We start from the raw sequence: 288,358 nt of genomic DNA, 5'->3' as shown, positions 1-288,358 counted from the left end.
GGCTGGCTGCAGGGTCAGGAAGAAGCATGTTCAGAGGTAACGATGATAGTGTCTGAGGCCTAGCACGAGCCCACGGCCACAGAGAGCACTCACCCTTTCCTGGCAGCACAAAACTGCCCAGGTCCCTGCCTGAGTGACAGTGTGCTCGGAAAGAACGTTGTGAGTTTGGGCGGCCCAGCCACCTCACTGACACACGGGGGTCCTCTGCAAGCAGGGTCAGAGGCCATAGTCACCGAGGCCTCCCAGTCCCCCCATAGTCACCCAAGTCACCTAAGGCCCCCATAGTCACCCAAGGCCATAGTCACCTGGCCCCTCGCCTGCAGCTGGAGCAGTCAGGGGCGGCGTCAGGAACACAGGCTAAAGCGTGGGTGGAGGGCATTTATGGGAGAGCAGTGAGGGGCTGTGTTGGTTCACACACGGCGGTTAATGAAGAGTCTTGGACGGCTCTCCGAAGGCTGCAAACACATCTTGTCTATTAGAATTCTTCGTCTATGGCCATACCACCCTGAAGTCTACGGCCATACCACCCTGAATGCACCCGATCTCGTCTAGAATTCTTCTACAAAGTCACATCTGATGTGTTTCCCGGCCCAATGGCTTTCACAGGGAGACGAGGCAAAGAAAAACCAGCTGCCGGTCCCTTGTCCAGGCTGCCCTCACCTGGCCATGGTGGTGACATCCAGCCCAAGGACCAGGCAGACGAAAAGCAGCAGCACAGGTCAAAGCAGTGTTGGGGCCAAGCTTCAGAACATTCTTTCTTTGTATCACAGACCATCTGTGCAGGAGCAGCGAGACAGTCAGTCTGTCTGCTTCGCTCAGCTGGGGAGTGGAGAGACGCAAGTATGTGTACAGCCCTCTCTTCTAGGAACCAGCCTTCCAGTCTGGGTGACAGAGGGCAGGGCTCACCCCTTCTGCAATTCCTTGGTCTACCCTCTGGGATGTGGGAGTGAGAGCAATGATTTCTCAGCTCTCCCAGCCTCTGTGGGAAGGACTCCATGCCACGCCAATTCCTGGGCACCAAGGTGTTGCTCTTCCTGGGCCGCCTTTGAGACCAAGGCACATGCTGGCTCTGTCTCTGCTTCCTCCTTCACCTCTGCCTCCTACCCAGTCTCACCTCTTCCCAGAGGCCACCTCCTTTGGGAAGCCCACCGCCAGCATTTGGTGGTACCACCATGGCCTGCACGCCCCCAATCATTGCTTGCTGACTAACTATATGCACATATCCCTTTCATCCATCTGTCATCCTCCCCACGGGGTGAGAATGCCTCCCCTCACCTACTTGCCTAGGGATGGGACCTGGGGGCGCTGAGTGAAGAGTGTTGCATGAATGTCTGGGTGACCAGAGGGAGGCAGGATGAACCCCATCATGTGCCTTCTTGGGCCAATGGAGAAACCTCTTGGGGCTGCCAGGACTGGAAACCTTCAGAGTTTCAGCCTGGCCCCTTGCCATCGTCTTCTCGCCCTTTTACCCATTTCTCTTTTGGTTTCTCCACCAAAGAGAGATAAGGGTGCAGAGAGCTTGCTGTGGGCGATCAAGAACACGCATGTGGACCCACTCCTGGGCTCCCCACCTCCACGGATCCCAGGTGGGCAACTCCGGTCCTTGTCATTCCCTGGTTGAGACTCCCAGCTATGGAGCTTCCAGGGAGTCAAGTGAAACAATGCGGGAAATAGAGGATAATCCAAGGGTTTCTACGGCCCTGTAAATGTTTGCTGCCCCTCCTGTCTGCACTGTGCTTGGGGCCACTGTTCTTTTCCCAGACACCCCCAAACAAGTGCCATTTGTGGAAAGCAGGAGCCCTGAAATTAGATCCTGTTTTGCTGTGAAAATACGCGGGTGGTCCGGGTCGGTTGGTTCTTGAGAAAAAGATGGGACGTTCACCAAAGAATGTCCAAGGAGAGAGAGGTGGGTGCAAGGGCGCCTTTATTTCAACAACAGTTGGCACGGAGGCTGAAGATGACCTCTCAGATCCACATATTTTCAGCATCCTCAGGGGCCTGAGGCTTGGGGCGGAATGCTTTCCCGCTGGCCCACCCCCACCACAAAGACAAGGGCACCACCGGGCCAAGCGGATTCCACTCTCATCTATCAGACACTTGCCAGGTGTTGGCTGGAATTTTCCTCCAAAAACACCTTTTTTTATATAATGAAAAGGTCTCATCTTTCCCTGGCAAGCTCCACTGTTTGCTCTCACATAGTCCTTTTGTCCTGGGGCTGTTAGATGCCAGGAGGCTGGGGGACGTGCTGGGGACAAGCTCACAAACACAGAACTGCCCAGGCAGCCTGGGCCAGCACCCTGTGAGGTTCCTCTGGAAGCTCACGCTCACCTGCGGCTCCCAGACCAAGGAGCTGCCACGCTGGCGGTGCTGGGAGGGGGGCTGGGAGAGGAGACTCTGAACCATGGATACACAGGGGCATGCAACTGGGGACTTGGCCACAGGGTCCTCATCGTGGCCTGTGGGCCCCTGTCTAGATGGTGAGCAGGTGCACAGCTGCTGACAGCCTGTCCTTGGAAAACATCCACAGCCACCTCAGAGAGAACCAGCGAGGCCTTCGGCTTACTGGATGAAGTCTCCCGGCGAGTGAAACTGAAATCGGAGTGTGAATCCCCAGAGGTTTTTTTTTTGGGGGGGGGGGCACGGGGGGAGGCAGAGCTGCGCCATCAGGCCACGGCCCACCGCAGATCCCGGTGTTCCCCAAAATGCACTAAGGGGAGTCCCAGAGAACCTCGGCCAACACAGTTCTCCAGGAGAACACCAGGAGGCAGAAATGTTCCTTGCTAAGCAGAATGGGCACCAATAACAATGGGGGCTCTCACCCCGGCCACTCGCTGGGCCCACCCAAGCCAACACTTACAGAATCTGAGCCACACAGGCTTGTCACGACTCCCGAGGAGACTGCACAGTGACTACCCCTATTTTTAGTAGACTGAGACTTGGCAAGGTTTTGGGATTTGACGAGTCCACAGAACTACTAAGGAACAAAGCGCGAATTCAAACACAGATTTCACAATCCCAAGGCCTGGGCCATTAATGACCCATATTGCTCATTACCAATCCATTAAGAAATCCATCAGCCCTACTCTCAAAATATACACAGGCTCTGGCCACTTCTCACCTCCTTCACTGCTGCCACTTGGGCCCAGGCCACTGCCATTTGGACCAGCACCGTCCACTGTGGTCACCGCTTGCCATGGGTGGCTCTTTAAATTCAAAGTGATCAGAATTAAATAAAATTTAAAACTTAGTCCCTCAGTTGCACGAGATGCATTTCACGTGATCAATAGCCGTATTTCCACCATGGCAGAAAGTTCTCTGGGAAGGTGCTGCCTGGACTATTGCAGTAGCATGTAACTGGTCCCACTGCTTCTGCACTTGTGCCCCATTGCAGCCTCTTCTCCACCAGCAGCCAGAGAGCCTTTAAACATGTCAGTAGAGATCTACACGTCTCAGTCACTTCCTTCAGGTTTCTGTTTCGATGTCACCTACCACAGAGACTTCCCTGCCCTCTCTATCCAAAATACAATCCCTGTCCTCACTCTTCATCCTTTAAGTAGCTTTTTCTTCAGCGCCCAGGGTGCGGAATACATCCGTGTTTTGTCCATCTCACTCACTATGACATGACTTCCACGATGGCCACTTACGTCTGCTCTATTCCCAGAAATGAGAACACAGCAGGTACTCATTCATTAATTTTTTTTTTGAATGAGTGAATGAGCTAACTTTATCTAGACCTGATGGATGTGGTGGTTTTAAAATGTGCCCCCAATCCTTGGACACTCCTCCCTTCAAAAGGTGGAGGCCAATTCCCCGCTCCTCCAGTGTGGGTTGGACTTAGAGACTCACTGCCGACTTCTCCCATCTCTTGAATGTGTTTCCTGCTGTTCTTGCTCCACCGTGGAGGCCAAAATGGCAGCTCCCCCCTACAAGCACAGTTTATCTAACGGCCTCAAGAGAGGGAACAGCCAGCTTCCTAGACTTGACGGCCTCAGCAATGCAGTCCAGGACCAGTAAATCACGATGAAATGGGCGGCAGCCACGTTTTGAAGACGGTCAATGGCAGAAATCGGCTGACAAATTATGACCAGCTGAACAGGATGTTCCCACTCTGAGAAACCCAAGTTGAACGTGACCCAGACAAAAGAAACTGACTTTTTAAGAGCAAGTTGTCCATTCCGAGACGTCTCGCTAGAGGCACAGGCAGTACTGATTGTCCCCAGAGAGTGGGGAGAAGCTCGACACGGTAGCCACGTGGACTCTGGGAAAGAGCCCTGGCAGGGGATGAAACCACGGGCGAGTCACCCTCTTGCTCTTGCTGGCTGTGTGGCCTCAGGCCACACATTGCTGTTTCTGAGCCTCACTTTCCATTTTATGAGGAGCAGGTGTATAGTGCGAAGGGCCATTATAAGGATCCAGGAAGAGAGCAAGTGTGAGACACTTCTGTGGTCCACAGCAGGCAACTGCTACATGCTGTTCTCCATTGCTTCACGGCATCTCTAACAGGTGATTTTCAGGGGACTCTATTCTACCAAACCCTCCTTCTCTGACTCTTCAAGTTCTCACAGGTGGAGCCCACTCTTGGCAGATCAGAAGTTTCCCTAGGCATGGCTCTGGTGGACGCAGGGAAAGCTGAACCAGGCCGAGCTCCTTCCCTCCTAAGATCACAAATGGGAAAAATGCTATTCAGAGCCGCCTCTTCCCTGATCCAGGATGCCTCCTTCCATGCCCTCTTCCCACTCTGCCAGCTGGTCAGAGCAGCAAATCCAACCCTGGCCCAGCCCCTCTAGGCTGGTGGCCACACAAATCAAGGCTGGCATTCAGGGCACTCAGCTTCTGCGCATAACTTCACATGGTCAGTGTCACTTTGAGTAAGGCACGTACCTTTCCGGGCCTCAGTTTACCCACAAACAGTAAGGGTAGGGCCGGCCTCAGAGGAGCTAATGTGCCAAATGCAGCTGGGTAGACAGGGATGAGTCAGAGCACAGATCTCAAGTAAAGACAGAATATTGCTGATTTGGCCGGAGACATCGGGAGATGTCTGTGGATGGTGTCATAGCCTTCTCTGGGCAGAATAATTCCAGTTTCCCAAGTCAATCATCACGGGACCAAGGTTATCTGGCCATCAAATCACCCTCAGGGCTCTCTTTGGAGCTCCGTCTTGTCTTTCCAAACCCACAGAGGATGTCCTCAACCAGTTTACACAGAATATAAATTACTCTGGAAGAGATTTCTGTTTAGATAGCTCAGGGTATGAAAACCAATAAAGTCATAGGGGCCCTTTCTTGATCTTCCCAGCTCTGTTCTCATTTGTGCCTCTGTGACACCCTCAAGTCTCAGAGCAATTGCCCATTTCTACCCTTTCTTGAGACAGAATTCCACAGGCCGTCATGTGTTGGACTCATCCGTTCAGTGAGGCCCATCACCACCTGTGTGCCAGGTCCTGACAATATGCCAGAGATGCCCCTAAGCCAGGCCTGACTTTCAGAACCAACACTGCAACCTCATTCCCGGACTGGGGGCCAGTGCAGATAGCCCAAATGCACTCCCATCCAGCCTCTCACTTCCTCAGAAAATCGTCTCTCATCAACAGCCTCCTGTCAAAACACCAATGTGAACCAAGTCATGGATTTTCAGAAAACTACTCACCGAGGCCCCCAAACCAGCCATAGTTAGTAGCACAGCCCTGGTCCACATGATTGCACAAGACCAGAAAAGCAGGCCTTGCCACCCGCGCCTGTTTTTCTCTAGCGTTTTGCAGGCTGGGAGATTTTGTTTGTCCACGGTGCAAAAATTCACACGTATCTGAACGCATGTCCCTGTGCCCGTTATTTATTGCCGAAGTCTGTGTGTGAGAGCAACGCAGCCCAGCTGTGTTAGGAGAATAGGCAGTTTGCACCGAGATCTCCATGTGTTGAAGCGTGAGCCTCCTCGCCCAAATTGGCTCTCCGTCGGGAATGAAGTTAGACGGAATTATTCCCTTGGAGAGCAGCAGGGTCTTCCCGACCAGAACCCTGGAGACTTTTCAGAGTGTCTTCGATCTGCCACCTGCCCCCATGACCCATTCCACACAATGTGCTTGGCTTCCTGTAAACCACGAAAGCCAACCCTGCTCTTGTTCTTTTTCTGCCTTTTAAAGGACAGAGCAACAGCTGCCATTTCCCTTTTTGGCCGGCATTGTCCTGGCATGAGAAAGGTAGATTTATGCAAGTCCACTGAAATGTTGACAAACCACTAGATTGGAAAATAACGAATGGCATAAATCTGCCCCAGAGTGAATGACAACAGCATGGAGAAAAAGAAGAGGCAGCATGAAATCCTAGGCTGTCCCCCGCCCCACGCCAAGATGGGAAGAGCCAATGTGGTGATGTCGCTCTCTCCAGCAGGAGCTAATTGCTTCCAGACACTAGTGGAGCACCTGGTGCCCCAAGCCACCAGGCCTGGGAGTTAACGCAGGCGATTTCTTCCCTTGTCCCCACCACCCAGTATGTGCAGAGAAACTGACCTCTGCCAAGTCTTGGGATGAACCTGAGTGGTATCGAGATCAACTCTGAAAACCGCAACTCCTTTCTTCCTTGGTGATAGAATGACCATACAGGGTGCTGAGGTGGTGAAGACTGAGCTCTGAACTGACCACCGCATTGCCCTCTGCTGGCTGTGTGAGCTGGGTAGGTGATTTCATCTCCAGGCCTCTAGTTTCTCATCTGGAAGAGGAGGATACTCAGTAACTCCCAAACTTGTGGATTTGTGTGTGTATATGTGGAGGGGGATGGGGGGAATAACCAGTAATCAAGGTCAAGAGCTTGAAACAGTGGCTGGAACAAAGCCCATGCTCACCAGGTAGTAGCTCTCATCAATAATACCACCATCACCACAATTACCATCATCATTAACATCACCTTCATCCCCAAAGTAATGGTGTTTGTAGGTGGGGTCTGAGGTGATCTGGGGCGGGTTCCCCAGGGTAGAGTCCTCATGATGGGATCAGCACCCTTATAAGAAGAGAGATGAGAGATAGTTCCTCTCTCTCGGCCGTGTAAAAAGACACAGCGAGAAGGTGGATGTTTGCACACCAAGAAGTGGGCCCTCTCCAGACACTGGATCAACCCTGACCACAGACTTCCTGGTTTCCAGAACTGTGAGGATAAGTTTCTATTGTTTAAAGCCCCAGTCTGTGGTATTTTGTTACGGCTGCCCAATCTGGCTACTATACGACTGTGGCTGGCGAAGTCTTTTGGGTGAGCATGCCCCTGCGGGGAGATGGGTCAGGGAAGAATGTCAGTGCCAGGGATCTGGAGAGCTTCAGTTTCTTTGGCTCGAGCTAGGTAAGGTGAGAAGTCTGGACCAGGCAGTTCTGCACATGCCTCCTTGGTAGCTCTTTCAGAAAATGGAAACAGATTTCGGAACTGGCCCACCTTGTAGAGAAAGATGATAAGCTATGAGAGGAAAAGATAATGGGGAGACCCATGGGTTGGATTCCACCCCATGAGATTTGAGGTCACAAGTGTCTCTAGGCCATTTTACTGGGTCTCAACTCCCTGCCCGTCGAGAATCAGAAGGCTAGGAGTATGGGTCAGCTGAGTAGAGTCCGAGTTCTGGTACAGGCTCTCTTCCTGGCTGGTAGGTGGCTCTCTTCTCGCCATATCTCACATGGTGGTACGGGGTGGGGTTGTGGAGGGAGGGAGGGAAGGAGAGAGAGAGAGAGAGAGAGAGAGAGAGAGAGAGAGAGAGAGAGAGAGAGCTCTTCCTCTTCTTATAAGGGCACTAGTCCCATTATGAGGGATTCACATTCATGACCACGTCTACCTTTCAAGGCCCCACCTCCAAATACCATCACCTTGGGGATTAGGGCTTCACTATATGAATATCAGGGGATTCAGTCAATAACAGGCAGCTTTGAGAGAAGTACCTGAGCTCCCCACCCCAGTGAGAAGAACCCCAAAGAAGTGGCCAGTAACTCTCCAAAGCTATGACTGTAGCCCTTGAACATAATAATTTTTCCCTCGCTGCCTATATTCTGACAGCAGGAATTTTTATGCCTTTTAAAATTCTCAACAGAGCCTGTTACCAAATCTTGGTGTTTGAGGAATGAACGAACAAACGAAGAAATGAGTGAAGTCTACCCAATTGTTCCCAGTGGAGACTCTGGTGGGATTCTGCCTTTTGTCCCAACACAGACCTTTTCTTTCTCCCTGTCTCTCAATGCTGCATTTCTCCTACTCATGTTTATTCGTATCCCTCCGCCCTTTCTGTTTCTTTTCTGTGACCAAATGAAGAAAAATAAATCTAATAACAGTTTGTTCAAAGTACCTTCAGATGCAGCTTGTTAATTAATCTTTCCAGAGCCCTTGAGGCGGTAATGTCATTACCGCCCCATTTGCCAGGGGTCATTTGAGACCACACTGGGCAGGCACCGTGTGGACTCAAATCCAGAATTTTCAGACCTCAAATCCAGTGCCCACCCTACTTCAGGGTGCTGTCTTGTCTGTTTGCAGCCCCGGGGCCCTGACCCCTGGAGCCCAGCGTGCCTTTGTGCTATCCTGCAAGAAGCCATCCTACTGTGTTTCCCAGAAAATAAGACCTACCCTGAAAATAAGCCCCAGTTAAGATCGTCAGCCAGACGGACGCCTTTAGTACGTTATGACGATGTTCCAGAAGATGACATGACTGTGTTTGAATAAATGTAGGTTGTTGTACAAGAAAAAATAAGACATCCCCTGAAAATACGCCCTAATGTGTCTTTTGGAGCAAAAATTAATATAAGAGCTGGTCTTTTTTGGGGGGAAACACGGTCATGCCCGGAGATGCAGGATGACGCTACAGGAATAACTAAAGATGGAAACCAGTGTGTGGAGGATGGCAGGGCAGACGTTGGGACCAGCTGCGTCCTTGGTGCCACAGGGGAGCTGCTAGCTGATCCGAGGACTGCCCACCTCCATGCTTCCAACATGAGATAACAGGTGTCCTGAGGTGCGAGCCATGTTCAGTTGGGCCTTGGGTTTGGGGCAGGTTGGAACCCTTCATGGAGCATACAAGAGCCTTTGTTAGGGTTCACCCAGCCCCGAGTTCCTCTTCTTTGGCTTCTGCCCCCTATACCCAGCGTCCAGCAATGGCCAAGTGTTCGAGCCATGAAGAAGCACCCTTATGGCTTTGGCACCTGCAGTTCTTGGGGCTGGACTGAGGCTGTGGACACCCCAGTCATATTAGTAACTTGCTACCTTTGAACAGAGATTCTTCCAAAATAGCGAGTACTCAGAGATGGCAGTTCAGACACTGAATCTCTATCCGTACAACTGCTACACCTCTTTCTGCCTGTTTGTAACCTTCAAGCTCTTCCTCAAGCACCCTCCCAAATACTACTCTACTCGTCCGTGGGCATTGGGAGCCTCAGAGAACTACAGTCAGGTGGAGAGAAGGACCCAGAGCAAAAGCATATGACCCCTCCGGCAGCGGGGCCCGGGGTTTGCCGACTGCCCCCGGTTCACCAGCGCTGAACTTCCCAACAGCAGGCAGTTCTCTCTCTGAACACGTGTGCACCCTGAGGCCCCGGCCACTGACCCAGCCACGGACGCTCCCCTTAGTAACAGCAGACAGCCCCACTCTGTCTCCCTGCCCTCGCCACCCTCCTGGACCTAAGCTGCTTGGCTGGCCATCCCCGGTGGCTCTCACACTTGGCAGGACAGCACGAGCAACGTGTTGTGCTGTGCTTGGCGTGGGCCTGACACAATGAAGGATGAGTTGGACAACAACAGCAATGCTGATGCCAAACTAATTGATTTCACAAGCAAGAGGGGGACCTGCCAGAGTGCCCCCCACCCAAGGCAAGGAGGATGCCAGCCATTCTCCTCACAGAGAGGAGGGAGGGGAGGGCAGGGCAGGGGAGAAGAGGGGAGGGGAGGAGAAGGAAGGTCAGAGGAGGGCAGGAGAAGGGAGGGGAGATGATGGGAGGGGAGGGGAGAGACGAGAGGAGGGAAGGGCAGAAGAGGGAAGAGTGAGGAGGGGGAGACAGGAAAGGGGAGGGAAGGTGCATGATGATCACATTGATCTTCTCTTCAGCGATAACACACGTACCTCCTCAAACAAGGACCTGGGGTTGACTCGTGTGCCACCTGCCAGGTCTGCTACAACACCTAGAAGGGGCATGGAGGAAGCCAGGTTTCAGACGGCACACACGTTATTATGGCCTCTGAAACCTTGTGCGGTTGCCTGGCCGGGCCTGGCTCTCCAGCAGAAGTAGCCCCACATCCCGGCCCGGGCTGCATTGACCTCGAGTCTGACTTTGCTTGATCTCAGAGATCTCGCCTGCAAAGCAGGGATAATGAGGTCAACCTCCCAGGGTTGTGAGGACCACAAGGGGCTGTGTGAGTGGAAAGCTAGTCTCCAGCCTTGTTTCCATGGCCCTCTGGAGCTTGCAGGACCATGGGAGTTCCAGCCCTGATGTCCCAGGCAGTTATCACAGCAGAGAAAATGAAGTCTCTGGATGAGAAAACAAAGCAGAGCACAGACACACATCGCAGACGGCAACACGCTTATTTGGCGCATGACCAACCCTAGGATACTGGAAAGGGCGATGGGTTTGGAGTTTGAAGACCTGGATTGGAATCCTAGCCCTGGCCTTCCAGCTGTGGGATCTGAATCTGGGGTCATCGTGTGTGAAATGGAGATACTGGCACATGCCTTGCTGGGTTGTGGGGTCCCTGCTGATCCCATCCCCATATCTATGAAATGGGATCACAGCACTTAGCCCAAGGTGGGCAGGCACCGAGCATGGGCGAGCGGGAGGATACGGACCCTCCCGCCTTCTGCGTGGCATGACCGTGGGCACAACTTAGCCGAAGGGGCAAGATTATCTTTCACAGATTACATCTGCAAAGACTTGGGGAGATATTTCTAGGTATTCAGCTCCTGCCCACTGAGAAGAACTCCTTAAAAACACATTTGTGCTCCTCCCAAACAGCTTCCACCAGCATCTATAGGAACCCTGAGACTCTCAAATCCTGTACTTGATTCCCTTTTCCAGAAAGGAATGGTATTTGAGACTGTCTAGAGAGTCACGACATTCTAATCCAGCAACATGTGAGGACACCGAAAAGAAAATGTGTCAATTCAAAAGAGATACCCGAGGGTGGCCAGTTAGCTCAGTTGGTTAGAGCCTGTTGCTAACAACATCAAGGTTGCCGGTTTGATCACTGCATGGGCCACTGTGAGCTGCGCCCTCCTTAAAAAAACAAACAAACAAACAAGCAAACAAAAACCAAGAGAAATGCACAGCTCATGTTCCCTGGGCTCAAATCCTGCTCTGCCACCTGCTGCTGGGCATCCTTGGACAAGACACTGAACCTCTCTGAGCCTGTTTCCTCATCAGTGCCTGGGATAACCACACTCCCTTGCCAAGTTTGTTAAGGATTAAATGAGATGTCTATCAGATGCCCAGCATAGCACCTGGCTTATAGCACATGCTCAGTAAACAATCATTCCCTTCTGTCTTCCCTTGGCATGATTTGAAGTCTCACAACTTTGCCCCCAGCACGGGACTGTCATAAGAATGCAAACAGCTGAGCCTTTTTCCTATAAAGTTCAGAACGTCACTGGTGTTAGAGAGAAAGCTGAGCTGACTGCAGACATGTGAAATTGTGTTCACATGCAACTTCTTTCATTTTTTTCCCACTGCACGTTTGATGTGGTCACTGGAATCTTAAATGTTTGTAGCTGTTTGCAAATTCACTCTGCCCCATGCTCAGGAGGGAACGCCCCGGTGGAAGCTGAGCCTGCATCCCCAAGCTTCGCATGCACACTGCAGTTGGCCTCCTGCTGACTCTGCCGGGCTGGGGACAGTCATCTCCCCTCGTGTGATTGGAAGGCAGATTCTAGAACAGGCTCTGCCACCTGGAGTCTCAGGACCAAAACATCCCAGGGCAGAGATACTGTGAAGGCCACAGAGCTTGACCTTCCCACCTGACATGTGCACGCTGGCCAGGACAGCCACAGCTCTACCCGGCATCCCTGCCTGGACTTCTGGTAGGGGCACCTCAGCTGTCCTCCCCCAGTCCCGACCCTCCTCAGGTCACGTGGTCTGGGCAGGGCTGACCAGCTCCATGAATGGCCACGTGATCCAACACATCAGATCACTTACTGCCTGGTCTCAGGGACTGGTCCAAGGGAGCAGTGACTGAGTCAGACCTAAGAGGGGAGGTCCTGGGATGCGACCAAGGCCCAGGTGAAGGAGCTCATGCCCCAGGGGTCTGGACCAGAACCTTCCAGAGGCCACCCTGCCGCCATGAGGGCCAGGACGTCCTGAGGAGAAAGCAGAGCCTTGAGCTGGAACATGCCCATTGGACACACCCTTGGAGCTCTGAAGCCAGCCGCCCTCTGTCAGCATTTCCATCTGTGCTTGAGGCAACCTAGGCTGGGTTTCTCTCACTTACAGTCAAAGGGTCCTTTCGGTAAAATTCTCGCCTAGTTTCTCCATCACGATGGGTTGCCCAGCCTCTCTGCAGTTGCTCCCCTGGGCAGCTCAGCCACCCCACTGTCCTGTCTTCATGTCCTTTCTTCTTCTCCCTCCAATCCCTTCATCGGAGCACATGGCTTCCTCTGTCAGTGCCTGTCTGGCTGGGCATCCTGGGGCAAGTTGCTTACCCTCTCTGAACTTGTCCCCCTCTGTCCAAGCAGGAGGCAGCGGCCTGCCCCCATCCGTGGGTTCCTGGGAGGATCAGAGATCATGGACACTGAAGCATTTCCCGATGGCAGGGTCCAGGTGGGGCCAGAGACCGTGGAAGCCACTTCACTTGACGGAGAGCCACCAAAGCGGGAGAACCCTTGGCCACGCATCGGGGCTGAACAATGCCCCAAAGACATCAGCGCCTAGTCCCTGCAACCTGCAAATGCCACCCTACATGGCTAAGACATTACAGATCCAGGTATTAAGGATCAACCCATGAGATGAGGCGATTATCCTGGGCTATCAGAATGGGCCCTAAATGCCATCACAAATATCCTTGAAAGGGAGACAGAGGGGGATGAAGCACACACAGAAGCAGAAGGCCGTGTGCCCCTGGAGGCAGAGATGCGGGGGATGTGGCCACAAGCCAAGGAGCACCTGGAACCCCAGGAGCTGGGAGAGGCAGGAAGGACCGCCCTCTAGAGCCTCTAGAGGGAGCACGGCCCCGCCCACTCCTGATTGCAGACTTCTAACCCCCAGAATTGGGAGAGGATACATTTCTGTTGCTTAAAGCCACCAAGTTTGTGGTACTTTGTTACAGAGGGGACAGGAAACTAATATTCTATGTAAATCAATGGGTAAGTAGGCCTTCAACAATTTGCACCAACCCTATTTATGCATGTTTGTACACATATTGCCCTAGTTCAAGCCAGCGCCACCCCTCTCCTGGGTTCTGCACCCGCTGCACCTCAGTCTCCACTTCAGCTCCACCAAACCCAACATAGATGCCTCTAACACGGTTTTGCTTATGTTGCTCCCACAATAGAGTTTTCAATGGCTCCCTATTGCCCTTAGAACAATGACTAATCTCCGACATGCGCTATATGGCTGTGTGTGATCTCATCCCAGTTTACTTCTCTCGCTTAGTCTCTGCTACCCTCTCCTTCCCGCCCTGCCTCCTCCAGCTAATATGAACTGAACCTCTCTTAATTTCACAAACATGTCATCTCTGCTGTTGGGCGAATTAAGAGGGTGATGCGTGCAAAATGCCTGGTGCAGTGCCTGGTGATTGGGGGCCGTGAAGGGAAAGGGCAAGGCATGGGTCCTGGTTCAGCTGCAGGAGCCTACGGTTCCCCTTTCACCCTTTAAAAAATGTCAGTGCTGGACCTGAAATTAGCCTTCCAAGGTCTCCCCTGCTCCTGTGAGTCCACAAGAATCAAAATGTTTCAGATCAAGAAAAAAAAAATACATGGCTCAGAAAAATGAGAAGCTTTTGACCTGGTGTATCCAAATTGGCTATTTCTGTGGATTCAGACCCACCCACCAAAGCCCAAAGCCCTGCATGTGTGCCCATGTCACAGCGCAAAGGTCAAGATGAGGAAATGAGACAGGGAAAAGTCAAGGCAGCAGTGGGGTTGGGGGTGGGAATTAGAAATGGTGCGTGACGTTCTCGAAAGTTCTCTGGAGCCTGCTTCCCTCCTGCCGGTTAATATTTCAGCAGCTTTTTCTACAGTGACAACAGGCACAGGCAACAATCGCTCTCCTACGAGACTGTTTCCCTGGGACCTAGTCCAGTGCCCCACATACAGTAAGAGCATAAGAAATACACATTGAGTGGATGAGCAGAGCCAGTGCTTTCCAGAGAGGAGTTCCCAGCCCTGTGCAGGCACACACGTCCCCTTGGCCCAACATCTCTCCCCTACTGTCATCAGAGGGCACTATGAGAAACCAACCGAGATAAATAGTCCTGACCCCCACGAAACCTCTGTCTCCTGCTTGGAGAGGGACACAGCATCCAGGCACTGCCATGTTTATCCTCCAGCTCTACTCTCTGCTGCTATTCTGAAACGTGCATTCAGATTTTGTTGCTATCAGAAGTGACAGTTGGCAATTCTGCACTCTGGAAGGTCCGATAAAAGTATAATGGAACCGGTGTGGCCTGATTTTATTTTATATGGCTTTGCTGAAGCTACAATTCCTCGAACCTTCAGAAACTATAAAAAGGGCTGCTGTGTGCGCAAGGCCCTTCAGATGTTTTTAATAGAGCATCTTCCCCTCATCAGGGGACGCTTAGTAGATAAGGTTTGGGAAAGAAGGGTCTTCCTTTTCAAACGGGAAAATGAGGCAACTCTTTCTTCCCAAGCATTCATTCTCCAAGCACATGTGAGGGGCCTCCCGCATGCAGAGACTGCTAGTGACACAAGGACACAAGAGGGGCAATAACAGCTCCCTGCAGCAGTGAGCTTAGGGTCTAACCCAGTGCTTCTCAAACTTCCATGCACAGAGGAGCCACCTGGGTTCTGTTAAAATGTAGATTCTCATGCAGTAGGTCTGGGCAAGGTGAGGGTCTGCATTTCTAACAGGGTCCCAGGGGATGCCAGCCTGGGACATGTGTCAATATTCCCCAGCCTGGGGACCAGTGGCACTGACAACCCCTGAGATCTTGTTAGAAATGAAAATTCTGGGGCACCACCCCTCGTTCTCCTGTATCAGAATCTCTGGGAGGGGGCCCAGGAATCTGTGCTTACTTAACAAGCCCCCCAGTGGAGTCTGACGCTCTAGTGGGTGTGAGCACCACAGGGCGTACGTAACCGTGGTCAGCAGATTCGGTCCAGGAGTTGACACTTCCTCCTTTCTTGCACACCATGACATCACTAAACAAGAGATCACACTCGGTCCCGTGATCCTTCTCCACACAGCAGTCTAGGCAACCCATGGGAGGTGGCACTCATGATGACAGCTATGACATCCCAGGTCTGCACGAAATAAAGGACAGATGGTCCCCCACAATGTGACAGATGCTACGATAACAGGATACAGTGCCCCGGGAGCTCAGGGGAGGGAGCAACTCGTGGTGTTTGGGGTGCGTGAGGGGTCACAGAAGAGGTGAAAGAGGAACTGGATGTTGGGAGGACAAGTAGGAGTTCTCCAGGCCAATAAGGGAAGGCACTCGGGTAGGGTAACAGGACGGGCAAGTGTGGGGGGTACAGACACTCATACTTTGCTTGGAAACAGTGAGTGTGAATCAGCTTAGAGCCAGACCAGAGCTCCAAAGTAGAAATCGGGCCACAAAATGAGGAATGGTGAGACAGGAGCCAGAAGGCTTGTGTGACAGAGGCAGAGCCCTGTGGGGTGGACGACACAGTCCCTGCAAGAAGGTCCATGTTATCACAGTGGGTTGCCCCTGCCCACCCTGCCTATCTGCCCAGGCCCCTTCCCTGAGACCTGCCTGTGGGGGAAAAAGGACAGGCGGCAACACAGAAGGAGGAGGAGAAAGAGGATGGATAGATGAGATTTGAGACCCTCCAAGATAAACATACAGAGAAACTGAAAAAGTTGGGACCTATTACATTAGCCATGGGAAAAAAAATTAGCATTAGACACTGCATTTTAATAAAGCATTCTGTCTGGTTTTGATTTCACAGATGTAAAAATATGCAGGCAATCTGGAAATAAGTTGGACTACTTCAAACTGTTTCTATAAACCACATTTGGGATTCTCTCAGCATTGCTGAGATTCAATTTACAGAGACTTCTTCAAATCAAAAAAAAGGAAAAAAAGAAAACAAAAAAACCCAAACCTAAATAAACTCGGGGGTGGGGGGCTGTTGTCGGGTCTGTGGTGTGTGTAATCTATTACCACAAAAAGAATCATCCAACAGTGAGGCAGACTTTCCTTTCTGATTTTAATTGGCATGATCTGGCGTTGTCCTAATTACAGAGATGCAGTGAAATGCTGCATTTAGGAGACATGGAAGAGATTTTCCTTCCAGTATTAAATACAATCTGTATTTTTATCAGAGAATTTGGTTATTCATAGAACGTATGTGTTCTCCGGTTGAACATGAGACTGCAGTGATGCATGGGGCAAACCCACGGTCCCCAGGGCCATGGGCACAAAGGGCGGTGGGCTTCTGGAGACCTTGGCAGGAACTGAGAAGCTCTTAGCTTTGAAGGGTTTTCATAGACAACGCTGGCCAGGGCCGAACCCTCCTGGGCATCCTACAGCCCACTCCGTTTACCCAGGGCTCATCAGCCTAGAGAGCTGGACCCCCAGGGATCTTTGGCAGGGACCTCAGCTGGACCTGACCCGCAGGCCAGACTCCCACTGGCTCCTCCTTACAATGGAGGGCACCTCCCACACCGGCCTCCCCCCAGGACCTCCCACTCGGCCCCTCTGCTGGGTCCCTAGAACTTTCTTCCATGACAAATCCTGCTAGCTAATAGGTTGGTGCAAAGGTAATTGCGGTTTTTGCAATTATTTTTAACCTTTTATGGGCCCAGCACGCTTCCACTGTGCTACTCTGCGATCTTATTTTTAACCTTTTAAACCGCAATTACTTTTGCACCAACCTAATAGTCCTCTGTCGCTCTCCCCGCAGCCTATCCCCACCGTGGGAAGTCCCATGAATGTTCACAGCCCAGTGTCCCTGAGGGTCTGTCTCACCAGCAGTACCTCTGGAACTTACTCCCACTCAGTCATGGCTTCTTCCAATCCCTTGGCCAACCACATTCCCAGCCAGACCAGAACCTGACAAGGAGCCCTCCCAGGGAGGCAGTGTTTATTTTAGTTTGCATACATTTTTCCAACACAAAGGAGCTCAAGCACATGCAGCTCCTGCATCCTGGTGGTACCTTCTAGCAGCGGCCTGTGCCTCTTGGATTGAGCTATCTTCTATTAGGAGAAGTGGGGCCCCCACCACGTTTTGGGGGGACCATGGCTGGCACCCATTTTTAGAGCTACTTTCTGACTCTTCACCCTCGCTGGTCCTCTCTGGGAGAAAAGACGGCCAGCAACCCTGCAGCTAAATGCTTCTGGGGAGCTGGTGCCAAAAACAGCTCTCCAGCACACAAGACGAGCCTGGCTCACTGTCCCCCTGAACTCATCACTGAGGGGGAGCCTGCAGTGGGCCCAGCCAGATCCACACACATCACTCCCCAGGCCTGCTGGGGGAAGAGCAGCTCTTGTTTCCAGAGGTTTCTGGCGAAGTGTATGGGCTCCCATTACTGGCTGATTTATAGGGAAAGGGGGAAAAAAGGCCAAGTGCAGATATCCATCACTGTGCCCTGATTGAGATCCTCTGACAAACCCAGTGTCCCAGTGGGAAAAAGGATCCCTCGAACGTTGAGACCTGGAATTGGGAGCTCGTCCTCCCAGAAGGAAGTTCCCTGGGCCAGTCCACACAGCCCACGCCCTTCTGATGCCCCTGGGATCGAATATACTTTAATTAATCATCATCATCATCTATTGTTGGTGGAACAATTTATAATTTAAGAGTTTAGGATTCTTACATTGCTTCCCTTATCCCCATGACAACACCTGTGGGTGGGTGTGTACATGTGTGTACATTTGTAGGAGTGTATGTGTGTGCTTCATGTGTGTGCGTGTGCTTGTGCACGCGAGGGCCAGCGAGAGGGAGTGTTCCCTGAGTAAATCCGTCAGTAGCACTTTACTTAATGACAAGATTATGGAAACATCACTGAGGTCTCAAGTGTCTCTAGCACTTTCCAGCTCCCTCTGAAGTAACAGCTCATGAGCATGGCCCATGTGGTTGTGGCGTTTTCTCTTTCATCACTGGTTGTTTTGCTTGTGTGAGCAGTGGCACTTTCTTGCAAACTTTAGAGGTGACCCCAAACAGACGGGAAGATGATGAGGGCATGGGTAGACAACCCCCCGTCCCCCGCCCGCCTGCTGCAACAGGCACCACTGCTGCTCCACAGTGAGGAGAGAAAACAGACCCAGTGCCAAAGCAGAGGAAACTGAGACCATGCGGCCAAGAAAAATCGCCTTTTTCTTTCCAGTCTCTCGCTAAAATAGCTTTCTCGTTGGCTGCATCACTGGGGGAATGGCAGAAATAATATGTTAAATTGCTGAGGCCACCTCCTTTCCAAAGGGTTTTTCCAGTGGCAGGCGGACGGCAGCCCTGCTGCTTTTCAATCGATGGCTCCTTCCTCTGTGGCTGGGAGTTCTGGTGCCCTTTACCCCACACTGCCAGGCTGGGGACACGACAGGCTGCAGAGTCACCCCAGAATGACCTGGGGTAACCAGGATGAGGAGCAGTCTTTCTTAAAATGGAGGCTTATTAATCAGTCAAAGCGATGTGTGGCTCCCCCTCTCACAGGCGGGGGGGGGGGGGGGGGGGGGGGGGGGAGAAAGACCATCACGTGGCATGCAGATCTTGCTGGCTGTCTACACAGGGGCCGGGGGCAGCTGTGTGCTGACTTGGAGCTTCTCTTTGTTCTGCCCCGCCTCAAAATAGTTAGAGCCCTATTCAAACATTGGCTGCCTGAGTCAACCCTCCCAATAGATCCATCATTTTGTCAGCCGATTACCATGCATCACGCCTGCCTCGGTTCCTTTAACCATTTCTTTTCCCCCACCCGCCCCCACCCCTGGCCCCAGTTTTCACTAAGCCTCTCCCTTTCTGCTGCACCTGACATGGGCGGTGCAACGAGATTGAGTTCTGTTTCCCATTACATCACTCTGACTTGCCCTAGTGCCCAGCCAGAGGAAGAAAGGAGGAGGGCTGGCATCTTTGGGAAAACAAGTTTGCTTAATCATGGGTGAGCTTTCAGGGGCAAAGTCAGTTGGATAAATCCTCACGTGTCTGGCTTCCTTCCCAAAATGTGGCAAAACTCCCATGTTAGAAAGCCTGGAAGAAAAGTCTCACAGGCCGGGCCCCCTTCGCATTTATCACATAGGTAGGAGCAGAAAGTTGGGGAAGGGAGGGGGTGAGAAGGAAGCGTGTCCTTAGGCAGACAGGAGGACAAAGGATGGGGTGCTCTGGGCAGAAGCTTGAGCAATTAAGAGAAGTTGGGGGTGGCCATCCATATCCTAATGGTACCTGGTTAAATAAATACCAAAGCCAGCTTTGAAATACAATTGACCCTTGACCATCGTAAGGGTGGGAGTGCCGACCACTTGCACAGTCAAAAATCTGTGTATAACTTTTAACTCCCCTAAAACTGAACTACAAATAGCCTGCTTTGACTGGAAGCCTTACTGATAACAGAAACAGTTGATTAACACATATTTTGTATGTTATATGTATTATATACTGCGTTCTAACAATAAAGTAGGCTAGAGAAAAGAAAATATTAAGAAAATCATGAGGAAGAGAAAACATATCTACAATGCTGTTTGCACTTACTGAAAAAAATCACCCACATATAAGTGGACCCTCACTTTTCCAACCAACATTGTTTGAGGGTTAACTGTATATGCCTCTACTACTTAGCTGCTCCTGGCAAAGCCACTCCCTCCCTCCCACTGCTTGCTGACCCAACGATCCCAGCAGTGGCTTGAGTTCCCAGAGGCACAGGGGACTTCTTTCTCCCCTCGCTCAATAGTTACTCTCACTTTCCAGGCAATTCTAACAGGCAAGGTGACCTGCTATTCCCCCCTATGGTCTATGACAAATTCGAACAGGGTCAGATGACAGTTTTGGCTCACAGAGATCTGGCCTATTGGTAGGGCTGTTGAGATTTTGTGCGTCATCTCTCCAAGGAGAAATTTTGTGGCTGTGTCTGAGTGCACAACAGTGCTATTTGATGAACATGAAAGTGAACTAGGACATAGTTAAAACCTTGGCTGGAGCACAAGAGGCATGAAATTTAGCTCTGCCCTGAGTCCAAGAACTTCCAACAGTCCCTGCCATCTACCATAGCAATCAGAGCATGGAAATTAAGCATATGAGCCCTCCCTCCCTCCCTGTACCCCACATGTGTTCCGCAAACAATCCACCCACCAGTCGCTCCCAAGTGCTCCCACCTTCTTGCATTTGGTGGGGCTTTACCTGTGCCTGCAGCAGCACCGCCTCTCACCTATGCCTATGGGGTCCCTGTGGAACACCTTTCCTGTTCTTCCCAAACAAAGTGGACAGCAATAACGGGATCTCTTTACTGAGCACCTAATTCTCCTTTGTTGAGTTTGGTAGAGTGTGTCATTCAAGAAATTTGTTCATTACATCTATATTATTAAATTGTCATAAAGATTGTTAGTATTTCCTTATTATTTTCCTTACTATTCTATTTTATGTCTGTAGGATCTGTAGTGATGTCCCTCTTTCATTTTGGATAATTTGTGACTTCTCTCTTTTTTCCTGGATCAGTCTGGCTACAGGCTTTGTTGTTCAGTTCAATTTGTTGTTCTGTTCAAAGAACCACCTTTTGGTTTTATTGATTTTCTCTGTTGTTTTCTTGTCTTCAAGAGCATTGATTTCTGCTCTTATTTTCATAGTTCCTGTTCTTCCACTTACTTTGAATTTATTGTGTTCTTCCTTTTCAAGGCTCTTAAGGGTGAAAGCTAAGATTACTGATTTGAGAACTTTCTTCTTTTTCAATATATACATTTAATGGTATAAATTTCCCTTTAAGTATAGCCTTACCAGCCTCCTACAAATTGTCATATGTTTTCTTTCATCAATTAAATTTTTGTCCTATTTTCTCTTTAGATTTTTTGACCCATGGGTTATTTAAAAGTATATATTTTAACTCCAATATTTGGAGATTTTAGATATAGATTTCTACTTTAATTCTGTTGTGGCTGATAACAGATTTCACTTCTTTTAAATCTGCTGAGATTTGTTTTATGGCCCAGAATATGGTCTATCTTGGTGAATGTTCCATGTGTGCTTGTAAAATTGTGTATTCTGCCAATGTTTGGGAGGACTCTCCAGTAAATGTCAATTAAATCAACTTGGGTGATATTATGATTAGGATTTCTACATCCTTACTGACTTTCTTCTATCCACGTGTTCTATAATTTACAGAGAGAAGTATTAAAGTTTTCAACTACGTATCTTTGGGAATTTTTCTATTTTTACTTTATGTTTCATGTGTGGATGAAAGCACATTTACAATTGTTATGTCTTCCAGAATGACATTTTTATTATTATAAAATGTCCCTCCTCCTCTCTTGCAATATCCCTGTTCTGATGTCTACCTTATGTGATGCTATCATCTCTACCCAGCTTTCTTTTGATTAGTATTTTCAGTATAACTTTTTCTATCTTTTGACTTTCAATCTACCCGTGTTTTTATGTTAAAATCGTTGGTTTTTGTTTTGTTTTGGAGACAGCATATAGTTGAGTCTTATTTTGTTACCCAATCTTATAATCTCTGTCTTTTCATTAGGCAGTTGAACTTAAATCTATCCTTTTTCTACTTATTTTCAACTTATCTTATCTGTTCTTTTCAAAACTTTTTACTATTTTTTTCTTGTACTGGATTAACTGAGTATTGTTTATGATCCCATTTTATCTCTACTATTGCCTTTAACACCTAAAAGAGGTGTTAAATTAAAAGAATTTTTAGTGGTTTCAATAGGGCTTAACAATACAACTTTCACTTATTAAGGTCTACCTTCAAATAATGTTATACCACTTCACATATAGTGTAATAGATTTATAACAGTATACATTAATTTCCTCCTTCCCCTCCTTTGTGCTATTATCATCTACTTACTTCTACCTGGTATAAACCCCATAATACATTGTTATCCTTTTTGCTTCAGATAGTCTATCTTCTAATTTATGTTTTTGAGACCTTTATTGAGATGTAATTAACTTGCATAAAATTCACCCATTGAAGGTACACAGTTTCATGAACCAGAGGTTCTTAAACTGTGTCAGAATTACCTGGAGGGCTTATTAAAAGGCAGATGGCCACGGCCCATCCCCAGCTCTTCAGATTCGACAGATCTGGGGTGAGGCCTGAGAATCTGCATTTCTGTAGGAACTCTCAGGTGGTGTTGACACTGCTGCTCTGGTCTAGGGACCAACCCCACACACCTTGAGAATCACTGCTATAAACAGAATTACAAACACAGATTACCAACCTCGCCCAAATAATGATCTATCCACATTAGGAGGCTAAAGAGAGGTGGAGGTCTAAAGGAAAAATTCTGATGGCCAATTAAGTCACCCAATGGGTCTGTGGAAACACCAGAGACCTGACTCTGGAAGAGAAGGGGCATCCTTCAGGGGACAGTGGTCAGCAACCTCTGGCCAAAGCAAGGCTGCTAGTCTAACCCAATAATGACTTTTAACGAATGAATGATTCTTATTGTCCTCTTCCTCTGGGACTGTGTGTCTTCTCATCAAGCAAACCTAACATGCAGGAAAACCTAAGTCTACACGAAATATGTTAGGCAATGAATATTTGTTTTATAAAATATTACTTTTTTTTTTGCTGTTCGGACATAGCACATTTTAAATTCCTTTAAAAACAAACTCCTGGGGATACTGAAAACAGGCAAAATGCCAACAAAAGTTTGTCTGATGTTCTCTCCTTTGTTGGGAAACTATAGTGTCCTTCTGAGGGCAAGAAGCAGGGGATGATGACCCTTCTCCACACTTGTGCCCTCAGGAAGGGCCTGGCCCTTCCCCAATGGACACAGTCCCTTTCATCCTCGTGCTTCAGAGCACTTTGAAGGTACCTAGTTCGTAACCTGCAACGTCCCTTCCTTTCCCTCCCCCCAATTCTCACAGCGCACCCCCTAGAGCCCCTCTTGCCAGAGCTCCTCCCAAATCTTCCCCATTATTCTTCCAGCTGTCACCTCCCCAACTCCCCTCTCTTCTCAGTTCCATTTTTCCTCCTGCCTACATCTAGGGGCCAGTTCTGCCCTCCAATTCTGCGTCACATGGCTGGCAGTGGGAGTGGTCTGTAGGGTGGTCTCAGTGGTTTGGCCAATGGACTAAGGACTGAAAAGTCACAAAACTCCTACGAGAGCAAATAAACTGTCAAATTTGCCTGTTGCCTAAGTTACAGCCCAAGGAGCTTTCAGAAGCTGTGGACCACAAGAGTCAACGGCACCTCCACAAGAACTGTGCCAGATGGCAGTTTAAATGCGGAAAGAATTTGGTGAGCAAGTTTCACTTTGCTCTGATAAAAAAAAAAAAAGACTGGTTAAGCCTTGACTATGACCATGGCAGGAGGAGGTGAAAGCAGGGTGGCAATGGCACATCCCCGGGGCTATATGTGGGATGCCAGTATGGAGCACTGATACCTTTTTCTCTTTCAGAGAAACTTTAGGATATGTTGCTTCCAATATAACTAGTATTCTGATTTTGATGGACTCACATGGCAAGAAAAACAAGTTCATTTGCCAGTGGGGAGTGAGAATTGGGGAGAAAGGAGGGGAGAGGAAAATAGGAGGGATAGAGGAAATTCCACAAGTTACAAAAAGTTGGACCCCTCCATCCCTCAATAAATAGTGTTTTAATTTGTTGTGATTAATTCAACATTTCATTTTACTTATGGAAGTTGGGCACGTGGTATGTGTAGTTTGGCAAATGAGTTCAGCTTAGCCCCCCTAATCTGCTTCTATTTTCTCATTCTCTCCCCGCTACCCCCCTCCTTTTATACAGATGAGTGAAGGAATAAATTAGTCCGGAAATGTTTCTGCTCCAATAAAACATTATCACCTGTCAATCACCAAACAAGTACATGGAAACCCTCTCCTGTGCGATTTCTATGACCTCGGAAAAGCTCACATGGTTCTGAAATGAGAGTGTCTTAGCCATATGCCACATGTGACTGAGCCATGCCCCTGCTCTGTCAAAGCTTGTAGGGCAGTGCATGAGAACCCGTCATTTCACCATCTATAGTTTTCATACATATTTCATGGAACATCTGTTTGGATTTCATTGTCTCTTTTTTTCCAAAGCTGCTTTTTACCCAAACTTACTACAAAAGCAGATGAGTAAGCAAGATGATGAACGGGTCGCCTGTGAATTTTGATAGATGATCAGGTTGCACTTGGTCTGACAGGTCACAGGACTACCTACCACAGGCAGCTCAGAAGCCTGCCAAGGGACAAAGACACAGCGATAACAATAAAAAACTTTCCTCACCTTAATACTTCCCTCAGCTATTGTTTTCAGTTCCAAGCTCATGACATTTTGGAGCAGCACCTGCTCTATTATTTCACAGGAGAGAGGGTGGTGGTGTGGGCAGCTCTCTGAGCTGGCTCAGGGCACCACCGCCCTTGTTGGAGAGGATTCTGGACGGCCCTGGCCATGCTCCTTGGCGTTGCAGAACAAATCTCCTCCTCCGAGGCCTCTGAACTTTTATTCAAAGGACAAAAGCTTCCCAGCCAGCTCTCCCAATGGCCCCCGTCCAATTCATTATGTTCTCTCCACCGCATCTCTGGGTCCTCTGGAGAGAAATGTCAGCTCATGCTGGCAGTCTCCGAAGACAAAAGCACCCCAGGGGTGGAATGCGTGAGGCCCTTTGTGATGATGGACGTGAGGCTGAAAGTCATAAGTGTTTGTGCAGTCTGGTGCTAATAACACAGGATCACCAGCAACTTGAAGCATTTTATGAGATGCAATTGGTGCCGGGCGCCGGACGTCTCCAGCCCACCAGGCGCAGACCCACTCACTCTCCAGGAGTCGGGTTGGCAGCCTGGGGTAGCAGGAAGTGGGTGCAGCTTTAAAAAGCAAGAAAGGCTTGTGTTCAAATCCTAGTTCCACTACTTCCTAGCCACCTGGTTTTAGATAAGGCACCTGACCGCCTTGAAATTAAGCCCCTCATGGTCAGAAAACATACTTTGTATGGCTTTCATCTTTTTCATTTATTGGGATCTATTTTATGGTCCAGACTACAGTCCATCTGGAGGAAGGTTTGATGTGCAATGTTACTGTTTGGGGTAGAATACCAATTAGGTAAAGTTAATTGATAATCGCCTGAAAATCTTCCATATCGTCACTGATTTTCTGACAACTTGTTCTATCCGTTGTTGGGAGAGGGTTGTGATGGCTTCTGACGTGTCTGCTTTGCTAGGCTACAGCCTCCAGTTCTCCAGTCACATACTAACCCAGGTGCAACTGTGAAGGGATTTTACAGATGTGATTAAAGTCCCTAATCAGTTGACAGTAATGAGGGAGATGATACTGGGTGGGCCCAACATGTTCAGACAGAGCACCTTCAAAGCTGAGCCGAGATTTCCCCAGGGAAAGAAGAAATCGCTCCTATGAACAGCAAACAGTGGGTACTATGACTGCACCCATGTCGGCCGGCTGTCAGATTCGCTTGGCCCGTCCCACAATTGCATGAGGCAGTAATTTCTTGTATTTCTTGATACATACAAACTTACTGGTTCTGCTCCTCTAGTCGAACACTGCCTGATACAGGGGTTTTGAAACCTCCAGATAGAATCGTGATTTCTTTATATATCCTTTCAGTTATATCACTTTTTGCTTCATGTATCTTGAAGCTGTTATTACACATTTAACATTTGTATCTTCTTATTGAATCGGCCCCTTTATCGTCATGAATTAACTTCCTTACCCCTGGAAATCTTCCTTGGTATGAAATCTACTTTGTCTGGTATTAAGACAGCCACTGCAGCTTTCTACTGATCAGTGTTAACATGGTATATATTTTCCTAGCCTCTTACTTTGAACTTATTTGTGCCTTTCTGTTTAAATTGTGCTTCTTTAGGCAGCATTTACTTGCGTCTTGCTTCTTTAACCTATCTTGCAATCTCTGTCTGAATTTTGAGTTAGACAACTTACATTCAGTGTAATTATTTAAAATTATAATGCATACAGTTGGATTTAAGTCCATCTCCTCGTTATTGGGTTTCTATCTGTCCCATCTGTTCTTTGTTTCCTTTTCCCTGTTGTCATGCCTTCTTTCAGATTAACTGAGAATTTTATTTTAATGATACTCTTTTCTCCCACTATGGGCTTATTAGCTACACCTTAACTTTTTATCTTTACAGAATGTCCACAGTTGATCTGTGTGTGAGAATCCCTTGGTTTGCTTGTCACAAACACAGATTCCTGGAGTTGCTCTCCAGGAAAGTGTGTTTTATATTTTTTAAAAGATTTTTATTAAAATATAGCTAGCATACAATATTATATTAGTTTCAGGTGTACACCATAATTATTCAACATTTATAGACCTAAAGAAGTGATCGCCAAGATAAGCTCAGCGATCATCTGACACTGTATTATGCCATCACAATATTATTGACTATATTCCCTAGGCTGTAGATTATTTATTTGAATTATTTGTTTTATACCTAGAGATTTAAACCTCTTATTCCCCTTCATCTTCTTCCCGCCTTTTTAATTTTTTAATTACAGTTGGCATTCAATTTATTTTATATTAATCTCAGGTGTACAATATAGTGCTTAGACATTTATATAATTTAAGAAGTGATCCCTCTGACTAGTTTAGTACCCGCTTGGCACTATACAAAGTTATTACCATATTATTGACTATATTCCTTATGCTTTAGTTTTCATACCCATGACTATTTTGTAACTACCAATTTGTACTTCTTAATCATTTCACCTTTTCATCCTGCCTCCAACCCCCTCCTGTCTATTACCCCAATAAATCTAGTACCCATCGGATACCATACATAGTTATTACAATATTATTGACTATATTTCTTATGTTATACCCTACATCCCCATGACTACTGTGTAACAACCAATTTATACTTGTTAATCTCTTTTCCTTTTTCATTCACCTCCAACCCCCTCCCATCTGAAAGCCATCAAAATGTTCTTTGTGCCTGAGTTTGTTTCTGTGTGTTTGTTTATTGTGTTCTTTAAATTCCACATATTAGTGAAACCACATTGCATCTGTCTTTCTCTGTCTGACACATTTTACTCAGCACAATACCCTCCAGGTCCATCCATGCCACTGCAGATGGCAACAACCTTCCATATCCGAGCAATATTCCATTGCATATATGAAACACGTACTCTTTATCCACTCATCCATCTACAAATACCTGGGTTGCCTCCACATCTTGGCCATTGTAAACAATGCTGCAATCAACATATGGATGCCCATTTCCCGTCAAAGTAGCATTTTGAGTTTCTTCAGATAAACATATAGAAGTGGGATTACTAGGTCCTTTTTTGTCTCTTATTACAGCTTCTGTTTTAAAATCTATTTTGTCTGGTATAAGTATTGCTACCTCAGCTTTTTTTTTTCTATTTTAATGAAATATCTTTTTCATGTCCTTTCACTTTCAGTCTGGGTGTGTCTTTCAATCTGAAGTGAGTCTCTTGTAGGCAGCATATGTAAGAGTCTTGTTTAATTATCCATTCAACCCCCCTATCTTTTGATTGGAGCATTTGATCCATTTACATTTAAATTAATTGTTGACAGATATGTAGTCATTGCCATTTTATTATTCATATTTTATATATACCGGGGGTGCCAATAAAATGTATACAAGTGGACACTTTGGTCAACATTGCTCAAGCAGTAGTTTGCCGTAATCAGAAGTATCTGGACGCTGATAGTAACCACTTTGAGCACCTCTTGTAATTGCAGACGTCAAACGTGACTGGTATTCATCTTTTATTATTGGTATTATTGAGTATTACAATTTTAATAGTTTTTTTTTTCCTTTCTTAAAATGTATATACTTTTTTTTGGCACCCTCTGTATATTCGTCTTAAAGAAGTCCCTCTAAGATTCCCTTTGTGGTAATGAACTTTAGCTTTTTCTTGTCTGGAAAGCTCTTTATCTGTCTTTCAATTCTAAATAATAGCTTCACTGAGTAGAGTAATCTTGGTTGTAGATCCTTGCTTTTCATCTTTGAATATTTCCTGCCAATCCCTTCTGCCCTGCAAAGTTTCTGTTGAGCAATCAGCTGACTATCTTATGGGAGCTTCCTTGTAGGTAAGTAACTGCTTTTCTCTTGATGCTTTTAAGATTCTTTGTTTGTCTTTAACCTTTGGCATTTTGATTATGATGTGTCTTGGTGTGGGCCTCTTTGGGTTTATCTTGATTGGGACTCTGTGCTTCCTGGGCTCAAATATATATTTCCTTCACCAGGTTAGGAAAGTTTTCTGTCATTATTTCTTGATTCCTTGCTCTCTCTCTTCACCTTCTGGTATCTCTGTGATGTGAATATTGTTATGCCTGATGTTGAACAGAAGCCCCTTACACTATCCTCATTTGTTTTGGATTCTTTTTTCTTTTTGCTGTTCTGATTGGGTGTTTTCTGCTACCTTATCTTCTAAATCACCAATTCCATCCTCTGCTTCATCTAATCTCCTGTTGATTCCCTCTAATGTATTCTTCACTTCAGTTATTGTATTGTTTATTTCTGACTTTGTAAAAATGTTTTCTATCTCCAGTTTTATGTTTCCTATCTCTTTGTTGAAGTTCTCTCTGAGATCATTGAGCGTCCTCTAACCACCATTTTGAACTCTGCATCTGGTAGATTGCTTGTCCATTTTGTTTAGTTCTTTTCCTGGAGCTTTGCTCTATTCTTTTATTTTTGACATGTTGACCCTTTTTGGCCATCTCCCTGTGTTTGTTTTTATGTATTAGGTAGGGCTGCTATGGCTCCTGGTTTTAGTAGAGTGCTCTTATGTAGTAGGTGTCCTGTGGGGCCCAGTGGCACAGTCTCCCAGGTCACCTGAGCCAGGTGCTCCAGGTGTGTCCCTTGTGTGGGTTGTGTGTGCCCTCCTGTTGTAGTTGAGCGTTGGTTGCTGTTTGCATGTCAATAGGAGGGATTGACCCTTGGGCTGACTGGTGTGAGGACTGGCCATGACTACAGTATTATTTGCTTAAAAAAAATCAGGGAACCCATGAAAATAAACTATGATGAACACAAAACACTATTATTACATTCTAGCTAGACGCTCCTGTGTTCCTGTGACTTTCTGTTTCTTCATTAGAAAGTGAGAACAGGAGCTTTTTGAGAGATATGGACATCATAATACCTGAGACTTTCTCTTAGATACAACTGGAAATTTTGAAAAAGACCAGCTTCCAGTTAAGTTTGGCTGACTGAACACATGCATTTTTTTTTCTGCCTCTTAACAAAACCAAAATATGAACAGAGGAGTAGGAGGCACAAACCCATCAGAAGTAAAATCGCTACAAGGTAGACATCATCAGAGAAAAGAAGAAACACGAGTGGAGAGAAAGTGAGGGGTATGAGTAACTGAGAACAGAGTTGAGGAACCTGGAACTTCCATGCCTACAGAGAACGATGCCCACTGGAATAAGTTGACTCAAATAGAAAACTTGCCAGTACCTTAGGAGAAGAAGTCCCTAGGAATACCTGAAGGTGGGAACATGGGCTAAGATAAAAAACAGAGCACTGATTAGACCCCTTTCCTCCCCACCCCCCTATCAGCCTACACCATCATTCCCCTACCCTAGCCTAAGCAGGAAATTTGCTCTGAATTGGGGGTTGTAAGGCAAAACGCAAGGTGAGTGCTAGCTGCTTCAATCAATCAATCATCAGTTGAAGGCTACCTGCCATGTCCCCAAATCTGAACCCCTTTCTCCCACTTACTGCTGGGGTCTGGAGCCAGGCTTACACCATTTCTTATCCCCAGATGGAAATTGGTGGGCCTCACTCCAGAAAAACTGTAATCCCAAGAACAATGACCAAAGATACTGACATTTGGAAATAGTCCACTGAAACAGCTGGTCCCCGAGTCCCTGCCTTCCTGAGAGTCCATTGACAAGCCCCACTATATGTACAGAGTCAACATTCACGTCTTCTCATACCCACTCTAAGAATGGTGGTCAGCTAGGGACCACTGGATCCTGAGTGAAGACATCACAAAAAAGACAGAGATCAAACCCCCCAAAAATGGAAGAAAAAAAAAGAGAAAGAAAGATGAAAACAACTAACAGGAAACAGAAACTGCAGGGATTAGGGAGAGCTCCAGAAAAAGCACATTTAATAACCTCCAGGAGAAAAAAAGATAATGTACCAATGAAATAAGAACAGAATACTATAAGAAAGAAAAAAATACTAAATAATTTTTAAAATCTTGGAAATTTAAAGTATATTAGTAAAATAAAATCGATGGAAAAGTAGGAGGGTAGTTAAGGAAATGTCCCACAATGTTGAACAACTAGAGAGAAGAAAAGAGAGAGACTGAGAGATTAAAAATAGGGGAGAAAAGACGGGAAAATGAAAGAATCAATCTCAAAGGCCCAGAACCTGAGTAATAGAAGTTAGCGAACACAAACTAATGAAAGAAAACAAAAAATAAACAAAAACTTCCCAGAACTGAGAGGCATGAATCTTCGAGTGAAAGACATTGCTGAGTTCACAGACAATTCATCAAAAGAGACCCATGCTACAGCCCATAATGATGAGATTTCAGAAAACCCAGAGTCAAGAAGGGTCCTAGAAGTTTCCAGGGAGAAAACAAATCACAGCGGATCAGGAATCAGATGGCATTTGTTTCTCAATAGCAACCCCAGGTGCTAGAATACGGTGAAGAAGTGCCTTTAAAATTCAGAGGGAAATTTTTTCTAACCCTGAATTCTGTAGTCAGACAAGAGACCAAGTGTGAGGACAGAATAAGGACATTTATCAGACATGCACATTCTTTAAAAACTTACCTATTGTACACTGTTTCCCAAGAAGCTATGAAGGGAAGGAGGACATCAAGAGAAGGGAAGATATGAGATCCAGGAAACAGTGCTTCCCACCAAAAGAGAGAGGCAGAAATTCTAAAGAGGGAGAGCAGCAGAAAGAAGCATCAAGAGAGTTCTGGGGTACGCTGGGAGAGCACTCACTGAGGATGGAAAAAACTACGTGAAGGAAAATGGAACTGATAAACTGTCTTCCATTTGGAGAGAAGTCTTAGAGTTGAGTTAAATGACATGGAAAAAATAGAGAAGGCCAGTTCATAGAAAACTAAGCAAGTAGGAGGGAAGCATTTATTAATCCCAGAGAAAACAAGAAGTTGTACAAGAAAAGAGATGTAATCATAACACACAACGTAGCTTGCTGTGAACATTATTTACATAGCTCACAATAATTCACACTCTAAATACGGATGTAACCAAGGGTCACCATTTACTTAGCTATATTAGGAGGATGGGAAAGAAGTTGCAGGGATGTGAATATTCAGGGTGGGAAGCTGTGTAAGAGAGATGGAGTCTGTAAAAAATGTAAACAAAATAAGAAGCAATAAAAGCAAACTATTTATATTTAGTGAAAAATAATCAGGAAAAACAAAAGAGATAAGAGTAATTACATCTGGGAAGTAGGATTTGAGGTGGGGAGATAGGCAGGGAAGGGCTGTTCTTCAGTAGAAAATATATTTTATTGGACTTTCAATATTGCACAAATGGATTCCTTTGTGGGGGATTACAGTGAAAAATAAAGAGGCAGAAAAAGAATTGAAAAAAGGTTTAGTGTCTCATAACAGCTAGCCAACGCCTTCCCAAATCAGGTGGGCCATAATTTGCCTGCACGGTCCATCTAACGGTTCTGGATTTTCCTTTCCTTGAATAAAACTTGACGATGAAACACTATAACCAGTGAGCTGGCAATAGGGCAGGAATCATTAGACTTTCCCTGATCTTGAGCCCACCAAGCAGGAAGCCCCTTACACTGAGGGTTCCAAGGACCAGAGAGCCACCCCCACCGTGAAGCTGTCCTTCTTCTACAGAAGGGTTCTCCATGTGACATTTGGAGCCAGCTTGTTCTGTGTTGTGAGCGACTGACCCATGCATCATATCCTGAACTGCATCCCTCTGCCCACTTCCCACTAGGAGCAAGCCCCCCACCCCAGTCGTAGCACCAAAATCATCTCCAGATATTGCCAGATGTCCTTTGGGGCTGGGCTGCCAGATTTAGCAAATAAAAATATAGGATACCCAGTTAAATTTGAATTTCAGATAAACACAAAATCATTTTTAATATAAGTATGTCCCAAGCAATATTTGGGATCTACTTATAGCTCTTTTCTTAAACCTAGTTGTTTATTCCAAATTCTAAAATTCCTATTTATCCAAGCTTTCTGTATTGTGTCTGACAACCCTAAAAACCACCGCTGGTTAAGAAGCACGGCTCTAGAACTAGTCTCTCCACTTTTCTCATTGTGCATCTCCATCTGTAAATAATTTTGTCTCCTTGTTTATAAATTATACACATATGTTATTCCATTACTACACTGCAGATACTATTAAACACATACACGTTGAAATGTTAAAAGAATAATATTCAAAAGTCCACAGAAGTTTTCATCTTTTCTCCTCACACCCTCGTGAGTCATCCTGTCCACCCCGTTTGGACTCCTCTGCTCAGGAACAACCTGTGTGACTCCGACCTGGATCTAAATGATGTGACTTCCGGGGGCCACCTTCTGACTCCGCAGTGGTTTTAGAAAAACAACTGACCTCTTGACACTGATTTCTCACTAGGACACTGTATCTCTCAGCCATTACCAATTCCTGGTTGATTCATCAAGTCTTTTATGTGTCTGTTCCTTCAGCAAGTATTCATGGGCCCCACATGTGCCACAGGTTGGGTACCAGGATCAAGCAGTGAACAGGACCAGAAAACCCTGCAGCCTGGAGCTGATATCCTTAGAGGTAGGACAGACCCTAAATAGTAAATAAATATATAACATGTTGGCTGGGGCCATGCACTGAGAGGAAAACAGAAGCAGGTAACAGAAGGTGTCTGGGGAGGTGGCCGTTGAGCAGAGCCCGAATAGAGAGCAGGAGCAAGTGGGCAGCGACGGGTCTGGCAGAAGGTTCTCAGGCAGAGCACTAGGATGCCCGCCCTGGGCAGAAGGGCAGGCGGTCAGGAGGGGAGGGACCTCTATGGCTCCAATTTGGAAAATCGACTATGGGGACAGGGTCGGGGGCACTGAGAGACCCATCAGCAAGCCATGACAATAGTCCAGGTGAGAGGTGGGGCTTGGACTGGGGTGCAAATGATGGAAACACTGGCAAGATTTTGGATCTATTTTTAAAATGGAGGTAGACTGTCATCAAAATGGCAGCGTGAGGTGGGCCTCTGTAAAGCTCCCCTGGAATTTACAACTAATCGAACAACTATAACTCCACAAAGGACTCCCTGCAGAGCAGAAAGGCAAGATGAAGAGGCCCACTACTGAATTCACCTAAAGGTGGGAGAATCGCGCGAGCAGGGGAGGAGGGAAGGGAGAAGTGCGGAGACAGAGCCGTGCGGGTGCAGGACGCAGACCTAGCTCAGTGCTCCGAGCTCGCTGCATCCGGGAACTACCGCAGCTGCGGGAGAGGGAAGAACTCGGACTGCTAGGGCTCCGCTTATGACCCACAGGGCTGAGGGGGCAGCATATAACACGGCTGAACCCAACGCTCACGGCAGAGACCTTGGAGAAAAGACTGAGGGAAGAAGGCTGAAAACGGTGGTTTAAGCCCTCACTGCCGAGCAGAGAAAGGAAGCCTTAGGCACTGAGAGTAGCACCCCCTGCCCTCCCAGAGCTCGCCCCAGCCCCACCTGCCCGGTGCTAGAGCGGAACAGTAGCGGTGTCAGATCAAAAGAACAGAATATTTGCTGTTCTGAGAACTGTGGACCGCAGACACAGATTCGCAGCCCAACTAGTTCCAGCAAAGGGGAGAGAGCTGTGGAAGCAGGACTGGCTGTGGTGGTGGTCGCCGCCATTGCTCTGGGCCACCTCTCACAACTCACCCTGCCCCTGTCCCCACCTATCTGGGCAGATTTCTGCAGGAATAAACAGAACTGCTGAAACACACAGGCTCTGAATCTGGTGCAGGAAGAGCTTTGGAATTTCAAAAGCTCTCCACATATCCACACGGACACTGGGCTCTGTGTCCCAGGCGAACTATTAACAGAGGAGAAGCCCATCTCCCAGGGAATCCCCCCCCTTGTGTGAGATGCTGGAATAGTGCAGAGAAAACATAGCACTACCGTGTGAGAGAGAAAAAAAGGCTGCAGTCAGAGAAAAAATAAAATATTCCACCAACAAGTACTGGAAAACAAAAGAAAGACCTCTTCCTATCAACCTGTTGCAGAAGCCACTCCTATAGATGTCTAGGAAGAGAAATAATAAATCAGTAATTGCCATGAATAACCAAGGCAACAAGACAGCTCAGAAAAAAAGTGAAAAGTCTCCAGAAAAGGAACTGAAAGATATGGAAATGTGTGACTTCAATGACAGAGAATTCAAGATTGCAGTCCTGAAAAAACTCAACGAGATGCAAGAAAACACAGAATGGCAGTTTAATGAACTCAGAAACACAATCAAAGAACAACATGAGCATTTTACGAAAGAGACTGAAATTTTTAAAAAGAACCAGATAGAATTTCTGGAGATTAAGAACTCAATAGAAGAAATTAACAATGAAATAGCCAGCTTAGGTAGTAGTGTTGACCAGATGGAGGACAGAATCAGTGACATTGAAAATAGAAACCTGGAAATGGCACAGATGGAAGAAGAAAGAGATTTGAGATTTAAAAGAAATGAAAGAACTCTACAAGAACTTTCTGACTCCATCAGAAAGAGCAATATAAGAATAATGGGCATACCAGAAGGAGAAGAAAGAGAGAAGGGAACAGAGAATATATTCAAACAAATTGTCGATGAGAACTTCCCAAACTTGTGGACAGAACTGGATCCTCGAATCCAAGAAGCAAATAGAACACCTAATTACCTCAATCCCAACAGGCCTTCTCCAAGGCACATTGTATTGAAGCTGTCTAAAATCAACGACAAAGAAAGAATCGTCAAGGCAGCCAGGGAAAAGAAGACGGTAACCTACAAAGGAAAGCCCATTAGATTATCATCAGATTTTTCAGCAGAAACTCTACAAGCCAGGAGGGAGTGGAACCAAATATTCAAACTATTGAAACAGAGAAATTATGAGCCAATAATAATATATCCAGCAAAGACATCCTTTAGATATGAAGGAGGAATAAGGACTTTTCCAGACATACAGAAGCTGAGGGAATTTTCTAATACACAACCTGCACTACAAGAAATACTAAAGGAGGCTATTAGACCACCATCAACAGGGACAATTTGTGGCAACATAAAAAGGGGGAGAGTAAAGGCCTGAACCGGAATATGGGAATGGAGAAAGTAAGCGTGCTGAAGAAAATGGAATACTCTAAATGTCAAACTTTCTTTTACATAAACTTAAGGGTAACCACTCAAAAAAACCCAGAACTGAAATATATACTGTAATAAAAGAAGAAACAGAGGAAAACATCATAGAATACCACCACACAGAAATAATAGACAACAACAAAAAGGCAAAGAAACAATGGAGACACAGCCTTACCAGAAAACTAAAGATAGAATGACAGGAAATCCTCACATATCAATAATCACCCTAAACGTAAATGGACTAAACTCACCAATAAAAAGGCACAGAGTAGCAGATTGGATCAAAAAACTAAACCCAACCGTATGCTGTCTCCAAGAGACACATCTCAGCTACAAGGACAAGCATAGACTCAAAGTGAAAGGGTGGAAATTGACACTCCAAGCAAATGGTACCCAGAGAAAATCAGGCGTAGCCATAATGATATCAGATGAAACAGACTTCAGGGTGAAAAAGATAACAAAAGACAAAGATTGACATTTCATAATGGTAAAGGGGTCTGACTATACAACAAGAAGACATAACAGTCATCAATATTTACGCCCCCAATCAGGGAGCACCAAAATACACCAAGCAACTACTAACAGAACTAAAGGGAGAAATTGACCAAAACACAATTATACTAGGGGACTTAAATACATCTTTGACAGCTATGGATACATCATCCAAATAGAAAATAAATAACGAAATAGCAGCCCTAAATGACACATTAGATGAAATGGACATAATTGACATATATAAAGCACTTCATTCTAAAACATTAGACTATACATTCTTTTTGAGTGTACATGGAACATTCTCAAGGATAGACCATATATTGGGACATAAAATCAGCCTCAGCAAACATAAGACTGAAATCATACCAAGCATATATTCTGATCACAGGCTTTGAAATTGGATATCAACTGCAAAAAGAAAGCAGGAAAAAAACACAAATACATGGAGATTAAACAACATACTTTTAAAGAACGACTGGCTCAAAGAAGAAATTAGAGGAGAGATCAAAAGATACATAGAAACAAATGACAATTAAAATACATCCTACCAAAATTTTGGGGATGCAGCGAAAAGCAGTTTTAAGAGAGAAATTTATATCATTACAGGCCTATCTCAAGAAACAAGAAAAATCCCAAATAAATAACCTCATGTTGCTCCTTAAAGAACTAGAAAAAGAAGAACAAGTGAAACCCAAGGTCAGCAGAAGAAAGGAAATAACAAAAATCAGAGCAGAACTAAATGAGATAGAGAACAAAAAGACAATAGAAAAAATTAATGTGACAAAGAGCTGGTTCTTTGAAAAGATTAACAAAATTGACAAACCCTTGGCTAGACTCACTAAGATAAAAAGAGAGAAGGCACTAATTAACAAAATCAGAAATGAAAAAGGAGAAGTTATCACAGACACCACAGAAATACAAAGGATCATGCAAGAATACTATGAAGGACTATATGCCACCAAATTCAATAACCTAGAAGAAATGGACAAATTCTTAGAAACATATAGCCTTCCAAGGCTGAACCATGAAGAACTGGAAAATCTAAACAGACAGATCACCAGTAACAAAATTGAATCAGTCATCCAAAACCTTCTCAAAAGGAAAAGTCCTGGACCAGATGACTTCACTAGTGAATTCTACCAAACCTTCAAAGAGGATCTAATACCAATCCTGCTCAAACTCTTCCAAAGAACTGAAGAAGAGTCAGTACTCCCTAACTCATGTTATGAGGCCAACATTACCCTGATTCCAAAACCTGGTAAGGACAACACAAAAAAAGAAAACTACAGAACAATATCTCTGATGAATACTGATACAGAAATCCTAAACAAAATTCTAGTAAATCGAATACAACAATGCATTAAAAAGATTACTCATCAAAACCAAGTGGGGTTCATCCCCAGGGCACAAGGATGGTTCAACATCCGCAAATCCATTAATGTGATACATCACATAAACAAAATAACGGACAAAAATCATATGATTATATCAATTGATGCAGAAAAAGCATTTGACAAGATACAACATCCATTTATGATTAAAACACTTAATAAGTATAGAAGGAAAATACCTTAACATAATAAAGGCCATATATGACAAACCCTCAGCTAATCTCATAATTAATGGTGAAAAACTGAAGCCCTTTGCTCTATATTCAGGAACACGACAGGGCTGTCTCCTATCGCCTCTGCTTTTCAACATAGTGTTGGAAGTCCTTGCCAGAGCAATCAGGCAAGAGAAAGAAATAAAAGGCATCCAAATTGGGAATGAAGAAGTTAAATTGTCACTCTTTGCAGATGACATGATGCTTTATATAGAAAACCCTAAAGACTCCACCAGAAAGCTATTGGAAACAATCAACGAATACAGTAAAGTTGCCGGCTACAAAATCAACGTACAAAAGTCCATTGCATTCCTATGTACTAACAGTGAAATCTCAGAAAAAGAAACACAAAAAACAATTCCTTTTGCAATTGCAGAAAAAAGAATAAAATACCTAGGAATAAACCTAACCAAGGGTGTGAAAGACCTATATGCTGAAAACTATAAGACATTTTTAAAAGAAATTGAAGAAGACACAAAGAAATGAAAAGACATTCCATGCTCATGGATTGGAAGAATCAACATAGTTAAAATGGCCATATTACCCAAAGAAATATACAGATTTAATGTAATCCCCATCAAAATCCCAATGGCATTTTTTAAAGAAATAGAACAAAAAATCATCAGATTTGTTTGGAACCACAAAAGACCCCGAATAGCCAAAGCAATCTTAAGAAAAAAGAATAATACTATCACACTCCCTGACTTTAGCTTGTACTACAGGGCTACAATAATCAAAACAGCATGGTATTGGCAGAAAAACAGACACATAGACCAATGGAATAGAATTGAGAACCCAGAAATAAAACCACATAAATGTGGAGAGATAATTTTTGACAAAGAAGCTAAAAACATACGATGGAAGAAAGACAGCCTCTTCAATAAATGGTGCTGGGAGAATTGGATAGCTACGTGCAAAAGAATGAAACCGGACTGTTATCTGTCACCATGTACCAAAATTAATTCAAAATGGATCAAAGACTTAAGCATAAGACCTGATACAATAAACTGCATAGAAGAAAACATAGGTACTAAACTTATGGACCTTGGGTTCAAAGAGCATTTTATGAATTTGACTCCAAAAGCAAGGGAAGTAAAAGCTGAAATAAACGAATGGGACTATATGAAACTTAAAAGCTTCTGCACAGCAAAAAAAAACCATCGACAAAATAAAGAGGCAACCAACTGAATGGGAGAAGATTTTTGCAAACAGTGCCTCTGATAAGGGGCTAATATCCAAAATATACAAGGAACTCATGAAACTCAACAACAAAAAAACAAACAATCCAATTGAAAAATGGACAGAGGACCTGAAGAGACATTTCTCCAAAGAGGATATACAAATGGCAAATAGACATATGAAAAAATGCTCAACATCGCTAATCATCAGAGAAATGCAAATGAAAACCACAATGAGATATCACCTCACCCCAGTTAGAATGGCTATCATCAACAAGACAAATAGTAACAAGTGTTGGAGAGGCTGTGGAGAAAAAGGAACCCTCATATACTGTTGGTGGGAATGCAGACTGGTGAAGCCGTTATGGAAGGCAGTGTGGAGGTTCCTCAAAAAATTACGAATAGAATTACCATATGACCCAGCAATCCCTCTCCTGGGTATCTACCCAAAAAATCTGAAAACATTTGTACATAAAGACACGTGTGCTCCAATGTTCATTGCAGCTTTGTTTACAGTGGCCAAGACATGGAAACCACCAAAATGTCCTTCGATAGATGAATGGATAAAGAAGTTGTGGCATATATACACATGGAATACTATTCGGCGGTAAGAAAAGATGATATAGGAACATTTGTGACAACATGGATGGATCTTGAGAGTATAATGCTAAGTGAAATAAGTCAGACAGAAAAAGCAGAGAACCCTATGATTTCACTGATATGTGGTATATAAACCAAAACAACAAAAGAACAAGACAAACAAATGAGAAACAAAAACTCATAGACACAGAAAATAGTTTAGTGGTTACCAGAGGGTAAGGGGGTGGGGGGAGCGAGATGAGGGTAAGGGGGATCAAATATATGGTGATGGAAAGAGAACTGACTCTGGGTGGTGAACACACAATGGGATTTATAGATGATGTAATACAGAATTGTGCACCTGAAATCTATGTAACTTTACTAACAATTGTCACCCCAATAAAAAAAAATGGCACCACAGGACCTGCTGAAGGATTGAATGTGGGTGTACGAGAGAGCGGGATGGAATTCAGGATGATTCCAAGGTTCTTGGCCCAAGAAAGTGGGCACATGGGAGTTTGTGGGAGGAGCGGGATGGGGGTGGCTGGTGGCAGGGTGGAATTGAGGTTTGGTGATGGTAAACAGTTCTCCAGAAAGAATGGTTCACTGTGTATCATCAGAATTCTTTCCCTTACCTCAGAAAATAAAACGAGACAGTTATGTGAAAGCGACCTGGTAACTGAAGTCCCACAGCCACGTTTAGTTACTGACTTCATCATGATGACGGTGCAGAGGTGAGGAAGGAAGGAGAACATTTGCTAAGTCCAGCAGCAGAAACAGACCAGGAGATGGCGTGATGGCGTGACTAGGAATTGTAACAATGTCCATGTGATGAGCCTGTAACTGTAAAGCGCTTTCTCACCTGTTACCTTGGCCTCGATCCTCACAACAGCGCTCTGAAACATTATTATCCCCAATAACAGTTGTAGGAAACGAGGCAAAGAGCGCAGAAGGGAATTGCCCAACATCACATAGCAAGTGAACAGCGGGCACCAGGACTCAGACCCCCAGTTCCCAGGCTGGGGCTCCCTCAACCAGACCCAAAATAAGTTTCCTTAAAAAACAATAACAACGAAAGCCCATGATGGAAAGATGTTCAATGTCTCAGTCATGAGGGAAATGAAAATCAGAGTCCTAGGCAGGGGCCACTGCACACCTGCCAGGACGACCAAGATTAGACACGCTGACGACGGAGCTCGGGAGGCTGGAGGCTGGAGGGATCACCAGTGGGGATGCCACAGGGTCCAGCCACTGGGGAAAATGGTTCAGCAGCTTATTAGAATGTTAAGTATTCTCTTACTGTACAACCCAGAAATCCCTGCAAACATGCGTGGAGCATTGGCCAGGAGTGGGGCGAGAGGGGCAGGAACAAAGCACATAGTAGCTCTAGGCATGGCCACCAAGACCTGGAATCTGTGCAGACACTCTTCAGCTGGGGGTTGGCTAAACCAATGGCAGTGGCAGCCTGCTGAATCAGGGACAACCAGTCAGCCATCAAAGGAGAAAACTATTGATGCCTGGAACAACTCGGATGTCAGATGCATTATGACAAGTGAAAGGAGACAGACTCAACGGGTTACATCCTGGATTGTTCCATTTCAATGACGTTCTGGAAAAGGCAAAAGTAATCTCTGTGACAGAAATCAGATGGGGGCTGCCAGGAGCTGGCGGATGGGAAGTGGTTGACTACTAAGGCCCTGAGGGGGTTTTGGGGGGAGATGAAATCCTTTTACATGTTAATTGTGATTTGGGTTACACAATTGTAGCATTTGTCAAAACTCATAGAACAGTGAGATGAAGAGGGTGAATATTACCGATGTAGAGTTTATCCCAATAAATCTGATGTAAACAACAACAAAAATTGGAGCAAGGCCCCTTCCTGCTGCAGATGTATCTACATCTTAGTACTCGTTGGGTAAAATGTAAACTCCTTTCTGCCACCTCTGAGCTGAGCATGACCTGGCCCCGCCTCCTCCTCCTTGTTGACCCTCCCACACGACAGCTTCCTGGTCCTTGAGCTTGCCCAGTCATCCAGTTACTCAGGGAGACTGCACACTCTGTTCCCCTCCCCGAATGCTCTTCCCTGCACCCCTCCCCACATCCTTCTCAAGCTTCAGACTTCAGTCTTTCCACCACCTTCCAAAGGAGGCTCCCATCTTGCCATACCTCAATCTTTCTCTTTAGCACAGTTGCAATTATACTTTTATGAGTTACAGATGTTTACCTGTTACTTATCAGTCTCCCCCACAAGTGGGTCAGCTCTCAAAGGACACACACATGTCTTTTGCTCATCACTGATGCCCAGTACTTATCACAGTGCTCGTCACATGATAGGTGTTCAATAAAATTACTGAATGAGTGAATGAACGAATGAACGAACGAACTAAGTTCTGGAGAAAAGAAACAGACAAAATTACTTGTCTACATCCCATTCTTTGGCAAAAGAAAAAAGTCTGTCAAAAAAAGAAGTTACCGAGACCCCTCCAGACCCCGTACAGGGCACATACTGAGCCATCTTGACCAACAGAGGAACAAGAAACACTGAGTCCTACCTGTCACAGTGGTGGGCCCCGAATTCCCTGTTCAAAGCCTGTTGTCAGTCTGAAAAATATAAGGACAAAAAAACAGTTAATGACTGCCTAGAGTCTAGTCTTTCCCAACTGCCTGGCTTTGCTCAGCCTAAAATCAGTAGAAAATGTTTGGCCAAGTTCAGTGCCCGCTCAAACACCAGAGCTTCTGAGTGTCGGACCAAACGGTCAATCTTTTGAAGTCGAGGTTCTGCTAATGCTTGGCTCAAAACAACAGAGTCAGTAAGGGGCTTATAAAAGAGACTTGAAATGCTACCCAGGCACCAATTAGCTCTTACAAAAGTTTGTATTTTGATGAGCAACGTGTAAATGAATCAGTTACACATGGCTTACATTTCCCTGGAAACACCCATGGGCTTAAAAATTAAAGGGTGGTTGAGAGAGGTGGGGCCCAGGGAGAGGGATCTTTGGGCCCAAACGTGGGTACAGGTTTTGCCAGATTCCTAATGTTGGGAGGGGGTAAATAGTTGAAGACATCTGGCTGACATAAAAACATGGCTGGGTTCATCCTTCCTCAAAGCAAATATTATTCTCATTAAAACATAATCAGATCATCTATTGGGAGGAGTGCACCATCGTGGAGAGCGGCACAAAGAATGTCTTTTGTTACACAACAGCTGCTCTCTCTGCGGGGTTGCAGGAAAAAGGCGTAGACGCCACCACCCCCATTGTGGTTCCTGCCCAGCCCGGGCTCCCTCCAATGACTGGTGAGACTCTCAACCAGGATCATGGCTCCTCCCTTCCAGTTAGGTCTCTGAGCATACCTCCCTCCTCTTGGAAACCACCTTCCCACATTCTCAGCCAGGGCCAGGGCAGGAGGTCTCAACTCAGGGGCATTACAGTGTGAGCGTTAATTTTATGTGTCAACTTGGAGAGGCGATGGTGCCCAGTTGCTTGGTTAAGTGCCAGTCTTGATGTTGCTCTGAAGGTATTTGGTAGATGTGGTTAGCGTCACCATCAGCTGGCTTTGTGTAACGAAGGCTATTCTTCATAAGTTGGGTGGGCCTTATCCAACCAGTTGAAGTTCTTATGAGCAAAAACTGAGGTGTTCCAAAGAAGAAAAAATGCTGCTTCAGGACTATAACACACGTCCTGCCAGACTTTCCAGCCTATTGACCTGCCCCACAGATTTCAGACTTGCCAGCTCCACCATCCTTAAAATAAAAATCTCTCTCGATAGATCGATAGATGATAGATAGATAGACAGACAGATAGATATAGATAGATAGATAGATAGATAGATAGATAGATAGATAAAGATTGATGATAGATATTCTATTGGTTCTGTTTTTCTGGAAAACCCTGGCTGATACACAGAGAAAGCAAAGCTCTGTCAGGCTCTCAAAGCTAGCCCATGAAAAAACCAGTGGCAGTGTAGACTGGTGATTCAAAACGCCAACTCTGATTTATATGAAATTCTAGACAAGGCAAAATTAACCTATGATGAAAAAAATCAGGGCAGTGCGTGCCTCAAGGAGTGGGGGTGGGGGACAAGCGTTGACTAAGAAGTAGAGAACTTTCTGGAGTGATGGGAAAGTTCCAGGTCTCAACAGGGGAGAGGACTCATGGATGTTTGCTTTTGTCAAAACTCAGAGAATGAACTTTCAGTGGCGGGCAACCAGCCCCAACCCACGTCGCAGTCTTTCTTGGACAACTCTCAAGGTCTGTGGACACAGGATGATCAGCGGCTGGCCTCGGCATGCTCTGGGCATTGTGTGGAGTGGCCCCAGGCTCAGCAATGGTGCCATACCTGAATTGGCATTAACCTGGTGCTCACCCCACCCTGGTGACTGACTACCTAGGATCCTGCCTCACCCAACTAGCATACTCCCTGAGGATGTTTCAGCAGCTAAGCCTTATGGGCAGCCAGCAGGTGGCATCATGACTTGGGGTGCCCTGAGCGTTTTGCTAAGCTGCCCCAGACCCAGTACTGGTGGCAGCCAGCATTGGTTCTCAGCAAGGCCTCTCTCACGTGCCTCCAGGTACAGCACAGGCAGCAACCAACCATGGACCACTTTGTAGTCCTACTACGTAGCCCCAGGCTGGCATATATATTAAAATGGCAATAACTATATATCAAGAATTACTTTAAATGTAAATGGTTTAAATGCTCCAGTACTGTAGCTGAATGGATAAGAAAACATGGCCCTTCCATATGCTACCTACAAGAGACTCACTTCAGATTGAAAGGCACACATAGACTGAAAGTAAAAGGATGGAAAAAGATATTTCATGAAAATGAAAACAAATAAAAAGCTGAGGTAGCAATACTTACGCCAGACAAAATAGACTTTACAACAAAAGCTATAACAAGAGACAAAAAAGAATCCAGTAATCCCGCTTCTGATATTTATCCAAAAAAACCCCAAATGCCACTTCAAGGGGACGTGGGCATTCATATGTTGATTGCAACATTGTTTACAATGGCCAAGATATGGAGGCAGCCTGGGTGTCTGACATGGAAGAATGGGTAAAGAGGAGGTGGTACATACATACAATGGAATATTGCTCGGCCATGGAAAGGAAATGGGCTCTTGCCATCTGTGGCAGCATGGATGGACCTGGAAGGTACTGTGCTGAGTGGACAGACAGAGAAAGACAGATGCAATGTGATGTTGCTTATATGTGGAATCTAAAGAACAAAACAAACAAAGCAACAAAAATGATGGTTGCCAGATTGGGGGTGTGGTGGGGGCGGTGGGTGCTGGGTGCAAAAGGTGAAGGGATGAAGAAATACAAACTGGTAGTTACAAAATAGTCACGGGGATGTAAAGTAAAGCACAGGGAGTATAGTCAATAATATGGTAATAAAGATGTATGGTGCCAGGTGGGTACTAGACTAGTCGGGGGACCACTTCTTAAATTAGAATGTCTTTTTTTCCCATTTTTTATTAGTTTTATTTTTTCATAAATTATCCCCAATCTTCTTCAGTGTTGTACTTTGTGATTGATAAATTCAAAATTGTTGATACTTTCAACTGACTCTGTGAAGTATAATATTTTATTGAGAAAATACTCTTCCTATAGGTACTGACAGACCTGGTAAGCTCAGAGCAAATTTGGCTAAACGGAGGGTTTTCTCAACTCTAATTTTTCCGTTTGGACATGTGTAGTTATTTCGGCCTGGATAGCTGGGCAGGTGCTGTCTTTCTGTCTCCATTCAGAGAACTGCTAACCAACAAGCATTTCACAAGCCCAAACTCATCAAACAAGTTGTCTCTATTTACAATTCTTTTGAATGTTTCAAAATCTTATGTTGTCTCAACTACATTCCATTTGGATGCAGAATATAAATTTATCTAGTTTAAAATGTGGACTTCATCAGAAGATTCTTCCACAAGTCCAGAACATTCCAGTGTGAAATTGTAGCACTGCACATGAAATCCCAAGCTCCAAGTTCACAGAATTTGATCCCTCTGCTCTTCCCTGGCTTTTGCAGTGAAAAGTTTCAGCATCTTTTAGTGAGCAAGCTTTCCTCCTTCACTTAAAAGCTTCAGGAACTGAAGTTGTCTGGTACAACATTCACTGAAAAATTGGAAGTTTCCAGTGGACTTTGAAAAAAATGCAACCAAATTTTAAGAACTCATTTACAAAACAATGCCATGCCATCACAGGCCACTTTGTTTCATTTACAAATGTTCTAACACTTCTGAACCCATTGGTGAGGGCTGGCAGAACAGAGCTGGCATGGACTGCCCAGCTGACGCTCCTTTTGTTTTGCTTTTTTAACTTAGTGTGGGCTCCATCACACAGATTTTATGGTCTAGTTTTTCTACTTCATGGTTTTACCTTTTGACAACTTCGGCTTCTATTTTGATTAGAATATCCTGATGTAGTTATTGCTTGTGGGGTAGCATCGATTCTAAGCATATTTCTGCCCCACAGATGTCCCCTTCAGCAAAAAATATTGTTTTTGCCATGATGTTTATGCTCCACCAAAATTTGAATTTGTGGGCTGGCCCAGTGGCTCAGGCGGTTGGAGCTCTGTGCTCCTAACTCCAAAGGCTGCCAGTTCGATTCCCACATGGGCCACTGGGCTCTCAACCACAAGGTTGCCTGTTTAATTCCTCGAGTCCCGCAAGGGATGGTGGGCTGTGCCCTCTGCAACTAGCAATGGCAACTGGACCTGGAGCTGAGCTGTGCCCTCCACAACTAAGACTGAAAGGACAACAACTTGACTTGGAAAAAAGTCCTGGAAGTACACACTGTTCCCCAATAAAGTCCTGTTCCCCTTCCCCAATAAAATATTTTTTAAAAATTTGAATTTGTGTTATCACTGAAAAAATAAATATAACAATAATGTTGTAAAGATTTTGTAGGGTGTCAGATGGGCACTTGTCTTATTAGGGAGACCATTTCATGGACAGTGTAGATGCCTGACCACTGCACTGTACACCTGAAGCTGAAACTGAATTATATTGAATGTCAACTGTAGTTTAATATATATATAGTCACAGGATACGGAGTTCAGCATAGGGAATAGAGTCAATGGAATTGTAACAGCTGTATACGATGTCAGAGGGGTAGTAGATTGGGGGGGTGGTTATCACTTTGTGAGGGGTGTAAATCTCTAATTAGTACATTGTTTTGTACACCTGAAACTAATTTTTTAAAAAATCATCATACCTTCAACATTGAACTTTCAAACTGGATCAATAAAAGTCTTTATATTTCCCAGGCTGCCCACTGACCGTGCCAGCTTGGGGTTCCCTGTGTCCTGCAGGAGAACACTTGTGGGGATGGCATGGTGTCCAGGAACCAGAGGCTGGCAAGGCAGCCGACTCTATGCTCTAAATGTTTTTTTTATTTTTTAAATCCTCAAATTCTAGCTCGATTCTCTTGCCCACCAAAGTCTCCACACCAGATGTTCACTACTTCTTTAGTTACAAGAAAGATTAGTAAGTGTCAAAGATGACTAGCTAATGCCCGACCGAGTTTCCTGGGGTCACAACCGAGGTATTAGAAAAAACGGGAACCCCAGTCCCTTTCTATGGGATTCGAGGCATGTGGGTGCTGCCTACATAAAGTCACCCACGTGGGATGGGATGTGGGGAGGCCCAAGAGAGGGCACACTTGAAGAAAATGAGTCTGAAGAGGGAAGGCAAGTTCCCCGCAAGCCACCGAGGCCGTGGTGGAGCCAGCACGTTACACATCCTGCTGCCACCATCACACAGGCTGCCAGTGGAGACCAGAGGCAGCCTCACCTGTGGTGTCCAAGCATGACCCTCGGAGCACCTGGGTACAAAGGGGACAGCCCGGCTTTGGGAGACCACTGCCTTCCCCCCGTCGTGCGTGACAAGGTATGGAGATTAATGGACTCACAGTGAAGACAAAAAAAGCTGTTGCACAACAGGAAACATGAAACATCCCCTAGAATACAGCAAATAATTTTAAATTATAGAAGGAATGTTAAAATAAATATTTAGAGGTTTTGATGAAATGCAGCTCTGTTTCAAGGGAAAATGAAGAGTCGGAAAAACAGGCTCAACGGCTATTTTCGCATCGAGAAGCTGAGTTGGATGTAAGGACACGTGGGGAGAAGCCCCCATTCTCCAGACACCCCGAGACCGAGATTCCATAGTCATGTGTTCAGTCCTTTCTTTCACAGTAGCTCTTACGATGAACAAGCCGTCCTCGGGGAGCTCTAGAAACAGCGGGCAGACAGCCCCAGCCCACACAGGTGCCAGGTCAATGATGATGGGCAACCCTCATCCCAGAAGATCAGGCACAGCTGGGCACAGTGACCAGGCCTGCACCCTTGAGGAAACTGAGGCCAGAGAGGCTGAGCGCCCAGCCCAGCATTACAGTGGAAAGTGGGCAGCTCTTGCTGCGTCTGCCCAGCGTCCTTCCCCTCAGCTCCAACCCAAGCTGCTCAGTCCAGGGCAGTCTGAGGACCCAGGACCAGGCTGTTTGCTCTGGAGCCTCCTCCTGATAGGACGAGGCAGGGCAGGGGGCAGGCGCAGGCCCTGAAAAGGAGCCGAGGACAGGCCAAGTGGACATGTGGGCAGGACCAGCTCCCCGGAACGGAGTACAGCCGGTGGAGAAGCAGCAGCGTTCTTGTGTGTGGATCATCCTGGAGGAAGAAGGAGTCAGGTGCCTCTCTAAGCAAGTGAGGGGGGTGCTGGAAAAGTCCCTGACTAGCAGAGGGAGGGATGGATCAGCGAGCATAGCAAGAGCCAGGTCCCGTCCCGGGGGCTGGACCTGACACTAATCAGCAGTCATTCATCAAAGCCCTGGGAGTCCCCACCAGCTGCCAGCACTCCGAAGTGACCAGGATGGCCAGTGCCTGCCCTCATGGGGATGAACAGTCACATAATGGTGACAGAGAGCCAAGAGGTGGGGCCAGGGCCACTTGACCCGGGGGGCAGGGCCTGCGGGGGACAGCATCTCAGAAGAAGGTGTGAGCAGGCCAGACTGATGCAGCATCTCTGAGTTGTAAGGGCTCTGGGCAAAGCGGGCTGCCCAGAGGAAGGATTTGGGCATTTCTTCATTAGCTCCACATTAGACCAAATCAGATTTTCCTTACAGTGTCCACCCACCATGGCCTTTCCAGGCCCTGAAAGGGGCTGCATGTGTGGTCACTGAGAGTGGGAGTTTTGAGGGCTTCCGGAGCTGGGTGGTGGGAGGGGAAGCCCCTGAGAGATGCGCACTGCACGCCCTCGAGGGACCAGAACCTGCTCTCGACAGGGACAGCATAAGTTATAGAACATAGGGCTCGGCTGTCCCATGAGCGGCATATGGAAGAATAACTGTAACCAGGACACTATCTAATTAATTTTGCATGTGCTGTTGCACAGAAAGTGGAATTCAGTGCAAACAGGATTTCTGGAGTCTGAGAAGGAGTTCAGAATCTAGGTCTTCCCTGAGACCGGGAGCAAGGTGTCCGCATATGAAACGACGTAGCACCCACTCATGCCCTAGGAGGGGAAACTTAGAGGACATAAGTTCCCCCACCCAAGTTTGGAGGCACCCCCTTGAATCCAGCCGCACAGAACATTCTGGTAGAAAGAACGCTGAACCACCACGCCTTCCGGAAAGCCTATAGGGGTGGCAGTTTTTGCCTTAGCCCCCAGCTTACGACACAGCTATGTGACTGTGGCCCTGAGCCAGTGCCAATAGGGTGGACGACACCCCTAGGTGCTGGCTGCCTGGGTGCCCTCCAACACTTCACAAGGGATTTGAGAAGACTGAGGAGGAACAAGGCTACAGAGGCAAGAAATGCTTCCTGCAGCTGCTCGGCGGGAAATGGGAGGTGGGGGGCTAGCAAGGAAATCTGGGCAAAGGGGCCTCCCTGGAAACCACTGTTTGGGGCCATGTTTTCTCCAAGCCTTTGTTACCAAGGACGTTTTGTTCCAAATCCCTACCCCTCACCTGAGATCATCGTCCATCTTCGTAAAAAGATGGAATAATTCTTTCCATGCCTGCTGGCCAGGTTGGGTGTGCATGGGCCAGGTCATGTTGGCATGGCAAGGAGACACAGCTGGGAAGAATGAAGCCCTCCCCCAGCCTCAGCTCCAGCCCACTGCCCCCTCCCTCCCAGCCTGTGCCTCTGCAGCAGGGCAGCTTCTTCCAGGAAAGAACAGCCTGGCTCCGTGTGTCCACATAGCCTTCCTCACGGCCACATCGGTGCCTGGGGCCTGAGTGCCTATTAGGTGCCAGGCCATGTATGGGAAGTGTCTCACATGAATTATTTCATTTAACCCTCATAATAGCAACAGGATGCCGGCATTAATTTTTATCCTGAGTTCAAAGATAAAAACCTGATGCTCTAAACCCTTGCCTGTATGGTCAATTGATTTTCAACAAGGGTACCAAGACCAGTCAATGGGGAAAAGACAATCTTTTCAACAAATGGTGCTGACAGCTGGATATTCACATGCAAAAGAATAAAATTGGAGCCCTACGCAACAGCATGAATGAGTATAACACTTAAGAGACTCGAACTAAATGTAAGAGCTAAAAGTGTAACTCTCAAAAGAAAGCAAAGTGCAAATCTTCATGACCTTGTATTAGGCAATGGTTTCTTAAATATGACACCAAACGCACAGCAAGAAAATAAAAAAATAAGTGCATTGTACTCAATCAATATTTAACATTTCGTGGTGCAGAGGACACCATCAAGAAAGTGAGAAGGTGCAAAATGAGAGAAAATACCCTGCAAATCACATACCTGATAAGAGACTTGTACCTGGAAAACATAAAGAACTACAAGTCAAAAATACAAAGACAAAGAAGATATACAAATGGGCAATCAGCACATGAAAAAGATGCTTACCACCATTAGACTTCAGGGAAATGCAAATCAAAACCACAGGGAGATACTACTTCACACTTATTACAATGACTCTAACCTAAAAGACAGAAAATGAGAAGTGTTTGAGAGGCTGGGGAAAATTGGAAACCTCATACACTGATGGTGGGAACATAAAATGGCACAACCCCTGTGTCTGATAGCTGCTCAAAAGGTGAAGCCGGGTGTTACCCCGTGACCCAACAATTTCACTCCTATGTGTATACCCAAGAGAAATAAAACGTGTCCACACAACTTGTACATGTTTGTAGCAGCATTATTCATAATAGCCAAAAAACAAAAACAGCTGACATATCCAACAAAGTAATGAATAAACCAAATGTGGCACATCCATACAATGGAATATTACTCAGCCACGAAAAGGAATGAAGTACTAACACATGCTACAGTGTGCGTGAACCTTGAAAACATTATGCTGAGCGAGATAAACCAGTCACAAAGGCCGTATACTGTGTGATTCCATATACATAAAATGTCCAAAATAGGCAAATCCATAGAGACAGAGAGTAGATTCATGGTTGCAGGGGCTGGAGCGGGGGAGATATGGGAATAATTGCTAATGGGTACAAGGTGATCTTTTGGGGTGATGGAAAAGTTCCAAAATTGATTGTGGCTCTGGTTGTACAATTCTGTGAACATATTAAAAACTACTAAATTGTACACTTTAAATAGGTGAATTGTATAGTACATGAATGATATTTATATAAAAAACAACTGAGATGCAGGGCAGTAATCGACGGACCACATTCCACATAAAGGGCAGAAGGCAGAACTTGAACTCAGTACCACAGGTCAAAGCTCTTTACTACTTGCTCTGTTGCCTCCTCTGGACTTACAGCTTCTAAGTTTTCCCTCACTCTGGATTTCCTCATCACCGATGACCTAGTCCATGCTATTCACAGTGTGGTCCGTGAGCCGTCAGCATAAGCAGCTCCTCACAGCTGGTTAGTAATGCAAAATATCAGGCCCCACCCAGACCTGCTGATCAGAATATGCATTTTGACTAGATCCATGGGAAATTTGTGGCCACACTAAGGTGCTGATTACATCCCTCCCTTTCTGATAAAAGGGTCTCAGAAAGACTTGTCAACCATTCCTGGGTGTAGTGTGAGTCACTGTGGTGGTGAGAAATCCACACATGATTTGGAATAAGGAGACCTGGTTTCAAGTTCCAGCTGTGCCACTTCATTCATTCATTCATTCATTCACTCATTCATTCATTCTTCGTTCATTAACTGATTATGGTACAGCAGACCTGTTCTAAGGACACAGAGATGGACAAAACAGACAAAAATACCTGCCAGCCCTCATGGAGCTTACACAATAATGAAGCTAACTAGCTCTTGCAAATTGAGGAAACTCAGCAAGTGGGTCCATCTCTCTGAGCCTCAATCTTCTCACCAGTAAAATGGGGGTGGTGATAACACTAGCCTTGGAAGGCTGTGAGGGCTACATGAGAAAATACAGGGACTTGGCCACAGCAAAGCATCATACGATTATACACCAGCTTCTCCCAGAGTGTCTTTTAACAGAAGCAAAGGGGAAGTGTAGGGCTAGAGTATATGAATTATCACTTTGGTTCCAGCTGCTGGATTTTCATTCCTTTCTCAGGAGGCTGAGAGCGGCTGCACGTGAGTGGGAGACACCTGGTTGGGGAGATGAGACAAGGCTGGCCTCCCTGCTGTGGGAGTAAGAGGCAGCTGCTGCCACCATCCTGCGGTCAGACAGAAGCAGTTCATCAGTGTGGCCCGGGAGCCCTGGGGACAGGTATACCCTATAGGTGAGCTGGGGGAGATCGCGGCCATGTTAGACCAACGTGGAGGCACTGTGTTGAAAGGGGCTTTAACAGTCATTGAGTCAACTTCCCACTTCCTACAGGAGACACCCACCTACTATTTCCGAGGGGGTCAGCTAGCCCCTATCTCACCTGCCACCCTGTTGCATTATAAAGCAGGACCAAGCATGTTGGAAGAAAGGGGGCAAACACCCTCAAGAATCTGATTTTTCCACATTGAAGCTCTGAGGAACCACTGTAGCTCACGGATGCTACCTCCCTTCTAAGTCAGTAGCTCTTGTGGGTCAAGATGCTGTCCTAGACACTCCTCTAGTCATGGCGGAGCACGTCATTTGGACGGGCCCATCTACTAGACAAAACGCAAAACGCAAAACGCAAAACGCAAAAAAAAAAAAAAAGACTAAATTAAAAAGGTTTGAAGGCAAGTCAACAGCAGTGAAGAATACTAGGGATAAGATTCAGGAGAGAAGAGACAACCAGAGAGGTAAGACTGAGCTGGAGTCTCCCCTCCACTCAAGACATCTTCTGATGAGGGTAGAGCCACTTATCTGCCCAGTCCATAGAGGCAACAGAGAGGCTGAGACACTGAACGGATAATTCAACAGACTCAAAGTGTAAGGGACCCAGACTAAGGGGGGGAAGGATCGAAAAAACACCAAAGGCGTGGGTGGGAACTCTGAAGGACTGTACTCTAAGAGTAAAGGAAAACTGGAAATGGACCACCTCATGCAGATAGTAAGCGCCGCTTCAAAATAACTCAGTCCCTGATTAGGATGCAGTGATAATGGCATTCTTTAATGCCCCAGAAGCTTACCTAAATCCTTTCGTGAAGGAAGTTGACATCGCCCCAGGCTTAAGGTTTTGCTGCAGTTTTGCATGTAAAATATCCAGTACAGAATCAAAAATAACATGGAATATAAGGAGATGGGACAACATGATGAAAAAACAAAAGGAACAACAGACAATATAAAAGGAGCCATGGAAGATGATAATGGCATTATCAGAATATGGACTTTCAATAATTACTTAAAATATTCAAGGAAGTAAAAGACAAGATTGAAAATTTTGGCATAGTGGAAACTATCATAGGGAGTCAGAGAGAAATTCTAGAACTCAGAAATACAATAAATGAAATTCAGCACTTCATAAATTAGACCTAACTGAAAGAATAATTAGTAAACTGGAAGATAAATCGAAAGAAATTTTCCAGATAAAAATGATAATTATTTTGGTGACTGTACATTAGTATTTACTGAGGTTTATAATTGCATTTTCCTAATGACTGATGACATTTAACACCTTTTCATATGATTATTGGCCATCTGGAGATTTTTTATGACGTGCCTATTTAAACCTTTTTCCCATTTAAAAAATTAGGTTGTCTTTTTAAGAAATACTAATCTTTATTAATGTTTAACAAGTCATAGGTGAACATGTTAATTTCTATGGTAACCTTAAAAACAACAAAGGTATTTATAACTATCAAGCTAATAAAAGGGGTATAAAATAATAAAAACAACCATTTTTAAAGGCAAGAAAGAAGAGCAAGCAATATACAATAGTCAGGATAAATAGAAAGCACATAGTAACTTAGATGGGACTGTTAGATGAAATCCCAAATATATCAGTCATCACATTAAATGTAAACAGACTAAATGCTCAGATTAAAAGACAAAGATGGTATCTTTTGTCAGTGGGAAAATGTGACTTTTTCCTCCACTAAATGACATTCTTGGCAACATGTATTTTGTCTTTGACCATCCCCCATTATCACTACACAGAGAAAAGAAATCTGTAAGTCTGCTCTCTGTTGGCTGGAAATGTCTGATAATCATTGCTGAGAGACTGTTTTGTTTTGCTACTGAAAAGCTAGTTAATTCTGCTAGACAAATTCCCTTTCTAAAGCAAGGTTACCAATTCTACTTGTCAAGATCCTTTAAAAAGGGTGTTTTTCATGTGCTCCAATGTTCGTTGCAGCTTTGTTTACGGTGGCCAAGACATGGAAACAACCAAAATGTCCTTCGATAGATGAATGGATAAAGAAGTTGTGGTATACATACACAATGGAATACTATTCGGCGTTAAGGAAAGATGATATAGGAACATTTGTGACAACATGGATGGATCTTGAGAGTATAATGCTAAGCGAAATTAGTCAGACAGAAAAAGCAGAGAACCCTATGATTTCACTGATATGTGGTATATAAACCAAAAACAAGACAAACAAATGAGAAAGAAAAACTCATAGACACAGACAATAGTTTAGTGGTTACCAGAGGGCAAGGGGGGTGGGGGGAGGGAGATGAGGGTAAGGGGGATCAAATATATGGTGATGGAAGGAGAACTGACTCTGGGTGGTGAACACACAATGGGATTTATTGATGATGTAATACAGAATTGTACACCTGAAATGATGTAATTTCATTAACAATTGTCACCCCAATAAATAATTTTTTTAAAAAGAGTGTGTTTTTAAAATCAGATTTACCATCGGTGCAGATCCCTTTACGTTCTCACAACTTAGTCCATCTTTGTGTCTGGAATTTTTGTGAACATCTCAAGCTCTGGAGCTGCCTCGGTTCGAATCTTGACACTTACTAGTTAGAGTTGAATCTTTATTTCAACTCCCTGGACCTCAGTTTCCTCATCTATAAAACAGGACTTTACCTCATAGGGTTGTCATGTAGATTAAATAAATGAATGCCTACTGTGGCACATAATGAATATACAATAAACAATAGCTGACATTGTTACCATAATATGAAAACTATTTTATTAGCACGACTCTCCCGTCCCCTTTTTGCTGTGGCCAGTTCCTCCTAATCCCTGTCAAGACTCAATTCAGAAGCTATTCCCTTGTGTGACTCTTGTCCCGACCCTTCCTGCCATGCTTCATGGACATACATAAACAAACATGCACCTCTATCCCTCACAGCCGTGTGCTGGAGGCAGATATTTATATGAATTTAATTCACCCCACATTGGAAACAAAAGACTCATGAAGGTAGGAAAGGAATGATTTTTTTGTCTTCCTCCTTAGATTCACATCTTACGTAGGAGATTCTAAAGTCAACAAGTCAAGTCACAGTTATGCAGTCGAAGTTCCCTTGAAAGTCCTTTCCATCGTCCCTGTAGAACGCCTGGTTTGGTGTATACACTCCTGGCACTGGAGCTTGCCCACCGAAGGGAGAGACCCACGGGGCAAGGCAAAGGATGGACCCAGAGGAAGGTCTACATACTGATCTATGTAGGGGTATTCGAGCTGTTCTTTGAAAGGACTGGCCAACCCCAAGAAGAAATAATAGGAGTGGTGGGGAATGGAGATAGAGAGATGAGAATTTCAGTGTCCTGCTCACCAGGAAGACTCACTGCACTCTGTCCCTGTTGTGATTTCATATCCCATTGCACGTGGACAGGTTTGGTGTTCATCGAGAGGACGAAAATAAAGGGAGCAGCGTTCTCTGATGCAGGGTAAGTTCTCAGCCGAGGAGTTAACTAAGGGTGTGCTCCCGCGGAGATGGCTTTCAGGTCCTACTGTGTCAGTCAGTCATTGAACAATCGTTGAAAATACAGAAATGAATAAGACAGTCTGTTTCTTCAAGGAGGTTCCACTCTCTTCCATAAAAAAACAGTGGGGAGTGGGCAGTCACTAAGTGGAAGTTTCAGCGGAGGACACTCTCTCTCCTCCATTCCTAACACGGAGCAGGGCTCGGTCAGTGTTTGTGGTTCCCGTGAAGAAGGAAAATGAGAGAACAAAACTGCCACAGGGGACATCCAAAGTGCACATGTTAAGAGCTTCTGACTAAAGAGCTGCCTGGGGACAACAAGTAGCTGTTTACTCCATATTTTGTCTGACCTCCACTTTGGGAACATCAAGGTCAGAAATAATGGCTCCCGGTGGCCTCTTCCATTTCCACACAGGCGGCCACAGCACGCTGCTCCATCCACAGCGCTATGAGTCTGCCCCGTAAAACCCTAGTGCTCTATTTTCACACTCCAGGTGCCGCTGCCCAGGCGCCCCGCTTTCGTCATTTTGAAGGATGAGCTGTTTGCCGCTGACCCACGCAAAGCTGTCCTGGACCCAGCCGTGCTCTCTCTAGTCCCACTCTTACTCTGTGACAGGTCTGGGAGAACTCCCTGCCAATGCACACGTTTTGCGTGTTCTCCCGCCTTCCTCGGAGCAGACACCACGGGCAATCCCACCACACACACTCCCCAGTGCAGAGTTCTCTGCTGGCGGCTGGACACAATGGAACAAACGGGACACCCGGAGGTCCTCCCTTTTCCACGCAGAGTTCCCAAGTCTTCTCAAATGGGGCAGCCCCGGGCTCCAACAACGGCAGCAGGCTTGCCTTTCCAGAGAGTAAACCAAGCCCAGGAGTTGTGGCTGCAGACGTGCAGACCACCCACACCGTGGAAGGGACACTGCACCCCGAAGCTAGAATGGGCGGCCTTCCCATCACAGAGGCCTTCTCGGCATCAGAACTGCCACTAAGCAAACTAAACCCAGAGGGGCCACGTGTGCCCATCGGATGAACAAAGATAAGAAGGAACATTAAGACACAGCGTCGGCCGAAGTGTGGACAATCGCACAACTAGAAAACTAAACTGAAGTGCCAACATTTAAAAGGCATTTGGAGGCAGCACTCGTACTCCGAGATTTGCGTGGTGCAAAGACGTGGGCACAGTGCTGTTCAAAATAGTAAAATCTCAGAAACAGCACCGCTGTTATCAGCCGGGAACAGGTTAAATCCAGCATGGTTCCTCTTCTCTGTGGAATACAATGCAGCTGTTCAAAGGATGAGGGGTACCACACTTACCACACTTGGAATGACTCGCGATAAGCCAAGTGAAATCAGCAGGTGTGGACGAGTGTGTGAAGGCCAACCCATCAGGAGAATAAGGAAATCTGTGTGCCTGTGTGTTGTATAGGCATAGATAATCTCTGGCAGAATACACACAAGGAGCTGGCAGAAGGAAACAGGAGAGAAGTGAGGGGCTCTGAGAGCAGAGAGACCTCCTTTTCCCGAATTTCTATCTCGCACACAGACAACCAATTCGAAACAATAAATATTGTCAGCTGCACTTTATGTCTCTCACGAAGGCCTTCTGAGGTCCTTAAAACGCCAGACTGGATTCTCTCGTGGATTAGAGAGTTTAGTTCCTGCCAGATACTGCCTCTCCTTAGACCAATGGGAAAAGCAACCCAATTTCATTTTGCCTAAGCGTACTGGCTTGGAGGCCGGCTGGTGAGATCATGGCATTTTGTAAAGATACTTAGAAAAGTAGACAGAACCCTGTGCTGTGATGGAGACAGACTGAAAATGCAAATTCACACATTAGGGACTGAACTGTGTCCCCTCAAATTCGTGTGCTAACCCCCAACATGACTGCATTTGGAGATGGGGCCCTCAGGGGGTGATTAAGGATAAATGAGGTCATAGAGGTGGGGCCTTGATCCAATAGGACTGGTGTCCTTATAAGATGAGGCAGAGGCACCAGCATCCTCTCTCTCTCCATACACACAGAGGAAAGTCCATGTGACGCCATGCAGAGAAGAAAGCCAAAGAGAGAGGCCTCTGGAGAAACAACCCTGCTGACACCTCAGGCTTGGATTTCTGGCTTCCAGAACTGTGAGAAATAAATGTCTGCTGTTGAAACCCCTGGTCTGCGGCATTCTGTTACGGCAGCTAGGGCTAAGCCATTGTGTCCCTAAATCTTTGACCTGGGGACCTTGCTGATGGCGGTGATCACCTTCCATGCCCACATACCTCACTCAGGCTCCCAAAACGCAAACGCCGGGATCGACCTTGCTCAGGGATTGGAGGGCACATGTTTCTGCCCACTCAGAGAAAAATATTCAGGCCAACCAGCAAATTCTATCTTATTTTCTCATTCGATGTTTTTCCTTCCCAAACACCAAGTAGCCTTGAAAATGTGAACATTGCAACAGACAGCAGGGAACCACAGAAACCAACCTTCTAATTTACATCCAAAGGGGCTCAGGGAGAGTTTTTCAGCCAAGGGGGCAGCAGGGTGGAGCCCCAGCAGCCCCGCCACCATGGTGAGAGAGACCCTACCTGGAGAAGGCTGGTGGGGAGCCAGGCTTTTGGCACACCCGCTCTGCTCCTTCGCCCTAGATTCAAGGGCAATGTGGCAGGAACTAGACTGTGTGGAAATGGGCCACCCTGTCTGGCTTGTTCAAAATCATCCTCTACACTCTGGGAAGGGACCCCTTCATGCTGTCCCCAACCTGTAGGATGTTAATACGGCAGCAGACCCCAGCCAGGCCCAGCGGGGCTGTGGGCACCCACAGTGTGAAGGGATGTCTTTGCAGCAGCCAAGATGGAGGGAACAGCATTTGGAGCAAATTCCCCTTGACAGAAATTTGCCCCAGGTCCAAGATCATCAGTGAAAACCCAAATGGTTCAAGTCTGGCAACGCCTCAGACGACCGTTTGTGTGAGAAACGTGTCATGCATGGTCGCAGTGACGGCTCTGTTCCCAACCCTGTGTGCGGGTCTGTAGCGCCTTAGAATTCCCAGGAAGTGACAGCTTCTCTGGAAATGAAGTTATTTTCAAGGGAGGGAAGGGATTTACCAATTGCTAAGTAATTCTCACATTTGAAAAACAAAACCATAATGTATCCAGAGACCCTGGTAGAGGTTAATGGTTTTTTAGGGTTTTTCTTCCCAATTAGCACAGACAGCAGAATGAAGTATTTCAGAGGGTGACCCTGCTCCCTGTGACTCAGCAGGGCTGGCACCAGCCACAGGCCAGGAGAAGACCCAGCAGGGCAGATTCCAGCGCAGGGGTGGTTAGCAGGCCAGGCCGACATTGGCCGCACAGATCCCGGGCCTCTGGGGCAGCCAAAATCCACAGCTGCTGAGGCCCTGGTTCCGGCCAGCACCTCTGCATACAGAGCAGCTGGCTTCCCTACCCCACATGAGAAAACACCCTATAGGAATGTGGGAAAACCCTATGGAAACCGGATACCTGCCTGCGGTCTGCTCACGGGCAGCACATTATTTTTCTACCGCCAAAGTCCGTCTTGGAGGGTTATAATCAGCTCTAGAGCAAAACAGTGCCTGGTGCAGAATTGTGGCCAAATGGTCTTTTTTTTTTTTTCAACACATTAAAAAATGAAATCTTCCTTTTGCTGAGTTCTTAGAATTGTTTTTCCATCAACAGTCTAAGACGCCTGCCGTCCTCTGCCCACCACCTCACTCCCTCAGCCCAGTTTTCTCTAAAGTTGGCTCTCTGCTGGGTTCACCCACTCCCGACACTCCCCCCACCCCAAGAATTGGGGAAGCAGGAATTTTAATTTTTAAATTTTTCACTGTACGAGGGAACTGAGAGACTCTACAGTTGGTGTTGGATAGTTAGCTCCTCTGCAGAAACATATCCTTTGTAAAATGGTTGGTTAATAAAGTGTTTTCTGAGTTTCCAGGGTCCCACAACGCCGTCACTGGAAACAATGCCCGTGCTTTAGTTGTGATTAACTCATAAGCACCCACACTAAAGTGTTTTAAAAAATTATTTGATGCTTCCTACCCAACTCTGGGCTCCATTTCTCATGCACTGAAGTCTCCAGTTCAGAAGAGGCCAGAATGAGAATTCTTCTTGAGCAGTAGGTCAAGTTATTGAGAATGTTTATCAGAAGTCAAGTGGGTACACAGAGCATTTGTTATTCGTGTGTTAAAGCATGAGCACAATGTGTAAAGTCAGCCTCCACAATCCACATGGAAGATACTAGAAGTCGTGGTGTGACACATGTGACTATGACAAAGGACACTGCAGCAGATGCAATTTTAACACGTGTCATCTGGGGTGGGGTCTCCTCCAGACCCCCGTGTCTCTAGGGATGTTTCAAGGACCGTGTTTGAGTCCCAAGGCCTCCTTCCGTTGCTGAGGCACCCCAAAATGAAATTGGTAAGATCAGGAGAGTTTGTGGCCACTTCTGTCTCATGGTTCCATCAGGGACAGACACACCCCCCCACACACACACACAGTCAAACTCTCAGTGTACTCGTTTCCATATTTTAAGTTGTTGCTAAGTAACTGAAGAAATCGTGCTGAGTGACCACGTGCGCTTCACCAGCTGACCGAGATTTCCTGTGCCAGTTCTCAGAACTACTAATGATGGAGATGGGTGGGGCGCTTCTTGGTGTGTCAAGCCACCAGTCAAAGTTACTTTAAGCAAAGTGGATCTCATTCTTTCTTTGTTTTTGTTTTTGTTGTTGGATAACAAGAAATGTCCAGGCTAATATCCATTCCTTTTATAAACATCAAGACAATTAGTTGACTTGCTTGCTCCATGACCGTTTTTTGTTTTTTTTATTAAAAAGAAAAACTGACAGTCGAGGCCTGGGTGATTTGTCCTTGCTCAGCCTGACATTCAGTATCAGCCACAGGTGGTCTTGGAGCATTTGTGTCACTAGCAGCGTTTGTGTTGGGATTCTGGAGGCTTCGCCCCACAGCGTTTTTCTCTGAAGGACACTGATTCGGGGACAAAACAGCATATCTGTGTATTTAAATTAGTGAGTCCTCAGCACTTTCGAAAGCACTTTCCCCCTGGACATTTGAGGACTACATTTTATTTATTTATTTACTTATTTATTTATTTTCAAACTTTTTAAAATTAGTTTCAGGTGTACAAAACAAGGTAATAGTTAGACATTTGCACCTCTCACAAAGTGATAACCCTCCTTCCCCGATCTACCCCTCTGACATCGTATATACAGCTGTTACAGTACCATTGACTCTATTCCCCATGCTGTACTCCACATCCCGTGACCACATATATATTAAATGACAGTTGACATTCATTGTTATTTGGCTTCAGGTGTACGGCGCAGTGGTCAGGCATGTACACCATCCCGGAAGTGATCTCTCTAATAAGACGAGTTGAGGACTACATTTTAAACCAGATGGCCGTGGTCATGTCCGGGGGTGGGAGGAATCCAGACCCTCTGCCTCTTCCCTCCCCACTCCATCAACCCAAACCTCAGAGCGAGGACTTCATGGAGCAAAGGGTTACTGCTCCCTCCAGAAATCCCGTGGCACTTCTACAGCCCAACCAATTTCACGTTCTTGCTTAAATGTCGTTTCCTCACAGTTAACGCCCTCCACCCACAACCGTGTGCTCCAACAAATAAAGGTCCTGTCCTCCCTTTGACCTCTCTCTGCAATGTGACAGCTTGTAGCTGTGGGTCCTACATCTGCATGTGCTGGTTTTCACCATTCTGGACCCCAATCCACAGGGCAGGGGGTGGGTGTGTGAATATCCACCCTAGTGGATGTGTGTCGAGGGGGTGACGAAGGACCCCAGGCTTTGAGAGCGCTCCAGGGAAGCCGGGCCCGTTGTTTACTGCGCCTGAGCTCCACAGCAGGAAAATCTCGGTGGAAACACCTTCTTCTGGGACTGGAGGTAAAGTAGAAGTAAATTCTAAAACTACACCTCTGACAGGTGACAGGGAAGGTTTGCCCCAATGTTACAGTGCATGCCAAATGTCAAATAAACCAAGAATCCAGCTCCCTCAAAAAAAATTGAAGTAGAACTACCATGGGATCCAGGAGTTCTACTCCTGGGTACATATCCCAAAGAACTGAAAGCACGGTCTCGAAGAGAAATTTGTACTTCCACGTTCATGGCAGCACGACTCACAATGGCCAAGAGGTAGGAACAACCCAAGTGTCCATCGATGGATGGATAAATGTAAAACACAGTGTGGTCTGTCTATACAACGGAGGATCATTCCGCCTTAAAAAGGAAGGAAATCCTGACACATGCTACACGATGAATGAACTTTAAGGACATTATGCTCAGTGAAATAAGCCAGGCACAAAAGGACAAATACTGTATGATTCCACTTCTATGGGGTTCCTTAGAAGAGTCAAATCCATACAGACAGAGAGTAGAATAGTGGTTGCCAGAGGCTGGGGAAGCGGGATGGGGAATTTGTGTTGAATGGGGACAGAGTTTCAGTTTGGGTAGATAAGTTCTGGAGACGGATGGTGGTGATGGTTGTACAACAATGTATAAATGTACGTAACGCTAGCAAACGGTACACTTTAAGATGATGGTAAATTTCATGTTCTGTGTATTTTACTACAATAGAAATGAATAAATAAATAAACCAAGAGTCCAGACAGAGTCCTTCCACCTAAGGCTTGATTCATTCTGGAGTCTCCTGGGTACTGTGGGTTCAAAGCCTGAAAGCCCAAGGCTCCCACATAGCACCCACCCTGTTTTTAATGAGTCCTGCTCACGTGGCACTTTTAATGATCTGGGCAGGGATTTTCGCTGTGTGGTCAGAAGACCACCTACAGCAGAGTTATCTGGAGGCCAATTTACAATGCAGATTCCTGGGCACGATTCCAGGCTCTGAATTGATCTTGGGGTGGAGGGGCTCAATTACCTGTATTTAAGCAAGCCCCTCACATGTTTCTTATGCCCATGTAAACATGAAAACAGTGCAGAGGGTGGGTCTTTTACGTGCGCTTCAAAACATTGATTTGCAAACCCAAAGCCCGCTCTGGTCGAATCCTAGAGAGAGAGGGCACTCTAAATTGATTTTCATAGCACATTTTGTCATATTTCAAGTCCCTACTTCTCCATACTATACTAAGCTTTTTTTAAAGGGTGTTCATTTAGAGGTGACCCTCAAACTGTCACTAATCGTGAAACTTTATAGAATCATCGAGTTTTTCGAGAGAGGCCAATAAAACCCAGCTTTCTCACTTGCTGGTGAGAATGCTCAGCCCGCTGGGGCTAAGCTGGAACACCAACAGGAGGTCCCAGCAAATCGCACTCGCTGCCAGGACTTCCTGCTGCTCTCAGGCATCCACGGTAGCCCAAAGTCAGAGTTCCTCTGTGGGAGGTTTGCTACCACACTGTGAAATATGAACTCGCCCCTGGATCCAGGGGTCCATTTCACCTGGCATCCTGCCTGCAGGAGAAGGAAATGGTGGGCGGGCAGTTGAGAAGGGGTCAGCCACACACCATCAACCTCTCAAGGATGCTGGCCAAGCAGGCAGCTCTCCAAGGACATTGTCCTTCTCTCCCTTGATGAGGGAACCACACCCAGAAACCCAGTTCCAATTAGCAGGAAGCAGGCCCTCCCAGTCCCACCCCACAGGCTGGTAGGTAATGAGGCCAGAACGAAAACCGGACAAAAGTGACTTGGAAGAAAAGAAAGGGCAGGAGGGAACATCTGAACCTACTGACACCAGGCCTGGGGTGGAAAAGAGCCTCTCCAGGGGGGCAGCGGACATGCTACCGCAGTCACACACCCCAGGATCCCTTCCAGGGAGTGGTCTTCCCAGGCGTTATTCTGCACACGGAGGAAAGAACTAGAACGTGTTAAAAACAGGCCCCTTTGACCAGGGACCCGAAGAAGACCATCAGCTTTGAGGTAGTGTGTACTTTCTGCTTTTGTTCAGTAGGTAAGTGGTTTTTGAACCTGCAGATGTGCTGGGGGGCTATCTCCCTGCATGCCCATGTGAAGTGACAGACACAGAGGTACGTGACACATGGCAGATTCTATATTAGGGGCACAACAAAGTCCCAGAGGACAGCAAACCATCTCCACCCTGAGAGGAGGGACATGTGAGCATGGCTTTGATGATATGTAGGAGTTTGCTGGGTGCAAGAGTTTAAAGACCAGCTCTGCCTCCTGTTTTACAAGGAGGACCCTGGGACCTAAAGAGAGAAAAGAACCTGCCCAACATGTGTTTGTGTTAAGACTGGAACTGGGAGCTGACGCCCAACACCTGGCATTATCTATGTCCTGGGAAGCTATGGGGGTGCAGAAGTTCTTCAGAGATGGACCACCTGACAAATCAGTCCTCTTGCTACTTTTGGGGGAAATGTTCTCTTAGCTTGAGTGTCAGATGCATCCAGGTTTTACTAAATTCCTCTCCACCTGGACTGAGCCCTGCAAAGGTTGGCAGCCCAGAGCAATGCTGATAAAGAGCAAGCTAGGTAATTCTCTCGTCTGTGCTCAGGTGCTGCAGTGACAGGATTGGGAGAGAGGCACGGACTGGACAAATGGCATCTGCCAAGGGACAGACACACTAGCCCAACAGATAGAGGACGGTTGGATGGCTATGGTTGTTTTCCGTGAAAACAGATCCAGTGAAACCTCCAAAGGCCCCTATCAGATGCCAGGTGGAATGAACTGGCCAAGGAAGGTCCTGGAGAGCTCTGTGTGGAAAGGTGCTTTGTGTGGCCATCACACATTGCCTTCTAGGAACAGCAGACAGGAACGGGCCTGGCTGCCACCCTGCAGGGAGAATGTTCCAGTCCTCATGCTCTGGCAGCAAGGGGCACAGTCGGCGGTGTGACCTTGGAGAAGACACCCTTGTATATGAGCTCAGTTGCCTCTTCCAAAAATAACAACAGAACCGAGGGCAGCCTCTCCTGACCCCACTGGGAAAGGGGAAGAATTTGACTTTAATACACTGAACTAGGACGTGGCAATCCAGAAAGGGCTGGACCTCACTCTAAGGGACAAGCCTGACAGTGACCTGGCAGCAAGTGTCCCCATCCCACCCCACCACGACCAGAGCCTTCTTGAGCACCCACTCCACACCAGGGGCTGCCCAAGCACCCAGTGTGCTTCCCCATGGGAATCTTCCCCATACGAGGATTCAGTGCCACACGCCCACCAGCTGCCCTGCCTCTGGGTCACGTGGAGTGCCAGCCTCACCTCAGTCTCCCCAGCATCTCCCTGCATGGCAGCTGCCTGATTCTGGAGGTGATCTGGGACAGAGAGGCCCAGCCAGGGCCAGATACCCCAACTCTGGTGTGCTGCCTTCATAGGGTTCCTGGGGCCCCAGAAGTGAGGCTCCCTTCAGACATTTGGAAGATGAGAGTGGGCAGCAGGAGCCCGCTGCCCTGGCCTCTCCCAGGCTCTTCCACGAGGACAGCAGCAAACCCACGAGGACAGCTGTTCCCCTGCATTGAGGGGCCACACGCGAGGCTAGCAGAGGTCAGACAGCAAAGCTGGTACTGCACAGAGAAGCCAGGATTTCAATGTGTTATTTTGGGAAGGGCGTTTGGGATGTTCCTCCAAGTAGTCCAGTGGATGGGGAGTTTGGGGGAGCAGGGAGCATGGGGGTGGCCATGATGTTGCTGAACAATGGGTGCGCGTGCGTTCACTGCGTGTGTGCACATTTGAAACTTCCCCAATTAATTGTTTTTTTAATCCTGACTGGTTTGACTATAAAGTCACACTATTCCCTGTAACATGAATCATCGCTCCTCCCTGGGACTTCAGGTCACTTAAGGTTTAAAAGAAAAAAAAAAAAAACGTTTTCTTTAATCTTGAAGAAGGCAACAATGGCATTTAACTGATGTCTGAGATGAGGGGCTCTAGTCCAAAACTTAGGGACCCGTCCAGAAAATAACAGAAGACCGCTGTAAAGTCTATTCCAGCAGACTTCCCGTTTCATTATTTTAGGTTGAAAAACAAGGACGAAGCTTTGCCTTCTCATCAGAACCAATGGATTTTTGCCGGGCCACATGGTGATCACAGAGGAGAACTCAGAAAACACGTATCTTACAGAGCCTTGGGGATCCAAGGCCAAAATTAACCTAAAACATTTCACAGGCAGTATTATTACATCTGTCCTTGAAAATCAAGATAGAAAAAGGAGGCTCGAGCAGCAAGAAAGAACTGAAAACATCAGAGTGTTAACGGTCGAGGTAGTTGGAGGGACAAGATAGATGTCATCCCCCTGATGAGAGCAAAGGCAGCTGGCATTAATAACGTGTGATCCTTTATCTTCTCACTGCCTCCCAACAGGACATCAGAGAGCTAGGTCGACGCCAAGCAAATATTTAGTCAGATTTTATTCTATTTACGGCATCTCATGGCAGCACTGCATGGTGATTGAAGTTAGACACAACCCAATCAACAAACACACACAGCTGCAGCTGGTAAAGCAACGCGGCTCCTCGGCGCAAGAGCCCACTCCGGACCACCCCAGAGAGCGCCCGGGCTGTGCACCCAGGTGCCCAGTGTCCCCTGCACGGAAGGTGCCCCAGCCCAGGTGCATCATCTCAGCCCTTTGGCCCAGACCACCCATGGGATCGTCAGACCATTGACCACCTACCCCTCTTACTTCCCAATACCACTCCCTCCAGACCCAAGGTGTTTGGAATCCTTTCGGGGAGCACAGAGCTTTCGTTCCACCATCAGAAACCAAAGGTGAAGTGAAAATCGACTCACCAAAAGCAACACCCTGGCTTAAATTCATACTAATTTGTAAATGATCAGTGGCAGACGCCTCTAAGCACAGCAAAGTTGGGCTTCTTTCCATTACATCCTTCAAGGGTCTCCACAGCATGGGCCCTGCCTCCCCACACTTCTTTGCTTGCCACTTTGTGTGCAATGGCTCCCACTTCCTGTCTCCCCACTTTGCCTGTGCTCCAGATGGGCCTCCTCGACTTCCTTCTGCTGCTCCTCACTCCCATTAGGCCAGGCCAGGCGTCCCTGGGCTCCTATCGGCTCCACTGCTGCCTGATGCATTTCTACTACCTCACCTCTCCTGGCGTCACCGTTCCTCTGTCTCCCCAAATCCACTGGTTCTGCTTCGAAGCCTCTGCTGTTTCTCCAACACCTGGTATAAGGCTGGCTCTTGGTAAATGTTTGTGATGAAAAGGCGGGAGGCAGGGAGGATTGGAGGGCTGGGGCCAGATGCTATCGGAGGCCTTGGGAAGAGGAAGGCAGCTAACGTAGATAGAGAAGCAGGTCCTTGCTCTGGCTTATGATCCAAACTGTGTCTCTGACCCCAAAATGGGCATCAGGCGGGCCTTGGGTCCTACGCGAGCACTGGTATCGCAGCTTACGGACAATGCCTGGGCCACCGGTGTGAGCAGCCCCCCCTGGACTCGGGCTGCAGGTGCGAGCCCTCGGTGTCCCCTCTCCAATTTCAGCTCTTGGCTGCTCCGCGTGGCAGCCTATCCGCTGGGGTTTATTTGCATCCACTTTGGAACACATGGATTTCTTCCATATTTATATCATAGAATAAACAGAGACGTTCCCGATCAAAGGCCACCCCGGAGGGCCTGGAGATAATTACCAGAGCGTTTTCCCAACCGAGGTCACGCCGCCCATTCAGGAGACGGGCCCTGGCTCTGCCCAGCACATGTTCCAGCTTGGTGACCATCAGCATATTCTGGAAAGGAACAAAACGTCACATCCTGTGGGGTAGGTGGCTCGCTGTTCGAAGAATCAATCAAGAGCCCAGCTGGGGGGGGTCTCAGAGCAAACATTCCTCCACAGGCATGTGCATTTATGCTGAAGGCTGGAACAATCCTCCAGACAGCCCCAGAAAGCTGGGAGGCTTATAAAGGGTGTGTGTGTGTGGTGGGAGGGCGGTTGGGGGGGAGACCTGTTCTGACCCACACTTGCCCCAGGTCACACAGCACCAATTGGAGGAGGGGAGCTTGGAACCCACACCAGAGACTTGCAATCCTGCTTTGGGTCATAAGGTGACCAAGTGAGGCTGGTTTAGAGAGACAGGGTCCCTGGGACAGATTTCCATGAGGAAGCGTGCCAAGGACAGCAGGATATTTAGCTCTTTAATCCATACAGAATTTATTTTGCATGTGAGGTAAGGCTCTAACTTTACGTCTTCCCAAAAGGTAGACTAATTATACCAAGAATACGTTTGAACGATCCTTTCCTCTATTTGAAATTACTGATTTCCCAAAAGAACTTCTCCTTTCAAGGGCCATATGCTGGACTCCATTTATTTTTTTTAAATCCCCTTACTGGTTTCTGTGCCATGCTTCTGAATTTGCATCGCATTAGAATGTGGTTTGATAACTAGAAAAGCAAGGCCCCTGCCGTTTCCCCCATATGTTTTAATATTGCCTCTCTCAGATTCTAGCTATTCATTTATAAATTCCAGCGTTTGTCATTGGACTTTCCTCTCTATCCTCCACTTTCTAAATAGTTCTGTCCTCTTTTCCCTGGGCCTGTTCCTCTCTTCCGCACTGTAATTTCCTTAGATCTGTTTTCCAAATTGGCTACTTTTCTCATCAGCTTTGTTAGAACTGCAGTTGAACTTATCCAATGAGGATTTTTTTTTTTTAAACAACTACATTTTTCATTTAAATAAATTCCTCTGGATGAACTCCAAAACCATTTCTTCTGTTCTGATCTTTCATTCTGACTCCTTACACATGTCACAATTTTAAATAAACACATCTATTTCATATTGTTCTGTTATTTCTAGTTGACAGAGTGCTGATCCTATGTTGGTTAATTATTCCTCAAGAGAGTTCATTTCTTAACGTGGTTTGTATTGTGGGCTCCTCTCTGGCAGGAGTTGTTTTCTGGGCGTGTCCCAGGGACGTCGAGCTGAGGAAATGTATATGCGTTTACCAGCTCCCCGAGTTCTGGCTTCGGTTTTATGTGCATTCCTGTCTTCATGATTCTATGCCGTGCAGACAGAGTAAATGCAGTAACCAGAGCCACGGAGAGTAAAGGTTTGTGTATAGTTTTGGGGGAAACGGCTTGTCTCTCTTCAAGTCCCTGGACAGACAGCAACTTTCCTCATCACTTCCGCAGGCCAAGGGCCAACGGTTTGTAATCCACTTTTCCTGGTATGGCACCCTCTTGGGGCTTTGCCCTTCATGGGAAGGCTCCATCCAGCGCCCTACACACCCAGAGCAGTAGGCACCTGTAGCTGTAGGCACCTGCAGTTATACACACGAGTCTGTCCACGGATGCTGAGGTGTTTGAGCACAGAACACAGATGGCACCTGTCACCCTCTTCTCCCCATGGCCGGGGTCAGGACAAAGCTTTCTACATGTTTATCACCGAGACGCACTTAGTTCAGCGACCAAAGTCGGAGCGCTAAGTGTCATGCTCTGCTCCTGGCATTTTGATACGTTAATACCATTTAAACCTTGCAAGAAGGGAAACAGGAAGGATTACCGGGGGGAGGCTGGCTGGGCAGCTGCCCAGGGGACCCACTTAGAATGGACAGGAAGAGATCTCTGGATTGATGGGAATCAGGGCTCAGTCAGTCAGGTCTCCTCTCCCCCTCTCAGTAATTAGCAAATGTAAATTGGTCTCCAGTGGGCCGGGCCCACACTGTATCTGTCGGGCTTTTTATTTTGATCGATTGTGAGGGTGCTGCTTGCCAGGAACACAGAATTTATTTATCTACATTCTCAAGCTTTGGTGTGAAACCCAGGGAGCTGTGTGGTCAAGAAAACTGCAAGATAAAACTTACAAGAAAATCAGGACTAGTGTTTCTGATACTGTTTCCGGAATATCCATTCTGCTTCTGCCAGAGGAAGTGGATGAGAACGTGGATCTGTTTCTGTGTGGATGGGAAACCAGTTTCTCTGGCTCCACTCAAGGCTGTCGGACATACCCTCTAAAGCTGCACCAAACAGTGAGCCTTCTGCATTCAGGCCCTGGGACCCAGGGGTCCTTGTCCCCTTTGCAGGTGAAGAAATGGAGGCTTGCAGCGAACAGACACTTGCCCAAGAGACCGCGTAGCTGATGGGTGTCCACAGGGGTCCTTGAGCGACCTAACGCCTCTGCCTTCGATGAGAACCCACCCATCCGCTGAGGCTGCCCAGGGCACAGGCTCTCCTGAGGGAGCTGAAGACATTCCTCACATTCTCCATCCGCAGGTAAACTTCTGGTTAACTGCTTGTCTGTAAACCAAGCCTTCCATTGGCCTGCGACCAATTGGCTGAGGGTGTTTCCAGAAGGGATGTGACCCCCTGGCCGCACAGCTCTCTTCCAAGCTCATAACAACTGAGCCCTTCCTGGAACCCAGAGAGACAGCTGGAAGAAAGTGACAAGGCCCTACAGAGAGACGGGCCTTCACCCCACTGGCTCCCAACCTGCCTTCCATCCAGACCCTGTGCAGTGCTTGCCTGGGGATGTGAGAAGCCAGGAACGGACCCCTGCTGGACTCAGCCTCGTGGCCAAGCTGGACATCACAATTCCCCGGGTCACCCCACGGCCCCAGGGCAGCTGTGCACCTTGGAAATGCCGTGGTTTATCGCAGAGATTTGTGTTTGTGAAACAGAACTTAGAGAGGGAGGATGCCTGTGGCCCTGGGAAGAGGCCAGAGGTGGCCAGGAGGAGGGGCAGGGCCAGACTGGAAAGAAGAACAGATGCGACTCCACCCATCCGTGCGTCCAGAGCGGCAGGAGACTCGCATGTCATCACACTGCGGCGCTACTGCCTGCTCACACTGTCTGGGATCCTGGGGTGAGGGGGTGATGTCTTGTGGGGCCATTATTTACCCAAATACGTGCAATAGAATGATGCGTCATTGCCCCTATGAAACAGCGAGATCCTTGAGGCCAAATCTGTGTCCTTTGGCTCACAAGGTCCCAGCCCCCAGCTAGTCTTTGCTGAGCAACTGAATAATCAGGAATAAGCTGCACTGATTGTTGGCGGGGGTATTCCTCCCCCCGGGGCCTGGCTCCCAGCAGTACGAATGCCCCCACACCATGCTGAGAGGCACTCTGGATCGCTCCTGTCCAACAAGAGGCCCCTTCCAACTGCATCCACCTGGAGCGACCTCTCTCCAGTGGTGTCACTGACAAGTCAACCAGCCTCAAGGTCTTCTCAACAGATGGCATCTGAGTGAGCTGAAATCCCAAACCTCGCACAAGAGAACAACATGGATGACAAACAGCTTGGGCCAGAAAAAACGCTTCAGCAGATTTGGACTCAGAACAAGGAGCCTTTTTGAGATGAAGGAGGGAGAGACGAGGGCACTACAGAGGAAGCGAGGGGTTCTTCCACTGCCTTGCCCTAAGGAATGTGCACGGGTCCCTGCCGATGCCAGTTAAGCACCCCAGGTTGTGGGGAACCCTAGCCATCTGTCCCTCCTCATGGCTATGCCATCAAAGTACAGAGGAGACACAGTTATCAATCCTGACAAACCATGGATGACAAGCACCTGAAATGAAACAGCAATCACACGGCTGGCAATACCCTGTGACAGAGGCATTGGGACATACCAGGTTGGCAAGATGGAAGCTGGTGCAGATTTTCTAGGAGTTACGTGGATGTAACGTAAACGGGGTTTACTCCTGGTTCCGTAATCCCACTGCTGGGAACTTAGCCTAAGGCGTTAATAGGACATTTACAGAAAGATGGATAAAGATGCTTATTGCAGCGTGGGTTTGTAGTAGGACAAAAAACGGAATTATCTAAACCCATCAATTAGGGATTTGTGCACTAAATGTCGAAGCACACAGGCAGACCTTATCTTTCTTCCTCATGTCTGTATCCTCAAGCCCAGAAAGTGCCTGGCAGATTTTAGAAGACCCTCCATCAATGTTTGCTGAAAGCATGAATACAAAATGATACCATGTAGCCATTGGGAAAAAACAAAAGAACTGAGCAAAGAGTTCTGTTCCCATGGCCACAGTGCACTGTGGGTTACATACGTGATGCTAGACAGTAGGGATAAACATTTCATTTGCATAAAAACAAGTCCAGAAAGATACATTTAAAACTCAATCACTGGGGTCACTCTGCTGTTTCAATTTTTTATCAATAATATATCATCAGAAAGCCAAGGAAAGACATTTCCAGTGTTGACACGCATCAAGTCTTATGACTTTAATATCCCAGAAGCATCAGAGAATGTGCTTCCAACTTGGATTCAGAGGCTGGCCTACATTTCCTGCCAGGAAGTAACTTGGTTGTCAGCCCTAAGGCCGCAGGTCACTGGACGCTGACCCAGCCAACCTCTAGGGTAGTCGAGGGAGGGATTAAAAAAAAAAAAAAAAAGACTGTGAAAAAGGTTCTCAAGCTGCTCTCAATGGGAAGAGCTGCTGAAATGTGGGGTTACTGGTAACATCATTTGACAGCAGGACATAGCAGAAAGAATACTTTATCCTGAGGCCACCAAACTCATAACAAGGAAGAGAGCCTGTACACTGGCCCATCTCTGTGTCTGAGTCTCCTAAGTGGCTGTGGAATGGCCGAATGCTGCAGCCAGCCACACCCAAGCTTCGTCATGAGACTGCAGTTACTCACAGAATAAAGCTACACACACCATGAAGGTGGTCTTCCTGTGACACCGCTGTCACCCCAAATGTGTTGATGACTGTCCTGCTGGAGCCAACTGGGGGGCCTACCTGTGTCTCTCTGAAGCGTTCCCCCCACACCCGTTTCCATACAAAACCGCGGTTTGCTCCAGGGGGCTGTACTGGAGACCCTGCTGACCTGAAGACAGGTCTTAATTCACGTAGCTCTTCTTCTATCAGGGCCTCAGTCAGTGGGTTCCAGACTGACTTTGCCAGGGAACTTGGGCTTATAGACTGGATGGTCACTTGTCAAAGACCCTCAACGAGTTTCTCTTCCAGACGTTTCCATTTTGTCCTGAAATTTGAATCCACCTTGCCAGATAAAAATTTGTCACCACCGAGAACATCCAATAGAATGAAATGCGGATGCTTGACAGGATTCCAAAACTATTTTGGTAAGCGGCAACAGAGCTGGAGTGAGCGAGTGGGATCAGAGGTCACATCGGCACCCCTGACACATCTGTGACACTGGATAGGCACACATCCCAGGTGTAGTGGAAACAACAGGAACACCGGGTACAGAAACGCCACAGAGCTCAACAGGCTGCGAAAACTACAGTCGACCAGAGCAAAGCTGAGGGCAGTCTGTCTGAGCTGACTCTAACTGATCACAGAATGGAGCAGTGCTAAAATCAGCATTCCACAACCCTGAGAGGAACAGCGGAGGGAGGTGTCTCAGTGTCCTGTGGCTGCTGGAACAAATGACCACAGACTGAGTGGATTAAGGCAACACAAGTGGATTCTCTCTCAGTCTGGAGGGCAGAAGTCTGATGCGTGCCTCTCTGGGCTAAAATCAAGTTGTTGGCAGGGCTGCTTCTCTCTGGAGGCTCCAGGGGAGAATCCGTTTCTTGCCTTTCCAGCTGCTAGAGGTGCCGCTGTCCTTGGCTCCTGGCCCCTTCTGACGTCTTCAAAGCCAGAAGCGTAGCATCTTCCCATCTCTGACTCTCACCCCTTCCCCTGTGATCATATCTCCTCTTCTCTCTGACCCTCCGGCCTCCTTTTTATAGGACCCTTGTGATGACACCAGGCCACCTGGATCATCCAGGGTCACCTCTCCATCCCAAGACCCTTCACTTCATCACGCCTGCAAAGTCCCTTTTGCCACATGAAGTCACATATCCACTGGATCTGGAAGTCAGGATGTGAACATCTTTGGGGGCCATTATTTTGCCAACCACAGGGCAGGACCTCCCAGGCCGGGCTCTGAGAGACAAGGCCAGTGCACACACGCCGTGGAGTTCCACAAACGCTGCAAGGCAGGTGCTACCCAAAGGCAAGAAGCTGGAGATTCAGGTCAATCGAGGGCTCATGCCACATGTCCAGGAAGTCCCGAGCCCAGTCTCTTTATCACACTACCGGCTGCAGCCTAGCGTGTGGGCGAGTCAGGACTGGACCCCAGCTTGCCCTTGGGCCACCATCTAACAATCGCCATTGTTAACCCCCAGCCTGGCTCCTGAGGATCTTCAAATCCATTCAGTAACAAACACAGGGAGACATGAAATGGAACACCACCATTTGTGAAGAACCTGAACATGTGTTGCTCTGACTCCTGATCTCACAGGAGGAAAGTTGCGCTGGGAAGGGCCAAGCCATTGACTCAAGTTGCCTGGAGTGATGGAGGCAGCGGTTAGCTGGCCAGGCCTCTGACTCCCATGTGGAGGGCGCTGTGTTGGCTGAGTCCCAGTGAGTGAATGAGCAAGGGGCCGGGAGCCGCAGGGCTCTCTTCTGGAGCTGACTGTGCTCAGGGAGCCACAGGTCAGGGCTGGGGGATGCTGGAGAGCCCCTGGGGCCCTGAGCGCCCTCCCAGTTCTGAGCTAGAACAGGTAGCAGGTGGTGGGGTCCTGTGCCGTTACCACATGGGAACGTGGCCAGCTGAAGTCAGCACAAGGCCAGCCTGCGGAGGGTGGTTTCCAAAACATGTGGCCCAGAGTGATCAGGAAGGATCAGCACTCCAGGCCACGAGGCAAAGCAGTTGGAGAGGCTGGGAGTGTCTTCCAATAGCTGCTAGGCCCCTGTGGGGCCAAGAGCCAGTGCCAGTGTCCTCAGCACCCGTGAAGATGGACAGAGGGATGGGAAGCATGCAGCATCCTGCCCAGGCATGTTCCATTTGGGCAGCTGGGAGCCCCAAGCCACCTGCCAGAAGGGAGCCCACCCACCAGGGGGTCACAGAGGTGGCTCCTAACCACAAAGCGTTTCTAAGGGGAGTGCACGTGCTCCTACCCCTCAGCAGTAGACAGGGCTGACCCCTGTCCCCTGTCCCTCTCCTGAAGGGAGTGTCCACCAAGACACCCCATGGACATGGCTCTGACTCCTGTGTCCACTTTCCCACGCCCCACCAAACACATCTGCATAAACCGCATTGAGACCGCCTTGCCTCATCAGCGTAAATTCCCGCAGAGTCTGCCAAACACTCCAGCCTGAGGGGCATTTGGTGTGTTTTTTGGAATTGTGGAAACGTGCAACCATACTTCCTTCCTTACCTAAGAGTTAGCAGACCTGGGGATGGGGAGTTAGGGAAGGACCCTCCCCCCAGGAAGGGACAGTCGAGAGGCACAGACCCGCCCTCTATCTGCGTCTGGTCAGGGTCACAGACTTTGACAGCACTCCAAGTCAGTGTTTTGCTTTGCCTTCTTTTGTTTTGCTTTTCATTTTCCAACAGTCTCTGGCTGAGAAAAGCTGTCATTCTTAAATTTATTCAACGGGGCATAATTGTGTGTGTTCATTTTTCACTTTACAAAGAGACTCAATAAGACAGCTCAGGCCCCCAGCACAGCAGCCCCTGCAACATTTGTTTTGAAAATGCAAATTTGCTCCCACACGACTAATATATTAGGGAACGGTTTGAACATAACACAAATGGCTTGTTTTCCTATGCACAATTTCATCCTCCAGGAACGCAGACAACGGTACCCACTGAACTGAACCTTAAGAAACACACGACACACACACACCTCAAGCCTACAGCGGCCCCAGTGCACCCCAAGTGTGAGGGACCACTCAGCCCCTGACCCAGCCAGCCCTCCTCCAGCCACCTCTCAGTGGGGACCTTCCCAGGCCCACATCCTAGAAAATTCCACCTGGTGCAGTGCTTACTGTACTAATTATGTATTGAACCACTTAACACGTGAAACGGGGCTGCTATTTTTATTAGGTCCCCATCTTCACCTGTCACTGATAAAGTTTTGAGTGCTGTGACCTCAACCCCACTTTTCCCACAAGCCCTATGGTTTTTAATCGCATGATTCTGCAGGGCTTGGTGACCTTTAGGAACGCATCCATCACGTTATAGCAGGACCGTCCATGTTACATGTGATGTGTGGTTTGTCCACACTACACTCTTATCCTTTATTCTCCCTGAAGACCCCAAGGAGCCCCTCGCTCCCTGCCTTTGGGGGGGGGGGTGCAGATAATGTGCTCCCTCTTCCTGAGCATTCACCTCTGATGACGCTATGTGTGTGGGTTGGCATTTACAATGTATGTGACTGGTAGATAAAGACTGGGCTGTCGTGAGTTCCACAGAAAGCCCCCTACCCCTCCCTGAACCTACACATTTACAGCAGTCCTTTTCATTCAGCCATACAAGCCCTTTTCACTAAAGAGAAAGCTACGTAACTTTCTTCCTGCTCCATGACAGGATTTTGATCACAAGCAAGAAGAATTCAGTCCCCAAATGGCAACTATTTCAAACCAAAGACCAAAGAATTTAAGGATTAACTCAGAGTAACTTCAACAGCTGGTTAAGCAATTAATTCCATCGAAGAAGCATTTATCACCTACTGGATTCTAAGCACATCAAACCAGGAGAAGAATCTAGACACAGAAACAGGAGCTTGCATAAATTAATATGTTCTACTTAGCGCTGGTAGTAATAAATAGTAGATGTGCAAAGTACAGAAGCAGAGCATGATGAGTCTGCTTCCTCTCTGAATCACATGCGCCATGGCGTCAATGAAGGGACAATAGCGCAGCCGGGTTCTTGGGCCTCCTGCTTGCCAGACGCTGCCCACAGCTTATCCCATGAGCTCACTGACAGCCTTGAGGTGAATCCCAGCATAAGAAAAGGGATCGGAGGCTCAGGGAGGGTAAGTGACTTGCATTAATTTGCACGGCACGAGTGGCAGAGCAGAGGTCTGAGCGCAGCTCTCCCTGACGAGTGAGTTCTCTGGTCTGAATACATGAATCAGGCACTTTTTGATTGTTTGGGGGATTTTATACTGTATTGCTACATTACAAATTGTTTTCATTAACTCATTTTACTTCTTCTTATGCATTTATTCTATATTTATAAGCACAGGACCTTTTTAGAAGCAAAAGAGTGTGTCTCACGTATTCACCTTATGGTGCAAGTTTTCCGTAAGTTGAAAGATTCTCTCCATTCTTTATCCCATTACCCTGAACAAAGTGTGCGCTTCCTCAGAAGGGCGGTGACGCTGCTGACAGAAGAGGCTGCCTCCATTCTACCCCCTCAGAGGCTTCCTCACAGCCCGGTAAGCAGAACCCTCAGCCCCAGCATACACGCCACCCGGACAGGCTCACAGGAAGGGGACGGTAGAGGCCTTGGAAAGGCTCTGGCAGGGGTCCCGATTCACCCCTAGGGCAGTCTTGGTAATACACTGTCTAGAAGGGTTTGCACAACCCTCCTTAGAGGGCGACAAAGTACCCAGAGAAAATACCCAGAGGAAGTACCCAGAATAGAGGGGGGAAGTGGAGATCCCTGACTCCACGTGGAAAGGTTCTCTTGTCTGGGTTGGGTTTGCATACAGAGGGAGCGCTGAGTCCTTGGCTTCGAAGCTCCGGTTCCTATGAGTGGGGGAACTTTCTGGAATGTTCCGGGCATGTCGTGAACAGCAGCAGTACATCTTCCTGGAGCATCAATTGTACTCGAGGGTTCCAGGGTAAAAACAGTAAAATAGAAACTCAACTGGGCAGTTATTTTAAACATTATTTTCATATGTTTAAAAAAACCATGGCCGTATGCTGGGATTAAATGTAAAACTTCAAAGAAATGCCATCCTCACAAAGGGCTGCACCAGCCAGTGTCCCCAAATTGCCATCAAGGTCACCTCACAGATGCTGTCCTCTGCCTCTCCCAGGCGTGGGTGGTAACGACGTCATTCTCACATGCATGAAAGTGTGCCAGCCTCTCCTTTCCAGGATACACACATCTTACACTAATTGCAGCCTAGCGTGAAATCACAGTTTACACAGATGAGCTTCATGCTTATGTGTTCTGGAGCATGTTTCTGTGGGAGGCATTTGGGACTCAGTTCTGATCTTCAGTGTTGGGACAGCCTTTTTAAGACCCCTCTATCCTGCGGTGAGGAGATAGAAGGATCCTCCGGTAATTTGGGGGAAAGTGTTGCTTCAAGTAACAAAATTTTCCACCTAAACACAGTTCCGGCTGTCACCAGACCTAATCTTCATCTCAAATATAGAATCCAATCAAAAGGAGAGCCACCCCCACCAACAGCCTGACTCCATCTGGTGTTCAGCACGCACAGCAGCTGGGGTGACAGGGGAGCCCCAAGGACCCTCCTGCTGCTGCCCAGTTTGTACCGTGTTTTTCACACTTTCATCTTTCCATCTCAAAGCACAACTTTTGCCACATCTGAATACTCCCTATACTATTTACTTCTTATCTTTCTTTAAATAGATTTACATGTATGAAAATCAAACCTTGATATTGCTACTGCAAATGAAAAATCATAATCAACTGACTAAATAGGAAGTAACCATAAAAATGAAAATGAGGGGATGCTATTAAATTCTAGCTAGATCCCGAGCTCTCCAGATGGATTCATCACTGAAATCTACCAGACAGTTGAGGGGAAAAAATAACCAAACTTATATAAACTCACTCAGAAAATAAAGGAGAAGGGATGTTTTCTTATTCATGTTATGAGGCCTATAACGCTGATACCAAAACCAGATGAACACATTACAAGAAAATAACAGACCAAAAATACCTCATGAGCATAGACATAAAATTCCTTAAAATATGAGCAAACTAATTCCAGCAATATGAAAATGATAGCATATTATTACCAAGTGGGGTCTGTCCCAGGAATGCAAGGTCAGTTTAATATTTGAAAATAAATCAACCTAATTCAACACAGATAGAACAAAGGAGAAAAGCAGATCCTCTCAAAGATGCCTTAAAAGCTTTTGACAAAACTTAGCATCCAATTATGATAAAAACTCCAAGCAAATTAGAAATAGAAGAGAACTTCCTCAATCGGATAAAGGGCATGTATATAAAATCTAGAGCTCACATCATCCTTAATGGTGAAATATTGGACTTTCCCCCCTAAGATGAGGGCAAGGCAACAATGTTCCCTCTCTTCACTTCTAAAAACATTGTGCTGGAGGGACCCAACAGTGCAGAATGACAGAAACAGACAATAAAACGCCTGCAGATTAGAAAGGCAGAAGTAAAACTTTATTTGCAGACAATGTGAACACCTACCTAGATAATCCCCAGAAATTAAAAAGAAAGAAGCTACTAGAACTAGAACTAAGCATGGTCTCAGGATAAAGGTCAATATCAAGTATCAGCTGTATTTCTCCATATAAACACAAGCGATTGGAAAGGGAAAAAAATATATATCATTCACAATTAAGTCATAAAATGCTTAGGTATAAATTGAACATGTGCTAGGCCTGATGATGAAAACTACAAAACATTATTAAGAGAAATTACAGACCTAAATAAAAGAAAATACAGACCTAACTAAAAGAAGAGGCCAATGATATTAAATTTGGAACAGTCAATATAGTAAAATGGCAACTCTTCCCAAATTGGTCAGTAGATCGAACCAATCCCAGTCAAGGACAAGCAGGTTGTTTTTGTAGAAATTCAGAGGCCAATTCTAAACTTTCTATGGCAATACAAAGGATGTGTAACAGACAAAATAATTTTGAAAAAGAACAAGTTTAGAAGGTATACTATTTAAGACGTACTATAAAGCTACAGTGGTCAAGACAGTGTGGTATTAGTGTAAAGACAGATACATACAGGTCAAAGGAAGAGAGTCAGAAATAGACCCACACGTAAATGGCCAATTAATTCTCAACAAGTTACCGAAGCAATGACTTGGGGGAAAGAAGAGAGTCTTTTCAACAAACAGTGCTAACACAACTGCATATTCATATGGGAAAAAAATGTATGAATTTCAACCCTTACTTCAGATCATACACAAACAGTATCTTGACATGGATCACAGATCTAACTATGAAATTAAATTTACAAAACTTCTGGAAGCAAACCATCAGAAAAATTATTCATGACCTTAGCATGACAAATAGTTCTTGGAGACAACACAAAAAAAAGCATAAACCATTAAAAAATTTGACAAATGGAACATCATAAACTTCTGTTCTTCAAGAGACATTATTAAGAAAATGAAAAAGCAAGCCGCAGACTGGAAGAAAGTATTCACAAAACACATATTTCATAAGAGACTTCTGTCCAGATGACATTTAAATGCTCTCAAAACCCAGTAATAAGAATACAAATACCCCAATTAAAAATAAGTAAAAGATTTAAGTAGATACTTCATCAAAGATTGCAAATAGGTACATAATAAGATGTTCAAAATCATTAGTCACTAGGAAAATGAAAATTAAAACCATATGATACCACTACATGCCCATTACAAAAGCTAAAAAATTTTAAAACACGTGACAATACCCAATGCTGGCAAACATATGGGATTAGGGACGGCAAGTGAGGCATCCAGAGTGAACATTTAAGGAGACACGCTCTCTCAGGGTCATGCAGGCCCAACCCCGGGGAACCCTAAGAGTGCATACCTCCCTAAATTCTGCCCCAAGGTATCTCGCTCGTTTCACCCTAGTCCCAGCACTGACACCTGGAACTCTTGTATGCTGTTGGTTGGAATGCACAAGGCAGCAGCCACTTTGGAAAACAAAGTGGCTATTGTTTATATAAAGTTAAGCACACACGTATTGTAAGACCCAGCAATTCCACTCCTAGAGCGAGGAAATAAAAACACATGTCCATGCAAAGACTTGTACATTAACGTTCATAGTAGCTTTACTCATAACAGCCCCAAGCTAGTAATAACCCCAATGTCCATCAACTGGAGAACACACAAATTGCCATACATCTAAATAATGGAATACTACTGACAATAAAAATAAATAAACCTCTGATAAAGAATGCCACAAGCTAAATCTCAATAATATTATGCTCAGTGAAAAGAAGCCAGACACAGAAAGTATGTACTGCTATAAAATTCCAGAAAGTACGTATCTGATCTATGGGAGAGAAAGCAGATAAGGTGGGTGATGAGCTGGGGTGATGAAAATGATTTATCTCAATTGTGGGGTTGGTTACATGCCTGTATAAATTTGTCCAAACTCATCAACATGTATAATTCAATTGATTATAAGTATGTCATTAAAAAAAAATAAGAAAATTAGAATTTAAAAGGACACTGGAGGAGGAAATCTAAGACGGCAGAGTAGACAAACACTGTGCCTGCTTCCTTCCACGAACACTTTAAAATTACAACTAAATTATGGAACAATTAACCTGGAGAACCATCTGAGTCCAGCTGAAAAGAAGTTTTATAACTAAGGATATAAAGAAGCCACGTCGAGACTGGTAGGAGGAGAGGTGCAAAATGGGCCCCCAAACTCCGTGTGGCAGTTGAGAACGAAGCCATGGAGATTCCCCCTGGAGGAGCGAGAGACCCCAGCCCCACACCGGCCGCCCCGGCCCAGAGTACTGGTGCCAGGAAGAGGAGCCTCCACAACAACAGGGTGTGAAAAACAGTGGCGATTCTGACCATCCAGGTGGGACAGAAGGCTGCGGGAAATCCAGATGTCCTCTCAGACAGCTCACACACAGACTCTCTCACCCCCAGGCACTCACCCTGGGCTCCGGTAGAGGGATGGTGACTTGGGGGGCATCAGTGACACACGGTAGGGCAGACTGAGATGTGTGGCTCCGAGCAAGGGCTGGAGGATAGTCACCATTTTCCCTGTGTGGAATCTTCTTCCTACATAGCCAGCTGGCTGGCGGGCGCCATCTTTCCTGTGTTGAGCCCTCCCCCATAAGGCCAAATCTGAATCTGATTGGCCTGCTGAGCTCTGCTGAGATCCACACCAAAACGTATTATAATTAGAATGGCAAAGGTTAGGGATAAGGAGAGAATCCTAAAAGCCACAAGAGAAAGGCAACTAGTAACTTATAAGGGATCTCCCATAAGATTGTCAGCTGATTTCTCAATAGAAACTTTGCAGGCCAGAAGAGATTGGCACAAAATATTCAACGTGATGAAAAGCAAGGACCTACAACCAAGATTACTCTATCCATCAAGGCTATCATGTAGAATCGAAGGACATATAAAGAGCTTCCCAGTCAAGAAAAAGCTAAAGTTCATCACTACCAAATCAGTATTACAAGGAATGTCAGAGGGACTTATTTAAGATGGAAAAAAAATGATCTAAATTATGAGTAATAAAATGGCAATAGCTACATATCTATCACAATTACTTTCAATATAAATGGATTCAATGCTTCGATCGAAAACATAGGGGGGCTGAATGCATAAGAAAACAAAACTCTTATATATGTTGTCTACAAGAGAATCACTTCAGATTGAAAGACATACACAGAAGGAAAGTAAAGGGATGGAAAAACATATTTCAGGAAAATAGAAACAAACAAACAAAAAAATCTGGGGTAGCAATACTTATACCAGACAAAATAAACTTTAAAATAAAGGCTATTAACAAGAGACAAAGAAGGACCCAGTAACTCCATTTCAGAGTATTTATCTGAACAAGCCAAATGCTACTTTTTTTTTTCAAATGCTACTTTGAAAAGACATGTGCATTCATATGTTCATTGCAGTATTGTCTACAATGGCCAAGATGTGAAGGCAGCCTGGGTGTCCATCAATGGAAGAATGGAGAAAGAGGAGGTGGTACATATATACAGTAGAATATTGCTTGGCCATGGAAGGGAATGGGTTCTTGCCATCTGTGGTGGCCTGGATGGACCTGGAGGGTATTGTGCTGAGTGGAGTGTCAGACAGAGAAAGACAGATGCAATGTGATTTTGCTTATATGTAGAATCTAAAGAACAAAATAAACAAAACAGAAACAAACTCAGAGATACAGAGAACATACTGATGGTTGCCAGATGGGAGGGGGGTTAGGAGTGAGTGAAAAGGGGAAAGGGATTAAGAAGTACAAACTGGTAGTTACAAAATAGTCATGGGGATGTAAAGTACAACACAGGGAATATAGTCAATAATATGGTAATAACTATGTATAGTCCAGGTGGATGCTAGATTAGTCAGGGGGAACCACTTCTTAAATTATATAAATGTCTAACCACTATGCTGTACACCTGAAATTAATATAAAATAATATTGAATGTCAACTCCAATTGAAACAATTTAAAAGGGGATGAAAAGGTGAAGGGGAATAAGTGGTCCAAATTGCCAGGAACAAAACAAATAAGTCATGGGGATGTGATATGATGTACAGCATGGGGAATATAGTCAGTAATATTGTGATAGCGTGGCACGGTATCAGATGGTTGCTGGACTTACCATGGTGATCACTTCTTTACGTAAATGTTGAATAACTGTGGTGTACACCTGAAACTAATATAATATTATATGTTAGCTATATTTTAATAAAATTCTTTTCGAAAAACGAAGTACGGATACAGGGTAGGGCATGGATGAATCTTGAAAACATTAGGCTAATGAAAAGAAGCTAGTCACAAAAGACCACATATTACGTATGTGATGCCATTCATAGGAAAGTCCACATTAGGGAAACATGGAGAGCTAGAAAGCAGATTAGTGGTTAGTTAGGGCCCGAGTGGGGGCTTGGATATAGGGTTTCTTACTGGTTGCCCTGTGACTCACTGAAATCCACTGAATTATACACTTTAAATAGGTGAATTGTACGGCATGTGAATCATATCTCAATAAAGCTTTTTAAAAATAAATAAATAAGTAAGTAAATAAATAAATAAATAGGAAACACTGGAACATCTTGAAGGGTTTCCCACTGGCCAATCATGGAGTCATTTGAGTTGCAAACGGATAATGACTGCACCGGATTAAAGCAGACGCAGAGGTGCACAAAGCCTGGCGTTCATCATCACGCTGACACACGTGGCTTTCGGAGGTTCATCAGGATAGATGCCCGGGGCCCCCCTCCGCACTTTAACAATTGCTAGAATCAAACATCATCCTGTGTGAAGTCGATTTCAGGGTAGCCTCGTGGCCAACGAAGGGAAGTACTTCTCTATAAAGAACCGTAGCTGAGACCCAGAAAAACGCGGATAGAATCCGACAGTCACCACACACGATCCTGAACACAGCCGTGTATCCACGCACGCTCACCTGCTGCTTGAGTTCCAAGAGAAAGGATGGGAGGGCGTTTTTGCAATGGATGGAGCAGACCAATGACATCCCAACCTGCTGGTCAATCCAGGTAGAGGAGTGGGGTGTTCTCGGGAGGGAAGGGTGGAACTGGTGAAACAAAACTGCAACCCACTGATCTTTGTTGCAGCTGCTGCTGAAGTTCTCACTCATACTATGTGTTTTACTTCTGTGTAGGTTTGAAAAAAAGTGAGGGAAAGAGCTTTGATGGGGCTGATAGACCCACACCGTCTCTCTGTACATTTTCATGAATTTCTACTCTACTGACCAGTAGGCTAAGAAAGAAGAGGCCTATTTTGACAACATAAAGCCTGAATTGTAAGAGAGAACTTGACCAAAGCACGGACCTAGCCTATTAATATTTACGTAGTTACATCAGAACTATGTAATTTGGTCTGGCAACTGCTTTGCCAATTAGGGATTAGGAAGGCAAGACTTAAAGGTTACTGAACAACAGGCAAAATGATTTATTATTCTTAGGTCATTGGAATAAAACATAGATATACTTAACTATTTATGGAATTTCACCTACTCACTCTTACGCAGGCCTAGGGCTGGACTGAAACATGCAAGCCAGCATCGTGATCTTACGCCCAAACTTTAAGGGCCGTGTGCCCAAAGTTGAATTCCTTTTAGGGATGATTTCATTTCTCTGCCGATAATGTCATTCTGATTGTTGAGCCCACTAGCCCATCCAATGGCCATCATCCGTAGTTTTGAAATTTATAGCCCGTAATATGGCCTTAGCTATATCGCTTAGTTTCTATTTTCTGTCTGACTTTGGACAAATCTCTTAAAACTCTGAGCCTGTCTTAAAAAAAATAATAATCTGTATAATAGGTTTAACCTCTAGGAGCGTTTTAGTATTATTATTATTATTATTATTATTATTATTATATCTTTAAGGAGGGTGCACCTTATAGTGGCCCATACGGGGATCGAACTAGCAACCTTGGTGTTATTAGCGCCACACTCTAACCAACAGAGCTAACCGGCCACCCCTGGAGGAGCGTTTTGACAAGGATCAGAGTCAGAATCAGGAAACCTTGGCACAGATACTGTGCATGGGACACAGCAGGCACTCAGTCATGTCACATCAATGGAGAAGGGACAAAACATCGCACACCTTAGGATGAGGTTTTTCCAGAACCTCAAAAATAAACTCCCCTGACTGAGATCCAAGAAAGACCACACCAAATTCCTGCCAAGGTCCAGGTCACGTGGCTGCAGGGAAGACTGACTTGCTCCTAGGCCAGGCTTTCTCACTGCCCTCCACAGGCCGCGTCTCCTCCAGAACCCATACGAGACCCCAGTGACCGTGTCCATACTTTCTTCGGCATTTTTCAGCCAGTGTTCAATGCCTTCCAGCCACCAGGAGCCAACTTGGAGAATGAGCATGAGAACCATGTGTCCTCTCCCGCAAGGCCCACCCCAGGAGGTGGTGACTCAGGCTTTCTGGCGCGTAAGGACCGAGCACTGAGAGCCCAGCTGAGCACTCCTAGCCGAAGGGCGGCGCCTTCCCTGAGGGTGGACACTTGCCTCCATTCGGCCGATAACTTGGTTCAGGTGGTGGCTGCAACAGCCAGGAGCCTGGGGACACCCAGCCTCCAGGCCCTGCTGCCTGCCATTAATGAGTTTTCAGGTGGCTAGAATAATGTCTAGCCACTTCCTCCAGCTGCCTGTGGTTCTGGGGAGAGCCACCTCAGCAAACTTTCCCAGCTCTATAGCTAATGGTGCCTCCCCGAAGGGCCTGATGACATCACTGCGTGGAATGAAAACAAAGCTCTGAAGCACAAATTACTTTCTCATCTGCCATTTCTGTGATGTGCACGACCAAGGAAGGGGCCTTGACCTCCTTGATGAAGCCTGGAGAGAGTAAGCATTCAGAGACACCACCAAGGAAGAGACGTGCTCCCCTGGGCCTGCTCTGGTTTCCTTTGAAGCTTGTTCCCATCCTCAAAAACAATCTGGGTCAATCCAGCACTCTCTGGAAATGGAAAGCTGGACAATGGATCGGGGCAACTGCTTCCCCACCTTCCATGGGCCATGGCCACTGCCATGGAACCAGCTGACATTAGCTGCTTTCTACAGACCCCCGTCCAGACTTGGGGGGCTTCAAGGCCCCCTTGTCACTGCAAGCAGCCTCCTCAGCCCCACCCATTCTTCCCAGAAGAGGGAGCTTTCCATACTGCCAGCGGTTTGGTCAGAACAGGCAACCCCAACGCCCAGACTCTCGAGCCAACTCCCACTTTTGCAAATCCTGGTCTGACTGAACCATCGCGTCGCGTCATAGCAGTGGTTAGAACAAGATCCAGATGTCCATGTTTCTTCACTTACAGGAGAACTGTCTTCCCTGACTTGCACTCATGCTGCTACCTTCCCGGTTAACAGAGACGCAGGTCTGGGGAGTAGGGCAAATCCTCCTTTACAAACTGTTCTCCATTTCCCAGAAAAGCAGAGAAGCAAGGAGAGGGAGAAGCTTTGGGCGCAGCACATTTACATGACTTCCAGACCTGCTGGCTGCCTAGCATCTCTCAAATGGGTGGAAGGCTGCCTAGCAGGGGTCAGTTTCCGGCACCTGGGACTCCAGCTCCTTGACCCCACCTTCCATGGAAATCAAATCCAAGGCATTAGTCCCTGGACCTCATAGCAGGGGTTGTTAATCTCTGCGTTGGAGTAAGGGACCCTGCTGAAAACTTTGGTGTTTTGTTACTTTGAGCAATTGGCTTGGAAGAGGGACTGGCGACCAGGAAAAAGACTCCGTTGTTCCCAGCAGTGCAAGAGGATTGTCGTTACACTTAATAATGATAAATGTACCACAGGCTGCCGGTGTGCTAGGCTTTGGGGCCAGGGATCTTGCCTCTGAAGGAAGAGTGCGAGAATGAGGGGAGGAAAGGAAGAAAACACAGGAGAGATGGAGTGGGGAGTCTTAGCTCCGGCTCCAGCCAAGCCTAGAGCTGCCATCACCACGACGCCAGGCTTATACAAAGCTTACACCAACGTGCCTCTGCAAAGCCCTTCTTCCCTTGGCATCTTTCACTCTCACAAGCAATGTGAGGATTGGAGAAACATTGCTACCATCAATGGAATTACAAGTGTCACGAAAACTTGCAAAAGACTTAGCAATGGGGAAAAAGCAATGACTGAGTGTCCTGTCCAGTTCAGATCGTATTTGTCTGGTTTCAATCGTGTTTGACAAGTCTAAATGGTAGCAAAATGATACTAATGTAAGTGATTCTTGTCCATAGAAATGCACTGTGTCTGGGTGGAGTGCAGGATCCCGGCCCCGGATAGGCTAACTTTTCACCCCAGCACTCCTCACCGGCTATGTGTGTGGTTCTCTGACATCTTTGAAATGCTAGCACTGTCTTACTGGTTCCCTCATTAGTTCATGAAGTAAATAAAATCCCTGATGTGGGTGCATTTTGGTATTGGTTTGAGTCTGAATTTTATCTTCCTTTAAAAATGATCCTTTTTCCACCAGGTCTCACGGCTAGCGAATGGCAGAGTGGGAATCTGAGCCAGCTCAGCCCACTCTGTCCAGAAGGAAAAAGGAAAAGGAGCCTATCTGGTGCATTAGTGATGTGCCTGCCATCTGTACTTCATTCCTCCCTCACTCTGCAGATGAGGGAGCTGAAGTTCAGTGTCATCGAGGTGAAGCAGAGAATCAACCCAACCGGCAGACTCTGCTCCAGAATCCACGATCAGCCCCAAAGCTGACACCTCCACATGGAATGGACGGGACACTCCTGTCCTTGCTGTTGTCCATCTCTGGGGTGATGACCAGAGGCCTCCGCCCAAAGCCTTCACTCCTCAGGGGCATGTATGAATAGCCCTGGAAGAACGTTGGAAGTCCAAGTACCCCCAAGACTTCCAGAGAAGCTCCACTTACAGGAAATACACTATCTCTAGAAGCTCGAAGGCAACTTTTCAATACAGAGATGCAGGTAGTTAACTACCGACCAGCCAGAGGGAAAACTATGTCTACAGGAGAGCTCACCAGAGAAAAGAAAGAAGGAGGGAGAGAAGGAGGGAAGGACGGAGGGTGAGACGGAGGAAGGAAGACAGGCTTCTTGTGGTTGTTTGTCACTGGCCTTGGGGAACTCTGGTTCCCTCCTTGGTTGTTGCTGGCCTGTGGCTGAAATACAGCCTAACCCTAATCATTAGATCCCTCCCTGCGTCCTCGCACTAGCAATATTCCCAAACTTGAGGGTGTGTAGACATCACCCAGGGAAGGGTGTTACCATGCAGATTCCTGGGTTCTACCCATAGAAATTTGGATCTGGAAGTCGCAGGGAGCCCAGCCTCTGTGTTTTCTATGAGCAGGCCCTGTTGTCTCTGAAATGGCGCTCTAACCTGGGGTACTTAGGCTAGGCTCCATCCGCGGTCTTGTACATAAAGGCTCCAAGAAAGGGGTCTCTGAACTTGGATGAGAAAACAATGGCATCTTCACTAACCTTAGGTGAAATGGAGCATTTCCTTCAAGGACAAAAGTAGGTCCCCATGTGTGGCAGAACCAGCCATTGCGCCTGGGACTTGTCACGAGCGGAGTCATTGCTGGCACTTTCAGTGCCCTGTACGCTCACCACTGCACTGCAGTTGTTGGGGCTGCTTCTCTCCTTAGAGGCATAGGTATCTGTTAGGCGGGGACTCAGCTCCCGCTCCCCACATAAGAACGCAGGACATGGCGAAGCCAAAAAGGAACACCCACGGAGCCATAGATGGAGGGTCACACCACTATATTCTCGCTGGCCGCTGGGTTGGAGACACAGGAAGCAGGAGCCACACGATCCACAATCCTCCACCCACTTCTCTGCCAACCAACCAACCAACCAACATAGCCATGGCAGTTATATTAGTGGCTAATGGCTAACGGGTTACAGCTGACGGCCATCTGCTACCGAGCCAGCACCTTTCCACGTGAGGCCGAGAGCCTGGAAACTGCTCCCCACAGCATCACTCTGTCTGGCCTGTTATTGGATGTCTATGCCGCAATATGGCTGGGTTCCTTGGTATGCCCAGAACATACCTTTTATATGTTTAAAAATCTTTACGTACGAGGAGGGGTCCGTAGGCCACAGCAGACTGCAAAGGGGTCCCCGGCACCATGATGGTTAGGAACCTGTGATCTGAGTGGGGTGTATCAGCAGTACTGTTGCACGCGGCGGGCAAGTCAACCTCAATGGCGTGGACGTCCCCTCGGTGCTGCGGCTGGGTGCACGCCAACCTCGTCCACCCGTCTGGAAAGAGGCCCTCTCCCCACACAAACGTGGCAGCACAGGCTGACTTGCGGAGACCAGCACTGAATGAGTGTCACTATATGTTTTCTTCCTTGCATTCCAGCCCATGGTCTCTCCATCACGATGCTGGGGACAGGCGACCCACGGTACAAAGAGGACTCTATGCTAAAAAGGCTTGTTTCTATTCCCAGAGAGGAGTGAGGGCCCTTCGCCTGAATGATCACAGAACTCCCCTCCCATCAGGCGAAGGAGCCCCCATGCACAGCCAATCAGTCTGTGGGTCGGCGGCTGAGGCCCAGAGACATGGAGGGGCTTATCTGAAGTCACACGTCAGGAAGCTTCAAAGCCGGATGGCAGGCCCCCACTAAGCTGCTGTCCTCTTCACCAAGCTGTTTCCTTATCAGGCTGGCACATCTGCGGGACCACACCTCGGGACGTGGCAGACACACTGGACCTGCGTGAGGCTACGGGAGCCGGCTGGGCTCAGAGCAGCTCCCTGCCTGTTCTGACATCTGCCAGTGTCCCAGGCAGAGGCTTCTCGAGGGCCAGGAGAAATGCTCTGGCTGCTAAAGGACTCCATGAAGGCAAAGTTATGTTCTCAGGCCAGACCCAGCTTCCCACTCCCTTGAGCTCTGCTGCGCAAGAAGCCAACCTCACCTTCTGGGATATGAGGAGGAGAGCGGGCCAGGCGCAGGCAGGGATGGGCCCAGGTTGGAACCTACGGGGAAGGAAATGGGCTGTCCAGGGCTTCTCAGCTGACTGTGGCCAGAACCGAGCCTCACCCTCTGCTTCACCAGTGGCGTCAGCATCGGCTTCTTGAGGCTGAGAAACGCCTCCTAGAGATGGGTGACCCAGAGTGAATCCAGAATCATCCTCCCTAACGAAGGAATTCAGGGGCGTATGGCAGCCACTGCTAGCCATGGGGAGCAGTTAAGCATGTGGCCTCCAGAACCAGATGGCCTGGGTTCCACCCGCTCTGTCACTCACTGGCTGTGTGAGCTGGGACAGGTTGCTGTACCTCTCTGTGCTTCACTTTCCTCTTTTGTGTCTGGCACACAACAGATGCTTGATAAATATCCATTGAATGGACACTGAGTACTACAACTGACAACTTCGTAGGTTACTCATCTGTCACTAAGGCGCAGAGAGGGTCACGGCCTTCTCAAGGAAGTTCCACCTCTCCCCATCACTGTCATCTGGGAAGAGGCCTGTGGTCGGATTAGCCTGCATCTCAAAAGCCTGGCCCTCTCCAGATCCCTCTAGTGATTCAGATTCTGATTATTTAAAGATGTTAGTCACTTCTCCAAGTTAAAAAAGATTAAAGGGACAAAAGAATTTGTTGTGTGTTTTCTTTGGTTTTTCCCCTTTTTTAAACTTTCAATTTTGAAATAATAAATTTGCAGGAAATTGAAAAGAAATGTACAGCAGGTCCTGAATACCCTTTCTGCACTCCCACCTCCCCGTGTTAACATCTGACACAAATGCAGCGTCAGTGCAACAGCACAACCCCAGAGCACATTCAGATTCCACCAGTTCTATGTACACACATGTGTGTGTGTACACGCGTGTGTGTGTGTGTGTGTGATTAGCTCTGTACTAAGAGAGTTCATTCCTTTTTATTGCTGAGAAGAATTCCATGGAGATGAAAGACAACATGAGTTGTTTCCAAGTTTTGGCTGTTAGAAATACAGCTGCAATGAATATTTGTGTACAGTTCATGTGTGACAATATTGTCCATTTCTCTAGGATAAATGCCCCAAGAGTGTAATTACTGGGTTGCATGTTTGGTTTTAGAAGGAGTCGCCAAATTGTCTTTTAGAGTGGCAGTACCATTTTGCTTTCCCACTGGCAATGGATGAGAGACCCGTATCTCTGCACCCTTGCCAACATTCAGCGTTATGACTGTTTCTACTGCAGCCATTCTGATAGGTGTGTGGTGATATCTCATTGTGGTTTCAGTTTGCGTTTCCCTAATGGCCAGTGACATTGAACACCTTTCCATGTACTTATTTGCCATCCATATCTCCTCTTTGTGGAAGCGCCTGTTCATGTCTTTGGGCATTTTCTAATTGGGTTGTTTGCTTTTTCGCTGTTGAGTTTTGAGAGTTCTCTGTATATTTGGGACCGAAGTCCTTTGTTGGATACATGTTTTGCAAATATTTTCTCCACTTGGTAGCTTGTCTTTTCATCCTCGTAACAGAGTTGGTCAATAAGCAAAGTTTTTCATTTTGATCAAGTTCAGTTTATGGACTTCAGTATGCTTATGAAGACCCTTTGAGGGGTCGTGCTTTCAGGGTCAAGTCTCAGAACTCTTTGCCTGGCCTGGATCCTGAAGATTTTCTCATGTGTGTGTGTGTGTGTGTGTGTTTTCCTAATATTTTATAGTTTTCCATTTTCCATTTAAATCCACAACCCACTTTGCATTAATTTTGGTATATAAGGCACAAAGCAACTCGTTTTCTGCCTCTGGATGTCCAGCTGCTCCAGCACTAGCTGTTGAAAGGCTGTCCCCCATTATGGAAGAGTCTTTGACCTTCATTAAGAATCATTCGGGCATGTCTGTGTGGTTCCATTTCTGGGCCTTCTCTGCTGTCCCATCCGTCTGTGTCTGTCCCTCCGCTGACACCACTCAGTCTTGATGGCTGTCACTCTGTACACGCTAGCATAGCAGGTAGAGTGATTCTTGTCACTTGAGTCCTCTTTTCCCAAATCGCTTTAGCTATTCTAGGTCCTTTTCCTTTCCATATAAATTTTAAAATAAACTAGTCTGTGTTGACAGAAATTCTTGCTGGGTTTTTATTTTCTCCTTTAAAAATAAGCATGTGAAACCATCTCCGTTCACATGGGCATTTCTGCAAATCCCTAGCCAGTGGTACCTCAAAGCCTTCCCAGAGCTCTGGGTGGATGTAAACTGGATTTCCTTGGACGCCAATGTTTACCAATTAGTAAGTGGCCTCCTGGGTGGCCCACCCCTGCTGGCCTCTGTAAGCTGGCCCCTGTCCCCAGAACATTCACGAAACCAGGGCAGAGTCTCTCCCAGAGGCTCTGGCTGCTCCTGTGGGGCTGCGTCTACTGGCTGTGGGCGTGGGAAGAAGTGTTCCTCAGAAGACGGGCTTCACACACCTGCCCTGCTTCGGCATCCCTGAGGGCCCATAAAACACACATGCTAGCTTCATCCAGCGCATTCGATTCAGGAGGTCTTGGGCCTGAGAATCTGCATTTCTAGCAAGTTCCCAGGTGCTGCTGCTGTGGGTTGGGGACCCCACTTGAAAACCCCTGCATTACACAATAGGCTCCGGGTGCATTTTAAAGTACAAATTATAGCTCCATTATTATTTAAAGGAGGGGAGGAGGAGTGAGGGAAATGGTTCTTTCCAGATTGTCTCATTTAAATGGTCTGTTGGTGGTTCATAAAATCTTTTGCTAAAGGAAACATTACAGATTACACGGTACAAGAAGCATAATGAGCTACCGCACGTCACACACTCGCTGTGCCAGACCCCGTGCATAGGGATTTTCAGGGTCGTTTTATTCATTTTCCCCTCGTTCCGCCCAGGGCTACAAGGTTAGCAAATTGCCTGATCTGATTGGGTCAGTGCCAGGGACAGCGAGGCCTGTAGGCAGCCAGAGCACTAGCCAGGCTCTTCTTAGAGAAACGACCACAATATCATCAGTGTAGGCCGATAATGGCCTCCAAAGATATCAGGTCCTCCTCCCAGAAACCTGTGAAGATGACCTTCGATGGAAAAAGAACTTTGCAGGTGTGACTGAATTAAGGATCTTGAGATGGGGAGACTCTCCTGGATTACCCAAGTGAACCCTAGATGCAATCATGAGTATCCTTAGAAGAGAGAGGAGGATGAAGTTTGGTACACACAGAAGAAGAGACCATGTGAAGACGGAGGCAGAGAGACCGTAGTAGTGTGGCCACAGCCAGGAAAGCCCGGCACCCCCAGGATCTGGACGAGGCAGGAAGATCCTCCCCTAGAGCCTGCCGAGGAAGACTGGACCTGCTGATGTGCACCACGCGTGTGCTTGTGTTCCTAAAGGTCTTTGGCACATGTTTATGATGATGAAAATAATATATACTTATTAGAGATAAATTAGAAATTACAACAAAGCATAAAAATAACTCAGCAGCTAGAAATAAGCACAGTGACCATCTGGGCAAGCTGCCTTCCATTTCCTCCTTTGCACTCAGATCTTGCTGACATGTGGATTAGATTGAGTTACACCCTAAGCCACGCACCAGCATGGCAGAGAAGATAAGGCGGGGTGGTTAGAACAAGCTTGGGGAGCCAAAGGGGGGGGATCTGGGTCTTCACCTGGGATCTGCCATTAGCTGACCCCGCGATCTTGGACAGTTTTTTGTGTCTTAAGTGCGTCTAGGGTTCTGGCTCCTCATCTGTAGAATGGGCACAGGGGTGTTGTGCAGAGTACACAGTGCAGGTAGATACTCTGGGCCTGGGGCCTGCAGTGCTGAAGCAATGGTAGTGGTGCCCGTGCAGGTACGTCACGGGAGGCCCGCTAACGTGTGATCAGTAAGCTGGACTCAAGCTTTCCAGTTGGTAGTAGAGTCGACTTTTTAAAAATTAGTTTCAGGTGTACAAAAACATAATGATTACTCACTTACACCCCTCACAAAGTGATAACCTCACCAAGTCTACTACCCCTCTGACATCGTACATAGTTATTACAGTACCACTGACTATATTCCCTGTGCTGTGCTTTACGTCCTGTGACTATATATATATAATATATATACTATATATAATATAGTATATAGTTTATCATATATATATATATATATATATACATATATATATATATATATATATATATATATATATTACACACACACACACACACACACACACAGGGTGCCAAAAAAAATGTATACACATTTTAAGAAAGGAAAAACTGTATTAAAATTACGCTGATGGTAACCACTTGGAGCACCTCTTATAATTGCAGAAGTCAAATGTGACTTGTATTTGTCTTTTGTTATCGGTATAAATTGAGGATTACAACTTGAATACAGTTTTATCCTTTCTTAAAATGCTATGTATAGGTTGGTACAAAAGTAACTGCGGTTTTTGCAATTATTTTTAACTTTTTAAACCGCAATTACTTTTGCACCAATCTAAAATATATATATATATATATATATATATATATATATATATATATATATATATTTAAATTATAGTTGACATTCAGCATTATTTTATATTGGTTTCAGGGGTACATCACAGGGCTTAGGCCTTTATATAATGTATGCAATGATCCCTTGATAAGTCTGTAACCCATCTGACATCATACATAGTTTTTACGACATTATTGACTATATTCCCCATACTGCATTTCACTTTCCGGTGAATATTTTGTGACTACCACTTTGCACTTCCTAATCTCTTCTCCTTTCTTACCCATCCTCCCAACCCCACTCCCATCTAGCAAGCATCAGGTTGTTCGTCTGTGTCTCTATTTCTATTTTGTTTGTTCATTTATTCTGTTCTTTAGATTCCACGTATGAGGTCACATGGTATTTGTCTTTCCCAGTCGGATTTATTTCATTTAACATACTGTTCTCTAGGCCCATCCATGTTGTTGCAAATGGTAATATTTCATTCTTTTTTACGGCAGAGCAATAGTCCATTCTATAAATGAACCACATCTTCTTTGTCCATTTGTCTATTGATGGCATTTCGGTTGTTTCCGTATCTTGGCTATTGTGAATAATGCTGCAGTAAACATAGGGGTGCATATATTTTTTTCGAATCAGTGTTTTGGATTTCTCTGGATAAATACCCAGGAGAGGAATTGCTGGGTCATAAGGTAATTCTATTTTTAATTTTTTAAGGAACTCCCATATTGTTTTCCATAGCGGCTGCACCAATTTGCAATCCCACCAACAGTGCACAAGGGGTCCCTTTTCTTTGTTGATTTATTGATGCTAGCCATTGTGACAGGTGTGAGGTGACATCTCATTGTGATTTTTATTTGCATTTCTGATGATTAGTGACGCTGAGCATCTTTTCATATGTCTATTGGCCACCTGTATGTTCTCTTGGAGAAATGTCTATTCAGGTCCTCTGCCCATTTTTAAATTGCATTGTTTGTTTTCTTGGTGATGAGTTGTACGAGTTTTGTAAATAAATTTTGGATATTAACCCCTTATCAGATGTATCACTGGCAAATATCTTCTCCCATTCAATAGGATGTCTTTTTTGTGTTTTCTTTTTTGATGGTTTCCTTTTCTGTGAAAATACTTTTTAGCTTGATGTAGTCCCATTTGTTTATTTATTTTGTTTGTTTGTTTGTTTTGCTTGCCTGAGCAGATATATCAGTAAAAATATTACTAAAGGTAATATCTGAGAGTTTACTTCCTATATTTTCTTCTAGGAGTTTAATGGTTTCGGGTCTTACATTTAAGTCTTTAATCCATTTTGAGTTTATTCTTATATATGACATAAGAAGGTGGTCCAGTTTCATTTTTATGCATGTACCTGTCCAGTTTTCCCAGCACCATTTATTGAATAGAATGTCTTTACCCCAATGTAAATTCTTGCTTCCTTTGCCATAGATTAAATGGTCATATTGGCATGGATTTATTTTTGGGCTCTTCACTCTGTTTCATTGATCTGTGTGTCTGTTTTTATGCCAATACCATGCTGTTTTGATTACTATGGCCTTGTAGTATAATTTGATATCAGGTAGTATGATACCTCCAGCTTTGTTCTTCTTTCTCAGGATTGCCGTGGCTATCCCGGTTTTTTTATGGTTCCATATAAATTTTAGGATTATTTGTTCTAGTTCTGTGGAAAATGCCATTGGTATTTTGATAGGGATTGTGTTGAATCTATATATTGGTTTGGGTACTATGGACATTTTGACTATGTTAATTCTTCCTATCCACAGGCATGGTATATGTTTCCATTTATTTGTATCTTCTTTTAGTTCTCTATTGAATGTCTTATAATTTCCTGAGTACAAGTCTTTTACTTCCTTGGTTAAGTTTATTCCTAAGTATTTTATTTATTTTTTAAATGAAATTGTAAATGGAGTTGTTTTCTTAATTTCTCTTCCTGATAGTTCATTATTGGTGTATAAAAATGCAACCAATTTCTGAATATTAACTTTGTATCCTGCTACTTTATTAAATTCATTTATCAGTTCTAATAGTTTTTTGGTGGAATCTTTGGGGTTTTCTCTATATCATGTCGTCTGCAAACAATGACAATTTTATTTCTTCCTTTCCCATTTGGATGCCTTTTATTTCTTTTTCTTGTCTGATTCCTGTGGCTAGAACTTTCACTAACTACTATGTTGAATAAAAGTGGGCATCCTTGTCTTGTTCCTGATTTTAAGGGGAATGCTTTTAGATTTTCACCCATTGAGAATAATGTGTGATATTAGTTGTGGATTTGTCATATATTGCCTTTATTATGTTGAGACATGTTGCCTCTATTCCCACTTTGCTGAATGTTTTTATCATAAATGGATGCTGGATTTTGTCAAACGCTTTTTCTGCATCTAATGATGAATTGCATTATTTGATTTGCAAATATTGAATCAACCTTGCATACCAGGAATGAATCCTACTTGATCATGGTATTTGATCTTTTTAATTCATTGCTAAATTTGGTTTGCTTACATTTTGTTGAGGATTTTTGTATCTATGTTCATTAGAGATATCAGCCTATAGTTGTTTTTTTTTGTAATGTCTTTATCTGGTTTTGGAATCAGGGTAATGGTGGCTTCGTAAAATGAGCTTGGGAGCCTTCCCTTCTCCTGGACTTTTTTGAATAGTTTGAGGAGAATAGATGTTAATTCTTTTTTGAATGTTTGGTAAAATTACCTGTGAAGGCATTTCATCCAGGACTTTTGTTTATTGGGAGTTGGTTGATTATAGATCAGATTTCATTGGCAGTAATCTGTCTGTTCAGATTTTCTGTTTTTTCTTGATTCAGCCTTGAAGATTGTATGCTTCTGGGAATTTACCCATTTCTTAAAGATTGTCCAATTTGTTAGTGTATGGTTGCTGGTAGTATTTTCTTAATTTTTTTTTCCCTGTGGTGTTGTCATTTCTCCATTTCTGATTCTATTTGTTTGCGTCCTTTCTCCTTTTTCTTGATGAAAAGATTTGTCAATTTTGTTCATCATTTCAAAAAAAACAGCTCTTGGTTTCATTGATGCTTTGTATAGTTTTTGTTTAATTAGTCTCTGTTTCACTTATTTCTGCTCTGATCTTTATTATTTCCTTCCTTGTACTCACTCTGGGCTTTGTTTGCTGTTCTGTTTCCAGTTCCCTTAGGTGTAAAGTTAGACTGTTTATTTTGAGATTTTTCTTATTTCTTTAGGTAGGCCTGCCTTGCTATATATTTCCCTTTGGGAATGCTTTTGTGGTGTCCCATAGATTTGGGGTTGTTGTGTTTTCATTTTCATTTGTCTCAAGGTATCTTTTGATATCTTCCTTGATCTTATTGTTGACCAATTCATTATTTAGCAGCATGTTATTCAGCCTCCATGTGTTTGTGTGGTTTTCTTAGTTTTTTCTCGTAATTGATTTCTAGTTTCATACCACTGTGGTCAGGGAAGACGCTTGCTATGATTTCAATCTTCTTAAATTTGTTGAGACTTGTTTTGTAGCCTAACATGTGGTCTATCTTGAAAAATGTTCCATGTGTACTTGAAAAGAATGTATATTCTGCTGCTTTGGAGTAAAATGCTCTAAAAATATCAATTAAATCCATCTGGTCTAGTGTGTCATTTAAGGCCGCTGTTTCCGTGTTCATTTTCTGTTTGGAAGATCTGTCCATTGGTTCAGTGTGGTATTAAATTCCCCTACTATGATTGTGTTACTGTCGATCTCTGCTCTTATGTTGGTCAATATTTGTTTTATATATTTAGGTGCTCCTATGTTGGGTGCATAGATGTTTACCAGGGTTATGTCCTCTTGTTGGATTGATCCCTTTATTATTACATAATGTCCTTCTTTGTCTCTTATTATAGTCTTTGCTTTAAAGTTTATTTTGTCCAATATAAATATTGCTACCCCAGCTTTTTTCTCATTTCCATTTGCATGAAACATCTTTTTCCATCCCTTTACTTTGTCTGTGTGTGTCTTTCGATCTGAGATGGTCTCTTGTAGACAGCATATGCATGGGTCTTGTTTTTTATCCTATGTCTTTTGAATAAAGCATTTAATTAATTTAGATTTAAAGTGATTATTGATAGCTACACAGTTATTTCCATTTTATTATTCATAGTTTTGATCTTCATTTATTTGTCTGTTTGATCCTTTCTTCTGCTTAAAGAAGTCATTTTCACATTTCTTGTAATACTGGCTTGGTGGTAATGAATTCCTTTAGCTTTTTCTTGTCTGGGAAACTCTTTATCTTTCCTTCAATTCTAAATGATAACCTTGTTGGGTAGAGTAGTCTTCGTTGTAGACCCTTTGAATATTTCGTGTCATTCCCTTCTGGCCTGCAAAGTTTCTGTGGAAAAATCTGCTGATAGTCTTATAGGAGTTCCCTTGTAAGTAACAGTTGTCTTTCTCTTGCTGCTTTTAGGATTCTGTTTTTGTCTTTAACCTTTGCCGTTTCAATTATGGTGTGTCTTGGTGTGGGCCTCTTTGGGCTCACCTTGTTTGGGACTCTCTGTGTTTCTTGGACTTGTATGTCTATTTCCTTCACCAGGTTAGGGAAGTTTTCAGTCATTATTTCTTCAAAATAGGTTATCACCCCTTTGCTCCCTCTCTTCTCTTTCTGGTATCCCTATAATGCAAATATTGTTACACTTGGTGTTGTCCCATAGGTCCCTTAAACTATCTTCACTTTTTAAAATTATTCTTTTTTTCTTTTTGTTGTTTCGTTTGGGTGTTTTCTGCTACCTTGTCTTCTAAATCACTGATTCAGTCCTCTGCTTCATCTAATCTGCTGTTGGTTTTTTCTAGTGTATTCTAGATTTCAGTTACTGTATTTTTTGTTTTTGACTGGTTCTTTTTTATGGTTTCTATGTACTTCTTTATGCGTACTATTTCTTTGTTGAAATTCTCACTGAGTTCCTTAACCATTCTTATAACCAGTGCTTTAAACTCTTTCTCTGGTAGGTTGGTTGCCTCCATTTGATTTAGTTTTGTTTCTGGAGGTTTCTCTTGTTCTGTTACTTGGGACACGTTTCTTTATTTCCTTATTCTAGCTGCCTCTCTGTGTTTGCTTCTATGTGTTACATAGATCTGCTATGTCTCTCAGTGTTTGCAGGGTGGCCTTACGTAGTATGTGTCCTGTGTGGTCCGATGGTTCAGTTTCCTTGATCTCCTGTGCATGTCTTCCAGGAGTGTCCCTTGAGTGTGTTGTGTGTGCTCTTCTGTTGTAGTTGGGCTTTGATTTGTTTTGGCACATCAGTGGGTGGGATTGACTCCCAGGCTCACTGACTGTGAGTGTAAGAGCTGCTGTGTGTGGGCTGACCCCTCAGAAGAGGATTTGCTCTCACAGACTCTTGTGCCTGTTGAGACCACCTTTTGGGTGCACCACTTGTAGTACTCTGTTTGATTTTATTTGCGAAAAGGGACTTTGCAGATGTGATTAAGGATCATGAGACGAGATCAGCCTGGATTTTGGGTGCGCACTAAAACCAGTGACTGGTGTCCTTACAAGAGAAGTACAGAGGGAGATTTGGGGACACAGACACAGACAGAGCCCCTGTGAGGACAGAGGCAGAGACTGGAGGGATTTGGCCGTAAACCAAGAACACCAGGAGCTGGAAGAGGCAGGAAGGCTCCTCCCCTAGAACGCCCAGAAGGAGTGCAGACCTGCTGACCTCTAGATTTCAGACTTCTGGACTTCAGAACTAGGAGAGAATACATTTCTGTTGTTGTCAGCCCCCTGGTTTGTGGTAACTTGTTGTGGCAGCCCCAGGAACTAAGACATTGTCCAGAATCCCTTAGGCAGGATGGGTCAGTCAAAACACTGGATGAAGCATTCTGGGTTCAGCTTCTTAAAGAGCAGCAGCCAGGAGAAATCCAGGGAAGGGGAGTGAGGGAACTTCAGCACCTGGCAGGTGCACGCCCTGGTAACATTGATTTCCTGGCACATTTTTGTGAATAAACAATGGTTCAAGGCAATAAAACTGGAGCTTTGTATGGTGGGAGGTGCTCATGCATGCCCTCTGCCTCCTCAGGCCCTGTACACACACATTATATTTTTATGAACCCATGCAATGATGTCTTCATGCAGTTCATGTTCTAAGAAGAAAGAAATGGAATTATTTTTCTATCTTAGTACCACTCACTGCAGCCACTCACACAATAACTGAGCCCCGTTAACTTTCCAGAGCTTCTCTACCCTTTCCTCACCTTTTATTCTCATCACAGCACACGACGCAGATGGTGCAGGAAACACCGTGCCCATATTGAAGGTGTCAGGGATCCTGGGGAAGGGAGGGGTGGTCTAGGGTCCCACTCTGCCCCGCACCGTGCTGGCACACACCAGTGGGACAGGCAGCTGGAGAGCACCAACACCATGGTCTCTCTGCCCCCTTCACACCGGCCCATCTGAGTGTGGGATGGGCTGTGTCTTCCCACCAGAAATGACTTCAGAAGCAAAGGATCGAGGGATGAACGGAGCATTTTCTAATAAGCAAATAGCCTCATTTCTTCTTAGTGAAAGGGGAGCAACTGTGCTTAAAAAAAAAAAAAGGCCTCTATCCTCCACTCTTCATCTGTCTCCAAACGATACAAAAAATGGTGTGGAGCAACCTGGACCCTGGAGTCAGTGAGACTGCACTCGGGGCCTGGCACTTGGCTGATGACCTAGGTCTCAGTCACTGCATGGGTTTCCCATCACTACTGTTACCAAGTTACCACGAACTCAGTGGCTTCAACAACACAAATTTATTTTCTCCCAGTTATGGAGGTCAGAAATCCAATGTGGGTCTTGCGTGGCTAAAATTGGGATAACAGCAGGGCTGCTCCCTCCAAAGGCTCCAGAAGAATCTGTTCCTGCCCCTGCCAACTTCTGGTGGCTGTTGGCAATCCCTGGCTTGTGGCTGCATCGCTCCAACCTCTGCCTCTGTTGTCACATGGCCTCCTTCTTTTCTGTCTGTGCCAAATCTCCCTCAGCCTCCCTCTTATGAGGACCCTATGATTACCTTGGACAATCCAGAAAGATCTCACCATCTCAAGATCCTTCACTTAATCACACCTGCAAAGTTCTTTTGTTGTGTAAGGTCACATATCTACAGGTTCTAGGGTTTCGGGCGTGGACATGTTTGGGGGCTGTTTTTCAACTTACCCTTGTTACCTCATCTTAAACAGGAACCATAAATCTGACTTCTTAGGCCTAAGGGGGCAGAGGCTCCTAGAATGTGTGACCAACATGGACCTGGCAATGGTCAACACAGGCAGTGGAGTTGGAACTAAGCTGAACTCAGGCACTGCAACATCAACAGCTCGTGGCCATCAAGTGTCCACACTCCTGGCCGGTAGGCCCACCCCCCGGCCTTCTCAGGTTAAATGCCTGTCTCTCAAGACCAAGAGAACCCTTGGGCCAGCTCAGCCCATCTGCCTACACGCTGCAGCGCAGATGAGAAGGTGGACGACATTCCAGGACAATATCCATGAAGAGAAACTTCTGGTCAACAACAGATGTGGAAAGACTGACTATACATTTCTCTCTCTGGTCATATTTGCTGTCTGGATTGGTATTTAAGGGAAAAATCTGATCTCTCATAAGAAATGAATTAAGCAAGAGGTTGCAAACAAATAAAGGAGATAAGGTGACACTGAAAGAAAGTTCTAGAACACCGGCAGCATGAGTCCAGACACCTACTCCTTTGAGAAGGTACATAGGGTTCTTCCTGTTAGGCAACCAGTCTCATCTGTGGGAGTATATTGCACTCAACTCACTCTCTGTTGGAGGAAAATTCCTTTGGAAGCCCCCGTCTGCCAAGGACTGTCTGTTAATTATGAGTATGGGAGGTTCAGGGGGCAGGACAGTGCAGGGGGGAGGAGGACAGGCTCGTAATTCCTCTGCAATGCACTGACTTCAGAGGTGTGGAAACATATGGTGGGAGGCTGGAACCCGGCCCAAGGTGCTGGCGCCCATCCACGCTGTCTCCCTCTGCGGGGACCCACTGGCCAAGAAGGAAATGCATTGTGCTGGCCCAAATACTGCCAGATGTGACGAGGCAGTGGATTCTGGTTTTTAAATCCTCGATTACTCAGAGGTGGCTGACCTGGGACATAACTTCCTCCTGGATTCCCTGAAACCAGCTTACTGGGCCTGTGCCCAGACCCCGCCTGCCTGAAAGTTGGCCTGGTGCGTCCCAGGGTCTGCGCAGTGCATGGCTGGGTCTGAGGACACATCCTTCAGTACACACACACACACACACACACACACACGAGTTGGTATGAATCCTTGTGTTCTGAGTGTGCGCTGGTCCTGACTTCTGGCCTCCAGTGACTTCTTCCTTCTAACCAAATGTGCACCAGATGCCATCACGTAGCACCTTCACTGTTATCCCAGTCCCCAGTCCATGGCAGACATCACTAGTCAATCACCAAAATCCCAGCGAGGGCTCTGGGATCCTTTAGCACAGAGCACCTCGGGCCCTCATAACTTTATCCATCTGAAATCACACATGTTTACTAATCTTGCCTGAGATCACTATGTTTGCTTTCAAATACACACCTCATACACTCTTTCGACAATGCCCTCCAGGATACACTGAAAATGCTACTTTCAACGGTTAAAATTCTTCTTATTAGCCAAGCGGTATCCTCTCCAGGAGGAAAATAACTGGAGATGCCTGCATTGATTGGGAAAAGCAGGTCAGACTGCTGACTTAGCAAATCTAGCCGAAGGCCACCAAAGGTCTGCAGCCTTCTGTGTTTACTGGGACGGGGGAGCAGTAGAGCATGATTCTGTGGTGACGCGGAGTTCAGGGATTGCCATGAAGAGGGTGAAGATATCCCGCTGATGGAGCCGCAGCCAGTGAAGTAGATGCTTCCAATGAACGTGTCTTTCCAAGTCTGCGTCAGCTCCGATGGGAAAAGCTAAGATCTCAACGGGAGACATGTCCTGCACCAGTCATGATGCTAAGTAAGAGGCTGGATACAGAACACACACTGTCTGCTTCCTTCACAGGGAATGCCCAGAACAGGCAAATCCCTGGAGACAGAAAGAGGCTTAGGCGTGGCCGCCAGGGGATGGCAGGTGGGGTGACTGCTAACGGGAATGGGGTGATGAAAATGTTCTAAAATTGATAGTGGCGAGAGCTGCACCCTCTGTAAGTACACTAAAAACTATAGGACTGTACTCTTCCAATGAGCGGACTGTATGGTATATGAATTATATCTCAGTAACTCTGTTGGGTTTGTTAATAGCATCTGGGAGGTGATGACCTCATGATGGGATGGCCAGGCTGCCGTCAGGCTCACAGCTTCCGGGCCAGGTGGCCTTGGCAAGTGTGTTAACTGTCCTGAGGCCCAAATTCTGTAACCATAAAATGGGCTTAAGACAACTCACCCTTCAGAGCGGTGGGGGGACTCCTGTGCGGATGAAAAACCATGAGAAGACAACCTGGTATGTAGGAAACACAGTAAATCCAGGTTCTTTGGGAGCAGGCCTGGTGATTCCCAGACATGGAGCTAAAGGTGACAAACAGTGATCCATGATTGACTAAAGCCTGAGCACGCCCCAGCAGTCCCTTGGATGGCCCCTAGGGACTGTCCCATCCCTCACCCACCCACAGAGGGGCAGGACCTGTGGCTCCGATGCAGTGACAGCACATTTTCTGCAGGAGAAAAGGGACAAGATACCCCACACACCCATGGGCCCCTAGCATTGCATAGTGGGAGCTTGGGGGGCCAGAGCCCCAAACGTTTGTGGGGAGTGCTCAGCAAGGAGCACCTCTGCAAGGAGGTTCTCAAGGGAAGAGCTCAGACAGCTTGGGCTGAAGCATAGAGTGGCACAGCAGCCACCGCGAGCGGTTACTGTCTCCTTCTCGAGCCCCCTGAGGGAGGGAGGGGAGTGGGATGAAAACTGCCAACCCCGGGGGCTGCAGTGAGGGCACTTTTAGTTCCTGAAGGCTTTTCCATGCTCGAGGTTGAAGCATCAAGGACTTTTAGAGACGAGGACCACATAAAACATTCCAGCAAGATTCCACCCAGGTATGAAGAGTTGCAGGAAGGCCATTCCTCCTTTTGGAGAGCCTTCGGACACTGGCTGATTAGGACACCGTTTCAAGAGAAACTGAAACCATAAAAAGGTGTGTTTGCCCTGAAGCCCGGCAGTTTCCCTCCTTTGGGAATCACTGCCACAAGGTGCATGCCCTGGGATGCAAAACCGAGGGGACAGGATCTCAGTGGACCAATGTGGGAATGAAAACACTCAGGTCCCGATAGCTAACACATGCACCTATCCAGCACCTCATTTCTGTCTTTTTAGCTTAAACCGAGCTCAGAGTCTGAAAGGACTCTCTCCTCCAAGTCCAGTGCCAGGAAGACTGTAGGAACCATTGATAACTGGCATTTCTGAATCTGGAAGCCTGACCACCAGCAGGGACAAAACTGACTGAGGCCATAGAGAGGTCAGGAAGCCCGAGTTCTTACGCCATTCACATTGGGGTTGGAAATCCTGCCAATGTTCAACAACCAAAAAGCCACCTCCGCCCTGTCTCCCATTACAACTCAGGACGTGGAAGGCATGAGGAATCGCCAACACATGGCAACAGCTCACCGAGATCGTACATCACGCCAGATTTTTGCACAAAGCACAGTGGCACTTGGGGAGAAATGAACTTCCAAAAAGGTCTTTGGTGAACCTCATCCATTTCCCTTTCTATTCCTCACTTAAGTCCCCTCCAAGAATCGCCGGCCCTTCCCAGCTATGAAGCCCAAGCCCAGGGGGCCGACAGCAACCCCCTCGCCCCCACCCCTCACCCGACACCCCCGGCCCCCGTGAGAAAGGGCTTTGGGTTGAGTTTGTATGTTAGGGAAGAATCTTCCCAGGGAGTTTCTGGAAGTTTATGCGTGGAAACCCCGATTGTCACTTTCGCTCATTGCCCCACTTTATAATGGGAAACAGACACGTCCATAAGCACTAGGAAGAGACCTGCTTTGAAAACCTGCTCAGATGAAACTGTTGTGAAGAAACCGGCACTCACAAATATTGCAAAAATGGCTTGTTATTGGTAACGCATGCTTATGGTAGCTCATGTACAATCGAGAGCTGTTTATGCCCAATTCTGCTCCTGGTTGGTCGGGGAGACTGAGCCCTGCCTCCAGCCTTGGTCAGAAAAGCCATAATGAAATGCACATTTAGCAAAAAGTATAGCTAATCGGGTTTGTTCATGGCACATCTGCACCCAGGTACAGAGAGACAAGCTTGTTACCAGGGACATGTCACAAAAAGAAAGAATAACGCAGCAACTAATAGAAAAACCTTAATGAAGGAGGAAACCCCTGATTGTGTCAGATCAAAGACTGCAGACAAATCACTATCCCCACCAAATGAATCTGCTTTTGAGCGCCTGCATTTGGTCTAGCACTAGGAATTTTCAACGGGAAAACAGAATGCTTTGTTTTGCTTAAAGATGTTCCCAGATTGCATTTGTCCCGTGACTTCATTGCAAATCTGAATGCATTGATGATAATAATAAAAATACCGATTGCCCTAAGAGCATTACATCCAGACTGTCCCTGATGGCTGGTGCCCGGAGCCGGCTCCTGAACCACGGAACTTGTACTTACCCTGGAAGCGGTGGGTGTCTGCTGCGTGTCCTGCTGTGTGGCATGTGGAGGGTCAGCTATTTACGTGTCCTCCCTGATTGCATTGGCTCAGGTGCCCGCAGTAGCCGTAGGGCGCTGACTCTGCTCTCTCCTGGACTGGCTCGTGCTCAGCTGGGAAGTTTCAAGTTCCAGGCAGTCTGGGATTCCCTCTCCCCTCACATACACTTAACCCTGCTTTTGCCTGGTTAAGAGGGATCCGAGTGAGATCAGTCTTGCGCGCTTAGCAACACAGACTGGCTGTGCTCAAGGGTGAAGGACCAGCTCCTGGTCTCCATCTGGCTTCCCTCTTGCTTTCTCCTTAATAAACTGGAGCATGTGGGGAAGACGCCAGTAAAACGCTTCTTTGCAGGGCTCATCGGTTTTCTTAACCCTCTGGACTGTTTTTCCCCAGGCAGGAGTTTTTCCCCAGAGGGTGCGCCTGCTGGAGGGAATTTGGGACATCTTTCCTGGGGGTTAGCACCCCACAGGTCTTGGGGTTGGGGTGCTCTTTGCTGGGCTCCTTTTCAAAGGACTCCTTTGGAGAGTTTGGGCTCGCATCTCACCTCTAGGCTCAGGGAGTCTGGGGTCAGGGAGGAGTGTGGCTAGTGAATTCCAGCCCACTCCTAATTGTCTGTGGATCCTCAGCCAGTCTAGCTCTTTCCAGAGCCCCAGCGTCTGTAACATGTAAGTAGTGCCCACTGACCAATAAAGTGATTTATGTGCCCAATGGAGGTGAGTCGCCAAACAACTGAGCCCCCTCTCCTCTGAGCCCACTCACACCTCCTGGCCCGAGTTGCCCATTCTGTCTGCTTACCAAGGTGTCCTTGGCTCTCATGATCTACAGGGAAACTGAGTCATGAGAGCTTGACGTGGCTATAGTTCACCCCATAAGCAGGTACTGAGCTCCTACCATGCAGCAGGCGGGTTTCCATGGTGGATGCAGGAACAGATGATGGTCGTGACCTCTTGCACGCTCACACACACACGTCCTTACCCGTCTGACCACGAGGCCATTAGCATGTTCCCTGGTCACATGAGGGTCACATGACCCTCTCAAGGATCCCTGGGGTCTCAGGTATCCTCTCTTCTTGACTAAGATACCTTCAAGAAGGACCCTCAGTCGTCACCAGCTTGGGGGACTAAAAAGACACGTCCCCAATGTTGGTTCTGATTCCTGATTCTAGAACTGATGCCCCAGAGTTTCAGCCCACAGAGGTGTACCTTCAGGGCCTCTTTCTGTGGGCCTCCGTCAGCCCCCATATGGAGGAAAGGAGAGAGACAACCCCAACACCCACACCAGGTGGCCTCGAGAGGCAGCAGCAGGTAGGTCAGACCCTGACTCTGGAGTCAGCTGGATTCCAATGGGATTTTACCACTTACTGGTTGTGCCACTGCAGGCAAGTTGCTTAACCTCTCTGAGCTTCAGTGTATGCATTGGCAAACTTCGGGGGATGATGTTCAGGATGAAATGACCTTAATACATGTCGCGTTCTTGGAAGTGCTGCTACTGGAACTCAAAGAGAGATTGCATCATCCCCTGGTCCCATGCAGAGGCTCCCTGGGAAGCCCTGGGGGCTGGAGCACTTGAGAGCCGGCCGCAGGTACTCATGCCTGTGTCTGCAGCCAATTTGCTGATGTGTATCTGCAGCCTTGAAAATGCTGTTAACCTTGGCTGCAGTGGTTCCCTGGGCTCTCCCCTACAGAAGAAATCCAAGATCCAGGAAACATGGTACAGAGCTACTAATTAACCGGAAACTAAATGCCCCAAAATAGGGGGATGGCAAATTGGGAAACATCCTGAAATCGGTCAGCATACAGCCCATGCATGGGTGATGCATGAAGAGCTTCCACCTCTGCGGGGTTGATATCTAAATGTATATTTAAGTATAAGCAATTCTATCTGGAACTGACAAAATAAGATCTCAAAAATGGAGGACCAGTGCATTAAAATAAAATCATCAGAACCTTGAAGTCATCTTAATGGATGTCTGAGACATAAAATCTTGCATCTGGGGTGGGGGCAGGTAAGGCAAGAATGAACAGGTACAACACCCCACATGTTCATCTTGGGGACCTCTGGAGGGCAGGATTACGGGTGGTCTTTAATATTTTCTTTCTGCTTTTCTGTATTTTTGAACTTTTCTACAATGAGCATGGATTGCTTTTATTATCAAAAACCAGACGTTCATAAAATGAAAAAAGCCAATCCTGACTTCTCCCTCCCTCATTTTCAGTCATCGGTTCTCCCTTTGCACTGTCTCTCATTTCTCCTTTTCTGTTTCAGCTCTTCTCTGCCAATCAGCTTATGTCCCACTACCCACCTCCCGCTTCCCAAACAGCCCCTCTTGCCCTTTGCCAGGGGCCATCCGCCTGCAGCGACCCAGCTCATCACCCTCCCCACAATATGGGGGGGTGCCAGTATTACTGTACCCAACTCCCAGATGGGAGCAGTGAGGCTCAGAGAGGTTAAGTGACTTGCGCAAATCAGACAGCTAACAGGTGGCAGGGCTGGGACTTGAACCTGTCTTACACCAACGCCCTTAGCCATCCTGAGAGGTGAGAAATTCCCCTCCCCATGGGACCTAGTGGGAAAGATGCCAAATTCGACTGGGTGCTTCCCTTTCAGGGCTTGTCGAGGTGTCGCCATTCTGCGTAGTGGCCTCACAATTCTGCTCCCAGTGGTCCTGTGTCACCATCACAGCTTCTGGAGGGCAATTACGGTGTGCAAGGTACCGTGAATGAATGAATGCATAATCCGCTCATTCGACCAACATTTTTGAACTTTTCCTGTGTGCCAGAGGCCATCTGAGCACTGGGGGCTCCGATGCGAATGAGACAAGGTCCCTCCTCTTGGGAGCTTGCGTTGTAGTGAGAGCAGACAAATCAACAGGCATACAGACGAGCAGGGAAATGTTGGAAGTACCTGAGAGCAGTGTGTTCTGGCAGAGAATTCCAACAGGATCTGTGTTTTAAAGAGGTGACCGGAGAAGGCTCCTGTGAGGAAATGGCAGGAGGGACCTAGAGCCTTCCCTGGAGAACACTAGGCCAAGTTTGGGGCCTGGATGGTCAGGTTTACGGGTTGGCTTGGTCAGGCTGTCGTTTCCGTGATTGAGTCAAACGCTTATCTGAGTGTTGCTGTGAAGGTACTTATGGACGTGGTTCACCTCTGTAGTCGGACTTCAGGTAACGGAGATCATGATCCTCCATAGTGTGTGTGTGGGGGGAGGGGGCTCATCTCCTCGGCTCAGAGGCGTGGGGAGAAAAACTGAGGTTTCTGTGAGGAAGGAGAAATGCTGCCTCTGGACTACAGCGGCAGCTCCTGCTGTTTCCAGCCCTGCCCCCACGGACTTCAGACTTGCCAGGCCGACAGCTGTGAGCCAAGTCCTTAAAATAAATCTCTTTCTCTATGTGTAATCTCTTCCTGGCTCTGTCTCTGACGACACAAGATGGAACCTTTCTCTGAGTCCTGAGACTCTATTGTGTGAAGGAGCCTCAGGAGTTAATAAAACGTGGATTTCTCTACTGTGTTTCCTTTCATAATTGACTTTTGTACAGTTGGGAAACTGTGTGCAAGGCAGGTACACAATTGGTTAACTTACTGTGTTTGTGGCCATTTCTATTTAAAAAGCCAGGCTGGGCATCCTGCCCTTCACAGCACCGTGACACTTTTTTCTGTGGCAAAATGCGATTAAACATAAACCATTTCAGGTTAGACCACCGTTTCCAGAAAAACAATTTCCTAAGTTGTGGACTGCCTGTATTTGTTGGATTCTACTTTTTAACCAAGAGCTCTATTTTGTAAACAAGGCCTGGAAAAACTTTATAAGCATAAACCTGGTAGATTTAATCCAGTGGTTTCAACTGTTGGCTGCACATTAGAACCCTGGGCAGGGTTTGAACCTCTAGTGCCCAGGCAAACTGCAGACAACTGAACCAGTCTCGGGGCTGGGGTGGTGTTAGTACTTCATTATCCTCCAGCTGTTTCCAGAGCTTGGGCAAAGTTGAACACCTCTGGTTTACCCATAGGATTCTAATTAGGCATTTCAGACCAGCCTTTTTCCTTTGTGGGGCAGACAGAGTGCGCCCTTTGCTAACAGCACACCCAAATTTTGGGAGGAATCGTGAACCAAACACTGGCTTCCCAGGAGGTGAAATTGCTAGGCTGGTTGTCATTAAGTAAGGGTGACAGGTGACTGGCCTGTGTAAATGACCAAAGCTGTGAGAAAGCCTCCTCGTGTTCCTGCACATTGGAGTGGATCCTCCAAACTGGTTGGAAGTTGAAAACCCAAAGCCAGTAACTGATGCCAAGATCATTAACAAGTGTCTTGGTGAGGAAAAATAGATGGTATTGTCCATCCCTTGTCCAAACCATGGTACATTCCCACTTCTATATCCTGTGCAGGTCGGGGTGCTTATTTCAGTAATCTATTACTGCATAACAAACCACCCCAAAACTTGGTGGCTTAAAACAGCAAAATCACTTCTAATCTCGCACACTTTCTGTTGGCCAGGGCTTGGCTGGGCAGTTTTCACTTGGGTTAAGTCATGCAGTCTTAATGTCAGCTGGGGCTGTGGTCTCACCTGAAGGCTGGACTGGGGTGTGGGGATCACTTCTAAGGTGGCTCCTCACAGCGCTGGCAAGCTGGTGTTGGCTGTTGGCGGGGGGCCTCAGCTCCTCTCCACACGCCGGCTTGAGTATTTTCACAGCATGGCGGCCGGCTTCTCTGAGAGCACATGACCCAACAGACCAAGGTGAGAGCTGCAATCCTTTTGTAATGTAGCCTGAAGGGGAAGTCACATACTGTGAGTTCCACTATGTTATACTGACCACGCAGCGCCAGCCGTGGTTCAGTGTGGAGGGGAGTGGACCAAGTCTTGAGGTGGGGATCACCGCAGTCATCTTGGAGGCTGGCCTCACAGTCTGCCATGGATCCCCGAGGGAGCCAGATGCCTCCCATTTCTTATATTTAGCATTGTTTGCCACCGTGAGTCTGGGAATGAGGGGAAAAAAATACTATTTTGAAACACAGAAGGTATCCCTTTATATTTAACCGTCCGTCCTCTGGCTTATTCCATCCCTTTCTCATTTTGTTATAACTAGAAGAAGTCACCGTCAAACGTTCTCCTTACACATCTTGCTAGCTCCATCACTCAGTTCACTAGCTGAAGGTTCTCCTTTCCATATTACTGCAGCAACAGTGCTGCTAAACTGTAACCAGGACCCCATTTCTCTAGCAAGGGCGTGGCGGGCATTCTTGCTAGGGCCTCTCATGCAGGTGTGGTCCTGTGTCGGCTGGGGCTGCGGTCTCGCTGGAAGGCTTGGCTGGGAGGGTCACTGCCAAGCAGGCTCCGCACACGGCTGGCAAGTTGGTGCTGTGGCCAGAGGCCTCAGTGTCTCTTCAAGTGGCCCTCTCCACAGGGCTGCTTGCGTGTCACAGCATGGCTGGCTCCCTCAGAGTGCGCATCTCAGAGACCAAGGAGGAGCTGCAGCACCGTTTATGACTTAGCCGCCTTAGGAGTCCACTCTGTCAGCTCTGCCATGTTCTATTGGTCACACACACCAGCCCTGACTCAATTTGGTAAGGTGAACACCAAGAAGCATGGGTTCGGGGAGTCACCTTGGAGGCTGACCCCACAGTGCTGTCCTAGAGAGAAGTCGAAATGAAAAGGGCTCAGAGAAAAGCAATGAAAGGTCAAGGGAATCAGATCGACTCATCTGAAAATGACCCAATTACACAGGGATGGGGCTCAGTGTTAAATCAGGACAGATCAGCTGATGGTGAGCATACAGAAAGAGCCAAAGTCAGAAATCTATGGTCGGAAGCCTTAGTCCTACCACTTCCTCTCCAGGGCTGTGACGTCATGTAACTTCCTCATCAGCAAGCTGGACATGATGTTGGCTGCTGACCTTCCTTCTACATCCATTTGTTGGAAGACCAATGGCATGATGGAAAGAATAGTAAAATATTAAGAGTTATGCTGTCTTTATTAGCTTATTTATCGTAATTAGAATAAGGCCCTTTACAAAAACTGCAGCTTTCTTGTGATATAATTCACATACCAGACATTTCACTGATATGAAGTGTGCAGTTCATTGGTCTTTCGTGTACCATCTCCACCAGAGAATAGGAAGGTCCCTCTGACACTTGAGAGGATATTCTCAGACCACAAAGAGAAATACCAGTGGATACGGCCGAAGTTCACTAGGGAACGCCTCCTCCCAGAAGGGCCTAGGACCATGAAGTTCAGGCTGAAAAAGGACGTTGGTGGGCAGAGAGGTCTGGATATTGGGGCTGAGGAGTCTGTGCAGGGGTTTCAGGAGAACCAGCTTCACTCACTTGAGGTTGGAGTGAAGGCTGATGGCCTGTCCGGAGGGGCCAGGTGAGAACCTGCTTCCAGAATCCTGAACACCCGTTTCACTCGGTCCTGCGGAGGAGGGCTCCTTTATTTTCAAGGCAAGTTGTTTGGGGGTGGGACCCTACGGCCACCTGCAGTCACACTGCCCCTCTATCTGACCCTCCTGGAAGCCTTTCCATCATTGCGTTTGGCTCCAGCCACCCCATTCCACAGCCGGACCTGAAGAGAAAGGGGGATGGGACCCTATAGGCCAAAGCCCAGCAGTGGGACAAAGGAATGATGGCCGCAGGTCCTCAGAGCAGGGGACAGGCTTGGCCCCAAAGGGTTGGCCAGGCACCTCAACAAAGGCCATGGGCCACAGGAGGGCATGACTCTCCTGATAAACCACATCCACAGGCAGGAGACAGGATGTACCTCCAGCAGCAAAGGGAAGAAAGGGCCTGTGAACACTGATTTACTGGCTGTTCTGATTTGGACTGGTTTCTCTTTGTCCCTTCCTTGCTCCGTGCAAGACCAATGAGCAGAAGGTATGCTGGCTCACAAGCGAGGGAGCAGTGGTGTCTTCTGGAGTGAGTCAGGCGGCTCCATCATGACCCCAGCAAACAGGGAGTCCCAGCTTCCCTTGGATACGGGTCAGGGCGCTCTCTCCTCTGTCGCACGGCTCTGGAGCCAAGTCCACGCTGTTTCGCCAAAATGTTCTCCCCTCTCACCTCCACAGGCCGCAGCCTGAAGAACGCCCTCCATCACCTCCTGACCTGCCCCTCCGTCTTCCACGGCAGACGCCGGAGCCACGGTTCACTGACTCATTTTCTCATCAGTGCACACGCAGGGCTTTTCAACTTTCTGCTCTTACAGAGAACACAGCTGAGGTTGGAAAGTTGTTCCGAGGGCCTCAACGGCAAGTTCTGTTCTGCGTTCTGTCACGAGTCCAGGTGTCCCGGGCAGCCCTGAGTGCTCTCTCCATCAAGTCACAGGCTTCGCAGAGATGGCTTCCTCAGGACCACAGTATTCTGGCGTGGATCAAGTGAAGAATTCTGTACATCAGTGAACTGAAAACGTGAATGGCTCGACAAGGGAAGGCAGCTGGCAACTGGCTGACCGGGGAAGCTCACTGACAGATACTTGTGGATATAAGCCCAGGAGGGAGGGAGTGCACTCATGCAAATGTCTATGTGTGTGTGGACTCACGCACACATACACACACACACATACACACACACACACCTGTGCGCACATGCACGCACACTGCCCAGTTCTGTCCCCTGGGAGGGCTGCCGCTGGGACACCCCAGGAGCAGGGGCATGAACACCCCCAGGACCCAGAATTCCACTTCTAAATACCATCTTCCTCTACAAGTGACCAGGACTCCTTGGAGAGATGGCTGATCCCAGTCTCGGCAGGGAAATACGAAATGCTCCTGGGACATCTTGATGCACCAGATGGCCAGGAGCCCGGGCGCCGTCAGTGCCTCGGAAGCCAGCTTGACGGGGCGCACTGAGAGCAACAGATTACACCCTGTTGAAAAAATTGTAATTCATGAGTTCATACTCAGACAAATAAAGAGACAAGTCAGTGAAAGTCTGAGGAAGCAGGGAATATTTACGTAATTTTCAAGTACCTTCCTACAAAATACTTATTTATAATAAAGAGGGAAAAAGAAACATTGGAGGGGCCTGGAAGACAGTGTATTACTTAAATGATCAAGGTTCAATGGCTGGTAAGGGGACACATTTAAATTTTAGCCCCTTTCCCATGGGATGCACAGAAAGGCACGGCCTCACTTCCTGCCATTCCTGCCCACCTGGAATGTCATCTCCAGAAGGCATCAGACATCCTATAAAACCAGCCGAGTGCCAAGGCCGAGGACGTCAGGACAGATGAGGAAACCACACTGACTAAAGGAGATGGATGTGGGCGACCCCCTGGTACCGAGCACGACACTGCGCAGATAGACCCTCTGCTCTCCCGCCCGACTGGGATGGGGCTCAGATGGACAGTGCTGCTTTCTGATTCGGATGGCATGCTGAGGCCAGAAGAAGGCCCCTGTGTGTCGGAGATACACACCAAGGTGCTGGGCCGGGCGCTCGTGACCGGCCGCAGCCTCCGTTGCATTTCATGCACAGCTGGCAGCACTGTCGGCAGGGTGCTCCCTCGCCTTTTCATGGAGCTGCTGTCTCGTCCACACGTGGTGTGCAGACCACACGTGGTCTCGTCCATACTACCCGGGGCGTGGAGGCTGACCCGCCACATCCTTGGCTCTGCTCAGCTCCCTGCCGCCTCTCCATGTTGGAGTTGAGCCCTCGACTGCACACCGCATACTCTGCTGCCCAGGGCTTCACCTCAGAGGAGGGCCCAGGCTGCAGGGACTCGGACGGCATCCCAGGGGGGTGGTCGTCACAGAGGGCGCCCCAAGGCCATGGGTCTGAGCAAGACCCCGAGGGACAGGCGTGTCCCTTGCACCCACAGGAGGGTCCTGACGTGGTCCGCCCACTGCCCACTCCTCCAGTGGACATCCAGTGCAAACATCAGGGTGAGAACACCCCTTGGGTCGGAGTGTCCCTCCACATGCTTCTCCCCTCTGCCCTTTTATGCCACTCCACTGTCACCCCCACATGACAGCCAAGGAAGGGTGGGAAGCCAGCTGGGCCCTGAGAGCTCCTGGCCTCACTGGGGAAATGGGGGCCTTTAGTGCTTCCCTCCCTTTCTTTCCTGACTACGACCCACACTTCCTGGGTTCTGCCTCCACCCACCACATGCCAGTAATACACCCTCCTCAATGTGGCAAACAAAAATATCTCCAGACATTGACCAATGTCCCGAGGGTAAGAATCGCCCTTGGTTGAGAACCATGGGGTCCTCTTATGACCCACACTTGTCCCCCACCAGGCTCCAGATCCCTGGCTTATTGTCAAAATGACCACCAGCTGAGCGGGGAGGGGAAACCAGGTGAGTCCCCTGGTCTTGGCTGGAGAGAGAAGCATAAGAAAGCAAACTTTCTTGGGGACACAGAGGTCCACCTGCATGGTTTGTGATAAACTCCAACGGTGCCCACACACAGGCTTTCCTTGTCAGCAGCCCGAAGCCTGAGTCACTACACCCACCGCACTGAGATCATTCTTGAAAATCCCCCAATCACAGACCAGCACAGGCTGGAGGGAGCAAGTAAGAGGGAGCTGCTTGGCTGTGATAAGCGGGGTCCGGGGCTCAGAGGGTTCCTGGGGCTTCCCCAGGCCTGTGGCCAGCATGAGGTCCTCACTTAGGTATGCTGGCCCCGGAGGCCGGCAGGGATAGCCTGGGAGTCCACGGAAAGGCCATGACCCATACCCACTCAGCCTGGCCACACCTGGAGGTCCTCACAGAGAGCAGGCCAGCAGCCAGAGCAGCGTGGGAGCAGGGCCTCCCGGCTCACCTCCTCCTGACAGCCTGGCGACTCGAGCAGAGCTGGGGAGGACAGTCACATAGAGCTGTCTGAAGGTGGTGTTTCAGCCAGAGCAGCCCCGTGGGCAGGCAAGTGCTGAGTAGGGGTCCCAGCGGTCCTTTTGAGTCCCTTTCCCATGACAGTTGGGGCCAAAAGGGAAGAAGGAGCCTGCCTGGGAGAGGCTAATGCTTGTTCCCCACAACAGTGGCCCCAGCTCTCGGGTTCAGGTCAGCTCAGGGTTTAGGAAGTGGCAGCGCGGCACAGCTTGGGGCGAGAGGGGCTGAGGGATGGCGCACAGGAAACAAGCCGAAAACGAGACTCCTGCCCACCTTCCAAGTCTATCTGGTCCTTCTTCACCCACTTCCCGGGATCTTTCTATCTGAGAAATTAGGGGGTTGGTGACCAGATGGAGGACAAAACCAGGATTTGTGGGGCCTACCGCTTATGTCTTTGGGGGCAGAGGGCAGTCTTCTTCTAGAAAAGAAATACAAAATCACAGATACTGGACTTGCGACATTGGTGAATGCTTAAGTTCGTGCACTGCCAGGCGCCCTGAGGGTGATTTGATGGCCAGATAACCTCGGTCCTGTGATGACTGACTTGGGAAACTGGAATTATTCCGCCCAGAGGAGGCTATGACACCATCCACAGACATCTCCCGATGTCTCAGGCCAAATCAGCAATATTCCGTCTTTACTTGAGATTTGTGCTCTGACTCCCTTCATCATATGCCAATTCTATTTTTTTTAAAGCCCCATAAGACATTATTTTCTTTATATGGGCAGTTTTTAGACTATTCACACGTTTACCACTTTCTCTGCTCTTCTTTCCTTCCTGCATCTCAGATTTTCCATCTGGGATCACTTTCCCTTGGCCAAAAGTATAGTATTTAAAACTTCTTTTAGCGTGTGTCTGCTGGTGGCAAACGTTTGCACTTTGTGTGTGTGTGTGTGTGTGTGTTATTTAAAAACAAAAACCACACGTTTTAATTGAAGAATAACAGAGGTAAATGTACCACCATCACACTCCTCATACAGTGCGTGCCCTCAAATTAAGAAACAACGATGCCAGCCACCCCCCACCCCCATCATTATGGCCTCTTCCTCCTGGGAGGGCTTCAAACACCACCATTCTTCTGTCTGTGTTTGAAATGAGCACAAATGGAATCACACAGTGTCCTCTTTCTTTCCACACTAAGCATGCGTGACTCGTCGGTGTGACTGTAAAAGTGGCAATCCGTTCATTTCCATGGCTATTTCAGAGCCCATGAAATGAGCCAGCCACGAAGATTTGCCCATTCTGCTAGTGATGGGTGTCTGAGGATTTCCCTTGGGGCTCACACACAGGTGCCACAGCTGACCTGGCACACGTCTTCTGAAGCACAAGCACACGTGCCCACAGAGCCTGGAGGGGCTGCTGCACCATCAGCGTGCGTGTGCTCACTTCAGTAGAAGGCACCTCACCGTTTCCCATGGCTTTATCAGTTTGCACACTGCGCACATCACATAGTAGGCCCAGTATTTCACCTCCCTCAATATCATTAGTCTTTTAAATCTTAGTGATTTGGGAGGCGTCTCACGGTGGTTTTGATTTGACCAGTGAGATTGAGCAGCTTTTCAGATATTTAGTGACCATGTGGAGATCTTTTCTTATTATGCATCTGTTCAAGTGTTAAAAAGTCTTTTGCTTTGTTTGAGGAAGGCAGGAGGACCCAAATCATTCATCATTAGGTAATTCAGCAGCAATAAATGAATAACAGTTACAACCCTCGGTCCTGAAAATGATCAGCATGGCTCCTCCATCTCCATTCCCTCTTCCATTGGCTTCCCAGCTGCACCCCTGTGCTTGGTCCATCTGTACATTGAGTTGTTTGTATTACCTTACAGGTAATGAAAAACCTTATAACCTTATACATTTCAGATGTAAGTCCTTTATTGACTAAAATAATGGCAAATATCTACCCCACTCTGTGGCTGGATTTTCTGTCCTCTTTTAATGCTGTCTCTGATGAACCAAAGTTTTCAATTGGAATAAACTCCAATTTGTCAGTCTTTTCCTTTATAGTTGATACTTTTGCACACAGTTTAAGAAACTTTTGCTAACTCTAAGGTCATGAAGAGATCTCCTGCATTATCTCTCAGAAGTATTATTGTGTTCCTTTCCCATTTTTCTCCATAACTGATTTTTGTATACATTGTGAGATGGGGATTAATAATTGTTTCCTTTATGAATTCACTCATTGCTTTTAAGAGTTTGCTTGTGGATTTCTTTGGATTTTCTTTATAACCACGTCATTGCAAATAATGGCAGTTTCATTTCTGGCTTTTCAAACCTTATACCTTTAAATCTTTTCTGGCTGGGTTCTGCGGTGCAGTGCCAAACGGAAGTGGTACTGGGCAACCATCCTTGTCTCAATCCCACTTGAGGAACAGAGCTTTTGATATTTCACAATTAAGTAGAATATTTGTTAACATTCTGATCAAGATGTCTTGCTTGATCAGATCAGGGAAGTTCCTTTCCATTCGTAGTTTGCTCAAAGCTCGAATCACGAACGGCTGTTGAGTTGTACAAATGACATCTCTGCGTTAACTGAGATGATCAAATGGTTTCTTTGTTTATGTGATGAATTACATTGACTAATTTTTTGAATATTACACAAAACCTGCATTCTTGAAACCAACCCAACTTGGCCGTGATATATTATCACTCAATATCACTGCCTCCAGCTTGTTCATACTTTGCTTAGGATTGTTTAGGATTTTAAAGAGAAACGCTGACCTGTAACTAGCTCGCTCTCTCTCTCTCTTTTTCTCTCTCTCTCTCTCTCAAATAAATAGACTTCTCAGATTTTGGTGACAACGTTATGCTGCCTCACAAAACAAGATGGGACATGAGCATATTTTGTTGTTGTTGTTCTGTGGAAGAGTTTGTAACAGGCTGTTGTTCTTTCCTAAACATTTGAAACACTTAATAGTGAAGTCGTCTGAGCCTGGAGTTTTCCTTATGACAAGATTTTAAGTTATAGATAAGATTTCTGAAAGACAGGTGCTATGAAGAGTGACAGCAAGATGGCAGTATAGAAGTTTCTGGTGTTCTCCTCCTCTCAGAAACATCAATTTGAACAACTAACTATCCACACATGAAAGTGCCTTCAAACGAGTTTAGGATTCCGGGTGAGAGATTACACCACCTAAGTGGAGCCTAAATAAGAAAAGAGGATTGAAAAGACAGTTTCACCTTACCTCTGTGACCCTGCCTCCAGGCCCAGGCAGCCCAGAACAGAGAGAGACACCCTCCCCATGGGGAAGGGAGAGTGAAGTGAGCACTCAACCTCACCATAGACTTCAGTACCAGCCCACAGGTGCCCGGCCGAACTCTGTGGACCCAAGTACAAGACCTGCCCACCTGCTGACCTAGGCACCAGGCCAGCCTGTCTAAGAACACTACCAAGGTTCCTGAATGGGCTGACTGGTGAAGGACTTTCCCTGCCACAGACCGTCTGTGAAAACTGAAAGAAGTGCCTACTTCTTCAAATGCACAGACATCAACACAAGGACACAAGAAAATAATAATGAAATGAGAAATGATGAGAGAAAAAAAGAGTAATCAAGGAAACATGAGAGCACAGAAGGCAAGTAATAAAACTCCAATGACGACCCTAAGAAATACAGACATATGAAGTATCTGAAAAGAATTCAGAATTATCCTTTTAAAGGAACTCAGTAAACTACAAGGAAACACAGATAGACAACTAAACGAAATTATGAAAACAATGCAAGAACAAAAAACCAAAACATTTATAAAAAACCAGAAATCTTAAAGAGTTAAAGAAAACAATGACTAAAATGAAGACTCTGATAGAGAGCTTTAAGAGAAGAGTGGATCAAGCCACAGAATTAGTGAACTAGAGGACAGGCCATTTGAATCATCAACTCAGAGGAGCAAGAAGAAAAAAAGAGTGAAGAAAGCCTACGTGAATTATGGGATGCCATTGAGAGAGAAAAAGATCTACATATTATTGGGGTCCTAGTAGAGAGGGGAAAGGAGCAAAAGCCTTATTTTTAAAAATAATAGCTGAGAACCTCCCAAATCTGGGGAGAGATTTAGATATTCAAGTTCATGAAGCTCATAGATTCCAAAATTTCAACCCCAAATGATCTTCGGCAGGACACATTATAATAAAACTGTCTAAAATCAAAGACAAAGAGAGTTTTAAAAGCTGAAAGAGAAAGAAAAAAATTCCTTACGTATAAGGGAGCCTCCTATAAGTGGAATTCTCAGCAGAAACTAATGGAGGTCAGGAGAGAATGGGATGATATATTCAACGTGCTGAAAGAAAAAAGCTGCCAAAAAAAACATCCAACAAAGTTGTCCTTCACAAATAAAGGAGATAGACTTTCCCACACAAACATAGGGGTGCATATATTTTTTCGAATTAGCGTTTTGGATTTCTTTGGGTAGATACCTAAGAGTGGAATTGCTGGGTCATAAGGTAGTTCCATTTCCAGTTTTTTCAGATACCTCCATACTGATTGCCACAGTGGCTGCACCAGTCTGCAATCCCACCAGCCGTGCACAAGGGATCCCTTTTCTCCACAACCTCGTCAGCATTTGCTGTTTGTTGATTTATTGCTCATAGCCATTCTGACCGGAGTGAGGTGGTATCTCATTGTGTTTTTTATTTGTATTCCTCTAACAATTAGCGAGGTTAAGCATTTTTTCATATGTCTATTGCTCATCTGTGTGTCCTCTTTAGAGAAAAGTCTCATGTCCTCTACCCATTTTTAAATTGGGTTGTTTTTTTGATGTTGAACTGAATGAGTGTTTTATAAATTTTGGATATTAACCCCTTGTCAGATGTATCATTGACAAATATCTTCTCCCATTCAGTAGGCTCCCTTTTTATTTTATTGATGGTTTCCTCTGCTGTGAAAAAACTTTTTAGTTTGATGTAATCCCGTATGTTTATTTTTTCTTTTACTTCCCTTGCCCAAGGGGATATACAAGTAAAAATACTACTCAAGGTAATGTCTGCAAATGTCTTCCTATGTTTCCTTCTAGTTTTATGGCTTCAGATCTTACATTTAAGTCTTTAATACATTTTGAATTTACTATTTGCAACGATATGGATGGACCTAGAGAACATTATGCTAAGTGAAATAAGTCAGACGGAGAAAGACAAATACCACATGATCTCACTTATATGTGGAATCTAAAGAATAGAATAAATGAGCAAACTGAACAGAAATAGTCTGAGATACAGAGAAAAAACTGATGGTTGCTAGTTGGGAGAGGGGGTGGAGATGAGGGAGAAGGTGAGGGGATTAGAAAGCACAAATTGATAGTCACAATATTGCCACAGGGTTATGAAAGACAGTTTGGGCAATACAATCAGTAATGTTGTAAAGATTTTGTAGGGTGTCAGATGGGCACTTGTCTTATTAGGGAGACCACTTCAGGGACGGTGTAGATGCCTGACCACTAAAGCAGAAGCTGAATAATACTGAATGTCATCTATAATTATATATGTAACTGAATATATATATATATATATATATATATATATATATATATATATATATTTCATGGGATATGGAGGGCAGCATAGGGAATAGAGTCAATGGAAATGTAACAACTAAATACAATGTCAGAGGATTATCACTTTGTGAGGGGGGGTAAATGTCTAACTATTACATTTTTTTGTACACCTGAAACAAACAAAAGGCTTTCCCAAACAAATAAAAGCTGAGGGAGTTCATCACCTGTCTTACAAGAAATGCTGAAGGAGTTCTTCAAGCTGAAATAAAAAGATGCTAATAACATGAAAATATAAAATACACTGGAAAAGGTAAGTATACAGTCAAATCCAGAAAACTCTAATATGGTGGTGTGTTAATCACTTACCTCTAGTATAAAAATTTAAGGACAAAAGTATTAAAAAAAACTACAGCTACAATAATTTGTTAATGGATACACAACATAAAAAGATGTGAATTGTGATATCAAAAACAAAACTGGGGGGAGGGTAGTAAAAGGGTAGGGTTTTTGTATGCGATCAAAGTTATCATCTTTAAAAAGACTGTTATATTTATAAGATGTTTTATGTAAGCCTCATGGTAGCCACAAAACAAAAGCCTACAGAAGATATACAAAGGACAAAGAAAAGGAAACCAAAGCATACCACTACAGAAAGCCATAAATTCACAATGGAAGACAGCAAAAGAGGAAGAAAGGAACAAAGAAACAATAAAACAGTCAAAAACAATTAATAATATGGTATATATATGTAATGTATATATAATATGTAATATAATATGTAATATTATATGTAATAAAGTGCATATATATTACATATATACGTAATTTAATACATATATTACATTTAATACATATATTACATATAATATGTAATATATATATAATATATATATATGCACTTTAAGAAAAAACTGTAACGAGACAAAGGTCATTATATAATGATAAAGGGGTCCATTCACCCAAGATGATATATCAATTGTAAATGTATATACAGCACATGGCACTGAGTTTTGAAAAGATAAACACAATTGACAAACCTTTAGACTAAGAAAAAAAGAGAGACAACTCAAAGAAAATCAGGAATGAAAGAGAAGACATTAATTATAACGAGTATCACAGAAACACAAAAGAATCCTAAGAGACAACAATTGTTGTCCTAAGAACAAACATGCACATTAACCCACTGGATGACCTAGAAGAAACGGATGGTCATTTCATTAAAGTCTTATTTCTAAAAATAATTAAGAAGATACAGAATTAATTAAGAAGATACAGAAAATCTGAAGAGACCATTAAGGAGTAAGGCAATTAAACAGTAATCAAAAACTTCCCAACACAGAGAAGCCCAAGACCAGATGGCTTTACTGGTGAATTCTACCAAACACTTAAAGAATTAATGCCAAGCTTTCTCAAACTCTTCCACCAATTGAAGAGGAGGGAACACTCCCAAATTCATTTTATACGGCCAGCATGACCCTGATACCAGAGCCAGATGCAGACACTACAGGAAAACTACACAACATTCCTGATGAATATAGATGTAAAAATTCTCAATGAAATACTAGCAAACCGAAATCAACAGCACATTAAAAGTACCATACACCATCACCAAGTGGGATTTATCCTGGGACACAAAGATGGTTCAACATATGCAAATCAATAAATGTGATACACCACATTAATATAATGAAAGATAAAAATCATGTGATCATCTCAATAGATGCTGAAAAAGCATTTAATAAAATACGACATCCTTTCTTGATAAAACTCTCAATAAACAGGGTATAACAGGAACATATGTCAACATAAAAAGGCCATATATGACAAGCTCACAGTGAACATCATCCTAAACAGTGAAATGCTGAAAGCTTTGTCTCTAATATCAGGAACAAGACAACGGTGCCCACTCTCGCCACTTCTATTCAACATAGTACTGGAAATCCTAGCCAGAGCAATGAGGCAAGGACAAGAAAAGGTATCCAGTTCAGAAAGGAAGAAGGTAAACTGTCTGTCTGTAAATGATGTGATCTTATATAGAGAAAATCCTAAAGACTCCATCAAAAATCTGTTAGTATTAATAAACAAATTCAGTACTGTTGCAAGATACAAAACTAACATACAAAACTCCGTTGCATTTCTATACACTAACAACAAACTATCTGAAAAAGAAAGAAAACAATCTCATTTACAACAGCATCAAAAACAATAAAATACTTAGGAATACAATTAACCAAGGAAGTGAAAGATTTGCACACTGAAAACTATAAGACACTGATGAAAGAAATTAAAGACATAATAAATGGAAAGACATCCCATGTTCATAGACTGTAGATTCAATGGCATTTTTCATAGCAATAGAAAACAAAATCCTAAATCTGGATGGAACCACAAAAGACCCCAAATAGCCAAAGCAATCTTAAGAAAGAAGAATAATGCTGGAGGCATCACAAGTCCTGATTTCAAACTGTATTACACAGTTATAGTAATCAAAACAGTATGGTACTGGCATAAAAACAGCACATAAAACAATGAAACAAAACCTGGAGCCCAGAAATAAACCCATAAATATATAAAATAATATTTGACAAAGAATATTCAATGGGAAAAGGACAGTCTCTTCAACAGATAGGTGCTGGGAAAATGGGATATTCACACGCCAAAGAATAAAACTGAACTCCTATCTTATACCACACACAAAAATTACCTTGCAATGGATTAAAGACATAAATGTGAGACCTGAAATCATAAAACTCCTAGAGGAAAACATAGAGAAAAAGTGCCTTGACATTGGTCTCGGTCATGATTTTTTTGGATATCACACTCCATGCACGAGCACAAAAGCAAAAATAATCAAATGAGACTACATTAAAATAAAAAGGTTGTGCAAAACAAAAGAAATAATCAAGAAACAAGAAATAAGAAAATGCAACCGACGGAATGGGAGAAAACATTTGCAAGCTATACATCTCATAATGAGTTAATATCCTAAATAAAACAGGAACTCATACAACTCTACAGCAAAACAGACAACCCACCCAATTAAAAAGTGAGCAGAAAAGCTGAAAATTTTTCCAAAGACAAACATATGGCCAACATGAAAAGATGCTCAACATCACTATTTATGGAAATGCAAATCAAAACCACAATGAGATACCACCTGAAACCTGTTAGAATGGCTATTATCAAAAAGACAAAAGACAGTAAGTGCTGTCAGACAAGTGGAGTAAAAGGGAACCCTTGTACCCTGTTGGTGGGACTATAAATTGGTGCAGCCACAGTGGAAAACAGTCTGGATATTTCTCAAAAGTTAAAAATTGAACTACCATATGATCCAGTAGCCCCACTCTAGGAATATATCCAAAGGAAATATAAATTTTTCCCTAAGAACAACGTTTTATGTATTCCAGAAGTTTTGATGTCAATTTGTCATATGTAATTGTCAATTAAAAATACTTTCCTATTTTGATTCTTTATTTGACCTTCTTTATGGTCTAGCCTGTGGTCAACTTTGATAAAGTTCCAAAGAGCACATGGGAAGAATGTGTGCTCCATGACTGCTGGATGCAGTGTTCCACACGTCGCCTGGGTCAGGTTCCTGAATCACAGCGGAAATAAACCACACCGTACTGATTTTTTATATACTGTTTCTCAAACGTTGTCATAGATATTGAATTTCATGTCTTAAAATTGTACAGTCTCGTGATCCGTTTTTTACAGGGTAATAAGAGGGGCCTTTAAAACAACTCAGCTCCTTTCCTATCCATCCCAACTTTACAGAGTAATGTTTTCAAATATTTTCTTGTTTTTGACAATTTCAGTGAGAGACAGAGCACCGAGACGTATCTGTGTGATTATTGTTCTATTTGTTCACTGCTCCTTCTTGCTCTTCTTCTGGAATCCATGTTGTTTCTCTTGAAGAAATTCCTTACAATTTCCTTTTTGAAGAATTATCTACAGAACTATCCTCATTTTTGTTTATAAATGGTTTTTGAAATGTCACTCAATTCTTTACTGTTAAACAACTTCGAGCTATAATTCATATACCAAAAATTTCACCCTTTTAAGTGTGCAATTCAATGAGTTTTAGTCAGTTTAGAGTTGTGCCAACATCACCATTAATTCCAAAACAGTTTTGTCACCTCAAAAAAGCCCCATGCCCCATTTGTCCTTCCTCCCATCCCCTGGCAATCACTAATCTGCTTTCTGTCTCTATGGGTTTGCCTATTCGGCACATTTCATATACATAGGATCATACCATATGGGGCCTGTTGTATCTGGCTTGTTTCACTCAGAATGTTTTTAAGATTCATCCATGTGGTAGTTGTGTGTCACAGCTTCCTTGCTTTTTATGGCTGAATAATACTCCAGTGTGTGGATGGACCGCAAATTTGTTTATCCATTCATCCGCTGACAGACACATGGTTCTTTCCCATTTGGGGCCATGGTGAATAGTGCTGCTGTGAACATTCACGTACAAGTTTATATATGAACATAGGGCTTCAATTCTCTTGGGTGGACCCGTACAGCTAGGAGTGGAACTGCTGGGTCAAATGGCAACTGTCACCAGCATGCTTGAACAACAGTTTTACTAAAGACCCAGTTTTGTGTAGAGCACGTTGTCCTCTCAATGCCTCATTGGTACTCTACCCTCTGCTTCTGATATCCTGTGGTTGCTGACACGTCTGCTCTGATTCCTGCACCCCACTGTAGGTGGTCTGTCCTTTCTCTCTGGCTGTTTTCAGAATTATCTTTGTCATTAATGGTCTGTGTGTGTCCAGGCATGGATTTATTTTTATTTACTTGGGATCTGTTCTGCCTCCCGAATCCTTTAAATGTTATCTTTCTTCTGTTCTCTCCACTCTCTCCTCCTGGGATTCCAGACACGTTAATTAAACCTTCTCCTTCTAGCCTGATGACTGGTTCTTTTGCCCACTTCCACCTCCTGGAGAATGGCCTCCAGGTGACTGTGAGGGAGTCCCCGAGTCCTCAGCTCACAGCGCCCATCCTTGGAGCATGGATGGAGGCACGGAATGTAGACATGCTGTCTCCGTGGAGGGAGCTGCTCTGCCCACCCTACCTTCACCCCTCAACATGTCCCGCATTAACTACCCAGCCCAGGAACCCCCAGAGGGTGAGGAGGTAGAGGCATGGCTATTTGGCATGGCAACTTGGAATGCTTCCCACAAAGTGTTGAGCAGGCATAGTCTAAGCAAGGGGATACAGTTTTGTTGTGGGAATTTCACAAATCTCACTCATGTAACTGCCAAACGGTGTGACAGAAGCAGGCCCCACACGCTGGTCACGTGTAATGCAAACCACCTCTGTGCTTATGTTTGGAACTGTTTTCTCTGCCTTTCTTTTTTTAACTTTAGACGATGAGGCAGGTTCTTTTGGACATGACTTTCTATAAGGAGCCCTGGAGCTGCAACTTTCTGGAGTTGATAGCACAGGTTACTGGTGGGAATTCCTACAATACTGAAGCCGCCTCACACTGTATCGGGGTGCCTGTGTCCGAGAGGCTCTCTGCTTCTGGGGGAGCTGACACTCAAGGCCCTGTTATGTGGCACTGACAGAAAGAGCCATGCCCCTTCCTTTGCAAGGACCCCACAAGTGCTGCCGGCACAGCTGAAAGGGCCCGCTGGGTGACCTCTGAGCATCCATCAGGAGAGAGGCGGGCCTCGGCAAACCATCTCTGAAGAGGAAACAGCATCCAAGCTGCTGTGGTCATAAATACATTTTATTTCATTAGAAATGCTTAATTACAGTGTTGAGAGCATTTCCCCCTAGAAAAGTAGGTAAGCAATATTTCCATCAAAATCAGTTGTCTTTGCAAATACCTATTTTCATTACACTGAACAGAGCACACAGCAAAAGGCTTCTGCTACTCCATTTTTTTCAATTTTCTTTTTTGTTATAAACACCATAGCAAATTAAAAAAAGCTGTTTAAACAGAGAAAAATATTGTAGTTCTTGATTTTCTGCGTGTACTTAACGCAATCCACACTGTGCTTCCCCACTCTTTCTCTAGACACCAACAGTGTGACTCAAACGAAAGGGGTCTTCTGGCAGGGGCAGCGGCTGTTGTTATTGTCTGTGTTACTGGGACACTTTCTCCTGTGGACGAGGCTTTCGGATGCACTTGAACAGAATGTGTGGGGTCACCTCCGTGCAAAGCCGTGGGGCCAGGGCGCATGTAGAACTGGGTGGTTGGCTGGAGCCCGCGCTGAGCGCGGTGACAGCTCCATCTCAGGTCCTGTCGCAGTCAGGCGGCCTGTCCTGCATCACTGGATCTGAATGGCTCCGTGCTCAAGCTGCATTTCGGACTGCAGGGTGGGCTGCAGGGTCTCAGCCGTCTGCAAGAGGGGAGAGAGGAGGGCTTTTCTATAAAAGGACCCGCCACTCACCAGTCACAAAACACCAATGGTTTCCATGCATAGAAGCAAACACACATAGCAGAGCTGAGAGGGGTTGGGTCCCAGCTTCACCCCTGCCTTGAGCAATGACTCTCCCAGATCCTGAGCTACTCACGCAGCAGCTCTGACGAGTCTAGGCCGCAGGCCCTCCTCACAGAGCCTTCCGCTTGCCCAGAACCCCGCCTACCCTCCCTCCCATGCCACAGGGCTCCTTGAAGTCTATGCTACGGATTTCCCATTCCTACCCCTGCTTATCACTGGGGAACATTCTCGCAGTAGCTAACATGTCCTTAACCGAATATATTTCTCTAGAATTTCAGTTACCATTTTGCCTTTTCTTATAAAACCTGATCCAATGTTCCAAAAAACATTTAGGGGCAGCTACCTTTCTCCCCTTAAAGACGTAAGCTCAAATTAATGAGTTACAGATATTAAGGACTTTAAATGCATATTCCCAGTTTTAAGTTAAAGGGAAAAATACAATCACAGAATAAGTCACCAATCATCCAGAATTGGCCCCCAAATGGAGATTTGGGTTTATTTTAGGATCCCCTATGCCATCCGTCAAAGGTGGTGTCACCAAGACTAGACACTCAGAGATGGGCTTCCTGGCTTCCCTAGCAGGAAATTTAGCTGGAGGGGACCTGCGTGGTGACCACAAAGGAAGATGCAAAGAAAGCCACAGAGACGGCAACGCAGAAGTCCCTGGGTGTGGGGGCTGGCGCTACAACTCCTACTACAGGTCAAGGGTGTGCTTCTGAAATACTACACAAACATCCAATGACATTCAGCTCAGTGTTTCCTTAAAGCAGAGGCCTTCCGGTTTCAGATGAAGGACTCGGCACAGGCACCCTCCGCACTGTCTACAGAGCTCATGAGAGGGGCTGGGCAGGTGCAAGGAACAAGGGATAAACCTATGACACAGGCGGGGTCGGGGAGGGGTTCCCCACAAGTTTCTGGACAACAGCAAGTGGATCAGAGCACGCTGGTAGCTGCAGGCGGCGGGAGGGAGGCAGGAGGGATGCCAGGCGGGGGCAGTAGGCATACATCTCATTCTCTACTCCGTTGCTATTTGTCCTAATGGAATGGCTCTTGAGAGCTGCCAGGTGTGAACAGAGACAAAGAATGCTGACAGGGAGCCAAGGGGGCAAAGGGCTAAAATGGACACAGCTTTCTTCAATTCCAAAACCTGTAGAATAACCACAAATTTATAATCCAGTAAGATGACCCACCACACAGCCCCCAAAACCTGCAGGACACACACTGTGTGACCCTTCGGTACCTGCCCAGCAGCACGGAGTAAACTGCCTTCACAGAAGGACCCCATTCATGACGTGCACATCACCCACATCACCCAGTGTGGGGCGAGGTGGGGCTTGCACGGGTGCTTTCTTCCAGGACAAGTTCGCTTTCAACCACATCAAATAAGCTGGCTGGGAAGCGTGCGCGCGCACACACACCACACACGCACGCATGTGCTCTAGGCCACGCATCATCCTTCTTAGTCTCCAGAGCCTCTGTGGTCACTGCGGTGTGAAAGCCCAATACCACTCAGAGTCAGAGGTACCTGGAAATGCCCAGGCCATGGGAGAGGCTGGAGGGGCCTGGTAGGGATCGGGGGGGGGGGAGGGGGGGGGAGAGGCATGTTTCCTCTGGGGCACACCTTCCCAAACTCTGGGCCAACTGGGGCCTCGTTGTGATTCAGGAGACTAAGAATTGAAGTCCTCACTGAACTGCTGAGGTCACCCAGCCAGCCACTTGGTCACCAGGGTCACGCTGGGCAACCCACTTGGCTCTGCTGAGCACCATTCCTCAGCAGCCACCTCGTGCGGCTGCAAGTGGACCAAAGGAGAATATCCTTTTCTCCAAGGGCTACGGAGAGCACATGACACCTAGCACAGTGCAGAGAAGAGGGCGAGAGGGGAGAGGAACAGCTTGAAAATTTGGGGCTTTAATCCTAAGCATCAAAGGCTGACGGCATCAAGATACACGGGCTCTTAGTGCCTGGCCACAGAAAAGAGAGGAGCAGACTCAGAGAGGGTGACAGAATGCGCAAGAAGGCGGAGCAGGAGTCAACACCCAGCAGGCTGGAACAGAACACCAGCAGGGTCCTGCGGGCAGGGGGCTCTGAGGCGGTCCCCTGCCATCCCACGGTCAGAGCATATAAAAGCCCAGCATCACAATGGCACTCTTGATCTCAGCAGTAATGTTAGTGATTGAAACCTACAGGCTATGTGATTTAAGAAAGCAGGCAACAAGCATTTGTGTCATTTGCAGCACCAGCAGCCTTGTGCTTTGTTCCAAGGGACCTCTTGTCTTCTCAGGAGCAATCCTATGGTTACTCTCAGAAAAACAGGAATCCACACTAACTTTAGAACTGGTTGTTCCAACACAACCAACCAATCAGAGAGAACCCACTCATACTGTCCTCTTAAAGGGGCTCAGGCTGTCAGGCTTCTGCCAGCCTCCTTGCTAGCACAGGGGCTCAGGCCTGGTTCCCCCTGACCCATGGGAACTCTGAGGAGAGAGGCCATGATGCTCAATCCACCCAGGACACTCACCGTGGGGTAGCTCCATGAATGCTTCAAATGTCTAAAGCAGCAGCCCTCTCATCTGACACTTCTGGAAGTGTCCAAACGGAGTCTCAATGCTGGAGTTTCCAAGAGCTCCCGGGAAAGAGCAGGTAAGGGGCAGTGCAGGAGGAGACCCAGCAAAACCAGACAATGAGAAGCTTCCGTGGCAAGCTTACAGTCAGTCAGACACGCTGAAGGAGCATGTAGCAAACAAAGGGAAAAGTGGGCCTTACGAATGTGGAGTTCCCGACAAGGTGGTCAGGATGCCTTGCGAGGAGTGAAGTGTAGGAAGCTGGTCCAGCGCCCGCAGGACCAAGAGCAAGCACCACAGCTACCGTGGCCAGCCTGCACTTCCACCACAACGCAGAGGGCTACGCACAGGCAGGTGCCCCATAAACCAGCCCCTGGGCAAAGGGTCGAGGCCGAGGGCTGGGCCTGCAGAAGCACTGACCTCTGTTGCCCCCCCGCAGAGAAGCAGCGAGGTATCAGGTCCCGGGGACCCCTCACTTGCAGAGGAGGATTGAAGAGAATGTAATTTTTGGCCTCTGAATTTATAGACAAACATTTGCATGAGACAGAGTATCTTAAGAATCGGTTTAGGGTTACCGATCTAACTTCTTACCTGTACATTTCCAGGCACTTAAAAAAAAATGGAGTTCCACAGGAGTGCTTCTGTCTGTCCAAATTAAGACTCTCTCACTCAATGGTAATTACCTTGCAGGGGAACATCAGAAGTAGTGACACCCAAACTGGGGCTTGTGTTCACACCTGCAGAAGCCCCAGGACCTGTCCACAGACAGGGCGTCCATTTCTAGAAGGGACAGGACCCACCTGAGCTGCAGTGGTGTGGTCTGTCACCGGCGCCAGCTGGACGTACTGCACCTGGATGTCACTGCCCTGGAGAGGAGACCCGTCCACGCCTGCAGCGGCAGGATCTGAAGAGGCCACGGCTATCAGCTGCGCTCCTTGCAGCACCTGGAGGGACGCAGCAGACCACGGTCAGCACTGGCCCCGGTGCGAGGGCAGAGGTGAGCACCAAGCACGCAGACTCCGCCATGCCCGTAGGGACCAAGGAGGATGGCCCAAGACCACATTCCGCTCTGCGGGATCTGGCTCGCGAATCACTCGGGAGGCATGTCTGCTTGGCCAGTGTGTGTGTGTGGTGTGAGCGCGTGTGAATGTATCTGCGTGGGAGCAGGTTGTTCCGCCACTTCTGCAAGTGACCTCCCTCACACGGCCACATGTTGGACACAAAAATGGCTTTTGAAGCCTTACAGGAAAAAAACCGAGCAGCTTGAGTTTCCAAAGAGTGAGTGTGGGGAAGTGGCCAAGGGCATGCCTGAGAACACAGACACGGAGAGACAGCGGGACACAGAGCAGGAGGGAAAGCCCCTGAAGACCCCCCGAAACCACTGTTGGTCTAGGTTCACAGGGAGGGGAGACCTGGAGACAGCCAAGAGAGGGAAAGGGCATGGAGGCATGTCCTCGACCCACAGGCCGGACACACGCTCCACAGCACAATTCTGGGAGCTCCCAGATCAGTTGTGAGTTATGGGAGATGAAAAAGCCCCCCAAGAGTTGCCGGAACAGCAGACACATGCATGTGAGTTACAAAACCCAACACTCCCGATGGAGTCGAGAAGGCCGCTGGGTGAGGAGCGGCGGTCAGTAACGAGGAAACACTGGTGATGGATTGCTGGAGAAGAGCTCCCGGGGGAAGACCAAGTTCCAGACACACATCACCAGCACACGGGCCGCCCTCTCAACCAGGGCCACTGCGCTGGGCTGGGGCTGGAGAGGGCTAGATGAGGCCTCAGGGGATGGGCTCCGGGCGACCCCACCACTGGTGAGCATGCCCATGTCCAGGCCCACTGCCCGCCCAGCCTACCTGGTGCTCCAGCAGGTGGAACGTAGGCTGGCGCCTTGGTCCCCTGCAGGCCAGGATGGGGAAGTGGGGGCAGGGGCCCTGACGCTTTGCATTCAGGAGAGTGAGTTGCCATGAGCTGTGAGGGTTTTTACTTGGGGGATGCGTCCCATCCCTCCTTCAAACTATGCTCATGGCACCACCTCCGCTTTCGGGCTCTCCATAGTGAGGCAACAATGAGCATACTTCCTGGCCAGCCCACTGCCTCCAGCAACAGCAACAGAGCTGAGGAAGACAGGGCACATGCGTGGAGAGAGAATGGGCTGCTCACTCCTGGAAAGGCAGGCTTGGCGTCTGTATGAAAATATAGTCTGTGCTTCTAAAATAATGTTCTAGTTTGTGATAAGCAAGAGTTCTGTTTCTTTAACAAGGAACCCATCAGTGGAAAAAAACAGATAAACTCAAATTTTTAGAATAAAAGATGGCAGCAAGTTCTTTTCCTTTTGTGTCTTCAGAAACCATCTGTGAACAGTTTCACATTCTAATGCCAGCTGGCTATGTTGGGAAGAGTACTGCTCCCCAACATGTACACGTCTCATCCCCAGACCCCATGGGTGTGTGCCCTGACACGCATGGGCAGAGGCACTTTGCAGATGGGATTAAGCTGATCATCTCAAGATGGAGAGAGTATCCTGGAGTATCGGAGGCCCAATGTCACACGGGCATCTTTGAAGCAGAGACTCCTCCCCAGCTCCAGAGAGCAAGAGTTGACTAGACACTGCTGGCTTTGAAGACGGAGGAACGGGCCGTGAGCCAAGGAGCGTGGTGCCTCTAGAAGCCAGAAAAGGCAGGAAACAGATTCTCCCCTGGAACCTCCAGAAGGAACCAGCCCTGTGACACCTTCACTTTAGCCCAGGGAGACACGTGTTGGACTTCTGACCTCCAGACTGAGAATAAACGTGGGTTGTTGAAGCCACGAGGTGTGTGGCCATGTGTCACAGTAGCCACAAGACAAGCATACAACTGCGGTCACCATTTCCTTAACTACCTCCTTTGAGTGCAAGAACTGGCTTCTTGGTCCCCAAAGGGCTGATCTGACAACAATGGTTCTTTATTAAAACACTACTCTTTTCCATTATAAACCATTTGCACTAATGAATTTTTGAAAGGTTAAAGAAAAAAACAACTGAAGAAAACTGAAGTCTCGATTATTCACATTTTCTTTTTCCCAGCACTTACTCTACACCCGATCTCTCATGATCAGAAAATAGGACCCAGTCCTGTCCAGGTCCATAGCTTTGCTTCCCATCACCAGGGAGGTAGCCAACCCCCATGTGGCCTGTGGGGCCGAGCAGCCTTGGGCAGCAGCCGGCATGGCCTTAGCAGAACTGAAGGGCCGGCTCAGGCGGAGGGCCTCCCTGCAGCACACCCATGGCCCTCAGTGCTCAAAGCCAATGGTCCCCGAGTCTCCTCCACTGGCCAGGTGGGCCTCTGCTGGGCATCAGTCTCCTCGCGGCTTGGGAAAGCATCGGCATTTTTTTAAGAAAGGGCAGCAAGATTCAGGGCTCCCTAGGCCCCTCCAGCATACGTCCCGACATGCCCTCCACTCCACAAACTCCCAGCATGGACAGAAAGTCAAAGAAGTCTAATCCAGACAAGTCAGCTGGGACCTGAAGAAAGGGAGACACGAAGCTATATTTAGTCATGGGTTGTTCTAGGAGCCTCTGTGCATCAGAGCAGAGGGGCGGCGGTTTTATTTTTTTGGCATAAAGAGTAAAACTATCAAAGCCCCTTCAAAAATCACATGTCAGATGTCACGTTTCTTTAGCCTGAGCAAACTTATCCTGACGGGTCTGCTCCAACTGTCAGAATCCACACAGTGCCTCAGTCAGGGGGGGTGACCGAAGTGGGCTGATTCACAGGTCTGGAGCGGTGACATCCTGCACACCCCCGGGCCACCAGGCCCCACTGCAGACGCGCCACTCTCCGCTGCCCTGTGCCTGGCGGCCTGCTCTTGTGTGCAGCCTTACTGACCCCTGCCTCCCTCTCCTCTGCTCCTCCTCCCCCTGCCTCTATCTTTGCTTCCCTTCCACTGAGAATGGAAGCCAGCAGAGAGGACCCGGCGATTCCCACCCAGCCTGCCATGGCCTGCTCTGGAGCCCCGGCCACCTCCAGGCGCACAGTGCATCTTGCTTATTTGCTCAGAGTTCCCCCCGCCTCCACCAGTGGAATAGGAGCTCCAGGAAGGGGGGAAGGCGTCGTGTTTTGTTCACTGCCTAGTACCATACCTGACACTCGATAAATATTCGTTAAATAAATGAAAATGAAGCTGATGTTGATGAGGAAAGAGTAAGAATGAGAAACAGGTGAGAAAACAGGCGGTTGCTTAGAGGGGTCCATCAGACAGGGAATGAAGTGTCGCGAAGTGCAAGGACCATGGAAATGTGTCTGCGTGGATTTTCACAGGCTCTCCTGGTGTCTAACGGGGATTGATGCGTTGTTCCTGAGCCAGGCAATTCTAGAGGAAAACTTGGGAGAGGCAAATGAAAAGTTTTCAGAAGAAAATGTGAAGGGGTAAGAGCAGTGAAGAAGACCCCTGGGTGAGCTAGAAGACAAAAGGGCAAGGGAGGGATGAGTTTCCTGTAAACACAGCAGCACCTGAGGTGTGTGAGTGGAGGCAAGTGCGGAGGAACGAGCCAGGGAGGACCGGGGAGGCCACACCAGCCACACGGAGCTGACGCCCTGCTCCTATCCACTGCCAGCCCTGCAGACCAGACGACAGCACGCCTCCCTCCTGCCTGGCGGTGGCCCCTCCATGGCCCTGATACGACACGCTCCTTCCGTGGCCCTCTTCACAAGGCTGAGCCAGCTGACACATGTGAAAGAACCTTTGCACTCCTGGATTCTCTGCGACAAGACAAATCCTGATTCCCAAAAGGGGGCCACGAAAAGGCCAAGTCAGTCGAAGGGTATCTGAATCCAAACACCACTACATCAAAGCCAGCCTCCAACGACCGGACGAGAACATTTACTCGTGCGCTTTGCACACTCTAGAGCACCACTGAAAGGTCATGCACAAATAAATTACAAGTAGTGTTACAAGTACAGTGATGTGGTTTTGATGAGCCATTGCAAGATTACAGTGAGTGTCTGAGAGAAATGAATGGAACTTATTGTTAAGTCTTAACTAATGGAATGGACATTTGCCTTTTCTCTGAATTTTAGTTTAGCATCTAAATCATCTTAAATTAGCTCAACTGTCGCTTAAGATCAAATGTCAGCAAGTGACTAGCCCGCACTGAAGGCGCTCTGGTATATTCTGAGCAGCCTGCTCCCCGAGGCCACACGGCTGCATCAGCTACGTGGCAACAGACACCTGCTCCACCCGGGGCCCGCTGCTCCCTGCACTGTCCTCCCCAACTGCCTCCTGGACAGCAGCCCTCCACATGAACTCCTCTCCAGAAAAACAAACTCAGATATGTACTGAAGACCTACCGTGTGCAAGACCCTGCAGGGGTAGGAATGGGACCCCAAGAACGTATGTTCTGGAACAAACACAAACTATGAAGCGAAGCGGACTGCATTCTGAGAATGAGAAAATGTCTAGTTCTCTCACCTGCAGAGACTCGGGAAAGTTCTGTGGGAAGGAGGGATGGGAAGGAAGAGTATCACAGGCAGAGGGCATGAGAAGGCCCAGAGACGGCAAAGGAGGAGGCCACGGGGTTGGCGAGGGCTGCGGGGGAGGGGTGTGGGTCACGCAGAGGAGAGATGGGCTCAGTGCCGGGCAGAGCACCTAAGGCTCAGGGCAGCAAGAGAGCTGAAGGCTCCATTTAATTCTGTCTGGCATTCCATGCACAGGATATTTAACCGGTTAGAAAGAACACAGTTCACCCAGCTGGGCCAAGAAAACTGGAGAGGCCAGGGCAGGATGGAGGAGACACTTGCTATTTGTGGGCCCATCACGGGACCCCATTGTTGTCCAGCAAAGGCCAACTCATCTTTCGTCCCTTTGCCTCTTTTTGGAGTGGCTGTAGGCCCGGGACCCGGACCCAGCAAATACACTCCAGTATGTGACTTCACGTTGCTGGCCCAGGAATGGACACAAGGATCCAATCCATTCCTCTATTGTCAACTCTCAACACTGGATGGAAACATGCGCTTTGGTCTGGCAGGGTCTCTGCAGGATTGTGCAGCATCTCCACGACACAGGTGGGGCTGCCAGCTCCGTATCCTCTCTCCACAGATGGCTGCTTCGCCCAGGTCTGTAAGTCTGAAGTTCACGACAGCCACTTTGGCTCAAGGATGCCACACTATTGGTCCTCACCCCCGTCTTTACAACATTCCTGCAAACTGTCCAGTCTTTGTGCTATGGAATGTGTAGCTACGTTCTTGGGAATCTGGAGACTTAACACGCCTACCACAGCGGAGCCGCTGCAGAAACACTGACCAGACAAGGTATCAATAGCAGGCCTGGGGTCCCACAACACCCTACTGCAAGTTTACTAAGACCGAGAGCAAGCCAGCTGCGCGGGGGTGACAAGCTGGTTGGAAAGCCCGGCACAGGGCTCGTGGCGCCTGCACCTGCATCTCTTAGTTAGCAGACTTATTCCTGACTCACATGCATCTGGGAACTTTTTATGAACTAGTCCCATGTAGGAATGCCCATGTGACGTCTCTGCTGCTGGCCCCCACATTCCTCCAAGTGGGTTACCTCATGTCTAACTGGTACAGTCGTGGGTGGTTTATTCCCACGGCAAAGCTGGGGAAAGTAACGTGGGCCACCAACTCCCATTCGAGGGAGGTTTGTGGTTCAGGTGAGAGATTGTGCTGGGCAATAATGCAGCCACACAACAGCTAGAAAGAAAATCAGAATGAGGAAAAGACGAAATGTAATAGATGTGTAGGAAATTTTCAAAACCACACAGACAGATGGTGGGTGGAGAAGGGGAAAGAGGGACACAGGTTGCAGTGCTCTGTGGCTGCCCTGACTTAGCACTGGTTTGCCAGATCTTGGACTGAACTTAATAAAAAAAAGAAAAAAATCTAGGCAATGTTTTGAAATACTAAACTAAAATCTTAGGTACTATAATGTAGTCACAGTTTTGTAATTGATATATGTTTTACGAGATTCCTTAATAAGTGAATTTAGGGTCAAATCATATAACTAATTTTTAAGGAAACTTATGAAATCATGGAACTTATTTCCGAGGAGGTTCTGCCTGTACTCTGGTTTTGGCGATAAGCCATTACCCCCTACAAATGGAAGGCATTTTAGGTTTCCTCAGAGATTTTTTCCCTGTCAGCATTGCCAATAAAATGACTTTTCACATGATTTACACCGTTGATTAAATCTTAAGGATTGTAATGTCAGAAACCTCAGAATCTAAATGTGCAGAATTATAATAGCAAAGGTATGCATATTACCAGTCTTGCTGGTAAATGAAAATAAAAATGTTCTCCGCGGGGAATTTATTCAAAATGCTATGCCTTTTAAACATTTCCACATTGGTTTAGTTTTTAAGTGATTCAGAAATGAGTTAAATACTTAATGTGCACAGAACTGGAGGAAAAGACCTTCCAGACATTTAGGATCATGCTTCCCCTTCCTCGTACTCCAGACCCTGCAGAGAAAGCCGGCCCATGGGGCCGTCGCTACCACGAGGCCTCAGCAGAAGCCCTGTGCGGCCAGGCTGCCCCAGTTCCTATCCCTAAACTCCAAGGCTGGGCAAGACACGGCTATTTAGATAAAGCAATTCAAGACACTTTTCCGGGAGTCCTCAAAATTTGGAAATGACTCTTCTAAGGTGAGATTAACATTTTGTTAAAGAATAAATGAAATCTTCTCAAAAATGCATTATTCTTCGGACGAAAGAGTAAACACAGTAAGGAAGAGTACAAAAGGCCCCCTCTCCGAATGGTTAACTTCACCACAAGCCAGCAGAGGCAACAGCACTCTCAGCAGGAACCTTACCCAGAAGCAGCACTGATTTATTACAGTGTCGCCCAGGGAAGCAAACATAGAAGACGAAAGTCAGTCTCACGAAAGTCAGTCTCCACAAAATAACCACATGGCTGAGGATTCCGGGCATTGGCACCGAGGGAGCATCAGAAGTGACGGGTGGGCACCCCATGGAGTGGGCTGAAGGTCCAGGCTGGGAGGGAAACGCCCCATGGACCTCACGCCGTAGTTATGTTTTCACCTTGTGCTGTTTTCATAATAAGAGAATGAATCATGTTAAAGGAGCGAGGACGTCATGCAGAACGACATGGAAGAAGACCCAGGGGGCTCTCCTTTCAGACCAGCACACAGTCCGGGGTGGAGAAAGGGCTAAGTGACCAGCTCACAAAGCAAGGTGCAAATGGGCTGAGATGAGAACGGAGCCGACACCCCCACAGGGCCTCAGGGAAGGCTCTGCAGCCAGGGAGCTCACGAGGGAGCTGAGGCAGGAGCGGACACTCGGACGTGCCTGCACCTCCTCTCTAATAACTGCATTAGCCTGAAGGCAGGGTGTTTGTGTGACGGTCATACAAGTGAAACGACCAAAATAAAAACAAAGGGCTACAAAAAACAACTCCACAAAAGCTCTGATTTGTCCACTTCCCAGCAACGCTGCTCAAAGCTCTCTGCAGCCTCTTGAAATACACAGAAGGCTGAGACAGATGTGCTAGTTTGGATCTGATTTTAAACTGGTGACGCAGAAAACCCATGACATCAAAACTTAAGTGCAGAGCAGCAAAGAGGAGGTCACATGCCATCATCCCACGGATCGCTGCGGTGTCCCACGAAGGGGAATCCACTGAAAACCTGTCCAGTTGATCCTTGCACTGGCAGGAGGATGGCTGGCCCGGCACCTCATCCTGCCTCCTGCTCATCTGATCATGGCCCCGGTCTTCTGTGGGGCAAAGCTCGCCTGGACGAATTCCCACTCATCTCCCAAAAGTGAGTTTTCAGTTCCTTCTTCGTTCTGCCTGCTCATTTTATGTGTGGTGCCTTTTTCAAACAGGCTCTGGAATGTAGAAGGCTCTAACTGGAATGCGTGAGCTCCCAGGCCAGTAGCCAGCGGCAGCACCTCCAGGCTGTCAGTGACAGGGAGCCTGCGGCTGTACTTACAGGGGGGCTCCCAGAAGGGCAGCACGTCATCATACGTGAGACACTCATGGACGGGGTGCAGGCACGGGCTACGTTCCCAACTTCATTCAGAGGGTTCCCCCTGTACATTTCTGAAGCACAGCCAATTATTTTCCGACAAAAGAAAAGAATGGCATGGGGTACGAATTTAAAGCAGCCTACTAAGGGAATCTGGATCTAAGAGTCCTGTGTTTTGGAGCACACACATCTGGTTTTCCTCTTTATACTGCCAATTCTGAAACTCTGTTTAATACCCAACTGAGATAATGCAAAACTGGTGCAAAACCTAAAATAAACGCAAGAAGCCTAAGGATTTTTCAGTAATATTTAGATATAAAATTCCAACTCCAACCAAGAATCCACCCAGATGCGAGAGAGAAGAGAAAAAAAAAAAACCCAACCCCCCAAAAACAAACGAGAAACCCTCAATGTACTAATAAGATCTGCTTTCAAAAGTTTAATTGTGTGGTCGGGAACAGGGACAAGACTACCCGAGGCCTCCTGGAAACGCCATGGTTACTTATTTGTTCTGTGTTTGTTTTAATCCAACGTGTTATGACAACGTAATCAACCAACAAGGTGACTTTCTCAGATCTGGAGGTGAATTCAAGGAGTAGCTTCCTCATGACAGAAAAGGAAGAGGCTGAGAGACAGTCTGTCCAAGGGATGTCCCCAAACCACCAACTGGCCAGGAGATCTACCAGCCCGAAATCTTTTTCACCTATTAGTATAGCAAATGCCAAAAACAAATGATTATTCTTAAGCCTTTAAACCCACTGACGGAACACTAGTGGGTTTCCCTGGACTCCGTTCTGAGTGCTTTCATAAACCACATCACCATGAGTCGAGGGTCACAAATGACTTCAAATGTCAAGGCTCCTCTGGGGTCGCTCTGGGGTCACGACAGAGCCAGACCGAGCACAGACACTGCTCAGTGCCCAGGGTTCGAGTCAACTGCTGCAACATTCTAGAAAAGGATCCCACAGCCAGTGCTTGCAAAGCGAACAAGCTAACTGCCGTGAGCTCGATTTACAGCCCAGAGCTGACGGGAAGATGCCCCAGGGAACCCAGGTCCAGATTCTGTGCACACAAAGACCTGGTGTGGCAGGCAGTAACACAAAGCAGGTTCTGCTGTGTGCTCTGTGGCTCAGCCCAGCACTGAAGCACGAACCTCAAACACAATCCAGGAGAAAGCAAAACAAAACCTGAAAAATAGAATAAAGCAGAAACGGAAATGTGCAGATACTTGGTATTCATCTCCCATCGTCCCAGATAGGCCAGCTTTCCGGGGCACAAATCTTAACCATGTGTCTTAAAACTGTCCAGTTGATTGGGGCTGGGGTAGGGGGAGGTTTAATAAGTCAGCCAGAGTCAAATCCAAGGCCCTCCACATTTCCCCAGGGGTCCAGGCTTCTGGCTTCTAGAAGGGGAGGTGCAGGGGTGCGAGGGCAGTGGGTGACACAGCAGGAACAAAACAAAAGGTTTATTTTAATTATGTGTGTAGTAAGTGGTACGTCATATCACTACAGTGCTGTTCAGACCCTAGGAAGGGAGAGGGTGCACCAGGCTACCGGCTACCACATTTCACGACTGCAGTGCGCTGAGATGCCCAACCACAGGAAATGAACGCTGCCAGCTGCCGTCCGGACTGATAACGAGAACAAAGTGGCCACCACCTCAGAGGACATAGATCGCCTAAGCCAGGACTGCGCTCAGCTCTGCTTCCCTCACTGTCCTGTGGCAGTGTTCTCATGGCTCTGACTATTTCTTTTTTTAACTTGGAAAACTCACTGCACGGAACAGCAAAAATTACTGGTGTGATAGGGCAAAAGAACGAACTTCTAAAAGAGAGGCTATGCAACTGAGTTGAATTCAGTAGGAAGCATTAATAAAAATCAATAAAAGTAACAGAAATGTCTGCTTTACTGGGTGACATGAATGTCAACTAATGTTCCCTCCTAATCAGTATGGAGAAAATTAATTTTTGAAAAGAGGGTGCACCAGTCTTCAAATTCTCACCTAACAACCCAGATCGCATGAATGACCAGAAGAACCATTAGCAGACCATAGTCTCCCCTGAGAAAGAACCAGAGAGGTGCCTCTCACGGCAACGGGCACGCACAGTGGAAACACCTTCGAGTCCTTGCATCAATTTAAACATTCAGCATATTGTAGAAACACACACAGCCTTGCTAGTCATGCAAATGGATGATTTATTATGAAACGCTGACTAACAGGGACATCTACACAGTCTTCATACTGGTAACACATCAGCGCGGCGTGATGATTCTATTCTGATAAACCACGGTGCCTGCCGTCTCTTAAAGAAAAGTTTAAAACCTGATTTCAGGGCCAAGTAGCCTTCTACACACCAAGTGGACAGTCTCACTACGTGACAAGTTACCACAGCAGCCCTCTGTGGTGAGGACGGCCCTTCTCCCCTTTCGAGGCGACGGTTCTAGAGGTGACTGCATTCCCACACCTAACCTCCAAGTGCAGCGTGGCTTCAGTGCGTTGAAGAGGTGCAGGAAACACTGCCCCTTACCAAGCATCCTATCAGGTAAGCAAAGAGGGGACTGCGCTTGTGTTCCCATCAGGACCGTCCTCAGGAGGCCCGGGAGGGATTGAGAGGCACGGCAGGGCACATAGGAGTGTCCCACAGGATGTCACACAGCACCTGGAACGTCACCACTCACACTGCCGCACACAACGTGTTTCACGGCGTGGAGCTTGATAACTCAAGCTTGAGTTATCACACATCTCTGTAAGATGTGGGTCCAAGGTGTGGTGGTCAGCCGACGTTCTACAAGTGATGGGGTCAGGGGTGTTGGGGGCCCAACTGTGTCCCCCAAAAGACATCTCCATGTCCTAACCTCGGGAACCTATAATGTGACCTTATTTGGAAATAGGGTCTTGGAGGATGTAATCAGGATGAGGTCACATGAAAGCAGGGTAGGACCTAATCCATGACAGGTGTCGTCCTAAGAAGAGGGGCATTTGGACATAGAGAAAGGAAAACACCATGGGACACAGAGGCCGAGGTTGGAGTCATGCACTCCCTCACCAAGCACTGTCAGGAGCCCCCGGGAGCTGGAAGAGACAAGGAAGGCTCTCTCCTGGAGCCTCTGGAGGGAGCACAGCTCTGCTGACCATGAGTTTGGAATTCTGGCCACCAGCACTGTGAGAGCATACATTTATGGCTGCTTTAAGCCACCCAGTGGGGGGTCACTGGTTGGGGGTGATGGGCCAGGAACAGTCTTTGCACTTTCAGACCCTCCGCTAGAATGCCGTCACCCCATGCCCAGGGCCACCTGGTCAATGGTCTTTCATTGACAACGCTTCAGGCCTTTTGTTTCCAGAGAACATCCTGATGGCTCCTTTCCCTAATCCCTGTCAGCTCCTCACAGGTACATCTCTTTAGGGGAGCTCAAAGGGCAGCTCATCCCTCTGCCCTTTCAATGGGACAACCAACAATCTTCTCCCAAATATCAGGGCCTCAGTCTTCCTGGACACCCCCAACAGGTGTGGCAGTGGGTCTGCACTGGGTCCAGTGCAGGCAGGTCCTGAACCTGCGTGGCTAGTGCACGAGTGACATCACCCGGCAAGGCAGATAAGAACATGGCAGGTCTGGGCTGCAGACAAGAGGAACCAGACGCTGGCATGAATCTTAAAACTTTTCCTGCTGCTTAAGGACCATCGTAAGAAAGCAGCCAAACTTCAGAAGACATGAGCAATGGTCTCTTAAAAAGCCAGATGCCAATTTCCCACTGAGAAGAACGGGCCATAATTGGACCAATTTCTAATTAACCTGTAAGAGAAGGGGCACCTCCTCCTCCAAGCTAATGGTGTGTCCCTTGTCTGAATCAGTGTTGGGCAGGGCCCGCTCTTGGGACCACTCCCTCCCTTCACCAAGACCTGCTGTGCAAATAGCCGCTGGGATCCAGCTCCACCTGGGGTTTAGAACTCTCCAGGAGCCTGCCCATCTGACGCAACGTCCCAGAAAATTCCACGCTGAATAAGACAGAGGGCGATTACTGCCTGGTCAAGGTAACTAGGACCAAGTAACCACAGATATTTTCAGGCCCAAATCCCCTTTCTGCATCCATAGCAGAACTCAGTCCATCCTTTCTTGGAACAGGCAGGGCACTCTGGACTAAATGTTTGTGTCCCTCCCCCCAATTCATATGTTGAAGCCCTAATTTTCCAAAGTGATGGTGTTTGGAGGTGGGCCCTTTGGGAGTTGATTAGGGTTAGATGAGGCCATGGGGGTGGGGCCTCTAAGATGGGATTAGTACCCTTCTCAGAGGAAGGGGGTCACAGGCTCTCTCCATGCACACCCCAAGCAAGGCCACGGGAGGACAGAACCAGGAAGAGGGTCCTCACCAGAACCCAACTGGACCGGCACCTGATCTTGGACTTCCAGCCCCCAGAACTATGAGGAATAGATGTCTGCTGTTTAAATTCCCAGTCTGTGGTGTGGTGTTATAGCCGCCCATACTCAGAGAGTGACAGTAGATAAACATCTTCACACCTTCCTTCTTGTGTGGTGGGAAAGACATCCTGAGGAGAGGAAGTTTCAAGAACTGTTTAATCACCAAAAGGGTCCAGCTTGAGGGACCAAGTCAAGAAATTCTGGACATGTTTGGAAATGGCTGGAAGGACAGATCCCTGAGAAAGAAAAATCCACTAACAGACCCACAGGCACCTCTGATAGATCAGCCTTGGGTTTGAAATCCAATGGTGTTAATTTTCTAGGACTTTCCAATGGAAGGAACATTCTTATTTAAACACACACTGTTTTCTGTTCAATGGTCCGGAAAGACCCACTTTATACACATTTCAAGTTCAAGTCAGGAGGAATCCCTTCAGCATGTCCCTGGACTACCGCCGCCATGGAGTGTTTCTCTGGGAGCATTTTGAATCTGGGGACTTCACAGAGCATTTGCCTTGGCCTCTCGACACTGAGAGACCAAGTTTCTAACCTCTAGAAAGGAAAACGTAAGACAGGCAAGGATGACGGCCCTTTTAGAGCGCCCCAGTCTCTGAGGAGGTTTGCAGCCTTGAAGGACTTAGCAGAAACCAAACCAGCGTCCTGTCCTCTCCCCTGTGTGCCCTCCCGAGATGGGACCAGGAGTCATTTGCCCTGTTAAAGCACAGCCTGCCATTCTCAAACACGTTGTGCAGACACAACGAGACAATTGCTTGTGCTTACTGCACGGTGTGCTCCAGACACCCCATTCCGAAGCCAGATTCACTGACACCAGGAGTCAGAACGATGCAAACGTTGAACTTCAGGTGCAGAGAATTTCTGTAAACTTTGTCCAAGTGAAAAACACCCAAAAAGCAACTCTTCACACTGAGCCAACGCGGGGCTACCTCAGGGGAGGCGAGTGTGGGCTGCCTGGGAAGAGTGAGTTCACACTTGACAATGTGTTTCTATATCATACCCAGCATGGGGCTGTGTTCACGCTATCACTCCTGCACCGAAAACAAAAAAATACCGCCACAGTAACTCCGAATGAGAGGGAGGGAGGGAGGCCTTGCTTCTGTAAACAGTTTTGCACATATGGAGTTCAAGCTACAAGTTCAAGCTGTGCTCAGGGCGAGGAAGCAGCCAGGCCAGCGCCCAGGGGCAGATCAGTGGAATGAAGACCCGGAGCTCCCTCTTCCTGTACCCCTCATGGGCCAAACCCACGAGGGAAGCCAGTGGGTGACGGAGCCGAGGGAGGGCCGAGCCAGGAGAGCAGGGATCGTACCCGAGAGGCCGGTACCAGGGAAACCCCAGCATCCTGCTCTAACACAGTGTGTCCTCTCTGGGGACGTCCTGGTTGCTGCTGATGGCTGCAGGTGTCACACAGGCTGTTTTAGTCAGCAGAAGAGCCCGTCGATCACCATTCAGCCTGAACCTGTAAGCACCCGGAGCCCTGGCCGGTGGGCAGGACCACCAGAGTGAGTGCGTTTGCGAGGGAGCAGCAGGGCTGGCCGGGGTCCCGGGGCCTCAGCTGTGCGCCGGGCACTCGGCACAGATGCCATCTTGTTTGTTATCATTAGCTCCACTTTGCCAGGAGGAAACAGGGCCTCAGAGGCTAACGTATGTGCCCAGGATCACAGGCCAGTAAAAATACAACCAAACAGAAGAGGCTTTGAACACAGTTGTGGCAGCTCCTCTGGGCCGCGCCCGTCACACCATGAGGCTGGAGCCAATCACTTGTGTGTGACGGAGATGTGTTAGAAAAAAGTGAAAAGAATGATTACACAACAAGTCATATAACTAAGAAACTTCAAGAGCCTCATTTGACTTTAAAAATAATTTCCCCTTAGAACAACAAGAGAAATTATGCTAAATCCCCTCTACTTTGGCCTTTGTTAAGCAGAGAAAACAGCCTCAAGGCCTGCATTCAGTTTCTTTTTGGCCGACTTGGCTCTTGGCTCAACACCGGCCAATCAATCAGGAATCGTTTGCCCTGGGTGCATTCTCCAACACAGGGGAACGCAACTCAGGTGCCAATGGAGCACCCTCCCAAATGTAGGAAGACAACTTTCTCAAAAAGATTAGCCAGCTGCTTACATCTGAGGACCTATTTTTGAGGAGACACATTTTTCCTTCGTCTTTTAGCAAACCTTCCATTAACGAGGCCCGATTTACCCGACTGTGTTCGATTGAATGTGATGGGCCCACCAGTGGTCTGGGGCTGGTGGCCCATGTCTGTCATCTGGCCTAGGCAGCTTCAGGTCTCACTGCTCTGTCACTGCCTGCCCCACTCTTGGTGACGTAAGGCATTCATTAGCGGACAGGCACATCTGTCACTGGGTTGTTGGCTCTCTATTCTAGGGGCTTCCACCTGTACACTTCGACTTGCATCTTTTGCCAGGTGGCACGCCATCCTCAGCGCTTAGACCAACTTTCAGTCACAGGCACAGGGCTAATTTGTATGGGCCATCCCTAATACCAAGTGGACAGTACTGAGTGCTGTGCACACCTGTGATGACACAGGAACATGAAGTGAAAAGAGTTACTGAAAGCAAATGCAATAGCTCAAAGGGGCAGATGAAGGGGGAGAATTAAACATTGATCTGGGTTACTTTACAAGCTTTGCATTTTACTTTGGAAGTCAACATGAAACAATGGCTTCAATTTTAACAGTAAGTGACTATATTTGTACACACATGAAAATAGTCTCTAGATTATTTGTCTGCTCTGAATGTATATTATACACAGAGCAGCTACCAGTTTAATGTGTTCTTAATCTCTCCCCTCTGGTCCAAAACACCACACACACACACACACACACACACACACACACACACACACGCTCTCCGATGGTCTCAGACATTATACTTTCTTTCCAATCCAAACCCAGTGGCATGTCACACATATTTTCATTTCATTTTTCGACTGCAAATCCTTAGAGGAAATGTGAAGAAAGGTGATAGTGGATTTTACCAAATACTTGCAAATATTCTCATTACCTGAGTGAGAGGAAACGTGGGACCTTCCAGCTGCTCAGAATAAGGGGAATCATCCTGACACTTTGGTATGTTACTTGATCAGAAATCAACCTCTGCTCTGCAACTGCATAAAAAGTCATAATACCATGTGTTTCCCCCAAAATAAGACCTAGCCAGACAATCAGCTCTAATGCGTTTTTGGGAGCAAAAATTAATATAAGACCCAGTCTTATTTTACTAAAATATAATAGAAGACTTGGTCTTATATTACATAAAACCTGGTCTTACAGTAAAATAAGTCCCAGTCTTATATTAATTTTTGCTCCCAAAGACGCACTAGAGCTGATTGTCTGGCTAGGTCTTATTTTGGGGTAAACATAGTAGCACTTGCACTGGTTCTGCTATGAATTGTGCCAAACTTCTAAACATAAATCCTTACGTAGACAGCACTGTCTGGTCCTGTCTGCATATCCTCCATAAGCATGTCGGTGTGAAAACGCCTACAGATCAAAGGCTCCTGAGGGGAAAGACAGGGATCTGCGTTCTCATGTCCTTCAGTTTCCCATAGGTCAGTGAGTGCATTAACACACATAGGATTCTCTTTTACTCATTTCAACACACTATTAAAGCAGGAGCTTTAACAATTTAACCAGGCACCCTGATCAGACAGGAACTATGGTTTCCAGATAAAGGACCCCTCATAAACAGTGAATTAAATAATCACTCAGTGGTTCCCTCTCAAAGTAAGTAAACGGTGGGAAATGACCGTGTGCTTGAAATTTTCTTCCTTCTGCAGTAATTCTGTCATTTAAATGGTTCAAGGCCTTTGAGATTTTTAGTCAGGCTCATTGGTGTCTTCTTATCTGTCGTAACTCAGGACACTGCAGGCCCCACTTGCTCATGCCTCTCACCATTGGATGGTCTGGTAGCAGTTCCTCTGATGGACCCCCTTCCTCCCTGCTCAGGGCCCTGGGATGAAGATAACATGATCCTGAAATCTCCAGACCGTGGAGACCAGCAACACCGGGACACACTCAGTGCAAATCACGGAACCCTACCAGCCCTGATTCCCCTCAAGTTTTCTCCACTGCCTACCACTCTTCCCTTCTGGAATGGAACCACCCGAGTCCAAACAATGACCACAGTTAAGGGCATGAAGAACAATCTGCCAATTTATAAACATGGGCAAGTCAGACATCCTCAAGTTTACACGAGGGGAAAGCTGTGGCCTGGTCAGAATGGGAATGAAATGCCCTAATAGGTATCTTCCATTACCAATTTCTCTGTCTCTAAAGAAGTGAAACATCTGGAGCTCGTGAAAGAGTTCCAAGGTTCGTTCCTGCTTGTAAAATCTCACCTCCCACCCTTCACTTTCCACAAGCCAGAAGTTCAGAAATTAAGTTCCTGGTGCAGCAGTGGTAACTTGACTTCCTTTCAACGGACAGCAGCTGCTCTGATGGCTTCTGGAATAGAACTCTTGGGACTAAAGAATCCTTTACACATTCCTTGGATGCTCGTCTGCCTGGCCACTGGAAGCAATAGGTACATTGGCCGGGCCCCAGACATGGGCTTGGGCTGCACACCCAATCAGGTGGCAGTTCCTACTCATGATACAGCAGGCCCATTAGCAGGAAACACAGACACGTTTAAAAGATTGTGACAAAAAGCTTCAGAAAAGCCCAAAGAAATCACCCAAACTTACTTATACAGAAAAAGTTCTACAACTTGGGTCCCACTGAAAAGAAATTTGGAACTACTCAGAAGTCACAATTTTTCAGGTTATTGAGCTATGAAGTTTAAGGAAGTACTTTTCTATATGTTTCCAGGTTATTGCTCGTGATTAAAATTATCGATGAACATATGCTACTTAAAAATGGAAGAGTTTTGCAAAATGTCTTCGATTACCCTGACTTCACAAGACTTTGATGTGGGACCCAACCAAAGGGGCGCAAGGCGGCCCTGGGTCCATTGACTATTGTGTGATGAGTCCAAACCATCAGAAACATCTTTGGGATTTTATTATAAAGCTACGCTATTGCAGCCTCCACTAATATGAGCCCCTTCAAAGACATCATAGTTTCAACTACCTAAGTACTGAAAATGTACATATAGGTAATCATTTCATCTAACTTCTCTCTAAAAATATTATACTACCCTGCTCAGCCCAAACCGTTGTCCAGCTTTTTCCTGGTCGTTCCTGACCTAAAGTAGTATTGTCTGTTACAACTACAGGGACAAAATAAGCCCAAAGGAACATAGCAGTGTTCCTAACTGATCGTCACTTGAGCCTGAGACTCCCTCACTGCTTAGGAGAGACCAAGAAGCTATAGCACATTGAGTTCTCAGGTCTTCTGTGCGTACTGGCATCTGGTCCGTTTTGCTTCATATAACAAGCCTCTGTTGGGGACCAAACAGATTCCTGATGAATTAGAGCCAGCAGCAGGAAATACTGTGGGCCCCTTGTCCCATCCGGGCCAGCTGCCTCAGACAGGGTGACAAACCCACAGCGTCTCGCTCAATCCAGGGCTGCCGGCGGGCCAGGCTCCTCGACCAGGCAGCAGGAGACCCACAGTTGTTTTCGTGACTTTTCTAGGATGTATTTTGGAACTAGTCAACACCAAATTCACTCCACTCTGACCTTTTATGGCTTAAATTAAATTATATTTTCCACCATTTCTGGTATGGAAGCTTTTCCCTAAGGGATGAATTCCCTGAGCTACCTAGGTTCTCCAAGATTTCTGTTTGTGTTTTGGCATGCAATGCAGGAACATATTTTCTTGAAGGGAACATTTTTATTAGAAGTGAAGTGATCAGTGTATGCCATCTGGGAGGCTGACATTGTTCTCCCCAGTGTGTGACAAACCATTAAAAGTGGACTAAAGCCTCCCAGAAATAGCGGAGACATTTTACTGCTACAGATAAAGGCAGCCTGTGCACACACACAAAACACATGCCCTACACATACACATCCCCTACACACACACATCCTACACAAACACACAAGCCCTATGTACATACGCTATACACATACGCTGCACACAAACTCCCCTTATATATATATACACACACCCTATACACATGTCCCACACACCCCCTCCACACACACAAACCCCTTTTGCTCACTCACTCCAAAAAAGTCCTACACATCAAATGCTAGATACTTCCCATCTCTTTTAAGCTTTTTTCCAGCTGGATTTAGAAGGCCTCGTTTCATGGAAAAAATTCTGAAAGCTACTGAAATTTACTTTGAAGCAAAGTATAAGGAGGGACACAAATGGCAATGAACTCCAAAGAGGTTTAAAAGTTTAAAGAATGCCAAAGCTTAATAACTGTCACCCCAATAAACCTTAATTAAAAGAAAAACAAATGCCAAAGCTGTTGTTAGTTGGATATTAGTAACGTTATAAACACAAAAACACAATGAGAATGACCTGGATTTATCACTATGCTGCTTAACTTTGTTTATTATACCCGGGGTGTATACAAATGGACACTTTGGTCAACGTTGCTCAAGCAGTAGTGCGCCGTAATCAGAAGTGTCTGGACACTGATAGTAACCACTTTGAGCACCTCTTGTAATTGCAAAAGTCAAACGTGACTTGTACTCATCTTTTGTTATTGGTATTATTGAGTATTACAATTTTAATATAGTTTTCCTTTCTTAAAATGTTTTTTGGGCCCCTCTGCATATGTATTTGTGTGTGTGTGTGTGTGTGTGTGCGCGCGCGCGCGCTGTATTCATTATTCCAAAGACGGGCTTACCAGAACACACACAAAATCTCCCTGGTTACCAAGTGATCTGACATTGTTGAGCCTACAGACATTTAAGAACTTTTTAATATACATCGTAGGTGATATTAGCTACCACTGGGGGCGGGGTACCTATCAGTATCAAAATATCCATCTAGTTGAAACAGTACTAAACCATTTCATGATTCATGATCTAAGCAGCAGCATGACTAAAGCTCAAAACTTTAGAGATTTCCCAGGTGGCTAGAAACCTCTCAAATGTAGAGGAATAATTGACCCTGATTTGAATGTTTCAAGACATAATATTGCCTAGCAACAGAGTTTAGTACAAAGTAAGTATTCAAATCTTACTAAATCTCAATCTACTAGATCCAAATTCCACACTGCGCATGTAGCCTGTACCTGAAAGCAGCACTGGGCATCTTCACGGTTCTGCCCCATACCTGAGGGCCTCCTGAACGCACAATGTAATAAGGCAGGAAACAGCTCCCACAGATTTGTCCCTTGCTTTTCTTGTACATTTTCATAGCTTTGGTGACCTCACCCCCCCAAAAAATTCCTAAGAGCTGGGCAAAGGAAGCACTGTCATTTCCGTCAAAACAGAAAGAGGTAGAGAAGGAAATGAGAAGAAAAGACAGATTAGGCCACAGCTCATGACAAACAACTCACTCGATTCCTCGATTCCTCGTGGTGGTGGTGGTGGTGATGATGATGATGATAAGGCAGATAATGGTGGTGATAATGGCAGTGATGGTGGTGGTGATAGCGGTTGTGCTGTCTCGGTGGGGGAGAGGGGATGGCAGTGATGATGGTAGCAGTAGAGAACTGGAGCCAGTTTGGCACTTCAGGAGTCATCAGAGTTGGGTTCTGGATCCCTCCCTGACTTCCCCTGTTTCCACAATCCTGGAAAAGCTACTATCTACTGTCCTCGTGTGTAAAAGGGGAGTAACACTCACCTAGTTCCTGAACTTATCTCATTTCCTCTACAGAATACTACCAAAGAAGTTACGGCGTAGGACAAAGCACGTGACCAGCTCCAGAAAGGGACATCTGAGTCACTGCAGGCAGACAACTAGCTCCCTGCGATGCTTTGGAAGGGAAGGCATAGTTTAGTATCTGAAGGTAATTTTACATGATGGGGAATCTTGATACATTACATCGAGGTTAAAAGAACCCCTGATGTGTTCTTCTCGGTTATGTTTTGATCTTTATTAGCAACTTAGTATTAACTAAAACAAGGAACGCACCAGCACACTCTCAGGAACGGGTGCCTGTCCTTGGGTGTTGAAGAACTCAGTAAACAGAGAGCAGCCTCAGACATGGTACTCCAAGAGGAATTTGAGGTCAGCCACCAGAAGCTGCCAATTACCGTATTTCCCTGAAAATAAGCCCTAGCCAGACAATCAGTTCTAATGTGTCTTTTGGAGCAAAAATTAATATAAGACCCGGTGTTATATTATATTATACATTATATATTATATTATGTTATGTTATATTATATATATTATATTATATTATATTATATTATATTATATTATATTATATTATATTATACCTGGTCTTATAGTAAAATAAGACCGGGTCTTATATTAATTTTTGCTCCAAAAGATGCATTAGAGCTGACTGTCCGGCTAGTTCTTATTTTCAGGGAAACAGCCAAAAACAGACTGTTTTAGGAGCATTATTTCTTAGTCACATGAATAAATGTTCAGGTCTTTGCTTTGCTTTCTCAGACTCCCCAAAGAAATAAGATGAATGGAATGCAAAAGTTATCTCGGAAATAGTATAAATCTGTATTTTAAAAATCTAAATTTTTTAAATGCAAAAAAGAAAATGTTATGACTCTTTTAACAGTTCAATAATTAACAATGTATAATTATGAAAATGCATCTGACTTTATCATTAGCAAAGCTGCCTCAACAAAGCACAGAACTAATCAATCGCGTAAACTTTCTCAATGTGAATTTTAAGCCACACAGGGGGTGGGCTGGTGTCTGCCCGACGTCATGACACTGGCATTGACAGACTCACCCCCAACCCACCAGCCTGAACAGAAAGGTTACGTCTGGGGGTTCTAGCCCGTGATTCACCCAATAAATGACCATGTGGAAACATGTCTGTCCTTGTAACTGCAGTGGTACCTTGCCTTAGCGTCACCGAACTGCTGGCCCACACTTCCTGTGGGCCTCTTTGTGTGCTTGGTCCTGTGGTCCGTGCCTGAGTGAGACCAGGACTCCCGTGCAGCCCACGCTTCCTGCATGCCTCCTGGGCACTCAGGCAGGACACAGGCCCTGTGTATGGCATCGGCCCTGCCTAAAGAGCTCAGAGTCGAGCCACAGCATGGATGCTGAGAGATGCCATATCCCTCCTTGCAGGCAACCTCATCCCTCATCCTTCCCAATTCAAGATGCTGGCATGTATGTCCCATAGTGTACTGGAAACATGGTTACCATGGGGGCTTGCAGGGCCCACAGCCTCCGCTCTTGAATGCTAGTAATATCCCCTCCTGGAACCTTGCCACCACGCGGGGAGCCTGCACAAAGGAGAACCAGGGACTCAGGTGGACAGCCCAGCTGAGATCCTGGCCATGGACCAGCATGCTTCAGCCCCAGGAGTGAGCCCCCGGGCAGGGCAGTCCGCTAAGCCTCCGGATGACCCCAGGCAATGCCAGGGACACCACCTGGAGCAGAACCACCACCTGCGGAGCCCAATAAACTCCGAGGCATGAAAGATAATGAAAAATCATCTTCAGCCCTAAGTTTTGGGGTGATTTGTTAATACACCAAGCAGTAACTGAAACCAGAGTGGCAAACGGGTTGTGTAGGAAGTGTCCTTGTGCTTGTAAGTTCTATGATAAAGTTTTTGGTGTTTGCAACTTACTACCAAATAATAGACACACACACACACACACACACACACACACACACACACACACACACCTCCCCACTACTTACTTATACAAATGTATGGATTTCTAGTTGTTCGTACTTTCATACAATTGACTCGTGCGTGACTCACTGACTGGTTTTTGAATTCAGGCAGTTTTACAACTAGAATCCTCTGTACTGCAATACCAACATGAATTAACGTCTGCGATTTTTATGGACACGCTAACTTCTTATTCAACCATCGTTCCCACTTACATGACTAAGTGGAGACAAACCACTTATGTGGTTTCACTAGAAACACAAAATGCTCAAAGCAATCACCAAGAGTATATGTCGCAAAGGCAAGACATACACTAAATGCATAGCCTTGTTTATGTTTAACTGCGTTTATTCCAGTTGATCGTGCCTGAAATATCTGAATTAACCCAAAAAAGAAGGGCTCACATCCTTGTTAATGAGACTGAAATGCTCAGCAGGCACAGGACTGGAAACCAAGCCCACATGCCCGCTCTCTCCTAAAGAATGTTCTTAATTTGTTGAGTTATTACATTAGGCTCTAATTAAAACAACATATTTTCTATGCCTTATGCAATCTCACCCTCCAAGAAAACAATTATCTTTGGAGAACACAGAGGGGAAAAAAATACAGCCTTTTCGATTCAGTTCACTTAAATGAGTTACAGGAGATGTCTGGTTTTGATATGAAGTCATGTGGCTGAGAGCTTCATGTCACCGAGCGTGTGACCTCAGAGCACTCTTGCTTCCACTGTGGTGCCAAAGCTGGGCCCGTCTCCTCTGTTGACTCCACAAAACCCGCCGCTGAGGCACACATCACAGGTTCAAAACCATTATCTCCCCAACTGGTCAGGCAGATGTAAACTTTAGTACTTTATACTTGCATGCCACAATTTGTTTTCTGGAAGCCAATTTGATACTGGGAATCTTTTCAGAAAAAAAGTCCTTTCCTTTTGGCTGCTTCTTTCCTCCACTACTCAAATTTAACCTCTCCGCATAATCTCTCTACTTCCATGTTTAATTCTATAATTGTAATGCAATCTCCTAGACGGAGCCAGATTGTTTAGTTATTTCTCCAACTGATTAGATACCTCTGAAAATTATTTTGAGTTGGCTAAGTGTTCAATCACAACAAAATAATCACAACCAAACCATGTACGTCTTGCTATCTAAACTCTGTGTTTCCCACTATTCCCTGTAAGCACTCAGCAATTTTTACCCAAAATTCCCCATTCAAACTGAAAAACTGTTATAAAAACCTCGCAGTCAACTGTTGCACGTGATTTCTGAGAGGCTGGCGTGAGCTGTGATTACATCTGAGCTTGCCCCATTGTCTTGGCTCCAGTGGTTTAAAAATATCAGCTGTCAGCTTCCCTTCACTTGCCTAAGTGTTAGCCTCTGAAGCCCAGAGTTTGCTTCTGCCAACAGCTGGGGGCACTGCAAAATGGGTTCAAATTTAGATTAATATCTTTAAAATTATTTCGTTATAGTACATAGCCCCAGCCGTGTAGAGAGAAAGCATATTCACACCCAACATTTTAGTGAACTACTGCAACGTGCACAAAACACCAGCAACAAGTTCATGAATCACTACCAAGTTAGGTCATTGGTGCTTTAAAGGCTTTGACTTAAGCAGAAAACCTCTGTGGACATAACAGAGTTGTGAGAGTGTTTTAGTGGTATCTGGGAAAAGGTGGGAGTTTGGGATGGGCTGGAACGTACTGTCATTGTTCCCACTTAGAACATCCGACTAGAAAGCCCCCAAAGCCCTGAAGTCTTGCTGTCCAGTGCATTTTAGGAACAGCCAGGATCTGAAGAGTGTGGGTGCCTTACTAGGGCCAAACTCTGACTCACACGCACGAGTGCTTCCCTTTGATCTCTAACAAGGGCTCACAGAACAGAGACGCACACTACACTCTATTCCTACCAGACCCCACCACACGCAGGCTTTGCTGTCCAGAGCCAGCATTACCTATCCCACAGAGGCGGTATGAGTGAAGAGTGGGACTGAGAGCAATCCCAGGCTCTGCGTGTCCCTCACCCGGCTCTTCCGCTGAGGGGAATCCTGCCTATTTTCCCCATCTCACCTGAAAAAGTTCTTCTGGCAAATCATCGCAAGATGTGAGAGCACCAGGCTAACCATACACCTTTCTGAGGTCACCTAGTGAGTGAAGGAGCCCTGGACCCCAGGTCTGGGTGCTGGTCTGTTGTACTGTGTGGGGATTGTGGGTGGCAGGCCCCACTTTTGAGGCTTATCCAAATCTTAAACATTGAAAGTGGTTTCAGAGATACTCTGGTTTCCCAGGAAGAGTGTGACTTTCAAGTAACACTGCCTGCCCACCAAGCACCTTGGGCTCCTGTTCTCTGGGCCGACGGAGGCAGGAAGCACACACAACTGTCAGCCCACGCCACAGGCCTCTGCTTTCTAGAACATGTACTCCCAGCAAAGGCAGCCATGACAAAAAGTGAATGTTTCCTCTCCTCCGTAATGGCATCTTTTTGCTTGACTCCTCACATTCCCCTAAAGAACAGCGAGTGTCGCAAGGAGCAGAACCATCAGGCCAGCACAGCACTGGAAGTAATGAGACTCCCGGATGGCAAGATGCGAACCGCTGAGTGACAGAAGCCGAGACTTTACGGGCTATGGCCGAAGAAGTTCCAGTAAAAAAGACAAACACTGTGTTACTGGAACACTAAGCACCATTAATCGGAATTTAAGGGTTACTCCCAAAACCTTTTTAACCACATCATTCTTAATCAATGCTCAAAATTGGGCCAGGTTGTAATCCTGTATTATTCATTTAAAAGGTTTTCAAAAATGACTTGCCAAGGTTAAAATGTCCATATAACTTTACAAGGATTTTCTATGTATGAAAAAGCGAGGTCAAGAAAACACGGTCACCAAAGTTAGCCCGAACCGAACTCTGTGCCTTGGCCTTCCCACTAACGTGAATGCTCTGAGGGCTGGTCTGTTCATGCTTGGCCACACTTGGCTTCCTGGTTCAGGGAAAGGAGCACGCCCACTGCAACACAAGAAAAGGCTGCCTTGACCAAGATGGTCATTCTCCCTAATGAATGTCTGGTAAGAAATGTGACTGGGAGTTTTCTCCATGGAATTAGGATAAGCGTCCACAGCCTTTTTCCATCCCAGCGTCCGGCGCTGTGTTACTCGCCAGGCAGGCCCAAACCTTGGCAGCACCGTGAAACATAATCTGGGATTTTCAATAACACGAACATAATGCCTCCTGCCATCCAAGAGTCCACGTGTTAACAGTTCCCTAACATTACTAAAACATGTTTATATTATGTTTGGCATTTAACAAATAATTTTAATTCATTTTAAATAGCTAAGTTCTAATCTAAAGTGTTTCACAGTGATGAGGCTCAGATGATCTGCTTTCTCTGAAAGGCTCATTCATGGCTATAATTTTAACAAGGAAGGGAACATTTTCTAACTAATGCTTTAAGTATACGAGTATATCTTTCTAAATAATGTCTCCAAAAATCAATCAATCAATCTCTCTCTCTCTCTCTCTCTCTCTTTCTCTCTCTCTCTCTCTCACACACACACACACACACACACACACACACAATAAAACTAAAGGGATCTTCTCTGCCAGACTCTACATCAAGAATTTCCCAGGGACATCCCTCGAGAACAGAACAGACCTTACTTGGAGTGTGGAAAGTAAAAACGTCTTCCTTCAGAGTCTATTCACCACTCTCATGCCCTGCCTGCAGGGGCAGTTTCCGAGGGTGGGGACGAATGCACCTACTGTCTCAGAGAGGCGGCTGTGTGGACAACGAGCATCTATCAAGAGCCAACCAAACGCCAGGCTGAACACTGGGCAGCCTTCTGCTCTTGATGAAGGCACAACTTCCTGAAGCAGGTCCCCTTTCAGTGACGAGGAAACCCAAGCAGAAAGAAGTGAAGACTCTGCCCTAAGACGACGCACTCATGGAGTGGCAGCACCGAGGCAAGACTTAGATCCCAGTTACTGCCCTCCCACCCATCCAGCTCTCTTCCAAACCATACCCCACCCAAAGCTGGGCCCAACTTCGTGGCCAAAGCAAGGGGCTCAGAAAGCAGCACCATGGGAGTGCACAGATACAGGTGTGGCCAGCGGGGCAAGAGCCCTGAACAGGTGCCTTACCTATCACAGCTGACGTACTGGGGGTGGGAGGAGCCCCACAACGCTAACTTTCTCTGACAGAGAATAAGTGGGAGATTCAGGTGCATTAGATCCACCATGGCTGCAGGGCCCCAGGGAGAAGGGCCTCTCTGTTGTTGGTGGAGGCTGGCTCAATACCCCAGGCTGTTCCCAGCAGGGCCTCCCAGAACAGAGCAGCTGCAACTGACCCTCTGGGACAGGGCTCCTTCTCTCCCTCACCTTCCTTGCAAGGACAACATGAAGGCACACGATAAATGACTTAATTTAAAAATACTCACTAACAAAGGACAGTCGTATATAGTAGTTAGTAGTAAGAAATCGCCTACACTCCACTAGTACTTATGGTCAGAGTGGGGACAAGAGAAATCAGCACAGTTTGAATTTGTTGAATAACGTGACTTTCAACACCAAGAACCATCTGGCACAAAGCCAGAGACACTTGTGACTAGCTAAAGGACCAGCCTCAGGCCCATGCATCTTTCTCCAGATTCCACGACCAGAATTAGTGACAGCATCTTAATTTCAGCCCTCTCTGGCCACCTGGCTTTCCCCCAAAACAGCAGATTAGATGCAGGATGAGGAATGACTACTACATGAAAATGGGCATGGCGGAAAACGGAAGGAAGAGAACAGGAAACATGCACGCCCCACATGGCTCAAGGCTGCCTCAAGCCTGCTCACCAGCCCCTGAATGTGGATTCCACTAAACCGCCAGTTCTCCGTGGGTCTGCAAGTTGTTCATCTTTCCAGATCCTTCCTTCCCACATTTGAGAAGCACTGGGCACTGCTGTAAAGTACCAGGCACTCTCACGGGACCCACAGCAGACCTGCCAGGTGCCACTTCCCCACATAGGATGGGACTAGAGTCTTCTGCTATTTAATTTGAGGAAAATATATGATTCAGAAAGTATGGTCCACTGTCAGAACCATGTTACAGGATTATGTAAATGCAGTATAATAAACTCCACATGACAGGAAGACATCAGATCTCCCTGCTGGAAACGAAGTTTGCTGCGGACTTGACCTTACAAATTCCACCACAGGCAGCTGCAGTCAGCACACCACACGCTTCCTTCCCCTCTCCTGCCTAGTAACAAAGGGAGAGGTACTTTCACAGAACCTGCACACTGACTGAGAAAACATTCAGCCAACACAAGCAAAACTAGCAACACGCATCTTAGAAGTAGAAAAAAGAAAACCCAGGATAAACATGACCCTAACGCAGGAACAGAAGTGAGAAGAGGCTTGCCAACGCCCAGCATCAGGAAGGGAGTATCCTGGGTCATCAGCCCGTGTGATGTTAAGCTGCTCTGTAAGGACTCCCAGTGTTGCCGCATAGTCAATTTTAAATGGCACTTACACCTACTGAATAAGAAGTTAACATGAAGCTGATTAGACGGTCAGTAGACCTCTGAACTCAAAAAGATAGATGTAATTTTGCATACGAGTATATTATACAATTTTTACGTAATTTTTCAATTACGTCAATAATACATTTTTTTGCGGGCTTCTATAATTCAGGAGGATTTTCTGTTTCCCAGAGTCATGACAGCCATTCAACACCTTTCCCCGCATAAAACTGGAGAGTAGCTGTCAGGAACGTTACGTGACGGAAGATTCGAGGCCTGCATGTGGATGAAGGGGAAAAAGCCCTAGGACTCCCGGGACTGTCCTCTCCTGGGCATGAGAAAGAAAGGAGGTACAGAGGGAAAGGGAAGGGCAGGGAGTTGGAGAGAAGAGGCTGAGGTGGCAGGGGCAGAGGGGGGAGATGACAGGGCAGACACCCCTGCCTGCAGCAGGCTGCGCTGCTTAGTCAGCCAATCAGTGACGGCCAGTTGAGTGGGGTGTTCTGCATCTTGCGCAACATTCTTCTGTGTCACCAGTACACGGTCAATGGGGAAAACAAAGCTGTGATGAGCAGGGTAACTTAACAGGAACAAGAACTGGACCAATGACAAAATACAAAAAACGATTTCCAACAAATGGAAAACAACAAAGGATTCACTAAAACAGATTTAACAGAAAAAGGGGGCTTCCTACGAACAGAAGGTACAAATACTAAAATTCCTCTAGCCACCATCAGCGTTAGTCCTGCCTTGAAGTTCTGTCCTTAACTGAAGGTCCCACAAACGTGACCCATGATGAGAATCAGGTAGAGGTGGGAAGGCAGCATGAGATTTTATAGATGACTAATAAATTATTATGTACGTAACAGAGAAGTGGATGGTGCAGTAGTTGTATTTATTTTGTAGCGAGGTTGCTAAGAGTCAGTGGGAACCTGGAGGAAGACGCGCCTGCACACACAGAAATCAGCAGTCAATCAGGGCTGCTCGCGTGGAACAGGCCAATGAGGCATGAATGTGAACATAAGCAGCAGCTGGCGAGTGTGAAGAAGGGGCGAGCACAGAAAGCACTCTTGTTTGGGGAATTTCCAGAAGGTGGCTCTTGCGAAGTAAACTGAGTTGAAAACTGTGGTTGGAGCTCCTGTGCCTGCTGTACCTGTCCACAAAAGCTGGGTTCTCCGCCCGCACGACTTATTAGGGATGGTGTTGTCTCTAACCATACACAGTGACACCATATGAAACCCTGACTAATTTCAAAGTCTCCAGTGGAATTTTGCTCAGGAATAGAAACACAAACAAACAGGAAAATCAAAGGTAACAGACTTACTTTTCTCATAAATTAAAGTTGAGCAACATTTTAATCAGGATAAAATTTAACTCCCAGGACAAATACAAACCACTAAATTGTCAAAAACAAAGAGATAAACTGCTGCCGGTGACCGGTCCTCTCCTGCCCCAGCTGGGACATCTCTTGTCTGACCGAGTGAAATATCAGAGATAAGCTGCTGAAAACCGATTTCTATTGGGCCTGGCCCAATAGCTCAAAGAAACAACTGTGGGTTTTTCACATGTTGCGTTTCTTTGGCTTTTTGGCTCTTCCAAGGCAGTTATGTTATATTTGTATATTAATATTGCTTCAGGACTCTGATGAAAACCTCATGTGTATGTTCAAGATGAAACTTTTGAACTAAGAAACTCCAATTTAAACAAATGCTTTAAGGTCTGTCGCAATTCTCCCAAGGCACCCTGAGGGTTCACCAGAAAATCCAAGGGATGTAACTATCCTCTCTCTTCCCAGGCCAGCGACACACATTCTCCACGGCCCATTCATGGCAGACATCAGGCTCTCGCTGATGACAATGGGAATGCACACATGAGTTGCAAAGGAAGTGTGCACTTGGTTTTGAGAGTAACAAGTATTATTACCTTGACAGTAAATGGGCTTGGTGTTTATGGCTCATAAGTTATGTGTTATAAAAAAGGGAGATCACCCAGACTCTAGTTCATAATTATTCAGAGGTTACAAATGAAACTTGAATGGAAACTTGTCAAAAGGACACATAAATTTTAATCCTCGAATTCACCAGCAATTTCACTTGATCTTAGAAAGCAAATCCCTCCCTGGAAACCCTCACAGTCGGCACACTTCACTTTGTAAAGACAATTCATATTGAGTGTGTTCAATGACTGGTTCAGTTACTTGTCTGAATTTACTTTTCTGAATTTAGAAAAAAGGCAGGGGCTGGAGTTTGTCAGCAATATCCACAAACAAACCTACCATATACTGATATACGAGTACAGTTATTGTACAAACACGGTCATTGACAATATTCATGCAAACTTACAGAAAACAGTGATAAACAAATGGGGGTGTTTCATCTGGAAGGCGAAGAGCTACCTGAACCCCCCAAAAGAAGCCCATGTAGCCCAGAGCCCTGTAGTCCACATGGCCACCAGAAATACAGCCAGCATTTCCCCAGGGCTAACACTGTTCCACCCTCTTCCTCCCCGCTCCTTCCCTGTGACAATGCAACGTCTAATGACCCACCACAGCCAGCAGACACAAAGTGAAGGCAGGTGAGCACTTACCTGCCCATCCTGTCCCACGTGGTGTATCTGTAGATTGCCCTGCAGAATGGATGAAAAAAAGAGAGATCAAGCACAAAAAGGACTTCAAGACACAATGAGACAGAGGCAGGATCTTCCCCACGCCATTTGTGAATAAATAGCAAAACCATTAACATCAATTCTACAAAAACTCAACCCCTTGTAGCAAGCAATAAAAACCCCCAAACAAAATACTCAACCTGAGTTTACAGGTACTATTTTTCCTTATAAAAACGAACTCAAAAAAACATTGTACCCCCCCTACCCTGACCCCAAATGAAAATGTCATTTTTTTCTTTTTATTTTGAAACAATTTTAGACTTACAAGAAGAACCAAAAGTGGAATTGAGAGGTCCCGTGTAGCATTATCACAACCAGCAAATTGACAGGACACAAAGCAATTAACTAGACCACGGGCCTATAGTAGGATCTCACAAGTTGGAAATTCATTTTCACTTGTTTAAAAAATAATAATAATTGCTTTAAGTCTGGTAGGTTCTGGTAAATGTCTCTTTGCAGATATCCTCATTTTGACAAAACAATAACAATTTTTAAATGAACAAGGTAAGATTTCATTGTGATAAGAAGACAATTGCATATTATAACTTATGACAAAGGAACCATTGGTATTAATAGCAATTTCTTCTAATTCATTGCATTCAATTCCTAATGGAAACAAAAAATACTGGATTATATACACAAGAGGGATTCAGTTATGAAAACTGAAAAAAAAAGCAAAATTGATTTAAAAAATTGAAATTCAAGAAGCATTCTAATGACTTTTTGGCAAAAACAATATAAAAGTAAATGTATGCTGATTTTTCCTTTTACTATTATATCAGTTTTCCTTCCTTTCCAATGGCTACCAGCAAATTAAGCATTCTGATCATGTGTGTCTTCCAAAATGACACCTTTAACTTGTTAGTTTGGCCTTAACTTGTCGGTGCCTTTCAAAATGAAGCCTCCCTGCCCCTCAACAAGACATCCCAGTTAGCCTGCGGGTCTACTGCACCACTCTTCACATCCCATGTGAGGTTGAGCCCACAGATTCCTCTCCCATCATCGTTGAGCTCCTTCACTTTCACAGTCAGGACTTTCAGGACCATCTCCGAGTTCACTGTTTGCTGCTCTCCTTCCCCAGATCGATGCTGCAGCCCCATCAGCGCATTTTCTCCCATTCACTTGTTTGGCCACATGCCAATTAGTGAACTAAGTATCCCTATGAATGAATCAATCCTCCCACTTGACCAGGCATTTTATTTTTCCACACAGTGGAATTCACTCAGCCAGGTATGCTCGTTCTCCCCTCGGCTCATCTCTTCCCTTTGCACACTGGGCCCACTGATAAGCCTGTGGGATCCAAATGAAAGCAATTCCCTCCTAAAGCATCCTGGATCCCCTCTGCCACCAGTCTCGTGTTCTCTGCACCAGTGAATGCATGTCACTTGTGGCCTTCCTGGCACAATCAGCTCCTGTACGCCGTCAGGAGCCTCTGACTCACATTTCACCACAGCAGCAACAGCCCCACAGCAAACTGCACGCAATGGAAGCTCAGCAAGCATCTCATACACGAGTCAGTGAGCAAATGACGGCCACCTCCACCTTAGTCCCCTGGGTTCTGGGAACTGGAATGTCAAAAGGGCACTAATGTCTTATCTACTTCCTAGGTTGCTGCTAGAATACAAGGAGAAATGTCCACAAAGCAGTGCTGAAAAGCCATTAGGTACCACTTAACTAGTCAAACACTTCCCTCGAGAGATTCTCCTGAAAGGCTCTTTGATGATTCAGGACTTGCACGATCACTGCTGGGTCTGTAGCTGCTTTCGCAATTGGTGTGTGAGGAAACCCGACACCCGTGTAACAACACACCACAGTGCAGGTCAGGCACAAAGCTGCTACTATTTCCACAGTTTAGAAATAAGTATGTTCTTCAGCTCCCGGCCCACACTGCAAGGGGTACGCCGTTCCACAGCACGCTTGGTCAGTAGAGCGCATGTGCACTGCTCTGCATCCACGGGACAAGGTCAGAGGAAGTCAAGTGCACCGAGTCTGCTGACACTGCCCTGTGCCACAGGAGACAGTCAACAACGTCCTGCAACAGATGGCCATCAACCACCTGTGACCGCACAGGAAAGCTTGAAAGAGAAGGTCCCACCTGAGGGGCTCACAGAACACCAGCAACGTGACCAGCTGGCCTCATCTTCCAACAATTCAGATGGTCAACCGGACCTTCACACCCCGACCACCTCCAGCAGCTGATGTGCACGAGGAACAGCCCTCGTATAGCGGGGAGGATGCCCTGCATTCTCTCCTGATCATGGATTAGAATTAATGAGATGTGGAATGCCAAAGCCCCGACACCATGACCAGAAGCCTGGCTCTCATGAACTTAAGGCAGCTGAGGCAATCCTAGAAGCGGCACATGTGTGGAGAGCCGGGAAAAGCTGTGCTGAAAGCTCACAGGACGTGCACGTGCTGTCTCACCAGATTCCCCGCCTCCCCACAAAACGGGCATTGGTCCCACAGGGCAGAGACAGGAGCCCAGGCTCGTGGAGGTGAGAACACGTGCAGTCACAGGGGCAGAGCCTCCCCTCCTGCTCTTCGCACGCTACCACGCCGGGGAGCTCCCCAGGCGGGAGAGCAGGGCTGGAGCTGTGCTGGGAGCTAGGTCTACACCTCAGATGGGAAGACGGGAAGCAGCGCGGGCAGGGAGAAAAGGGGCGTCAGGCGTTCAGAGGGCAGCTCCAACCAGGAGCAAAAACCTCGATGAAGCAAGTATTTACAAAGAAAACCAGATGGGCTGCTCAGATAAGCCGGCAATACGAGGGCAGGAGGACAGGCAGGGCCTGGAGTTTGTGCCCAAGGAAATGAGAGTCCATGGCTGGACGTCCACGGTGTCTGGGGACTGCCACTTGTCCACCTCATTTGACAAAGATCAGAGTGTGGGGAGCCCGGCACACTGGCGGTCGCCACTCACCTCGCTGTCCTGCGTGATCTGCACCTGCTCCCCCTGAGGCACCTGGGCGATGTGGAGGTGACCCTGTGGGATCCGCAGAGAGAGGACAACAAGAAGCATCAGAAGAAAATCAAAACCAGAGGAAACAAGAAACCCTTTCTGAAACTTCTGTTCTTTATTATCTGCTCACAATTCAAGAAAAGACAGTATGTGCAGGGGATAGGCCACTTACTGGCCTCTTAAAACGAAACGTTTAGTACGGAACACCTATACAGCATTTTGCAGTAATCCTTAAAGCAGCGACGTGGCCTAGGAAAACTCTGTTAAGTCTTGAAATGTTACTAAACAAGCAAATTTCAGAATGTGAAGGACACATAGAAAAGGAAATTTTCCAGAATATCAGAATTAAAAAATATATATATATCCTATTATCCACTCAGAGGGACCTGAAACCTCGTGGAACTGCCAGGCAGGGTCTGGGAATGCTGGAGGGCTACACGGGCGTGTGGGACATCTACACTGAAGACAGGTCAGGCAATTTTTTTTTTTTAATCAAAGAAACACATGACTACTTAAACAGCTGAACACTAATAAATGTGGTTCCCGCCCCCCCCCAAAAAAAAACCCCAAAGCAACCAACTACAATGCAGTTATATTTGTAGATACAGGCAAACAATTAATTCCAACAAACCTTAACTTTGCTCAATGAAATGAATACCACGGTCTTATTTAACATTCTATCTTAATGAAAATGGACCTTAAACTATTATATAATTTTCTATTGCTTTCCTTATACTAATTCTATGTGAACCCTGTATCTAAGTTATCTATTCTGGAATTCTTTCAAAGAACTTTCTTACTAAGAAGAGTAATTGCCTTTGTGACTGTCCATTAAACAAAAAATTCACTGTTTATAACTGCTTCATCTCCTTTGGAAAAAGAAACCGTCCATTTAACCGTCCTCATCAGCGCTCGCTGGAAGCCCACCCCTTTCCAGGCAGTGTGCTGAGTGCAACATCGAACCGCGGCCACCCTGCCATGGGAATCAGGGTTCCAGGAGAAAGCCCCGGCGATGCAGGTGTACAGCGAAGAGGCTGGGTGTGACTCAAAGATTACCAGGACCTCAGGGGCACGCTGAAAATGTCCTGTTCCCTAGCAAAGTTCCTGCCCCCTACACCTCGGCCACAGGATCCACGAAGGCTCTGGAGGCATTCCGCCCTGGGCTGGCACCACGAGGGACAGAACAACGAGGCCATTTGGGCTCACCACTGAGCTAACGGTCCACGCAGGCTCAGTGAAGGACCACAATACAAAGGAAATGCTACGCAGTAACTAAGGCCACCAGCTTTGCCACTGACCCCAGAAGGAAATTCCCTTTTCTTCCCCCTTTAAACTGGTTGCCCGTGTTTCCGAAATGAGGAAGTATCTCTGGCGCCTCCCAGGAGGACGGGCAGCAGCAGGGTCCCTTAGAGCTGACAGTGACCACCAGGTGAAGCATAGCGGGGGGCCACGAAGGGCCCATGACAATGACACCGTCATCTGGTACCCACCCTCAGTATGAAATGTAAGAGCTCCCCACCCCTAACTACGTCTACTCTAACATGGCACTCTTCCCTTATCCCAGGCTACCCACGTGATGCAGAACCCCCCAGAGAGCCCATCTCGCCGCTCCCCGGAGCGCCCTCCCTCCAATTCATTCTGGCAGAAGGGTACATACTACTTGGACCTGTCCGTCCTCTCCGATCTGGTGGATCTGGACCTGCTGGGCATTGGCCAGGGCGTAGTGCAGGGCCTGCGGCTGCGGCTGGGGTATCTCACTGGCGGGCGGCGGTGTGGTCATGATGCTCTCTGTGGGGAAACAGACGGCGCTCAGAGCAGCCGGCAGGCGAGCCGCATCTGCACACCTCTGGCTGCCTTCTCTTCCCCGACCCCAGACTCCCACAGAAGAGGAAAGGAAATTCTTCATTCCAAGACCTGAGTCAACGTGTCCCAATGGAGAGCACGGCATTTGTAGAGCTCATTAGTAATAAGCATTAGATAATGCAGATTTCTGACCTGTAGACAAAAGGAAGCTAAAAAACGGACTATTCACCAACACAGATGATTCTCATTTACTCATTTAAATGAATTTCCTCAGGATGTATCGACAAAATGAAAAATAGGACTAAACTGATATTAAACTGTTTTAGAACCGCAATTAAGTAATATGTGTCCTTGGATGATTTAACTACAGAAAAAAGCTCTGCCCATGCATTTAAAGATATACTTCCAATAAAATTTCACTTACTATGTTTAATCCAAAATGAGATACATTTGTTTTGATGTTGTGTATTAATTTTAATTGTAATGATATCTCCATCAGAAGAATTTTCTTAAACACTTAGAACACTAAGGGCTCAGAAAACAATTTTAATTTTCACATATTTTTGTTGCAGAGAATTATGATGGATTTATCAATAAAAAATTTTAAACAGAAAAACATTATTATATTAGAATGAAATTCTGTGAGAGAAGGGGAATAGTAATATAGATGCAAGAAGAAAAGATGTAAAATGTCTGACAACCCTAGGAAAACTTTTCATGCATTTTAAATAATTTAATGGTGGGCATCAAATTGATATGATATATAGATTCTACTGCAAACATTTTTAAAAGTAACCTATAGCAATGTGTCAGAAATTACATCCTTTTAAATTATTTCCAAGTATCATGAAAAAATGTAGGTGTCAACATTTTAAAATATCACCTTAAAAATACGCAAGGAAAAACACACTTTTTCAAACTTCTTTAACAGCGTACCAAAACATTAAAGATCCATTCTGCGAGTTAATAAGGCCTATGTAACTAAATACATTGCCAGATAATTTCTGCTCCAATGTTAATAAGAAAAAAATCAACTGATGTTGCTGGTTTTCAAAAATAAAACCAAGAAGAATGACAGTCCCCAGGGTTCTAAAAAAACTGTAGGAGATATGACTTACGGGTCTGATGTAAATGGTTTCCCAACCTGAGATTCACATGATTGAATTGACCATTTAAACTTAGCTCCCTCTAATTATATATGAAGACCAGTTAAAATCCATGTTTTATAATTTACACTGATATCAACCTCCAGTGTGAAAATGTGCACTAGAGACTGTGATCAAGAACAGACCAAGATCTATAGCAAGTGACCAGAGAAGAGGCCAAGGGACAGGCTGAGGCGGAGCTGGACCGCACCGCCCGCTGGAAGAGAGGGAGACACAAAGGGTGCACACCCAGCGGCCTCCACCCTTCCCTGGCCTCACTCTTTTCTGCATCCAGGGGAAAAACAGCTGCACACACAGATTTGCACGCAGTGGGGCTGTCAAGAGATGGTTCTCTACAACGCTAAAATATTGGGCACTAAATAGACACGCACCTAAGGTCTTCAACTCACCAATGAGACCTGTGTGAAAAAATAGTGAATTGCATTTTAAACAATAAAATGTAGCCACCTTAAACTCGAGCACCTATCAAGTTTATACAGTATTGCCAGATAGGAGAGTGCAATACAAATGTTTTAATAAATTGATTTTTTTTTAAATCTGTTGAAACTGGTGTTTTTATGGGTTGTGTCCAAACTGGCAGTACTAACCTTGGCTAAAAATCTCATTTATACCATTAATTTGGAAGTTTATTTCTTTTCTGCTGATAATTCAAAAGGAAATAAGACATCCCCAACTGGAATTGCTACCCATTCCAAATGAATGGAATCTTGGCTTAATTACATTTATTAGATTATTTCTGTCACCAGAATACCCTTAAATAACAGATGTTAGGCAGAGAGTATGCATAAAAGACAATGACAAAAATCCCAGAAGTCCCTTTAACTGACCATCTATTTTTGGCTTTACCTAATTTTAGCCATGTATGCAGTGTATTAAAATAAATAACAATTAAATCACCAGCTTTTACAAAGGTAGGTACTTTTTACAAAGTTTGTTAAAACAAGAATACGTTCTGTTTCTCTGAAAACTCGTTCGATTCCAGCACTGGCGAGGAGGCAGCCCTCGGACCAGGAAGCCTCCGGTCTCTAGCAAACTATGCAGGAAGGCAGCATGGGGCAGGGTTTATGAATAGGAGCATGAGACTAAATATCGTAACTCAGAAACTCATTCTTCATCCTCTCTAGACAAATAAACACCTAAAGGCGGAGGGAATGTAATTATACTCATCTCCCTCTGGTGGTTTTTTTTTTTTTTTAAAGCCCCACCTTGAATGCCACCCTCCTCCTTTCCCACCCATGACTGGGTTTGCTGCCCTCCAAACACCTGGCAGAGAGACCAAGGTTGAGGCAGCAGTGCTCTCATGTGTACAACAGTTTCCATCTCCCGAGAGCTGACCACACAGGAAAACGAGGATGGCCCTGCGCCTGGGCACAAGTGCGCACGCACCTAAGTAGACAGCTCGTCACTCAGGCTATGAAAGGTGCTGCTGATTCTGTTGTTCTTCCAAAGTCACCTGGGATCAGCCAGCTGATGAGGTTTCTCAGACAGAGGCTATTCCAACACATACATCCTGAGACACTGAGCTCACGGTCCCAGAGCTGAGCCTGCCAGGAGACACAGGCACTACAGACATGCTCACACAGCAGCTGTTCACCACCCACAAGAGGCCAGCAGCACCCAAGAGGCATGCGCACCCACAGCATCTTAGAGGAAATGCTGACATGTTTATAAACAAAGAAACAAAGTAAATGAAACAACCCAACTATCATGAAACTGAATTATCATCATCCAATTGAAAGAAACACTAATAACTGGAGAAGAAACAAACACTAAAGTAAGCATAAAAAGAAATTATGAAATCACCAGCCATACAACAGAGATCAGACGTGAGAGGGAGGTAAAGACCACCTGAGTCTCTAGTCACAAGCTCAGAAGCATTCAGGTTGGCAGCCCAACAACCCAACCACGACTTAAGGGACTCAACACCTCGCCACTCACGTGTGGCCTAGAACAGCTAGAGGCGCCACTCAGGCACTTGTTCGAAATGCAGATTTTTAGGCTCTGCCCAGTCGTACTAAATCAGGATCTGAATACAACACGATTCCAAGGGGCCTGCCTACACACCAGCGTGGAGAAGCACCTCCAGATAGGGGGACGCCATGTCCACAGCAATCCCTCCCACGGGGAAACCTCTCAAATTAGAGGATTCCTCCTTGTGCATTTGGAACACACACTGAGTGCTAACCGTGTGTCCAACCCTGGGTTAGGCCATGCAGATCCCAGGGTAAAGAGGACAAAACCCCAGCCAGGTGGAAACTTGCCTTCCTGAACCTACGTCCCTAAACTAATCTCTCAGGCCCACAAAGCCAGTCTAATTCGTCAAGGAGCCATGTTAGCATGCCCCACGATTGCAACCTCTAAGTTCTCAAGACAGAATTCCTAACTGTAAGACCAAGGCCTCGATTTCTCACTAAGAGAGTCTCAGCACGGGCCATTCACAAAGCACGGCTGGGAGCCCGACTTGTGTGGCCCACATGGGCTGGCCGCCTCCCATCTTCAGGAATCGCTGGCAAGTTAAGGCAAAGTATCTGGTAACTACCAAAACAACTGGGAGGAAACCGCTTCCTGAGGTCTGGTTCAGAGAGAACAAAGCCCTGCGAGGACTCCAGGTAACCTGGTCTGTCAACGCAGTGTCTCTAGAACAGGAGTTCCGGCCGACCCCACCCACTGCTGCCCCTGAATCCTGACCCCAATCCCAATCAAGGCTCAAGTTCCAAGTCACTACCCGGGGAGCCACTGTGGGAGTTTAAAAGAAAAGGCAACAAAAAAAAAACACGTTTGTTAAAATATTTTGAGATGTCTTGGGTAAAAAGCCATATTCAAGTCATACTGTCATTCCTCGTGAACATTTTCCTACAATGCCTGAAAGAAAAGGCATAGAGAATTTTTCCCCATAATCTTGCAGGTAAGTCTAACTCAGGCCCTAAACTCGAAACAGTAATAAAGAGTGCTCACCCCTAACCCTTCATCTGCAGTTACCACACAAATAAGGACAACAATATGGTAAATAACTACCGTAGGCAGAGGGAGGAAGTGAAGGAGCTGCTGGGCACAGCGCCTGCTGTGGTCCTGACGGAACCTGTCCTTCTGCATCAGCACCCAGGTGGCATCAGGGTGCGGTGGCCCTGGTCTACATGCCCTCTTTACTGCCACAGGGTGCCCCGAGCGGGTCTGGCCGCGGCTCCCCACCTGCCACGTGAGCAGGGTTCCCTAGATAACTGACACCGCATGTGTGTGCACAGAGTTAAGGCTGCAATCACTGAATCCCGAGTGGCAGCTGTAGATTCTGCAGGAGGGAGGCCTCACTCGAGACTGCCCCCAGCCCCACCCCACCAAGTCCCGTGATGCAAACTGCCCGGGGTGCTCTCCAAAGCGTACCTGAAGCACTGTACGAGGATGAGGATGGCGTTCTCCGAGAAAAGCTCTTGACCGCCAGGCTCTGACCTCGCTGTTTCCGCCGCCAGGCTGTCCGGCATTTGGAGTCGATGCTCTGTTTGATTCGGTACCAGTCTGATTCCGTGATGCCAAATTTATAGAAGAGGTGACCTGGAAGAACACATCCCATGAGATGAAGGCCTGCCTCTTGAACCCGGCTTTTTGGGAGCAACTTGGACACAAAAATGGGATGGGAGCCGAGAGCCTCCCCTACCGGCATGCCGCCTATACGGTACAAATTCTTTTCATTTATTTTGTTTTTACATTACCCGGACTGGATCCACCCACACCAGACAGAAATAAGGCAACAAGCTAGGGGCTGAGGGCTCACACGAGCTCCCCAGACGCTGCACACGCAAACTCTCCTCTGCACGCTAACGTCACAGAAGGCACTCAACATCCTGGACATTGAGAATAAAATCAAGGTCTCAACAATTTTATCAGAACTGCTCTTCCAACCTCCAGCTCACAGTCCTCTGTTCATTCATGTCTGCCTGGCTGTCTCCTTCCCTTCTTTCAAGTCTTGGCTCAAATTAAACCTCAATACTCCTACCCTTGACCAGTCCATTGAACCCCAAGCTCCCTCCTACTTCCGCCCCCATCCTGGCTCGCTAAAATTTTAGAGAATGTGTATATTTATTGCATTTACTCTTTGTTTCCCTCACAGACACAGGAATCTTTTGTTTTGTTCACCCGTGTGTGCCCAGAACCCGGAATATCCAGGCGCATGGTAGATGCTTCAGCATTTATTGACTAAATGGTGATTGTGATTCATCTTGAGACATTCTCCCATTGCTACTTGGCTCTGAGGCTGGCTTACGTAACTCTTGGTGCCTCTCCATGTGCCTCCTGGATCAGAACGGAAACTCCCTGAGGACAGAAGCGATTTGTATTCCCGAGAGCCCCACAACCAGGAGGACAGGCCAGCCACAGGGGTAGGTGATTGTCACTCAAGTACTCCCGTGGCTTGTCTCCTGCTCAGCAGGACATCCTATTGGCACCCACATTTGTTAGCCACTTAAATTATAGAGTGCTCTCAACACATGACTGAATGGCATCCAGAGACACCTCCGCCTTACCAACAATGAAAAAACGGGGGGTCAGGGAGGCCACTGAGGAGTGGGCAGCAGATGGAGACCCCTCACTGCCAGCCCCACCTCTTTGTGCTGAATCAACAGAAAGTAGTGGTCATGAACGTGGGAACTGCAAGAAACACTCCTCAGCAGGGTGACCTCCTCTCTAGCTGGCTTATGACACTTTACTACTTAATGGGGAAAAAAATGGATAAAATTCAAAAATTGAATAATAAAAAGATTAAGCTAAAAAAACTTCCTGTTTTGACTACTTAAAGCATTGAGTTTGGACCATCTCCTGAGAATTCACTTGATGTCCAACTCTTAAATACTGTTCCTATCAAGACCAAAAGTACTACAAATAATTAAAACAAAGGAAGTATTTGTTTTTTTAAGTACTATATTAAGTATCAAAAGTTCCTTTTGTCTTGGAAAGACATTTCTAGATTTTTTTTCTATGAGCATATACTGAAGACATCTTTGACTCTAAATACTGACAACCGAAATTTCTGAAATCTAGACAGAAAAAGAAATAGGGTAAAGGAGAAGTAGGTTTTATAGGATCAGAAAGAACAAAACCCGAAGGTAGCTTCAGCAGCACTTTGTAATTCTCATGCATAAAAGGAAATACATAAACGAAGTGGCAACTCTTTGCTTGCTGATTTTCAGGTCATCTCTAAAATAAACACAGAAGCATGAATCAATATTTACTAAGTGTTCACTACACGCTGGGTAAGGCTTCAGGTGCAGGGGGTCGTCTCACAAAGTTCTGGACTAGTGACCAATTTTAGTGACAAGAGAAACCAACTACCAGCTGTAGTTACAGGAGAATCCGACTATTAACTGTAGTTGTATAGTTACAGGAGAACTCAACTACTGACTGTAATTACAATATAACTCACTGACTACCGTGTTTCCCTGAAAATAAGACCAGGTCTTATATTAAGGTTTGCTCCAAAAGCAATTAGGGCTTATGTTCAGGGGGTGTCATCCTGAAAAATCATGTTAGGGCTTATTTTCCGGTCAGGCAGGTCTTATTTTAAGGAAAACATGGTATAATTACAGGAGAACCAAACCATTAGAACTACAGTTATATAGTTACAAGAGAACCTAACTCCTGACTGTGGTTAAAGGAAACTATTAACTACAGTTATGTATTAACAGGTCTATACTAATAGAACCCAATCACAGACTAAAATTACAGGAGAACGTGACTATCAGAACTACAATTATATAGTTACAGGAGAACCCAACTACTGGCTATAGTTGTAGAGGTGCCCAAATACAACTGTGGTCCCCCAAACAGGAAAAGAAACAGCAATCATATACAGTATCAAAATATCTTATTAGGTACATGCTTCAATAAAGAGAAACATTCTACAAGCCATCTTCTTCTCCTCATATTTTCACCCACAAGGAAAAGATCTTCCAAATGCCTCTAGGGATTAATGAAATTATATATAGAATTTTAAAAACTTAAAAGGACGATATATAAGACACACACAGGTATATAAATATAAGAAATGAGAAAAAACATTAACATGTAAATTCAACTTTGTAAAAACCAACTTGCCAGTTCAAAACCTGGCTTACATTCTTTGAAGAAAAAAATTTACATTCATGTAGTTATACATTATCCATTTTTGAATTCTCTTAAGACATATTACATAATTCCTTCCAACAGAGACTCAAGACTCCAAATGGATGGCAAATGCCACCCTGATGGCTGCCAAGAAAAACTAACTAATGAATCACAAATGTTCCCCTGCTGAGAGCATCCTAGGGGGAAGGAAGGGGGTCGACCGGATGGGGCAGGAGTAGAGTCAGCTCTGCCCTCAGAAAGCCCATCATCGGGCATACGCAGGGCAGCTCCAAGGGCAGCGCTGACGGCACACGGTGGAGCCTCCCGATCGCAAGGCTGCCTGGCACTGCTGCTCTGACTTTTCCAAAAGCATTCTTCCTTGGCATTTAACTGGTATTTCACATTTGTTGAAGCAGTTTATCTCTTAAGTTATTATATGCTCATAAGAAAACCTCATGAAATAAGAATGTCATTACCCTCACTTCAGTTCCAAGTTGAATTATCAGTTCGGAGTGAGACCCGGCTTTAAAATTCAGAACTCCCAGAGCCCACCCAAGTGGAGAAATGGTCGCAGCATACATCCCAGGAGCACTTCACTCTGCCCCTCAACAGCACCCAGGAGCCCCCCTGGGGGACACTCATGAGACCAGGAAGATGATGACGTCAGCTCTCACACTGTCGCCTCTGCTCGCATGACCCCTCAGCTAGGCTATCACCCTGGCTGCCCTGCGTAGGAGACAGTGCAACTTCAAGGCCATTTCCGGTACATGGCCCAGTGCACAGGGTCTCTGGGGAGCTGTGGGGCCACCTTATCTGGAGGGTGAGCCACTTAGCCCTCTGACGCGTCTTTGTGGGAGAGCTGTGCAGCAGGCAAACCCCCTGGGCCACCCCAAAAAGACGGCCCCTGCGAGCCTGTCCCTATCTTTCTTGGAAAGCAGTCTGGCCACCACCTAAAGATCTGAAAAGAGTCCGTCACTGTTAACCGCGTTTCCACTTTCCAGAACGCCCATGGTTTACGCTGGTGGTTCAAATCACAAAACCAGATTCCCAGCTCTCAAATAATGAGCCTCACAGAGGGGCTGAGACACACTGTGGGAAAAAGGAACAGAGGAAATCAAGTGAACAGAGCGCATAATCTCGCATCCTTAGTGGGTGGCATGGGGCTTATCAGTCACAAAGGAATGAAAAACACTATCACTGCTAATGTAATCTCAAATTCAAGGAGAAAGCGAAGCAGAAAGCTGAGTGCCAGCAATTTATTTCTTAAAATTATAGTCCTGACTTGATAGTGACTGGCCTAGAAAAACAACAGAAATCTTCAGCCCTCCGAATGAGGGGAAATTAGCCCATGTACTCTCTCATACTGGGGGGGGAGGAGGGCATGCCCCACACACCACGTTTGTCCAGCGGGTCCCAGCCCGAGGACCAGGTTAGCCCCTTCTCCCCAAGCGGCGGTGATCCAGACTGAAGATAAGCACAGTGGAGTGACACCACCCCTCGAGCCATCAGCGAGTCCACGGGGACCTGTGAGCAAGATCCCATCCCCACTGTTCTGCATCTCACAGGCCCCTTCTCACCACCAACCCACACAGACCAAAGCTTCCTCCCAACTTTCCAAACAGGTGCCTTGGGATCCCCAAAGACACGTGGTGGGCCCCCCAAAGAACCGTGTGAGACCCAGTATCTGATTACTCAAGAACCCTGGCCCTGTGTACAATGCTGAAATGTCTGCCGAGATTCATGTCCTTCCCAGGACCTCAGAAGGTGACCTCCCTTGGAAATAGGGTCTTTGCAGATGGGATTAATTACGTTAAATGAGGTCATACTTGAGCAAACTGAGCTCTAAATCCAATGACGGGTGTCCTCATAAGGAGAGGAGGAGAGACACAGAGAGACCCAGGGAGGAGGAGGCCGTGTGACGACACAGATGCCAGGAGAAGACAGCCGTGCGATGACGGAGACACAGGGAGAAAAGGCCGCTGAGGACTCCTGAAGGGGCCCGTGTCACTCCTGCAACAGCAGACTGGGCACGTGTGACAAAATAGCCAATGCCTACATTCGCCACTCCTCAAGTTCAGTGCTCAGGAGTTTGATCCTGTTCTAGTTTTTACTTTTATTTATTTATTTTTTTGAGTAGCCATCAGCAATGTAAATGAAACCGGGCCAAAAGGAAAAATGGTCAACAAATACTTTTAACCTTTCAAAATTCCACCTGAACTTTAACACTGAGAAGGCAGCGACTCACAACATTTCCCAGATGAGGGAGAGCTCAGCCGGCAGCCAAGGTCTCCGGGTGCAGGGAAACATGGAAACAGGGAAATAGGACTCGACCGGTTCTGTCAACGCAGTGCCTTCCGCCGCGCGCGCCATGCAGACTCCTGAGCACAGCATGCCCGCCTGTCCCCAGCCGTGTGCTTCTGCTCTGAGTCCCACCGGCCCAGCTTCCCCTCCCCGACTGCAGAACATCCTCCAGGCCTCTGCCTCAGCACGTGTGTCACAGCCTGTACCACACTCCCAGGCACCTCTGCTGGGAACGCTGTGAGAACAGTAACTCACCACCAGACGCCATCCCCCCACAGCCCTGGGCCCGATCCCGGCCGCTCTCAGAGCCTCTCCACAAGCCCTGCTCTCTGCCAGGGCTTACGCTTCCAAACACTGCAGCGTGGTCAAACCCCTCGTGACCAGCTCTCAGGGCTGCAACCACTTACATATATCTGACTGCATACTGTGTTGGGAATCGCTTCTTGTTCATCGACCGGAGGTGCCCAAAAAATGGATACAAGTGGACACTTTGGGCAATGCTGCTCAAGCAGTAGTTTGCCGTAATCAGAAGTGTCTGGACGCTGATGGTACCTACTTTGAGCACCCCTTGTAATTGTGGAAGACAAACGTGACTTGTATTCATCTCTTGTTATCAGTACGTATCGAGTATTACAATTTTAACACAGTTTTCCTTTCTTAAAATGTGTATACATTTTTTGGCACCCTCTGTATACATCTCAACAGCACTTCACACCGTGAGTCACACTGTCACACATCATTACACGGTATCCTGTCACCAAGCAAACCCACGTGTCCTTAAGGTTGCACGCACATTCTGTGCCATGCCCACAGATCCTAGTGGTGCCCACTGCACTAGGCATCATGCTTTAAAACATGGGTTGGCAGATTGTGGGCAGACCCCTGCCTGCTTTGGAAAGTCACGTTTTACTGGTACACAGCCACGCCTATTCGTTCATGTTTGGTCTATGGCTGCTTTCAGAGCTGAGTAGTTACAACACAGACCCTATGCCCACAAAGCCGAGCACACCAATTGCGTGTCCCCTAGGAAAAGTCTGCTGACTCCTTTGACACTCTTCATCCGGGAACTGCGTTAGCCCCATCCGAGTGACTGATGTCAGCAGGTTCCTTATACAGGTTCTCAGGAAGCTACTCAAAACGATTCTCAGGGTCTGGAAGGCCCACACACTTCAGTGTCTTTCCCATGGATAGGGCCCCAGACAGTACTCACTAAAGGAAACGCTCGATCCAGAAATCCCTCTCCTTGCTCTGACTGGTTCTGACGCCGACATCTTCTTTAACCCACCAGCCGAAGGCCTGACACATCCCTGAAACGCTACTTGGCAGGGCCCACCCTCCAGCTAGGTCCTTCCTGGAACTGCAGGCTAAGGGACGTGAGCCAAGCACAGGAAGCCCACACTTACATCGGATCCCGTAGATGGTGAGGGGGTCAAGTTGCTTCTTGCCATGCTTTCCCTGGCCTGACAGGTTGGAGACAGCCTGCACCTCCCGGTGGAAGAGGTAGTCCAGCAGCGTCAGCGCCATCTTCTCGGCGGTGCGACAGTTGGTGCTGATGTGCAGCATGTCGGAGGGGATGATGGCACAGCGCACACGCATCTCGGGGTTGTTCTCGTCCCCCAGCCAGGTGCCGTTGGGGTAGTCCTCTGAAAGAGAGAAGGGCAGGCTCAGACAAGCTCACACTCTCCAAAGGGCCCAGTGCTCAGCTCAAATACACAAGAAAGATCGAGGGGAGGGGGGGCTGGCTGGCAAATCGCTCCCCCAGCTTCCAAGGTGCTGGCCAGGGGGACTCGGGCAATTCCTGTGGTCACAAAAGAGTGGGACCTTATGTCTGATGAAGACCAGAAACGAGGCCATCATTCCCAAAAGGGCGCCCTGGGTGTCTGTTGACCTATCTCAGGAAGACGAATGGCACGTGGTATAACACATAAATGTTCTTCTGCCTTTAAGGCTGGCTCCCGCAAGGCTACGCCCGCCTGGCTAACTCAGTTCAAAGCAAATGGAATGCAGTGCTGTGCGCCAGCAGCATGTGTGCCACCCACCCGATGGCCTGGCCAGAGCTCTCACAAGTCTGACAACAAGAGACTGCAGAGGCCCCGGCTGAGGACGCTGCCCGACCCCACCACATGCCTGTGTGTCTAGAAAAGGCGACATGAACAAGCTCTGGCCTCAAACCCCAAATTCTCTTTACAACTCCAGGAGGGTAAAGAGTTTTTGAAAAGACTTGTGCATGTTTTCCGCTTCGCCTTGCATCCAGAAGGGTGGCAAACTGGAGTGGTCTCAGAGTGCCAACGTCATGGATCAGAGAGGGAGGCCGCTCGCAGAACACACTCCCTCGGGTTCCACTGGCTGTGAATCCGGGCCGTCAGCACAGGACAGCCATGCAGAGTGTTCCGTCTCTGGGACGAGAATCAATGCACAATCCTGGATTCTGTGACTCAAGCCTCCACTTGGAACTGCTCTGAGAAGAGGCCACTTGGGCATATATGAGGTGAAACAAATGATTTACATGATGGAAGCTGTTCTTCTGACCTACTGAGGGGTCAGCAGGCCGGCCAGCTCAGCAACGACAGAGGGTTCAGGGAGATGCTGAGCTAGATTCTCCCACGCTCCTCTCCTCATACTGAGTCCTTCCACTGCCCTGCTGTGGGTCCCTACCTCCCTCGACCTTCCAGCAGTGAACCTGGACGTGAACACATCAGAAGCACCTTCCGACCTCCTGCTTGAGCACCGTGACCCCTCTCCTCTCCCTGTGGCCAAATTCCCTTCCTTGCCACTCATTCTTCCCTGAAGAATCCACCATTTGCAATTTTCAGATCTCAAAAGCTACTAATTGCAGAATGAATACCCCTAGGCGTTGTGTCTCTACACGCCCCAGACTTTGGCTTTCTCGAGGGTTGTCTGAAATGGGAACACCCAGAGCTCAACATTCATGTGTGGGACGGACCCCCACTTTCTCTAGCTTCAGCAAGCCACAGTGATGGTCATGATCAGGTACGAGGCTGATGTAGAGAAAAAAGAGGGAGGGCAGTGAGGCAGCTAGCTCTCCCTCCTCCCCAGGAGAAGCACTTCACTTATGATCACAAATCGAGAAAACAATCTATTCTGTTGGAAACTTGGCAGATTTCCAAACAATCTCTTCTGACCCTAATGTGGAAGCAAGTTAAGGTGTGAGGGAGGGAGAGAGAGAGCGCACCCCCGTCCCAAGCAAATGTGGGGGGGGGGCCGGGGAGGGGGTAGGGATGTTAACAGGGAGAGTTAAAAACCTCCCTCTGGGGCAGCCAGATGGCTCAGTTGGTTAGAGCACGAGCTCTTAACAAGGTTGCCAGTTCGATTCCCACATGGCCAGTGAACTGCAACCTCCACAACTAGAAAATGACTTGACTTGGAGCTGAGCTATACCCCCCCATAACTAGACTGAAAAACAACAACTTGACATCCTTGATATCCTGGAAAAACACAGTTCCCCAATCAAAAAAAAAAAGAGAAAGAAAAAAACAACCTCCCTCTGGGTGGATGGGATCTAAGAGGGGCTCCAGCTTTCTGCTGAGTGTCTACTAGGCCTGTGGGCTGTCAAGTTATGACACAGCCATAGTCATTACTGCTTCAAGATTTCTCATGAGCTTTGTTCTAAAATGTCCCGATATTTACATTACATGCACAGAAGAGGTCCCGAAAGGGTGGTCAGCCCTGCCTTGCTTTGCCAAAGGCCTGGAGCAGAGCAGAAAACCAAGTGGTTAGCCATCTATGACTCCTACATCCTGCCCACTTCACAGGCAGCCTCCCCCAGCCCAGCTCCTGAATCACGAGATTTGCATGACCATCAGGCGAGGCTCCGTAACCCTGGCAAGATGACCACGTCCTCACTGGGGTGGACCGGCGGTTGGAAGGACTGCTTAGGGTGTTTGAGGCTGGGCTCCTGGCTTTAGCTAAGGACAGAAAACAACTCACAAATCTAATTTTTGGAACTCAGAGTAAGAGATGAGTAAGCAGTATCATTTCTCAGAAACATCAATGGTTTAGAAGTAAAGAGGGGGTGCTGTGAGCATATGCTGAGATATGTGCATTTTTCTGAACGTCCTCACCAGCCAGGCTTCCCCACACGTGGTTCAGAATCACCTCCTCAGTGCTCCAGGTCAAGTGTGAGTGCACAAAGTGAAATTCTCAATGCATCTAATGGACATCTGAGAACCTGAGTTAGTCAGGGGAGCTGCCCATACTGAGCTCATGAGCAGAGGGGAGGGGGGATACAATGAACAGAGAAGTGGCAGCTATAAGATAGGAAGTGCCACACAGCGGAGGAGTAGAGCTGATCGCTTCAGATGGAGGCCAGGGACAGCCTCTCAGTCTTTTACTGCAAGCAGATATGGCAATGAACCACCTGTGTGGAGAACCACAGAAAAGGTTCCAGAAGAAGGAGCGGCTCACACTGGCCCAGGCCAGGAAGGGCCAGGTGCTCTGGGAATGAAATGGAGCCAGTGTGGTCAGAGCAGGGAGCATGGGGCAGACCAGTGAGAACAGAACAGGGAGTGAGAACAAACAGATGGGAGACAGGGCGACAGAGGGCGCAAGTGGCCACTTCTGGGGCTACTCAGCAGTCCAGGAAGGACCCATTGCAGGTAGGCATTAAATCTCAGGACAGGATCTGCAGTGTGTGAACCTTCCCATGGTCAAGCACGGATGCTAACTGACAGCGAATACAGTCAAAATGAAGGTGGTAGTTAATGACACCACATTTCTGGACTTAAATGCTTGAGCCCCGGAAACGGGGGTTTCCTGGCAGCATCGTGAGTCACCAGTGGTGGGAGGTGATGCCAGCTTTCCTCCGTAACGACCATCAATACTGCGCACGGGCCAGTGCAAGGACGGTGGGCTGGGGCTCTCAACCTAAGTAGCAGCAGTGCCCAAGATCACGGTGGCCTTTCTCAGGCATAACAAGCTTTGTGAACCCTGCTCGGCAAGCTCCTCGTGTTTACATATTTTTAAAGCAATGTAAACACTGGACAAGAGCTCAGTGTTGTTTTCCAAACGGCAAGTCAACATCTCATCAAAGTGATACTGAGCCTGTGTAGGTGGAATGCTGGCAGGGTGGCCCTTCAGTCCAAAGGGGTGATAACTCGAGCTCTCTCCATAAACTCGCCGTGAATCTCGATTCTTCCTCGAGCCCCAAGAAACAGCTTCCTATCAAGCTGCCCTCCGCACCCCGTCCTCTTCTTCCACCGAAGTCACACTATCTGCACCGTGAGGTCTCCCACTGGCACCTCGGCGTCCAGGCCCTGCCCAGCCTCACAAATCACAGGCTGTGGGGTAGGGCCCCGAAGCAAGGGGGCTTCTGATGCTCACACACCTGTACTAGGAGCACCTCACCATGTCCAAACCCTGTACTTTACCCCGGTGCTCAGTGACATGTGGGAGAAAGAGCTATCCTCCTTCCAAAAGTCACACTTTAGAGAGCCTCACAGTTCCAGCAACAAGGGAGAAAACACACCAGCAGGCTGGCGCTGTGACATTCCATCTATAGGAATGCAGGAAACACACATACAAAGGCAGGTATTTTCCCTCAGGGGCTGTGTCCTCACTGGGCCGACCATCAGGAAGTAAGCTTCAGTGTCCCACTGCAGCCCTGCTCCCTGCTGACGCCTGCCTACAGATGAAAGCCCAGCCTCAGTGCTAAGCAGATGGACTTTCGGAAATGTAACCAGAATATTCTGGAGGATGAAAGATGTCATTTTAAACTCCTACAGTAGTTATTATTTCAGGGAATACTGTCCGTCCATCCCCCCACCCCCCCAAAAAATAGCAAATCAGTCTAAAAATTAACTTTCCTTATTGTCCCTCCCTTATCACTCCAGAAAACAATGACTTACAGTTCTCTGCTAACACTGGAAATTATCCAGAAACTTTATTTCAAGCAAATATCTCAAGAGTTTAAAAGGCATTTTAAATAACCCATTTATAATTTATTCATTCCTGACTTGACTTATATGCCCTGGGAACTGCAGTTGTGTGGTCATCTCTCAAGCAAGAAGTCCAGGCTAGGTGGTTAAGAAACAGAGGTTGCAGCAATTCTGACCAACCCAGAGGTGAAAAATCATTGCTATGGGAACAAGGGATCCATCCGAGAGGGAAGAGAGGACCAGGGCTCCACCATCACCATCCGTGGGGCTCTGGGGAGCACCTCTGAGCCCCTTGGCAAGAAGAGCCTCACCAGGGACGCTGGGTGCGCATTTCGCACCCAGGTCATGCTGGGCGCACCGGCTGACTCAGCTCTGCTCCCCTGCAGCCCTAACTCACCTCCAACTTGGAGCCGGAGCCCACTCTGGATCCCTGCTTCTCACCAGTGACAATGAATCATGTCTTTCAAATGGAAAACAAGACAGAGTACTTGCCCACATAAATATTTGAGAAATTTGAGAAATTCGCCTTTTGACAATTCAGAAAGGACGTATTTATTTTACTAAAATCACTTGGTCCAGTTTTGGCATCTGAAACAAGGGACAGATTCTAGTAGCTTTATTTGAAAACTACCAGATTATAAGAAAAATAAACTTGCTTTCTATTACAATCATTTAAATATTCAATGAAATTAACTGGCACTTCTAAAAAAACCTATTGTAATGAAAACCCTTCAGCAGTAACTTGAAGTTTCTTGCCGTTAAAACAGCTGAGAATACACATATTTGTTTTGAGGTTCTATTTTGGTGCCAGGAAAATGAAATGAAAAGGAGGACCACGCTCTCGTGGTCATCAAGTTTAAAGCAAGAAACACAACCAGCTGCTGTTATGCTTCCTTCCCCTCTTGTTGACATACATGCACACATACATACGCACATACGTTCTCCTGAGATCATGACGCACATTCCTGCCAACAATACCAGTCAGCCTTGGTTCCCAGTCACTCTGCCATCCCAGGGCCTAGACCAAAACAAATCTCTCTTCCCGGGACAAGCGCTATTCATGTGAGACAAAGATAAGGCAGTATTTACTCAGCACCTACTATGTGCTGGGCCTTCACATGCATTATTGCAACTCTGGAGCTCTCTGCTAAGCAAACATGGACACTTAGCTCTCTGCTAAGCAAACTGATTCGATATATAAACAGCAAAACCCACGTCCTGTGGACAGCAGCTCTGCACACATCTTATGCATGAATGAGCTCCTAAAGGGCAAGGCTGGACAGTCTAGAAGGTAACCCGTCACTCCAAATGCCATCTCGCACCAGTCAAGCCTAACTTGCCACCTCGGCTCTTTCCAAAAACAAAGTGGTTTTGCCCGTGGGGTCCCTCTCCCGCCCCACAAGTCCTCTCAGAGTTGGCAACTCTGATGGGAAAGGGCAAGGGAGCAGGGCCCCACTTCCTGCAAACGTGCTGCTTGGACACACCTGTGGGTTCCAGTTCTGCCACCTCTGCTCCCAGAACGCCCCCACACCCTCGCTGAGGGCTGCCTATAGCAGCTAGTCCGGTAGCTATCACAGAGACGACATATTCAGTTACTTGCAGCCATGAGAAGTGCCTCTACCCAGAGGATAACAAACAAACCAAAAGAGGGCAATACTTTATGATTCACTAAATGCTACACAGTTGTTTCAAGACTCGGAACATGGGGTCAATTCTACAACACAATGAACTTCACTTCAATTTAGTTCCTCACGGTCAGCCTCCATCGTCTCCAGGAAAGTCTTCAGGGAACAGATTCAGGGCATGAGGTGGCGTCAGGTTGTATTTCCCATCTATCCTCCAAATTAACTTTCCTCTGGCTTTTGTAAAGGCCTGCTCAAACTGTTTATGAATTTTGAAAGCAACAAACTGCATAAAATGGAAGAAATGATTTCAAACATGAAAGGTAATACAGGATAAATCCACAGAGAATACACTGCCAGTGTCCTGAACCCTTTCAGGCTGCGTTACTACATACGTACATCATGGCTCAGAGTGTTTTCAAAGCCAGGATGTGGAGTCACCGTAATTGCAAATAATGAATTCCTTCCACTGGAGGTGGAGAGGAAGAATCCTATGCAGTACATGAAACATTTTATTGTTGCACTACTTACAATGCTCTGCCCCATAAAAGAATCATATATTGCAGTATTCCAGGATCCTCGGGGCTATTTTTATTTATGTAAAAAGAAAGCCACACTTGTCACAGCATGTCAGCTATTGCTCTCTGCTAGCTAAACTTCTATGATGTCATACATAGCTGCTTCAGAAAGGTCTTCATCCCAACCATGTATCAGTGGGTATTTAATGACTATTTGGGATGGGAAAGGGGGCAGAATGATTAAAAGAAAAGGAAAAAGCATGGCATGTTCTGAACTATGGCATGCCTACACATCAAGACGACAACTGTGACCCCAGGTGGCCTCCTAACAGGTCACCCTCCTGTGCAATCAGGATTTGATAACTACATGAAAGAGAATTTGAGAAATCTGTAAGATTGACATTCCACAAACTACAAATTACAGAGATTTCAACTTAGAAATGGTACATTCTGCTGTTTTCTTTTAAAATAGGTTTCTGGTATGCACTATTTTTGCTTTGTTTTGCTTTGTTTTTTGAGTGAGATGTTTTAGATCAACAATCGTATTATAAAGATTTTACCAGTAACAGTGAAACATTTCTTAAAGTGAAAACACGATTCCACCATCCTGGAAGTCCTCTGCACACTGGCCACGGCCCGAGTTCCCTGTCACGGGAACCACGGACAACCTGCTGGCTAACGACCATCCGAACGGAGGAAAGGGAGCTCGAGCTAAAGTACAGCCTCAGTGTGTCCTCACCCCGCAATTCACGTCCTGCCCGGGCCTCCCTCCATCTACCCTCTGTGCTTCTGCAGGCGGTGATAGGCTGCAGTTTAAATTATGTGCACAATTCTTCTGCTTTTACATTTCTTTGCTATCAGTTAACTCATCAGCATCATAATTATGATCATTCCCGTCTCTGAAATATTCTTGTAAAAGTCCTCAGACTCTCCGCCACGTCCACGAGGAGAAGGCACAGAGAGAGCCAGGGCCTGACTCACTGCAAGACTTCCCCAGGAGAGCAGTCAATGTCACTAAGCGAGAGTGGGGGCAGGAGTGAAGGGACAAGACATCTCATATCACAAAAGGACACGTGCAGTCTGAAAAGACACAGATCAGTACGATATTCATTTGTTCTGAACTCTCCAACGTTCAGATCTTTCATGTTTCCCAAAGGAGTCAGGGGTTAGAAGACTGAGAAGCCTGCTCTAGGAGAATCCTGTCTACACAGCCAGAATGCAGTACACCACATAGCTACACACACCACGGTGCTCACACTAAAGCCAGCATGCCCAGTGTCTGTGGTGGGCAGAATTCTAAGATGGCCCCATGACCTCTGCCCACAATTATGTCACAAGGCAAAAGGATCCCACAGGTATCACTAAAGCCACTCACCAGTTGACCTTAGGGTGAGGGAGAGTCTCTGGGTGAGCCAATCATGTGAGCCTTATCACAACAGAATCTTCTCTGCTGGTGGCAGAGGGGGGCAATGGACTTGTCAGAGGGTCATGGGGACAAGAGAGATCTCCGCTGTAAGACAGAGGGGCCACAGGGCAAGAACCTGAGCACAGTCCCTGGCCAAGAGCCATCAAGAAAACAGGGGCACTGGTCCTAGAACTCCGAGAACCCAAACCTGCCAACACCCTAAATGAGCTTGGAGGCAGATCTTCCCCAGCGCCTCCAGACACAAGCCCAGCACACTCGACACCTTGACAGAGGCCTCGTGAGCCCGAGCAGACATCTGCTCTCCAGACCTATGAGATAATAAACAGTGCTGTAAGATCCACTACGTTGGTGGTGACGTGTCATGCAGCACAAATGCATCAGTACATGTAAGAGGGAACAACTGGAAAGGGATACGAGGGAGGCCTCTGACCCTTTGCCCTGATGCACTTGGGGCTCTGAGGCGGCAGGAGCGCACGACACTGTTCAGCGTGCCTTTGGAGGCCGCGGGGCTGGTCAGTCACAGAAGCTACTTCTGGAAATGTGTTGGGTCAAACATTAACACAGGGAGTACAAGGTATTTATGAGTCATTTCCGAAATGGGATTAAATCCTTGTTCAGGCCAATCACTGGACTGCTCTTTCCCAGCTCTAAATTCATCGACAAGTTTTTGAAACCCAAGTGCTCCATCCATGCTTGAGCTGCGCCCGAAACCCAGTGTTCATATACCTCTCCTCTGACCCTCACTCCGCAGTGCTCCCAGCTCACACTTCAAATGTTTCAATGAAACATCACCTTCCCCACATCCCTTTTCTACACCAGACAATCTCTGGAGCAAACGTCATTAACTCTGGAGTGAAAGGACGAGCCCGGAGAAGAAGGACTGCAGCTTTTTCAGTGATGGACGAGGTGCCGGAGGTGAGGACCAGGGGAGCCCGCAGGCTGGGGAGAGACCAGGCCAGGAATGAGCAGAAGGAGGCTTTTCAAAACACACCCTGCTGGGCCAGTCCTCCCAGAACTGGATCACACAGTACTTAGAATTTGGCACCAATTTCTGAGCCCTTATACATGAAGGTGTTTACAGTCTAACTGTGAACCTCATCCCCACGTGACACTTCCAGTGAGAGTGAATAACACTCTACCCCTCCAACCAACCTATAAAAACCGAAGGTCCACCTTTCTGGTTTTACACACAGTTAACTTTGTACCTGCAGCCCAAATACCCATGCGTATTGGGGAGTGATGTACCATCTTTAAACTATAAACAGACTGATAATCTGTGGTTTTTCAACTGGCAATTCAAGATGGTTGAGTTACACATAGGATCGTGATACAAGAAAAGGGAAAAAAACAAACGGTTTTTGGTACTGAAGCCAATTCTTTCCCCACCAATATGAGCACATTCCACAGAAACTGCATGACCACACCACTGACTGACAGCCAAGGCCACCTACTCAGGCCGGGATGCCACCAGCTGGGAGGGCAAGCCCTCGACTGCAGGGCAGGGCCAGACCAGACGGGCCTCTTTCCCTGTGAATTCCTGCCTGCTGAGCAGGGATGTCATCGTGAGCTCAACCACGACTAAGGCAGGTGTGAAAGGGTGCCTTGGCATAAAGGAGGGGGCACAGACAGGGTGGCTCTAATCAGTGTCACCTGTCCATTCTGAAACTCAGCATGAGACATCGAAATGGTGTCACCTCCCCAGGCACTGTTCTGGATCGCCTTGCCAGCCCCGTTTCTCAGATCCAGGATAAGCTTAGCACTCACTATAGGGTCATGTCAAAGATCCATTGGCATTCTTATACTAGTTTCTAGTTTCTCTTTATTAACTTCATTTAATTTTGGTCGCTAACCTCTTTGTAATCCTATTGTTAGTAGCATCCAATTGATAATGGCCGATAAAATATGTTTTAATGTTACCACAAAAAAATGTATGCAAAAAAATTTTATATATAAAATAAACTATGGAAATAAACTCTCAAGAAATGTTCTTCTGCTAAATGTCCCTCTTTGTGTATGTACGGCTGATGTTTTGTGAACACAGCAATTTGTATCCATCTTATTTTGGAGCCTCTGGCACCATGAACATCCTGGAGAACATGTCCATCCCCCTGTTACTGTGACTTACCACCCTCACAAAATGAACTGCTTCTCCCAGACTGCATTTCACCACCCCCACTGAGAACATCACAGATAGTTACCATAGAAGTCAGTAAGTATACTGACTGGGATTTGGAACACTCATGAAGACAACCTCTGATATTTATTCAATTATACCTGAAGTACAACCCTTCCCCACTAAAATTAAGTACCCAACATTTTATACGTAGGATTAGTCAAGTTTTGTGAGAATTATCAAATGCATAATAAACAGCAGGAGCTTAAACTCTTCATTAAGACTCTAAATCCCTTCATTAATGAACAGATCCCATTTTTCGGTTCCTTTTTTTGCTAATTTGTTTCTCTAACTCAATTAGCCAGCTTAATCTTTGAAGGATTATACCCACCACACTTTCAGTACTTAACCCAGAAGTACACAAAGACCAAAACCTCCAAGGGAAGACAGGAACAAGAACTAAGGAACAAGTTTATTGTTCACTGCTCTCAACAGTTAGCATTTCTTTCTTATGTAGTTTATGCCACAGACGGAACTGCCTAAGCAAAATACTAGGATAAAATGATACAATACCTTCACAGAATAATACAGTAACTCCAAATTTGATATAAAACTGCATGTCAATTCATGCAAACCATTTGGAATTCTTCAAAAGTAACCATTTTGAAACCTGTGGTTTTCCAAAACTTCAGGCACTGAAACAATTTTATAAGAAGATAAGAACAATCTGTCTTGTTACAGCTCTAGGCTCTTACCAGGAATTAAAATGACTCAATCTAAAGATGAGCTTATAGCCCTTTAGCACTTTGCATATTAATAATGCTTCTCTAATATAAACTAGCTGACTTGACATTCTCTCCAGTTGAGCAAGCTGTTCTAGTCTTGGGGGAGGACGCAACAGGGAAACAGCTAATCCAATTTTCAGTGTATTCATAAATCTCACAGAAATGTTTAACAGATGATGCCACTACAGGTCAATAGTAAATCTGATACAAGAGACATTAATGGATTAGCTCTTTTTCCAACATTACATACACAGCAGTCACTTAAAGATGACTCCCACCTTCCCCAAACCACCGTGCCAACTAAGGCAGCTCAACTTGAGTTTTCATAACACTGAAACGGCTGGGGGAGACATTCCCAAGGACAGAGTCAATAAAACAGATCTTTTACAGAATGTTTCACCTAATGGGAAAATAGAATGGTTCTGAATGATAACCTCTTCTGCAAAATAAAACAAAATTTAAAATCAGAAAAATTTCTCTAATTTGCCCCAATCCTAACAACCTGCGTTGTATATCAGTCACGTTTAACGGAAGCAATTAGTTTTAAAGGTGGTTATAAAACTTTGCTCAAAGCCTCTGCTAAAGAAAAATGTTTTACACAAAGTATATCATCTCACATTTAAATAATTTAGAATCAGATACAAAAGAACCCATATTTTTTCTTACAGATCTTAATAATACTAATAAAAGCTCAAATTTTGATTCCTTTTTGTTCATTTTAGTGTCAGTCTGCGGTTTCCCCCACTGCAGTATATTTCATATTGATCATATTGCATTAAGAAACAAACATTTAAAAGTTAAAATTTTTTGCTTTTATGATAACCCACGACTTTCCCAAAATTATGAAATGTTATGTATCTAAGCTGATGCAGTTAAAACCAAACAAATGGTCGGCCTAAAGTGGGTAGCCAGATCTGGTGGGTATTTACCCAAAATCATCATGAAAAAAGAGTAAAAACAATTAGTTATCGCTGCAATTGTTGCAAATGTGATTTCATGTAATATCCATGAGGATGAAATCAGCAGCATCGCTCTTTTCCTCAAATTTAATGTATAAAAAAACTAGTCACCCCGACCCAGCAATTTCACTCCCAGGTATCAATCGACCCAAGAAAAATGAATACATACAGCCACAAAGAAACCTATACACAAATGTTCACAACCGCACTACGCATAATAGTCAAAAAGTGGAAACCAAGCGTCCATCAACAGATGAGTGGATAAATAAAATGCAGTCTACCCATACGGTAGAATATTATTCAGCCATAAAAAGGAATGAAATACTGAAGACTGCTACAACATGGATGACATCATATGATTCCATTTATACAAAATGTCCACAGTAGTTAAATCCATAGAGACAGAAAGTAGATTAGTGGTTGCCAGGAGCTGGGGGAAGGAAGAATTGGGAGTAACTACTATGGAGTTTCTTTTTGTGGTGATGACAATATTCTGGAATTAGATAGTGGTGATGGTTGCATAACTTCGTGAATATACTAAAAACCACTTAAGTGCATACTTTAAAATGATGAATTGTATGGTATGTAAATTAGAACTCAATTTTAAGAAAAGGTTGCCCCTAATGCTCTTCGCTTTCCACCTTATTCTGCCATCCCACTCCTAGCAATTTAAGTTAGAGGTGAACAACATTTCGAGGAAACCAGTTTTCAATGTTTTAGATATGGTGACAAGTCTTTCTAGCAGGATGATCTTTACTCAGTAGAAAAATCTACCTTGTGTTTTTAGGAAAAATCAATAACTCAGATGTTGAAGCAGAAACACCTCACGAGTTTTGACTAGTGAGGGAATTATAGGCTTTTGAACTCTGTAACAATACTAAATTTGTCTGAGTTCTCTCTCCTTTCTCTCCATGCTGTAATAAGTCCTGTTTGGGAAGCATTAAGTTAGCCACCAAAGGTATAACAAAGGTGCCAGGTGGCAGGAATCCTTTGAAGGGTACACCAGGCCGGCCACACAGACCAAGGGCCAGGTGAGAGTACACCTCAGACCCTGGCAGGGGAGAGGAAGGGGGGACAGAAACCCCAGTGTGGGTGAAATGGGTTCACTTAGAGGCTCACAGCCACACCACACAGTTCCCTCTCAATCTCACTGGAAGAGGTGGCACAGCTCGTGGCGTGGACCGACTTGAATGTGCTATCACCTCTGCGAGTCCACACTAGGCCCTCCTCAGAGAGCCACGGACAGACCTGTCGTCCCAGACAGTACTGCTCGTTACACTACTCGTCATACAAGTTACAACTGTCCCTCAGAAGAAAGCCGCCAGCAGTTGATTAAGTAAGTGAAACTGACTGACAACGTGTATGGAAATCTGTGTGAACGTGGGAAGATTTCTACTATGCAGTGGAAAAAAGTGAGTTATAAAATCATAAATCAGTGTGTGCGTTAACACAGAAAAAAAAGCCTGGAAGATTTAGAGATCTACACATGTGGAATTTTCCAGGTTATTTTCACTTTCTTCATCATTTTTCTATTTTGTCACTTTTGAAAAACAATAAACATGTATTATTCTTCCAAAAAGAAGTGCGTGTCTGGGGGAACTGTACCTATTGCGGTTCGGGAAAAGGAAAGGAAAGGCTTTGCGGGCGCACCTTCTGAGTTCAGGGTGATGAGGGTGACGTTGTTTCCGATGTTCTGACTCCCTGACTGTCCACAGGTGGAAACGGAGTCGCTGGCCTCCGATCCGCTCTCCCCGTCCTCATTGTGGCTGTCTTCTTGTCCTGGCACCTTCACCACGATGGTGTTCTGCCGACGCCCAGGAACCGCACTGAGCGGGGAAACAAAAACACCACCAAGGTTGTGAGAGCAGCACAGCCGAGATGAGCACTGAGTCACTGCAATGTTCTGGCCTTCCCTTATCAGAGACTAACTTCACGCAGAGCAGGGGGTCACAAGTCTTCCCATGCAGCTCCTTCTACTAAGATTAATAGCAATTTAATGCCAGGAAATAGTCTGGGGTTGAAACACACTGTAAATTTTAGAAGTTTAAAAAACTGTTTATATCATGAAGTAAAATCACAGCTCACCATGACTGAAGGCCTAAATGTCGCTTTTCGATCACAGGTATTCCTACAAAGTGTTGACATTTGTGTAAGAGTAACTTTTAAAGAGTAACTTTTACATCAAGGGGAAAGACTAAATTAAGAGGAAGTACGCCTAGAGACTTCCACTGACCCAATCCACTCCATACTTAGACATTCTAGAAATGACTCAAGTCGGTGAAAATGCAGTTATCACTCCGTTATTCCCACTGACAAAACCCACTAAATTAGGTTTAAAAAGCCAGTCAAGAATCTCCTAAGGAGAGAATCTCCTAAGGTGCTCACCACCACCAGGAGCAATGAGATACTACCAGAAAGACAAAGGCCAGCTCCAAAAAGTGCTCAAAAAAAAATATCCAGAGATGTGCTGCTCGCCTTTTTAATAACCCTCTCAACATCACTTCACGTGGACTGAGAAAGGGGAGAGAAGCACAATTTCCTTGTTTACACATCAAAACGGGTTTCAAATCCTGGCTCTACCCAGAGGAGGGAACTACACTTTCTGGACTTGATTCTGCAGAGGCCTGTCCAAGCTGACCTGGCTCCTAAAGGCTCAGACTCTGACGGCTGACCTGCACCCAGGCCACGCGAGAGGCACGCCTCACCCCGCCTCTTCTCCACTGGCCAGATCTCCCCAGCCTCTGAGTCCCTGACACCCGGACTTCACCACCTTTTCTCCCTTCGCCCCACCTTCAACGGCACAGCTGGGCTCCCAGAGGCCTGGGCTACAACAATAAAGAAAACAGGACGTAGCTGGAAGAGGAACAATCTGCAAAGGAGACCGAGAGAAAAGGCAAAACAGTACTCTGTGAAGACACGGAAACAAAAACAGCCCTCTTGGAGGCATGTTGTCAGGAAAAGCTGGGCCCAGGCTGCTAGGCAGGGCCACCTGCGACAGACTGCACAGTCACACAAGGGTGGCAACGATGCCTTTTTGCACTTCCATTCTGACAAAGGTTACAAACAAAATACCTCAAATGAAAAAGGTGTGAGAAAAAAGCCATCACCTCGAAAAGCTTCCACCATAAGTGGCACCACCATAAGTAAGCAAACTTACACGAGGGTGTCCGTTGACCTGACACGCTTCTGGACAGACAGATATCCAGAGGTGAGTAAGCCGTGAACAGATAAGAGGATAAGGGCTTGACTGAGTGTTGTGAAAACACAGCGCAATGTCCCGATACCACACGCTACACTAGACACAACAGTCCCAAACGCCGCCTCTCCTTGAAGCGCTCGCCCTTCTCCAGCTCGTCCGTAGGGACTTGGGCCCGCAGCATGGCACAGCCCTCCCCACCGCCAAGAACGGTGGGCAGAGCCTGTTGTGCTCAACCCACGTGAGGACAGAAATGCCCGACTGTGCCTGGCTCGGAACGCTGATTTGTCCTGGAGGGGACTCATCACGGTGGCAGAGGCAGTGAAAGGTGGGGTTGGTGTTGTGGCTACTGACTTGCTAATGATATTTTCCAGGGAATCCGGTGCCCTGCTGCTCAAGGGGTCTTCCATCTTGGCTACAATGGCGTTCTGCCGATCACTGTTGAGTATTACTGTAGTCTGGGGGACGACGCTAGGGAACAAAAGAATCACAAAGAAAAAGAAGACCTTAAAACAACAACATTCATTGTCAGAGTGCATAAGAGTAATTTAATACAGTCAGCTCCCAATGACCGGCCCTAAGGGAGGGAGGTGGCCCCAAGCAGAAACCACATTTAAAGCAATATACAGTTACCACTGAGCACAGAATAAACTGGAGATGGGGATTTTTTTAATAGAGTTTAACCTTCCTCATTGTTGGCATTCTCAGTTTGCACAACGGGATAATAATGGTAAAGCTGAGTTAAAAATATTTAAATCTTTATATAGAACATATAAAGATCGAGCTATCACAAGTTGTTATTATGCAGTTAACATGAGTTCTAAAGTAGCATGTTTGCATGAAAAACAGCTTGATATTTTTACTCATCCCATTCCAATGGATTCCTACTTGACAAATCTAGGCTTTCATAACCGCTGCATTTAATCAGTATCATCCCAAAATGTTCGTGCTGCTTTGGAAAGAAAAGGGCAATCACAATTGAGGGCCTGTGAGTGGGCCACACGGCACTGATTGCCTCCAGGTTCGGCTGCGAGAGCACCGGGAACCACGACCAAAGGGCCTCAGGGTTTTGCTTTGAAGGCAAATGATCCCAGGAAAGAACGGCGCCCTCACCGGCACCTTCCTAGAGAGGACGCACTATATGTTCACCAGCAGCCAACAGCTTATCTCAAGGCACACACTCACTGAGACTTCCCAGTCATTAATCTTCTAGCCCTCAGCGCTTACTGCCCTAGGAAACTTGAGAGTTTGCCTGTGGAGGTCAGAGTGCCAGAACAAGCACTTGAAATGCACAGCAGTATTACCTGAAAAAAGTGTCATTCTTGGATTTCACACTCCAAGACACAACTCTGAGGAAACATCGCCTTTACACAGAAGATTTCACGTGACCAACAGCACACGTGAAAATCCAGTCCACTGTCACAGCCGCACGGCTGTTAACCGCCGGCCAAACATCAGTGCACAAATGGCTCCACTTCCTACCCAAGTAAATGGCAGGACCACTGGCCTTCGAAAATAAGAGCATGATCAGCAACTGCACTTCACTCAAAGGTGTATATATACATTTTTTCAATTATTCTACTTGTTCTTTGGCGATACCTAAAGTCACCCACCAAACCCTGATGACCTAGCCACAGGTCAGGCTCGCGAGTAACCTAGGTGACCTCTGACTCGGTACTGTGGTCACATACAGGCTGACGATTTCATGTTCCTCATATATCAAAACAGGAGACAAGATAGTTTGCACACATTTGGTATTTCCAAAGTGTATTCCATGGAACACTAGTGTCCCCTAGGATCCCACACACATACCCTGCCCAGGCCCTCTCTCATTCCATGAGGGTCTACTGAGTAGAAAGTAGTTCCCTAATGGACGTTATCACATTAACGGTCTGAGAAGTCCTGCAAGAAATACATAGGTTAAAATTTATTCATGCTCATCTGGAAGTTGTTTCACTAAACATACCTTTTTCCCCTGAAGATTCTTATTAAGATCAAGGAAATACTGTTCAGAGGCCAGCTTCAAGCTGGAATAATTGTAGTCCTAGAGGTACCCCAAGGCTTCCAAGAGGTTCCTGGGTGTGGACAGCTCTCAGCAATTCAATTTCCAATCCTGACTTTCCAGAATGTTCTATTTCCTAAAAACGATTCTCCTAGGGAGAATGCCTCTAGTCAACGTGTTTGTTCCCTTTCACAAAACTCTTTTCCCACTTTAAAAAAAAAAAATTACCTCACTCTAATTATACTCAGACGCACTGTCCATCCAGGAAATGAACACCTAAGGTACAAACACGGTGCCAGTCTGAAATATAGCAATGCTTCCACTGACTGACTGGAAAACCCTTCAGTGAGTTACTGCTCCAAAATTTTTCACTTTCAACAAAACTGACAGGATCTAGTTAAATATTCAACTCACAGATCATCAAAAATAATTTCTGATGATAGACCACTACAATTTTTGGCATGTAACGTAAAGAACTGAGGAACTGAGGAACTCCTTCCTTTCCCACATATTTACTTATGGGAACAAAGTTTCTCAGAACTTAAAACTGTAAAAACTGAAAAGAGAAAAAGAACCAACATGAACCCTATCTCATTTTAAGCGGTGTCATAATCATCGTGGGGTTCGGAAATTAACTAAAACTAAATCCACATCCATCTCAAAAATACATTCACAATACTGTTATTAAGAATTCATTATAAACGAGTGATAAACATTTGTGTTGTGTTCGACTGTGACTAACAATTATAATGAGAACTCAATACAGAAGAGCTTTTTTAACCCTTGGAGTCTTCCAGTTACAGGAAATAAACATTTCAGCTTCAATTTCTATCCCTATTTGTGATGCAAACGAGTGTGACAGCCTGGTTGACAGGATAAAATTTTGTGAGGGAAAAAACGGGAATCAAAGTTCCAAAAGCAAAGGAACAATGCAAAATTTGGCTGTCGAAAGTTTATTCATGGGATTTTTTAAATGGATGACGGTATTTATATTATAATGAAAACATTTAAAGAGCAATGAATCCATTTTGTTTTCAAATATCAGTATTACAATATGCCAGAAATTACACCCTTTCTAGTAATGCAATTTATGTCAACCTCAAATTGTATTACAAAAGAACGAAAAGAATTTCATTTTTTAAAAATTATGTAACATCTACCACGTTTCCCCAAAAATAAGACCTAGCTGGGCAATCAGCTCTAATGAGTCCTTTGGAGCAAAAATTAATATAAGCCCCAGTCTTATTTTACTATAATATAAGACCATAATATAATACCGGATCTTATATTAATTTTTGCTACAAAAGGCACATTAGAGCTGATTGGCTAGGTCTTACTTTCGGGGAAACAGGGTATATCATATTAAGAAGAATGAAGCAGTTATCTAAGGGTTGATATGGAAACATTGTCACAATATTAAGTTTCTTGACTGGCTGAATTACAGCCCCCAGTCATTCAATCAGACATTCATCTGGGTACTGCTGTGAAGGGATTTTACAGATGTGATTAAAAGTCTACGTGGTGGTGTTAAGTTATTCAAACGAAAGATGATGCTGGGTGGGCGTGGCCTAATCAGATGGAACGTTGGAAGGGAGGTTTAGGCTTTCCCTGGTCTTGGAGACTCCAAACAGCTCTGCCAGCTAACCGCGATCTTCCCTTCCTGTCCACCTGACCTATATACTTCCGACATGCTTTGGCTGCCGCCACAGCCGTGTAGGCCAATCCCATGTGATCAATCTCTCATGGGGGCTCTCTCTCTCTCGCTCTCTCTCTCTCTCTGTCTCTGTCTCTCTCTCTCTCTCTCTGTCTCTCTCTCTCTCTGTCACATGTATCTCCTATTGGTTCTGCTTCTATGGTTGAACCCTGATACATTCTGAAATAATTATAGATCCACAGGAAGTTATAAAAGAAGTACATCAAGTCCTGTGTCCCCAGTGGTGACATCCTATAACCTGTGGTTCAATACGAAACGTAGGAAAGTGGAATCGGAACAATACTGCTAATGAGACTACAGGCCTCATTCACGTTTCACCAGTTTCTGCGCACGTGCATGTGGTGTGAGGGCTTCAAGGCACCTGACACCGTGCGAACATCTGTGTGCTGCTCCACTGCCACCCTCCCGTCCCACCTTGTCCCCCAACAACCACTAACCTATTCTCCATCTATAGTTCCAACATTTCGAGAAAGTTACAGGCATGGAAGCATACAGCACATGACCGTTTGAGACTGGCTTTTGGCACTCTGCACAATGTCCCCGAGGTCATCCAAGTGGCAGCACATGTCAGCAGCTCACTCTGTGTTGTTGCTGCATGTTTGTCCAGGCGCGCGTGTTTGTTTCCAGGTGTACCGGTTTGTTTAACCTTTCACCCACAGAAGGGCATCTGGGGTGTTTGGAGCTTTGGGATATTACAAATAAAGCTGCCATGGGCATCCATGAAGAGGTTTGTGTGAACAAAAGTTTTCATTTCTCTGGGACAAATGCCCAAGAATGTGATTACTGGGCCATATGGCAAGGACATGCTTAGCTTTATAAAATACCGCCAGACTGTTCCACAGTGGCTGCACCATTTTACATTCCCACCAGCAATGGAGGAGTGATCCAGTTTCTCCACATCCTCGTCAGCATTTATTTGGTGGTGTCACTATTTTTTTATTTAGCCATTCTGGTAGGTGTGGAGTGATTATCTCACTGTGGTTTTTTTGGCCCATTTTCTAATTGTATTGTTTATTTACTGTTGAGTTTTGAAGAGTTCTTTATTCTAGATGCTAGTCTTTTTGTCAGATAAGTGGTTTGCAAATGTTTTCTCCTAGTCTGTGGCTTGTCGTTTCATCCTCCTAGCAGGTCTTTCACAGAGCATAAGTTTCTTATTTTGATCAAGTCCAATTTATCTTTTTATGCTGGTGGTGTCAAGTCTAAGAAGTCTTTGCCTAACACCTAAGCTCAAGAATTTTCTCCTGTGTTTCCATCTAAAGGTTTCTCAGTTTCACATTTACATTTAAATCTGTGATCCATTTTAAATTAATTTCTGTTCAAGTTGTGAGACTGACATTGAGGTTCTTTAATTTTGCCTGTGGATGCCCAATTCTTCCAGCACCATTTGTTAAAAGTCTGTCCTTCCTCCATGGAACTGCTTTTGCACCTTTGGCAAACACTAGTTGGGGGCATATTAGTGAGGGTCTATTTCTGGGCTCTCTATTCTGTTCCATTGATCAATTTATCTATCCCTCAGTCATTTTGTTTTTTAAAAACTTTCTTTTGTGTTCAATACATTCCTTCACACTCTTAAATCATTATCTCTACCTTTGTGGTTTAAGCGCCTGTGAAATAAAAACTTAACCAAAATTAAGGAAAAGGAAAGCAGCTAGACCCACAGGCTGTCCTGATTGTTTTAATTCTATTATGCTAATTCACAAGCGGAATATTCTTGCTTAACTCTTAAGATTATGCGAATTACACAAGTTGAAAACTCTTGTCTAAATACAGCACCATTCAGAAGTAAAACGCCCTAGAGCTTGGCCCTGCGGGCTGGGGCAGAACAAGCACTATTGCTCCTTGAGGACAGTGGCCTTGAGCGCAGGACCACACAGACTCCAGCAGGGGCAGTCAGGACAACGGAACTGCTAAGTGCTCTGTGGCAAAGGAGTCCTTCAACCCTGGAAGCCTGAGGGGGCCCTGCAGTACCTTCCCTGCAGAGATGAGCAGCCCACCGCACACACAGGCCAATAACCTGCCCAAGCCACACCGCTGCGAAGTGACGAAGTTAGATTTGAGCCCGAAGTCCTCAAGCAGCAGGGCCAACAATCTTAACCACCATCAGGGAAGCAGGAGTCTACAGCCCCCAACTTCTGGAATATCAGAAGTTCCAGGGGAAGCGAGGGCCCATTCCCAGACAGCCTGGGCCTTTATAAAACCAAAACAACAACAATTCCCCCAGGTGATTCTGATGGGTGCTTCTGGTTTAAAACAACAACACAAATTACACAAACCTATAATAAGAAGCACGAATGTGCTCTGCTCACTGGTTTCCCCACAGCACTCAGCACCTTCCGGCCTACTACCCAGTTCACTTACTACAGTTCAGTTTAGTAACTGGACATCCCTGTACAGGGATGTTTTCGTCTGTTTTGGTCAATGGTGTATCCCAACTGCTCAGCTGAATGCCCAGTACACGGTCAAGCTGTGCGTTTAAGACATGAATGAATGAATTCAAGAACAAGCCTCATATCTGAGTGCAAGCCTCTGGCTGTTGCCTCTAGATTCTTTGGTCGCATGCTGCCAGTCCGACTGCTAAAAGAAAAAAGGCCAAGAATCACAAGCCAGAACAGAATCCTGCAAACATGGCGCCGAGGACAGCCTAGGACGCTGTCATCCAGTGGAATTCTGAAAGATACTGAGGGTGATCATGAATCCTGGGGGCTTACCGGTGTGAGTCTAGCACGTACCATGAGGCCCGGCCAATACTAGACAGTCAGTGAACAACCAGCATTAATATTATTAATTTTTTAAACCTCACAGGGTTTACTAAGCACCTACATGTATGATCTCATTCACAGAAAGCCTAGCTTGTGACTTTCATTCTCGTTGTACTGATGAAGAAACTGATGCTTAGGAAAGGTACCAATTTGCCCAAGTTCTCACCGTTTATAGGTGACAGAGCCTGGATTTCAAACCAAGTATCTCTCATACTCTTAGCCACTTATGAGTCAAGAGCAGAAATAATTCTATTTCAGTTACAGCTACAATTTACCCTTTCCGTGTTTGGGCATTTCAGTTCTTTTGCTTTTAGATACATTTTGAAGGATTTAAAATAAAGTATCTTCAGCTTACAGAGTTGTCATGGCAAACATTTTCCAAGCTGCCCTTACAGTGCGGACATCAACTTCTCTTCAGTTTTAGGAAACTGCTTTGTGACATTACAAGTACTTGTATTACTACTTTAAAACATCAAATTTTCTGCCCCCTTTGCTCATCAGTCATACAAAATGCACTATTACTTAAATGGACACTTAGGGGCTTAATTCAAGTCCGTGTAAAAACAAAAAAACAACAACAACAAAAAACCCAAAATAAAAGACATCAAAAAATCCTCTCCTTGAAAAATACAGGATTTAAACTATTTTTCACAAGTTTGCATTTGCCACTTTTATTACAAAAGAAAAATTAAAAACGAGTTGGACAAAAATAGTCGGGTTGAACCAGAGGGTTTAGAGCCCATACAGTGGTCTAGTACAGGCAAGGATGTGGGGGATGGGGGGAACGGGGACGACGACACCAGGACAGGACCAGCCAACACTTGACAGGTCAGTGTCTGATGTGCAGAGAGCTCAACAACACGCACATGCAGACCTGGGACAGACAGAGAAGGGTCAGGTGGACCGGAGGCTGCATCCAAGCTCTACAGAAGAACTGGGGGTGTCAGATTGGTGTACTCTTAGAGAATTTTGTAGGAACTCTCACTCAGAATCTGCAAAACCCCTATACAGATTTCAGGGGCTTATAACTGGATTCTGAATGTACATACACATGCATGCAGACACATACACACACCTCTCACTGTGCACTAACAGAGAAAACCCCTTAGAACCAGGATAGTCAAACCAGTTTACTCTTTGGAGCCAGCTCCATCTACCTGAAACACACACATGGGGATTCAGATTTGAGGTTGTTGCTAGCTCAGGGGGATGGGCCAACATCAATTAACAAGTCTGCCATGCAAAAGGTGAGGTGCGGGGAGGTAAGAGTCATGCCTATATCCTCCATCCTTACCCAAGAGTTTTCAGAAACACTTCTTAAGTTCCCATGCAGAATGGAGTCCCCTGGGAGAATCAGGTTTGTACAAGCAGCACAGTCCTTCCTTCTTTCCAATTCCCAAAGATCAAGGAAAACTTCCACAAGCACCGAAAGCATTTAACCCAAGCAAAAAGCTCATCTAGGAAATAACAAACCAAGTGCCACCAGGTCGGATCCATCATCAACAGTGACACACCTCAAAGAAAAACTCTCACTTAACCAAAGCAAACCAGCAAGAACCTCAAGCAACTTCTTCTGCTTTCTACTTATAAGAAAACATGTTGACAGGTTCTTCTAAAACCCCCCAGGTATTTGTTCTCTAAGTACCTGTTCTCCCGTTGGCTCTTACAGTGCTATTCCTGCATAGCACACAGAACCTGGGTCACAATAAAGTAAGAAACTATTCAGTTCAGTGTCATGTACTTACACAAACAGCATTGTTTACCAGTCTTGGAGTTTCAACAAGGGCAGAAAGGGGGGTAGGAGGGAGTAGCAATTCTCAGTTAGTCAGATACTCCGAGGTCCCCAAGCCTGAGATAGGCAGGTGGGCTGGGGTCCACCACGAGCCCCTGCCCCTTTTCATAGGGTGATCCTGTCCCTGGGAGCCACTACGCAGCCACGCTACAGTTCCAGTGTTCTCTGCAAACACTGCCCTGGGACAAGTGCTTGTGGGTGGGATATAAACTGGAGAGAGGTGTGTCTCTCCCAGGCCAGCGTTTTAAGAATGGGATATGCCTTCTCCAATCTTTCCTTTCCCAGACGGAGGACCCTGAGGCTTTAGGGGATGGCAGAGCACACATGGAAGGCACCAGCAGCAGGGCCAACCAGGAGAGAGCCATGGGAGGCCCAGAAACGCCCATGCGGCCTTGAGCTATCTTCCATGGTGTCGACCCCCAAGTATCGGGGAGTCTTTACCACGCAGTTCATGTTACCCCATCAATACACCAAGCACTCAAATGAAACATTTACTAAAATTTGTTTTCAAATGTTTATTTCTATTGCTTGTAGATTAAAGGTTAAGAAGTCGTAACAACCAGGATCCAAAAAAATACTCTTAGGGATTGGAATAAATTAGCATTAAAAATTTCTTTCCAGGGGCTGGCCAGGTGGCTCAGGAGGTTGGAGCTCCATGCTCCCAATGCCGCAGGGCACTGGTCTGATTCCCACATGGGCCATTGGGCTCTCAACCACAGGTCGCCAGTTCAACTCCTCGAGTCCCGCAAGGGATGGTGGGCAGCGCCCCCTGCAACTAACATTGAACTCGGCACCTTGAGCTGAGCTGCAGCTGAGCTCATGGATGGCTCAGTTGGTTGGAGCGTGTCCTCTCAACCACAAGGTTGCCAGTTCGACTCCCGCAAGGGATGGTGGGCTGCGCTCCCTGCAACTAGCAAGGGCAACTGGACCTGGAGCTGAGCTGCACCCTCCTCAAGTAAGACTGAAAGGACAACTTGAAGCTGAACGGCACCCTCCACAACTAAGATTAAAAAAAAGGACAACTTGACTTGGAAAAAAAAGCCCTGGAAGTACACACTGTTCCCCCCGTTCCCCTTCCCCAATAAAATCTTAAGAAAAATAAAATTCTTTCCAATATCTAATGAGATGAGCAAAACGTAAGTATAAAACCAACCTGTCCAACTACATCAAAGAAATGAGGATAACCTAACACAGCTAACTTCAAAAACCAGCTGATTGACAAAGAAGATTCTGAAGCAGACAGACTGTAGCAGGCTCAGGTTCTAACCTGCACCTCGCCCTACCCCAGAGGAGCCATGCTTGCATGGTAACAAATTTCTGTGAATTCAACCCAATAGTTCAAATCAAGAGAAGAGCACATTGGTTAGGAATGCGTATTTTTTCTTCTTTCCAAGGAGCTACAGAAATAACTGCTAGTGACAACAAGTGGGAAAGGGAAACTTGAATGACAGCACTGGCTCTCAGGGGGGAGTAGGCCCTCCATCAGCGCATGAAGGAGCAAGATACCTGCATTTGACTTGCACAAGAACATGCCCTGAGGGCGGGGGACACTCTGAACACTCAAGAAGTCACCTGGTACCCAGTCTAGTCTCTAACACCATTTTCCAATACAGGGAGAAATGGCCGACTCTGGGACGGGGACAGTGCACATACAAGATGAGCCTGGAGCATCTTGTGGTGCCAGAAAGTGAGGAAGAGCTCCGACCAAACAAATCCCACAGTGTTGGGGTGGGGGGTGTCAAAGGCCTCAGGAGCCACCTGAGGGCGCTCCCAATGGCCAAAGCTGGAACAATTAACGCCACAAAATGAAGTAGTACAGATGCTCCTTGACTTACTATGACAGGGTTACGTCCCAATAAACCCACTGTAAGTCAAAACTATCATAAGTGGAAAATTCACTTAATAGACCTCACCTACCTACCGTGTTTCCCCGAAAAGAAGACCTGGCTGGACAATCAGCTCTAAGGCATCTTTTGGAGCAAAAAGTAATATAAGACCTGGTATCATATCATATCATATCATATCATATCATACCATGCCCAGAATTATAGTATAGTATAATAAGACAAGGTCTTATATTAATTTTTGCTCCAAAAGATGCATTAGAGCTGACTGTCCGGCTAGCTCTTCTTTTCGGGGAAAGATGGTATACTGAACACCACAGCTTCGCCCAGCCTGCTTTATACGTACTCAAACACTCACACTGGCCTACAGTTGGGCAAATCATCTAACACCGTGAATATACTGTACAGTGTTAGCTGCTGACCCTCCTGATGGTGCAGCTGAGTAGGAGCTACAGCTCGCTGCCACTGCCTAGCGTCACGAGAGAATCTCACAGTGCGTATCACTAGCCCAGGAAAAGATCAAAATTCAAAACTCCAAGTAGCATGGTTTCTACTGAATGCACATCGTTTTTGCTCTATTTTGTGAAGTTGAAAAATCGTTAAGTCAGACCAGGGTAAGTTGGGAACTATCTGTATCGGATTCTAACCCAAAGTATAAAATAAATATCCATGAGTCCATACTGATATAAATGATTGACTAAATTAGTAAGTGAGGAAGAGGAGACAAATCTCCCATTAAGAACAACAAATAGTGTGTGTAGATGTTCCACCTTATAGGAGGTGGAGCAGGACGCCCCATTCGGTAGGTGGGGACCATGCTAAGTGACATCCTCCCAAAGAGCACAGGATGGAAGGCGTGGGGGGAGGATAGCAGCTGCACTGCGGAGAAACCTGACAAATATCCCTCAGCCGGTGAGCCACGTCAACACCAGCAGTGACAAGGCATGGAGACGGCACACACCCTTGATGAGATGCACTGGAAAGCACACTTCACCTCTGTGGTCCTCCTCCCCCAAACCCCCAATCCCCGTCTAACCATGAGAAAGGCACCAGACAAATCCCAACTGAGGGACAGTCTATAAAACACCCGACCAGCACTACTTAAAAAGTCATAAAAACAAGAAAAACCTAAGAACCTCTCACAGACCAGAGGAGCCCAAGGAGACACGGCACCCAAATGTCATGTGGACCTGCAGACATTTAAAAGATAACACGGAACATTATAAAAGTACTACGCTAATATATTCTAGAATTTAGATGAAAAGGAAAAACCATTTGAGAGATACAAATTAAACAACACTGACTCAAGGAGGTCTACATTTATCAAGGGTCTATATTTATTAAAGAAATTGAATTCATAACTAAAACCTAAACTCAGATGGCTTCACTGGCAAATTCTATCAAGTATTTAAGACAAAAATATAGAAACACTTTCAGAAAATGAGAGATGACTTCCCAGCTCACTTTTTGAAGCTAGCATTATCCTGATAACAAAACAGAAAGCATGTCAAAAAGAAAACTACAGACTAATACACCTCATAAACACAGATGCAAAAACCCTTAACTAAAGATTAGCAAATCAAACCAAGAAACTACATAAAAAGCAATAATACACTGTGATCAAGTCAGGAATATTACAACAAATGCACAGTTAGTTTAGTGTTAGAAATCCATCAGTGTTAAAGCACTGTAACAACAGAATCAAGAAGAAAAACCGTAAGATCATCTCAAGTAGATACACGAAAAGCATGTGAAAATTCAATGCCTACTCATGATAAAAACTCTCACGAAATAAGGAAAAGAAGGGAACTTTTCTGACCTGACAAAGAGCATCTATGAAAACTTTATAGCTAACATCATACTTAATGGTGAAAGACTGGATGCTATCACCCGGAGATCAGAAACAGGGCAAAAATATAAAAAATAATACACTGAAAAGGAGATCCTAGCCAGTGCAGCAAAGTATGATATAGAAATTTAATAGGAAGTAAAATTCTTTATTTAAAAACAATATGACCACGTACACTTTGGAAAAAAAAAACCCACAGAAAAGCTCCCTAAAACAAGTGAATTTAGCAATGATACAGGATAATGGTCAGTATATAAAAACCTACCGTACTTCTATACATACCAATAAACAACTGGATAGTGAAATTTAAAATACAACATAATTTATGACAGTATTTAAAAATACGAAGTACTTAGAGATAAATTTAACAAAATATGTACAAGAGCCCCACACTGAAAACCATAAGACGCTGCTGACAGAGAGTGAAGACCTACATAAGTGGAAAGGTGTACCATGGTCATGTGTCAGAAGATTCAATTGTGTTACGACGGCAACTGTCTCCAAATTAATCCACAGATTCAACTCAATCCCAATCAATGGGGTATGAGTTATTCTAAAACTAGAGAAGTACACCAAATTATTAGAATGCGCACAATCTATTAAATTGTTTGACTCTATGTTTATCTGCTTTGATTTTTAGACTGTACCTCTGAGCCATCATTACGTTAATGATTCCTGACATTTTATGTGTGTAAACTGTATGTTTTCCTTGGATAGTACTCAGCCCTGACATGTACAAGGAATCACAACGAGGTCACCAAAAGTCTGCAGGTGTGTGAGGTAGTGTAGACCAGTAGGGAAGAGAAATCACATGCATACAAAACGAAATGGCAACGTGAAAAATTCAAAATTCAGTAAGGAAAGAATTAAACAAGTCCATCATGCCTGAGACCAAACCATTTCTTCACAATTCAAACCACCTTATCTTGAGTTTGTCACATTTTCTAACGCCTATGAAGTGCTATACTTTTGACTGAGAAGGTCAATGACCCCAAACTGGAAACACTCTGAACACTGCTTACCTTATAGCCAAAACGGCAGTGCTCCAACGCCAGAACAGACATGTTCAGAGGGAGACCTCTCTCTACCCAGGGCTCAAAGACCCAGGAGAGTCTTCCACAACTATCCATCAACATTTAAAACAAAAGATCCTCTGGGACAGAGGATCAGCATATTAGCATAAAACAGAGAATCAGCATATTAGAGGGAATTTAAATAATTTCTTGATCAAATATTTCAATTCTCTGCAGATCATAATCAGTTTAAAGGAAAAGAAGAAAAAAATTCCCCTTCCAAATGTTTTACATGACATATCTCTCTGAAAGACAAACTTTAAAAGAAATTACATGGGGGGCCGGCCCAGTGCAGGCGTTTAGAGCTCCATGCTCCTAAATCCGAAGGCTGCCAGTTCGATTCCCACATGGGCCAGTGGGCTCTCAACCACAAGGTTGCCAGTTCAACTCCTCGAATCCCGCAAGGGATGGTGGGCTTGGCCCCCTGCAACTAAGATTGAACATGGCACCTTGAGCTGAGCTGCCTCCCAGATGGCTCAGTTGGTTGGAGCGTGTCCTCTCAACCATAAGGTTGCCGGTTCGACTCCCGCAAGGGATGGTGGACTGTGTCCCCTGCAACTAGCAAGAGCAACTAGACCTGGAGCTGAGATGCGCCCTCCACAATTAAGACTGAAAGGACAACAACTTGAAGCTGAACGGCACATTCCACAACTAAGATTGAAAGGACAACAACTTGACTTGGATAAAATCCTGGAAGTACACACTGTTTCCCTATAAAGTCCTGTTAAAAAACAAAAAAATTACATGTATTTTCAGAGCATAATAAATAAGCTTCTGATGTATTACAATTGGTTGAAAATTACAGAAACACATTAAAGCTTTAAAAATGTTTAAGCTTTTAAAAATGAAAATCTGTTATGCCCATCACATCTCAATAAAAATAAACCACTGTGCATACAAAAATAAAGATAATAAAATAGAAACCTACTGCTTTTAAAAATAAGAAACATAAGCATTTTTCTTGTAGTATGTGCAGGTGAATGAACACAAGCCCAAAACTTCTGGGTTCTGAGTTGCTGTCTATCAGACAGTCTGGTTCTATAGGACCCCACGGGACAAGCAGGTATTCTACCCCGTGATCTACGCACTGCAGGCAGGCAGGCACGCTGGCCTTCCAAAGCCATCACCGAGGACAGCACCCAAAATCGGCCAGCACCAGGCTCAGCACTATCCTACTTTACTGCACCCTCTTCAAATGGCTTTATGTCTATACTCAAAAAAAAAAAAAAAAGAAGTGTATAAAAGGGGTTTTTACACTTCCCCAACTCAGCACAGACGCTTCTGTAGTCCTCTACTTCCAATACCAACACTAACCAGCTTCAGAGTTAAAACTTCAAGTCACTATGCCTGGAATTCCAATTAAGCAAAATCTGAATGTATGGTAGGTACACTTGTAAGGAAGAAAAAAGCACCTAGCTACAAGTCCATTTTTCTTTTCCCGAAGTAGAATACCATTGTTGGGGGAGACCCCATCCGAGAAACCTCCCGTTTTTACCACAATGATTAAGCTTCCGCATCAAAGAAAAAGGTTTCCTTTCTTTACTTCTTTTCTTTTTTTCTTGAATTTATTTAAAGAATCTCATTCAGGTGTAGAATCTGAAAATCTGGATCCAAAATGCCAATTGAGGTTGGCTGCAGTCCACTGCCTTCTGAGCTCCAGGGATTAACGAGAAGAACTCCCAGAGCTGACAGCACAGCCTACCCTGGGCCGGTTTTCATTACCAGCCACGTGAGTAGATTTGGCGCCGAGAGGATTTCTCGGTGGGCCCCACAGCTGGGAGGTGGCACCAGCCCCGGCAGGTGGGGCTGCTCTGGGCCACGTGCAGCCTCTCCAAATGGAAAGGAACGTCGAATTTCAGTGAACAGCTTCTCATCCGCTATCTAGAGGTCCCATTATAACTGCAAAGACCTGTACAGTGTCTGCATTTGTCCTGTGATGTTACACTCAGACTTCCCAACAAATCATTCAAAACAAACACAAGTGAGCCTAAGGAATCTTAAGTAATTTTTAAAAGCATATGATTTGGCTATAAAATAATCTAGGACTTATATACTTGTAACTTTCATATTAAATATCTGAGGCCCAAAATAAATAATTCGAGGAATTACCTTATTACTCAGAATGTTAACCATTTTTCAATTGTTTTGAGACTACCCACATTTAAGACAGACAATTCTCATTTACATGTGTTTACAAAAATTAGTAACTTTCTAATTTAAATATTTATTTTTTCATTGATATACTGAGATTAAATTCTTATCCTTTATTTTCTTGTTAACAGTTTTTAATTGTTGGCAATTTTTATTTCTCATTTTCAGAGCTTACCTGGAAAGAAATGTCAGATTTAGAATCTTCTTTAAAAATCATTCACGTACATCCTATTTAAAACTATGCCTATGAGAAAATGGAGGAATGATTTTTTTCCTTCTAATAATCTTACATCAACTTTTATAAGTAATGGTTTCACTAACAATATTAACAAAACCTCATTTCAATATACAATAAGCATATTATATAATAGGTTGATTTTATCTCACTAATATGATTCTTTAAAATCAGAAAACATAACTGATTTGGGTTAACTAGATTATATATCTGAATTAGTATTAGAATACTTTTATGTTACCTCTTGGTAATACACACAGAGGAAACCATGGCAGAACTCTAAATGATAAAATCCCCCGGCAGAGGGAGGCATGGTGGAATTTCTAACCAGGAAAGTTGCTAATGGTTCTTCCCTCTAGCTCTGTAATCACTGGAACACTGAAGAAAGCCAGAAAGATGGTGGCTTCCTGCAGCCTGGAAATGCCCAAGCGGGCAGCTCTGTCATCATACAACTCAAAGGAACATGGTACACCAATCAGGAGGGACAACCTCAACAGAAGTGGTACCAACCTCTCTCCCACCCACCTGTGTGAGTGAGCGTGGGCAGTTTTGTCATTTGAACTGTGGGAGAATCCTGGCCTAAGTTACCTTCTTCTCTGGTCCTCTTTTTAAAGCTGAGGAAACTGGAAACGGGCTCAATACGACTACATGACTTGGTCCAGGTCACTCTAGCAGTTTCGAACTAGGGTAACTTGTGACAGGTGGAAGGAGCGTCAAAACAAGTCACCTCAGGTCCAAACCACAGCTACAATAGCTCTCCAGTCCCTGGACACTCGCCCTCTCCACCTGATTGTGATGGAACCATCACAAATCATCAAAGGTAGAATCTGAATGGATAGATTTTGTCAACATTTACCCTGACTCATCTCATGAAGAATACCTCTTCCAAACTCAGGTTAAAGAGTGACACACCACCAAAGAGGACCACTTTTTTCTTCCTTGTCATATGCAAGCTTCTTACTTAAGGGCAGAAAGCATGTCATTCATTCTTTTCTTACCCTTAGAGCAACAGTTCTCAGTGGAGGTGCCCAGGGCCGCTTTGAAATACAATGGCACATATCTGGTTATCAAAATTAAGAGATGCCATTGAGATTTAGTGGATTTAGGCCAAGGAGGTTAAGACATCCTTCAATGGATGAGAGTCTTAACTAACAAAAAAGCTTTCCGCACAAAGTTTAAATGTCTCAGACATTCACGAGTGAAAAATATGCTTCTAACTCTGAATCTTATTAAGCCCAGACTCTTATTCCATTCTATATTTACATACAAAATATTTTTGGATAGTTTTAAAACTTGAATTCTCTAGGAATTCAACTCTTGTTCAAGTCTAGAAAAAAAATCATACTTTGCTTTATCTAAAACTTCATTAAGAATTGCTCGTCGTTTTATAAATATTCCATTACTGACTAGTGTGAGTCACCAGGACTTGACACGGGAGGATTGGGCATCTGGCCCATTTTATTACATACTACTATCCTGCCATTTCTCCTTCCATTATACTTAAGGCATTATATTCATGTTGTCACTACAAATTATATTTTCTAAACATCGCATTTTAGGATAAGAGGGCATTACAAAAAAATCTTAAGAAAAGGCACTAGGTCAGAAAGGTTTAAGACTTACTGCTTGCACAGAGGACATGCTCAACAAACGTTTGCTGGGAGAAAACACACTGGGAACCTGTTAGGACCTGTCAGTACAGCATATACCAGGGCAACAGACCCCGTCTCACAGCAACACCAGGAACTGCCCCACCTGCCCTCTGGGGACAGAGATTCCCGGAATCCCGGACCCACAACTGGCGATGAGGCATTAGGGCCACACTGTGTCTCAAACACACCAGGACACCTTCGAGAGGTAAAGGAGGTACTACTAATTAAGCCCACCCCGCAGGTGTCACCCACAGCTGTCCCAGACAAACCGGGACAAGTGGCCACCTTGAACTTGAGGCATGTTTGCGAGCATCGCAAAATCAACCAGAAACCCCTCCTCAATCCCACATTCCCCTGAAAAGCACACAAAGCCCCTAACGCTGCTCCTGTCCCCAGGGCACCCAGGAAGGACGGGACCCAGCCCAGCCCGGCAGCAAGACCTGCCGGCTGCTGTCCTTCCGGCTCGCCGTGGCTCCCTCTCCTCTCATCCACCATGATGCCCACACCCTTGCTCTTCACAGACACACACGGCAGGAGGTGCAGTCAGTCGGCCCAGAGAACCAGAACAGGAGAGCCCTCAGTAAATATGCTTCAAGTTCTCGTGAAGTACAGAGAGAAATTTTGCCACTGCCACAAATATGACTACTTTGTTGCTAGTTGTGGGAAAGGACAGAAATGCCAACAGGACTGATGGAAACCGCTGCCCAGTACCTGAGCTTTAGCTCGTCTCAGGAGCCCACGTAGGTGACCAGATGCCGTGGACTAACAAATATACAAATAGGTCAAAAATTTTTGAGACAGCATTCCAGCCTAACTAAATTCTTCATAAAGTTTCAATTCAAACGGTACATACACACCTTACTACACACCCCACTAAGATCAGGCTCTAAGTACTTTTTTAAAAAACATAAGCACAATAAAAACTACAGACATGAATGGAAAGTTTGATATACTCAACTGAAATTTATAAATACTACCTATGGAGAAAAATATCTAACGACTCACCAGATAGAATAGGAAAAAAAAGAAAAGAAACAAATGCACATCTTCAAAGATTTGGTGGGTTCATTCCAAAGAAATGATGCACCAGACTGGTTTAGGTCAGAAGGAAAAGGTGAGGCTGGCGGAGTGCAAGCCGGTCCAGAGGGTGTCCGTGTTTATCTGGGGTCTAACTGAACCAGGGGCCGTGAAGCTGCTGAAGCAATGCCCTCACGTGCATAACAGCTCAGGGAACTGCGCTGGGAGCCTGGTGAGGAGGTGACCTGGGCCCCGGGGTCTGTTCTTACCATCGCACTTTGTTGCAAGTCTGTGTCGCGCCGAGAGGGGAGCCAGCCACCATGGGGACTTGGATGGGACTGTGCTGCTTGTTCGTGACCAGATCCAGCTTTTCTTCCAATGATTTACAAGTAGCCTCGAGAGCTTGCAGTTTGGCTTCAATGCTATCCAATCGTAAGCATATTGTCTGGTTAATGGAATACAGGAATGACTGGAAGTGAAAAAAAGAAAAACTTCAGAAGGGATATCTTTACCTTTAAGGAGACAATTTCAAGGAACACCAAGCAGCTATTTCCTTATTTCAATTGTATCTACTCCAACAGAACAACCAATCCCTGCACTTTAGCTCTTTAGTCAGACGCCAAAAACATTTGAGTGAACAAGTTCAATCTCTTGTATTTAAAATGTGATGACACCTTAATCATGGTTTTATTACTACGGGCAATTGTGATCTTTACTAACACTGAAGTCCATGGAACAAAAATGTATGTCGGTTTTAGGACGTTCTTCTACTAATGAGTAAATTTACACCTACAACTAGTCTCTAACTATGAAAACAGATTACATGTACCATCAAAACAGCCTGATCCCCGGGGCCGCACATTCATATTACCCCCACTGCCCGGATGGTGAAACGTGATTCACAGGGTTCCCTGCCGTTGTGAAGAGCACGCCTGCCACCTAGTGGTCAATATGAAGAGCAGCCTCACTCTTGTATCATTGCTGAGTTAGGTCCCAATGACTAACTCCAGCTAATCACAGTGAGCAGTGACATGCATGACACCAAACCCAAGAAATGGGTCAATCCACACAGCAGATAGGAAAGTCTCTTCACTTCCCACAATTGCCATTCCTGCCATGAGGCGACAAGAATACAGACGGAAGCATGTCTTCAGATAAGACTTCCACTGTGCAACAAATACTCTAAATAGGTAGCACCAGCTGATAGAAGGATTCAGGGTGCTGGTGAGAAGTTCGTAAAGTATCCACTAGCTGGATTTAGTAGGAAGGCTGGCTCAAGAGTCAACAGCTAAAAATAATGAAGAATTTGCCTTCTGTCTTTCCCTCTGCTTGTCTGCCCACAGTAAAAAGCTGGCCTCTCTTTGACTGACAGGACGTGCCATCCAACTGCTGCTGACCTCAGCTAAGGCCTACTCTTCTCATCTGAAGCAAAACAGCAACATTAGCGCAATATCACACACCCCATCATGTGGCTGGCATGAAGGCCCACAAGGAGAAAACGGATACTCTTATTCAGTGCATTTTCAACAGACTGAGCTGATCTTTTGAAGAAGTTAAACGCATTTGTCTGCCTGCCTGGGAAATAGGGCAGTAAGGGGCAACAGTGTGGTAAATAAAACCCACACGATGTCCAAACAACTCATTTTGTCTCAAGCAATCACTCCCCTGTAAGACTCATCATGAGTGCTAATACGTAAAGCAAAGGGCTAAACGCCACATCCGCCGCTGACTGTTCTCAGGAGAACAGGAGAAAAGCAGTGTGAGAGGGCAGTGCAGACATTCTCACTGGGATCTACAAAGAGGCGGGCAAACTTTTTCAAAAGTATTCAATTTGGCAGGATTCAAACCGCAGACCAAAGTCTAACTGATTGACAGCAGAACTAGGGCTGAGGCTGAGGCTAGGCCGCTTTCATTTCTTACTTTGTACATTCCCATATTGTTCATGTTTACAACGAATGTATCTCTGGTGGTAAAATTCTAACTGCATTTTATTTTAAAATACAGTAATCTGGCATCACTAATACCGTCACCCTCTATCCATTAGTCTGAATACACTTTTAAAACACCTACATGTTTAAGCTTCCACTGCTTCCACTTATTAACAAAATTGTTAAGTTTGGGGGGACATGAATGTTTTTAAACAGATACCCCATGTAAACAGAGGGATTATATGAAAAGTTACTCCGGTTTCCATTTGCATTGCTTTCCTCTCAGCGTGTGCTGATATTTACCTCCACGACTCTGCAAACACTAAACCGAGTAACCAAATCCAAAGATCCTAACTCACTGTCTGACTGACTCAGTGGTTTCCAAAACTGCATCCAGTAAACTTTCAAATGCAGGTGACTTAAGTGGTAGGTACAGAAGCACTTCCTCACTAATGGGAAATGTTAGCCACACAACTTGCTTTCTTTCCTTCTGTCCACAACAGTCCCATAGGAAGATGCCTCATTTGGCAGCAATCTCAGTCTGAACAATGTGTATTCTCCATACTCTTTAAGGGCGGAAAATGGCTTTATGCACAATGTAGGGCGTTGAATGATGACTCCCCAAAACAATACCTCTCCATACTAATCCCCAGAACCTATGAATGGGGTCTTATGTGGGAAGGAGTCTTTGTAGATTTAATTAATCAAGGATCTCAAGATGAGACCTTCCTGCATCAGTGTGGTCCCTAAGTTCAACAATGTCCTTAGAAGAGAAGAAAAAGGGAAACAGACACAGACACATAGGAAGGAGGCCCTGTAAAGATGGAGGCAGAGGCTGGAGGGATGTGACCACAAGCCCAGGGACGCCTGGAGCCCCCAGGAGCTGGGAGGGACAGGAAGGAGCCTCCCCTGGAGCCTGTGGAGGGAGCACAGCCCTGCTGACACCTCGATTTCACACCGCTGGCCTCCAAGGCTGTGAGAGGATAAATTCCTGTTATGTTAGGCTCCCCAGTTTTTACAATTTGTGTGGCAGTCCTAGGAAGCGAAGATATAATAAAACATACTCGTATTTTTACCTTTATGGAGGGGTCCTGGCAATTGATCTCTAGTCGCTGGCGTTTCAAAGCTGGTTCATCCTCGTCTGTCACTACATGATTCTCCAGTACAACTGAAAACCAAAGGCAGAAACAAAAGACTTAAACTTGAATAATGAAAAGTTTTACAGAACTATTTTAATATTAAGATAGTAAACAGCTCTGACACCTTAAATCAGAAATGGTACAACCTGTTCCATATTTTACCTTGTTATAGTTTTAACTTAAAACTCTCAGATAGATCATAGGCTCTCTCCTTAACCTCAGTAAAATCGAGACACTGGGCAATCTCCCCAATGTGCCACGGGGTTGATTCTAACATCACAATTACCAGCTTCTCATTCAATGCTCTAATAAGCTGCCCTGTATGAATTTCAACATCATAAAACCCCATCAATAATAATGATTTCTTCCCAACTTTAAATTCTTGTCTGATGACTACCTCATTGCAAATTCAAAATCACTCTCTGGTTATTACATTTTCTTAGGTGTTGGTCATCAAAACAGTGCCAAACTTAACATGCTAAGTTATATAGAAAGTTATTACACAGTGCCGCTGAAATCAATGCCTCAGCAATTTCCAATTGATCTTCATGGTTCCCACAGATAAGGAACTCAGCCTACATTCAAGCCTGTCACAATGGGGTCCCAAAATCCTTCCTTTCATCTAAAATTAACTACAAAAGCAGTACTAAAGACAACACACACACACACACACACACACACACACAAAGACAACCACAAAAATCAAAGACCAAAACTGTCCACAACCTCATTATCTTTGCAAATTGAGTTTTTCTGTCCCTGATCCTTTGGCCTAGACCTAGTCAATCAATAAACACTTACATATGAGCAATTATAGAATTTTGTATTCAACATTTTTATCGAACATGATACCATGCGTACTTTTCCACTTTGTTACAGTATTTTTTTCCTTTTCAGCTCCTTGCCTGAAGTAATACCAGTGTTAACTCCCGGGTGTATTTCTCACCTCTTCCTACACGCTCACACACACACACAAACATATTACATATACACAGGAGGGCCAAGGCCATCCTATCAACAGATCTGTCTGCATCTCTTGTCTTCACTTAGCAATGTGATGTGAACAGCTCTGCTGGTTCATGGTTTCCACTCACTTTTTAACAGTAATATCAGTTTGTGACTCTGTTCTATAGAAATGAGTACCAGTGTATGAGACTATATATAAATATACACACAGAACACATATAGTATCATATTGTGTATACACATGCACACACAGAAGCGCGCTTACCGTAGCACTTTGGGAGCGTGTCCACCCATGGAGAATAAACTATGGTGCACGCACTTTGGCTTATCATCTGTCCTCCTTTCAAATGCACCCCAGACTACAGTTGAGCTGGAAAAACTCGCTGTGGACAGACGATGCCTGCCTTGCTTGGACGGTGCTGTCTGACCATGTCTCAGCTTTTCCCCTCCAGCCCTCCCTGTATCCCCAACCGTGCAACCACCTCCACTCAGGGAAATCTATCCACCTTCCATCCAGGCCCAGGTGGATGCCGGAACTAATGCCTGCTCACGCTGTGATACCAGCAGTGGCACAGCGAATACCCCCAAAGCAGACCAGCCCCCTGCCCCTCACACACAAGGCTGTCCACAGATGTGGATTAAAGCTCATTTTGCTGGCATTCAATTCCTCATCTGCTAAGGGAGGGATGGGGCAGGCACGGGGGAAGCCAAGTACACAAGTCTCTGCGGTCCTGGCCCTACCTCAAAGAACCTCCACTTCAACAGGCTAGTATACACGAGGTCTGACAATTAAGTTCAGGAACTCATCCTGGAAACAGTGCTACATACGTCATTGCTGAATGTCACTATAGTCACCTTCAAAGTCCTCCCCTTGGGAACCTATGTACCGATACCAGTGCCTAGTCCACCCTTCAAAGCCATTTGGGAACTCTTTTTCTGGAATGGTCATCAGAGCTGTCGTCCTATTACCCTTGATATCCTGAATGTCATCAAAATGTCTTCCTCTCAATAGTTCCTTTATCTTCAGGTAAAGAAAGAAGTCACTGGGGGCCAGATCAGGTGAGTAGGGAGGGTGTTTCAATACAGTTATTTGTTTACTGGCTAAAAACTCCCTCACAGACAGTGCCGTGTGAGCTGGTGCATTGTCGTGATGCGAGAGCCATGAATTGTTGGTGAAAAGTTCAGGTCATCTAACTTTTTCACGCAGCCTTTTCAGCACTTTCAAATAGTAAACTTGGCTAACTGTTTGTCCAGTTGGTACAAACTCATAATGAATAATCCTTCTGATATCAAAAAAAGGTTAGCAACATCATTGCAACAAGTTTGCGAACTTAATTGTCAGACCTCGTATGTTAAGGTTCCAAATAAGATCTCAATTTTAAAGAGTGTCAATGCCGTTAAACCTGTACGTACTACTAGATGATTCATCTCAAAACTCTCAAGTTTAAAGACAATGCATAGTCCTATGGCTCTAACATGAACCTTCTACAGGTCCTAAGAAAGAGCAGTGAACTGATCTCCCAGAGGTGATTACCTGAAGCTCCCCTGCAGAAACCAGCCCAGGGCCAACAGTAACAAGAGGCATCCAGCCTGCCTAAGGGATTAGCATCATACGCTGTGGACCCTGTGCAGCAGGGAATGCCTCATCCCCTTCCACAGAGATCCATATCCACGAGTATTTGTGGGTAGCGAAACAGATTCTCAGGACCTTAGTCACAACCTAGTTGCTCCCCCCAAAAAAACTGGTAGTTATAGCAGGACTGGAAGGACAAGAAAGAGACTGGCAATTGTTATTTGAATCCTTTTAATTTGCTGAATAGAAAACAAACCCAGAGAGGTTAGGTGACTTGTCCAGGGCCACACAGCTGGCTTCTGAAACTACAGAAAAGAAGACTCCATGCTCCTTGGCTGTGTGAAGCACCTCAAGGCCAGAAGCAAAGGGCGCTGAAGCAGAGAAGCAGAGAAGCAGATGTGGGAAAGGAGGCAGACGACAGAGGCACACGCACCAGGAATCAGCAATAACTTCCCGTGGGCTGCGGGGCTGCAAGTTTCTTTACTTCTTTGTCTTTTGCTGCATTGCTTTTTATAGTTTTGCATGCATTACTTTTAGAATTAGACTCAAGAGCTCAACGTTCATTTTAAAGCCATCACAATCAACTGGAATGAGAGGCCCGAGGAAAGTTACAACATGTGCACACAGGTACAGTATGTGCAGCCCTGATGAGGACACGCAAAACCAGAAACTAACCATTTTTGTTTTAAATGGAAATTTAAAAAAACTGGAAGGACATACATGCCAACAATTTAAAAGCAGCTCTATCGCTAAGACTATAGGAAATGTTTATTGCTTATACTTGCTTGATTATACTTTTCAATTTCACAAAGGTCCGATTTTAGAGATGAGGAAAAAATAATCTCACTCTTAAACCCACTCTGGATGCAAAGGTGTGTAACGCGCCACGGTATTCGCCGGGTGTGTGCAAGTTTGTTTGGGTCAGAGATTGCAGGCTTTCTGTCTACAAAGGCCTCAGAGAACCACCCTTCACACAGTAGGTTTTCATTAAATAGCCAATAAACTGTAGTTCTTAGTTATTAAAGGAACAGAAATGGAACAAAACTAAGATGAGAAATGATGCTCTAAGCCTTCTTTGGACTGTAATCTAGAGAGAAAGAATTTATTTGGAAAGTTAGCTGTCAGAATTTTAATAGTTCTAAAAATGCTTCAATGTTATGTAACTGGAACATTTTTCTTTTATAACACTGCAGTGTGTGCTTTCTAAAAAAATCATCATTCAGATAGTCAACCAAAATATGAACACAGATATATTTTTAAATGTTATATACAGTGATAGTGCTTCTTCTTTTTTAAGTTCAGTGGTATCTAAGGTGTGGGGCTAATGACATCAAGCCTACAAGCTCTAGCTCTAAACAAACTGGTCGGTTTTTTCAGAGAATATTGTGGTTGACCAGCTACACGCGTATGCCCTAACTTTGTTCAGTGATCTGCTAGGGCTCTTGATCTTGCCAGTTAACAGGTGACAGTGCTTCTTATAAACAAATCAGAAGCAAAATACGGGGGAAACTGACTAAAGAATAGCATATCTAAAAGAGTGACTTCATTTCTTTATGACTGCTCATTTAATTCCAAAATTATTTATACTACTCTCCCTTTCCATATAACTAATGTACAAATGAGGTTTTTCAATTAACGTATCAAACAGATCATATAACACAGACATCATACTTTCTAATGAGATTTCTGAAAATTCTCTTTTCTGTGGGAAAAATAATTCAACATTTCAATTCTACCATTTCAGAAAAAAACACCAGGCAACCAAAACATTCAGTGTCTTAATTGTGTGAGTTTGTGATTTCAAACTTAACAGAAATATAAACTACATAAAACATTTTTTATAGTTTAAGTACTTTATTTTTTATTTTTCAATTATAGTTGACATTCAATATTATATTACTTTCAGGTGTACAGCAGAGGTTAGACATTCATATAACTTATGAAAGTGATCTCCCAATAACTCTAGTCACCACCTGACACCACACATTGTTATTACAGTATTACTGACTAAATTCCCTATGCTGTACTCTACATCTCCATGACTATTTTGTAATTGCCAAATTTGTACTTCTTAATCCCTTCACCTTTTTCACCTAGCCCCCCAAGGACCCTCCCACCTGGCAACCATCAGTTAATTCTCTGTATCTATGAGTCTGTTTCTTTTTTGTTTACTTTGTTTTTCAGATTCCACATATAAGTAAAATCATATGGTGTTTGTCTTTGTCTGATTTATTTCATTTAGCATAATCCCTTGTAGGTCCAACCATATTGTTGCAAATGGTAAGATTTCACTTTTTATGGCCAATATTCCACTATATACATGTACCACTTCTTCTTTATCCAGTCGTCTATTGATGGACTCTTAGTTGCTTCCATATTTTGGCTGTTGTAACTAATGCTGCAATGAACATAGGGGTGCACATATATTTTCAAATTAATGTTTGGGATTTCTTCAGATAAATACCCAGAAGTCAAATTGCTGGGTCATATATAGTCCTATTTTTAATTTTTTGAAGAAACTCCATACTGTTTTCCATAGTGGCTGCACCAATTTGCAATCCCACCAACAGTGCACAAGGGTTCCCTTTTCTCCACATCCTCACCAACAACTGTTGTTTGTTGATTTACTGATGATGTCCATTCTGATAGGTGTGAGGTGATATCTCATTGTGGTTTTAATTTGCATTTCTCTGATGATTACTGACATTGAGTAACTTTTCATGTCTATCGGTCATCTATATGTCCTCTTTGGAGAAATGTCTATTCAGGTCCTCTGCCCATTTTTTAATTGAATATATATATATATTTTTTTTTTTGGTGTTAAGTTGCATAAGTTCTTTATATATTTTGGATATTAACCCCTTGTTAGATGTATCATTGGTGAATTATCTTCTCCCATTCAGGTTGTCGTTTTGTTTTGTTGATGGTTTCATTTGCTGTGCAAAAACTTTTTAGTTTGATGTCATCCCATTTGTTTTTATTTTTTCTTTTGTTTCCCTTGCCCGAGGAGATGACATCCAAAAAAAATTTTACTAAGAGCAATGTCAAAGAGTTTACTGCCTATGTTGCTCTAGTTGTTTTATGGTTTCAGGTCTTACATTTAAGTCTTTAATCCATTGAGTTTATTCTTGTATATGGTATAAGAAAGTGGTCCGGTTTCATTTTTTTGCATATATCTGTCCAGTTTTCCCAACACCATTTACTGAGGAAACTGTCTTTACTCTATTGTATATTCTTGCCTCTTTATCATAGATTAATTGACCATATAGATGTGGGTTTATTTCTGGGCTCTCTATTCTGTTCTATTGACTTATGTGTCTGTTTTTATACCAGTACCATGCTGTTTTGATTATCATAGCCTCGTAGTATAGTTTGACATCAGATAGCGAGATACCTCCAACTTTGTTTTCTTTCCCAAGATTGCTGTGGCTATTTGGGGTCTTGTGTGGTTCCATGTAAATTTTAGGATTAGTTATTCTAGTTCTGTGAAAAATGCCACTGGCATTTTGATAGGAATTGTGTTGAATTTATAGATTGCTTTGAGTAGTATAGACACTTTAACTATATTAATTTTTCCTATCCATGAGCATCGGAGAGCCTTCCATTTATTTGTATTTTCTTCAATGTCTTATAATTTTCTGAGTACTGGTCTTTCACCTCCTTTGTTAAATTTATTCCTAGGTATTTTTTTATGCAATTATAAATGGGATTGTAAGATACATAAAACTAAGGCAAAAAAAAAAAAAAGAGGAGAAAACACACTAAGAAATCTTTATGTAAAACAAAAGTATAGACAAAGTTTGTTCACAGATGAAGTCCTTGAAATTTAGGGTTCCCTTTGTAAAGGGTTTTCTTAAAATAAATATTTAGTTAAGGTTTCCAAGTAAATGTGTGCTTTTAACATCAGTAACAAAAATTACCAGCCTTAGCAAAAGTGTAGGAAAAGTTGTTCTCACACACAGTTGATAGAAGAATAACTTAGCAAAACATTTCTGGGAAATCTGTCAGTGTCTTATCAAAATTTTATCACAAAGCAATTCTACTTTTGGTAACTTACCCTACAAAAATATTTGCCAACATATACATGCAAGTATCTTTATTGCAGGAGCGTATATGTAAAACAGTGCAAACAATGGAAATGCCGTACCCAAGAGAAGGGTTTAATAAATGAGGGGGCACCTATAAATGGAATACCATGCAGTTGTCCAAAAAATACAGTTAATTCATACATCCCAATGAGGGAAATAGACTGCGCGTGCTTGTGCACAGCAGGGAGGGGAGAGCAGACAAGGTGCTGGCGGGACACCCATCTGGGAGTGGGTGTGGGAGCTGATACTATTTACACACTCTGTGATTTGAATTTTTCATACGGAGCATGCATCACTTGTTTTCTTGCTTTCTTTAAAGGATTCAAGAAAACTTCTGAAGCTCTTTTGGATTTTTTAAAGAATAAAGAGAACCAAGGCCCCCGAACTCTGCCACAGCTCTGTACCTGGGTGATGGGGACTCAGGTCTTCCACTGCAATCTGTACCACATCCGCCAGATCCTGTTCTGACATCATCCAGAACGAGAGGAGAGGGGCCAGTCAACCAGCAAGAACTAAACTCACACAGGACTAGGATTCTGTCACCTACAAAACAAACACAATGGCAGAGGAGAGGGGGATTAATGATGAGGACCTGTGAAATGAAAACTGCTAACCATGTGTATTCAAGAGGATGTCATTTGTCTGTGGATTTTTTTAAATATAGGGTTCTTCTTGTCCCAAGCTACCAAAAAGTGTTCTTTGAGAAGTGAGCAACAGCCCCAAAACTGCTCACTGTCTCTGTCCTTAACCGCTAGACTAACCCCTCCCTGACAGCCTCTCACTTTATCACTCCATTCCTCACACCACCTCCAAAGTTACCTTCCTAACCTGGCTTGAATCCCCACAAGCTAGAGTCTCCAGTGGTCCCCTACTGCCCACGGAACATGTCCTACGCACACCACACACCAGCAAACCCTCACACTGTTGCCTCCAGTAGTACCAGATGTCCCACCTCCCGAATTTTACCCAAATGGACCCTTCAGCGCTCCATGTCAAGTCCTCAACCCCACGTGCCCTCTAAGCTCCTGTGTTGCTTCCCCTTGGCTTCCAGCGCAGACCGGAACCACAGCACTACCCTACCACCGTGCCCAGCAGCAGTGCCATCCTGGCCACACTGCACTTTCCAGGGCTTGGCCGCCTGCCTCTGGTATGAGTTGTCATTTCCTGAGCCTGGCACTGTGTCTGGAATGGAGTCAGCTACTTTCTTCCTGCTCCTAAAACCCTTAGGTTAGGCCTACTAGAGTGACCTGATTTTCCAAAACAGAAATGAGGCCATGTCATTCCAAATATTTCTATGGATCCAGGGATCTAAATATAGTACTGAAAACAGGATGTCCTGGAAAACTCAGGAATCAATGTCACCATATAAGTATCATATCATGCTTTATATTATTTATTTATAAAATAAATTTATAAAATAAACTATTTATCTTTCCCCAACCAGACTACATGCTCCCTGAGGGCAGAAACCACACATTCAACTGTAGAGCACAGCTCCTTTCATGAGTTAGTACTCACTGTAGCTTGTCACAACTCCCAGGGGACAGCGGGGCGCTAAATTAAAAATTACGGATCATCTAGTTTTTCAAGTAGGAGTCTTCCTGACAGCTCCTTTTAATGGAAAGTTCCAACAGGCATTAAGCTAAATTCACAGGTTTCACACGTGTTCTTAAATGCTATAAACAACGTGGTTCTTCCTCTCCTGTGGCCGGTTTAAATTCTATAGCATACATGGTACCAGTTCCAGAATTTCCCAGGGACAGCAATTTTTAGAAGGAGGAACAAGCTCCTCTCTGAAATCTTCCTTTATAGAGTAAATGCAACATTTTTACATAAACACAATCAAATGTATGATTATAAAAATGGCTACGGTGTTTTTATTCCCAATTTATGCCCCTCACACAATACTGAATGAGGTGAGAGAACATCAATTGTCCTTAACAAAGAAGACACTGATAAGCTATCAGGAGGGGAAACAGCACCTCAGAGGAGCTCCGACTAATCCCTCGCACAGCCCGACCATGAAAAGATGGCAGTACCAGAGATTTTTATTCTCCCCAAATCTCCCGCATAAAAACACATGGAGCAAGTGGACTGGCAAAACCCAAATCCAGGTCAATATCTAAAATGGAACTGAGTGATAAGGTGTTCCTGACAAACCCCAAAATACAAGCAAAGGGGGACACACCACTGACAGCTACAAGAACATCATGATAAAAGCACATATGAAGCAGGAAACAGAAGCAATGTGTCAACTTGAGAACAGCTAAAACCAGGAAATGAGCACAGTCTCACAGTGGACAAATGCAAGAGGTCTGCAGTAAAGTCTGGAAGGCCTAGAACATTCTGGGCCCCATGAACTCTCAAAACTAAAAAGCTCCCTGTAAGCCAAACACACTGAAAAGAAATGATTGGCAACAGAATACAAAACGTACAGGACAGGGAAAACAGTGATGGGAAAATAAAACTCTAATTAAATGTGGGAGAGAAAAACAGAGCCAGGAGAATTCAGAAAACGAGCTGCTCCTTTCTTTAAAACTTCCTCAAAACCACAGAAAATAGAGCTCTAGAACACTGAAATTAGAAAAACTATTCTAAATCATACCTCCCTTCTAAATATTCAGGAAAATTAATTCCACATAAAATGAACAACAGAAAATACTGAGGTCCAATTCATATGAAGATAATATATTTTAAAAGAGAATAGGAGAAAGTTAACATCACTAGAGACAGTGAAAACATGCTAGAAAGACATGTCCCCAAAAGAGATGAAAATGTTATCCTAGTATTTCAAAACAGGCTAAAATACATGAAGAAAATGATATAAGATATCATTAACCATGAACCAGCATTAGAAAAGCTCAAAAATGAAGTGACGGAACTAAGATGAGAAATAAAAGAACACTAATTTGGGAAATGAAGACTAAACTAGAAGGAATCAAAGAGCAAATAAACACAATAAATTATGCCTTAAGAAAAACAAAAGGAGAAAAGGAAGAAAAATTTAAGAATAAAAAAGAAACAAAAAGAGTTCAAGAAAAAGTAACATAGTGACAGGCAAAGAAGACCCAACACGTGTGTAACAGGAGACTCTAAAGAAAACCAAAGCAACACTCACTCAAGTGTGGTACGCTGTACTGGAAGAGTATTGGGAAGTAGGGGAAATAGGCGCTCTACTGTGCTTTTGGTGGGAGTATAACCCTGAAAAGCAACAGGCAATATACTGTCAAAATGCTACTGGCCACAGCCCTGACCTCGCCACTCCCCATTCAAGAATCCTTCCAGCACACAGATTCACATATTTGTGCAAAGATCTATGTATACCAAAAACACAAAACAACTAAGGCATTGCTTTTAGCAGCAAAAGAATGGATACCACCTAAATGTACAATAGGATGTTGTTTAAAACAAAAACAAGTATGGCACAGCCAAATAATGGAATTCTAAACAACTATAAAAAAAGGGGGCAGAGCTCTCTAAGGACAACTCCCAAGATGCAGTATTACACGAATATAAAGGGGCAGAACATGTTTTTTTTAAAAAAAGAAATACACTAGATATGCATAGAATATCCCTGGGATATAAGGGGTGAAAGGGAAATTATTTTTCATCTTTCACCCTTCTATAATATTTTGCATTGTATAATATTGCAAATATATATAATATTTGCATTTTTATCATGTTCATGTATCATCTTTTCAAAACTTAAAAAAAAACCACATACTTTTTAAAATGGTCAGACAACTACATAGTTAGGCGTAAACTCTGGGGGGAAATGTTCAGTTCCAACCTCAGTTACATGCAGTAATGTTCTCTGAACCTGGTGTCTGTGCGAAACACTGGGAGTTTCTTCAACCTTCATCATCCTCAGCAACTGCTCCAGGATTCAGAGGCAGGCAGAACCCACATGAACTGATTCAGGAGAACCTGTCAGGATAAGGAAATAAGGTGTCGTGCTAAATCTGTGTCCTCTGAAGATGACGTCTGAGTACAGATTACCTGGTGGTCAGTTTGAAGATCAAAGCTACTCATGCCATAAACTCGGTCTTGTTTTTTCTGAATTAAGAACCAACGCAAAGGTTATTACAGGGATACACTGGACTTCTTCATGAAGGCGGTAGTCCTCAGTTAGATAATGCCACCCAACCAATCTTTGACTTGATAGATTTAAAACATTTTAGAATCAGACTGCTTTCAGAATCTAATTAAAAAAAAAAAAATGATGGACCCTTTCCCAGAAAAAGAACACAGACAAAATTCTGCCAAGTTTCACAGGGTTCAGCAACACCAGTTCAAGAGACCTAATTTACAGGGGACTGTGGCCCCCAGAGGAAGGCTCCCTGCCTCTCCTGCAGCACGCTGTGACTACCTGACCAAGTTCCAGCCAATGAGACGTGAGCTCAGATGTTGCGCATGGCAGGTCCAGGGACAGGGGCTAGAATGGCAGGGCAAAGAACGAGAAGGAAGTGGTAGCCTGGGGCCCTTACACGTGTGGAGCCACCGTATGTCCCTGGACTGCCTGCCCCAGATTCCCTCATAAGAGAAATAACCAATCACTTTAAAATAACGTCTTTTGGAATCTGTCACATGCAGCTAAGCTTAACTTAAATGATACTCTCTGAAGCCCATTCATGATGGCCCTGGATCCGGCTTTCAGGTTAAATACTTATCTCTCATAAAAGGCTAGTGGAAAGTTTTCAAGGACCCAACTAAGCTTCTTCCTGGTTTCTAAAACCTGTGCAAGGAGTTTAAAAAAATACTCCGAGTTCACCATAAAATCCTGAATCCGACTCTCTTCCAAATGAGGACACCATACATTATCCAAGTTGTTTATTCAAAATGATTCTGTTGCCAAGATAAAGAATCACTTAAAATTCTGCTAACAGTGAAAGTCTAAATAGAAAAAACTAGGGCAATAAGCCCAAGAAAACTGGAACAGAGCGATACATGCAGTTGCCATTTTGGCAAATTAAATTTGCCATTTCTCAGAAGTCCTGGAGATAGGCCAGTTTTAATATAATAAAGCAACTGGACTGAGATTAAGGGACAATAACGTCTCTAATGCAAATGACTAGTTAGAACCCTAGCAAGCTTGTCAAGAGACAATCTTTCATGGGACACATGAAAACAGTGCCCCCCAACCAAATCAACAACCCAAGTGTTTCTTCTTAGGGGAAGCAAATGGTAAATGACGGCACACCCTACTATAAAATACTGCACACATTAGTGTGAGTGAGATTGGTTTAATTACATGAACCACAAGGGAAAGAGCTCCACAATGTAATACTAACAGAAGGGAATATAAAAGGAAAACTGCAGAACAGTATGTATATAACCCGTATTCTGCTTTCTAAAAGTTGCGTGCATACGTACGAGTGTGTGTGAATGCATACCTGATGATCTGGAATGATACGTACTTCTGATACATACGTGTATAATGCACACTTTTTTGCCCAGATTTGTGAAGGAAAAATAAGGATGTGCATTATACATGTGCATTAGTACTAAATCTGCGTTAGTACTAATTCTGTATCTATATCTGAAAACATGTTTTCAATTCTTTTAGTTATGCTTATGAGTTAAAAGTGTAACTCTAGAACTCAATAGCGATATCCATATGCAAAATAATAACCCTGGAATACAATAATCGGCTTTGTTGAACTTAAGATGAACTTGCAACAACAAAGAGTTCTTGGCCTTCTATGATGTGTTAATATCAAAAATTTGTTAACGGTACATAAAATTTCTTGGACCTTGTATCTGTTCTTGTGTTTTGTAATTATTTGTTACGTAAAATTTCTTGTATCATACTAAATACTAAAATTCCTTTATAATACAAAAAACAAGTACTGAATGTAAACAAATAAAAATTGGAATTAAAAAATTGACATGAAAGATTTCTCCCCCTGAATGTTTGGCCCAAAAACATGGGTGCACATTATACACAGGAGCACATTATAAACGGCAAAATACAGTAACTTAAGGTTACCCATGAGGGAAAGAGTATACAGACAACACGAACTGACTGTCATCCTTGATCTTTCTGGATTACTGAGTTTTCTGTAAGCCCATTTTATTGATCAACTGTGAAATTGTTTTTCTGAAATAAAGTAATAAGTATACAGCCTACAAGGTATGTGCACCACACAGCCGTGACCAGTTGCACAGGTGTGTCCGAGGTTACGGCCACCACACAGCCCTACCCTGCTCTGCGAATGTTTCCATTCTCTTGAACCACTGTGTCAAACTTTCTCCTCTCCCCTCCAAATCCCTCTCCTCCTTCCCTCGGGGAGCTGGCAGCCTTGCTTTCTCTTCCCCATCAGTTCCCTTGAACTTGGCACCCCCTCCTGTGGCTGCTACAAGCACCTCCTGACCTTGCTCCTGTCCCCCAGTGCGCCCACCCCTCCTCACTTCAGCAGTCTCCCTGGTCCTTCCCAATACACATCGCGCTGCTGTTTCTCCACCTCCCCTCCATCTCCAATCCTTCGCTTCCCTTCAGAGCAGAATTCCCCACAGACTGGCCTGTATATGCGGGCAGACAATTAAGCTCGCGAACTCATCCTAGAAAAAGTGCTACACACCTCATTGCTGAATATCACTACGGTCACCTTCGAAGTCCTCCCCTTGGGAAGCTATGCACTGATGCCAGCGCCTAGTCCACCCTTCAAAGCAATTTTGGAACTCTTTTTCTGGAATGGCCATCAGAGCTGTCGTTGTATTACCCTTGATGTCCTGAATGTCATCAAAATGTCTTCCTCTCAATAGTTCCTTTATCTTCAGGTAAAGAAAGAAGTCACTGGGGGCCAGATCAGGTGAGTAGGGGGGATATTCCAATACAGTAATTTGTTTACTGGCTCAAAACTCCCTCAGACAGAGCCGTGTGAGCTGGTGCATTGTCGTGATGCAAGGGCCATGAATTGTTGACGAAAAGTTCAGGTCGTCTAACTTTTTCACGCAGCCTTTTCAGCACTCCAAAGAGTAAACTTGGTTAACTGTTTGTCCAGTTGGGACAAATTCATAACAAATAATCCCTCTGATATCAAAAAAGATTAGCCACATCATTGCAACAAGTTCGCAAACTTAATTGTCACACCTAGTGTGCTGTCTCCATCTTCTCCCCTTGTATTCTAGAGCCAGACCAGGCTCTGGCTTTCCCACCCACCAAACTGTCCCCATCCAGTTCTCCCCGCATGCCTGCCCTGCCCACCAAAGTACCTGCTCAGGGTTTACTGCCACGTCTTCCACAGCCGGCCTCCCTCCCACACCTTCCTTGCCTGGCTCTGTTCTCCTGGCCTTGTCCCGCACAGGTTCTCTGTGGGTTCGTATCATCTTCCTGACTTGGAGTACCCAGGGTTCTGTGCTGGGCCTCTTGTCAATCATCCTGAAATACCATCCACGTGCTAATGCTGAACAGATTCACCCCTCAACTCAGACCTCGCACATGAACTCCAGATCCACGGAGCCAACAGCCTGCTGGACAGCTCCCTTGGGTGTCTAGTCTCAACTGGAACAGGCCACACCGAACCCAACACCCACCCCACAACCAACGTGCTCTTCCCAGACTTTCCATCTCAATTTAAGGCAACACCCCATTGCTCAGGCCAAAAACGTTCAGTCCTTGGTTTTTCTCTCTCATGCCTACCTGTAGGCAAATTCTCTCATGATACACATTCTCCGCACCATCTGGAGGTGTGCACTAGCCTCCACAGGGGTCTCCCTGCTCTGCCTTTACCCCATAATTATTCCAATGCCTGGTTGAAAAACTACCTGGATCATGTCATAACACATATCAGACGGTTAAGAGCCCACTGAAGGCGTCCTGCTCACTCAAGATGGCTTCCTGGTTCTCTGAAACCAGCTGTGCAGCACCTCTAGTACGCCTCAGGCTCTCCTCACTGCTGCCCACTCAGCCCAGCGCAGCAGGCACACGCCCAGCTCAGGGCCCTTACACTCTGACACCCGCCTGCCCCTCCACCACCTACTACTGCCTCTTCCCAGTGATACTGAGTTGCACCCACCACCAGCACCCACCTCCCTGTTCCCCTCTCCTGCTTTATCGAAAAGCACTTACCGTCTAACTTACGACATGTGCTAAATGTTCACTTTGGTTAGATCTGTCTCCCCTACGACTGTAGCAGATCAGCTCCATCAGGGCAGGAATTTTCATCATGTCGCTCACTGCCTAGCACAGGGTTGGAACACACTGCCCCTCAATGAACGTACGTGTGATGAATCTAGTGAAGAACCCACTGTAGTTACACACCAATGCAGAACTATGAAGGTCAGCATTTCTCCTTAAAAAACACGGATCAGGGTCTTCAAAGTTCTCTGTGTCTGTGTTTCGATTTCAATAAGGACTATGCCATAATTACATCACAAACCTATTTAGTTTATGACTGTGAACTTTATGGGAATGACACTTTCAGTTGTTAACAGTGAAAATACAACAAGCTGCCCATCAGCTGTCAGCAACAGACACAGGCTGTTCATCACCTGAAACACAGTACTGCACAATGACTTTTAATTTTTGCTAACTTTCAAAGAAATTTTAAATTTTGGATACCCATACAATAAAACCACAAGACCATTAAAACAGGAATAAAAGAAAGGCTCCTGTAATTGAGCATACAGCTTATCTTTAGCAGTAAAGGTCAAAAACAAAAACAAAAAGAAAACACTATAGACGATCGGCTTTCATTACATGAAAAAAGGCAGCAAGAAAAAAACACTGAACCAAGCTTCCCTGTACTGACCCTCGGATTTTTCTTAGTCACTGCAAGAATGACATCACTTGGGTCATCTCATATGGGGCTTTTTTCCCCATCAGTTTTTTGGGGCAGTCTTCATAGAGCTATTTCTTCTATCACCCCTTGAGTGAAGCCCCAGTGCTGAATGTGATCTGGACCAGGTGACCTCCACAGGTGGCAGAACCATGTAGCCAGGTGTATAACCTCCCAGGGCAGTGACCTGACTCTGTTCTACTAGAATTATTTACTACATGCAGGGTGACTGACGAGATGCAGTCCACAAGCCATAGGTAAAAAAAGCCAGGCACACCCCTTACGCATCTTGGAGGCGCCTTGGAAGCATCTGGTGCTAGTCTAACTTCACTTTATAGTTCACAAAAATATAAACTGAACGTATTACTCTAAGGGTTGGGAGTGTCCATGGACAAGACCGAGAGGAAGAGGATCCTACAAGTCTCGGAGTGCAATTACACAGAAAAGACGCTAGGACCATGACAGGAGTGATGGGGAAGGGCCGCCATCACCAAGGTCCTCAGCAGGCCCGCCTCCCTGGATCCCAGCCCCCCCATGCCCTTCCCAGGAATGGCCAGTCAACAACGCCATAAAAATCAGAGCAGTAATTTCCATTCCCATTTAAGGAAGTGGCTAAGTAGTACCAAGTTAAAAAGCTGTACCTCCAGAAACAGGGAAACTTCCAAGAAACTAAAGATCATTCCATTTAGTCAAATCCTTCCAGATATAAGTGTAGTAATAAAATAACCAATTAAAAGCCAGTATGAAGTAAGCAAAGAAACCAATTTTTATTAATCTGAGATGTGTGAAAAAGACTCAGCTTACTTCATACTGTTTATTCTTTAAGACACCCCCCTAAAAATGCTTAAGTTTAAAATTAGGAAAAGAAGGTCAAACTGGCTTCAGATGGCAGGCCCTTCCTCCTTATAGCTAACATGTTTGATTAAATTTGCCACTTTCATTCATGCTTTCCAAAATATATAATAAGGCGCCTCAAATATAAACCACAAATGCAGAAAAGAGAAGTTGGATTTAAGCTGATCCCACAGCACCCACTGTCCTGCTTCAAACTCATTGGTCTCGGGACCCCCTTTAGCATCTTAAAATTAGTGAGGCCCCAAAACCTTGTGCTTATATATAGGTATATCTATCAATAGTTACCACATTTGAAATTAAAATAGAAAACGTTTGTATATTTCTTTATTCATTTCAAAATTATAAAAACTAACACATTACATATGAACAGACAAAACATTTTTTATAAAAAAATAACTTCAGTTCCAAAGCAGCAAAATCTTAAGAAGAGAAACATAGTTTGGCATTTTTACAAATCTCTTAGTGTCAGACTTAATGGAAAACTGGATTCTCATATATGTATCAGCTTTCAATATGTTGTAATAGATTGTTCTAGTTGATACATATAAAGAAAATCCAGCCTCCTGGAGAGATGCTTCTGGGACAGGAAAGAGTATTTTAATAGCCTTTTCAGATAATTATAAATATTCTTCTTTAATACAATACCAAAACTCAACCAGTGTTTTGTTTTTTTCCCAAAGGCTTGTTGCAATGTAGAATCTGAAACCGTATCTGTGAACTTTTTGTTCTTCATTACTTTAAAATACATTGGTCTGTCTTGCCCTTTAAATTGATCTTTAAGCCAGTGTGATTTTGTAATATCATGCATTGGTCATCTGGAAAATACTGATTCATTGAGCTTTGCCGATCTTCCAAATGTTGTTTATTGTATGTTATCAAAAGCATCACATTCATTATTAATAAGCACTGATCTCATCAAAAAAGTCTGTAAGTATTAGGAAGCTGTCAGGCTCCTAGTGGCAGATACAAGCTTTCTGAAATTCCAGTTTCACTTGAAAGCTCAAATTTTATCAATGGCAATAGTGTTAATTGCTTTCCTTGAAGTGATGGGCTAACTTTGTTCATTTAGTAAGAAATGTCAGCAGTTTTTTCCTGGTGGTCCATGAAAAAAGCGGCTAATTTAGCTAGCAACTCAAAATTGCACAAGGGCAATCCTCTAATTCTGAAATGCCACAGAAGTGCTTTCTGCATACTTCCTGTTTTGTCACACAGAGTAATAAAAAGAAATGTATGCAAGGGTTGCAATTTAATAAAATAAATGATTTTTATTGCTTCATCAAGGACATTCTTAGGTGAAAAAGGATTTTTCTAAATCGCGTGGCAGTGAAGAATACAATGATACAAGTACAGCTTGCAGGGGGGGTTAGCCTCAATTGTGCTAACGCAGCAGTAGTTTTACTACCATTGATCCTGAACCAACAGTGCAAATGTCAACATGCAAAAAAGGCAAATGACCTCTTACAATCATTATGAAAACTGTGTGGACCTCACAGATCCCCTGGGAAGGTCTCAGGGACACTCCTGGTGTTCTGTGGACTACATTTTGACCAACATTGCTTTCAGGTACTACATCTCTAAAAAGAAAACATAAGAGCCACATATACATTAAAGTGAATTCCAGATAACTTCTGCTGTAAAATATAAATCATGAATGTAATTAAAAGCAACCTTTACTTGATTTACCAACTGTCAAAGATAAATGTAAATACACTTTAGAAGCCTGCATATATCTTGCAATAAAAATTTTGGACTTTACATATATAACACTCATATATTTAATTCTTCCCTGATAGCTACTAAACTGCTTACATTGTGAAGTATTTATTCTGATATATAAAATACCACATCTGCCAAAGATGCAGAAGTATAACTAACAATTAACTGTAGGCTTAAACACCGTAACCTTATTTCTTATTCTTAGTTACAAGAGAAACTTTAATGAGTCTCTGTGAACTCTTTTACACAATTAATATTAAGTGATCTTACTGCACTCATTCTATACATTCTTCAAAAAATAATCATTGGGCACACATTGTACATAAACATATGCTACAAGGGACACTTAAGAGCTCTCCTGCAGGTAAGTTCCAGAGTGAGTTTTCCGAAGGGGGCTCATCTTCTCAAAGCCCAGCTCAGCACCTTCCATGACCCTCCTCTGCTGACGACATCGTGTCTAAACTCCTCTATCCAGGTTTCAAGCCTTTCGCAGTCTGGCTCCCCCATGCCTGCCTGTATATGATCTCATTCACTCAACAAACATCTTCTAAGCCAAGGGTTGGCAAACTATGGTCCCAGGGGCCATATCTGGCCCTCCACCTGTTTTTGTACAGCCCATGAGCCAAATCAAAAGAAGAACAATATTTCAAGATGTCAAATTATATGAAACAAACATTTTGGTGTCCACAAATAAAGTTTTATTGGAATGCAGCCACACCCAGGTCTCCGTATAGTGTCTATGGCTGCTTTGGGGCTGTAATGGCTCCTCTAGCCGCTGCAAGTCTCACTTTAATGTAAAAACAGAGGCTCTGGCGTTGGATCGCCACTACCACTGCACCACGCTGGCACACAGGAGCCAACCACAAATACTTGGTTAGTGGATAAAGGAATAACCTTGCGGTTCAAACGCTCCTACGAGCACAGATAATCCTGAAAGTAGGGCTTCAAGTCCCTGCCAGCTCTTTCAGTCTTTCAGCTGCAAGGAAAGTAGAAACCTTGGTTCTAATCATCTCCTCATTAAAAACAAAGTCAAAAGTAAGCATTTGCATTAACTCTTTGGAGACTCTCTCTCTCTTACACTTTGCACTTGTAAGTCTATTTTTAGTTAACATGGAAACATTCAGAGATGTGAAAAGGAATTAGATGACATAGGTCAATTTTTACAACAGAAGAAAATTATGTTTCAGAGAGACACTATATTTTGATGATTGTATACCTAAATCCAACTATGGCTCATTTTATACTAAGATACTAAATGAAAAATAAAATTTGTCATTTTCCCACAGGTATCTGTTCATATAAGAAATATCAGTCCGAAGATAGTAAGAATTCACACTCAACATTGCAATTTGTCTAAAGTCATCTAATAGAATTGAAAATTCTCAATAAAGTATCATTGAATAACACCCAAATTACAACATTGTATAGTAACAGAATCTGTCACAATTTACAACAAAAAGTACAAGAGAAAAATCACTCCCCTGGAGAGAACAAGAGGGTGCCTTAAACCTAATGATTATCAAGGAGAGCTGCTGGGACAGTGGTCTGTGGGGTTCCCCACCCCCAGGATGTGGGCTCACATCGTACTGGCAGGTTCCTCACAGAAGCGCAAAATTATCGTGCATTCTTGCATTTGCAAGGGTATACTTTACAACCACAGCCAAGCTTTTAATTAGCAACTTATACTCATTTAAAACTCCTCTAAGCTCCTGTCCAATTCTACATTTCTAAGATTTTATGATGTTAGTTTATCACAGACAAAATTCTAACTAGATGCAAATTTCTCTCAATTAAATAAGCACTCTATGAGGTTGACAAGCATAAAAAGATACAAGACCTGGCAGGTAAAGTTGATAATAATAATTATAGGAGCTACCATTTATTGAATCTTAAACACTACATTAAACATTATCTCATTTAATCTTCACAACCTTTGATGTAGGTGTGTCCCCATTTTAGAGATGGGCCCATCCCTAAACACTCCCCTTATCTGAAACATACATCAGGAATACGTACTAAGGAATAGGAGACCAAACAGCAGTGAAGAAGTGGGGCTGGGGTGGGGGAAGCAGAGCTCCCACAGTTAACTCATTGTGTGCCCAGGTAACTAAGCCCACGTTAGCCATCACCACGTGTTCGCTTTTCCCTCCCCTGGAGTTTGGGCCTGTGTATCCATCCCTCCTTCCCTCACCTCCCTCCAGAAACTGAAATCCTTTTATCCCCACCTGCTCCTCCTGCGTATGCCTTTATACTGCGCAAAGTTTGGGGAGGGGGTGGTCAGCAGTCCCAGGGGTAAGTGTCCTACCTCCTTTGTCCACCTCACAATTTCATAGAAACCAAACAACTAGCATGTGTCAAACCGTTAAAGGAATTTATAATCCTAACCAGTAACATAAAAACAAATGAAAATTAACTCCCAACTGGAGAGTCACCAGAACAAGAAACAATGACAGGTGGCAAATGCAGATGCCAGGAGCATTCCAGAGGTTTCTGACCCAAACAGCAGCTATCAGAGGCAGGGCAGATAACCAAAGATTGTTATCAGCTAGTATGTTACCAGCTAGTTACCAGCTAGTATGATCTAGAACAGAAAACAGAAAAAGCGTAAGGAGGCCAGTAAAAGTCGTATGTTGGTCGCTGGCAGACACAGCCATGCCAGCATCATCATGGGGGCCAAATATTCTTGGGGAAAAGTATATTCAAAGATCATGAGAGAGTCCCCTTTTCTTTTGCTATAAAGGACATTATTGGGATAATTGGTAAAATCTGCATTAGCTCTGTTGCTTACATAACAGAGCTGCATCAATGATAAATTCCTAATTTTAAATTAAACTGTTTATGTAATAAAATGTCCTTGTTTTTAAGAAATAGCCACTTAAGTATTTAAGGGCAGACAGACGTATTTTAAATTGTTCAGAAAAAGAAAAAAAAAAACACATAAATACACACAGAGAAGTTGTAGAGAGGAAGAGGGAGGATAAAGCAAATACAAAATATTAACATCTGAGAATCTAGAAGACGATACCATAATTCTTTGTACTATTCTTGCAACTTCTAAGCCTGAAAAAAACAAAACAATTCCTAAAGAGATGCTGAGGCTTTTTCCCCCAAGAAAGGCAGTGAGGATGGACAGAAGCATTCTCATCTGAGGATGACTTACTTGCCCAATACTAATTGTACATCTGAGAGGCTGTCACGGACATTTTCTTTCTAAGTAAATTTTCCCAAAATAAATTAAGTTTCTGACCTATACACTCTCAGTCCCTTCACCAGATAAATGAGATGGTTCCGTGGCTTCCTCCAGATAGCCCCCAAACCTCGCCATCAGAAGTGATGAGCGTGGATGCTGGAGACAACTGGCAGAGCGGGCTGTGACGTGACGACAGCACTCTGAACAGTGCGTGGCGCCAGCAGAAGTGTTCCTTACCATCATCTTACTGTCACTCAACTCCCAACCTTGATTTCTTTCTCCCACATGCGTTAGTACTTTTTGTCCAGAGCTTGAGGATTCACAAAGTACAGCCCCAGGACCAAATCTGGCCAGCTGTCAGTTTTTGTAGGTTAAGTTTTATGGAAAAACAGCTATGCCCATTCAGGGTTCCACCCTCCAAGGGCAGAGTCAAGCAGTTGTGACAGAGATCCCAAAGCCAAAAATATGGACTTCTCGGGCCCTTTACAGAAATTTTGTTGCCTTTTACATGTTTAACGACATTCACAGCATCTTTAGCACTCTGGAAACTGCCTCAAGACTGAGGGTTAAATGAGACACAATTATGGAACAGTAATCCAGACATCCTGAGGTGCCTCTATTACAGGGTCGGTCCCTTGCTCCAGGTCTGGACGGGTCCACCTCCTGGGAGCTGGAAAGAGTGATTTCTGATTCAGATTAGATGGATCCATACACACCCAATGGGGCAACCAGGCTTACTGAGCTCTCCCATGATCTGGAAGAACCCATGAAACAAGCTGAACTGAATTTTTTATTAAGAGCTCCGTGAGAAGGGAAGCCCATGCAGTATATGTTTGCTTTCCTCTTACTGCGTCCCCTTGAGTTTCCTTTCTCCTCCCTAACATAGTATGACTGCATTTCATACAAATTTGAATTACACAAATTTAATATATTAAGCCCTCGTTTTGCAAACAAAAGTGAAATTAGTTTAATCCCACAAATCTTAAAAATCCATAAAATGCTTAGAAGGCCAATTAACTGCAAACTATGTTTGCCCCCTGGCAGCTGCAACTTTTACACGGTTAACAGGACACCCAGACTTGTCAGTCAGTCTAAACACGTGGGGTGTGAACTACTTGGCATCTTCAGGGAAGTGTTCCTGGCATAAAACGCAGCCTACCACAGCACTTTGCTCCCAACGCCCATCCCTGGCTCCCCCTGATGAAAGAGTTTCCAAGAGGAGAGCATGGCAACACAAGGTCCCAACCTGGCCATCCACCTGCCAAGAGGATTGCGGGGCTGCACGTCTGTGGTGACAGCAGGAATCACAGCCCGAGTCCTTCCCTGCTCCCTCTAGTAAGAGGGCGACGCCTGTGTCTCGTGCCACATGCAGAGACATGTAGTTCACACGAAGGCTGTGACAGCAGCACACATTTGCACAGCCAGTGTATCCAAACCCACTTCTAGTTCAGAAAGGTTAAACTTTGCTTCAACTTACTTGATGATTTTTCACGTTGAGGAAAAACGGGGGGGAAAAAAATCACTAAAGACCACAAGCAGCATTCTTTGAAGCACAGAATGTAAATCTTTATTACAAAAATCTTTGTCGGCACGGGGCTCCACCCATAGTCAGAGGCCCCAGCCTGCCTGGCTGAATGCACTCCCAGGTTTCCTGCCAGCCCTCCTGGCCACAGGGCCAGGCTTCCACCCCTACTATGTAGCCCCTCTGCCCAGCTCACTTTCACTGTGTGCCTTATTTATGCTCAGCTATTTAAAATGCTAAAATACAAAATAACTTAGGACAAAGAAATGATAGTCAATTTCCCACATTCAATTCTACTTGACTTTTTCAGTGATTTAACTAAAACCTATTCTCATCTCTTCACATTCTCTGGCCTTTTCCAACAGATTTTATTCTTCCGTGCTTGTGGCTCAGAAGCAATCTGACCTTGCGGTTACCTGTCTGGGACACCGATCACTCACATGCCACCATTCCTCCTCCCCAGTGTGAGGCTCCTTAAGGGAACAAAGCAAATCTCACTGTCCACCCCACCATCTACCATGGAGGTAGATGGTCCAAAACATTTAATCAAATCGGACAGTTCTTGACTATGGGTAAAGATGAAAGATGCAGAGAAGTTATTAATAATGCATAATAGGAACCAATTTCATGTGACTTTACAATATTTTGGGCATATTATCTGCTTGTGGCTTATGAAGTTAATGGTTTCATCACATTTGAATTCAAGAACAGCCACAGGTTTCAAGCAGTGGGGGGCCCCAGGTGCTGATGCCAAACTCCACTTCCTCTTAGAGACTTACTGTGGAGCATTGTGGGGAGGGTGCCCCACCTCACCACTGCACTGCAGGTGTAAGGAAGGTTCAAGAGCCTTCCTCCTGCTCCTTGCCCTCTAGGACTGAGGACAGACACTGTCTCTTCCGAGGGGACAGGCTGGGCATAGCCCTGGACAGTGGACAGAACCAAAGGCAAGGCAGAGGGCATAAAACGAGTAGGTGAAGCTCTTGTTTTTAAGAGGTCTCATAACCTGACAAAGGTGGGAAACCTAAGGGGTGAGTATTTTTAAAAATACTTGGAGAAGCAGGGATGACTGTTATGATTCTCATCTTCTGGGACGCACCAAATGAGGTCCGGGTACTGTCCACAAAGAAAACAAGTGTTGCTTTTTAAGAGCAAATTCCAACTATGTGATCCCACTCCATACTCGCTCTCAAATTCCCCACAACTCCTCACGTCCCCTAAAAATGAACACTTCATAATGGGTCAAAGCACTTCTGATGAACAATTCATTACGTGATTTTGTTTTTATGATCACTATATGTGTGAAGTCAGAGAATGCAGTGACAATCTATATTTCCCTCTGGTATAGGGAAGACTTTCAAAGCTTTTATCTGAGACATTCTCATTGAGAGCCTTAATGTTTATTTTCCTCCAGAAGACGTCTTCAAAATGAGAACATGTTTATTGTTTCCAGATTTAAACAGCTAAAGTGGTAAAGTTACATGGACATTTTAAAGTCAGTCTTGCATAGTCATGTAACATATTTCATTGTATAGCTAAAGTTTTTTGGGATATATACAATCTAGATAAAGAGCATAGGGAAAAACTAAGGTTCATAAGCTATAACAGGTGTTATCAATAAATCATTAATGCAAACTCATCTAAAACCCGTGCCTGGCATACCTATTTACCAATGCACAAAACAAGGTTTGTGGTTCATTATCTCTTATTTCCTTGGAGACCATCTAGCACAGGAAGTGTTTCTTCAGCATCAAAGCGAATATGCAACACCTGGCAACCTCTTAAAATGCAAATTCTGAGTCTTTCCCTTTCAAGACTGGACACTTCTATTCATGGCCACATTCCATCTAGAGTAGAGAATAATTAGAAACAATCTAAATGAACAAAAATAAAAGAATTGCTAAGTAAGTTATGATACATCTACTCAAAGAAATGTTATACACCCATTACAGGTTATCATTATGAGAACTATGGAAACAGGGAAAATAATTATGGTAGTGAAAGTCACCGAAAAAGTTATGTACGCATGCAGACACTATGTGTATATGTATATATATACATATATATATGTATATATATACAATTTTTTTTAAAGAGGGCACAGCTCACAATGACATGTGAGGATCAAAGCGGCAACCTTGGTGTTATTACGTCACAGCATGCTCTGAACAACTGAGGGAAGCGGCCATCCCAACATATTGTATTTTAAAATGTGTATTTTGTAGACAAAAACTGGAAAAGTATTCTCAAATACATAATGTATTAATGTGGTGGGACTAGAGGGGCTTTTTTCAGAATTTTTGATGTTGGTGTGCTGTTTCACACTAACAAAGAAAAATATTTGTAAAAAGTATTAGTTTTCAAGAAAAACTATGTGTGCTTTATCCTGACAATCAATCTGGAAAAAAAGAACCAAATGCACTTGATCAGAAAAAGATCCCCAGACTACCAACTGGTAAGGAAGAATACAAGAAATCAGGAAAAATTTATTACATTTTTAATTTTTTCAAATTATATCAAAACCTAAGTTTATTTCTTGAAGTCATTATTCATCATCAACTTTAAACCTCAATGGAAGAGAAAGGGGTACAGGTATGCTGAAGCCATTCCTACTTGCCTTTTATACATTTTCTGACAGCCTTTGTAAGGTTTTACTTCTGCTGATACTAATAATTACACCAACAAAGTGGTGTCTCAAAAATTGGGGGTATATTCGCAGCATGAAAACTAGCTTTCTTAAAAATCTCTGGGACTGCCTTCTCTTAACAAAATAAAACAAAACAAACAAACATACAAAATAAAAATAAAGCCTTTTATTAGATTTGTCACTGTATCGCTTCTGTTTTAGCAAAAGGGATCAGTTCACAAAATTGGGGCGACTATTATTAGTCCAACTGAGTTGTTTTTCATTAATTCCTGGGGGAAAACTAGTATCATGACATGTAAATCACTTCTCCACAATACAGCTTTATCCAGAAACAAGATACTTAGAACCTCAGAAAATTCAGTGAGAAGTTACTTGACTGTTAAATAGACTTGGAAGAGAAAATATATTCATATAATCTCTTTGGGTCTCCACATTTTGACTGTGGCACTAAGCTTGGGTAAGTTTGCCATTATTCCGTACGATAAGGTGTATACGTATAAACTGTCTGCTTGCCAAGAGATTTGAGCCTCTAAAGTTTCCAATCTGTAAAATGGTGGCCATTTCAATGTTTCTGTGAGGATCACGTGCCGTGTCTGTAAAGTGCTTAACTCAGGCACCCAGTCAGCGCTGGGCAGGGGACAGCTATCACTTTGTGGTGGCGAAGCATGGCCGCCCTGAAGCTCATTGTCTGCTGTGAAGTGCAGCTCCATTACCTGCAAGCCACTTCACCTAACTAATAACAGCACCTACCTCATAGGGTGGTTGTCAAGAATAAATGAATTCATGTATGTCGAGCGCTTGAAGTGCTCACTACACATTTGTTATTCTGTTTTCTCCTGAGCATCATGCCTGCAATTTGGATAAACTGCAGCAAAAGAGGTTTGACAGTCTTTAGACAACTTCCGCGATTATGAAACTCGGCCATAACTCAGACACAGCCAACCTTCCCCCGGCATAGCTAGAGGTAATTAGCATGATTTCTTCCTGTTATTATTTTAAGAGAAAAGGGGAGACGGAGAAAAAACACTTTAAACATTTGCAAAAGTATAAAATTATACTTTAAAGTGGTGATTATCAATGGAGAAGTTTCTGGAAACTGAGGGGACAGTTTTTGGTTGCCGCAGTGACGGAGAAGAGATGCTCCCAGCAACACGTGTGGGGAGGGGTTTCAGTACACCCTGTACTGCTCGGGTCGATGCTTCACAACAAAGAATTGTCCTGCGCTCCTCACGACTTTCAAATGCCCAGAAGACATTCATGTAAATGAAAAATCTGTTTATAATTATCTCAGCCTAGAACCTAATTATATTTTAAATGCAAACACAAAGGATTTTTTGTTTTGTTCTAACATTATTGTTTTTCCAAATTATACAATAACTAGGCTCCTTGTAAAATATTGAAACATTACAAAAACAATGCAGAAAATACCTAGGAAAAGTAAATCTTCCATATTGCCTGTTAAGGACTGATTGTGTCTCCCCGAAATTCATGTTGAAACCTTAGCCCCAGTATCTCGGAAGGTGGCTGTATTTGGAGACAGCCTCGAAAGAGGTGACTAAGTTAAAATGAGGCCATTAAGGTGGGACCTAATCCAATCTGACTGGCGTCCTCATTAAGAAAAGGAAAGTGACACATGAAGAGACACCAGATGCGTGTGTACAGAGGAAAGACCGTGTGAGGACACGGCAAGGTGGCCACATGCAAACCAAGGAGAAAGGCTTCAGAAGGAACCAAACCTGCTAACATCTTGATCTCAGATTTCTAGTCTCCAGGAACTAAGAGAAAATAAATTCCTGTTGTTTAAGCCAAAAAAAAACAACAAAAAAAAAAACCAAAAAACAAAACTGGGCACTTCTGAGAAGTACTAGGTCAGGATTTTGGTGAATGTCCCTCAATTTGGGTTTTCTCATTAATAGACTGAGGGCACGCATTTGTCTCAGTGCAATATACAAGGGTACGTAATGTCATTATGTCTTACTACTGGTGATGTTAAGGTGGTATCTGCTGGGTTTTTCCACTGTGAAGTTACTATTTTCCCTTTGTAATTTGTAAATATTAATATCTTGGGGGAGATACCTTGTGGTTATGTAAATATCACAGATTGGAGATTTAAAGAGATGTGACAACTGAATGAAGAGTGGGATCCTGGATTAGATCCTGAAACAGAGACAGGACATTAGTGGAAAACTGATTAAGTTCACGATGGTCTGTTCATTTAGTAACTAGTACTGTTACTAGTTACAGCCGATGTTAATTTTCTGATTTTTATATGGATATTTATGTAAGATGTCAGCATTAGGAAAGTAGGTAAAGGGAGTAGGGAAGCTCTCTAAACTGTTTGCAACTTCAAAATGAGGTTTACAAAGCTGCAGGTCCTGACTGGGGCAGGGCCTGAGAGTCTGCACTAGCGCTGCTGCTGCTGGCAGGGGACCACTTCGTCAGCAAGGCCTTGGCAAACACAGCTGATGCATTTCACTGGGCACAATTTCCAAAGGGCAATCAACGAAAATGCATCAAGATTATACTTCGAGTACAGCAATCCCTGCTTAACTAGAGGTATTCCTTAAGCGCTGGCACACTGAACTACTTACTCTTAGTACACTGACACAGTGAGAAGCCAGCTGAAGAATCCGAAAACGCTATCTTTGCCACAACACACATCTATGGCTGGCCTTCTCCAGCTGAGCCTGGCACCCCTCCAAGGCCGCGGAGCCAGGAGAACCTACACAAGGAATACATGCCATCCACCCACACTGCACCAGGGAAGCTGCCATGGGCGTCATCATCTGGCCGCACGTCCCACTGATGGTGGCATCATCACCAGGGCCCTGGGAGGCAGGAGAGCGGACCAGAGTGTGAAGTGCGGGCTCTGGAACTCAGGTTCACAGCAAAGGGCTGGCCGGCACACACATGACCTCCGCTCATCCCATCAAAAAGATTTTCAACAGCGTGTACCAAATCCACAAGAAAGAAAATAAAACGGCGGGCAAGAGATTTTACAAAAAGACTGAGAAAAGGAAACAGCAACCTGGAGCACACAAGAGAGGGTACAACCCAAGGAGGGCTCTAAACGGCACCCGGCTGGGACCCAAACCCAGGACGCTCAGCAGAGGGCGAGGGCTCCGCCTCCGCCTGCAAGGGAAGACAGTCCGGGTACAGAAAAGCTGCCAGACCAAGTGCAGCAGCCCCCAATCCAAGGGGTGTTCCTTAAGCTGAAAGGCCAGAGAAAATCTCTCTGCCATCTGGCATTCCAGGTCCAAGCACAGTAACAAGTTCCCAATCACCCAAAGGGAAACCCACACATTTTAAAACCAGTCCATTTTAAAACTCAGATCTCTCTGCCCGCTTCCTCTTGCCTTAGACAACAACTACCAATAATTGAGGAGAACTTGCCCTACAAAGCAAGAAGCCAGTATTTTAAAATAAGAAGACAATGATGGCAGTGACACTAGATGAAATGAGAGATCACAGAACAAAACAGAAGTGGGGGGAAAAAATCCTTATTGGTATCCTCAGAGTCAAGGAGATAATGCATTCAAAAAACAATAAGCTACTATGAAAAAGGAACAGAACAAATACACACTTGGAAATTAACATTTCAATTATGGAAATAAACATGTTAAATAGGACTGGAAGATAAAATGAAGCCCTCTCCCAGTAATAAGAACAAAACGACACAGGAAGATAAAGACAAGAGATTCAGGGGCTCAAGATATCCATCATCAAACTAACAGGAACTTGGAAAGGAGAAGAGTAAAAGCAGAGAGGAAGAAATTCTCAAGTAAATGATACAAGACACTTTCCCAGAACTGAAGGACAAGGCCCCAGAAACAAAGAGCGTTTGGAATGGGACTCCACATCCTCTGGCACTCTGGAAATGTCCTAAAACCAAAGAGGACCCTAAAAAGTCACGCGAAAGGAGTAAGGCTACTTGGCAGAAGGTTCTCACTGAAATAAAGAAAGCAAAGATTAAAACATGGAGTCCTGAACAAACTCAGATGGATAATAAAGGGAAATATCAGGATACCTGTGGTGGTATAGAGTACTCAATCCAGATCAGAAAAAGAGAACAGAGGAATGGGGAGGAGGGGGAAGTTTGGAGAGACTTGACACTATCCTTGAGAATTTAGAACAATTTAAGCAGCCAATAGGAGCAGAAAATGCAAAGAAAAAGAAAGGCCAATACAAACAATAGGAAAAACAAACAGCTGTATAAGAAGGGTAATGCGCTACTTGGCTGCCAAGTAGCGGAGCAAACAACTTTTGCATAGTTACAAACAATGAGTTAACTGAACACAATGAATTCAGGGGCTGAAAGAGGTGGGATACGATATGAAGGGCTAAATCATAGTATCATAACAGAAAGTCAAAAATGTGTATGATAAAACACCAGCTTATCATTTAGAGCTATGGAAAACTTACTAAAGAAACAAAACGACATAAAAGGTTGGACAGGCGACTCCTGCTTCCCATCGTAAGTTTTTCATTGACATTTTATTATGTACCTTACTTTAAAATATTAAATATATGTATGTTATTTATTTTAAATATTCAAACCCTGGCTCTGTGTGTCTTAGGCAAGTCACTTAACCTCTGTGGGACCTCAGTCACCTCGTCCATAAAACAGGACAGTCTCTGCCTCACTGGGGGGTTGTGATGAGAAACACTGGAAATGATTTAAGTCCCGGCCACAGCACATGATCCCATAGATGGCAACTGCTTTTTAAAAATTAAAACCAACGATGGCAGACGACAACATGAGAAGAACATATTCTGACTGCAACACAAAAGGTAACTGGAGCTGACTGTTCAGAATTAATTTTACGGGCAGTTGTGGTGCTTCCTTTTACCACTGGCTATTTGTGCCCGGGGTTGTCAAAAGCTCCGTGTTAACCGGCCCAGCCACCCACTTTCGGATGTGGCCGTCCGTCCCGGAGTCCCGGAGGACCCCCAGCTTTCCCCCGTTCCGGGTTTCCCCCACTTCCAGCCCCGACTGCGCCCGAGGAAGGCCGTCCGCTCTCCGCCACTAGTTCGCCTCCGTGCGAGCTGTACCAGCCCCGAGGCCGCGGGCTGCGCTCCTCGGGCTCCGCGCAGGAGGAACAGGTAACTGCACACAGGGAGCCATCCCGTCCTTCCCGGACGCTAGCCCGCGCCGTCGGGGCAGGCCAGCTCTGTCCTTGGAGGCTGCACTTGTTAGCGGTTCTTTGGGAAATACTCATTTCTCCAACACCGAGACAACCCCTAGCACCTCATCAGGGGACGCGCGGTCCTCCGTGCACGTCTGCAGGTCACCCCGGGAGGTGCAGTGTGCCTCCACTTTTTGCAGCCACGGTGGGGGGCGGCGGGGAGGGGCTTCAAAGCAACACACTGGAGGCCCCATCTCAAAAGGATCACACCCCAGGAAGAGCGAAAAGTGCGGCGGTGAGAGGACCCGCCATCCTGCCCCGCCGAGGCCGCTCCTCGGCTCGGTCTACAGCAGCCCGTTCCCCACGCGGCCCCTGCGGCCCCCGGCCCCGCGTGAAAGCGTCCGCAAGCTCAGAGCACGCCGTTCGTGTTCCGGGCGCTCGGGGCTGCGTGTCCCGTCGGGGCGCGGGGGGCCACCCCGTGGGCAGTGGGGCCGGCGGGCACGACGGCGCGGCGGGGGCTCTCGGGCGCGTGTGCCGCCCCCCGCGGCCCCGAGAGGAGGCCCCGCCTGCAGCCGCAGGGCGGCCCTCGGGACGCCTGCGAGCCCCTGTCGCCGGGCTGCTCCCGAGTGTCCCGCAGCGGCCGGGCCGGGCCTGGCACCCGCGCACGGCGTGACCACGGGGGCGGGGGCGGGGGCGCGAGTGCAGAACAGAATTACTGCCAAGACACCGACAGTCGCCCGTGGGAAGACGACGAGCCTGCGATCGGCCCCCCAGCACCGGGAACGTCGGGGGGACAGCGCCGGGCGCTCCCGGGAGGAGGCGCGGGGCCCGGGGGCCGCAGAAAGCGGGGGGCTGACAGCGAAGGGGGGCGGCGGGGCCTCGGGACGCTGAGGCCCGGGGGCGTCCGGAGGGGCTCACAGAACTGAGGGGGGCGGCGGCGCTCCGGCGGGCGGCGGGGCCCGGGGCGCTCGGGGGGCTCCCGGGCGGGGCAGCGGGCCGTTGGCGGAACCGGCAGGGCGTCCCGGGAGGGGGCGGCGGGCGCGGCGGCCGGAGGAGGGTGCAGGGAGGAGGGAGGAGGGGAGATCTCGCTCTCGCTCTCGCCCCGCGGGAAGGGGGAGGTGGAGACGCGACCGGCTGCGGGAGCTGCAATTACCGTGTGGGCTGCGGAATTCTCGTGGTGTTTGTCGGGGAGATGCGATAATGGCGTCCGTCCTCGCGAGAGAAGCCGCCGCTCTGCGCAGGCGCCGCGAGTCCCTCCTCGAGGCCCTCTGCCCTGCACTATCTGCGCAGGCTCCCTGGGCGGGGCGCGCCGGGAGCGGGGGCGGGGCCAGAGGCAGGGCCTGCCGCTTGAGGCCTCCCGCGCGCGCTTTCGCCCGCGCCGTCGACCGCCGGGCATGCGCACGCGTTGTACTCCAGTGCCACAGTTTGGGACCCGAGGAGCTCTTACTTCCCCATGGTGTGTTAGGGCTCCTCGCTAACCCTTGAAAAATCGTGTCGGTGGGCCGTTGGAGGACTTTGCATTTCCTTTGAGACTGAATGAATTAAGAATTAGCTCCCCACCAACGACTACATATCCCGGAGGGCCCTGCGCGAACCGCGAGCAGTACATTCTGGGACTCGTAGTCCCGGCGTCTGCGCCGGGCCTGCCGGTACTTGTAGTCTCTCCATACTCCGGTAGCCCGGCCCGCGCCGTGGGCTGCTGGGACTTGTAGTTCAGATGCACGAGATCGCTGCGCCCCGCGTGTGCTGCTGCTTCCGCTCTGGCGGGGTTCACCCAAAGACTAGGTGGTGCACAAGGGTCCCCAGTGTCATGTGCACAGTCTTGAGTGCACACTCGTGGGGGAAGAATATATTAATTATATGTGATATATGTTTTGTATATAATTAATGTTATATATTGCATATAATACGCGCCTATGTAAATATAAACTGTTATATATGAATATAAATATAGTATGAATGTAAATATATTTATAGAACATAAGTGCATGCTTGTGAGTACTCCTAGGAAAAAATTCCCAAACTATAGACAGCAATGTTATTCCCACTCATTGGCATCACCATTTCTTTTCATGTGTGCTGGGATTACTATTACTTTTCATTTTTCTTCTTTATACTTGCCTCTATTTTCTGTTGTTTACTCTGAGCAAGAAGTCCTTTGATCACCCAAACACAAGAGGATGGAGCTATTTTCATTTAGAAAATGAAATGCTTTACCATGAGTTTCCTGCTCATTTCCCTTTTGCCAATGATAAAAACTTAATTCAGGGCAGCACCCAGTTGTGCAACCTTGGGCAACTTTGTTGAGTTAGCCTCTCTTCCGCAGTTAACACTGGGGTTCTGCTGAGGCTGATCACTGGATTCCTTTACCAAAAAAGTGCCTGAAAGAAATTCCAAAGAACCACAGAAGGTCAGCGCTGGAAAAGATATTGATATGGAAACGAGATGTGTCCTATGTAGAGATGAGAAGTCCAAAGAGATTGGAAAAATTGCTCAGCAAGGTCACAGGGCTGGAAAGAGACGAAAAGCACTGTGTGGAATCCAAAACACCTTGGTCTGCAGTCTACAGTCCGCTCACAGTGGGAAAAAAAGATTGCAAAAGCTAACCACAAAAATCCTGAAAGGCGTGGGGGCAAAAAAGTTCTTCTGTCCCCACCTCAGCCTCAGTCAGAGCCAAATCTAATACTTAACTATGTAAGAAATCTTAACATTCTGCATCTGACTAGAAAGCAGATAAACGTACGGTGATATTTTTTATATTATTTCAAAATATCAGAAGGTCCTCACCAGTAGCTCTCTTGCAGGTATGGGTTTGCGACTCCTTCCTGCCCAGGCCTTGCACACTGCTTGGCTCCAAGCAACTGCTTACTAAATCATGATCAGAAATTAAAACAATCAAAATTATAATCATGTGTATGCTGGAATCATTGACTTCTCTTTTTTGTTTTCAATGCTTCCGATTTACTTATTTTACATTTTGCTGCCCAGGAAGCTCAAATAGAGGAAGGTGTTCAATATTCACATCTCAGTGATTAACCATGGTTTTTTTCAAAAAAAATTCAATCGCTTGAAATCGACAAAGACAGCTATCTACCAATAAAGGGTCACTTCCTGACCACACAGGACCCTTCTCCTTACCCATCAATTCATACAAGACTCCAGTGGAAGTCCCTGGAGTTAATTAGTCTTAAGTCACGTTTGGTGGCCAGTTTACAAGAAGAGAGGTGCACTCTGACCTGGATGGCACCAGAAATGGGGGACCCCTTAGATGTATGTATGCGGGGCATTTGCAAAGATCTCAAAGGCCCCTTCTTCAAAACCACGCAATGCCCACTTTAAGCAAAATCTGGAATCCTTCAGAACAGTCCTGTTCTTGAAGATGTCAGTAGGATGGAGAAAAGTGAATTATTCATGAAGTCCTTCGTTGCCCAAGGAAGCTTAGAAAACTGAGCTTAGAAAGTTGTTCATAAAAGCAGAGCCATAAGAACAGGCCTGAACTGGGCTTTGAATCTAAGCTCTCTTGTGGCAAATTGCTGAGGCTTCAAACTCACAGATCACGAGGCCCTGCGGAGGATTCAATGTAGCAGAGTTTCTAAAGGGTTTAGCAGAGGGCCTGACTCAGAAAATGATAATGTTACTAGTGCTGAATTACCATGTGTTGGGCCAGGCACATCTTATTTTAATCCCTATTCTTTATGAAAAACAAAGTTCGGAGAGATTAAGCAACACACCCAAGGTCACACAGCCAGAGCAGTACAAGAACTTTGAGGAGGAGGTTTGTGAGATATGATGGAAAAGGTAGTGAGGATGTGGGTTGTGCAGGTTGCAGGTCCTCCATGGCCAAGGGATAAGTTTTGTCTTGATCCTAAAACTAATGGGAAGCCTTTACAAGGTTAGGAGCAAGGGTAGATATGATCAGATTTGTGTTTTCAAAAGTCACTCTGGCTGGAATGTTGGAAAATCAATTGGGAGTGGGGAGGAAGGGTCCTGAGTGGATGTGGGGAGAGCACTTGAGGAAACTATGGCAGGCTTCCAGGCAAGAGAGGGTGGAGTCCTGAAGTAGGGTGATCCTAGTGGAGACCAACATGCAGAGAAGTGGACAGAATCAAAGAGTGAAATCAATAGGACATGAGCATGAATCCAATACTGAGAGCAGGGGAAGGGAAGGAGGGCAGCTCGGATGCCTCATGGGTCTGCAAACATGTAAAACTGGATAGACAGAGTACTGTTCCCTGAGATGGGGAACTCTGCGCACCACTGGCCACTGGCCACCATTGCTGTGGAGGCTGCCAGGTCCAGCCACGGGGGGCCTCTTCTGTAATTCTTCCCCCATCCTATGACACTTTCCTCTACTTCACACAAAGGCCCCCTTTGTGTAGGTTCCCAGCACCTGCTGGGAAAAGATCAGGTTGGGGGTGGGGGGGTGATCTGGAGTCCTGGAGATAGAACCGACAAAATAATTCAGGGGAAAAGGGAAGAAGGAGCACCCAGCACCCACTATAGTCCCATCTCCCCCTGGCGTGAATTCCACTCAGACCTGGGACAGGCCACAGCCATATGTTCTGGGCCTTCAAGAGATTTAAAGACTAGGAAGTGATGTCAGCAACAGGGCAGAATAGGGGCTCCCCCATCATATCCTCCCTCGGCAGCAATAATTTGACATCCATCCATGGACAGAAGTACCTTGGTGGGAACTTTGGGATGCCTAGGAGACTGTGAATCCCTGGTGGAACCCCAAATCATAAGGGCCATTTTGAGTCAGCTGCCACAGACTCACATGGAAGACTCACTAACCGTGGTCTCAGCTACAGGCCCAGAAACAGACCGTCCGCCTGGGGACGCGGCTACAGCTCCATTTGGCCTTGGTCCTGCGACCAGCATCATCCGCCAAGGGATCCGGCAAGAATCAGACCTACGCATGCCCCAGATAACAGGCCCAGTGTATTTGGTTCTGGCTGTGGACCCTGAAGCAGCCTGGGACCCAACTCTAGCCCTTCTTAGCTGTGGTCCAGGAGCGGTCCCAAGCCTCCCAGGGGGAGACACACCGTCCGTAATGTGATACACCACGTTAACAAAATAGAAGGTAAAAATTACATCATCTCAATAGATGCAAAACAAAAAAAAAGCATTTGACAAATTCAACATCCTTCATAATTAAACCTCTCAATAAATAAGGTACAGAAGGAACAAACTTCAACATAATAAAGACCATATAACCGACAGCTAACATGCTCAATGATGAAAGGTTGAAAGCTTTTCCTTTAAGTTCAGGATCTTAGTGCCCATTCCTATTCAACCTAACAATGGAAGTCCTAGTCCGAGCAATTAGGCAAGAAAAAGAAATAAAATGCATGCAAATCAGAAAGAAAAAAAGTTAAATTGTCTTTGTTTGCAGGTTACATGATCTTATACATAGAAAATGCTAGCAAAGACGCCACCAAGAAACACTTAGAACTTATAAATGAATTCAGTCAAGTTTCAGGATACAAAATCAACATGCAAAAAAATCAGTTGCATTTCTGTGCACTAACAATGAACTATCTGAAAAAGAAATGAAAATCATCCCATTTACAATAGCACCAAAATAATAAAACACTTAAGAATTAATTTAACCAAGGAGGTGAAAGATCTACACACTGAAAACTTTAAGACGTTGATGAAAGAAATTAAAGAAAACACAATAAATGGAAAGATATACTACCTTTATGGAGCAGAAGAATTAATATTGTTAAAATGTTCATACTATCCAAAGCCATCTACAGATTCAATGCAATCCCTATCAAAATTCCAATGGCATTTTCCACAGAAATAGAAAAAAACAATCCTAAAATTCATATGGAACCAGAGAAGACCCCAAATAGTAATCCTGAGAAAAGGGAACAAAGCTGAAGGCATCACACTTTCTGATTTCAAACTATATCACAAAGCTATAGTAATCAAAACAGTATAATACTGGTGTAAAAATGGACCCATAGACCCACGGAACAATGTACAGAGAGTTCAGAAATAAAACCACACGTATTTAGTCAACTAATCTTTGACAAGGGCACCAAGAATATGCAATAGGGAAAGAATAGTCTCGTCAATAAATGGTGTTGGGAAAACTGAATATTCACAGGCAAAAGAAATGAAATTTGACTCCTATCTTACAACATACATAAATTAACTCGAAATGAATTAAAGACTTAAATGTAAGACCTGAAGCTATAAAACTCCTTGAAGAAAACATAGGGGAACTCTCCTTCATAGTGATCTTGGCAGTGTTTTTTTTTAAATACGACACCAAAATCACAGGCAGCAAAAGCAGAAACAAAGTGAGCTACATCAAACTAAAATGTTTCTGTACAGCAAAACGAAAAAGCAACTTACAAAATGGGAGAAAATATTTGCAAACCATATATCTGACAGTCAGTTAATATCCAAAATATATAAGGAAATTATACAACTCAATAGCAAAAAAACAAAACCAAACCATGATTTTAAAATTGTCAGAGGACCTGAGTAGACATTTTTCCAAAGACATAGATACATGAAAAAGTGCTCAGTATCACTAATCATCAGAGAAACGCAAATCAAAACCACAGTGAGATACCACCTCTCACCTGTTACAATGGCTATCAGTCAAAAAAATGAGAAATAACAAGCGTTGGAGAAGATGTAGAGAAAAAGGAACCCTTGAACACTGTTGGTGGGAATGTCACTGTGGAAAACAGTCTGAAGTTTTCTCAAAAAATGAAAAATAGAACTACCACATGATCTAGCAATCCCACTCTGGGCATATATCCAAAGGAAAGAAATCAGTGTCTCCAAGAGATATCTGCTCCCCCTTGTTTATTGCAGCATTATTCACAATCGCCAGTGTCCACCGATGAATGAATGGATAAAGAAGACGTGATATATACAATGGAATATTATTAAGCCACAAGAAAGGAGGAAATCCTGCCATGTGCAACAACATCGATGGACCTAGAGAATATTATGCTAAGTGAATTAAGCCAGACACAAAAAGACAAATACTGTATGATCTCACTGACATGTGGAATCTAAAAGAGCCAAACTTATAGAAACAGAGAGTAGGACAGTGGTTGCCAGAGGCGAGGGGGTGGGGGGAATGGGAGATGTTGATCAAAGGGTAGAAACTTTCAGTTGTAAGAGGAATACGTTCTGCAGACCTAATATACAGCTTGGTGACTAGAGTTAATAATACTGTAGAGCATACTTGAAATTTACTAAGATCTTACGTATTCTCCCCACCAAAAGAAAAATGAAAACTAGAAGAGATGATAGAGGTGTTAATTAATCTGATTGTGGTAATCCTTTCAGAATGTACACATATATTAGATCACCTTTTTATTTGTCAATTGTACCTCTGTAAAGCTAGAAAATAAATATATTTTTTAATTGTTTAAGAGCGATAAGGACCCTACCACTGTTGCACGGATATGATGTCCTGTGAACCTGGGAAAGCTACCTAAACTTCCTGTGCTTTAGTCTCCTCCCTGTAAAATGGGGTAGTAAGACCTCATGAAAGTTCCTTGTGTGGTAGCGTGCCCTTGAGTACAGACTCACATGGGTTCCACTCCCAGTTACCTATGTGGCTCTGGACCAATAACATTATATCCCTGGCCTCAGAGTCCTCATCTGTAAAATGGAACAATAAAATCTACCTCCCAGAATTGTTTCTAAGTTTTGAAATTGACCATGGGAAGTGCTTACAGCAATATTTGGCACATAAGGTACACTTACCTGTATCATTTTTGTAATAATGTGTATCTATACCAACAACTTTGACAATCATATGACTACCAATGAAACATTAATAGCTACCACCATTGATTGCTCCCTGGGTTCCAATTTCTGTGCTTTTGCCTAAATCTGTAATAACCCGCTGGTTTGTCTACATTTTGCCAATCCTGCTTGACTGCTTTTTTTGCTATCTTTTTCTTTTATTGTAGTTAAATATACATAACATAGAATTTACCATTTTAATTCAGTGACATTAAGTACATTCACAATATTGTGCAACCATGACCACTCTCTCATTCCAGACCGTTTTCCTCACTCCAAAAGAAAACCCTGTACCTTTTACCAGTCAGTCCCCCTTCCTCCCAGCCCCTGGCAACCACCGATAATCTACTTTCTATCTCTACATATTTGTCTATTTTGGACATTTCATGTAAATGGCATCATACAACATGTGATGTCTTATGTCTGGCTTCTTTCCCTCAGCATAATGTTTTCAAGGTTCATCCATGTTGTAACATGTGTCAGTATTTCACTTTTATTTTTAATTAATAAACTTCTTTTTTTTTTTTTAGAGCAGTTGTCAGTTCACCGCAAAGTTGAGCAGAAAGGTACAGAATTTTCCCATGTACCCCTGGCCCTTCCACACATATAACCTCCCCCACACTAGGCTTCACTCTTGGTGTTGTACATTCTTGTTATCTTTTGCTAGTCTTTTCCCTCAGCCTGTGGTTTTTCTCATTCTCTTGACAGTGTCTTTTACAGAGAAGTTTTAAATTTTATTGAAGTCTGGCTTAACTATTATTTCTTTTTCATGGATCCTGACTTTGGGGTTGTATCTGAAAAGTTATCGCTAAACCCAGGGTTGTGTAGGTTTTCTCTTATGTGCTCTTCCAGCAGTTTTATAAGGTTAAAAATAATTGCAAAACCCTCAATTACTCTTGTACCAACCTAATAGTTTTGCATTATACAGTTAGGACTATGCTCCATTTTGAGTTAATTTTTGTAAAGTGTGTTAGATCTGTGTCTAGATTCATTTTTTTGCATGTGGGAGTCCAGCTGTTCCAGCACTATTAGTTGAAAAGACTATTTTTCTCCATTGTGTTACCTTTGCTCTTTTATGGAAAATCAGTTGACTATATTTATGTGGGTCTCTTTCTAGGGTCTCTATTCTGTCTGTTGATCTATTTGTCTATTCTTTTGCCAATACCACACTGTCTTGATTATTATAGCTTCATTCTTTTTTATGGCTGAATAATTGCATTTTGTGATATACCACGTTTATTTATCTATTCATCCATTGACAGACATTTGGGTTATTTCTACCTTTTGGTTATTGTGAATAAAGCTGCTACGAATATTCGTGTACAAGTGTTTGTGTGGATGTATGTTTTCATTGCTCTTGGGTATATGCTTAAGGAATGGAATTGCCAAGTCAGATAGTTCACTCTTGGTTTAACTTACTGAAGAATCTGTTTGACTTCCCAAATGACACTCTTCATTATTTTGAGCGAGCAGTTACTGCCTTCCTAATTCAGAGAGGGAGGAGGAACCACCAACCAGCACCACCTCACCAGCCACCTGAGTGTGCCATCTTGGAACCCAGCCGAGCCATCTCAGCTGATGCCTTCTGGAGCAGAGGCAGGCTGTTTACACTGAGACCTGCCCACATTCTAGATGTGTGAGCTAAATAAATGATTGTTGTTTCCAGCCACTAAGTTTTGGGGTGGTTTGTTAGGCAGAGATCACAGGGATATAGGCTTCCATGCACACTTTTTATTCCAACCAAAAATCTTCCTGTAACAGGTGGGCCTTCCTGAATGGATGGTGGGCCACTTCCCTGCAATACCATATACACTGATTATGCACCTGACACGTATGCCTGTGGAAGCAATGGATAGGCATGTGGCAGCACTGAAAGAGATGATAAGTTCAAGGTCACGTATGTCATCCCTGCCTGTGCCGCTTTCCAGCTTGGGAGAACCTAGACCATGCATGTCACGCCCTCAGCTTTGGTTTCTTCCTCTGTAAGATGGAGACTAAAATATCTTCTAAGTTAGGACCCTTTGGAATACAGAGAAAAACATTTTTAACTGGCTTAATGAAAGGAACTTATGGAGGCACATAAATGAAAAGTTTGGAAATGGACTTGAGAACTAGGAATGGCTTGGCTGAAGCAATGTCATATTCTCTCTGTGCGTCACTTTCTCTCAGACATCTGCCCTTTCTAAACCAATGGTTCTTATTATGACAGCAAGAAGCCCTTCGGCAATAACCATTAGGAAACTCTGAAGAGAAAAAGTTCATTACTTACCGGCCTTGGAGTGTCCAAGGCACACAGCAAGGCCTGTGGGGGCATGGGGGCGGGGGGGGGGGGGGAAGAGAGAGAGAGAGAATGGGCCTGGGGTTCTGCTTTCATTGAGGTCATGGGTTGGAGCCTAGGGTTTCACAGGCTCACTCTTTATTAGTGACTTTAAAACATAAGAGCGAGAATTTAAAGTGTGAGAAGAGAACAAAAACAAGTAGCCCAAATGGTCAGTTATCAGAATTAACCAAGATCTCTAAAACCAAAGGTGCCTCAGTGGGGGGGGAGGGAGGGACTGGCTCTTTATCTAGTCACGTGGCTAACATTATGTTTGTTTGAGGTAGTTATCTTTGAAATGGATGCCTCGGCAATCATAGCTTAACCTAGACACTTGCATTACAGAAAAGGAAGTCCACTGTCAGGGCTCACACTACAATTCCTCGGTACACGTAGTGACGCTGGTGCATAGAAAGCTAGTGCACTGCCAGTCATATAAAAGTACAGCACAGACAATTACAACTGGAGGTTCTCCCATCCAAGCTTCTGTAAGAACACTCTGATGTTCACGCCACGATGAAATCACCTAACTACTCATTTTTCAGAATGCATCCCCATCATTAAGCAACGCGTGACTGTATAGGCTTCTAGTTCATGGACATTTCCAGAGCCACAAGAAACAGTTATCCGCAGTTCACCCTGGAAAAAAGAGATTTTTACTTCTCACCTTTGAACTTTCTGACTTGTATATATGTTTAACGACAAAGGTTTCAGTGTCTACAGTAAAAGCGATTGAAATGGTATGTGAATCAGCTGAGGGAATTGCAGGACGAGCTGGCTCCAAGGAAGTCAGAGGGACCCCAGACCCACAGGGATGGCCAGTGATGCAGTCTACCTGAAATAGGCTGGTGAAGATGGCAGGGCAGGCTGGGATGGTGGAGGACATGCCCCTAAGGGCAAAGGAAAGTTGGCAAGTATCAGCTTGCCAATGCAAGCGGAAACCTGGGCTCATTCAGGGCCTGTGACATGGTACTTGGCATGCAGTAGTAGTAACAGAACCATTTTAAACACTTGTATCTTTTCATTAAACCCTCACAACAACGTCATAAAGTGTTATTATCTTCCTATTTTACAGATGAGGAAACAGAAGACAGAAGTGAATGAATGAATGAATGAAGCTACCCAAGGGTAGGTACATTTCTTAAATGACTCCATGGGAAGAAAAGCATATATATTCCAGACTTGTTTTTTTGTTGATTGAAACAAAGGCAATCAAACTTGTGGGCCAGTCAGAGAATTGGATGAACGCTACAGACCAAATTGTACACAATCAATGGGGTTCTTGGGTTCCCAGGATCCCACATGTGGATTCAAGGTTCAGAACCCCTGTTCTGTGGGGTTTTCCAGATCTAAGATCCTAGGATCCTATGATAAGTTATGCTATCCCTGCCCCCTCGAGGCTTATAAGTTTAACCCCACCAAAGAAATTAGAAACTTCTCCAACCCTGCAATCTCCATTTCATGGGTAAAAAGTGTCTGCGGAATAAACTGCTATGCAATCCAACGTAGTCTTGTTTGTTGTCTGGCATCTGCAAATGTTACAGCTTATATCACGAGAGAGACCATCTTATTTACTGTCCAAATGTGGAGACTTTTGTGCAAGAAAGGGGCACCAGTAATATTTACATGGAGACAAGAGCCAAAACCTGGGTGCCCTGGGCAAGCCTAGACAGCTTACTTGGGGCAGAAAGAATTTGTATCAAATCAGGTCTGTGTTATGGAAAGTGGGGACTGGCTGCTTTTCCAGGAGCCCTAGGCAGAGAGGTCCCCTGCTCACCTGCCCCACCCCCCACCCCAGCTTTGGCTGCTTCCCATCCCCACACTTTTGAACCTATTGCTTCCTGTACATACATACAGCCTGGCTTTGTGCCTGCTCTGGGGTGGCCTGAGGCCAGAGAGCCATATGGCTTCAAACAAGAGGTCAACCCCGAATCAGCGAGACTTTGCCCTCACCTGTGTGCCTGACTAGCTCACCCAGCTGTTTACCAGATCAAAGCACAGTGACCCCAGAGGCCTGGCCACTGCATAGGCCACTTGTCCCAGCACACCCACCCCTAAGCCACACCGAGTGTCATTCTAGAAGCTGGGACGGTTGAAATTTAACCATCAGGTTCATGGTTTAGGTGAGTTTTTACAGCAAGAGGTCCAATCCACTCCACCACTGTCCCAATCAAAGTGAGGCCACATAGTAGGAAAAAGATCACCCTCTATCGGGCTCTGAGGGGAACAGACAGACCCAAGATGCTAAGGACCTTGATATGGGGCAGGAAGTATCCGAAGTCCTCAGGTTTCTCCATCTTGGTCAAGCAGGTGTGGGGGACTCTACGAGGTCATCTGCTGAGGCCAGAGCGACCGTGCTCCCAGCGTCCCTGTGCACGGAGAAATAGAAATAACGCTTGTAAGTAGAACTTCTTAGATTTCTTCGAATTTCCCCAACTGCGATTTGATGTTTGTCCAATTTTACGGTGTCTTTCAAAATGGAAGACAGTCTGGAGCCGGAATTCTTGGGTTCACATTTCCACTCTGTCTCTTTTCCCATGGATGACCTTGGGCAAGTCCTTTAACCTCAGATTCACTGGGTGGTGGGGGTGAGGCAACAGGCTTAGAACAAAACAGGTAGCAAGTGCCGCCCCACACCAAGAGGAGTTGTTATCATGCAACATCCTTTTCCTGAGGGGAAAGGAGCCAGTCATTCGATCTCCAGAACCCCTCCAGCAGAGAACCTTCTCAGCAAACATGCAATAAGTAGACCCCCCACGCAGCTCTGTCCTGAGACTGCCGCAGGTCAGCCTCATCCTGACGTTGGCGCAGTTAATGCTCTTTGAACTTGGACTCATTGCGCCCTCTTTCTGGGTCTCAGATTCTTCCTGTCAAATAAAAGGCCTGCATCAAAGGCTGAAAAGTTGGCTTCTGATGTAAATATTTCACAGCTTCCAAGATTGGGTAGTTGAAAGAGCAGGGGCGTCAGAACCTGTCGCTCCGGTGGGGTGGGCCAAGAGACACTTGTCGTGAGAGCTGGGCGGGTTGCTTCACCTCCATGAACCTCAGTTTCCTCATCTATAAAACTAAGTGCTGCATGGGGCAGCATAAAAAAGAAACGATGTGAGTGGAAAGCCTGGAACACACCAGGCTTTTAGTGAGCATTATTAGCTCTTTCCAGTTAATCTGTTGGTCCGTACCTGAGGACAATGCCGAGCTGTCTTGTCTCGAAACCACAGGGCGATTTACAGCATTTCAGCTCCACTTGGGTTCCTGGTAGGCCAGAACTCAGGCCTGTGAAGGTGAGAGCCGGCAGCCTAGGGTGTGTTGGACAACACCCTTTGGGGTGAGCTCGGGCTTAAGCTCCAAGAGGATTGTGGGATTCAGGAGTTCCTACAGGTCCCAGAAAGCAGGAAACCCACGGAGTCCTCCAGGATGTGGCACGGAAATGAAACCAAAGTCACAGGGATCCACGTCGAAAACCCCCTCCCCAGGAGGGGATGGGATGGAAGCCTTGTCCCAAACCCTAACCCTGGTCCTTTCAGTTACCCCACACTCAGAGCAGGGCCCCCAGACCAGCAGCAGCACCACATGGAAGGCTGCTGTAAAATGCAGCACCTCACGTCCAACCCCAGACCTACCTGTACGTTTCAAACATACAGCAGCGTCTGTGCTCCTATAGAAAGACCCTCCCACCTGTCCCCCTCCAACACCAATTCCCAGGGAGGCAACTGCTATGAGTAGTTTGCAGGGCAGCTTTCTGACGCTTTCCCTCATGCACATAGAAACGCATCCACCCATGCACAAGACTTTTCAAAAAAATAAAAGTACCTCCACTTTATATGCTGACCTGCACCTCGGTTTTCTTAACTGTAGACAATTCCGTCATTGTGTCTCAGTACCCGTCCCTACTTAGTACAACCAGGTAGAGCATCAGACCACCTAAATGGAAACTTCGCCCCATCACTGTGCAGATGTGTGCCCCTTAGCAAGTTTATTAACCTCTGTGAGCCTCAGTTTCCTCACCTGTAAACGGAAGGTAATAAGCGTACTTATTACACAGTGCCATTGGAAACACAAAATGAGGTGTTACGTGGAGAGGCTTAGACCAGAGTCTGGCATCTCAGAAGTACTCTCCGTGCGTTATTATCACCATTACGTCACCAGGGACAAAGCATGCACGTCCCTGTATTTAACCATTGCCCTAGTGGGTGACATCCAATTTTTATCTAGTAAACCATACTCCCCCCTCATCTTTGCACACTTGCACAGGACAGAGTAACAGCAACTTTGTGTCGAGTGCCTAAATCTGGTTTATGCTGCGGTAGTCCAACAGCTGGCAGGGGAACCCTAGGGCACTGTTATTTCAGAATTTCACAGTAAACAGGATTTATTCTGCCAAACAGGGAAGACTAGAACTTCCAGAGGAATCCATTCCTCTCATTCAGTGTTTTGTTTATTGGGATTGGGCAGAATATTTCAATTGGGGGAAAAAAAGAAAGTTTGTTACTAAAAATGAGACTCACTGGTGGTTTGGCCCAGAGAGAAAAGTCAAAGAGTTGTAACATGCTTGGAAATAATTTCAGGGACCATTTCATTTAAGCATTCCCTGGCCATGTCTCTGTGAGTGCAGAAGCTACCTGCTACCAACGGTACGTATCTCTTCTTACGTCTGTCATCAGTGATGTCCATGTTGGTAGCTTAACATTGGCTACGGTGGGAGTTGTCACACATGGTGATAATTGACAAACGCTACACATCAGGGCTTCTTATGCCCCAGTAGAGCTGGTTATCAAAGTTTCACCAGCACACCACTCGTGTTCTCAAACATTTTAATAGGTATTTGCTCACGGGTCTGCAGGGCTTCTTGGTTTGGCCCACACTGGTGGGATGAGCTGCGCTCCAAGCTGGGGGCGTGTCCCGTTCTGTTCAACGTGTCTCTCATTTTTCTCTGCACTTGGGCCAGTGCTGGACTTATAAAAGGAGAGCTATGAATATTTGTGGAACGATGGAAAAAAGAGGATAATCCTTCACCTTTATTACTTCCCATCAGAGAGCTGCTTTAGTTATGGCAAGACTTACTTTGCTGACACCAGCTTGGTCCTGAAGATACATGGCCAACTTGAGCAAACATGGGAAACCTATACAGGATTCAAGCAGCGTCATCACCTGTGTTTCCCCGAAAATAAGACCTAGCCAGACCATCAGCTCCAGTGATGGTCCAACCAACTCAGCCATCCAGGAGCTCAGTGGCAGCTCAGCTCAAGGTGCCGTGTTCAATCTTAGTTGCAGGGGGCAGAGCCCACCATCCCTTCTGGGACTTGAGGAGTTGAACCGGCAACCTTGTGGTTGAGAGCCCGCTGGCCCATGTGGGAATCGAACCAGCAGCCTTCGGAGTTAGGAGCACAGAGCTCCAACCACCTGAGCCACTGGGCCGGCCCTCTAATGCATCTTTTGGAGCAAAAATTAATATAAGACCCAGTCTTATTTTACTACAAGACCCGGTATCATATAATATAAATATAATATGATACAATAATACCAGGTCTTATTTTAATATAAGACTGGGTATAACATAATATAATACCCAGTCTTATATTAATTTTTGCTCCAAAAGATGCATTAGAGCTGATGGTCCGGCTAGGGCTTATTTTCAGGGAAACACGGTCTTTGCAGGGTGCGATAGGCAACACCATTTTACCCTATGGTAAGGATGGTGTTCAGCACACATGTTTCATGTTTCGCAGCCTCTTCATGCAGTTCCACAAATGTAACCTAAAACCTCGCACTCTCCTGCGTCTTGCATCTCTGTGTCGGGGGCAGCTGAGTCCGCGGGTAGAGGAGGGCCACCCCTGCGGCCCTCAGCTATGCCCATCTTCTAGCGATGTGCAGGGCTGTGCAGCCGTGTTGAATCTCCGTTTCCCCACAGGGATTGACACGAGGGTGGTTTGGGAGGGCTGCACTGTTTGTTAAGTGTCTCTTCCCATCAGACACAATCGTGGTTGTGCTTCAGAGGGGCTCTGGGAGAGAACAGACAATGGAAGCCAGGTACAGCTCTGAATGAAAGGAGACTGCAACAAAGGACATGCAGACAAAGGTCCAGGCCAATTATCCAGCTCTGAGTCTGTTGTCATCCAGGACAAGGAGAAAGCAGCAGGAGGGAGGGATGTGCCTACAGAACATTTCAGGCTGCTCTTTCCCTTAGCTTGGCCGAGTCATTGCTTCAGGGCCCTGGACGGGGGTCTCTGTGGAACAAAGGTCTCTGCTGGGCTGTAAGGCAGGAGCTGGAGCTAAAGTGGATTCCACAAGCTATCTCATCTAATTGCAGCCAACCTGCTGTTATTAGACACTATTATTCTTGTTCTATGGATGAGGAAACTGAGCCTGAGGGTGTGGGCTGGGTGCCAAAGGTAAAGAATCTGCTCAATAACTCAGGTAGTGAGTTGAGAGAGCTGGGTTATTTGGTTACAAATGTGTCTTCCCCCCTCCACAATGTTGAAAACTTGAACACAAAATTAATCAGCAACACTTAAACGGGAAAACTTCATAGGAAAATCTGCATTTTTATCCCCTCTTGAAAAACTGAAAGCTCTGGCAACAGATGCTGCCATGCCTTCCAGATCGCCACAGGGCTCACCTTTGCCTACCGCCTCTCAGCTCCAGGTTGAGAGTCGGCTGCCTCATTACATTACCTGCCAGGCCCCCAGTCTGTATCCCGGGAATCGGGTAAGATGCCGGCCACGGCCGCACGCCACCATCGCAGCCTCCACTGCTGTGATTTCATAAACACTGAGTCTTTCACATGGTTGGATGTTTCTTGCCCATGATGAACCCACATGGTCACGTCCCATATGTGGAAAGTGGCACCTCTTCACTGTGCTGCCTCCAGGTCCCGACTCTGTGCACATCCCAAGTGTGCTCTCAAATCTACACGTAAATCATTTTAATATATATAGGCGAAAAGACAATTAAGTTCATGAACTCATCCTAGAAAAAGTGCTACCTACCTCATTGCTGAATATCACTATGGTCGCCTTCGAAGTCCTCCCCTGGGGAATCTATGCACCAATGCCAGCGCCTAGTCCACCCTTCAAAGCCATTTTGGAACTCTTTTTCTGGAATGGCCATCAGAGCTGTTGTCGTATTACCCTTGATGTCCTGAATATCATCAAAATGTCTTCCTTTCAATAGTTCCTTTATCTTCGGGTAAAGAAAGAAGTCATTGGGGGCCAGATCAGGTGAGTAGGGAGGGTGTTCCAATACAGTTATTTGTTTCCTGGCTAAAAACTCCCTCACAGACAGTGCTGTGGGAGCTGGTGCATTGTCGTGATGCAAGGGCCATGAATTGTTGGCGAAAAGTCCAGGTCGTCTAACCTTTTCACACAGCATTTTCAGCACTTCCAAATAGTAAACTTGGTTAACTGTTTGTCCAGTTGGTACAAATTCATAATGAATAATCCCTCTGATAGCAAAAAAGTTTAGCAACATCATTGCAACAAGTTCTCGAACTTAATTGCCAGACCTCGTATATAGGCCATCTGTCAGCAACGTGTCCACTTTTATATGGAAAGCTGACACACGAATCTGATGGTGGAATTTCAGGCCTTGGGTGGCCACTGCCAGAAGAGTTGGGGGGAGTTCCCTCAAGGGTCCACAAAGAACAGAGAACCTCTGCCAGGTCTGGTTGGCAGCCCAGAACAGCAGGAACCTGGAGAAAGAGGGATGGGGGAGTCGTTCTGCTCAATTTTCTTGCTGCTGGAGCACTTTCACTGCCTCCTTGTGGGAGACTGAAGTTTCAGCCCTACCATCCAGGCGGGCGTGATATCATGGGAAGAGGTTCTGAACTACTCTGCACTCTGCCTCCCTCCCCATGGGCTGCCCTCACCCACCTGCTTCCCCGGGGCTGGGCTGGAACCACAGGGCATGGACTTCCTGGGACAGCACTATGACAATGGCCACAAATCAATGTACTGCAGAAAAATTGGTGCCTGGGAACGGTCCAGAGAGGGCATGGAACAGGGACCCTACACAGGTACGGGCTGACCATCTGCTGACCCCAGGCTCCAGGCAGGGCTGGCTCTTCTGGGATCTCTGCTTTCTGCCTCTGAAGCTCAAGTAAGGTCCATCCATCATCAGAGTTTCTTCTCCCTTCTCTCTGCCCACAGTGCACCCTCTCTGGAAGGGACCGGCCTCTGTGTCAGGGGGCACCCGGCAGTCCCCCATCAACATTTGCTGGAGGGACAGCGTCTACGACCCCCGGCTGCAGCCTCTCCAGGTCTCCTACGAAGCGGCAGCCTGCCTCTACGTCTGGAACACCGGTTACCTCTTCCAAGTGGAATTTGACGATGCCATCGAGGGGTCAGGTGAGCCCGAGTTGGGGTTTAAGGCCTTTCTCTCTTCCGGTCACATCCTAAAAGTGGGATCATGGGTTTAGCAGAGGAGACAACAGCTTTGCTTACATACGAAGTTTGGGGACAAAGAACAGCATTGCAAAGGCAGAAACAGGAAGAATTTATGAAGGTTCTCAGCGGGGACAGAGAAGTGTTGCTCATTTTAAAGGTTAGAATGCCAATCACCCACATTCACACAGTTTAACTAGGGACAAAACTACGAATAAAGTTAAGTCTCTTCCCTCATGGGTTACATTTCAGGGACTGGGGAGGAAGAAACACTAAGCTAATTAAAATGCAAGTATATCGCACATCAAAGGAGAAAAACAGAGGAAGGCAGAGGAGAGAGGCATGGTGGTGGTGAGGCCTGAAAGGACAGGAAGGAAATTGTGCTGACAATGGGGTCGGGGCACCTGGAGCCTGATTACCTCACTGGTTCTTACTTGGAGTGAGTAGACACTGACCTGGCTGATGTTTGAAATGGACGCCCCGCTACTATGAAAAAGAGGAGGGCAGGAGGACGCGGGTGGAACAGGGACCAGCAGGAAGCTGTCCAGGATGGCGTTGGTGGAGGGCAGTGGGACAGGTGGGCAGGGAGGCGGGAGGGAGGCCCCAGAAGCCACCAACCCCTTACTGGGTCCCAGTGCTCTGGACGGGCTTTACGTGAATCAGCTCATTAAATCCTCCCCATGATGCTCAGGAGTTTGGCGTGGTTTCTATGACATTTGTCAGGGTTGGCTGCTCGATTCCAGCTGGTGTTTTTTCAGTCCCTTTTGGTATCATCATAACGCTTGTTTATGCCGACCGTCTGTTTTCTTTCTGGGCCTTGGGAAGGTTCCTACATACAGGACAGAGGGTGCCCACGTGACCACCCACCCAGTGAAAACCTTGGGCACCACGTCTCCTATGGGCATCCCTGGTAGATAATACACATGTTGTCACCACTCATTGCGACAGGAGTCAGGGTGTCCCTGTGAGTCCACCAGAGAGAGGACACTGGAAGCTGACACCTGGTCTCCTCCAGACATCGCTGTGTGTACCTTTTCCCTTGGCTGATTTTGCTTGTATCCTCTGCCTGTAATAAACCTTAGCCTTTCGGGGCCAGTTCTCAACCTATCTCCTTCCACATGCCCAGTTATGTTGTTCACTTACCTGTTGCCCTGGCATGGAGGTAAACTCCACAGGGGCCCTCTAAACCATGTGTGCCAGCCTCCTTGGAGCCTGGGGAGAGGCACTGGATGGTAAGCAAGGCCCAGCCTCACCGGCCTCTCCTGGATGACTGGATGAGAGGACAGAGAGTTCTTTTTCCCTGTGCAGGCCCTGAGAAGTGCTTCACGCAGACCATGCTCAGTCTTTTCAGGTCTCTGTCCTCATCTCACAGGTGAGAAGGAGCTCACGTTTCCTGAGCAGCCGCCTATGTGGCTGGAGCTGCTCACGGTTCTTGGTCAGTCTTCACAGTAACCCTCAAGGATGCTTGTCATGTAGGGCTCCCCACATGCAAGGGACAGGACCCTCAACTCTGGCCAACGTAAGCAAAGAGGAACTTCTTGGAAGGTTAAGCCTAGCTCAAAGAAAAGAAAGAAAGCTGGACACCCCGATCTTGGAAAGCACAGGAACCAGACCAGCTCAGGGCTCTGGGGAGCAGAGGTTATACATTTATTTACTTAGCACGCCAACTTTTTTTCTGCCCTTGTTGGTCTGTTCCAAGTTCAAATTCCCAAGGAGTAACTGAAATTGGCTTTCCAGGTTTAATATGGTTTGTATTATTTTTAAACATTTCAGGCAGCAACTTTAAAAGACTGAATAAAGGATAATAGTTCCTGAATTTTTAACTGCTTGGTTAATAGTTGTGTGAATACACTAATAATTTTGAGAAATACAGATATGGCTGTAGATGGGTTATTATATAATTCATATTCCTCCTATATAATTTTTATGTATAGTTATGGGTCTTTATGATATCTATATAACAGATTTATTTTCTTCTAAGTCATAAAATAGGAACAACTTTGAAAGTTACTTTGGACTTTTGTATGAGTATTGCTAAGATATATTTGACAGAGTAATTCAGATTCCCAAGGGAGAGGGTCTGGTGGCTGAGCTTGACCCTCACCTAGTCCTTGGCCCATGGGGTACCCGGGACCCTGACCCATAGCCTCACCAAGACCACACTCTGATGGATGATGCACTGGTCCTAGGGGAAATCGCTTTGCTATTTCTAGAAGGTGGAAGGTATGCTAGACAGACAAGCAAACATCCTCTTTAAAAAGCACGGCCATCTGATGAATAACAGCACGCACAAAACAGACACCGCTGTGGAAAGTTTTGGAGTCTTCATTCTACGCAAGGAGAAACAGAGGCTTGGAGGGGAAACGACTCTCTCAAGGTTGGGTGGCAGGGAATAGAGGGGTCGGGTTCAAGCCCAATGCCTGCTGACGCTAAAGCTCTCATCAGTCATAACTGGCCCCCTTCACCTTGGGCAGGGCTTCACTCGAACAAACTTGAGTATTTCGTGTAACAACTGCATGAGACGCATGTTATTCCCCATTTGACAGATGAGAAAAATGAGGCTCAGAGAGATTCACTGCCGGAGGTCACAGAGCCCTCACAATGAGATTCTCTACTCTCCAAAGAAGGGAATTTTAGAGGCATGAACCCTCTATGGAAGGAATCTGCATCCAGCATCCACAGGGTTCAGGCACGAGGCCAACGGTGTGAACCAAAACATAAGAAAGGAAAGCACTAGCACGTGGTTTGAATGTGGTCAAGCTCACGTAGGTCCCCAGGAGAGCCAGCAGCCTGCTCAGGGTGCAGGTGGGCTCCTGGCTCAAGCCCAGCCAAGCCCGTGTCCAATATGTAAACCCCAATGGGAGGGCCAGTGAACAGTGAGTTCAGCCTGGGGCACCAATCCCTCACCCATTAGCAAGAAGACACCCACGCCTGGACCCTCCTGATGGGTGGAGCAGGGATGTCTCTGATGCTTCAAGGGCTCAGTTGTGTGTATTATTCTTCTTTAGGTGTCTTACAGCATGTGTGCTTTAAAATCTAGTTGTTTCTGTGTTTCACAGGAGCTCAGGATCAGAGTTTAGGCTAGGAAACTAGACCATCGCAGGTGTCATTCATCTCATGAATTGTAAGTCGAGGCCTCCTTTTGGTCAAGAATGTCAACCTCGTGAAATTTATCCAAAGTCTGAATCAGAGTAGTGGGCGTGGCCAGTCAGAACAACAGTTTCTCTGGCTTCAGTGATTGGTCCAGAGGCAGGCATGTGACTCAACACAGGCCAATCAGAGCCAAAGAGTTTTTCTTGGAAATGTTAAAAGAGAATCTCTCTCTCTGCCTGCCCACTGGGGTCACCTGCATGCCTAGGCCTATGGGTCCTTAGAGAAGAGCAAAGCCAAAAGATGGAGGAAAAATTGAGGCCGAGGCCATTGTCAGAGCTTCTAACTGCAGGTGTGCCTGAAGCCAAACTAGCCCCTGAGAGACTAATCAATCTCTTTGTTGCTTCCGTCAGTTTAAGTTTCAGTCACTTGTTTCCAAGAGTCCTAATACAAGTAGACAAATAAAAAGTGATTAAATTAAGAGAGAAGAAATAGAAGGGGAACAGCTGGAGAATTGCCAGTTTTAGTTTTTTAAATCTTTGTTCAAATGGAATTCAGCTGTAAGCTGGGTTTGTGCAGCCCAGGGTGAAGGGGAACGTTGGCCATGATCTGTTTCACTTCACCCACAGAGATGGGCGGTCAGAACATGGTGCTTTAAGACTCCCAGACCCGTCCTTCGGGAAGCTGGGCCCACATAAGCCTGGCCCTTCTGACTATATGGCTATTGGAGTGCTGGTACATGTTTAGCAACTGGCCTTCTGGGTGTGGGACAGGGTGGGGGCAGCAAGAAGCTATGATTTGTAGCGTATGCCACTTCTCATGGTATAAATACTCCCACATGGCTGCTTCCAAGCTCCCAATGCAAAATTGCTGATCATGAGTTGGGAAGAGATGCCCATAGTCTGTTCCTAGGAGCCAGATGAGCCAGTCCCACACATCACTCTTCCGAGCTCTTTTCTCCAGTCCTGCAGCCTCCGATCTCATTTTTGCTCTCAAAGTGAGTAATTCACTGTGATGGTTGAGACTTCTTTTGTGTTGCATGTGACAGAAACTCAACTCCAACTGGCTTCAGCAAAGAAGAAGGGAACTTATTGGCTCAAATCTGAAAATTTCAGGGCGCATCAGGGTCTAAATCCTCCCCGTCGGCTCTGTCTTCCCCTGGTGGATTTGTTCCAGGAGGGGACTCCCGAATGGGGAAAAGATGGTGGCCTGCAGCCCTGGCTCACCCTCCCAACAGAGTGGCACAAAGGGACACTGCCTCTATCCCAGCAACGGCAGCATCAGCCCCACGGCTGGTTCCCATCACCCAGCTTCCGTCACTCATCTCGGGTGAGCCAGTCACAGTGACTCTGGGGGTGAGCTGCCCTGGAGCAAGGAGAGGCCAGGAGTGGAGGACCACAGGATGCTATTCCCAAAAGTGGGGTCAGGCCGGAGAGGCACACTCAGTGCCGTCTCCACTGGGCCTGATGTCACTGCTGTTGACCCTGAACTGACCTTGGCCCCCTGATTCTCATCGCTTTCAAAGTCCAAGGCTTTCATGCCCATTGTTGCAGCCAGGCCTCTGCACTGACCCAGTCCTGACCCCCACTCTTTGGCTTCTCCACCACCTGCTCGATCTGGTTCAAAGCGGCTCACCCCACCCGTCCACAAACCAAACAAATTATCTGGTGTCTCTCCCCAGCCACATAAATTAGTTGGGTAATTCCCCCTGTGGCTCACATCCACACAGGACAATCTGGTTTTACTTTACTTGTTATTTTCCCCCAAACCCAGTTTCCTACTTCTTTCTCTCCTACTCAGTTTCCCATGCTCCCACCCCCCCCATCTCCACTCGTTTTCCAGCCTCTGGCCCTCCCTTTTCAGATTTTCTGTCTTCTTCATTCACCTCTATTGGAAATTGGGTGTCTCCGGGAGCGAAGAAAATGGAAAACACAGCTGAAAGACGGAAAGTATTGAAAAAAAAGTTTTGCCGCAAGAAGCAGAATAATGAGACTCTCCCATAATTAAAACAAACAAACAAACAAACAAAACCCCTGGATGGATGGAAAGGAAATGCCTCATGAGCAAGAAAGGAAGTGAGTGGAGCAGACGCATAGGGTAGAAGGAATTCTGCATAAAATGTGATCACATAGATTGGGTAACACCAACAGGCAGGAGCCAGAAATTCAAAGCAAAGCATTACCAGGAGGCTGAGGACATTTTCTGTCAGTGTGGAAGGTTCCAGCAGTTTTTCCAATGGGTGAGGGATACAAGCGCTTGGAGACTAACACCGGCCAGCAAGGATGAATAACAGAGGTGGAGACAGTAGCTCTTTCCAAGGAATGTGAGTGGTACTGCAGCCAAGAAAGAAAGAGCAAGGAAAGGCTTTTTATAGGAAAGGCGGGTGGAGGCAATGAAGGGAAATAGCGCCCAGCTCTAAATGGCCCCCAGCTGTCAAACCCTGTAAACCGCTTCACAGGTGAAGGAAGACCACCTTGTCCCAGCCTAGTGCAGTGATCCTTTTCGGAAGGAATGACAGCACCGTTTCCACCTGATTGGCATGTTTGTGCAGAAAACGCATCAAAGGTCAAGGTTCAAAGGCCACAGATAGACCCTATTGCTTCTTGAGAAGACGCTCTGTGTTCTGTGAACCAGATCCTAAATTACTGCTAGTGGGAATAACCATCGCTGCTGCTAGTTACGTATGTGACAAATCAATGTGCTCATTGGAGTAAGGTTTTCAAGGCATTTAATTCTCACAGAAACCCCGAGAGACAGGTAAATATTCCCATTTATCGGAAGAGGATACCTAGATCCAACATTCCAACCCAGGGATGTCTCCAAATACTACTCCGTCCCTGCTAGCCACAGAACAAAGCTGATACATGGTGGGCTTGCTGACAGTGGAAAGCCTGGCCTGACTCCAGGGTGCTAAGATGCCCTGTTGTTCCCCAACCCACCCAGGGTGCTAAGATGCCCTGTTATTCCGCCATCCCACCCACTTAGCTGAGTAGGGTGAGTAGACGAGCAGATGGCAAAACGCCTCTGTCTTGCATGCCAGACTCTTCTTCTTTGCGGGGGACAGAGTCCTAAGCTGCCCCTCCAGCCCCCAAATAGCAGCTCATCTTACTCCTCCAGGGTGGGCAGTGGACAGCATGGTGGTGAGGGTTGCGGGGCCAGAAGAACAGGGCATGAAGCCCAGTGCCTCTGCTTGCCAGCTGAGTGGCAAGAACGTGTCACGTAACCTCTCTGACCCTCAGTCTCCTCCTCTGTAGACTTAAGATCTGACACTGGCTGGCAGATGGGAGGATGAAAAAGGACCCTCATGAAGCGCTTAGAAATGTGCCAGGAGAATTAAGCATTTCATCAATGATAGCTGCGCCTACTGTAGTTCCTTCAAAATACAATGATCAAAGCAAGGGTCTGGCTATGTGCTCCTTTAATGTTTTCCATTAGAGGGAAAATAGAAGGCGGAGAAGCAGGTGCTGGGCCAGGCTGAGTCTGGCTTTCTCGGACTATGGAGAACTCCACATGCTTCTGTGACCTGGTCAGTTGCCTGCAGGAGGACAAATGGAAACTCCAAGCCTGGAAGCCCCCAACGTGACTGGCAAGCAGCCTTTCTGAAGGGCCACTCACTCACAATTGAGGCAGCAGGCATCAGATCTGCTGCTTAAGCTCCTTCCAACATTGGAGTGAATTTGAAGTTATTTGTAAAGTGGGGCCAGTAACAGCGTTTTATCCTCTAAATGACAATTGATCACTGTCCCCACTGCCAAGAGATTCCAGCTGGGCACAGTTCCTGAGAGCCGGAGTCTGTGAGCACCATTCACCGTTGTAGAATCAGCAGCTGACGCACACAGCAGGAGCTCAATGTATGTTTCATCCTGGAGTGAATGCATCACCAGCAGACCAGGGTGCTTTTCAAGTTTGCAGACTTCACTTCCATCCGTTGGGGATCTTCAGGTGCAAGGCAAAGGAACTGACTCTGGCCACAGAAGCCACAAAGAAGCTGCCTGGAAAAATCTGGGGCTCCCCCCAGAAAGGCAGGCTGGAGATGGGTCAGGAATGTGGTGGCAAGAACGGTTGTGCCGTCTCTCTACACAGGACCCAAGCCCCAGGGTCCCCTTCCATTGGCTGGGTTAGGCAATGTGCCTGCAGTGAGGCATGAACTGGTGGTTCTAAGACTAAGCACAGGGGGCAGAGGGGATTCCCGGAAGGGAATCCTGTGCTGTCAGGAAAGGGACTCTGGCTACATGGTTCAAAGATGACACCTTGCCTGGGATGAAAGAGTGTGATTATCACACTTTTATACTAGGGCAGCTATTTTTCACTGCAAGTTTATAAATTGGTAATCTGGTTCCTAAAACCATATATTTTCCATCTTTGTTAAGGAATCAAGATATATGAGATGTGAGCAAACAATACGGTGAATATTTAAATTAAAAAATATATATTATAGTAAAAGACACATTGCCATTAACCCCCAAAAGACTCCCCCTCACTTCAAACACACTTATCCCATTGTTCTTGCCAGTTTCTGAAGCAGTTCTGGAAGTCCTCTTTCATGAGTGTCTTTCGTTGCACTGTCATGGCTGCCTCCATGTCCTGAATCATTTTGATTTTGGGGAAGAGCCAGAAGTCACACAGTGTCAGATCCGGTGAATAAGGTGGATGAGGACACACTGAAATGTTTTTATTTGACAGGAATTGCCATATGCCAGAAGTGATGTGTGACATGGAACATTGTTATGATGGAGAGTGATTGACAGCACACTTTAAAACACACCTTCTCTTAACCATAGCTCACACCCGACTGACTGCACCGAACAAGTTGAAACTTGTCACACACTGTTACTAAGGTTCAACGTGCCTCTTCCCGTATCAAAGATCCCTGCCTTTCTGTTGGATGGCCCTCGACAGCAGCATTCACCATATTTTGTGATCACAACGGAAAGGCTCCATGTCATACATCGCTTCTGGTACAGCAATTTCTATTAAATACAAACATTATAGTGTGTCCTCATCCACCTTATTCACCGGATCTGGCGCCATGCATCTTCTGGTTCTTCCCCAAAGTCAAAGTGACTGTGAAAGGTAAACATTTTGAATCGATTCAGGACATCGAGGCAGCCATGACAACGCAACTAAAGACACGAAAGAGGATTTCCACAACTGCTTCAGAAAGTGGCAAGAATGATGGGATAAGTGTGTTCAAAGCGAGGGGGAGTATTTTGAGGGGAATTAATGGCAATGTGTCTTTTATTGTAATAATTTTTTAAATGTAAACATTCACTGTATTTTGCGATCATACCTTATAAGTTATTTATCTGTGTTTCTTCTCTCAGGTCCTAGGTGTGGGTATTTTCTGGGACGCAGAGGTGTTATTTGGAGGGTGGGTGGAAGTGTGGTTCTCTGAGCCTGTCCCCTCACCCAATCCATGGGAATGATAATCCCCACACAGGAAAACATGCTGCCCACAAAGGCCCATGAGTCCACATCAATTCCAACCCCGTCACTCCCCACCGGGCCAATCCAGGCTGATGTCCTTGGCCTTGATGGTCTCTTCCTCCTCCCCCACTGTTCTCCCACCCTCTCGGCTTCCTTCTCCCCCTTCCTGCACTCGTCGTCGTCGTTTCCTCTTCCCTTGCATTGTTCCCAGGGCCCCCACCCCACAAGCTGATGGCACCATCCCCTCGAGCCTCCCCAGCGTCTGGAATGCCAATGAGGCTGAAGAGGGCTCCCCATCACATGTGGTGCGTCTGAGCTCCCACCATTCCTGTGATTCATCAACGCCTCGTCCCTGAGTGTCCTGGGCAGTTGTCTGACAAAGTGTTCCACTGAACAGGAATCAATTTGGAAATGAAAGGACCGTCGGAACTCCCTATCACGCTGTAACACCCGTGTGGTTCCAACCCTGCCCTCCCTCTCTCCATCGCTAGGAATGCCATTCACCATTGCTTCCACAAAACTACCCAGGAATTACATGTTCTTGCAAATATTTACTAAACACTGTGCAGAGAAATGCGCTAAGTCGCACAACCTTCCCAGATGCAGTTTTTGCTCACAAGATCTCAAGTTAGGAAACATGTGAAAAGGTGAAATGAAAGATAAACTAAATCACGGATGGAGAATGGAGAATGCAAGCATTGCCACACCCCTTTTCTCCAGGCAGACATCACCACAGATCCCCCATCCTTCCATGGTCCTGCACTAGGGTCTGGTAACCATGCCTGTAAGGCTGTCATGCAGAGCAGAACAGACCACTACGCTTTCCAAGGGTTTTGCAAGGCAGAGGAGCTTGTATGCCGCAAGGCAGTGTTGTGTGCCGCATATAGGGAGGAGGAGGAGGATGAAGATGAGGAAAAGGAGGACGAGGAGGCCTGTGTGTAGCTGGGAGCACCACCTAGGGAGAGGAGGGGAGGGAGGTGGTAAGTGAGACTCAGTGCAAAAGGGACCAGAAAGAGGAGACATTTGAAAGGAGCCACGGTGGAGGCCTTGTAAGATTAATTGAAGGGCTTTCTGAATCAGATGCCTAGTAGATTCTTCTGTTAGGTTGGTGCGAAAGTAATTGCAGTTTTTGCAATTGTTTTTATCCTTTTAAACTACAGTTACTTTTCCACCAACCTAATAACATATTCCAGCGAGCCGACCACAGAGTCTATATTATTAGGACTTCTAATATTTGCCTTGTACTTGAAAACCTCAGTGGGCAGCGGCACTCGGGCTCCAGGCACCCCAATGTGTTTGGATTCCACACTGCTCCACCATGATAGACGATGGCCGGGAAAGGCTGCCCAGTCCACACACGGCGTGGTCTCACCCTGCACACCTCTCTCCATGCTGAGGTTGGAGTCAGGCCAGGAGAGTTGAGGAATTAAACTATTGGTGGCTGGGGCGAATCTTGCATGATGGGCCATCTTTAAAGTGTGTTGGCAAAGGCTCCACTCCTTGGCCACTGTCAGCACCTACCCTTTGGCCCTTCCAACCCATCTCTCACTCCTCCCTGCACGAAGCCTACCCTCCAACCACTCAGAACTTCCAGGCATGCCATCATGGGGGCCTGCTCTTTCTCCCTCCGGTCCTCTCTTCCTCTTATCCCTGGCTGCTTAGAACCATCTTCATCTTTATCCTGAGGGCTTAGCTGAACCACCAGCGAAAGCTGAACCACCACTTTCTCAGCGATGCCCTACACCACTTTAGATCCCCCAAAGCACCTCATCCGTGCCTAGCACCACACTCATAACCACTTGTGTTTTTCCTCCCTGTCTGTCTGCCCCTATGCATTCCCATCTCCAGGAGGCCAAGATGGCATGTACATCGTACTCTCTCGATCCCCAATACTCAACATGGGGCATGGCACATAGCACGAATGCAGCGACTATTTGTTAGTCAAATAAATGAATGATTTTTCCACTTTTATGCCCCCTCTGGCTGGTTGAGTTCCTTCTAATGGACACTCTCTTGAGATATGTTTACCCTTCAATGTCTTTATGTGCAGGTCCTATCTTGGGAGGAAAAGTGGCTGTTTCAGGTGACTGCAAATCTCTGCTTTGATGATGATGGTGATGATGATAATTTTAATAAGAACAGTAATACCCATGATAACAGAAAGTGCTACCGCGAGCTGAGATCCCGCTGGTGCCAGGGGGCGCTGCTGGGAAGCGTTGAGTAAACATCACTGTATTTGATCTTTGCCGTGGTCCCATGAAGTAGGTGTCATTATCTTTCTACAAATGTCAAATCTGAGACACAGAGAGATAAAACAACCCGTGCAAAGCTGCACTGTGTGAAACCAGGATTTGAGCTCAAATTTGTCTAGCTTTAAAACTAAAGCCAATATGAGATGATCTTTGAGTTCAAGTTTGCCTGGCTTTAAAACCGGAGCCAATATGTGATGACCTTAGAGTTTAACTCCCAGAGAGCGACCTGGATTCCCTCATTCCGGGGTCCCGTGGTGGGGTTGTGCCCACCAGCTCTGACAGCGTGCTGGCCGCTGGCTAGGCTCCCACTTGCCTGGAGAGGGTTACAGAGAGCCGCTTCTTGGTCCAGAGAACACACAGAAAGCCACTGCCCTTGAGCTTTACGGCTTCAGAATGTTAGTTAAATCCCAGAGTGGGGATTAACCAAGAACAGGCTGTCGTATGAGTTGCAGTTTTGACTAAATAGAACATCTCAAACATCTTTAAGCCTTAAGACAACCGTGCCTGCCAAATAGCCTGCTTATACTGGTAGAAACGCGGGCACTACAAATAGATGGCTATTAACAGCCACCGTTGTAAGAATAGAGACAATAGTATCTGGGGCCAGCAAATTGCAGAGTTGTACCAGCCTCCAATGTCATCTGTCCTTAGGGTATTTGGAGGGTCTGGCCGTGACCGATACAACTTCCCAATTACATCTCAGTGCACCTGCTCACAGAGAACGCTGGGGTGGGTGACACACGGCCCCCACTCTGTGGACAGACCCTGCTGGGGGCTGGCAAACAAAAGGCCCCCTTCTCATGGATTGGGCTTGCATTTTAAAATTGTTTTATTAAGGGGAATTACTTTGACACTGTGTTGTCATTATGAAAAGTCACTAAGTGGTTTTTTTTTAAATCTGGGGCTGTAACCTTAAATTGGGTTCCTAACGTTCCCAGCAAGAAAAACTGGAGAGTTTGGCTTGAACCCTACTGTGTAAGCCAAGGGGCTGGAGCTTTAAGTAGTACTGGGTTGGGGTCACCAAGTGACCCGGGGCAGGTGACTTAACTCTTCTGAGTCTCAGTTTCCTCATTTCAAAAATGGGCTAATAGTACCTGCTGCAGTGTCATAAGGAGGTCATATGTTATCCCTGGGGGAACATAAAGTGCTTGGTACAATGCCCAGCATACAGCAGGTGCTCAATACATGCTGACTTGTCAGGTAGTAGCATTTACAGCACATACTAATTACCCACCAGGCACTGACAGTTATGTGAGCTAACAGATATAGCTGCCTACACAGCACCCTGGAAACACGAGAGGCTGATCAATGAGAGCCTCTTCTCCTGAATCGGCGATTTCATGCCCTATCAGAGACATGTCAGTGGTTGCTGGGCCTTGTTCTTTGAGTGCTCCCAAATTGCCAGGTGTGGTGCTAAGAACTTTGTATTTCCGATGTGACTTAATCCTTGCAACGCCCCTCAGAGTTGGCACTAGGATCATCCCCGTTTTACAGATGGGGAAACTGAGGCTGCGAGCAGTTCAGTAATTGCATCACTCAGTCTGGAAGAGATGGTGCCGGCATCTGATTCCAGAACCCGTTCCTGACTACCTCCAGAAAGGGGAACAAAACACTTTCCCAGTTTTTAAATAAGTACACAGTAGCTTTGCTGGTGGGCTGTGTTTGTCATCATTTGAGAGACATTGTTGCAGTGAGATTCTTCTGTGGAGTCCATACCTGCTGGCATTCTTGAATTTAAACATTGTGCTTTTTGATGTGCTCTTTTTGTCTTCTGAAAAACACTTTCAGGAGAGAGGCTGCATCAGCCAGAATGGCAGATGCTGGTATGTCTCCACTGACTGTCCACAGGGGGCCCCCCAGCCCACGTTATAGCTTATCTCCTGCTGCCTGTCTCAGAAAGCCAGTCAGCCCCAGACCTCCTTCCTCCTCGCCTGTCCTCCTCGAGAAGCTCACGTTTTGCTTATGTCCTTATTTGCGTTTGCATATTACAAAGCTCATCGGGGCAGCAGTTTGGGGGAGTATTGTTATGAGTTTGCTGGTCCTCAGACCAGGTTCTGGCAAGCTCCTGGTTCATGTACAAATGACCAGATGTCAGCACGAAGGAGAGGCATGTTCTGGAGGCCCCATTGAAAAGGAACATTCTTTCCTGCAGCAGGAGAGCCCAAGGATTGCAAAGGATGGACTTCCACTTATATTCTCTTACTGAAATGGGCTACTGGGTCTTCTGGAAGCAGACAGGCAGGAGCCCAACAGGCCAGAGGCTGCTTGAGTAAAGAATTCTGAGAGGAGTTTGATGTCAGGGAGAGCATGGAGCCGTGGTCCGTGGGCTCCAGTCCTGCTGGGAGGGTGGCCTTGGGGAAGTCTTCTGACCTCCGCAGCTCTTTACCTGCCAGAGGGAGGAGTAATGCTTGGTGCTCACGAGTCCCCTCCCATCCCAGCAGCCTCTGATCCTGTCTTTTTGCTGTTGGCAACAGTGTGGAGTGATTTTTCTAAATGTTATTTTTGGCAGGGATTTGGCGGACATCCAGCTAGTGGTAGATGTATTTCTCATGCAGGTCATATCACCTTTTTTAGAGACCTTATGTATGTGCCTACATATAATTCTAAGTGCTTGAACTGGAAGGGACCCCAAGAACCATTTGGGTTGCAATGCCTTTTTTTAAATAGATGAAGCAGCTGAGTGCCTGAAATATTACGTAATGTATAGTCATTAGTCTTTTGGTCATCATCTTCCCCTGACGACACTATATGAAGTGATTTCCCTGCCATTATCTCTGTTTATCCTGTCAACATACCTCATTTCACAGGTGGGGAGACTGACGCTCAGAGAGGCTGAGCAATTTGCTCTAGGTCACACAGCAAGTTAGAGCTACGCTGCAAATCCGGATCATTAAATAATTGTAGCATTCTGTGTAATTCCCTAGAAATCCCAGGCAGTTCCCAAGCTGCCGTGGGAAAGGCTGAGTTCTGCTATAACACAGACCTGCTTACTGAATAAGTGAGTGGCTGAATAAACCAATCAATGAGCTGAATAATCCCATTCATTCATTCACTGGGTGTCTCCAATGGACATGTCCTAGACTAAGTGCTGAGAATACAATGATGGACAAGGCAGAAATGGTCCCTGTCCTGGGAACTCCACAGGATGGTACTTAATTCACAGCCTTATAAACTGTGTCCACCAGTTTGTGTACAATTCAATTTGTTCCTGGTTTAGATGAAACGCCCATCATTCCTGCCTTCTGGCACTTTCATTCTGGAAAAAATGATACAGAGTGCCTGGACATCCATGTGGTTACCTTCTGTGTAAATGTGCATATTGCCAGTCTTGGTCTCTCAGTTCCCAGGGCATCTCCTGGAGGACAATTGGTCAAACGACAGGCAGACTCACCCCTTAGTCTCATCTCTCGGTCACAAAGCAATTCCTTTTGGTAGCACGCCATCTCGGGCTGGCTGGTGCTACAGACTCACTTTCTACCACTGATACACGGTGCCAGCCAAAAGTGGCACAAAGTTTATCACTGCTTGCATTTAATGGTTTTTTAATTTCCTTAGATTATATCTTGTACTTTGAAGGATAAAGTGGAAAGGCATAAATTTTGGCATGAGATTTGGGTTCGAATTCTGCCTCCCGTTGCTACACCTCAGGGATTACTGGCAACCTACCATGTTTCCCCCAAAATAAGACCGCGTCTTATATTAAGGTTTGCTCCAAAAGATGCATTCGGGCTTATCTTCAGGGGATGTCATCCTGAAAAATCATGCTAGGGCTTATTTTCCGGTTAGATCTTATTCTCAGGGAAACACAGTATTTAACCTCTTCTCATAAATTAAAATCCAACACAAAACTACAAAGGCCCATCTGCAGGAGTATCCTCACCTCTCAAAGGAAAAACAAAAATCAACCCCATTGTATTTTTAGCCACAGAAAATCCCCATTAAAGTCTTGCCATTTGAACCCATCTGGGAGGTTTTCCTCTTTCACGCTCACAGTGCTGCCAGCTGCCCGTAGATTCAGAGTTTATGACTTAAAATGTTTTTATGTACTTGCTGAGCAAAGAGCTATTTCTGCATATCTTGAAAAATGAATTCATATATAGTTCATATGCGTGTGTATGTTAAGGAGCATGGAAGATTACCTCGTGAAACCATAGAACTTTATGACTAATGAAGCCCTAATGACCTAGAGTCCAGGGGTGTCCAAACTGCGGCCCGCGGGCCAACTGCAGCCTGCAATCCATTGTTAATTGGCCCGCAGCAAATTCCAAAAATATATTTAGTTTACTTAAATAAACCAGGTGAGGCAATAGTACTTCACCTCGAGGGAGTGGCCCAGCTATTTGTGTATTTTACCGCATATGGCCCTTGGTGAAAAACGTTGAAAAAAGTTTGGACACCCCTGACTAGACCAACACCCTCATTTCAAGTGAAGAAAGGTGGTGATAAGCTTTCTGACCTGACCGAGAACAGAATAATGAGCTGAACCTGTTGCCTCCCTTAGAGTTCAGTGCTTTCTGCTACAAATACTTGATATGGTAAAAACCAAACAGAAAACATCACTAGCCAGTAGTATTTGACATGTAGAAGAGCTGATGCAAGGAAGGCCACCCTGGAATTCACTCCATCCCTCTACCCTGTCTTCCAGACTTGCCCCAGCCATCCCGGTAGCACATGCTCACTTCCATTCAAAGTGAGACGTCCCACAGTTGCAGTTATATTTGTAGCAGTTGTTCATGGAAATCTGTTAGCAAAGTGCAGCTGGAGATAGGCTAAGCCACATGCCTCAGAGCCACCTGGGAGGTCATCAAAATGCAGAGTCCCAGCCTTAACCCTGGACCTGGGGATGGTGCCCGCCATTCGGCAGTTGAGAGCCCGATTGCTCACGTCTGAGCCTGTCCGCGACAAGCTAGCAGCTCTTGGGGAGGCTACTCGAGTATGTAGAGTGACTTAGAAAAAAGTGTTTCAATAAAACCTGGTCGTAGAGTGGGATGAACTGAGCAGGGGCTGCACAGACTTTAGAGCTGGTGGAAAAGGTAGGACGCTGTAGCTCAGAACTTATTTTAAAATCTTGCTCTTTACATATTAGTTTCTGAAATTATTTGGTGATAGGATTTAAGCCGATTTTTATTAATTTGAAAGTCGTCTTTTTTTTTTTAATCAAGGAAATTTGGAAATCGTATAGCACGGGCAGGCATCTCAGAAACGGTTTTTCTTTGCCTGCCTAGCTGCAGGCTAGGTTTGAGGCCCCTACCACCACCTGGTGGCAGCACTGGAATCTGCAGGCATACACTGTGAGTGTGATGTGGGCCGGCTCAGGGCCAGGTGACAGGGACAGAGGTGAATAAGACAGACAAGACCCACGTCTCATAGGGCCCGCCTTCCAGTTTGTTATTTCAACAGGACATCAATCTCTCGAGAGTGAAATGAGACCTCTGTGTAGACTGTGTCACAGCAACACCACAGTCCAACTAAGAGACAAACTAATACACAAGTTCCACTGGTTTCATTTTCCAGGAATTAGTGGTGGCCCCTTGGAAAACCACTACCGACTGAAGCAGTTCCACTTCCACTGGGGAGCAGTGAACGACTGGGGCTCAGAGCACACGGTGGATGACCATGTGTACCCAGCAGAGGTTCGTAGACAGCACCCTAGCAGCAAATATGTGGGTGATTTCTACATGCCAGCCTCAATTGTAGGGTGACTAACCATGCTGGTGGCCCAGAATGGGAGGATTTCCCAGGATGCAGGACTCTCAGTGCCCAAACCAGAACAATTGGCCACCCTACCCATTCAATCACACAGCTATCCTAAGGGGAGGGTACTATTAGCACTTTCATTTAACAGAAGAAGACACTGAGGTTCTAAGTGGTCACACGGGGTCTGACAATTAAGTTCACAAACTCATCCTAGAAAAAGTGCTATGTGACTCATTGCTGAATATCACCATGGTCACCTTCAAAGTCCTCCCCTTGGGAAGCTGTGCACTTGACGCCAGTGCCTAGTCCACCCTTCAAAGCAAATATGAGTGGCCACCCAGGTCCTTTCTAGGTTCTGAGTCAAACCGGGCGTCAGCAGCCCCACAGAGTCTCATCGTAGAGAACCCGGATCAGGCCCAAGTGTCCGGGCTCCGCCTCCCACTTGACAGAGACCCAGGAACGCCTATTTCCGCAGCCAGTCACCTGTCCCTCCTTTAAATCTTCATTATCTGGCCAATCCTGATGTCAACTCTGGACTTAGGAAAACCGAAGGAGTGGTATGAGATAAGGACCCAGATGAACACAGAAAAAAAAGGCAATATTTAGGGCATACTTACATCAAAAATTATTTGTTGCTTACCTGAAATTCAAATTTAATTGAGAGTCCTGTATTTGATGTGGCAGCCCATGCTCAAGATAGCCAATAATCCAACCGCCCACTTCTATTTTATAAAGTTCAAACAAGCCTCTTTCTCTCCCACCGGAAAAACTGAGGCCCTTACTCTCTGTGGTTTTATTAAGCATTTGGTAGCCTCCAGTCAGGTTGCACCGACTGGATTCATTAAAATCATTAAAGAGACACACAGGTCTGCCACGCCGGAGGGGGAATGACTTTTATTTCTAACTGCATCGTGATAAGTGTCAATGCTCTTTCTCCTGTGTTTCAGCTGCATTTAGTTCACTGGAATTCTGTGAAATACCAAAATTACAAAGAAGCTGTGTTGGGAGAGAATGGCTTGGCTGTGATAGGCGTATTTTTAAAGGTAATCTCTTGCCAGGGCATGTAGCTCTCCTAACGAAAAAAACAGTGTGCAGTGCCGAAGAACTGTTTTTTGAACACAGTCCTATGTAGAATGACAAGTGCTTGTCACCCTGTCCTCAGCTTTTCAAATGAACATTTCATGTCTGTGCTCTGCAGCTGGGGGCCCATCACGAGGCGCTGCAGAAGTTGGTGGAAGTCTTGCCGGAAATAAAACATAAGGTAAGCTACATATGTCAAAATCAGCAAATTGGAAAAGCAAACTTGTTTAGAGCAATGCCTCACTTGCAAGGGGAAAAAAAACAGCGTGGTGGAAAAAGTGTTGCAGAGAGGGTGTGAGACCTGTTCTGGAAATGGAACTCACTGGGGCTAACTTCCGTTGTGTCAGCTAGCTGGCTATGTGATATTATTGTGTCACTGCTATTCTCAGGGCATCTCCGTTTTTCGTATAATTGGGGTGCTGGACGCGATTTGAGTTTCTCAAAATTCAGTCATTCAGGCAGCATCTTTAAGATTGCTTGCCATGTCCGCCTGCACCAGTCCTATTTAGCTACTTAATTTTTTTTCTTTATCAGCGTTTTAAAATTTTTAGCCTTTCCCAAGCAACAACATCCATTAGTTTGTTTTAAAATTATAGAAATAAATGCCTAATCAGGAACATTTAAGACTGCCCACCCAAGTGCCACCTGGCACACTCCTGGGGGGCACTCAAGACCCCCATCCCTGAGAGCATGGAGACCACAGAAAGAGAGAAAGTCCTGCAAACCTAGCTGATCTTCGCCCAGCTCCCTTCAGACACCTTGCTGCAGTAAGCATTGCTCGAAAAAGATAACAAGGTTACAACAATGTCACTTTTCTCCAACAACAATTGAGAAAGGGCTTTGATGGAGAAGTGGAAATTCCAAAGAAGTGCAGTTTATTTGTTTGGTACCAAACAAAAGCATTCTGAGACAGAAGGAGTTCCCGTGGTCCTTGAAAGTGGGGACGGATGGGGCTCCCACCTGTCTGAACAATGAGGAGCGGGGCTCCAAAGGAAAGCTGGGGGCCAGCCCTTCCTCTGCCGGTTCACAAGGACCCTTTGATCTGTGTAGTGCATTTTCCTTGATGTTGACCTCCGGGCTTCGTGGGACTGAGACCAGCTCATCCCCGTTGCCCTGTCCACCAGCTCGGGTACACCGAAAGGTCAAGGTGCTGGGAGCACCCTCTTCCTCACTGGTCGGAGGCCAGAGTAAACCTGGGATGTTTTCCCCACCAGCAGCCACCTCCCGTTTGGCGTTTGGCGGGCGTGGTGTCCACCTCCTGCTGGGAAAGAAAGTCACTGACTGTGAGGTCCTGTTTATTCAGGGGTGTGTTTTGATTCCAAGGAAGGCTCTGGAGAGTAACCCCCGAATTCCTCCAGTGTGGGTTAACTCAGGGTCTCCTGGGCAAACCACACGGAAGACATGATATCAGTGCCATGACAGAAGATACTGCTGGTCTTGATGCTCATCTCTGGGCCTCAATTTCCTCACCTGAAAATTAAGAGTTAGAATCTTAAGAGGTACCAGGCCTAGCCTTGGCGAGCAGGAGTCTGTGCTCCATGGATTGGGGAGTGTAATCCATTAGAGTCATTTGTCACAGTCTGTGCTCCCTCCTGCTGGGTTCCTCCAATGTCTGGGTTGAGTTTTAAATTTTGCAACATTATGAGTGACTTCTGTGGTGTACAGTTCTATGGGTTTTGACAAATTCATAGAGTCGCAGGGCCCCCAGCCAGGACCCTACAGAGCAGTGCCCACCCTGAACATTCCATCCTGTGTTCCCTTATAGAGTCAAGCCCCCCCCACACCCCCGCTACCTGCCACAAGCCTTGGCAACCACGGATTTGTTCCAACCCCTATAGTTTTGCCTTTTCTCCAGTTTTTATTCTGACATGCTGTATCACATGGAGCTTTCTTCATAAGCTAACTTCCCTCTTGCCAAAATGGGACGCACATAAATAGAAAAGAGAACCACAAAGACGTACGAAGGGAGCGCCCATCCACCGGGAGCTAGTCTATCTGTGTTGGTGATGGACAGTAGTCCAAACCACACCGTGTGCTGCCAGCTAACCCTTCAGCCACCAGGGCTGATAGACACGTTGAGGAGGGGCCTTGACTTGCTGGGGTCCCCCAGGGGCAGCAGCTTTCTGTATCACGGGCTGTTCTGAACCCTAATGTGCGTTAGGGATAGAACACAGAGCTCCTGGTGACGTTACTGGAAACACGGAGATGTTCTCTTAAATTTTTAGTTGGCAAGAAACAGGCAATGGGCAGAGTGGTGGGTCCACTCAGCTGCTTCTTCGTATGATCCACGGCCTTGACACCCACCCCTGCAGCCCCCGGGGAGGCAGGAACCAGCCCTGGCTTTGGAAAGGGACAGACCTCCTGTAACATCTGGGTTCTGCCACTGTCGAATTGTGTGGCTTCGGGAAAGTCATATATCTATCTTACTTTCTTCATCAATAAAATAGAAATACTCTTCAAAGCATGGTTCTGAAAATTCAAGGTAATAGCCTCAGAACGTCTCTGGCCACGTTTGGGGCTGGGGAAAGAAGGGATGTATTTGTCATGACACCCACTGATACTTTTGCATTTTGTTCCATGGGACCTGTTTCCTTCAAGAAGTAACTAGACCAAACAATAGAATATTATTTGGCCATAAAGAGGAATGAAGCATTGACACATGTTACATGGATGAACCTTGAAGATATTAAGCTGAATGAAAGAAACCAACCACAAAAGTCCACATATTATATGATTCTATTTATAGGAAATATCCTGAAGAGGCAAATCCATGGCGAAGGCGGATGAGTAAGGCCTGTGGCAGGATGGGGCAGGAGTGAAGGGGTTAAAGGAAGTGATGGCTAAACAGTATTTACTGTGTTTTTTTGGTGTGTGTTTTTCCGGAGTTCTTTTCTGAGATGATGAAAGTATCCTAAAATTGACTATGGTGACAGTTGCGCATATCTATCTGTGAATATAAAAAAAAGCCACAGAATCACACACTTTAAAGGGATGAATTATATTTCAATAATGCTGTTTTGAAGACATCGACTAGATAAGGAATTATTAAGTGGAACACCTGGCACACTCAAGGCCCTTCGTAATTGTCTGTCAGTGTGAATCAATTTACTTCCTTCCTTTCAGCCGCTTAACTAACGTCTCCCCGTTTCTGATTGATGCAAGTCAGCAATGAAGGTACAAACCAGGTCGTCTGGGCCCCATGCTTTTGCCTTTGAAGGCTGGGTGGAAGGATTCTGATGCCCAGAGAGGGCTCCTTCCTTGGGGACGAGAGAATGTCTGCTTCAGGCTTGAATACCCTCTGGTGGAGCCCTGCCCAGGATGGGTCTGGAGTTGAAGCTGCTTCGTCTTATGCTGCTTTCAGGCGTGACCCCTTGTGGCCTTTCAGTCTCACTCTTTACAGAGGGTGGAGTCCACCGTCCTGGGCCTACTGACCCATGGGACCCTGAGGGTCCTTTCTTCTCTGATGCCTATGGTTTGCAAGGAGGCAGTGACTGGCCCAGAAGCCCTCCTTTCTCTTTATACCTGCCGGGTGCTGTGCTGAGCCCCCTGTTCCTGCCTCTGCTCATGGATGTCCTCAGGGATCCCAACCTGGGGCACAAGCAGGGATGGCCCCATCTGCAGGCTCCCCCTTCTCTTTTTCTTGCTTTTGTGTCCCATTTATTCACTCTAGCCACATGATCTCTTTGCTGTTCCTCTAGTCCGTCAGGCAGCACCCCTACATCTGGGCCTCGACGCGGCTGTGTCCGCTGCTACTAGAAGGCTCTTCTTCCCTGCGAACATGCATGGCCTCTCCCTTCACTTGCTCCATGTCTTTGCTCAAATGTCACCTTCCCAGTGAAGCTTTCAGGACCACCCTCTTAAAATGCCCGCTCCCCCTCGCTGCCCTACGTTATTTTCCTCCATCACACTTATCATCGGGTATACTGCTAGATATTTACTTATTACTTGACGTGCTGTCTGCTTTCCCCTGACAAAAGATGAGTTCCATGAAGGTGGTGGTTTTATATTTCAGCACCTAAGATAGAGTCAGGTTTACCATAGGTGCTAATCATAACTGAATGAATGAATAGATGAAAATGAATGGTGGCACTTGGAACTCAGAAAGGCAGGTTTTTCCCCATTCTTTTATAAGGCACAGAAAGCAAGCAAACGTGAATTCTGAACACAGGGCTCCCAAGCAGGATGTGTTGACAGGAGTCCCTTGTGGAAGCAGCACAGACAACCTAGCATGAGAGGGTTGAGAACGGCTGTCCAGCTCTACCAATACTGACTGCTCTCTGTGAGAAGGAAAGTCTTAGCATAAGAGTCAGGGAATCTGCTGAACTTGGGCCATCCTCCTGAATGTGTGTCATTACCAGGCTCTTAGGTCTGGGATGGCTGCTTTAAAGAGAAGTCCAGCTTGCACTTAAAAAAAAGTGCAATATTTTCTGGTGTAGCCAATATGGAAAACAGAGTCTGGCAGTTCCTCAAAAACTTAAGCATAGAACTCCCAAAGGTTCCAGCGTTCCCACTCCTGGGTATGTATAAGCAAATTAATTGAAAGCAGGCTCTTAAGAGATATTGGTGCATTCATGTTCACTGCAGCGTTTCTCACAATAGCCAAGAGGTAGAGCAACCCTAGTATCCATTGACAAATGCATGGATAAACACATGTGGTGTATTATTCAGCCTTACAAAGGGAGGACATTCTGACACATGCTACAGCATAGATGAAGCTTGAGGACATTATTCTAAGTGAGATAAGCCAGTCACAAGGAGACAAACACTACATTATTATATTCATACGAGGTCCCTAGAGGAACCAAATCCATAGAATGTAGAATGGTGGTTACCAGCAGCTGGGGGAGGGGAGTGGGGCGTTAGTGTTTAACAGGGACAGAGTTTCAGTTTGGGAAGATGAGAAAGTCCTGGAGATGGATGGTGGTGATGGTTGCACAACAATGTAAATACAGGTAATGCCACAGAACTATACGCTTAAAAAGGTACATTTTATGTTGTGCATGTTATTTTACCACAGTTTTTAAAAGTGTGATATTGTCGCAGCCTAGGTATAGGAAAAGAACTTTAAAAGGAAAAATGTAAGCATTGGGTGGGGATCTGCGCTCTGCTACAGGGGTCACATTTTCTTATTGCTGCTTCCAAATGTGACAGCTTCACCTGCACAGCCTTTATCTCAGGGAACACACTTCCCTCCTAGACACATGAAGGCCACATGGCCGAAATAAAGATGGAGCGCGGTTGCCTTCCTTCCTGCGCCTCCTGCATCTCCGCCTGAGCACTGACGCAGCCTGTGGTCTCGGTCTCTCAGGATGCGCGTGCAGCTGTGGGCCCCTTCCAGCCCTCCTGTCTGCTGCCCACCTGCCGTGATTACTGGACCTACCCGGGCTCCCTCACCACTCCTCCCCTGACAGAGTCAGTCACCTGGATCATCCAGAAGAAGCCCATCGAAGTGGCTGCAAATCAGGTGAGCTGCACCTGTGGCCAGGGTAGTGGGACAGTACTGAAGAAATTCCTCTTCTTTGGCAGTGTCATTGAGATATTGTGAGCAAACGTAGTGGAGTTTTATTCTTTGGTGTGTTTTCAGTTGCTCCCACATAAGAAGAATTTTCCAGTTGAAATAGGAGCTCGTTGAGATTGAACAGAGGTTTCTGAAATCACAGTTCTTCTTCTGACCTTGAGATATTAGTGTGTGTGAGAGAGAGAAATGGGTGTGGGGGGAGGAAGAGGGGACAGATATGGGGATGGAAAACCGTTATATTTTGGCACTATCTAATCTTTAGTGGTTTAGAGTTCAGACGTGTCACGTATCCCTGAGGACTAATGGTTGAACTCTGTCAGTATTTACTCTTCAGTCTATGTCAGGGTAAAGAACAGAAATGCTATTATAATTAAAACATAATCGGTCCTTGCCCATAATGCGCCCTCAGTAAGTATTTGTTAGCAAATAAATTAACCAAGAAAAGGATGTCATAGAGGGATGTTGGAAAGCGATTAAACAAGTAGGATCATTGAGGGAGAAGAGAAGATTTTAGTTTGTTCTGCTTCTTTGAATTCTAGAACAGTGAAAAATTTGGAATTGCAGAGGATTTTCTCACATGCCATATTAAGAAATTATGGAACCATATGTGCTGAGAGAAAATTCCAGAAGGAGTGTATTAGTCGGTTATTGGTAAATGCTATGTAACAAGCCCTCCTCCCCCAACTCAATGGCTTAAAACAAGCACTTACTTTTTCTGCTAGTGGGTATATGGGTTGTCTGGGAAGCTTTGTTTTAGGCTGTGGATGGCTGGGCTTCACAGAACGTGATTGGGGGTTGGGTCAGGCCTAGTGTCTCTCATGCTCTCATGTCTCTCACAGTAAGTGACAAAAATGCAAAAGACAAGCCCAAACGTACATGCACACTTAAGGCTCTGCGTGATCACGCCCATTTACATCCTGTTGACCAAAGCATGTTACAATGACAAGGCCAAAGTCAGTGGGGTAAGGGGACGTGAGAGAACATTTACTGAACAATACCCTAATCTAGCACGTAGATACACACCAAAAAGTTCCTACTAATTTTCCCAGGGTTACTGCTCTGCAGTGGTATTTATTTTCTTCCTTTTCCTTATCTAAATATTCTATTTTATTTTTCTAAAATTAGTAGATATTCCTTATATACTTTTTTTTTAAAAGTTGTATCTTTTTATCTGGAAATCTCAAGAATTGGGAGAAAGTCTGTCTGTCTAGAGCAGTTTAGGTTTAGGGATGACACATATGCAGCAAGCATGCTGTCCCTACCCTACCTCTGCCCAGGGCAGACATTTCTGATCAATGACAGCAGTATTTGTCATCTCGGGTTCAGCTATACTCTTTCTGAAGGCTCTAGATGAGCTCTTAGAGGTCTTCCAGCCTCACAAATCTGTAAAAATGTTCTCTTATTTAAATGATGCGGAATGATGCCTTTTGCTCTGAAAGTCTGAACTTTGAGATAAGGGGTGCAGAGTACTCACCCTATCCCCAAACCAGAACTCTTACAGATGTGAGGAAGGCCTTGGAAGAACGGCCCTTGTCACCAAGACTCCTTCCGTCACTCAACAAATATGTAATAAGCACCCATTATGTGTCAGGTTTGCAAGATCTCACTTCTGTATTTAATTAAACATGTGAGTTATTCTCACAGAGCTCATAAGTATATTCTGAGAACAAATGAGATGATACATTAAAAAATAATCTTTTAATTCCTTGAATGAAAAGCAAATAAAGTATTACTTTTTAGCATTTCTATCGTATGTGTTAGTTCTCTATTGCCGTGTAACAAGTAGCTCTCCAAAACTTAGTGGCTTAAGAAAACAAAAATCACTCATCAGGTCAGAATTTGGGTGGTTCCAGTTTGGGATCTCGCATGGAGTTGCAGTCAGATGTCAGTTTTCTGCAAGCTTGACCTGGGCTGGAGGATTCATTCCCAAAGTGGCTCATGCAAGTGGCCTGCAAGTTGGTGCTGGCTGTTGGCTCAGTTCCTCTCCTCATGGGCCTCTCCGTGGGGCTGCTTGAGTGTCCTCACAACGTGGTGAATGGCTTCCCCAGAGCAATTGATCCCAGAGACCACAATGGAAGCTGCAATGCCTTTCCTGACCTAGCTCAGGAGTCACCTCAGCCATATTGTATTGGCCACACAGAACCATCCCTGAAGGAGTGTGGGAGGGGACTATACAAGGCGTGAGGGACACTTGGGAGCTGGTTCACTCGGTATCTGTGCCCAGCTTACTCTAGTTGCTCTCCATTCCAGCTGGCCGCATTTCGCACGCTCCTGTTTTCTGCACTTGGTGAAGAAGAGAAGACGATGGTAAACAATTACCGCCCAATTCAACCCCTGATGAACCGGAAGGTCCATTCATCCTTCCAGGCCACTGAAGAGGGCACCAGATCCTAAATTCATTACGTCCAAGTCCATGGGTAAAATCGACTTTAAAAAGAGGAAGTGTTGTTTCCCAGGTTGCATGATCTGATCATCCATAACCTCTGAAATTAAAAAGAGAGACAGAGATCATTATTTTAGTCAATGTACTTTTCAGTTGAAATAAAAATAACTTGAAGGAAGCTTAAGTATGATAGGGAACGGATATCAGAGACATGGAATATCTCTTGGGACTCACAGCCATGCATGGCAGCCTCAGGTGGGCCAAACAAGCCTCTGCTGACTGAGGTTGTCTGCCCAGCCCTCTCTCGGTTCCATGCTTTCCTCTCTCCAGGCAGGTGCCCTCTGTTTCTCCACACTCATGTCCACCCCATAGTTCCCAGGCAACAGAGTCTGGGCCTAACATCCTTTTACCCAATTCCAAATGCCTGGGTGGATCAGTAGCCTGGGGCTGCTGTAACAAATGACAGCAAGCTGGGGGGTTAAACAACAGAAACTTATTTTCCCACAATTCTGAAAATGGAAGTCTGAGATCAAGGTGTCAGCTCTATCAGGTTCTGGTGAGACCTCTCTCTTTGGCTTGCAGATGGTGGCTTCTTCCTGTGCCCACCTCACATGGCCTTTCCTCGGTGCACGCATGTAAACACAGTGCTCATGCTCTTCTTATAAGGCCACCAATCCTATCAAATTATAACCCCACCCTTAGGACCTCATTCAATCTTTACTACCTTCTGAAAGCCTCATCTCCAAATATGGACACCATGGGGGTTAGGGCTTCAACCTCTGAATCTGGAGGACGCAA

General features: G+C 45.8%; 2 protein-coding genes across 13 annotated transcripts; one reads left to right on the top strand and one right to left on the bottom strand.

Annotated features, from left to right (window-relative positions):
- Window positions 1–126,640: 126,640 nt before the first annotated feature.
- Window positions 126,641–244,905, bottom strand: BANP (BTG3 associated nuclear protein). Of its 12 annotated transcripts, none has more exons than XR_013992231.1 (15): window positions 244,784–244,895; window positions 223,588–223,724; window positions 220,202–220,340; window positions 213,108–213,199; window positions 210,373–210,572; window positions 192,370–192,486; window positions 190,470–190,645; window positions 176,906–177,145; window positions 170,490–170,657; window positions 165,800–165,930; window positions 164,104–164,175; window positions 161,109–161,147; window positions 131,798–133,443; window positions 130,741–130,884; window positions 126,655–127,276 (listed from the first exon to the last, which is right to left on the bottom strand). XR_013992231.1 is itself a non-coding variant. In XM_081032997.1 (14 exons), exons 3-14 carry the CDS (start codon window positions 220,269–220,271, stop codon window positions 127,205–127,207), a joined length of 1,512 nt encoding a protein of 503 aa, XP_080889123.1. In that variant the 5' UTR covers window positions 220,272–220,340; window positions 223,588–223,724; window positions 244,784–244,895; the 3' UTR covers window positions 126,641–127,204. The 12 variants fall into 12 exon arrangements, 10 of the variants coding, with proteins under 10 accessions (XP_080889123.1, XP_080889124.1, XP_080889118.1 ...); XR_013992232.1 differs by having other exon boundaries at window positions 164,104–164,166; XM_081032997.1 differs by lacking the exon at window positions 131,798–133,443 and having other exon boundaries at window positions 126,641–127,276; window positions 164,104–164,166.
- An 11,071-nt stretch (window positions 244,906–255,976) lies between these two features.
- Window positions 255,977–287,599, top strand: CA5A (carbonic anhydrase 5A; the record flags this gene model as incomplete). Its single annotated transcript, XM_081033000.1, has 7 exons — window positions 255,977–256,133; window positions 261,880–262,077; window positions 278,397–278,515; window positions 279,527–279,622; window positions 279,778–279,840; window positions 284,968–285,123; window positions 287,428–287,599. 7 exons carry the CDS (start codon window positions 255,977–255,979, stop codon window positions 287,569–287,571), a joined length of 933 nt encoding a protein of 310 aa, XP_080889126.1. The 3' UTR covers window positions 287,572–287,599.
- Between the last annotated feature and the right edge of the window lie 759 nt (window positions 287,600–288,358).

The sequence above is a fragment of the Rhinolophus hipposideros genome (genome assembly GCF_964194185.1).
Source record: "Rhinolophus hipposideros genome assembly, chromosome: 21".
In the NCBI taxonomy this organism is placed as follows: domain Eukaryota; kingdom Metazoa; phylum Chordata; class Mammalia; order Chiroptera; family Rhinolophidae; genus Rhinolophus; species Rhinolophus hipposideros.
The sequence above is the reverse complement of the archived record's forward strand: the minus strand, read 5'-3'. Positions and strand labels throughout refer to the sequence as shown.

Excerpts from the sequence above, each read along its gene's own strand:
- BANP (XM_081032990.1), bottom strand. The coding sequence starts at position 220,271 with ATGATGTCAGAACAGGATCTGGCGGATGTGGTACAGATTGCAGTGGAA. Across the intron at positions 210,573-213,107 it reads GCCAGGACCCCTCCATAAAG|TCATTCCTGTATTCCATTAA; the intron begins GTAAAAATACGA and ends TTTCACTTCCAG. Across the intron at positions 164,176-165,799 it reads AGGACGGACAGGTCCAAGTA|ATCCCACAGGGTCACCTCCA; the intron begins GTATGTACCCTT and ends CTCTCTCTGCGG.